The 266,499-nt window shown below is 29.9% G+C and overlaps 6 protein-coding genes and 1 non-coding gene across 16 annotated transcripts; 5 read left to right on the top strand and 2 right to left on the bottom strand.

Annotated features, from left to right (window-relative positions):
• Positions 1–8,733: 8,733 nt before the first annotated feature.
• Positions 8,734–8,815, top strand: Trnas-gcu (transfer RNA serine (anticodon GCU)). Its single transcript has one exon. It is a non-coding gene; the product is annotated as a tRNA-Ser (tRNA).
• A 17,006-nt stretch (positions 8,816–25,821) lies between these two features.
• Positions 25,822–89,021, top strand: LOC129971368 (purine nucleoside phosphorylase-like). Of its 3 annotated transcripts, none has more exons than XM_056085070.1 (7): positions 25,822–25,969; positions 72,271–72,294; positions 75,695–75,864; positions 79,707–79,810; positions 80,928–81,103; positions 83,095–83,285; positions 88,428–89,021. In XM_056085070.1, the coding sequence occupies exons 1-7, from the start codon at positions 25,893–25,895 to the stop codon at positions 88,628–88,630; spliced, it is 945 nt and encodes a 314-aa protein (XP_055941045.1). In that variant the 5' UTR covers positions 25,822–25,892; the 3' UTR covers positions 88,631–89,021. The 3 variants fall into 3 exon arrangements, with proteins under 3 accessions (XP_055941045.1, XP_055941046.1, XP_055941047.1); XM_056085071.1 differs by lacking the exon at positions 25,822–25,969 and adding an exon at positions 54,238–54,428; XM_056085072.1 differs by lacking the exon at positions 25,822–25,969 and adding an exon at positions 66,952–67,196.
• A 9,971-nt stretch (positions 89,022–98,992) lies between these two features.
• On the top strand, positions 98,993–151,871 carry LOC129971166 (probable phospholipid-transporting ATPase IIB). 5 transcript variants are annotated; one of them, XM_056084681.1, is made up of 25 exons: positions 98,993–99,096; positions 113,654–113,824; positions 117,553–117,694; positions 120,343–120,456; positions 121,080–121,247; positions 121,855–122,001; positions 122,910–122,990; positions 123,083–123,232; positions 124,175–124,264; positions 124,583–124,653; positions 125,540–125,705; positions 126,267–126,323; positions 127,047–127,328; positions 128,434–128,595; positions 130,125–130,217; positions 132,570–132,653; positions 135,484–135,654; positions 136,643–136,831; positions 137,858–138,002; positions 138,735–138,888; positions 140,287–140,418; positions 141,107–141,215; positions 141,306–141,363; positions 146,094–146,297; positions 148,395–151,871. In XM_056084681.1, exons 1-25 carry the CDS (start codon positions 99,008–99,010, stop codon positions 148,526–148,528), a joined length of 3,363 nt encoding a protein of 1,120 aa, XP_055940656.1. In that variant the 5' UTR covers positions 98,993–99,007; the 3' UTR covers positions 148,529–151,871. The 5 variants fall into 5 exon arrangements, with proteins under 5 accessions (XP_055940656.1, XP_055940660.1, XP_055940657.1 ...); XM_056084685.1 differs by lacking the exon at positions 98,993–99,096 and adding an exon at positions 110,586–110,620; XM_056084682.1 differs by lacking the exon at positions 98,993–99,096 and adding an exon at positions 110,858–111,128.
• LOC129971167 (aminoacyl tRNA synthase complex-interacting multifunctional protein 1-like) lies at positions 103,036–110,190 on the bottom strand. Of its 3 annotated transcripts, XM_056084689.1 has the most exons (3): positions 110,079–110,133; positions 108,114–108,197; positions 103,036–104,046 (listed from the first exon to the last, which is right to left on the bottom strand). In XM_056084689.1, exon 3 carries the CDS (start codon positions 104,041–104,043, stop codon positions 103,081–103,083), a length of 963 nt encoding a protein of 320 aa, XP_055940664.1. In that variant the 5' UTR covers positions 104,044–104,046; positions 108,114–108,197; positions 110,079–110,133; the 3' UTR covers positions 103,036–103,080. The 3 variants fall into 3 exon arrangements, with proteins under 3 accessions (XP_055940664.1, XP_055940663.1, XP_055940662.1); XM_056084688.1 differs by lacking the exon at positions 108,114–108,197 and having other exon boundaries at positions 110,079–110,190; XM_056084687.1 differs by lacking the exons at positions 108,114–108,197; positions 110,079–110,133 and adding an exon at positions 109,910–110,063.
• A 23,360-nt stretch (positions 151,872–175,231) lies between the features above and the next one.
• Positions 175,232–175,636, bottom strand: LOC129971896 (speckle-type POZ protein-like B). Its single transcript, XM_056085874.1, has one exon. The coding sequence runs from the start codon at positions 175,634–175,636 to the stop codon at positions 175,232–175,234; it is 405 nt and encodes a 134-aa protein (XP_055941849.1).
• An 18,605-nt stretch (positions 175,637–194,241) lies between these two features.
• Positions 194,242–194,961, top strand: LOC129971895 (speckle-type POZ protein B-like). Its single transcript, XM_056085872.1, has one exon. The coding sequence runs from the start codon at positions 194,242–194,244 to the stop codon at positions 194,959–194,961; it is 720 nt and encodes a 239-aa protein (XP_055941847.1).
• A 22,556-nt stretch (positions 194,962–217,517) lies between these two features.
• On the top strand, positions 217,518–265,170 carry LOC129971165 (probable phospholipid-transporting ATPase IIA). Of its 2 annotated transcripts, none has more exons than XM_056084680.1 (25): positions 217,518–218,897; positions 221,084–221,254; positions 225,039–225,180; positions 230,068–230,181; positions 230,818–230,958; positions 231,604–231,750; positions 232,666–232,746; positions 232,839–232,988; positions 233,946–234,035; positions 234,385–234,455; positions 235,351–235,516; positions 236,082–236,138; positions 237,010–237,288; positions 238,444–238,605; positions 240,108–240,200; positions 247,380–247,463; positions 250,305–250,475; positions 251,476–251,664; positions 252,685–252,829; positions 253,530–253,683; positions 255,396–255,527; positions 256,226–256,334; positions 256,425–256,482; positions 259,656–259,859; positions 261,961–265,170. In XM_056084680.1, exons 1-25 carry the CDS (start codon positions 218,767–218,769, stop codon positions 262,092–262,094), a joined length of 3,375 nt encoding a protein of 1,124 aa, XP_055940655.1. In that variant the 5' UTR covers positions 217,518–218,766; the 3' UTR covers positions 262,095–265,170. The 2 variants fall into 2 exon arrangements, with proteins under 2 accessions (XP_055940655.1, XP_055940654.1); XM_056084679.1 differs by having other exon boundaries at positions 230,818–230,985.
• The last annotated feature ends 1,329 nt before the right edge of the window (positions 265,171–266,499 follow it).

Genomic DNA, 266,499 nt, shown 5'->3' with positions numbered 1-266,499 from the left:
TAATAAGAGGAAAGAAAATGACTCAAAAATTATAACTTCAAATGTAAACAAAAATTCCGCTTCATACTTGGCGGAGAACGTTAATGGCAGACTGATCGACGAGAGCGGCGCGGATGAAACTTAAATGCCATGCGCAAGAGGTACATGACATGTGACTTTTACGTCACATGAATTGACCCCATTCACCTCGATCTCGATGGTGGGTTTGTCGGGGTACCCGTCCTTGGAGAAGGACTATCCCCTTAATGATGTGGCTGATTAGAGCATAACTTTTGATATATTGCCATGGTATTTTTCCTATGCTATTTGGTAAAGTATAATTAATAAAAAAGTTTAAGTGAATGGGGTTGTGATCAGAGCTTAATTCAGGTAAGGAGTTTATTTCATAGGGATAAATAAAGTCTTTAACAAGTGCGAGGTCTATTGTGGAGGTAGAATTATTTCCAAATCTTGTGGGGGTGGCAGGAGCAATGATGTCGATACCAGCTCTGTTGCAGAAAGTGTTAAGGGAAATACCTCTATGTGTGTTATAGTTACATCTCCAGTTCTTATGATGTGCATTATAATCACCGGCTATAATTTGGTTGGGGCTAATTTGAATTAAATTTTCTAGATCGAAGGTGAAAAGTGAAGTATCAGAGTGGGGGGGTATGTAGATAGAGGTGAGCGTTATGGGTTCTATATCTTTAAAATTAATAACTATTGCGTTTGCTTCTACGTGCTAGAGGGTTGGAATTATAAGTTCGTAATGGGGTATGCAATTTTTAATTAGTATCGCAGTTCCTCCTGCTGCGTTTTGTGTAGGATTAGTAATTTCTAGGTAGCTGTAGTAGGAAGCGTAATTTGCTAGAAAGATTTTCTTTTGTGGTCTCAGATGAGTTTCCTGTAATAAAATAATGTCGGGGTTATACTTATTTACGAACAGTCTGAATTCATTTATTTTATTCTTTATCCCGTTTGCGTTCCAGTACACAATACTTAGGCTGTTTAGCTTGAATTAACTTAGTAAGAGGAGGTTGAATCGTGGCTTTGAAAAGCCGTCATGAGTAGTTGTAATTTATCTTCTAATGTGTGCGCATTTTTGAGATCTTTTAGCGCTTTGAAGAGATTAGGGTATTGTTTGACGAGTTTCCTTAATTCCTGTGTGGCTTCGGCGATGTCTTTAATAAAACTGTCGCCTAGCGTGGTTGATAGATTGATATCGTCTGTGTTTCTGTGTTTGTTTACAGTGATGGATGGTTGATCTCGTGGCGCCCTCTGTTGAGGAGTGTTGCCTTTAAAAAGATCGGCGAAAGATTTGTTTTCTTGGATGTAAGCTGGTTTGTTATAATTGTTAAGTCTATTTTGGGAATAGTAGTTGTCTCTGATAGTGTTATTATTCGGAAGTTTTGGAAAAGCTTCACACCCTCTATATGATGCAACATGACCTGTTTTATTGCAGTTGATGCAACTAGGGTCTTGGATTTTTTCAGTGATAGTGCACTGATTAGTAAGGTGTGCTTGGTTACATTTTAAGCACCTGGGTGCCATTCCACAGCACTCAGCAGTGTGGTGGAATCTGTTGCATTTGAAGCATTGATTGACCATACGTCTTCCCCTAAAGGGTTCGACCGTTATTTTTAGGTAGTTTATATGCTGTATATCGAATATAAGTTGTGCTTCATTATTCCTAATTAGTTCGACTAGGTAGAATGGGAGTGGTCGTTTCGTTTTAAGCTGAGTTAATTGAGTTACTTTGGTTACTGGTAGGTTATATTCGTTTTTTAAAATAGCTTTGATCTCTTCCGGCTCCTCATCATGAGGTAACCCTTTGATTACCACTTTGAGTGGTCGCTCATTTCGTGGCTTGATTATGTAGAAATCATAACCTTGTGTTTTGCAGAAGTTAGTTATTTTTCTATGCTGTTCCGCGTCATTTGGGAAGATTTTAACATAGCCTGTTGATAGTTTGTTGTCGGTGTTTCCACAGACTTTCCTGATTTGGGTAAGAATTTCAACGTATGCTTCGTGGTATCTTAGCATTATTGGAGGGGGTTTTTTGGGTTGCGTAATAACTTCGTCTTTTTGCGAATCGATATTTTCCAGTGGTTTGAATTTATTTTGTACTGTAGTGGTATTTGCCTGGCTAATTTGGGCTGGGCGGGCAGTTTTTCTTTTTGGTGAAAATTTAAAATTATCTTGGGAAGTAGAATTAATTTTTGCTCTATCTTGGCCACAACAAAAAGGAAGAAGGTTCAACTCACCCTCTAGTGCTCCTTGCTTGGCTAGGATATCCTGCTGTTTTTGTCTGAGAGTTAGGTATTCTTGATTGTCATTTCCAATTCCATTTTCCATAAAGTAAGTGATTGCTTTAAGCAATCCTTCTGATTTAATTTTTTCGTCATCTATTTGTCGCTCTAAAAAGAGCCGTTCGCTACAGTGGCACGGTTGCTGAGAAATCTCAGCATCCATTTCCATCTCGTCAGATCGAATGCGCTTTGCGCTCTCTTCCTCCGAATCACTACCGCTCATGACGGTAGCTAGCAGGATTGACCCCATTCACCGTCCGCTGCAGCTCCTTTTATAAGTCTTAGGAGGCGGGGCTAGGAGCCTCTCAACCAATCAGGAACTTTCGAGGCGTATCTCCGTTCCTACTGGACGGCACGGAAAAATTCTCGATGTTTCGGGTATAATCCATTTTGGCGCCAAAGTCGCCAAATTCGTCGCCAAGTTTGTCTCCAAGCTCTGGAACCTCCGACGCGACACCGGACTCCGTCCAGTACAGATGACTGTAAAACGTTCTTTCCGATGGGGGAACCAACTATGCTGGGAAGCAGCATTATAGATTCGTAACAATATTTTTCTATCAACCAATTCTAAATGTACAGCGGTGAATAAATAAAAATCCCATTGAACAGGAAACTTTACCGATTTCTCACGCGGCGTACTCACTTCACATTAAAACACATTGTTTGTCAAAATTTTAATTTAAAAGGAAAACCAGCAGGAGTGCTGGTTTTTTACTAATAAATTCTCTAATAAACTAATACCAGAGAACGCATTGCATAGCATAAGCGCCAACGATGTGCTTCGTGCACGGTGTTGGGGTGGAGTGCCGTATTAAATGCATAGCATAGGCGTACAATTAACTTTTGGCATGAATTTAGCATTTTTAATGAATCTATAGTGTCATCCTTGGCGAATTATTTGGTGATTAATTCCTGGCATGCGGTTAATAGTATCCAAAAATCAAATTTTCGCTTTAAATAGGTTTTTTTTCAATTGTTTGAAACGAAAATTGGATACAAAACTACACTTGTAGTTACAAAATCCCACGCCAAACTTGATATGTTTAAGTCATTGTGTTTCTGAATTATTGCGTTAACATGCTTCCGAAAGCACAGACCGACAGACAGTCAACCACCCTGTTTGGATTTGATTCAAAATTTGATATATGTCTACACTGTAGATGTTAAATTATGTACCGAATCTTATCTATCTAGCTCTCTTAATTTTGTAGTTATCGTGTTAACTTGTGTTCGAACAGCCAGACAGACGGACTTCCTCTGAACGGATTTCAAGCAAAATTTGATTGTAATCTGCAAATTTGGTGTAAAACACGTATACCAAATTTCAATCGTATATCTCCATGCGTTTTTTAGTTTTCTTTGTCACAGACAGACGGACATTTTCCATAGATATGTTTTTCGTACTCGAGGTGGTCTAAAACGTGGAGATTCTTTAAAATCTCGAGTTCGAACTTTTTGATGATTACTACCTCTATACAATGTATACGCGAAGTTAAAAAGATTTGAGCGAATCAATTCAACGACTTTTTTCAACAAAATCGTATTATATACGAAAAAGGAAGACATTAAAAAATATCTTAGAAGGAGATTTAGAAGGCGCCAACCGACAGAAGACTGTAAGTCTATTATATCTTCTGGAATTCCTAAATAGTTTAAATCCATCAGATCCACCGATGCAAAATTAGTTTTGAAGAAAATCATGTTAATATGAAATTTAAAAACTGAACACAGCTTAAGCGATGAAGCAATATTGGTATTCTCCCACTTCTGTAAATAAACTGCCACTTCTCGGCTGATTGAGACTGGGAAAAACAACGATCACATAACCACATAACGAATTAACAAATTTTGGCTCGAATTCAATATTCATAATTCTCTCAATAAAGCATTTATACATATCAAATTAGCGACAGATATTAAAATCATTTTATAGTTATAAATTTATATCAACTTCGTTTATTGTCAACACGAATCTTCCTAATGGAATCGAATCCCATGACATCATAGCATAATTAAAAACTGAAGTTTCCGGACATTCTGTTTGAAATTGCTATAATATTGTATCCTCATGAAAAATACACAGGTAATAATAAGAAAAATTCCATTTTTAGCAATTTTTTTTCTTTATTTTCCAATAATGGTAGAAAAACTCGCGATTATGTATTTAATGAAAAAAAATGCAAATAGTTTAAATTCCAATGCAATAATAAAATCCGTTTTTTAAAATAAGACTATTTTTTAAAAAATTGCCAAAATCGAGGAAAAATTCATCGGTTAATATACTAGTATCATGGAATAGAAAATATTTTTCCTATGATCTATCGAATAATATTCATTTTTTTAAAAAAAAATCACTATTATACAATGATATATTTATGAATTAACGTAGTTAAAAGCCAAACAATTTTGGTTAATTTTTAATAATCGAAATTCTAGTTAAAATCTGTAAAAAGAAAATATCGCTTTGATGTGCGCATTTCCACTCGTTAAAGTGCATTTGAATCAGTTTGGAATCTCTACATCTAACGATCTATTCTAAACAGTGCCAACATACACACGCACACATTCCCTTTTATAAGCAGTTGAGAAATCCCCACCTTGCCGATAGTGCATTTTAATTTATTTCTTATTTAGTCTAGGTATATGAGTATATGGATATATGTACCCGAATAATTTGTTTTGCTTTGAACCAAAAGCTCTCAATATGATAACATAAAAAAAGTCCAAAAACGTATACTCTTTCGTAAACAGTACCATCCCAAATTAAACTTTAATTTCAGGTTTAATTTAGCTTTTTACAATAACACCCAGTTTTGAACAAACACATTTTAAGTTGGATTTTGTCATTTTGAAAAATGATCAGATAACAAGAATGGTACCTGATTTGCCAGAGTCATTTTTAAAAAAATAATTTTCAATAATATCTTTCATTTTTGATCTGAAATTCAAACTACCTTCATACTTTCCTCACATATTTAATCACGTGACTTTCTTACATTGTTGCAAGCGGATATATGTATAATTTACATAAGGACTTAGAAAGTAAAGTCAAAAGATAAATTATCCTCTTTTCAAAAGCACTACTATGTCATTATGCATATAATTACGTAGAATGTACATAGTGAGCAGGTGCAAGGCCATTAAAATAACACCACTTTGATTATCTCATGATTTGAAGCTAAATAATATTTTCTTGGTGGAATCATGAATATGGAGTTCAACATAGGAGATTTCATTAAAAGTTAATACAGCCAGTATTCCTGGCGAATCAGGTACTAACCAAAGGCGATAAGTCTCTACTAATAATAAAGATAAACATGTCTGTGTTGGAACTCTAAAAGATAGATCAATTCACCTACAGCTACCAAATTTGTCACGTATGTACCTTGGAAAGCAAGAACGTAAACAGAGGATTCTGGGTTTTTTTTTTTTTCCGCGATAACTTTAGAAAATATACGTGCAAAAAATAATTTTCACACTGTTTCAAAACTTTAAAAAATGCCTTTTAAATCATACCAATTTAATAATTGTGAAAAAATTTTCCAAATTTTGATAGTTAAAAAATATATTTACCTACTTTTTAACAAAAGATTACATTATTATCCTGAAATTCAAACCGGTTTCCTTTTTTTCGTCATATATTTAAATGCGTATTAAAATATCATATATTTATATATGATAATAAAACGATGTATACAATAGTAAAATATCACATATTTCTTTTATTATTAAAACCGAAGGAATGCGGATTCTTTTTAATATTTTTATCTTTTTCAAGGTGAATAAAAAGTGAATTTACAGCACCATAAGAATATATAGTGTTGTTACTTTTCAATAATCTCAGCATGGTTTTTGAAGACAGCGCATTTATTGGACATAGAAAACGAAAATAAAAGAACACAGATATTGACAATTACGCACACAGCATCTTGTTCGCGGGAGGAATGGTGCCGGAACGAAGCGCCAGAAGCGTAGTCACACAGATATTCCTACGCGAGAAAAATAGTCCGTTCGCTTCATCCCAACATATAGTTAGATAAAAAGCATTATGGGGTAGGAATAGAGTTGGTCATCATTGGAAAAGTTTATGTATACAATGAACATATTCAAGACTAATTAAAAGAGCATAGCTTTGATGTTTGACAATTTGATACTTAAAAACTTGTTGACAGAATCATTAGCATAAAGCTGTTTCTCAGACATTTGTGGTGGTAACTTCATAAGCCAGATAACAACCTCCGGATCGGAGTGTTCACTTTTGTCTAGTGGTTATGTTACTCGGCTATGAATCCTAACGTTGCGGGTTCGAATCTCAAACGAGTATACATTTAGTTGAAACTAAATGCATCGAATTTCCCCTGTGAAATAGCTGGTCACCCAAGTCGGCTAGTATATAATAAATATTACAAAACATAATTCAAAATCCTATTATTTACACCTACTAGTTTGGTAGAGAAGGGGATATAGACGTGTCATGCCAGTCTTTCGAGAAATTTTGGACTTAAAATATAGATTGTGCAACTTTTTAAACTAAATGTTGAGGAACTAAACAAAATTAATAAATGCCTCAGGTTCTGTTTTGTTATCTTCGACAATTTGGCAGCGGAAAAATCATACTAAGTCTAGGGTGAAACTTACCCTTGTTGCACCACTATTTACGCTGTGTTGTCATTGAAATTAGCATTCAATACCTTATTTTCCTTTTGATGCTTCACACTGTCTTCCGAGAACGGTGCCAAAATTTGGTGCAGTACCGGATTTCTAAGATTCAACAGTATAAAGTTTGTAAAATGTTCAATTTAAATCATTTCGTGCCTTAGGTCTCATTTACACATGTTTGACAAAGGATTCTAAAACCCTCTGCGCTTTTGCGCATGCGTTAGGATGGGTTTGATTTGTCAAAATAGGGGAGAGAGAGGAAAGATGAAAGAGGGAAATGTTTACATTTAACTATAAAATAAACTCGAATATCTCAAGGTCTGAATTAAAATAAAACGCTCAGAAAAGACACGATACTCACATACAAGGGAGGGGGGACAGAACAAAAAGTATCTAATAGGGTGGAAATCAAAGTCAAAGAATGGCGAAGAATTCCGGAAATGCGCGCATCCTTCCGTCTCTTCCCTTAATGAAATGGGCCGTGGTGGACTGGTGGTAAGGTCTCGGTTTTGGAAACAGAGAGTTTCAAGTTCGATACCCGATTCCACCGAAGAACCGTCGTGTAAGCGGGTCTGGTGCACGTTAAACATCTTAGTCAAACGTCCTCCCATTATTGTGGCGTGGTGTGGAGAGGGTGTTGCCGGTTCAGATGCCGTCCTCGTCATCTGACAGTGGTTCAAGATTACCAGGTCCATCCCAAAATAGCCCTAGTGTTGCTTTAAACCGGGATGTTGATATAACTAAACTAAACCCTTAATGAGATAGAATCGTCGAAAAGCGGTCGTCTCAGAACACTGAAACGAATAGTAAGTAATGTGCACATTAGTGGCTTTCGTGACATTAAAATTCAAACGTTTGTTTCTGTCATTTCCTTTCCCTACTCCTCACCCTCCCCTTTTAATTTGGTTTCACCAACTTCTTATTGTCACCGGTTGCTGTTATTTTCATAATTTGCGTCGTCGTAGCATATCTAATTCAATTTTCAAATTCGTTCTGCCAGTTAGCGAGTGAATTTCCATTGTGATTTTTTTAAAAGCAGATAATTTTTAATTTTAAGCGGTTTTAATCATTTAATTAATTATTTATCAATCTAATTAAAAGCACATTTAAAAAAAGCACAAGTTGTAAAACTAAGCACCACATTAGTTGATTCTATCATCTAATGTGCTAAATGTTCAATTGTATTCACTTGATTCTTTAGATATCAAGATAAATAAACGATATTTAATTTAAGCGTATTTTTACTTTAACGACTAGTAGGTAATGTGTAGATTATCAAGGTATTTTGAGAAATGAAACAATTTTCTGCACTTTAACAGAATCGCCCTAGTCAATGTGTAGATCAGCTAGCTAATCTGCAGATTGACTGATTTCTGCAGTAACAGATCTATCTTTTGTTATTGTAGAATTCTTATCGCTTATCGTTTGTATGCTGTGCCAATTTTTTACGGACTCTATTTTCCTTGGAACGCACTAAGGTCCAATTTCGATTAGCGTAAACTCAGGCAGAAGTGAAAAAAAATCTTCATAAAATCAAAGTACTTTTTTAAAATAGACTTTATTACAAAAAATACCAAGTATTTTCATTATTATATTATAATTATAAATCAATTTTTTTATTCAAATACAGCAGTTTTTTTCAAAATACAGTAGTATTATTTTACAGAGTGGAATAACATGCTTTGCAGCTTTTATCGCGCTATTAACTTGCCTTGAAGCATAAATAATTTTGAAACTTCATTTTGGCTTCATGGTTACTAATTTTATTGCTAACTGTATAAGCGTAGACGAGGTGGCCGAGTGGTTAAGGCGATGGACTGCTAATCCATTGGGCTCTGCCCGCGTGGGTTCGAATCCCATCCTCGTCGGAAGAAATTTTGCTTCTTCTTTTTAAAATTTAGCGAATTTTAAAAATAATTGAGTTTTTACAGTAGAACCTTAATATCGAAACCTTATATCGAAAATTTCATCCATCGAAATTTTTTAAGAATTCAGGATTTTCGATATAAAGACGCCTCTGTTTATTGAATAATGAGATTACTTAGTATACAAAATATACATTGATTGTTCAATATAGAATGAATAATGAGATTACTTAGTATACAAAATATACATTGATTGTTTGATATAGAATGAATAATGAGATTACTTAGTATACAAAATACACATTGATTGTTCGATATAGAATGAATAATGAGATTACTTAGTATACAAAATACACATTGATTGTTCGATATAGAATGAATAATGAGATTACTTAGTATACAAAATACACATTGATTGTTCGATATAGAATGAATAATGAGATTACTTAGTATACAAAATACACATTGATTGTTCGATATAGAATGAATAATGAGATTACTTAGTATACAAAATACACATTGATTGTTCGATATAGAATGAATAATGAGATTACTTAGTATACAAAATACACATTGATTGTTCGATATAGAATGAATAATGAGATTACTTAGTATACAAAATACACATTGATTGTTCGATATAGAATGAATAATGAGATTACTTAGTATACAAAATACACATTGATTGTTCGATATAGAATGAATAATGAGATTACTTAGTATACAAAATACACATTGATTGTTCGATATAGAATGAATAATGAGATTACTTAGTATACAAAATACACATTGATTGTTCGATATAGAATGAATAATGAGATTACTTAGTATACAAAATACACATTGATTGTTCGATATAGAATGAATAATGAGATTACTTAGTATACAAAATACACATTGATTGTTCGATATAGAATGAATAATGAGATTACTTAGTATACAAAATACACATTGATTGTTCGATATAGAATGAATAATGAGATTACTTAGTATACAAAATACACATTGATTGTTCGATATAGAATGAATAATGAGATTACTTAGTATACAAAATACACATTGATTGTTCGATATAGAATGAATAATGAGATTACTTAGTATACAAAATACACATTGATTGTTCGATATAGAATGAATAATGAGATTACTTAGTATACAAAATACACATTGATTGTTCGATATAGAATGAATAATGAGATTACTTAGTATACAAAATACACATTGATTGTTCGATATAGAATGAATAATGAGATTACTTAGTATACAAAATACACATTGATTGTTCGATATAGAATGAATAATGAGATTACTTAGTATACAAAATACACATTGATTGTTCGATATAGAATGAATAATGAGATTACTTAGTATACAAAATACACATTGATTGTTCGATATAGAATGAATAATGAGATTACTTAGTATACAAAATACACATTGATTGTTCGATATAGAATGAATAATGAGATTACTTAGTATACAAAATACACATTGATTGTTCGATATAGAATGAATAATGAGATTACTTAGTATACAAAATACACATTGATTGTTCGATATAGAATGAATAATGAGATTACTTAGTATACAAAATACACATTGATTGTTCGATATAGAATGAATAATGAGATTACTTAGTATACAAAATACACATTGATTGTTCGATATAGAATGAATAATGAGATTACTTAGTATACAAAATACACATTGATTGTTCGATATAGAATGAATAATGAGATTACTTAGTATACAAAATACACATTGATTGTTCGATATAGAATGAATAATGAGATTACTTAGTATACAAAATACACATTGATTGTTCGATATAGAATGAATAATGAGATTACTTAGTATACAAAATACACATTGATTGTTCGATATAGAATGAATAATGAGATTACTTAGTATACAAAATACACATTGATTGTTCGATATAGAATGAATAATGAGATTACTTAGTATACAAAATACACATTGATTGTTCGATATAGAATGAATAATGAGATTACTTAGTATACAAAATACACATTGATTGTTCGATATAGAATGAATAATGAGATTACTTAGTATACAAAATACACATTGATTGTTCGATATAGAATGAATAATGAGATTACTTAGTATACAAAATACACATTGATTGTTCGATATAGAATGAATAATGAGATTACTTAGTATACAAAATACACATTGATTGTTCGATATAGAATGAATAATGAGATTACTTAGTATACAAAATACACATTGATTGTTCAATATAGAATGAATAATGAGATTACTTAGTATACAAAATACACATTGATTGTTCAATATAGAATGAATAATGAGATTACTTAGTATACAAAATATACATTGATTGTTCAATATAGAATGAATAATGAGATTACTGACTAAGCCTTATATACTGAACTTTTATGTAATGAAAATCTCTCTGTCGAACGTTTTTTACAGTCTAGAATTCTCGATAACAATGTTTCTGTATATCGAATAAAATTTTTATGTATCGAACAAAACTGTTAGCATAAAAAATATTTTTTATATTCACTCTAAATAAAAATCGATCATTCATTTTATTCATAAATAGGATTATCAATTAAATAAAAAAAAATGTTTTATTGCTTCATTTTGGAAGGGGAATTCTGAAAAACCCGGAACTCATTAGAGAAAAAACAATGAACATCTGCAGATGAGTCATTTTTCATATGTTATTCGGTTGTACGAATAATTTTCCTAACTTGATGAGAAATTTTTTATTTTAATTCAAATTAGCTTTTTTTTTTTTTTTTCATAATATATTATCCTCAAACCGGAAATCATTGAGCATAAAATAAAATATTCAAATCAATAAAAGAAGAAATGTTATTAAAAAATTTGGAAATTCCGACTAATCCCGTACCAAAAAATGCTCTTTAGCACTAAAAAAATTAATTATGCATCCTAAGAAGACACCTTAAAAAATTAAGCATTATTTCAAATAGGAAATTCAAGAAAATTCTGCAATATGTATTACTGTTTACAGAAATTCTATATGACGAAATTTGCTTTTCGGGTTATCTTCCAGTTCGAAATCTGAAGAGTCAACAATATTATTTTCTTTCTTTTGACTGTTCTGATTTTAAGTTTTGGGCAAAACACGAAAGATTAAAGCGTATGCAAACGTGGCGACTAAAAAATGCAATAAAATGCAGTGGAATAAACTTTAATCTGTTGTTTCTGTACCAAAATAGAAGATGTAAATTAAATTCTATACAAAATTTATGAATGACTGATATCTTTAATTGTTTTTCAGAGAATATGTGGATACAAAAAATAAATTAATTAAATTTGATACGTAATCAAATTATAAATCTATATTAAAATTTCGAGCACAGTAAGAACAAAATGCAGTTTATAAGGTCGATTTTTTTTCTGTTTTACTGGAAATAAACGCATGAGAGTAGTCTTGGATGGGTCGCAAACTGGACCAGGTAATTGGATACACACACACACAAACACAAATGTATATTGATATAATAAATATATACATGTGTATATAAATATATTAACAGTTGCGTGGCCGAAGGTAAGACACTTGAATTTTTAACGTCGATTAATTCCATTCCGTTAGGCATATTATGTACAAGAAAGAGTGGTAAGTAATACGCCAGTCTACATCGCGATGCAAAAGCAGAAGAACAAAGGTGACCGAAATTTTTTTCCTCACTGATTTTATATTATGAGATTCTGAAAGGGATTTCTTTGGCATGTGACGATTTGTGCAAGGGAATTTTAGGTATCTTTAAAATAACGTGATGAATTAAAATAATGTGATAATGATTTTTATCTCTTTATTTGGAGCTTGAGAACTTGCAAAAGAAAGCATTTTTATAGACCGCGTGCAGGATTAATGAAATAAAAAAAAGTGGGAATTGGATCAGGAAATAAGAGAACATTTTAGAATCAAATTAATGTAGGTTAAAATAATAATTAAGATTTAATATATATATGACGAAATTGAAATGTCAACAATGAAACAGCATATTTTGCAGTAATCTCTACTACTTATAAAGCTGTTATCTGTTGGTGCTTTACAGAATAGACCGTTGCATTTAGGGCTATGAAATTTGACACAGATATACCAAAAAAATGAGAATGTTCACCTTGGAGCGATAGTTTTAAATTTTAATAACAACTTCAGTTAAAAATTAAGCAATATTTTAGCGTTCTTGCGTAGCAACCCCCACCCCACTCCCCCTTCTCCCAAAATATTATTGAACAAAAATGTTTTTTGCACCATTTTTAAATTAAATATAATTGTCTATATAATGATATTAATTTAACAGACGTACCATTTTTTCTATATCTTGATAGTTTTTTTAAATACTTCTTATCTATTTTTCAACAAGAGATTAAATAGTTAACCTATATTTCAAGACTCAGGATGGTGTGAAGCGTGAAGATTCGTCAAAATCCCGAGGTAAGTCTTTGGACGATTACACCACTTTTTGTTTGTATACTTAGCATACAAGAAGGGGGAGTGGCACAACCCCCGATCGGGGGTTGTGGGAGGGGTCACCTCAAAATTTTTTCCTATACTCTCTAACAAAGATATTATCCCCAACCTCAGCAGAAAATTATGAAATTTGGATCAGGCAGTAAAGACCTGGTATAGCATTGTCATATAATAGTTACGAAATATTAACCTTTGGCGTGAACTTAGCAATTTTACTATTCGTGGGATCCTTGGCGAGTGTCTTTGGCGATTAATCGTTGCCTTAAATTTAATAGTATCCGAAAATCGAATTTTCGTTTTAGACATGTTTTTTTCCGCATACCAGATTTGATATATTCAAGTCATTGCATTTTTGAGTTATAATGTTTACATGCTCCTGAAAGTACAGACCGACAGACAATCAGCACCTTGTTGGATTTGGCTCAAAATTTGATATATATCTATCTATCTATACAATAGAGGCTAAAACTGTGTATTGAATTTTATCCAACTTTCTGCGTTTTGTAACAATCGAATTAACTTGCATTCGAATAGTCAGACAGACATTCTGATTTTGTTCAAAATTTGATAAAAATCCACACTTTTGGTGTAAAGACCATGTACCAAATTTCACCCGACTAGCTTAAATCGTTTTTAAGTTATCTTTATCATGGGCAGACGGACATTTTCCAAAAATGTGTTTTTGAGAGAATTCTAAAACATGGGGATTCGACAAAATCTCCAGATTAAAAAAAAAATTAGTAAAACTAACCTTGGTTTATCATATTTAACAAGATTTTGCTACTATTTGCCCTATCGTATGATTTCGTACATTTATATTGATTTATAAACTTGTATTTATTAAAAAGTTTTAAATTGTATTTTGGGATCGGGATAGACTGGTTGGTAGGACGTTGGATTCGCGTCCCTTGAGTCGCGAGTTCGTACCTCGCAGGCCGAAGACTCCTCGTGTGTGTGTGGTGGGTGGCGCACGTATAAATCTGTCGTGGTCACAAAGTTCTCCACGTTGGGAGTAATACCACTGGGGGAACTGGATCAGGGGAGATCGTTCTCTGATTCAGGTCTAAATTACGATCTGTGAATGAAATGCATGAATGAAATCCGGCCTGTAAAAAGGATTGTGATGTATATGTAGCTAAGTCGTACTCTTGGCCCTAGATGGCGCTACTGAAAAAAAACGCCCCCTTGGTTTAAAATCATTGACTTTTGAAGTCAGTGGACTTGTCTATGAAAAGTTCCATTAGAAACAACAACAAACTGTATTTTATAACTTGGTTTATAGACAAAATAAAGAAGTAAAAACTTTTTTTCTCGGGTGTCGAATTTTTTGAATGATTATAATACTTTCTATAAATTTTTGTATTGAATAAAACTTAAAAGTTTAAAAAATTTTTAAAAAATATCATATCCGCATTCTAGTTAAACTATAACCATAAGTATGTATATGCAAATAATTAGAAAGGACCTCCTACCGGCTTATTTCCCTTATTTTTTTAACTCATTGTTGCAGATTTCAGTATTAAAATATTTGAATTGATAAACAAATACATTTATCTAAGAGATTAAAAGAATTGTATACTTATAGTAAACTTAACTTTATGGCATTTTTAGGGAGTTTCCAATTTCTATCCTTGATCAGCCTCGTGTGCAAACTGAACTTTTTATTATTATTATTATTATTATCACTGCTCTCTTAGCACAAATCCGCCGCTAAGTACCTTTTGTCATTGGCATTTAGGGAGATATTTCTCAGTAACTCAGAAAAAGTGATATTGACGTTTTTATTTTCCGATGTAAATAAAGCAAAAAAAAAAAAAAAAAACTTTTGACGGCAGCCGCTCTGATTTATGTCGAAATAAAGTTGGCGGCAGATATCAAGGGATTAAATATATTGTGATGAAATGAAATAATGCGCATTGTTAAATCTCTAATCATCATATTTTCTTTAAACACTTCATGTTTAAAAGGCTGTGCCGCCTTGTTTTGATGCGTTCGAATACTTTGATGCTGAAAATGAATTTTTATATAATCTTCCCGTATAAAAATTTTCATTGGTGCTTTTTTTACAGTTTTTACAGTCCTATAACAAATATATATATATATATATATATATATATATATATATATATATATATATATATATATATATATATATATATATATATATATATATATATATATATACATTTAATTTCAAATAAAAAAAAATTTTATCATTTTTTTTGTAATTTTTTTTTTTTTTTTTTTTTTTTAGAGGTCAAAACAAAAATTACAAAATCCCGAGATGCAGATAGAAAAGTTTTTAAAAAATCGAAATCATAATTGCATTTAAAAGGTAATTTGATTTTAATATAATGAAATGTAATATAATATTTTATTTTTTTATTTTTATGATATTTATTGTGAAATTATAATCTTATCCTACTGTTTTCTTGGCCCCAAACTTTTACGATTTTTGTTTTGATCTTTGATTAGAAATATATATATTTTCTTTTTTTTAATTTACAAATAATTTTTTGAATTATTATTTTCTAGTTTTTAGTCCTTACTTTGTATGATATTATTTGTGTTTTAAAAATGCATAATATCTACGCTTTATCAAAAAACTTTATACTAGTTTTGCAACATTCCTCAAAAATCATTTTATGAAATTAGCCATTTTTGCTTCAATTTGTATCCTTATTCCAAACAGTTCTATGAATTTCTAGAACGAAGAAAATTATATTTTATTTATATTCTTGATTTTTAGGAATAAATATTCTAAACATAATTTCTATATTTAAGATTTTATTAAAATAGTGAATATTTAAATTCGCAATAGTAATATTCCTAATTTATGGAAAAAATTTGCAATTCCTAACTTTTAATATATTTAATTTCTCCCTTTTAGTTTTTTTTTAATATATAGATATGTAAACATGTTTTAGCAGTTGCGTGGTCGAACAAAAGCACTTTTTGAAATTTTAAAACTTTGATTTATTTCCCCAAGTAAGATCTACGAACAAAGAATAAGTGATAAAAAAATACATCAGTCTACATCACGACACAAGATGAGAAGAGATCAAAATTTTACCATTCAGTGGTTTTACTATGAGATCTTGATAGAGATTTCTTTGACATGTATCTATTTAGACAAAAGAATTTTAGGTATCTTTAAAAAAATTATAAGCATTAAAAAATTTTATCCCTTTACTTGGAGCGTGAGAACTTGTTGATTTCAGCAGTTTTATAGAGCGCGTGTTTAATTAATTAAATAAAAATTAGGAATTGGATAAAGAAATAAGAGACCATTTTAGGATGAAGTTAACATGAGCTAAATTATAATAAAAACAAGGAAATTAACTAGGATTTAAATTAGATATTAAATATTAAATATATATATATAAACAAAACCGGAGAAGGACGATAGTAGCAAACTGGAATTTTAATTACTTTTGAAATATATTTTAAACCAGCTGTCTTTGGTGTCCAATTGGTTCTCCGAAATTAATGGTCGAATGAAATATTTTGTATAAATATGTCTTAATGGCTACCTCGAAAATATTTTTAAACTTCAAAGTTTGATAGACATATAAATCATGCCATTTTAGAAGCCATTTAGTTCTTTTCAATGTGCTATACATTTCTCTTATTTTCTATGTATACTTTATGCATACAATCGTATCACAGAAAAAGAGCAACAATCAAGATGCACGTATTTTTAAAAAAATGTTTCATTGTTTGGTCCAGGAATTAAACCTTAATTGTAAAAGCAACATAATTCAAAAGTTGTAATAAAAGCGAAACGTATGAAGAAACCTATTCAATGTGAAAATACGCTGAATCTTCCTATCTATCTCATTAGCAATGTGGAAAAAACGCTAGCTGAAATAACAGAAGCAACAATGAAGACTATTTGAATTTTCACTTTTACAAGGAAACGCAGTGATGTAAAATACGCTTTAACATATTTTTTAAATTGATTAAAAAGTTTTAAAATAATCGTTTGACTGACAAATTGATAATCCTGAAATTTTTTTTTAATTTTTTTTGCATTTAAAAAAATAATTTTTTTGTCCTGTAATATTACCGAAAGTTATAACGTAAAAATTGTAAAATTTCCATTAAAATTTAATAAATTAAAATTTTAATTAAAAATTTTCAATAAACAACGCTTTGAGTTGCATATTCCCACCTTTTGAAGAATATTTGTGCCAAATTTGGCGATTCCAAGTAAAACGATTCAGCCAATACAATACACACACGTATTCATCTTCATTATTAGGAGAAAATTCAATGAATAATCAAAAATGTCTTACTTTACATTTCATAGTGTCTTAACCGCTTAACTGTTTTGCCTGAGTGCCATACGTGCATCGATTTATCGAATTTTGATAGTTGCAAGCAAAAAAATAAACCATTCATAACGGTTATAATTCAATATTAAAATTACTTCGAAGGCATAGATAAGTCAGTATTCAATGGATTTCCATTTGAATCAAAATAAGAAAATATTCCCAAAATAGAAGGCATCATCTTAATATACAGTAAAGAAAATAAAACAGTTAAGGGGTTAATTATCTTATAATATACAAGGGAGTTATACTAAGTAACATAATTTTGAACATAAAAATGAAAAGTGCAATGAATGGCAATACGAAACGGAAATGAAACCATTGCCAATTATTCTTTTCGACCTAACTACCATCCATGTTAAAGCATTTGTCTCAGCGTTGGATCAAAAATCCAGGTTTCATAAAACGGCTTTCGCTCGATTCAGGTCATCGTCAGCATGAAGTTTCTGACCGCCAAGTGACTTCTTCATGGGTCCAAACAAAACAGTTTTGAGTCCAGGCAGTAAAGTGGGAAGTCAACCAACCAACTGACTCACCGACCCGCCACGAAGGCACACGGATTTAAACCATAAGGTTGAATGACCGGACCGCCGGAACAGCAACACTGGGGGGAACTGTGGTTGAGTCTTAAGGGCCATCGCCGGCCACGGTACAATTCTCCCCGAAGGAAATACGTCCCGTCTTCAGCCGCGGTCCAACGGCCGGATGATCTTCACAGATGTAGTCATAAAACTGTCACCCTTCTTTCGTGGTTCCACCCCCGCCTTTGGCAGCGGACCCACGACCAGAGAAATCTTCAGACGGCACGCGTTCCCCTTTCGACCGCTCAAAATCCTCAGTTTCGTTGACTCCCTCCCCCCCCCCCATAGCCCAAACAAATTTTTCGGTTCTTTGATGTTTATCCATCTACCGACATTGACATTTTGCGGGAAGCTACAGGCGTACCACGGGCGACGGGGGAGTGTGGTCCCCCAGTGGGTTGGAAGTCAGATTTATGACCAAATCCGTGAGGTGGCAGGTCGTTGGACCGCCGCTTTCGATGGGTGGAGTCAGATCCCCCACCTATTTGTGTACCCTCCAGGGTGGCGAGATCCAACCACCATGCCGGAGGCATCTCATCCTCATTTCGAGGTACCCCCCTGGGGGGGGTCAGTAAAGAGGTAAAGTGAGTTATCCAAAACTTCCCAAACGAGTCCTTACAGTTTTACATGAATGATGGAAAAAAAAATAAAGAAAAAAAACTGACCCTCAGCTCGCCGATAAACAGCCTAGACCTTCAGATCTCATCTTGGACTTTGAACCTATGCAGTCCAAAAAAAAATTCCTTCTGAAGAACTTTCATACATATCTAATAACAATACAGATGAATGTGTGTTGTTCATGATGTTGGCTCCACAGACCAGACCATTAAATCTACAGCTAACAAATTCAGCATATAATCTATTTATCTCAGAAGGTTGGAATCTGCTGTTTCTTCATTATATAGGTGCTGAAAATAAGGGAGATGGAGGCTTGTTGTATCAATAATTGGAAAGCTGTTTCTGCTTTTTAAATTATTAAAGATTTATCACTTATAACTGTTTGTTTATAGTATAACTACTCATTCCTCATATTTAAAAAATAAACATTAGGAGGCTTTAATAATTTTAAAACAATAAATATTTTTTTCCAATGCCAGTTAACTGTTATAAATTGTCTCACTTCTGGGCCACGTTGCAACAATAAAACCACCACTATTTAAAATTATTTTCTCGTTATCATTCTTTTATTAATTGAAATAAAAACCTGCTAATTATTATTATTTGGTTTAGTGAAAATGAACAATATCAAGTGATTTATAGTAAAAATAATGATAAAATTATTTAAACAAATCAAAATTCAACATAAAAGCCAATCTTTAACAAAATTGTAATTGAGGTAAAGAAATGGCATATCTCTATCTCTCATAGATTAGAAAATTAACTATTACATGCAATCTTCGACATCAGAATTAATCAATCATTATATTTTCAGAACATGTCCTGATTGCCAATACTTACAACACTCTGATAAGCCAGTTTTCTTACTTCCAGTGGAAGCAATCGAAAGAAAATTTCAGCAGATTTGAGCAAATAAGAAGACATTTTTCTTTCTTCCACAGATGCAAACCGTCGGGAGAGATCTCCTCCAAACTTTCTCGCATACTCTCTAATAAACTTGTCATGCCAGAGAAGGCTTTGCATGGCACTTCCGTACAACAGTTATGAAATATTTGCTTTTGGCGTGAATTTCGCATTTTTATTGAATCTACAGAGTCATTCTTGGCAAATTAATTGGCGATTAATTCCTGGCATGCGTTAATAGTATTCAAAAATCAAATTTGTTCTTCAGATGCTTTTTTCTCAACCGATTGGAACAAAAATTTGACAGAAAATTGCGCTTGTAGTCACAAAGTTTGAAACCAAATATGATATATTTAAGTCATTGCATTCTTGAATTATCATGTTTACATGTTTCTGAAAGCACAGACCGACAGACAGTCAACCCTTTGTTGGATTTGGAAACATTTGATAGACGTCTACGATATCGATGTTAACTTAAGCACCGAATTTTATCCATCAAGCTTTCTTCCTTTTCCAGATATCGTGTTAATTTATATTCGAACAGTCGGACAGACGAACTTCTTCTAAACAAATTTTACTCAAAATTTGATAGAAATCTACAAATTTGAGTTTAAGTCTCAGTACTAAATTTCACCGGTCTATCCCAAAGCGTTTATGAGTTATCTTTGTCTCAGACAGACAGACGGACATTTTCTAAAAATGTGTTTTTCGAATTCAGGGAGATCTAAAACGCGGAGTCTCTTCAAAATCTCGAATTAATTTTTTGACAATTACAATACTTTCTCTATGCTTGTTATACCAGAAAGTAATAAAATAGTGGAGATGCATCTGAATTTAAAATTAGCATAATGTTATATTATTTATATGCTTATTAATATAATTCATGTTCGACTGGGATGAGCTTCTTTTTAACAAAAATAATCTGATTTTGGAGATGTTGTCTGCAACGGCATTTCATATTCTGCTTTTTTCACATAAATATACTGTTCTGAATTGCATCAAAATAGTAAATTTTATACTGGAAATTTCTTGATACTAAAAATTTTGGAGCTACATACAGGGCCGAATTTAATTTCAACATTATATCTGTTGATAAACTATTCTTGTTCTTCTATAGGCAAATTTGTTGGCCTGTAATAAATAGAACATAAATAGATTTTTTGTATGCAATCATACACAGTACTAAGCCGATGATAAATTTTCTATACTGTGGCCTTATTCGCAGAAAATTCCTTTTTTTCTTTCTGTTGCTGAAAGTATGAGTATCTTCAGAGCATTTTTTAGAAATTTATAAAATTTTAATAAAACAAACATATTTTTCATTATAATGTGGAATATAACTAAGAACTGCAGTAAAATTTAGAGTGGTAATTTTATTATTTTAATTGCAGTAAATTAAAAAGTGGAGATTTTATTAAATTTGAAATTGTAACAATTTTTAGTAAAATTGTAGTGAGTGTTTGCAGGTACGCCAAACAACTTCTAGTAAATTATAATGAATGTATTGCAGTTATTTTTATATTATACATAACTAATAAATATATCTAGCTATGTTACAAGATAAAAGGTTTCGTGTAACTATAAATTATTTATAAATAATCCCAATTTTGTAAGAAAATTCAAATTTTTTTATAAAAATTATCGATTTTTTTCCCTAAAGAATCGGTAAAGTAATTAACCATAAATCGAACCATTACATTCTTGGTTATAACATAGCTAGAACCAAGGAAAATCTTTTGGCAAAATTTTATTTCAATATCAAAAAAATATTTTCTGACATAAAAACAACGAAAAAAGGCAGTTTTCCAGAAAAGCGTTTAAAGAATTTAGTACAACGCTAACAAAGTGAAAATGTTAAATGAATAAATGTTTAACAATAAGTTCTAATGTTAAAATGTTAACATTAATGTTAAAATTGCTGAAACTAATATTAAAACTTGCTAACACTAATGTTAAAACTTGCCACATTTGCAGGTCAAACTCTCTTTTTTTAAAAATCCTAAATGATTTTCTTTTCTTTTAGTGACATACAATATTTTTATATTATATTGTAATAGGCAGTGACTGATGCCTTTATATCTAAATCCCCTCTTCGTGAATTCCATATAGTTTTAAAACATTCGTGGATCTATCGATATTTCTAATAACTTGAGAATAGGTTACACATCCTTACATCATTAATTAAATAATAAATCTGCAATATATGCTCATTAATTTTTTTTCTATTAAATTAAAGCTTTTTTGAGTAAAAGGATCCATTAAATGTTGTTAAAATTTTCATTATTGTTCTGTAGGCCATATAATCATTCCTGGGCAAATTTTTATTGCAATGCGAGTAAACTATTTATGTTTGCTTTTAAAGCTGAATCGAGAAATCCCTATGAATTTCTTTGAATCTGTTTATCATTATGTTATACTATTAACACCTAATGTCTTGCCCTAGTAAATGGAACAGCAACAAGAAAAAGTTGCATTTACAATATATTGCATGTTTTTCGAGACATCCAAAAGAATTTTAAGGATAAAAAATCAAATAATAATTTTTCAATTTGTATATAAGTTTATTATGAGTTTTAACTTTTCCTTTAAATATTCTATTTAATTTTCATAAGAAATGAACCTTTTGTTTTCGTACATGTCCTATCATACATTCTCACTTTAAGATTGTGGTTTTCTTCCAAATATCTTTCATTACTACAAGATCTTTAGATTCATAATTTCCATAATATATTATGCATTGCACTTTTCGCTGTGCCAATGGTCTTTTAAAAATTCTACGTGCTCCCAAGTATGTCCGTGCTTTCTAACACCTCTTCGTAGATTGGTGACAAATTTACTTATAATATTTACTTCAAATGTTTTACAGTATTTTACCATTCTGTCGTAATGTAAAATTTTCACACAGCTATTTAGTGCTATATGGATTCTCTATTTTAAATTCAAACATAAATTTCAAAATATTCCTTGAAACAAATAAAACAATAAAATAAATATAGGAAATGCAGTACTATATTTTTAAGCCATATATTGCTCAAGAATAAGAAAATAATTATTCAAATTAATTGTTTGCTTTTTTATAGCTATTTAAATGACCACTTCCGGTTTCAAAAGCCCAACTTCCGGTTTATTATTCATACTTTAACTTTGCTTATAATAATCATAAAAGCAAAGATAAAGTCTTTTTAAACATCTAAATTAATAGTCTGTAAAGGAATAAAAAAAAATTTCGCAAATTTTTAAATAAACGACAATTTTAGATTAGATAGATATGTTACCGTTAAAGCATGAAATCCGTTATTTTATAGAATACTTAGTTATTCCATGAAATAACTGATCGTGTCCGTTAAAGTGTAAAACGCTCTTGCATTTCATGGTTTAACTAGTTATTTCATAGAATAACGATCTGCAGCCCGTTAAAGTGTAAAATAATCTATATCATATATCTCGCACGACAAATACATTTACCTTCCATCCCTACTGCATTTATGTTTTTGTTTGTTTGTTTTAGAAATAAAAAAAAATGTTTTTGTTTTAGAAATAATGTTCTTTGTAATTCCAAGTGTCATTTTAGTAATCCTTGTTGTAACAAATGATTTTATGGTACGTTTCCATAAATACCATTTATACGCTGCATAAATTAGATAAATTGCTTCTTTTTCATTTTAATTGTCTATCATTAGTTTCATTTCATTTTAGATAAATTGTTTATTTTACGCTTTAACTGTCTGTCATTAGTTAATTTATAGAATACCTAATTATTTCATAGAATAACTAGTTAAAGCGTCAAATTAATAACATATTACACACTTTAACGGACACGATCAGTTATTTCATGGTATAACTAGGTATTCTATGAAATAACTGCATTATATACTTTAACGGTAACAGATACATTAAAAAGAAAGAAAGAAAATAAAAAATGGAATGCAAACAGTCAGATAAAATGAAAGCGAAAATAAGTTCTAATGGAAATTATTAAAATGTATTAAAAGTATTAAAATGTATTAAAAGCGATAAAAAAAAATTATATTATGTACAATATCTTTTAAACTAAAAATCTAAAAAAGGAATTGCTATCCGTATTTAATTTATAAGTCTTTCTACTGATACATTTTCAGCAGAACAGAATCCTTTACATCAATAATCAGCCTCCTGCGTTATGTGGTATAATTTTTCTCCATCCCTGATATTGATGGTTCCTAGTATTCCTGTTATTCTCTCCCTACCCCACATGAACCCTCTAGGTAACTTCTAAAAATTCTAATGTCACCCCTGGATACCGCGAAATCCAGTTTGATTATTGCACAAGATAGTAGAGGTTATAATATTGCATAACCATTTATTAATCTGTATTTCAACTAATAATAAAAATGAATGTGTGTACGTACTGACACTTTACGGTCCGATCATTTGAGCTATTGCTATCAAGTTTTGCACGTATAAGCGTTAGAAGGTAGCATTGCTTGGAGAGTAGAAGGAAATTAGCGATTTTTTAAATTATAATTTTAATTAATTAAAAGAATTTTGGCATTTATTGATGATAATTTCAGAAAATATAATTGCCCAAAAATGTATTTTAAACCATTTTAAAAATTAAAAAAAATCTCTTATTAATGATATCAAATTCAATTGTTGGGTGAATTTTTGGTAAATTTTGTTAATTTTGCCTAATTTTCAACAGTTTATTGCATTTAATAAATTGTTCAATACGTTTTCTTTGTGTCATCAAATTATCTAATCGTGCAATTTCCTTCCATTGCTAAAAATTAAACAATACGTTTGTTTGTTTTTTAATTTTTTAATTTATTTATTTACTTTTTTTTTTTTAGAATTTGTGATGTTTATTTGACGAATAAAAAAGTGAAAGCCCCGGTATTTGTAAAATAGATGAACCACATATTTGCATTTTTAAAACCGTCATGGTGTCAAGGAACTAGTCTCCATTAGAAAATTTTATGCACATAATGAGCATTCATATGAAAGATAATTAAAATAACACATCTTGAATGTCTTGAATGAATGACAAATTCTTGGTATAATATTTATATCTAAATGATTTAACTGATATTAAAGATAACTAATATCCCTTCGAACTAACTCATCAACAAAATAAATGATTAATTACAAATTGGCTAAGATTGGAATTATTTATTTATTTATAAATGTTTGTTGCATATCTATTTTGTCAAAGTAGAACTTGACATAAAATACTTTCATTATTCTATCATTTCATTAATTAGAAATCCCATGTCATTATTTCGGTGATATCTCTTCTAAACTTTAGTCTTGCTTGTCTTAAAATCTATGATGATCAATTTTTGAAAATTTTGTGACAAAAATGTTTTAAACGATTTTATTTCAATGAATTAGGACTATATCAATCCGCTGAAGATGAATTCAAAAATATACTTCAGTGCAAAAATATATAATATTCTAGAAATGAAAATTTCGTTTTCTTATATTTCTTTCCAACAAGTTTCGAATACAATAGCAAAGATTATTCTAAAATTCCTCAAGCGTGTCTGGTAAAGTCCGGAAAAAAAATTATTTATTTTTAATACTTGTAACATTAATTTATTTAGCCACATTTCTCTGGAAGAGAAATTAATTTCACAGGAAGTAAATAGCCCTGAACCGATTCTGTTAACAATGCTCTTAGGAAGAGATTGTTCGACTGTCTTTTGTTCCAGTTCAAGTGACAACATATCGATTACAAATTATACTTTATAATCGGAACTGAATTGACTCAACTCACTCTTTTTCTACGGTTTCTGAGAACTCAGTAGATAGGTTACGGAAGTAAGAAAGCGAAACCCGCTACTCAAGGTCAGAATTACGCTTTTACATAAAACTTAATCATTACCTGAACTCATTTATTTCATAGAAAGAAACCGCTTCTGATTATATCGATCTACGTTTCGAATTACCTAAAAATTTTTCTTTAGTGTTTACCAGCACATATCGTCTGCAAACATCCGACTCGCGCATGCGCGGATGACAAACGTGTTTTCATTGGCGGCAAGTTCACCTGTCACTTTTCCTGAGAATTATTTATTTCGATGGAACGAAAATTATTGTTTATTTACTCTGCAATTCTCGCATTCTCTCGAATTCAAACTGTAATTCATAGAGTAATTTAGTTTTTTGAAATGGAAAACGGAATTCATTCGTCAATGAATGGCTTGGAGCAAAGATTACTATTTCCACCTCAAGATCATTTAAAAAGGTAAAATTTAATCTATTCGCAATTATTTATTTTAAACTTAATTGATCAACTTATAATAATTTCAAAAAACTAGATTTTATTAAGAATTTTAAAATAACAAAATTAAAAGAAGAGTTCATTAAAAAAATGAGAAAGACTGATAAATCAATTTTAAAAAATTCCTTATTAGTTAATTAAATGAAAATAGAAATAAATCATTCACCGACAAATATTTTAATTGATTTGATATCATTTATATAGCAACGAAAAATAAACACTTAAGAGTATTTATTTTTAGTATGTTTTTTTTATTGGTGACATTTTATTTTTGGGTCATTTGATTTAAAGTATTCTGATGAAAGAAAAGTCCCATTTTTATTTGAGGCGAAAAAAATTAACCGCTTCTTTTGATTCGCTCAGTTTTTTTTTTTTTTTTTGACAGATGTGATAAAATATTCTTCAAAATTTTATCAATTGTTAAAATCTCAAAATATTTATTTACATTTTCTTTCTTTCTTTCTTTATTTTTTTTTTTTTTTCGATTTTCAACCTGATAACTAGCATTCTCCAACTTAAATTACTGATTTATATTTGCTCAATTTCCTGCTTAACATTTCTATTCTTATATGAAGAGTCACTAGATCATATGATTTACATAGGATGATTTTGAGTTTAAAAGATTCAAAGGACTTGCGCAAATTTATAGATTATATTATAGAAACTATATCCTGCTTTAAGAATATTGGTCATTGAGAGAAATTATGAACCCGGAGGATGATTCGTAAAAGAATATAATCAATTCGGTATTTACCTTAGTTTACTTTTTTTTTTCTTTCCCGTATTGTTCTCGAACCATTTTATTTTCTATATTAATCTGATTCAATAACAGTAGATATGCAATATACAGCAGATATAACAACTTGAAGATGTATCGCAGATATGCAATAATAGCTCTGAAATGGCGTTGTTTCGAATTTGTTCTGTATCGAGCTTTAGAGCTCAGTTTAGTTAACACCTTCGGAATGTTTAATGTACTGATTTTGCGGGGTGCCACGGTGGCTTCTTGGTAATATCTTGACTTTTCGGATCAGAAGTTCCAGCTCGAGACCCGATTCTTTTTAAGAACTACCGTTATATGGACATAATTGATGCCAAATCTGTCGATACAGGGCTAACGCCTTCCCGCTAATTTGCAGCGAAATTTGGAGAAGGTGTGCTTGCTTAGTTACCCTCCTCGTTATATGACTAAAGTTTTAAATCCTGAGAGCTGTCCCAAAATATACCTTAAGTTTCTTCGAAACGGAATGTTAATATAACTAAATTAAACTTACAGCATGTAGAATGCGTTTTAACTTCTGAAATAAGAAAGGCGCAGCATATCGTGAAGGTATCAAATATATTTTCCCACTAAATTAAGGCTTCGAATACTCGCACTTTGATATCCGAATCTCAGAGTCAATAATCCGAAGGCTTCCCAGTTTCAGAGAGGAGAAAGTTCTGACGGAAAAGGCTGCTTCTAAAGGTCAATAACTTTCTTAATTAATACGGTTTTTCAGGGTTAATTTTTGTTCGATAGTAAACTGATCATTTACATTTTATAATATATTCTTTTATTTATTATGTATTTTTTTTATTTTTGTATCCTTTACAGTGAAATTAGTTTCTCATTTTTGCATATTTATAACTTTTTTCATTTTATTTCTTACTAAGTGACATATTACCGGGGGCCAAAGGAGGTTTTTTTTGTTTATATATACTTTAGGTGACAGTTTCAGGGAACGTCATGAACACAAAACGTTAGCCTATTTATGCCACATTTCAAAGCCGAATATAATAAGGGTGGTCGATGAATTCATTTATTGTGTTAAAAATGCTAACTACTCTAGTGTGTTTACATGCGATTATTTTAATGAATTAATTCTATTTCTTGTAATATTTCTTAATGCTATAATGAGAATAATTATGAAGCCAAAACATAATCTTTATTATAACTTTCTCTGAAATTTCAAAGTTTATTTACAAAAGCCTCTTAGAGGAAATCGTAGATTTTATGTCGTTGAATGGAATCGAATTTTAACATAAAAAAGTGTATTAGCTAGAGTGTTATTCATAAACTGGCTTAATGCCCATTTAACTTTCGTGCGATTTTTTTTCTTTGCTTTTTATAATTTTTCAAAAATATTTTTTTTAAATAAAAAGATGTGACTAAGTAACCTATGAATATTTTAATCATTCTGGTGGGACTAAGCAAAGGTAAATATTACATTTTTGGCCTTTTCATGCACTAAGTATACAAAGGTCTAAAAAATCCTTTTTTTTTTTTTTTTTTTTTTTTTTTTTCCCCTAAAGGAACAATTTTGGCGAATCTCTATCTTTACAAATTCGGAAAACACCTTTTTGGAATCATGCCTGGAATTATCTGAGAGCATGATAAATGAAAACCACTTAGAGCTAAATAGGTGGAATTTGGTATATAGTTTCTACTCTGAATTTGTAGATTTTCTAACAAATTTTGAACGAAATCCATTCAAAGGAAGTCTGTCTATCCGTTTGTGTGAACATAAGTTAACATCACAATAACTACAAAACGAAAACAATCTAGATGAGTAAAATTTGGCATAGAAATTTAACCTCTAAAGTATAGATAAGTATGAAATTTGGAACCAAATCTTTCGTTAATAACATCCAAAAATTAAATTTGTGTTTTAGATATGTTTTTCTCAACCGATTATAACAAAAATTTGTCACAAAACTGTCATTGCAGTCGCAAAATCCCATACCAAATTTGATATATTTAAGTAATTGCATTTTTGAATTATTACTTAAACTTTGAATTATTACTTTATTATTGCACTTTGAATTATTACTTTTGAAAGTACGGACCGACAGACTGTGTGCCGAATTTTATCTCTCTAGCTCTCTCCGTTTTGTAGTTATCGCGTTTACTTATATTCGAACAGACAGACAGACTTTCGGCGCATGGATTTTGCTTAAAATTTGATAAAAAATCTACAAATTTGGTATTAATAGAGTATATCAAATTTCAGCTCAAAGCGTTTTTGAGTTGTCTTTGTCACAGAGAGACGGCCATTTTCCAAAAATTTGCTTTTCGAACACAGGGTGGTCTAAATCGTAAAGATTCGACAAAATATCGAATTCGAATTTTTTGACGATTATTTTACTTTTTTTATACTACATCTATACTTATATAAAGCTCAATGTGTGTGTGTGTGTGTGTGTGTGTGTGTGTGTTGGCGCTCTACAGGCCAGGTCATTTGACATACAGCTACCAAATTTGGTATATGTATACCTTAAAGGTCGGCAATGTGCACCTGGGGTTCCTTTTTTTGAATTTTAATTATTAATTAAAAAGTAACTTTCCCACCAAAAAATCTTTTCATTTTCCCCAACGCCAAATGAGTAAGGCTTCAGCTTTTTTTCTCAACAGTAATGAGGCTAGGGTTAACATTTTTCGGCCGATTATTTCAAACGATTCTGTTTATTTTCTTAATATTTGATGCATTTAAAATTAAACATTGTTAATGAATCGATCTTTCAGATTCATTCTGAAGTACTTTTGAATTAAAATAAAACAGAATAAAGGAAATTAAAAATTTCTAATCTGCATAGCGTTACCCCAACTGGCGTAGAAAAACTCAAGCATTTGCGTTACCGTAACTGGCGTTGAAAATTCAGACATGCGCATTGTGTTCTGATTGTTGACAATATTATCAACGGATGATTCTTGATTTAAATTATTTTTAGGTTACTTGCATGCTTTTGTAATTAAATTGTATTTATGTTAGTTATACATTTTTTGTATATGCTTATAGTTTTAAATACATCGTTTTTTAAGTAGTTTTTTTAAACCTGTTTTCGACCGATTATTTTAAACTATTCATTTTTTTTTATGTTTGATGCATTTAAAATTAAACATTGTTAATGAATCGATCTGTTCATGATGAATCCGTAGAAAATTTTGTTGACAAATTGTTGAGATATAACATAAATTAAGAAAGATATTCTTTAGTGCCCATAAAGTTTAAACGCTCAGTGACCCTGTTATCAGTAATCATATTATAAAAAAATGCTTTTTTTCAGTAAAAAATATTATTATATTAATTGCAGATTAATTCTTTCCACTTTAATTTAAAGCATAAATTCTACGAGAGCTAACAGAAAATGAGAGAGATACATATTACGTTATGACTGAAGGCCTTTATAATATTATGAGTGAATTATATGACTATCAAAATTTGAAGTTTTAAAATATTTTGATGAAGAATCTATTAAAGTAGGAATTGCGTAAAATATTTAATTATTAAACTTTAAATGAACTTTAAGATTGGCGAACCGTCTGGTCGCCAAAGGCGGCTAGTATATAATAAAGTAAAAATCGTAACATAGAGAATACATAGGTTGATGCAATTCAACTGGGAGAGGACAAGACAGATGAATCAAGCCTGAAATATTATCATCTGTATTTTCGGTTAGAGTAACACAGGTGCTATTATTTTTATTACCTATTACCTTAGCAGCCCACGTGCCAAAACCAATTTTAATTATTATAGATAAAGATAAAAAAAATTCTTTTTATCTTTATAATAAGTTGTAAAGCTCTCCCGAACGTTATCTTTCAATGCATATGATATGCAATGCTCGTACCTGCTGTTTTCTCAGATTTAAGTTCTTTCAACAATGGATGCCGTCATGTTTCACGTCATTCCATAAGAAAAAGAATTGCTGTGATAAGCAACTTCAGCACTGTTTCGAAATGATAACCTTCGGTGATAAGGTGAAACATAAATGGAGCAATATCACATTTCCTCATTTTTATCGAATTCAAAAACAGCTTCTCTATTTCGAAATTTTAATTTAAAAATGGCTTCACTATTTCGAAATTTTGCATTAATTTTAAGCGTGTTTATACGCTATCTAAATAAAGATTAATTAATGATTTTGCAATTCATCCCATTTCAAAAATATTTTATTACTCAAATTATTATAAATCGAAAAAGTATTTATTTTATGACATTATATATTTCCTTTATGGGCGAATTATTTTTGTCTACTTTCTGATGTATAATATATACAAAGAATTTGTTGTTTTGATAAATCAAATAATGCTTCAAGTTGTTCAGAAATATAAATAATACAGGAATAGATAATAAATGTACGAAATAACAGTTATTAATTTGAAATTTAATAAAAATTATTTCGTAAAACTCATGTTTGCTTTCTATTGAATTTACTTGTAAATCAGAAGAAGGAGCTACACTGAAATTTAATTTATCAATGATAATTGCAGTACGATCTTTCTTTTTTTTAACCTATGTTTATGAATTTTGATTCAACTTGTGAAATCAATTTTCTCAAATACTTAAATTTTATTTTCTAAATAATTTCAAAAGACATGGCCTGTTTGATTAAAAGTGGTTTATGCATTGCTTTCTATTGGAGTTATTATCAGAAAGTCATGAAGTTTGGAAAAAGTCCCACAGAAGAGAAATTTGCATTTAAAAAAATCAGTTTCGTATCTTATTGCCATCAGACATATTAATGTTCTATTTTAAAACTGGAAGTTATGCTTAGTAGATGGGTTTTTATCCTCTTAACAGTATTTCAGATTAATTGATAGAAGCTGGAGTAGAAAATCTCCTGCACATTTGCAGAATGCTGAAGACGCGAAGCAAAAATATTATAATTTGCACTAGTTGCTGTGTATAGTAATATTATTAATATATACAATAATATTAAAACTCAACAATAAAAAAATTTGAATTCTGTGAATTAAAAGACACTAATATATAAAAATCTCATGACACGATGTTTGTGCTCGTACTTTTCCGAAACGGCTCGACCAATTTTTATGAAATTTTTTTGTGTGTATTTGGTAGGTATTAGAATAGGTCGTAAAGTATATTTCATAACGCTAGGTAATTAGGGTGTCCCTATCCACGTTCACCGTACGCTGATGAGATGAACGCTTGCTTGAAATCATCGCCACCGTGACGTAACGTTGAAAAAGTCCAGCTAAAAATAAACACGCGCGTCCAAATGCTACAAGATCCATCTGCTGACACATTCTCGAACCAATTGTTAGATATCGGTGATGGAAAAGTTGCTGTCTAATAAAATATTGAATACATAAAAGTGCCCACTAATTTCTGCACTGTTGTTGATTCGTAAAATGCTCTCATTGGCCGCATATTTCCCGATGTACGCACACAATACATAAATCATGCGTGGCTGGCAGAAAGAGCCATTTTGGCAGCAAAAAATGTGGACGTCGACGATTTAAATTTCAAAACACAGCAGTCGTTTGCAGGTGACTTGATATCATATATTAATGAAATACATTGTATTGAGGAAATGAATGGGTGGCGTGTGTTTTTTTAATCGGCAATCAACGTCTACAGCGCTCCATTCCTCTTTCTGTCATAGATCCCATCCTCACACACTTACAAAACATTCGTTATTTTTTAATTAACTACGAAAATATTCACTGGAAATAATTTATAAGGCAGAACAACGTTTGCGTGGTCAGCTGGTATTATATATAATATTCTTTGTGAAATATCTGTCTTCGTTTAACCATACTGCTTGTTGTGGGAAATTGTAATTGGATATTTAACATGGCTGAAATTCTGGTATCTTGATAACACAGCATGGAGTTGTCTAAGAGAAAAAACAGGTTCATTTAAGTAAATTCTTGTTTTGTCCATCGTACAATTCTCCTTCTTGCTAAACTTTTTTTTTTTTCTTTTTTTTGCAGTAACTTCTCTGTACATATTTATATGAACACTCAAATTAAATCAATAAAATAATATTGAAACAAATGGTCATTTAATAAAAGAAATGAAAATGCATATATTTTTAATAATGTCAATTTGTAACTATTGTTATTTGGGGGGGAAATGGGCTGTTTACTTTCCGCATCGTTTGAATATGATGGTTCCTGCACTGGAATACTTTCGAATAAATAGTCCTGACTGTCGACAAGAAAAAATGAACTTTAACCACATACATTATTTTGAAAAATCAGAAGATATTTTTAATCTTCACATTATAGAGACAACATAAATTTTGAAATTTGTATTAACATTTTTGGAAATGTAAAAGCAATTTGAAAATAACATTATCCTAAATATTCAAAATAACTACAGAGTATTGGGATGTTGAATATGTTCTCGCTGTTTTTTTTATGAAAATTAATGCTTTATATTGTCCATCTTTAGCCACTACTTTTCCCCATCTTTCTAACAGCATTTGAATTCCACGTCGTAAAAACGACACGACTTTTGAGGCTATCCAAGAGTCGACCCAATTTTTGGCATCTTCATTAGAACGGAAGTGCTGCTCTACCAGGCCATGTGTCATCGACCGGAACAAGTGGTAGTCGGAAGGGGCAATATCCGGTGAATACGGTGAGTGCGGTAGGATTTCCCACTTAGGCGTTTCCAGTTAGGTTTTTACCGGTTTTGCAACATGTGTCCAAGCGTTGTCATGCTGCAAAATGACCTTGTTGTGCCTCTGCTCATATAGCGGCCGTTTTTTATTCAATTCTCTGCTTAATCGCTCCAACCATTTGATAGTCTGTAGCCATCTCCCGTGATGGTTTCATTTGGTTTGAGCAGCTCATAATAAACTGTACCCAGCTGATACCACCAAATGCAGAGCAGAAGCTTGGAACCATGGATACTCGGCTTTGCTGAAGATGTTGATGCATGGCCGGGTTTACCCCATGATTTTTCATCGCCAATTACGATACGATGCAAAAATCCTTTCCTATTCTGCCGTTGAAGCAATTGTTCACACGTGAAAAGACGCCGTTCGACGTCCCTCAGCTTCTACTGGTATGCCAACCAATGACCTTGCTTTTGAATCATTCCTAATGCTTTGAAACGTTTCGAAACTATTGTGTGATCAACTTCTAATTATTCTGCAAGTACAGCTAGCGTTTGACATGAGTCTTCATGAAGTTGTTGTTGTTTCTTATGGCACTTGCCATGGACAAGCCCGCTGTTACGAAGACAGCGGTTTAAGCCGGAGGGGGAGCGTCTCTTGTTTTTTTAGTAGCGCCAACTAGGGCCAAGAGTACGACTTTGCTACTCACGCATCACTCATTCGCTTGCACAACCCTTTTTTACAGGAGGGAACATTTACACATCTTACAGATAGAACAACGGAAGAACAACCATGCCCAAACCGGGGCCCCCAGATCACGGGGAAGAGGCGCTACCCCTATGCCAGGACGCCGGCGTCTTCATGAAGTAATGCTTCCAATTGTTCGTCTTCAAACTTCTTCGGTGCGTCAGAGCGCTCTTTATCTTCAAGAATCAAAATCATTATTTTTAAAGCGTCTAGGCCAATCTCTACAAGTTGTTTCAGACAGAGCATAGGTCGTCGTAAATCTCAACAAGAATTCTGTGAGCGTCAACTGCAGATTTTTTTCAATAAAATATTGCAGTAAAATTTCCAGCAAATACTCTTTTTTTGGTACGAAATTTGACATATTTAACGCAATGAAAAATAAAGTTGGTTGCACTTCCGTGAAATAACAGACATTGAATTTCAAGCTTGCTTGCAGTACTTGTAAACAGATGTGTCACTATCATAAGCTAACGCAATCAGTTTCGGTAACGCCATTTGTTGGATAACAGCGAGAACTTATTCAACATCCAAATACTTAAAAAATTTATCAAATTGTGATGCAAGTTTGATAAAATGAGCAATATAATGAATGATAAAATAAAAAAAGGATATATATTTCAAGTATTAACATATATTAAATGCGAAGTAAATCGAATAATCGATTTAATTTTAAAAAAAATATTGTTAATGATTTTTTTAAACTAATGTTCGATAAAAAAAAATTGAGAAAGAGAGTAAGATTGCGTAATTTGTCACTATTTTATTTGTGAAAACGACGATTGTAAAGGGGAGAGATTACATCCTCGTCTAAAAATACCAATACTTTAGAAGGAAAAAATTACGGACTCTCAAATAGTAAAAGAAACAAGGACAGCAGTGAAAAAAATAACAAAAGGAATAGCTCAAAGGAATCCCAGTTTCTTGAAGATTATCGCAGAAATCGGATAACAGTTTTTCTAAGTATTGTGAGATTCAAAGCAGACATATCCTCAAATATATTCATTTATATTAATTTCTAAACAAAACAACAAGATTCGATTTTCTAAAATTAATATTAATATTTCAATTTTCTAAAATTAATATGCAGTTTTTAATTTGTAAACATTAAAGATTTGAGTGTTATTAGAGTTTAGAGCTTGGAGTACAAAGCAAGGTTTTTCCAATCAACCATAAACCTTTGAGTGAAGTCATGTATTCATTCTTTTAATTTCTCGAAAGACAGGGCAATTTCATTATAAGAAATCAGAGCATTTCAAGGAAAATTTTCAGTTTCAAAAAATGAAATACAATGCATTAACGAAAGCTAGTATTCAGAAATATCGACAAAAATTATTTATATTTTATACACATATATATAAAAAAATTATTGATTCTTTTGAGATACGTAACCTTATATATTCTTTATATAAAAAAATTGCATTTATATTTTATCAAATAAAAAAGTAACTTATAAACGAAACAAATTTAATAAAATTAATAAATGAAAATTGACATTTTTTGGCAATCATGAATTCACTTAGTATTTTTAGAATTTTTTTCTGAAAAGAAAAAGATCAGGCTGTGTACATTACAGACATGTTTCACTCTTAAACAAGTAAGAAAAAGTTTTTTTCATTTTAGAAATATTTATATCATATATACAGAAAATTTGTCAAAAAATTCATTAAGAACAATATTTTATTTTTCGAATATTATATTCTTATAGGTCTTCTATATAAGGAAAGATTCAATTATATCAGAAAATCAATAATGAAAAACAAAACAATCCTACCATAAATTGCAATGAAATGTGATAGATATTGTTTCGATGCAATAAATCATCTAACCACTTTACAACAACATCGTGCATGTGTTGTTTAGATTACCAAAATGAACTTCGAAAAAAAATAACCAATACAGAACGCCCAAAATAATTTTGAATAGTACCTTATGAAATACGTAGTAATTTTGCAGTTTCTGTAGAGGAAAAAATATTTCAATAAAATTCTTTAAAATGATGTTCTGAATTTGCTCTTTAAATGCAATTAAATGGAATTCTTACGAGTTTAATTATCGAGTCTTTATCTTGTGAGGAACAAAATGCTACTTATTTAAAAATTTCTCAAATATTTCTTAAAATTGTCATATATTATTTAAACCAATTTCATGAAAATAAAATAATTTTACTCAAAGAATTCATAGCGGTTTTTTTTTTTTGGCAACATCATTATGTTTCAGAATCACATTTATAGTTATTCGATGAAAACTAACTCACAATATTACAATCTTTTATTGTTATCTTATGCTTACAAAAATTTTATCAATACATTATAAAATTTTACAAAATTTACAAATTAATTTCCATTGCCTTTCAAAATTCATTAAAGAAAACGATTCTTCAATACGAGAATTTACCGTTTTCCTATCATTTTTTTATCCATTTTTTTTAAATTGTCAACTGCAAAATGATGAAGTCCGAAGCTTCAACATATTTCATTATACATATGATTTCTGAAGAATGTAGTAACTATTTGTTTCAGCTTAAGTCTTTGACTTGAATTGTACAGCAATAATTATGAAAGTTTATCATTAATTAATAAATAGAACAGCGTTCTGTCAAAATAGTGGAACAAGGGAATTTTATGGCTTTATTTATATTTAAAAATCGATTTTTTTTTCTGCGAATTTATGAAATTTTTTATTTAATATTCTTGATGCTTTAAATAATTTTTTTTTTATAAAATCGCTTGCATTTTATTTCCAAGTCTATGTTTTCAGAAGTTAAACTGATTTTTATATTTTACATTTACATACGTTTTGATGCTATTTTACTGCTTTTTTATGCCATTTTCTCCAATTATATTCTTTGTAGAATTTTCTAATAAAAACAATCTAATGAATTAAAATGTAATGTATATTTCTTGTTCAAATCTTGTGTAATAACTTTACAAAATGTTCTGCAGTTCCTGAACTAAAGAATAATTTATCTATTTATTTAAAAATGTTGCATAGTTATTTTAATTATTTACAATGAGAAAAAATTGAAAATTTCGTGTTATTTATCAGTTGAACCCCAATAGTTAAAGAATAAATAGAAATAATACATATATTTTAGTTCAATAACTAGAAAATATATTTCGCAAATGTTCTGTTCCAAAATTTTAATCAAATTATTTGATATACCTCTAAACTAGAAGAAGTTTACTTTATATTTCTTTTTAGCCAGAAAAAAAACCCCTTTTTTCCAATTTTTAAAAAAGATTTTGCAATTTAACTGGCAGATTTTAGTTTCATAGATATTTTTTTCAATCTTTTTTTATACAAAAATTCAAAATTTCACTTATTTTACAGGGTTTTTCAAAAATACATCCCAAGTTTATAACACACCTTAAATTAAGTTATAATTAATGCTTTTTGATAAAGAAACATTTGAATATAAAGAAAATTATTATAGGATTTCATTTGGTTTATATAATACGTCATTCCTTTTAAATAAAAATGTTCAAAACACTTTAAAAAGAATAACAGCAATAACGAAAATAGTTTTAAAAAAATCTTTTATCAATTGACAAAATTCAAGAGTTATACAAAAAGTAAGCAAAGATATACGAAACTTCGATCAGGGAACCGTATTAAATAATATATATTTTATTGATAAAAGCAATCAATTGAAAAACCCAATATTTTATTATATTTTTTATCAGAAATTCACCGAAGTGGCACTCAAATTTTTTTCAATTACGTTCAACGTGTCGTCCAACCGATGAAATATTTTGAAATAAATACTTAAAATAAATTAAAAGAGTGCCGAAATTCTATTATAGATAAAACTGAACGGATAATTCCCTATACAAAGTTGTACTTGCAAAGTTCTTCAGGTATAATGATTTTTAAACAAATACGCATTAATAAGCGGCAATATTTTCGGAATGAACACCTTATATCTCTAACAATGCGGCAAAACACTTTTCCTTTGATCTCAAAGCAACAGCGGCTTCTTTTTATTTTCCGCGATCATTAGAAATAAAAAGATTTCGCAGGTGAATGATTTCAAATCTCTCTTGATATCGTTTCAAGGTCAGGAGAAAGGGTTAATCAAAGCCTGTTAGATAAATACTATGACTTATTTCGCTTCAATGGCTCCAAGAGTAGAAGGGATAAAAAGATGAAAATTATGTATACATGGAATATTATTTTTATATAATTATTCTTATATTTTAAATATCAAATATTTCCTTCTTATATTTTATTTTTAATTATTATATTTATTTTTGCAATCTTTTTTTGTTTTTGTTTTTTATTCTGTCAATATCGGTGTGAGCTGATTCGGTAAAATATCAACGTAGTATAAAATCAATGCAAATTGTTTTAATAATTCACGTTTTTTTTTAAATGTGGATATGAAATCGTTTGAAAATGTATTATATATATATATATATATATATATATATATATATATATATATATATATATATATATCTTATTTTAAAAGGCGGGGAGACAGAAGATAAAGTTTATTTTCAAAAGTTGTGGCGGTCAGATGGTAGATTGGGTTTCTCGATAAGAGGATTGCAGATTGGAGACCCATTTCCGTTAAATATCTATTGAATGCACCAGTGAATGCCCTTAAATCCATTAGAGCCAAGCGTTCTTCCTCTTATATGAGTAATATTAGGCCAGATGTCGTCCTCATCATCTGATCACGATTTAATATTACAGTATTTGTCCCAAAAAAGTCTCCCTTCCGTTCCGAAACGGAACTTAATTTAACTAATAAATTAATGACTTTGTAGCTGTTTTTAATTAAACAATATATTTTATAAGAATATACCAAATTGGATTTATTATTAATTAATCTAATTTATAAAAATCTTGTGTCACGTGTTTGTGTTCGTACTCCTCCGAAATGGCTGGACCGATTTTTATGAAATTTTTTATGTATATTTGGTAGATATGAGAAAAGGTCATAAAGTATATTTTATAACGCTAGGTAATTAGGGTGTGCGACTGTTCTTGGTTAATGTCACCGGCCCATTGTCATTCCAAGATATACGCAAAGTGAATGGACAACAGTATCCAACATATAAAGATGCATGCCTTGCACTCGGCTTGCTCGAAGACGACAATCACTGTTACGATATGCTTGCTGAAGCAGCATTGGGCTGTATAGCAACACAAATTCATTTACTATTCGCTATAGTGTTGACTACATGTTTCCTGGGATGAGCAGACATGCTGTTAGATAATCACAAAGATTCAGTGACTGATGATATATTGCATCGCATTCATACATGGTGTAACGATCTAACGATTACATTCAGCGACGCTATGTACAACAAAGCATTGATTGCTATCGAGGATCTTTGCGCTGTCATTACCAATTTACCACTCAGTCATTTCGGTATGAGTTCGCCAAATCGAAGTGCATCTGATTTAATAGACATCGAAATAAATCGTGAACTGCAGTACGATACTGAAGAAATGGCAGCGATTGTTACTCGCAGTGTCCCACTACTGACGCATGAACAAAAAATCATTTACAACCGCATAATGCTGGCAGTTTCAGCGAGACAAGGCGGATCCTTTTTTTTTATGCACCAGGTGGAACTGGCAAAACATTTTTCATTTCGCTAATTCTCGCCGAAATACGATCTAATAATGGCATCGCATTGGCCGTTCCATCATCTGGCATTGAAGCAACTTTATTGGATGGAGGCAGAACAGCTCATTCAGCATTTAAGCTGCCACTGAATATTCAATATAATGCAGACACAGTGTGCAACATAAAAAAACAATTGTCCATAGCCACGGTACTGAAAAAATGCAAAATTATCATCTGGGATGAATTCACTATGGAACACAAACATTCTCTCGAGGCGTTGAACAGAACACTCAAAGATATATATATATAAAAAAACTATTCGACGGCACTCTGTTACTCCTTTCAGGTGATTACAGAGAAACACTTCCCGTCATTCCACGTTCAACGTACGCTGATGAGATCAACGCTTGCTTGGAATCCTCGCCACTGTGGCGTAATGTTGAAAAAGTCCAGCTAAAAATAAACACGTACGTCCAAATGCTACAAGATCCATCTGCTGACACATTCTCGGACCAATTGTTAGATATCGGCGATGGAAAAATTGCTGTCTATGAAAATACTGGATGCATAAAATTGCTCATTAATTTCTGCACTATCGTTGATTCGCAAAATGCTCTCATTGACCGCATATTTCTCGATGTACGCACACAATACATAAATCATGCGTGGCTGGCAGAAAGAGCCATTTTGGCAGCAAAAAATGTGGACGTCGACGATTTAAACTTCAAGATACAGCAGTCGTTGCCAAGCGACTTGGTATCATATATTAATGAAATACATTGCATTGAGGAAAGGAATGGTTGGTGTTTTTTTTTGTTTTTATCGGCGATCATCGTCTAAAACGCTCCATTCCTCTATCTGTCATAGATCCCATCCCCACACACTTACAATACATTTTTTTACTTTTTAATTAACAACCAAAATGTTCACTAGAAATGACTTATATGGCAGAACAACGTTTGCCGGGTCAGCTAGTAATAATATAATACTAATAAAAAGCATCTTTGCAAATATGTTTTTGAAAATTGTATGGAATAACTTCACTTTTCCCTTCCCTTTTTTAAACAAACAGTTCGGGCTATACCTTAAAAAAATTTTTTTTAGAGAAATTGTTAATTATGCTGCTATTGTTGATACTTCTAAATCAGTGAAATGAATTGCGAATTCGTTTATCCGATTTCCCTTTATTCGAATTTTTTCGATTCTTTAATAGAATCTGCAAACAGGTTTAAGAAATCCTTATTTTGAATACTTGCTTGATTACAGACTGAGTAAAAGATCCGATTAAATTTTTATTTAAAAATTATTTTTATTTTCTATTATGAATGAAAAAAAAAAATTTTTTTCCTGTTTCCATTATTATTCGTTCATTTCTTTTTGTCAAATTTCTTTTAGATAACGTTTCAAAGTTGCTATGTTCTAGATTTTATAAAGTTTTACACAGTTCCCTTAGCGCGGGCATAATTTACATAAATTGAATTTTTTGTACAATTATATTACTATAATTAACCAATGGAAGTAGAATTTTTTCTAACCTAAGATTAATACATTTTAAAAATGTATTCGTAGAATGAATCTTATTTTATTCTTACACTGAATCATTTACATAGTAATTCTGAAAGCCAAATAAAACAATTTATTTTTTAAAATAAAATAATTTAATTTCTCTGTCGCTAATCTTCATACATAAATATCGTGTGTTCTTTCCCACAATTGTTTTAAATTCGAAACCACAAAGAAGAAATTGATGGACATGAGATTCAAAATGAAACGCTTGGACATACAGCCTAGCTCCCTACTTGATTTAATAGTCTTTTGTTAAGTCTGTTAATGACTTCTTGAAAAATGTATGACGTCACGCTGCTCCAAAACCTTGAAGTCATTTTGCAAAGAGCTGTTGTGTTTGAAAAGATTCTTCGCACTTATGAGACAATGGATTAAGTTATAAGAAATTGTTTTTGTTCAGAAATCTAGCTTTCGGACTATTATTGAAAATCATTATGATTTATTCCGTGACATACCATAACGGGTGCTATGGAAATGGCTCTAATAAGGAGCGGAAAATTTCCAAAATAAACAAAATAATACCTTGTAATCTGACTAAAGTTCTGAATATATTTTTTTTTGACATTTTTGTCCCACATACAATTAATTGCCGATTAAAATGAGCACGGATCTTTACTTTATTATTTAACTAGCCGCCTTTGGCGACCAGCCAGTTCGCCAATCTTAATGTTCGTTAAAATTTTAATAATTAAATATTTTATGCAATTTCTACTTTAATAGCTTCTTCATCAAAATATTTTAAAACTTCAAATTTTGATTATCATATAATTCATTCATAATATTATAAAGGCCTTCAGTCATAACGTAATATGTATCTCTCTCATTTTCTGTTAGCACCCGTAGAATTTATGCTTTAAATTAAAGTGGAAAGAATTTATCTTCAATTAATATAATAATATTTTTTACTGAAACAAAGCATTTTTTTATAATCTGATTACTGAAAATAGAGTCACTCAGCGTTTAAACCTTATGGGCACTAAAGAATATCTTTTTAAATTTATGTAATATCTCAAGAGTTGGTCAACAAAATTTTCTTAGATTCATTATGAGCAGATCGATTCATTAACAATGTTTAAATTTAAATGCATCAAACACCAAGAAAATAAAACGAATCGTTTAAAATAAACGGTTGAAAACAGGTTTTAAAAAAACTACTTAAGAAACGATGTACTTAAAACTATAAGCATATACAAAAAATATATAACTAACATAAATACAATTTACTTACAAAAGCATGCAACTAACCCAAAAATAATTTAAATCATCCAACGTTGTCATGGCAACAATCAGAACAGAATGCGCATGCGTGAATTTTCTTCGCCGGTTACGTAACGCAAATACGTGATTTTTTCTACGCCAGTTGGGGTAACGCTATGCGGATTAGAAATTTTTAATTTCCTTTATTCTGTTTTATTTTAATTCAAAAGTACTTCAGAATGAATCTGAAAGATTGATTCATTAACAATGTTTAATTTTAAATGCATCAAACATTAAGAAAATAAACAGAACCGATTGAAATAATCCGCCGAAAAATTTTAACCCTAGCCTCATTACTGTTGGGAGAAAAAAAAACTGAAGCCTTTCTCGTTTGGCGCTGGAGATAATGGAAGATTTTTTTGGCGGAAAAGTTGGCGGTGGGGAAAATGGATGATTTTTTTGGCGGGAAAGTTAGTTTTTAATTAATAATTAAAATTCTAATTAAAAATTCGAAAAAAGAAACCCCAGGTGCACATTCCCAACCTCCAAGGTATACATGTACCAAATTTGGTAGCTGTATGTCAAACGGTCTGGCCTGTAGAGCGCCAACACACACACACACACACACACACACACACATTGAGCTTTATTATAAGTATAGATATAGATATAGATTTGAGACGGAACCAGGGAATTTTCCTTTTATAAGTTAATGCAGTTATTTATGCTTTCTCTAGGGAATGGCAACACTCTCCAAATTAACCAATTGCTTTGTTTCGATTCCTCTTCTTTATTTTGTACTTGGATTGTTCACTACGAATATTCAACGGAAATTATACTTTCATATAAAGAATAGAGTTCTTGTCTTATAATACCTAAGTTCTTGCCTTATAAAGAATATCATCTTATGAAACTTGCACCATCAGCCGTACAAAATCACATTGACTCAATTAACTCGCTAAAATTCTTGATTTTCTTTAAAAATGCATTATGATTTTTAAATTATTGAACTTTGTCGACAAATTGCGTTTAAATTATAAATTAACAGTCAACATATTCGACTTTTATACATGTAAATCATACTTTCACTGGACGAACCTCAGAAATGAAGATGAGAAGCTTCCGATATGGTGGTTGGTTCTCACCACCCTGGTGAGAGTTCGCTACCTCCTAACGTTGGCTACCCCTCCCACGGGAAGGATTGCACCGTGACCGGTGATGGCCCTCTGGACTCAACCATAATTGCTATTGCGATGGTCCGGAAATTAGGTTTTTTCCGTGTGCAGTAGGGTGGGTCGGAGTAGTCAATTTCTGATGTGTGATATACATGCAAAACACTAAGTAAATATTACAATTTTTATTTTTGTTTACCAGCTAGTTAGAACTATTTACTTTACACTATGCGATGAATTTTATATCTATCTCTACTTATAATAAACCTCTCTCACTCTCACTCTATGTATGTGTTTGTGTTGGAGCCCACATACTCACAGATCTACAAGCCAAACCGTCTGATCTAGAGCTAAGAAATTTCTCCCAGGTATATTTTGGAGAATAGAAACAGGCACCTCGAGCCATTTTTTTTAAAGATTTTAATTATTCAAAAAATAAGTTAGATTTTGATATTTTTCCCGATGACTTTCGAAAATATTCCGGCACAAAAATGATTTTTACACCGTTTCGAAGACCAAAGATTTATTTTTTCAATGATGCCAATTTAGTTACTGTTAACTTCTTTAAAACAGATTCAATGAACTTTTAAACAAAATAAGATGTATAAAAATATGAAGTTACAACACCTCGAAATTTAGAAGGTAGATTAATCGGACATTTATGTCTTTAATAATGCTATGATGTTGTGGTGAAAGCTTATAAACCAGTTAACAGCTACGCTACCCGAGCGATTGTTTTTGTATTGTGGTCATGTTACTGGGCTGCGAACTCTTAGGTTCTATTCTCGCTCATTCCAATCCGCTTCATTGGTGACCTCGGACGATGAACCTTCAACATTTGTACAGCTGTTGGGACGCCATCTACCCGCAATCCAAAGTCGTCAGATTCACTTGACACAGCAGCAACAGCATCAGCAACCACTCACCCACACACGCTCGCCATAAAGCTTGGTGCTGCTCAAAAGGGTACAGGCGCATTAGAATCAACAGCTAATACATCACCACTCAACAGCCATATCGTTCGACTCACTAGAGAGAGAGTCTGTGGTGAAAGCTTATAAGCCAGTTAATAGCTACGCTACACGAGCGATTGCTTTTGTATTGTGGTCATGTTACTGGGTTGCGAACTCCAAGATTCTATTCTCGTTCATTCCAATCCGCTTCATTGGTGACCTCGGACGATGAACCTTCAACCTTCGTATAGCTGTTGGGACGCCATCTACCCGCAACCCAAAGTTGTCAGATTCACTTGACGCAGTAATACAAAATCGTCAGTTTCACTTTACGCAACAATCCAAAGTCGTAAGACTCACTTGACACAGCAGCAACAGCATCAGCAACCACTCACCCACACATGCTCGCCATAACGCTTGGTGCTGCTCAAATGGGTACAGGCGCATTAGAATCAACAGCTAATACATCACCACTCAACAGCCATATCGTTTGACTCACTAGAGAGAGAGTCTGGGGTGAAAGCTTATAAGCCAGTTAATAGCTACGCTACACGAGCAATTGCTTTTGTATCGTGTTCATGTAACTGAGCTGCGAACCACAAGGTCCTAGGTTCTATCCTCGCTCATAACAATTCACCCCAATGTTGTGGAACAAGTCCTCATTAGAATGGTTCATGTACACAATAAACAGAACGCATGTAAGGCTATAAAAATAACACGGCTTTAATGTCTGACAATTTGACGAAATCATGGATATGAATTTTTATCTAAACTGGTTTAATTAAGTTAAATTTAACTGCAGTTTCCAGCTAACCAGTTGGACGCCAGAGGAGGCTAATAAGTAATAACCAAACTCTTTATACTTATATTAATTAGGTTAGGATATAGTGTTAATTCAATTTATAGTAGATATCAATACTGAATATAATAATCTAATTTTTATTAAATATTAATTTTTTAATAAAAAGAACGGGTTATCTATGTAATTACATAATTTAAACCTACAAATACGTTAATAATTATCTAATTCATACATCTGTAATTTTGAAAACACTTGTCTGTCGTATAAATACAGTCATTAAAGGATAATCAAAATTAGTTATCCATTTTCATTAAATTATTCAATAATTTTTCTTTCTTTGTTTCTTGGACTTCTGAAAAACCTGTATTATATGAGTTGAGCAATGCATAAAAATATTTACAAACAAAGATTCGGCATAAAACTATGAGCTCAGAAAGTCAGAGTTTTGTAGACGGTATTAATAGATAAACGAGAGGAATTGACAGATGGCGCTATAAATTAGGCGAATAATATGTGTAAAGACCTTGGCACTTCCGTGTTACCTCAGAGGCGCGAAACAAGAATACATACATTTGATGACGGAAGTAAGGATGCCAACTTGTCCCATGAAAATGAGTTGAAAAGGAAACTGTTTTCTTCATTAGATAGAATAATTGTAAAAATTCGCGAGAGGCTTTAACAGCTGCGGAATTTGGCGAGAATATTTGCTGATCTAACGCTGGCTATATTACTTAGATTCTGATGATACTAGCTGCAATTTAGACATTCATCTCGAAGGAGTTCAATAACGGTGTTTCATAACTGCCACAGGCAACAAAAGTAATTAATGTGTAATTAATGTAATAATAAATTAATATTAAAATTTATTGCGAAATCCAAACTAGATGTTATTCTGCTCAATATTATAATCATGCTCCAAATATTACTCAAAATTACCATAAGAAAAGCCAGAAGTAGGAGAAGCTTTTCAGAACTGAAGTTGATACAATTTTTTAATGCTGCTACTTATCCGGGTTTACACTCGGGCAGTTATAAGACAGTCAGTAGACAGGGCATGCGTAGAAAAGGTCTGACTTACGTTTACCGCAATTTTAGATTCAGGCAATCCATGCTTGGCTATAAATTGCCGTTTTGGCGCCCCTAAAATTTTCTTTTTCGTTGCATATCGTATTAAAATGATGGATGTTTACACAAAAAAACATGGTAAAATAAAATAAAAAAAGGTCAAAATACCTAAATTTGGAAAACTGCAGAAATAAAATGGTAAAGAAAAAGCAAAAAGAACAGTCTCGCATCAGAAAGAACAAAGAGCAAAAAATGTGGGAATTAATTTATGATAAGTGATCGATTTTTTTCACTAAAAAAACAACGCCAAATTCTACAAATGCATGCGCAGTAAGGAAAAAAAAAATATAATACAGCGGCATGTTGTGGTTCCGTAGGGACAATTACTTGTTATGGACCGAACAGCATTTTTTAACCTTTCTACGCATGCGCTGTCTACTGGCTGTCTTAAAACTGGCCTAGCGTAAACCCGGCATTGGTAATGTATGCATATAAAACGCTAACGCACATGGCTTAGAAATCTCTCTTTTTACTTATTATGAAATGACAACATTCAAATGTAAACATATCGATATGCGAACGTATCAGATTGCTTTATTCAACGTTTTTATTGCTTATTTAATCCATCACTTCGGTAATTAAATAATTATATTATAAATGCTGCTCGCCAAGTTAAAATTCACTTAGAAGAAATCAAGAAATAAGCTTTAAATAGAAAGTTTATTCGAGAACCAAAATAGGTTTAATGGTCAGTAGATGGATACTCGCTGTGACATACCTATGGACATAACTGACATTATCTTGTAAAATTTTTAATTTCTCAAAAAGGATTTTTGTAGTATCTGAAATTAACATAAAATTACCTCTTTAATGATTTCAATTTCATTTCAATATAGTTTGTTCTTTACTATTAATAAATTGTTCCAAGTTTAATTTACAATGTTACTAATGCTTTTAATGTTATGAAATTCAAACTCATTCATCAAAATATTCATTCGCGTTCTTTTGCCAATGTTAAAATTACAATTAAAAGGATTAAATTTTTTACATTAGTTCCGAAATAGGATTTTCACTTCCACTTTTATTTTGTAGTATATGCACTTTTAATTGATCCCCACGATAATTTATTGCAGATTGATTCAATTAAATTCATATTTATAATCGTATCAAACAAAATGAAATTTAAAAAATGCATTCTATATTAATCGTTTAATAGCCTAAAATGTTAATAATCTGGGCGGTCAAGTTGGTTTCCAAAGGCGGCTAATACTACGTATTAACTTTAAAATACTTATTATTGCTCTTAAACAATAAAAAGTACTTAAGATTGTCTAATTAAATTATTATTTATTGGGAAAGAAGCACGTGATGTTATAAATATTGATAACACAGTAAAAACATTGCAATTAGGAAAAGTAGATGAATAAAGTTTTGATTAAAGACAATAGTTTTCTTTTTATTTCTAGTTATTTTTCTATAAAAATATAGATTGTATAAGTATCATTCTAATGCTAATTAGAAGTTGATTTGCGTTTTATATTCTATTCGTTGTTAATCGTTTTGGGCTTTTAATTTTATGAAATAATAACGTAGATCATACATCATGTTGTGCATATATGTCAAAAAGTAATTTAGTGCACGAACTTTTATAACAAATATACTTATTCATTACAGAACATATATATATATATATATATATATATATATATATATATATATATATATTATATTTTACAATCTAATTTAAACTTAATTAATTTCTTATTTCTAAACTTAATTAAATTTTAGCTCAATTCAGCACATATTAACTTTATTCTAAAATATTCTCTTATTTCCTGATCCCATTCTACTTTTACTTTTTAATTAATTCAACACGAGTTCTAAAATTGCAGAATCGGCTAAAAGCCGACAAGTTTCCACATTCAGAGTGAAGGGATAAAATATTGCTGACTAAAACAAATTCTTTTAAAAGATCCCCGTGTTTTCCTTGTCTAAATCGACGTGTGTAGAGAAATCCCTATCAAAATTTCATTGTATATAAGCATTGTGAAAGTTATTTTCCCTCTCTTTTACCTACTCCTGCTTTTGTGCCACGGTGTGAACGGACGTGCCTTGTCCGTGTTGCTTGTGCCTCCCGGGATGGAAATAAAACGAAGTTAAAAATTCATTTCAATTTCAATTCTGTCTTCGGTCACAACTCTCCTTCAAAAATATTACGATTACACACACACACATAAAAGCATATATATATATATATATATATATATATATATATATATATATATATATATATATATATATATATATATATATATATATATATATATATATATATATATATATATATATATATATATATATATATATATATATATATAAAATTTTTGGTTGAAGTAGAATTCAGGTTCGAAACAGTGAAGAGACTTGGTATTTTTAATTACGTTTTGTTCTATTCCGAGTAGCAGGCATGATTATATACAAGAAGACGCGGCGTGGCACCAAGCAGAAGTAAACAGAGCGAAAAAGGGGACGAACAGATGATGAATAGCCTTATATAACATAGGATTTCTGGCCAGGCACCAATTCAATACACGTGTGACCTTTGACACCTTTTGAAGGGTACAGAAGATATCACTTTCATTTGATACGTAGTACTGATGGCGCATTATTTTTACAAAGGGATTAATTAGACCGAAAGTGGAATTGGATCACGAAATAAGAGAATATTTTAGAATGAAGTTAGGAAGGGCTAAATTAAGGTAAAGTTTTGGAAATGAATTTGGATTGAATTAAGAGTTTAAAATATCATTATATATATATATATATATATATATATATATATATATATATATATATATATATATATATATATATATATATATATATTTGTATCAAGTATTGCCTGCAACGAATACTAGTTACAGTTTTTTTATTCGATTCAAATTTTTTAAACATTTTTTAATTTAAAAATTAAGCTTCAATTTTTCAATAAATTCTTTCTTTTAAAGAAGGAGTGATAACTTCTTCACATTCTTCTTCATTGCTTAAATTAGAAGCAAATAATTCATCTTCTATTAATTGATCAATTGTGAATCATTCCGACATTAAGATATTGGTGTTACAGTTCACAAACTCTTCACAAGCGATCTCTGCTCTTGGAAGATCTTAGTTTTCTTCAACTTCGAAAATGACGTCTAACTAAAATTATGCGATATTTGCATAACCTATATATATATAAAAAAAAGTCAAAGTACTGGCACAGAAATCACTCTAATTACTTATTATAGAATGCCCCACAGTCTAATGCAAACAAATCATCATACGAATTTCACAATTTCATTGAATTCAATGCTTGAATTAGATAGTTTATAGAGCTGCAAAATACTATTAGAAATGTTCTACAGAGGGCTCGCCTTGTCACCGAAAAATAAATTCTGTTAGAAGAAAGGCAATATAAAAGAAACCAATAAAACTTCAAGCAGAAAGTTTAATTAAGCACAAAAATAGACTTTATTATCGCTAGATGGATAATCATTATGAGTTGTCTATGGAAATTGTTGCTCATATCTTCCAAAGCAACTACATTCCATAAAAAGATTTTATTACTCAAAACAATATCTTTTTTATGATATCAATATCATTTGAATATCAATATCATTTGATATCATATCACCCCTTAATTTTAATTGCATTTTCGATATACTATCGATTACAATGCTTTAAAATGCTATTATAGAATTCAGTCGCATTCATCAAAACATTCAATCGTATATTTTTATTAATCATGAACTCCGTAGTAGGATTTTCACTTCTATTTTTATTTTGTAATAGAAGCAGCTTTGATATGCAGTCATATTCGCAAAAAAAAAAGTGTATCGCCAAATGTTAGCGAAATGAACGAATGTGGCGCGAACGGTAGCAAAAGCGCCACCGAAAAATTACCAACTTAGCAAGGCACCAAATGACTGTATATCAAAGCTTAGCCTATTAAAAATAAGCATTCCATATTAATCATTCAACAGATTAAAGAGTAAATAATCTGGACAAAAAAAACTGATCACCAAATGCGGCTTGTGTAAAAAAAAAAAATATTTTATCGTAACTACCATTACGAACGATTGAAACTGAGATGGGACGATGAATAAATGAGAAAATTAGAAATAGAAGACTTTATAGATACAATAGAAGACTCTATGTATCGTGAATTTAAGTTGAGAATGTACATGAGATAATCTGGAGAAACTCTTTTAATCTTTTATCATTTTTAATAACGTCAGTCAAAACATTACGAAAAAAATACCTATTGAATTAATGATCGCTTTGCACCGAGCTTATCGTCTGGCAAGATATGTGATTACTTCATATGCACAATCTACCATTGATAGGAGAATAGAAATCTATGCGAGTTCACTGTGTAAGAATATGACAAAAATTTACATGAAAAAATGAAGCATTCTTAAATCATGAAATGTTGTCGAATGATTTTTTTAACCATAACTTTTATATCAAATTGTTTGAATAGCTATTCATTTCATGATACATTTGAAACTTTTAGAGAATGCGCATGGCAGCTGAGTGAAGTACAAATTTTATATTCAAACAAAAGAATAAAAAAAGTAATTTATAAAAAAGAAATCTTGGGTAAAGTTTCAAATTTAGATATAAAATTTGCATATCCTACAACGTTGTTAAAGTAATTGTATGACACAATAAATAGTGAAAAATATTGTAGATCAACCTTTCTGGTACTAGAGAATCAGTTTTGTAGATATTAAAATAACTGAATTTTATATGCTATAAATATTCAGTTATTTAAAGATCAATACGTTTTCAATTAATTATCAAAACTGTCGCACTCGAATTATATTCTTGAAGCTGATGGAATTAAAATAATGAATACATTTTTACATTTCTCATCATTTTTTGTTCTTCGCCCAAAGACTGTTAGAAAAAAAGATTTTGTAGCTCTTTCTTTCTCTCTCTCTCTCTTTCTTTTTTTTCAAATTAAAACTAAATATTTCTGTTTCTTTTCTCTATTACATAAAATAGAAAGATAGTTTAATTTTCATATTTTGCATGTTTCACAGCTTGTAAAATGACACTTACTAATGTTCAACGGTAGAATGCTTATTTTCATTCATTTATTAATTCCATTATTTATAAAGTATACGTGATATTTTTAGCAGCACATTTTGTGTTTTCACCTAAATTAGCTCTTAAAAATTTTAAGAGCTAATTTAAGCTACTAAAATGATTAATTTTAATGATTCAAATCTCATATGTGAGCCGTTTATTTTGAAAATGGGGCAAGTCCATTTTTTGTTATTGCGAGATATTTAAAGGTTTGCGTTTCAATAAATTTTAAAATATTGGTAAGTATTAATAGATATATTTTTTTGTATTTTATGGAACCAGATAATGTAAGTTTATAATCCAATGGTGTTTATAGTGCTGACTAAAAAAATAAGAGTTCCCTTATAACTAAATTGACTTGCCTCACTTTCAAAATTGAGCCGTTTATTTTGAAAATGGGGCAAGTCCATTTTTTGTTATTGCGAGATATTTAAAGGTTTGCGTTTCAATAAATTTTAAAATATTGGTAAGTATTAATAGATATATTTTTTTGTATTTTATGGAACCATATAATGTAAGTTTATAATCCAATGGTGTTTATAGTGCTGACTAAAAAAATAAGAGTTCCCTTATAACTAAATTGACTTGCCTCACTTTCAAAATTGAGCCGTTTATTTTGAAAATGGGGCAAGTCCATTTTTTGTTATTGCGATATATTTAAAGATTTGCGTTTCGATAAATTAAAAAATATTGGTAAGTATTAATAGATAAATTTTTGTATTTTGTGGAACCAGATAATGCAAGTTTGTAATCCAATAGTGTTTACAGTGATGACTAAAAAAATAAGAATAAGATTATAACTAAAAAAGAGAGAAAAAAAATAAGATTATAATTAAATGAACTTGCCTCACTTTCAAAATTAAAGAATTATTGCATTCTTTCAATTAATAGGGAAATAATATTTCAGTTGCCTAAGCCTTTTTTTAAGAATAAAAACAAAATACTATTCAAATTTTTATAAATATTTATTCATTTGATAAAAAAGGAAACAAAACCAAGAATATTCTAGTAGAAAATATAACAACAAACAATTCAGTTTTATTAAGAATTTCAATGAAATTATATATTTCAGTTTATACGTAGGTATAATCAGTTTGAATTTTATTCAAGATTTAACATTTAAAAAAATGTTAAATCTTGGGAGGTATATATGGTAATAAATCTATCATATCCTTGTATTTTTCAGATGTAATAAATCTCTTTTTTTTTTCCTTACATAAAAGATAATTTTATATTTCTGAAATTACTTGGAATTATTTACGTTCCTGGTTGTGTTGACAAATGGATAATTTTAAATTCAAAATCTCATTCTACCGAAGTTTTGTTGAACATTTTGTATGGTGCATCCCTTGTAAATCTGATCCAGCATATAGTTAATCAATTCACGGTTTCTCCATCGGTATTTTTCTTTCTTTTTAAAACCGCTTTTTCCAGAGGGTGGGTTGAAAATAAATTTCCATGTTTCATTTCATGTACTAAAATTTTATTATGTTCTCGACAATTTCATATTACTTTATAGTAATCCTGGGGAAAATGCAAGGAACTGGTTTCTGGATTGAATAGCTACTGGAAGTTCCACTCCAAAATCACGATCGTTCGGTAGAAATGAATGTCCTGACAATAAAAATTTGTGATCAATGATATTTATTTCGTTGTCACTGGACTGAATAATCGATGATGGAAGTAAACATTATTATAGACACACAAAATTAAGATACACTTTTTATTATTTATGAAATACTGTACAACCACCGATTTTCATTATCAAAGTTAGATAGATCGAAACACCCTAGATTTCAGACATGACATCAAACGGCCACATTTGCTTCACCATAGAGCAACCGGAGCTAAATTTTGCCGTCATATATTCGGTCAAATATAATTTCAATCTAAGATGGACTTGCACCACTTTCAAAATAAACAGATTTTCAATACTGTTAAGAGCTAAAACTTCCATCTCCAAAATACTAGAATCTAAATATTTTTTTACTATAAATTATTTACTCATAAAAAGATCATAACAAGTTTTATCTATAACTGCCATTATCTCCATTTTTTTCAAAATTGGACTTGCCCCACTTTCAAAATAAACGGCTCATGTATTGCTTTTAAAATTTTATTTTATCTTTTATTGAAGCGAAAGTATTTTGTTAATTATTCATCGAATGGACCAAAAAGAATTTTTTTTGTTCTCTTTTATAACTTGTTTACCCTGTGAAATTAAATTAATTAAAGCTGATAAGACTTAAAGCATATTAAATATTATTTATGATATATTTTAAAAAATTTATCGTTAAGAAAAAAAAAATTTTTTCGTTAGTGAATACAACGAATTTGTAATTCACGTGTACACTCTACCAAGTCACATATTTAGTGAAACTCATTCGCCCGCATGTTTCGTCTTAATTAGTAACCTCTTCAGAACTAATCTGCTAGATGATAACTACTCGTCATAATAAGCGGGGCGTTGTTTAGTATGCGAAATGCACCCACCCGAAAATCTCATCTTCATTGAACAATTGGAAAACCGCGCGGATGTCAGCGAGACCATCTGTTTTGGCTGTGTTCCAGAAAATAAAAGAACATCCTTTTTTATTGATTCCGCTCTAAAGTTTCTCTTCCTGGATCTGGCAGCGTTTAAGAATCGTTTGTCTCTCAGGACTTGCCTGCGATCGTGACGCAACATTTGAGATTAGTTTCTGATAACGCTTATGATATTACCGAGTTTATGTCAAGTGTTCGATTACATGATAATTCATTAGTATTTGTAGAGCAGTGTTTTCGCAGGAAACGAAGAGAACTGCAGCAAAATGATCGAAGTAGGGAGAGGCTTGTCTATCGACGTTGAAGGAGATGGGTAACGGTTTACTTTTTACTTTCCTTTTCCTTTAAAAGTATAACCTGTACAAGTTTTTTTAAATCACTTAGATATATATGTGAGGATGAAAGAAAATTATTTGGAATAAACTTACTTATACTTTTTATTATATAATTTATTAAGGATAACGTTTTTAAATATTTGTTTCATTTAAATAAGAAATTGCAAACAAATACACTGAAAATATGCATACATTTTTTAAAAAAGTAAAATAGGTTTCTAACAGATTCAAAGCTTTTGTTTTTAATGGTAAGAAAAGTGATTTTATTAAAATATTTAGAAAGGAAGTAAAAGGGAACCAAGTTAGCCCTTTACGTTAACTAAACCTATCCATATTTACTTTCACTTTCTATTCAACAGGTGTCATAGTATCCCTAGCATTGGTTTACATTTTTGATGCTGTAAAAAAAGGTTTTATTTGATGAATTGTATGAGGTAACAATGCTTAATCTTTGTCATCTGTTTTGTAAGCGATATATATTTTAAAGCCTCACCTTACTAACATTTTAATAAACTGAACTGTTACAGACGTTTGAACAGTGGCATTTACTTTAGTCTGGTTTTCGTTGCCATGGTAACACTGGGTGGATTCCTGAAAGAGTTATAGTTAAAATAATTGTTCTTGCATGTGATCCGATTTATATAAGATAGCATTTCTTTTCACTAATAAAAAAAATTGAAATAAATTATTAAGTAACATCTTCGATGAAAAATACATTTCAGAGGATTTGTTCATATATGAATTATTATTTAGCTGTAAACAGTAATACAAAATTCCTGAATAAAAAATATGAATTTTTGACTGACTATTTCCACTTAAAAAATGTCCAATATCTAATTGATTTTTGACCTTCAGTTTTTGGGCTTACTTAGAAATTATGGAGATTTATGTAAAATTAAAGTTAAACATTTTTTTTTTCATATTTTTTGAATAAATATTAAGACGATATTTAAACTATTTTTCTTCAATTTATATTTTTATATAGTATCGTAAATCAGAGATTACTTATAAAATTTCTACCCATTGATCTACTTCTCAGAAACATATTTTTCATATATCTAGACAACTATGTCATAATTCAACATAGGTATAGATAGTAATAAATTTAATAAGTAAGGAATTTGTATTACGAGATAATTAGAGGTTATTTCAATTGCACCTTCAAAACTGTTTTTGTGAAGAACGACAATTAATGTTCTTAAGCTACTTCAGGAACTTTTCTTACTGAAAGTAAACGATATTGAATGGACAGCAAGTACGACGAAAATTCCATCTTGCATTTTTTTTTTTTTTGTACATCATTTATTTGCTTCAGTAGAAATAAATAAAGATGTAAAATGTTTTATTATGTCATATAAACTAACAAAATTTTAATTTAATTATTCTAAATATAATTTAAAGAATTATTTGTAAAAAGTCTTGAAAAAAGGTTAAATTAAATTATGATTTCCCTTTATAAAAGTTCTACCTGAATTTTAATAAACGATGAACATTTATCAATAAATCTTTTTTGCCTGAATAAAATGCATGGTGTTGATTGTGGGTCTTTAGAAATTTTATTTTTAGAAATATAGTTTAAAAATTTATTATTTTTCGTAATTGCTATATGCTTATGACTTCACAAAAAAATGAATTAATTTTGCTGTATGTTTGGCCTTTTTTTTTTCATTCTTTTGGATATGGAATCCAAAGTTATAGTGGACTTTAAAGCTTTTCTGTCAGGAATGGTAGATTTTAGAGCAAATCTAAGAACACAATTTATTTTAATTTCTAATTAAGTAACAAACAAACACTGATTCCAGAAAGAAGTAATTTTGTAGTTAAATTTCCTTAAAATCAATACTTTCGACTTTTGACAAAAAAAAAAAAAAGGAATGCGTCAAATCTTTAAATCAATTTTTCAATTTTTTGCAGAATCTCTTTAATTTATAAAATTTTAAAGTTGCAGTTATTTTTATATTTTCTTTGAATTATATATATTCCACTTATATAAATATTGTCTGATCCAAATTTAATAATAGGTTGCGACAAAAATTTAAAGAAGTTCGAGTATTTTCCCGAAATTTTGTAAAACGATAATTTTCATCTCAAGGTTTTATTTTTAAAATTTTATCTTAATTATATAGCAACGACAACCGACTTACTAAAAAATATCATCGCAAAGCCCTTGAATATAAATCCAGGAATTAGAACAATCAGATTAATTGTAATAAAATATATATCAAATTTTTATTAAAATTGGAGTGAAAAAATTGCGACGACAAAATTGTTTTTATTGAAAAGATAATTTTTAAATTTTATGCTGCTTTGAAAATAGTATTGTCCACTATAATACTCCGAAAGTTTAAAGAAAAAGTGTCAAAGTTTCTATAAATTTTTTATAAAACAATTTAGTTGAAATTTAGAAAAAAAAAATCTCATTTTTAGACAGAACATACTACCAAAGAAATGACTACGTGACAGTTTTGGTTGCCGTAGATCGATAGAACATTTTGGAGGATTTTTCCATTATTCATGTCTTATCATGTCACAATTTACGGATAATATACCTGTCTATAAACCGTGTCATATTAAAATCCTATATACTATCATATTGGGTTGGCAACTAAATGATTGCGGATTTTTAAAAAGAATGAAAATTCAAAATTTTTGTTTAAAAATATAAATTTATTCAATCAGATACTGTCCTTTTTTGTTGATGACCTTTTGCCATCGTTCAGGCAGTGTCATAATGCCACGTTCGTAAAATTTCTTATCGTTGCTATCAAAAAACTGAATAAAGTGTGATTTGATATCATTAGCGTCATTTAAAAAATTTCCGTTTAAGGAATTCTGTATGGAACGGAATAAATGATAGTCTGAAGACGCAAAATCAGGGCTATATGGCGGATGTGACAACATATCCCAACTCAGATCCAATAATTAGTGTTGAGTGACCAAAGATGAGTGTGGCTTTGCATTATCATAGTGGAAAACAACGCCCTTACGATTTGCTATTTCTGGACGCTTTGCTTGAATCACATTGCTCAATTTGACTGCTTGATAAAAATTTGAAATGAGGAATTTCTGTATAATCCCATCAGACTGATAGCATGACCTTTTTTTGGTGAATATCTGCTTTTGATGTCGTCTGGGCTGGTTCAACGTGCGTCACTCACGGTCTCTTCCGATTAATGTCGTTATAAACAATCCACTTTTCGTCGCCAGTAATTGATCTTTTGAGAAATGGATCAATTTCGTTGCGTTTCAGATGCAAATCGCAGATGCTAATGTGCTGCCCCAAATAAATTTCATTGTGCTTATGAGGGATCCATAGATCGAGTTTCTTTACATAGCGAAGCTTTTCTAATCTTTTTCAATGCATGTAGGTGATGCATCAAGCTTCTCTGCAATATCACATATTGTGCTATGACGTTGTGAATCGATAATGGCCTTGATATGGATCTCATTGGCTTCAACTGGATGGCCAGATCGTTGAGCATTTTTCAATGAAAAATCACCAGAATGAAATCTGGCAACACTGCCTTTCTTTCAAGGCTTCATTCCCATATATGGCACATAACTTCTTGTGTTCTTGCGGTGCGTTCTTGCCTTTTCGGAAATAATATAATAAAATATCACTGAAGTGCACATCTTGTTCTTCCATTTCTAAATTGGGATAAAAACAAAACTAAAGAACTAATCGATATAATTTTTTTACTAAATGAAAGATAGAAGTCCAAATAATAAGAAAAAAAAGTACGTGTACTTTGAACACGTTAACGAAACAAAAGTAAGTGTAAAATCCCTCTGTCGTTAAAATCCACAGTTACTTAGTTGCCAACTCAATATTTTAAGTTATAATATTAGTGAAAATGACAATAGAGCATTCTACAAATAAAAATTTCAATAAATTATGAATTCCAAGAAATTTTCTGAAAAATGTCTTTTTATGAAATACTACTGTAAAGGGACTAAAAAAATATCATATTATTTGTAGCAAAGATTAATTGTTTTTAAACTATGTTAATGACTACTGCTGAGAAAGCAGGTATACAATTACTTTCAAAGTACTTTTTTTATTAAAAAAAAAGCTCTTAAGTAATGTTCTCCTATTTCAAGGACAGAGCAGGCGTGTAAAAGAAGATGAAGCTAATTAAACTCACGCGATACATTTCTTTACTGTGTTGCAGTATATTTTTGGTAACTTTTAATGCAGCTAGTGGCAATATAATACCGCCTATGTAAGAGGACACAGTGAAATTCAACAAAATGAAAATTATATTAAAGTGTCGATACGCCAGAAATAAAAAGATGTGAAAGTAAAAAATAATTAAAATTTTATACTAATAATAGGAATGAAAGTATTTTAAATTTTTCATTGATTGTGTTGGATTTACAATAATTCCACAAATTAGTTTCACACATGTTTATTTTTTAATAACAAAACACCATAAACATTCACTCATAAATGCCAAAAGTTGGGCAACTACTGTTTTTCTTTTGCAGTGAAATGAAGTTCTCATTGAAAGAGCATCTTAAAATGAGGCTCTTGACCTTTGTCACGGTAGATATTTTTAATGAGTGTAAATTATTCCTATTAAATAAAAATATTTTCATTACCACATCTTTAATTTTCTGCATTTTAAAAATAATAAATGAGTAGGATTTAATGTTTATTTAATCTAGCTCATTCTCATTTAAGATTTATATACTGGTCTAAAAAATGAATACCCAAATGTATTTATTTTTATTATTAATTATCTTTTAAAATATATAAATGAATTCCTCTATTTTGGTGACAAGAAAAGTTTCGCTTATATTTTTAGTTGATAGTGTCCATGCGATTCTGACTGTGTCATAATTAATGTCAGTGAAAAACAAACACAATGTCATAAAGAAAATATTATTATATAAAAAAACAAAATCAGAATCAAAAGTAAAAATGATTGTGCGCGTTTATTTTCCTACGTGACAGTAATATCATATGCTTAACTCCAAACGATAGTTATTCAAACATTTAATTAAAAATGAAGACATGTTTGAAAAAAGTAAACAAGTAATATATTAAAAAAAATTAAGTCAATTCCTACTTAGGTTAACAAAAAATATTATTTTAATTTCTTTTTATTAAATAATTACAATTAATATAAATATGTACATACATACGACAGAATTATAATATTAAGTGGCAAAATAGAAATTGATTTGAAAAAATTGTATTAACATCAAGTATCATCCACTACAAGTTTTATATATTACTTTTATATTACTTATTAAAATTTTTAGCTTGGCGATAGACTTGGGGACCATTTGGCTACTCTATTTAAAGTATTAAAAATGAATTCAATTTAATTAATGAATTAATATTTAAAATTACATAATGAATAAAGAATTACATCAAGTAATATATTAAAAAATGTTGTAATCGAATTCCTACTTATTTTCTTACATTATTTATGATCGGGTGTCGCGTCAGTAATCTCAGAGCTTGGCGACAAACTTGACGACTATTTGGAGACATGGCGACGGATTTGGCAACTTTGGCGACGAAATAGAAATTACTGGACGAATTTAATTCATTAATTAATATTTGAAAAAAAACTGTATTAACATCAAGTGTCATCCACTACAAGTTTTAAAAAATGTATTTGAACTTGAGTGGATGAATAAAAAAAGTATTTTATTAACGATTGAAAATTTGAACAAGATATATATATATATATATATATATATATATATATATATATATATATATATATATATATATATATATATACACAGAGAGAGAGTGAGAGATAACTAATAGTAGGAATTGAAAAAAAAAATTCTTCAAACTATTATTGTATTTTTAGTTGCTATTAGAATATAAATTCTTTATAATATTTTTCATAATTCTTGGAACATTCATTATCATTTCTTTGCTTGTCAAGTAGACATAAAACTCTCCTTCCACTTGAGGATTTTCGATGAAAATAGTTGGACTCAATAAATTTAAAATTAATGAAAAAAGATATTTTGAAAATTATTATTTTAAAGTTGGTAAGGTATTCGAATTAATACCTCAAAAATTAAAAAAAAATAATAAAATTAGAATGTCGGATGCATGTATTTTAGTTCTTAAAATTTATTGAAAAAATTTATTATATTATAAAAATCTCTCTAAAAATTACGGAGACATTCAAAACAAAATTGATTTGATCCATAATTATTTGATCTATCTGATGAGGCATCTATTTTTTCCAACAACCAAAATAAATTATACTTCAGGCAAATGCATACGAAAAAAATCATCCAATGAAAGAAATAATAAATCAAAAAATTTCTATTATAAATTTTAAATTTGTGCTCTCCATTCTTAAAAGGTCATGGTTTTAAGTGTTATAGATTCTTCTAGTTACACAGAAATGCTGTCAAGAAACCAGAGTGTGTGGTCTCTCCGAAACTTTCTCATGCACACTCTAATAATGTCACGTCAGAATGTCTTACATAGCGTTGGCTTACAATAGTTATGAAATATTAACAGTTGACATGATTTTAGCACTTTTACTGAATCTATCGTGCCAACCTTGGCGAGTTTCTTGGCTATTAATCCCTGACATGCGGTTAATACTATCAAAATAGTAGAATTTGTGCTTTAGATGCATATTTTCCAATCGAATGAAACAAAAATTTGATACAAAACTACCCTTGAAGTCCAAAATCACATTCCAAATTTGATATAGTTAAGTCATTACGTTTTTCAGTTATTGGATTTACATGTTTCTAAGAGTACAGACCGATAGACAGTCAACCTCTTCTTGTGTTTGGCTCAAAATTTGTCAGATGTCTACTCTATAGACGGTAAATTTGTGCACCGAATTTTATTCATCTAACTCTCTTCATTTTGTAATTAACGTGTTAACTTATATTCGAACAACCGGACAAATGGTTTTTGAGTTATTCGATTTACATGTTTCTAAGCGTACAGACCAATAGACAGTCAACCTCTTCTTATGTTTGGCTCAAAATTTGACAGATGTCTATTCTATAGTCGGTAAATTTGTGCACCGAATTTTATTCATCTAAATTTCTTCATTTTGTAATTAACGTGTTAACTTATATTCGAACAACCAGACAAATGGTTTCCTCTGAACAAATTTTACTCAAGACATACGGATGGACATTTTCCAAAAATGTGTTCAAAATTCGAATTCAAGGATGTCTAAAACGTGGCGATTATTCAAAATCTTGAGTTAGAATTTTGGACGATTACAAAATTTTATCTGTACTACTACAGATAAGAGAAAGTAGAAATTATTCTTCCTAAAGTCTTTTTGTATTTCACTGCTAAAAAATTTAACTGCACAATTTAAGGTAGATAATTTTATGGAATAATTTTGTTTTTAATATTAACATTTCAAATAATAAAAACAACAAGAATTATTAGAAAACCAGAGAATAATCATATCATTAGCTCTAAAAATTTAAATTCTCAAATATTTTGTATTGTAAAATGGACATTTCAGCGTACACTTTTTATCAGTTACGTTAGCGCAAACCTTCTCAATTTTTTTATCTTTATTTTTCAATTAAGAAACAACCTACGATAATATTTGTGAAAGTTTGTTCTTCAATGGAAGATAACGCAGGAATTTTGAAATTTGATTTGCGCGATGACATCAATCGAAAATATCTTCTTTAATGGTCTCCCCATCAGTTCATGTGATAAACGATCTTCTCTGAATGCCAAGCCATGTCAAGTGTTTTTCTGTTATTTAGCGTTAAGCGTTTTTGTAGGATGAAGAGAGATATTCTGCCTTAATCACGTCAGTTTCACTTTCTTTGCTAATAAACTAATGACGGGTTTACACTTGACCAGTTATAAGGAGGCCAGCAGACAGCGCATGAGCAGAAAGGGACTGATTTAAGTTTGCCATAATTTCATACGATAGATTTAGGCATTCCATGCTTGGCTTTATATTCCCGTTTTTTTTGTCCATGAATTTTTCTTTTTTTACTGTGTATCGCATTAAAATAATGAATATTTACACAAAAAAACAAGGTAAAATAAAAAAAAGGTCAACATATCTACATTTGGAAAACTATAAAAAAGAAAAAATGGCAAATAAAATGAAAAACACACACACACACACACACACACACACACACACACACACACACACACACACACACACACACACACACACACACACACACAACCTCGCATCAGAAAGAACAAAGAGCAAAAAATGTCGGAATAAATCTATGATAAGTGACCATTTTTTTTTCACGCCTAAAAAAGGAATGGTCACTTACTTGCCCTCGACCGAACAGCATTTTTCAGCCTTTCTACGCATGCGCTGCCTACTGGCCGAATGTAAACCCGGCATAAGATATTTTTCCCTTCTTGAAGTTAATATAAGAGTAGAAATACTCGCTCTGATATAAATTACCTCCCACGTCTAAAAAAACATGTGAAATAAAAGGCAAATTTTAACTTGATACGATTGATTAATTCTTTTGAGTGATTGAGAATTCTTTACAATGTGTCCATTATAATAATAATTTACTTTTAAAGCATCGAAGATCACCACATACATTCAATTGGGAAAGTGCTTTAAATGACGTAAGAAAATTATATTTTATATAATTTGAGTTAATAAATATTCTTCTGAAAAAATGAAATTTAAATTTATATGCTGTTTCCAGGTTTTATTAGTCACATTTAGCAGAATATTTTGGCCCAATAACATTTTAATCAAAATGAAGGTCCACATTTCTGCAACTAAAACTGTTGGAATTTGATTATTTGCATGTTTAATGGTTTTGAAAGATTTCCTCAAGTGGCGATATTTTAGTCATCTCGAGGAAGATTATAAATCAGCGTATGGCATTTCCTCGAAGTAGCAATTGATTGGCCTGTAGCAATGAAATTCGAAGCTTCATTAGTCTGTCAGATTTGCTCGCTGAAATGTCTTGAAAATATCCATCTGTCTGTGACAAAGATGACTCAAAACCGCTGTTAGAGTTAGACGATTTAAATTTTGTATACGGTCCCTACACTGAAGTTGTAGATTTTTATCAAATGTTAAGCAAAATCCATTCAGAAGAAGTATGAATTCGATTACTCTCTAAGAAAGGAGTTTTCTGAGAGAACGCCTTGCATGGTATTGGCGTACAATAGTTGCGAATAGGGATTGCAATACCGGGATACCGAATACCGGTATTTTGAGCCATTTGTACAATTTCGTAATACCGGTATTCACAAGTTTAAATACCGGTTTTTCGGTATTTACTAGAAATTTTTAAAATTGTCTCCACTATATGTTCAGGTATCGCGAACATAGCAAAATAGTATACGGTTTTGTTTTTATGTCTCCCTAACGGGCGAAATTAATGAGTCAATTAATGGCTTAAATCTAAATTATCGAAACACGGATTATCCCTGAAAGAAAATATTGTATCCATAACGACTGATGGGGCAACAATTATGAAAAAAGTTGGAAAGTGGATTGGTACAATCAGCAGTTGTGCTATGCACACGGAATTCAATTAGGAGTAATAGATGTATTATACCAAAAAAAAATAAAGAACAGAAGAATCCAAATACTGTGGATATAGAAACTTCGGATTCCAACTTTGAAGAGAAATAGAGTGAGAGTGATATTGACATTGAAGATAATGACAATGTAATTCTTGAAGAAGATATTGCTAATGAGGATGAAATATTACCCTATCAAGAATTGCTCCCTATAATTTATAAAGTTCGAAAAATTGTTAAGATAATTAAACGTTCTCCTATAAAAAGGATATATTACTATAATATATACTAACTGAAAATAAAACAGAATATATGTTAATATTAGATTCTAAAACCCGTTGGAACAGTTTACTCCAAATGATGGAGCGATTTTTGAAACTGAGAAATCCAATCCAAAAAGCAATAATCGACTTAAACCTGTAAATTAATTTTTCAGATAGTGAATTCGACTTAATATTCAGAATTATATCAGCTCAACTTTCCAAAAAAACTGACTATTGAGGCATTATGTCGGAGAGATTCTAATTTATTAACAGCTAATGCAACAATAAATTTCATGTTGCAGTCACTGAAAGAACAGTACGCATCACTATCTGAAGAATTATATATTACATTGAAAAATCGTACAGAAGATAGGCATACCGAAATAGAAAACGTCTTATGGTATTTACATAATTATAATAATTTTAAAAATGAAAAAGAAGAAAAGAAAATAACCAATTCAAATCTGATTAAGTTTATAGTAAATTTTCTTAAAAACTTTTACCCACAAACCTATCCACATTCAGAAGAATTCGGTTCAATTATCGAAGGTTATGATCTCACTACTGTCAATAGTGAAAAGGAATTGTCTCTTGAACAAAAATTAGAATTAGCGATAAATAAAAAAATTTCAACGAACCAAAATAGAATACAGAAGTCAGCTATATCCAAAACCATCCGACGAGAAATCGATTTGTTTGAAGATGAGGGATTTAGAGGTAAATACTTGGAAAAAGTATATCGCGCATTGCTAACAGTACCACCAACTAGCGTAGATGCCGAAAGAGCGTTTTCGACAGCTGGTCATTTTTACACAAAATTACTTTTCAGGCTTAATGACAGTACAATTATGTTTTTTAAGATCACAATTCAACAATTTGTAATAGTATCACGGACTGAATAGTGATTTACATTTTTTTGTGATTTAAATAAATAAGATATTTCTTTACTTTTTTGTGATTATATACTGTTATAATTTATAAGTTAAAAATTATTTTTTGCGATATTTACACTCTCTAACAAAACTGGCAAATAAAACAAAAAAACACCTGTGTTTTCTTTCTTTTTCTAAAATTTCTAATACCGGTATTAAAACCGGTATCCCGGTATTAAGGTTTAAAAAATACTGAATACCGGTATTGAAATTTTGGTCCGGTATTGCAATCCCTAGTTGCGAAATATCTTTGGCGTGAATTTAGCATTTTTACTGAATCTATCGTGTCATCTTTGGCGAGTTTTTTGGTGATTAAACCCTGGCATGCGGTTAATAGTATTCGAAAATCGAATTTGTGTTTTACACGCATTTTCCCCAATAGATTGAAACAAAAATATGACATAAAACTACTCTTGTATTCACAAAATTCCATGCCAAATGCCAAATATTTAAGTCGTTGCGGTTTGAGTTATCACATTTGCATGCTTCTGAAAGAACAAATCGACACAAAGATCCTTCATTGGATTTGGTTCAAAATTTGATATGTGTCTACATTAAATATTTGAGTAGAATTCTTTCATTTTAGACCTTTTCTTTTTTAGTTTTCGTTTTAATTTATATTCCGTCAACCGGACAGACAGACTAGTTTTGAATATGTTTTATTTTTCAAAATTTGATATAAACCAAATTGACAGAAATATATTTGGTGCAAAGACTATCTATCAAATTTCATCCATCTAGCAGACAAACCATTTGAATCACAGACAGACAGACAGACGAAAATGCGTACTTCGAACTCAGGGAAGTCTAAAACGAAGAGATTTGTCAACTGAATTTTTCTGACAATTACAATAATTTCAATACAATGTTTGATACTATTGTAGTGGATTGGGACGTGCGAGGATAGAACCTAGGACCTTGTGGTTCGCAGCCGAGTAACATGACCACAATACAAAAGCAATTGCCCTTGCAGCGTAGCTGTTAACTAGCTTATGAGCTTTCACCACAGACTCTCCCTCTAGTGAGTCGAACGATATGGCTGTTGAGTGGTGATGTATTAGCTGTTGATTCTAATGCGCCTGTACCCATTTGAGCAGTAGCAAGCTTTATGGCGAGCGTGTGTGGGTGAGTGGTTGCTGATGTTGTTGCTGCGTCAAGTGAGTCTGACGACTTTGGGTTGTTGCGTCAAGTGAATCTGACGACTTTGTGTTGCTGCGTCAAGTTAATCTAACAACTATGGATTGCGGGTAGATGGCGCCCCAACAGCTGTACGAAAGTTAAAGAAGGTTCATCGTCCGAGGTCACCAATGAAGCTGATTGGAATGAGCGAGAATAGAACTTAGAGTTCGCAGCCCAGTAACATGACCACAATACAAAAGCAATCGCTCGTGTAGCGTAGCTATCGAAATCTGGAGTTCGAATTATAATAATTTCTCTTTATTTTTTTATTTTTTCACCTACAAGAGGATGAAAACGCGAGAGTACCTCGTATATTTTTAGTAGAATCATATTCATAATTGCTATATGGCAACGATTCAAGTTTCAATATAACTTACACTTAACAGAACAATTTTATATTTTCTTTTTGTTCAAAAAAAATGATTTAACAACAAACATGCTTTTACCTTGAACTAAATTCTGGCATCCTGGAAAAGATTTATGGTGTAATAGTCCTTCAGTTTCTCACTTTTCTTTTATTGTCTTATTTTTTATCTACTAAATTTATAGACTGATTAGTCCTCCAAGCGATTACAGATTTATATTACTTAACAATGTCTTGACATGAAAACAGTTGTACCATGACTAGAACGTGCTGCCATGTAATTTACACTGCTTTTAAAAGATCCAGAGATTTCTAAGCATAATAGCAAGTAGTGGAACAGCTTCTTCTTCTGGTATTTTCAAAATTGTAATAACAGTTACACTTCAGCAGAAGAGCTTCAGCCCAGTAATTTTAAAATTAAAAATCAGATTCTTGCTGGGATAAAATTTCACTCAACTTTAAAACAAGAAAAAAAGAAGAAAAATGTCTTCAACTGATATTACCGAGTAAGAATTTTTTGAATTAATTTTCGGTATCACGTGAGGAAGTCACTGATCGTTTATAAAACGGATAAAAATGGAATTATATATCTCATTTACGAATATTTGTTTATAATCAGTATGTAGTGATACGAACTATTTAGTAACTTAAGCATTATTTTCAAAAATCATCTTAAATTAATATTCTTTAACTCGCGCATTTTCCCCCTTATGCTTTGATGTAAAAAATAAAGTTAATATGTTTAAAATGTTATCATTGAATTTGCTTTTATCAGAAATAGACCAAAATAAAGAAAAATTAAAAAGAAAAACGATTTTAATCGTGTACTAAGAAATTAAAAATATTATTTATTAAAAATTTGGCAATAAAAAATAATGTCATAAAAATATATTTCTTTGCTAGAAACTATCTATATAATTTGGCATTTTGATCGCATTTCTTTTTTATTTTTATTTTTATTGAATATTTTGATTTTTTTTCCTCTACGGTCCAACTTTATTATTTCCAGCTTCTCGTGCATTTCCAGTTTTGTTTTAATCGTCATATGATTGATAAAATATTTTCTACTTTTAATATATTAATAAAAGCATACCTTTTAATAAATTTATTATTTTCTACTTTTGGTCTTGAATATATTTCGTAACACATTATTATTAATAGTATGGAATATAAATTTAATAGATTAAATTATAACTTATTCCTAAAATTATTAAATTATTGTATTATTATCAGGACGCATGTAACTATACAAAATATTAAAATTAGATAAAATTGCGATAGCAAAATTTCATCTTTACAAATACGAAAATTTTTTCATTAAATAGAAATGTGTATAAGTTATTTTATATTTCTATTTTATTGTTATTCTATATTTATATATCATTATTATAATTATTATTATATTATAATTATATATTTATATTTATAGTTATTATTTATGTGGCCATTTTACGTTTTCATTTTTGATCATAAATAATCCATAAGCTTCTATTAAACGGAAAATAAATTTAGAAGGCAACATTGAAAATAAAATGGACAGCAGCTCTCGGAAAAATAAGCGGATTATATTAAATACGATTGTCCCCTAACTTTTTGAAATAGACTCGCCTGATATCCCATGATGCTATGTTCTGAGCTATCTTCTCTAGGAGCCGGGAAAATATTTTGCTTGTTTTTATTTGAAACCAGCGATAGTGGTTTCCCCAAAACTTGCTCGCATACTCTCCAATAAACTTGAGATGTTAGAGATCGCCTTATATGGCATTGCCACACAACAGTTGTGAAATATTAATTTTTGGGCGTGAATTTAGCATTTCTACTAAATCTATATCATTTCTACTAAATTCTTTTCAAAATTTAATCAGAATTTTAATTAATTAAAAAAATTAGCGAAATTTTGAAGTTTTACCACGATAACGTCTGAAAATATCCCAGTACAAAAACGATTTTTACATCAGCTTAAATTTCAGAAAATTATCTTCTCAACGATATCAATATTTGCTGTATGATATTCTTCTTGTTTTTTAAAACTCATTTAAAAATATTTTAATTTTGCTTTACAACAATATATCTCCTGGTTAAAGCGAAACTAAAATTGTTTTCTTTGTTGCTGTTAATGTTTCATTCTGTTTTGTTTATTTCATTGATGATGAATAAGATATGAATATTCAACTTATTTTTTCATCTCCAGTAGGTTAATATAAAATGGGCTTTTGATAAAATTTTTGAATTTTTGTTGTATATATAACTGAAGTTTAACATCAAACTCAAGAAGTAGTGAAAATAATGAATGTAGCGACTTTGAAAGTGCGCTGACCTCGATTTTAAATATTGCTGCTGTTTTCCACTATATAATAGGATGTAGACTGAAAATTAGTGAAATCTATAGAACAATGATTTGAACTTTGTACGGCTTCTAAAATAGAGCAAGTTATATATCTATTAAAATCTGAAGCATAAAAATATATGGCTGAAGCAGCCTTTAAGATATAATTACATAAAATATTTAATTGAAATTTTTAGCAACTTTTAATCTTGGCAAACCACTAGCCGCCAAAAGTGGCTTGTAAAAAGCAGAATATAAAAGATCTATTTGTTGGATGTCATGTCCCTCTCGTTCACTGCACTTGAAACAGAAGTTCTAGGGTGTTGACGAGCAATTGAAAGTTGAAGTGACTTTTGTGTATCTTCAGATACGATCAAATGATACAAACAAAAATAAATCTCTCAGCGGTTTCGTATGATATGAAGGAATTCGTACTTCACTAGTGATTCTGCTTCTAGAACATTTGTATATCTTCTCAAGAAAATTCTGTGTTGCTACATGGATATCATTTTGGAACCACATAAAATAAAAAAAGAGCAATTCACATTTAAATTATTTTTGCATGTTCGTAGTAGATTTTCCTAAAACATCTTGTTTGCAAAAATCCATTTTACATATTTTTGTACATAAAAGATATTGTAATTTTAAAAAATGTTCTCCAGACTTCGACTTTTGAGAATCTTTAAAATTCTTATAAATACGTTGAAAAACCAGTTTTTTTTTTTTTTTTTTTTTTTTTTTTTTTGCAAAATTATTTTTATTATTATTTTATATTTAATATTTTCAATGTTTGAATATATTTCTTTAAAAAACCATTAGAATTTTGTTTCTAAGCTTATTGTTTGAGAAGTTGCATTGATTTTTATATTTGCGTCTACATACTTTTTAATGCTATTTTACGTGTTTAGATGCTTTTTTCTCAAATTTTAATCTTTGATAGAATTTTCTTACGAAAACCTCATAAATTAAAATATACTGCATATTTCTTATTCAAATTTGGTACAATAATTTCTCAATATGTTCTGCAGTTTTTGAACCATATAATAAGTTATCTATTCTTTTAGGAATATTTTATAATTGTTTCTGTTCTTTACAATGAGGAAAAAAAATTGAAAATTTTATATTATTTATCAGTAGAATCACAATATTTAAAGAATGGAATGAAATAAAGCTCATTTTCTTCAAGGACTAGATAATATTTCTTAAAGCATATCTGCAAAATTTTAAGTAAATCATTTGACAGACCTCAAAATTAGATTTTTGCTTTATACCTCTTTTTCACCAAAAAAAATGCCATTTTTTTCAATTTTCAAAAACATTTTGCCACTTAACTAGTATATTTTACCTTCGAAGATGTTTTTTTTTAATATTTGTCATGTAAATATTCAAAAATATTACTATTTTTGAATGTTTTTCAAAACATTCAACCCGAACGTAGTCACATACTTTAAGTTGCAACGCCAATTTTAAAATTATGTTTGTCAGTTCGTATTTATACGGCTTTTTATCTCTACAGAAATGCAATAACTTTAAATGCAATAAGCTTGAAGAATGAAATTTGATATGTATTTCTTAGAATTAAACTAGAAAACTTTGATGACCGGCTAATTTACCGGTAATAATGATAATTAAAATATTTAATTAAATATTTTGTCATTTGACATGAATGTGCACTTCATCAAGATATTTTTAAACTTCAAATTTTGATAGACATATAACTAATATTGTTCTGAATTCTAACCCCGTCGGCCGATGACTCCCCATGTATGTGGTGGCTGGTGCACGTATAAATCTGTCTTGACCGAAAAGTCATCCATGGCGAGACAATACCATTGGGGGTACTGCTTCAGAGGTGATAGTTCTCTGATTCAAGTTACGATCTATGGATGAGTGAATGAAATGCATGAATGAAGTCCGCCTCGTAAAAAGGGTTGTGACTCATGAGTAACTAAGACGTACTCTTGTCCTGAAAACAAGTGACGCTCTCTCGGCTTAAAATCGCTGATTTCTTCAGCGGTCTTGTCTAATGCAGATTGGAAGACATTGTATTTTTAAATTAATTTTAATATCCATTCCGGGAACGCATAATTATTTACAAGCAGAGACGCGGACAAGGCACGTCCGACACAGCTCGGCACAAAAGCAGAAGTAAGGAAGGGAGGGCGTGAAACAAATGATCACTAGTCTTATATAACATGGGATTTCCAGCCACGTGGCGATTGAATACACGTGTTGACCTTTGACAATGACAACGGAGGGATCATTTTCACTTCATACGTAGAATTGATTGCGTAGTAACTTTTACACAGCTTCATACGTGGAATGGTATCAGGAAACAAGAGAACACTTTAGAATCACTCCGACATGGGCCGAATCAGGCAAAAAATTTTGGAAATTAATTTGGATTAAATTGGATATTAAAATATTATTACACACACACACACACACACACATATATATATATATATATATATATATATATATATATATATATATATATATATATATATATATATATATATATATATATATATATATATATATATATATATATATATATATATATATATATATATATATATGAGCATGACTATATATCTCAGTAAAGAGCAATAGGTTTAAAAATATACACCTTTCAAACAATTTTCACTATTGTCTGATTTTCAAGTTATAAATACAACACAATTTCCAAAATTTTATTAAAAGCATGCTTTATACTGAAATATATTGAACATGGAGAAATAAGCCGAATCTTCATATTTTGATCATTAACAATGGGAAAAAAATGCTTGGAAGAAATATTATCATCAATATTAAAATGATTTGATTTTCACTTCAACAATGAAATATATGGCTGTAAAATATGCTTAAAATGTTTTTTTATATTACTGTGGTGACATGCATACTTCATGACAAGGGATCTGTACATTTTTTCCAAATTGTATATATACTTATTTCGACTGCTCTAAATAATAGTAATTAATAATAAGTAGTAATAGCGTGCACGGAAAATAATCTTCCAACATGTTTTTTTATTCTGATTTAAGTAATTCTGATTAATTCAGTTCTGAATTTTCTAGATAAATGTATTTTTTTTTATTCTGTTACTGTACTATGCTGTTTATTTATGAAAAACCAGCAGCAAATAATATTGTAGTTTACTTTAAATATGTATTGATGCTAACATTCTCTAATATTTCAAAATAACTGTAAGAAAATTACATTTTACTAATTTATGCTGTTTTCTTTTCCAGCTCTGTACGAGAAGATGGCAGCAAGTAAGTATTTATTTTGATGCTTTCATTTTTATATGAAATTCTGTGCTTTCTATTACTGCAAATAAACATTTATGCAATTCAGCAGTAATAAATAAATTAAAAATAAAAATTAAGGTTTCTCTCTTCCGGTACACAGTAGACTCTCTTTAATCCGACACATATGGGACCGAACAGCTGTCGGATTATAAAGAGTGTCTGGACTGCAGAGAATCATATAGACATGACTGAAATGGAGAATTGTACAGGGTGGCCATAAAATAACTTTCCCTGTTTGGAGGCATCTACAGCTAAAATGAATGAACAAAAAGAAATCGCATTTCATATACAAACTGTGAAAAGCATAAAAAATGAATTCCGCAGAAAAAAAATAATAATACCAAAAGTTACCGATAGGGGAAATACTGGCGCTGCAGTAGTACAGTTGTGAGTGAATTCATGAAACTCACAGAAAATAATCTTTTATTCATCAACATTAAGATGCAGTGCAAGATTTTCAATATGCTGACCTTCTCTATGTACAACATATTGCATACGGTGTATGACGTTCTCCATTGCTGCGTGTAAACTGTCAGTTTCGATCCTCATAATAGCTTGTCTTATGCTCTGCTTCAAGACACGCAAGGTTGCTTAAGAGCAGCGCACTGTCTAGTGTAGAACAGTTTTACTATCAAAGCAGGTTGATGTAAGGTAGGACCCATATTAAGCACACATCAACAGTCAATAATGAACAACAGTCAAGAACACTTCAATGGTCAAGAAGGAACTGCTAACAGGTCGCTTGCTTTTTCCTTTTTACAAGGAATGTGTGGCGCTGCTGTCACACGCGCACTAGAAATTTTACATAATCCATCTCGAATATGCAAATTTCTTTGTTCGTACGTAACAGCAGCGCCAATATTTCTCCTATCGACAACTTTTAGTATTAATTATTTTTTTCCTGCAGAATTCATCTTCCCATGCCTTCCACGGTTTATATATGAAATGTGATTTCACTTCATTCATTCGCTTTAGCTGTAAAAGCCTGCAAACAGGGAAAGTTATTTTATGCCCACCCTGTGTATTTTACTACTTGATGTACCGAGCTACATACATGTATACAAGACGTTGCCACGACCCCTCAAAAATTGACTCAAAGCCCTACACGGGTTGTGACCCACAACTGAAAACCCTGAACTATATTAATCAAAAACTATCTTTGCTGCTTGCTAAAAGGTTGCAGAAAGTTTTACTTCATCCGTCGAAATCAGCACTTCTTACTCTCTGTCCAATTACAGCGCAACAATTCTCGGTATCTACAACAAGTTACGAGCGAACATGATATTGGTTGTACGTTGATAAGAACTGAGTGCACTTCCTTTTATCTTCATGAGTGTTTAGATTTTATTTACAAACAATACTTTCGTAACAATGCTGGAGATTGAGGAGCTTTTGAAAGTATACAAAACATAAGATTCGAAATATAGCGAAACCGTTATTCGAGAACATCATTATTTCCTCAAACGTTGCTAGTTTCATCTGACACATTTAGTATAAAATATATAAAGTTCTTGCCTCCAGATGCATACTTGAACTTGTTTATTAGAGTATAATTTACTTATTTAAGAGAATAATTTTTTGAAATTATAGATGGTTTAATAGCAGTGTTTGAAACGAAGAAACTGCGTCATTTATTTACTGTCGCATTTTAATTTTTTCTCCCTATCTATAATCCAAAGAGGACATTCTCTATTGGCATATTCTCTAGCTGGCAACATTTCGGTCAAAAATGAATTAATTTTAACGCACAGCTAGAAATCGAGTAGAACTTCTAGATTATTTATCAAACGTATTCTTATTTCTGTTTCATATTTCCTCATACTTTTTCTGTAAATGAGTAGCTATTCTTATTACTTATATCATTTACCGTTTTCGAGGATTTATCTTTGCTTGCAGATAAACAGTACTTATCAAATTAAGTTTAATTTAATTATATCTTCATTAGGTTGTAATACAGCAGGAAATATATTTTGTGATGTTCTTTGCAATCGCGAGCAAGGATCTGCATACTTCAAGCAAATTTAAGGTTTACAAACGAGTTTTAAGCCTCCCCCCCCCTCGTCCAAAGCTTAAACATTACTCCCAAGCTACCTCTGCCAGAGAATACTTTACATATAGAATAATATTATTATTTAGTACTCTACACACAAATTCTTAACACAAATTCAATGTAAACCATTATATATGTCAAAAAATGCTAAAAGCATTAAGTATATTATATACTAGAAATTTAATTTTAAGGTTAAAACATTGGTATCATTTAAAAGGTAAATTTTTGATCTTTAACTTCATGTAAAAACACTTTTTTGTGCGGTAATATTTTCGGAAGCTATAGCAGAAACACGCCAAAATTTCGCTTAATTTTTAAATAAATAAAATTCTAATTAAAAATTCGAAAAAATAACCCCCAGGTGCACATTCCCGGCCTCCAAGGTATACACGTGCCAAATTTGGTAGCTGTAGGTTGAATGGTCTGGCCTGTAGAGCGCCAACACACACACACACACATTGAGCTTTATTATAAGTATAGATAATAGAATTTTCAATTTACTTTTAGTCTTTTTTTGTGAAAACGGTTGACTGCATAAGGGTAAAATCGGGAAAGGAAGAGTCGTTATTACTTGATAAAGGGAGAGACTATTTTTTCTGCCTTTTGGTAAATAAGGAAAAAAAGAAAAGATATTTTGATGCTTAGATTTTAATCTCAAGAATTCAGTGACAGAAAAGCAAAGCTAAACAAAAATATTCAGTCTAAAAGGTCGATTATAACCGATATTGAAAGCTGGATCCTAAATAAAAGATTGATAATTCCATATTTTCTTTGTTAAAATTCATTTCCAGATTTTTTATGGATATAAAAATTGAAGGAATCAGTCAGATATAATTTATCATAATCAAGAGAAAAATGTAATTTTTTACTATGCATTTTATTCCGACATTATATTTATTAGGAATGAAGGGGGCAGTAGGTGGTTTTTCGGGCATGATATTCTGCATAAACAAACCAATTACATGCATAGAATCACCGGGGTTCATCAACTACCTGTTCTAGTGACGACAAACCGCTTTACTATTTCCTACTAAAGTCAGAGCCAAGTAATTACTAACACAAGTTTCAGGAGCCCGTATTTAATCATCTCCCCTTTTACACGGATTCAAGCACCTTTTCAAAGACTGCGCGATTGTCTTACCTTTCATTACCCAATCAGGTTTGACGAAATCAGATGACCCCTGACCCCAGGGTGCTTCTCTGCACCGCTATTCATCTTTGAACTGTGTACTTTGGTCTGTGTAGTAGGTCTGTCTTTGTGCGTCGAGTTGTAGGGGTAGAAATGAATTCCCTAAACTGTTGTTGTTCTTTCAGGTATTCATACGAGTCCATGGAAAGTATGACGAACTACCTGTTGAAAAGAACCAAGCACAGGCCTTTGGTAGGAGTTATTTGCGGCTCTGGTATGGGTGGTTTGGCCGATATGTTGGAAGACAAAGAATCATTTCCTTATCATGAAATTCCTGGATTCCCAACTAGCACAGGTAAATTGTTTTTATATTATACTGGCCGCCTTTGGCGACCAGCCGGTTCGCCAGTATTATCGCTCGCTACAATTTTCAATTAAATATTTTAAATAACTGGTCTCTTAATAGATTCTCAAACAAAACACTTTTAATCTTCAAATTTTGATAGCCATACCAAACTTATACTGTTGTTTAGATCGTTTCGTTCAATTTACTATATATATATATTGCTAATTTGTTGCCATTTCCGGTAAAACTTTAACTTTAATTTAAAGTGGAAATGATGAAATTGCAATTAATATAAAGATATTTTTTAATAAAACCAAGCGTTTTATTTTATTTATCATCTTTATTGTTATTTATTTATTATTATTAATATTGAATATGAGTATTGCAAATAGAATCGCTCGGTATATTAGTCTTATGTGAACTACAAAATATTTTTCATAATTTATGTAATATCTCAAAGAATAATTCAACAAAAATTTCTCAGATTCAGCATAAAATTCAGTTTTTAGTTTTGCTTTCAAAAGGATTGAAATGAAATCAATAATAATTATTTGTTCCGGCCTATAAATATATTTCAAAAATTATGAAGTCTAAATTTAATGCAGTAAGGTATCATATTCTGAGAAATATTCTGGACACATCAAATTTTAAATAAATGAATGAATGTTTCTATTTTACACGATCAACTAAGACTTAATTATGAAGTTTTGAATGTTAAAAATTTAGAAAAACTCAACTTCTTCATAATCTTAGGCCAATTAATCTTGACAAACCTGCGCGCTGATTGGAGTATTTTCTTTGAAACGATCGATGGAAAATCTAAATTTATCCTTTTTTTATTGAATAGTGATATTCAAATTTTCATAAATCAGTCAGTTTAAGTGATTGATTTAGTTAATTGGAAATTAACTTTTTTTATTTAAAATATTAGTGTTTCAAGAACTTTTTGTTAATCGTGATTTCCACAGCAGAAGCTTTATGTAAAATCAAAAAATTCGTTATTTATTAGAGCATTTATTGAATCAAGTTACATAAAATATAATCATTTTCCATTTAGACCATTTTAGCAGATCTGTGTCTTACTAAAGGTTTACAAATTAGCTGTGTGGCCCTGATTTGAATGGATATCCTCTTCATATTAAACAAAACTTGCCTTAAAATAAAACTGCTTATTTGATTAATAATATAGAGAGTGTAAAAGATCATAAAATAATTTTTCTTGAATTTATTTTTTAGAAAAAATAATATTTCATATTTGTTTCATTTCCTACAGACACGTGCCGAAAATTATATTTTTGCAGATTTCATTTCCAAAAAGATTTAATTTATTTTTAATTGGAGCTTTAATCAATGTGATGGCAACACTTTGAAAAAAGCTAATTTTTTCCCATGAATGCGAAACGTGCTCGTGCAGCTTAAATTTTATTTTTATTTTGTACGAAAAAAATTGTTGAAAAATATAGTTAAAATATTTATTTAAAAATTCATTAAAAATAGAAATTTAACTTTAAGATTAAAACATTGGTATCATTTAAAAGATAAATTTTTGATCTTTAACTTCATGTAAAAATCTTTTTTGTGCGGTAATAATTTCGGAAATTATAGCAGAAACACGCCAAAATTTCGCTTAATTTTTAAATAAATAAAATTTTAACTAAAAATTCGAAAAAATAACCCCCAGGTGCACATTTCCGACCTCCAAGGTATACACGTGCCAAATTTGGTAGCTGTAGGTTGAATGGTCTGGCCTGTAGAGCGCCAACACACACACACACATTGAGCTTTATTATAAGTATAGATATATAAGTTTATTCGTTTCTATTTTTATGCTAATTAGCCCCAAGTTACGAAATAGAGATTATTCTTTTATTTAATTTCTTTGTATGTTTAAAAATATGAATGAAACGTAAAGCATCTGATTATATGATAAAGTAACACATTGAAAAAATTAGTAAATTGTGACATTATAAGAAAAAGATGTCGTTCAACGCTTTTACAATTGAGAAACATTTATTATCAACAATGTTTGATACTTTTGTTATCTTATTTTCATTGATGCTTTAGTCAAAGAATCTGATATTTCAAATATTGCATATCTGCCAATCATGAGTTTTAATTAAAAAGTTGAAAAGATTATTAACTACATATTCTGCCTCAGGAAAAATCATTTCTAGTTAATTAGGTAGTTAATGAATAATAATTTTTTAATAAATAATCGTTTTTTATTATTTAACAAATTTGATAGTGATTATTTTTCTTGATTGTAAATTTTCAATTCGATATGTTTAAAAAAATTCTATGATGAAGTTTCTATTCTTCAGTTATTTGCTTTTGTAATTTGAAAGTTTTAATGTTCTACTTGGGGATCATTTGGGACATTTTATATATATATATATATATATATATATATATATATATATATATATATATATATATATATATATATATATATATATATATATTTGCATTACTGATATTACCTGAGCAAATAAAAACTGCAATATGTATTTCAGCCTATAAACATTAGCATGTCTTTAAAAAAACTGGGCTATTTGAAAAATAATTTTCTATCCATTCAATCATTTTTAATTAAAAATAATTTGAATGACGTGCAAAAACAGCATTTCCTTGCCAATTTTGCTGGAGTAAGGTACATAGTAAAAATTTTAACGAACTTTATTAATAGACAAAATATTTATTATTAAAATAAATTGAATTTAAAAATGGAATATCGCGTCATTCTGCTTGTAAAATCGAATGCGCGCACGAAATTGATTCAGTGAGTGTGTTAAAACAATCGTTAGCAAAAAAACAAAACCATCGATGAAAGCGACATTATAGCTGGGATTAAGACACCGGAAATGAATAAGTAAAATCCTTTTTACTTTCTTGTGTACTTTGTATAGTAATCCAAAAATTTCGAATTCGAGATTTTGACTAATCTTTATGTTTTAGACCTTCCTGAATTCGAAAAACACATTCTTGGAAAATGTTCGTCTGTCTGTCTGTGACAGAGGCGACTCAAAAACGCTCTGTGCTAGGCGGATGAAATCTGGCATAGATTTTTATACCATATATGTAGATTCCTATCAAATTTTGAGCAAATTTCGTTCAGAAGAAGTCTGTCTGTCCAGCTATTCGAATATTTAGCGTGTGACTACAAAACGAAAAGAACTAGATGAATAAAATTCGATACACAAAATTAACATTAATAATGTAAACAGCTGTCACATTTTGAGCCACTGAGAGGTTGTCCGTCTATCTGTCTGCCTGTAAAACGCAAAAACGCAATGACTTAAACATACCAAATTTCGTATGGGATTTTATGACTGCAAGAACGATTGTGAGTCAATCGGTTTAGAAAACGCATTTAAAATACAGATTCGATTTTTGGAAATATTAACCGAATGTCTGGGATTAATCGCCAAATAACTCACCAAGAATGACAGGATCGATTCATTGAAAATGCTAAATTCACACCAAAGGTTAATATTTCTTAACTATTGTATGTCAATGTCATCTAAGATGTTCATTTTCATATTTCTTATTAGAAAGTGAAGTTATGCGTGAAATGTTTTGGAGACCACTCCTACTGGTTTTATAAAATTGTAGTTAAAGTAATAAGTTCCATTATATTTCAACTTATTAATCATAATCATTATGAACATATGTAAATAAAACGTGGAGCCCTGAATAAAAGAACTGAAATTCAGATTCTGCGCCATTTTAACATTCAGGGCTTTATTTAACATTTTGTTCACAATTTCAATGAAGATAACTATTCAATTTAAGGTAAAATAAAGCGTTTTATAAAACAATAATGAAGTTTTAAAAACAATTTTCTATTTCAGTCCCAGGACACAAAGGAAGGCTGGTGTTCGGAGTTTTGAAAGGGGTACCGACCGTCTGCATGCAAGGAAGATTTCACGTGTATGAAGGCTATTCTTTATGGAAGGTAAGTGTTTCATCAATAAAGTTTGAAACCATTTTACTCATAAAATTTGAAAGAAAGAGTCCAACAAAAGTTTGCTATCTGATTGGTCTTTACAAAACCTCAGCGGTCTTTGCTCATATGAGTAAATCAATAATGCAACAGATTTTAAAATATAATTTCCTGCATAATCATTTTTTACTGACCCTAAAGAAGGAAAATTGATAAAAAGTTGATTAATATAAATGAAATCATTGTAGGAATTATTAATTAAACAGCAACATCCATTTTCGCTCATTTATTGTGTTTTTATTAAACTGCTCATATTCGATTTATTCACAGTTGTTTGGATTGTGATCAAATGAATAATTCTTTTTCGACTTTAAATTAAAAAGTCCTATGAATTTTTTAAAAAGATTTATTTGACTTAATATTTAAAAATTAAATTTTCGTATATTGAATGTATTGCGATATCGTCCCTTCATTTTTGTGAATAATCTCACTTTCATATGAGATATTATTAAATTGATATATACTTTATTAAATTCTATATTAATAATAGAATTATATATTATTAAATTCTGTGCGTTGATCTCGTATTATCTTAATGTCTACTAACCGTCTTGGACGATCAGGTGACGGACCATTTTTATATTTGAAATAATTGGTAAAACCAAAGAATCATTCCTGCATCCTCAAACATTGCGCCAATTTTGCAAATTTTTATTTCATATGAAAAGGTTACTAATGATCATATGAAAGTCATAATAATTTCATATCAAATCAATAGTTCCCAGCTCACAAACCACCATTCCTTTTCTACAGGTACTTTAAAAGCATTACTAGTTGTACATTCTCTGTGAGTAAAACCTTGAAAGAGTTTGCTAGTTTAACCATAAAATTAAATATTTAATCTACCAATGTTTATTAATTTTTATTTCATATAAGATCTCACGACCTCTAGATATCATCAAGAGTTGACAGCTTCCAGCACTTCAATTTTCAAGATATATGGCAAAATAAAAGACGCAAGAACTATGGTGTTCACTCATTATATTTATTGAACAGAATTGTTTTAAACGAATGAATTTTAAATTTTTAACAATTTATGCGTATTTTAAATTTGTTTTATTTAATATAGTGTGCAATGCCAGTCCGAGTGATGAAGCTTATTGGTGTGAAGACACTGATCGTAACAAATGCCGCTGGTGGTTTGAACCCCGATTTCAGAGTCGGCGACATCATGCTCATCAAAGATCACATCAACTTCCCCGGCTTTGCTGGCGACAACCCTCTGAGAGGAAGAAATGATGACAGGTCTGTTCGAAATTTTTTTTTCTTTCATGGTTGTTTTCCCATTGCAGTAATGGAGTAAATTAATTATGTGATGTAGATGCAATTTAACTATGCGTAATGTTCCTGAGCGACCCTTAAAATGTGCACACGCCTTGACTGCAAATATTTTAAATCTACGATTTATAGTTTCTGAAAAATGTGTAAAAATAAACATAAGAAGTGACATCTGAACCACTTTTCTGTAATTACTTGAAACTGGAGAATGATCTGTTAGTGTAATAGTTTCGATTGCTAGCTCATATTTAAAATTTTTTTACTTTCTCGTGCACGAGGCATACAAAGAGAGCGTATTGTAATCGTCAAAAAAAAAAAAAAAAAATTCAAACTCGAGATTTTGACGACTCTTTTTTGACGACGATTTTAATTCTCTTTGAGTCCGAAAAACACATTTTTGGATTTATGTCTGTCTGTAACTCAAAAATGTTTAGAGTTAAACAAAAGAAATGTGGTATATGGATTGTACACAGAAATCGTTATCAAATTTCGAACGGTCTCGATTCGGAAGAAGTCTGTCTGTCTGTCCGGGTATAAGTTGTTGTTGTTTATAATGGCACTTACCATAGACAAACTCGCTGACGAAGTCAGTGATTTTAAGCCAAGGGAGCGTCTCTTGTTTTAGTAGCGCCAACTAGGGCCAAGAGTACGTCTTAGCTATTCACGCATCACATTCGCTTGCACAACCCCCTTTTTACATGGGGGCACATTCACACCTCTCACATATAGAACAGGACAAACAACCATGCCCGAACCGGGACTCGAACCCAGGACGCCCAGGTCACGGGGAAGACGCGCTACCCCTATGCCAGGACGCCGGCCCGGGTATAAATGAACGCGATAACTGAAAAACGTAACAGATAAAATTTGGTTCACAATTTCATCATGTAAAGTTTTGTTTTAAGTTTGGAATCAAATCCATCAAGAGATTGATCGTCTGCCTGACTGTATTTTTACATGCATCTAAACACGAAAATTCAAAACGCAATAACTTAGTTAAATGAAGTCTGGTTCATAATTTTAGCATCTAACAGTTGATTCTTATCAAATTTTGAGGCCGCGGTGGCCTGGTGGTAAGGTCTCGGCTTCGGAACCGGAGGGTTTCAGGTTCGTGACACGATTCCACCAAAGAACTGTCGTATAAGGGGGTCTGTTGTACGTTAAATCCGTCATGACCAAACGTCCTCCCGCTGGTGTGCTGGGGAGGGGGGTGCCAGCTCAGGTGTCCTCCTCGTCATCTGACCGCGGTCCAAAATTACCATGTCCGTCCCGAAATAGCCCTAGTGTTGCTTCAAATGGGACGTTAATATAACCAAACCAAGCTTATCAAATTTTGAACAAGATCTGTCAAAAAGTTCGTCTGTCGATCTGTACTTTTGCATGCATATAAACGCCATGATTAAAAAAATAAACAATTTAAATGAAATTTGGCATTTGACTTTGTTCGTAAAAATTTAATTTGTTGTCAAAATTTAGTTTTAATTGGTCCAAAATAAAGTGTCCAAAATTCTGCTTGCTTTGTTACACTAAAAAGCACAAAACGCTCATATGCGAACTCTGAAAATAAAATTTACGCACTCGTGGCGCTCATGGCTATGTCCAAAGTCTACAGTCTTATAGCGAATGATGGGGGGGGGGAGGTAAACTATTTTTAGAGAGTCTGAGAGAAAGTTTCAGGGTGACTACTCCTACTGGTTATGCATTACGTCTTTCTCCTAAAAGTCTTTCAAATTTTCACATGAATATTCAACGTGCTCATGTAAAAATATTTATTAGATATATTTTTGTAAGAGTTAATTTTAATAAAATATCTCTCGTATTTATGTTTCACTTATATATCGCCCATTTTATGTACTTTTTAAAAATATATCTCATTTTATAAGAGATAATTTTATTGTTTTTACCCTCATCTTTCAATTTATTCTTGAAATTAATTTATTTTCCCTCCTCAAATCCAGATGGGGACCGAGGTTTCCTGCTATCAACAACGCTTACGACTTGAATCTTCGAAACATTGCAAAAGAGATTGCCATAGATTTGGGACTGGGCAATTTCTTGAGAGAAGGAGTGTATGCCATGGTCGGCGGGCCCTCCTACGAAACAGTGTCCGAATTGAGAGCCCTCAGAACCCTAGGAGCAGATGCCGTAGGTAAGCAATCGAATCGAATGTATATAATAATTTGATAAAAAAATTTAGTGCCTACATCCGTTAGTTTTGTATGAGACGCTAATGTAAGACAATCAATAGTCGATTCGTAATTAATAATCTAAGAGAAATTTAAAATTGAATTTGATCGCTTTACTTTTGAGCAAGGAATTTAGGTAAGTTCTGAATGGGACGACGTCAACGAATGGGGTTTGCCGTCTTTCTGGAAACTTATTCTTTCGGTATCAGAAGGATTGCATTTCTTTATAAATTAATACAAGGACAGTATCTGCCATCTGAATATTAACACACATGAAGGAAAATAATGAATAATACAAATTAAAAGACAAATAATGTATAAGGAAAATACAAACAATGTTCAAAATTCCGTTGAAATTAAGCAATAGTTTCATTTTGAATTTTTAAGTACTCTATAATGCTGCACAATAAGTTTTTTTTATAAATTACTTTGTAACATCAAAATGAATAATATTGAATTTATCGGCCCTTGTATATAATACTGAATGTTTTTTTTTGTCAAATGATAATGATATACTATGTTAAACTTGCACCTATTTTTGAATGGTGGTAATCATTCATGTTTTCATTCATTCATGTTTCACTTTCAAAACGGTTTCTGTTGTTTTATAACAAACAAAAATGAAGAAACATGAGAACTTTTCTTTCCTTTGCTAAATATCAGAATCATTACTCACATACTGTTAGAATAATTTTCGATAAAATATGAATTAAAGCTATACCTTAAGACTCGAGCCATAATTACCCGTTACCAGAATTCAAGATTAATACTTTTAATGGAATAAAAGTAATTTTTTTCTTTTTTATAAAAGAAATTAAATGCATGCTTTGATTTAAGTTCCAGAATATATATATATATATATAAGCATTATTTTATGTGAAGCAGAATGCAGTTTCGAAGACAGTGAAGAGACTTTCGATTTCGTGACGTCGTTTTATTTCATCTCGGAGAAACACGCATTATTTACAAGCAGGAGCGACGCGCAACACACACAACATAGAAAGAAATGAGGGAAAAGCCCTTGAACATTTTATCCCTGATCTTATATAACCTGAGATATCGATAGGGAAAATATTTCTCCATAGTACTTACTTATATACAATGAGATTTTGATAGGGATTTTAGCTACACGCGCTGAAGAGACAGGGGAAACACAGGGATCTTTTAAAAAAGAATGTGCTTATTGGACATTTTTCAAGCCCTTCACGCGGAGTGTTGGAAAGTTAGGCTTTTAGCTGATTCAGCAATTTTAGACAGTGGAATTGGATCACGAAATAAGAGAATATTTTAGAATGAAGTTACTATGGGCTAATTAAGATAAAGAAATTAATTAAATTGAAATTAGAGTTTAAAATATCATATATATATATATATTTAAGCTGAAAGAAATTAAACAAAAGTTTTTGCTTATCGTAATACGTTATTCGTTTCTTCGTGGTTTAAACTACGGAAGTGAAAAGGAAATTTCTCTCCTTTGGCATTGTTATTGCAGAGAGCATTGAAATAATTGATCAATGAGCACCTGAGGGCAGAAGTCTGACTTCTAGCTCATATGAAGATGAAACTCACGCATTCGCTTGCACAATCCCTTTTTACAGGGGGGCACATTCACACACCTCACAGATAGAACACAGATGAAGAAAAACCATGCCCGAACCCGGATTCGGACCCGGGACGCCCGGATCAAGGGGTAGACGCGCTACCCCTACGCCAGGACGTCGGCATTGAAATAATTAAATTGCGGAATTGATTTTGAAATGAACATTTCTGTGAACTCAGTGGAAAGAACGATAACATAAATGTTTGAAAGTACATAATTACAGTAAACTTATTATAATCACTTGTAAATTAATTAATTAAGATCTTTATTTATCAAACTTATTACAAAAAATTAATTTATGACTAATCTTCTTTTCATTCAAAACGGACCCCTTTTCCCCTTCACAAATAAAAATTAATATATTTTCTACATATACTCTGAGAAGCACAGTCGAAGATAATTTTCTTTTTATGTTTCCTTTTTCTGCTAAGATCCGACCATGATCCATTCGTCATAAATCTTTCAAAAATACCTAATTATCAAAATTTATTTTTCTCAATTGAGTTATTAGTGATGAAATTAAATGACTTTGGAGGATTAAGAATCATTTCAATCTAGTTTTGGGTATTCAGTACATCTAAATGACTGGCCGCCGCGGATAATAACACAGGCTGAAATATCAATTGCAAAATAGCCATCACCGGCCCATGCACCAATTAATTCCATAAGAAATATGACCCGTCATCAGGAGATGGCCCAAACGACCATACGATCGCTGCTATATCCTACAGAAAATGAAGAATCCGTCTAAAAACGGTAGCATTTCTTAATGACGACCGCCCATTTTACGCTTAGCGAAGACAGAATTGGTTTTCTGTAACGTAATGCAAATTGTTATTTTTAAAAATATTTTCCTCTGAAAGTCTCCAAGGACTTTACATTTGAAGGATTATATATTAAATTCTCTCACATTTGGTTCATAGATATGAAAAATATAAAGATTATAGATATAAAGTTGATAAATTTTAAAATCTAAAATATAAAGATTAAGGGAAACTTAAGAAAGTTCTTAACCTCAATTTTGCATCGTTTGCTAATATACGTGCTTTTCCTGCTCTAGTCTGAATAAGCCACTAAAACGTTCCATGCCTTAGAATCGGTGCCTAATTAGAAGTAATTGCTCCATTTAACTAGATTCATATCCTGTATTTGTGGCCTTGATAGCACATATACAGGGCTTTCATTCTGATCGTGGCCCAGTGGCTAATTTCTAAACTGTTAGCAATGAGCATATACTTCCAGTTGGAAAAATGCTTCAAATGGCGGAATAATTTATTTTTTATATTGTTTAAGTCAATAAATATACTGCTGAAAAAATTACAAAAATGTATTTTTCATAGAGTTACATTAAAAACACATTTTACACAATTTAAATTAAAAAGATTGACTAAAACTTATCTGTTATGAAGCTTTAAATATCATTATGTCAGACGATAAAAGCCGTTTCAACGGCTTATTCAAAGGGTGCACGTTTCAATGGGTGCACTTGTGGAGGACACCTGGCGTATGATTGTGATTGTCTTCTTAAAATTGTCAAGCATGGAGATAGATCTGTCATGATATGGGCAGACATGTCGTGGTTTTCTGCTGGACCAATCGTAACCCTTAAAGGAAGGATCACTGGGGAGAAGTATAGAGAAATAATTTTATCTGATCAGGTCCATCCTATGATGCAAACTTTGTTTCCTGCAAGAGATGGAGTTTTCCAAGATGATAATGCACCCATCCATGTAACGAGACTTGACCAATGATGATTTGATGAACACGAAGATGAAGTTAAACATCTGCTTGGCCCGCACAGTCACCCGACCTCAATATAATTGAACAGTTATGGTCTATTTTAAAGCGTTAAATACGGATCGATATCCTCCACCAGCATCTTTCCCAGAACTTTCACAATACCTCTAGGAAAAACGGTACAAAATTCCTTTAAACACTATTCAACACTTGTATGAATCGATTCCTAGGCGAATCCAAGCTGTATGACACGCCAAAGGCGATCCTACACCATACTAATAAATTATTATTTATAAATCTAAGGCGTTTCTATTATTTTGATAACCACCTGTACAGGGATTACCATTACATGGCCGGTAATTACTTGCATGATTAGCATCTCTATTATAATTGCACGAAATATACAGGCATTACATTACATGGCAGATAATTAGTTATATGATTGACGGCTTTATTGTGATTATAAAAAATATACAGGCATTATCATTACATGGCAGTCAATTAATTACATGATTGGCAGCTCTATTGGGATTTCAAGAAATATATAGGTATTACCATTACATGGCCAGTAATTAATTACATTAGTGACAACTAACGGGTTGCAAAAATAGGTAATGCCTGTATATTTATAAAGTCATTACCATTACAGGGCCTGTCATTAATTACATAATTGACAACTCTATTGGGATTGCAAGAAATAGGTAATGCCTGTATATTGCGACAAGGTAATGCCTGTATATTTATAAAGGCATTAACATTACACGGCAGGTAATTAATTACATGACTGGCAGATTTATTGTGATTGCAAGAAATATACAGACATTATCATTACATGGCCGGTACACTGTAAATAATATACTAATGTGTATATTATTTACTGTATGTTTTGATTCACGATAGTGGGGAGGAAGAATGTGATAGAAGCAAAAGAGAATAATAAAAAGACATAAAGAATGGGCATCTTGTATGATACTGATACCTTGTATATGATACTGTGCACTTTTAAGACATCAGAGTAGACATCTCATATGTGATGTTGATATTGTAATGTCTTGATCGAGACTGATCAAATAACGAAGCAGAATTTCCAGACAATTCTTTATTTTACAGCCCTATATATACAAAGAACAACTTGTTCCAATCTTGGTTAAATAAATAGTTATTTACACCTCTGGTAGGAGACACAACAGTCAAAGTCTCGAAGGTTTTTCTTGAAATTCAATTCTCTATCACGTCAACACGACCACTCCAGGGGTAGTTTCTCAGACTCCGAACTCGTGGGCGTAGTCCAACCGCCTTCTGCAATTCGTTTCTTCTCTTCTCCTAAAAAAAAATTTCCGCGCTTTATTTCGGCGACAATCTCCGCCTCTTAATTTACATTGGTCATTTGAGCTCTCTTTCGGCCAATCGGGGTTCAGCCATGCGCTCTCTCAGAGGCGCCAGTGGGTCGTAGGAAGTCCTTTCACAAAGAGAAACGTTTAGCATCCAGATGTGTGGACACCCCTTTCTCTTTGAAGGTACTATCAATACCTCTTGGACGAGGAATTCCACATATGGTCTGTCATTGTAGTCGTTAATGAACAGGTGTGAGACCACCCAAGTGAAACGATCCACCATCTGACTATCTCGAGGAGTTTAGTAAGTAACAGCGACGACACAGCTGGCTGTAAATGCCTTATCAGTACTGCGAAACGGGGAATGTTACAATATCTTCATAAGAATGACAAAATATACAATCTGGAATTTATTATTGTTTTCTCCCTTTCAGGCATGAGCACGGCCCACGAGGTGATAGCCGCCAAGCACTGTGGACTGCGGGTTTTCGGCCTATCCCTGATTACCAACGAGTGCGTAATGGAGTATGATGTCCAGAGAAGTGCAAACCACGCAGAGGTACTCGAGACGAGCAACAGGCGGAAGACGGACCTGGAAAGGCTGGTCACCAACCTCGTCGGAAGAATCAAGCATTGACGAACTGTGATTTGCTCATTTTGTTATTTTTATGAATTATTTCAGAAGGAGTAGATTTTAGCAAAGTGTTCGTACTTAAACCATGTATGCAGTGTTTTTAAGGCTTTGTCAGTAAAACGTGATAGAAGAATTTTATGTATTGCCTTTGCTTTGACTTTATCTAACAGAACAGATTTTTGAAAATTTTAGAAATCGGCTGATTTTTCACAGCAGTGTTTTAAAGCTTGTAATTTACGAGCAGGTAATAGTTTATGATTGGAAATAACTGATATTTGATTTGAGTTTCTTTATTTTTTTAAATAATATTAATGTATTTTTTGCATGAAAAAAACTTTATATTAAAAATATTTTCAGATTTTAATTTTATTAAATATATCCATTTTTGAATTCATATCAGCATTAAAAAATTTAAATTAGGGATATGATTTTCTACAGTGAATTAATGTTTTAAAAATACGTTTCTTTTGTAAGAATGATTGGTTGGCATGGTTTATAATTTTGAACTGTAAATTACACATACATTACCATTTCATATAATTTTTCATGGCGATTCCACAATTCCATTATTTTCAGTGCATTCCAATTTTTTATTTGTTTGTAAAATTATAAAAATATTATTCCCAGTGTTAAAAAGTTCTCGCAAATCTTTTTATTTGTTTTAGTTCCGAGCATTTTTAATGTAATGTTGTTTTTTTTTTTAATTTTTATTTTGCCTGAATAAATTTTTTTTTCTATATAACATATTTTGTCTGAATAATTCTTTAAGAAATTCTTGAGTAATTGAAAAAGAAAAATATAAATAATTTGAAGATCAGATTGAAATTTTAAAAAATCCATTCTTGTCTTAACTATTTTTAATATTAAGAAATCAAATGACATAATTTGAAGAATGTATTAAAATAGTCTACTAATTATCAATATTGCTATTTAAAAATTGATTTTGTTTAAATATTTCAAAGACATTCAACTATTTTAAACATCAAAAATTAGAACTCATACAAATAACAAGTTATATTTTTAATATAAGTTTCTTTTGTTTGTCTATAATATGGAAATATCATTTTAAATTCCACTGAAAGAAAAAAAAAATTATTCAGAATATTAAAATTCATTTCTTTTGTGGCATCACATTCTTTACTTTTCATTTTTTTTTTTTTTTTTGCCATTTCCTTAGAGAACCAAATAAAATCTTGATATGAATATTTAATTTAAATCGATTATTATTATATCATAACCATTTTATTGAATTTATTTTAATAATTAAAAATCGTTTTATCAAATAATTACACCAGATTGTGTTCATCAATTTTACTATATTTTATAAACCTATTTTCTGTTATTTTACGAAGCAGACCTATAAAAAAATCTTTTAGAATAGTAGAAAATTGTATTATAAAATATTTTACATAACAATGTTTTTCTTATGTGTATTTTATGCCAGTCAAGTGCTATAAATTTTTATAGTACTTTTATTATATGAAATAAGATGTTAATAAAAATATTTAAAATCATGTTTATGCCTGTCAGATTCTTTATTCTAAATGGAAAACAAGATAAATGCAAAATTTTGCTACAAATCAAAAAGAGATATTTAGTCCAATTTAGTTCAATCAAATTCAGTTCTGATATAACTTAAAAATCTAGATTAAAGAAGAAAAAAATACTTAAAATTAATGAATGTTTCTACTATCTAATCACCTGGATGCTACATTTTCTGTTCGAAAAATATTGCGTTACCAGCCGCCTTCAGCGACCAACTTCTTTCTCGGAATATTTATTATATTTCCTGACAATTGAATTATTATTAAGGGATGTATTATTCAAAAACTACTCTTTATTACTTGATAGATATTGAAAATATCGATCCATGAAAATAGAGATCTGTGATTACTGGAGGTTTAAAACCAACGATTTAGATAGATCCATGCATACTTTTAGAATAAAAAATCTGTTCATATAAACTGTGTGCGATAATGGACAACATGGCCAGATGTAATAGTAAATATTCAACAACTAAGAAACATGCAAAATATATATATTGAAATTTAAAATAGGCAAGGATTTTTAATTCAAACTTTCATTGATACATCGAATTTACATTTATGTTGCAATAAAATCTCGTTAATAATTTGAATTTATTTCCTTCCAAATTTAATATTAAAAGTTATAAAACATTAGGGATATTTTTTTTGTATTATTTTCGTAAGTTAGATATTCCATATTTTGTTTTTTTAGTGATCAAGACACGATTCACTCAATATCAGTGTTTATTTATTAGTTATTTTTTGTTTAGAATAAAACTGAAAATGAATTGTTGTGATTTGAAGCTTAATATATATTATAAAAATCATGTTGCACTTTTAGACCCAACTATTTCTTATTCGAATTTCTTGATAAATTAAATTTTTATTTGTTTCAAGTTTCGATTGGTTTAGTTGTATTAACGTCCCATTTGAAGCAACACAAGGGCTATTTTGGGACCGAGCTCGTAATTTTGAATCACGGTCAGATGACGAGGCCGACACCTGAGCTGGCACTCCCCTCTCCACACCACACCAGTGGGAGGACGTTTGGTCATGACGGATTTAACGTGCAACAGACCCATTTACACGACGGTTCTTCGGTGGAATCGGGTCTCGAACCTGAAACCCTCTGGTTCCGAAGCTGAGACCTTATCACCAGGCCACCGCGGCCGTTTCCTCGAATTCTTCACTGTATATTAAGAAGTTCCACTGTGTATTACAGGGAAAAAATAATATGATGTTTTGAAAAACGAAACAAAATAACTTTAAAATGAAATCAGTTTTACAAAAATATTATTAAAAAATAATGAAAATCATTAAAAATAAACCCTAAACAATTGAATTTTTAAAAGCTTCTTGCAGGATTTCTTATGATGTCTGAAAGAAAAAAAATCAAACTGCTAAATTAAAACGATTCCAAAATATATACAATTACAAAGCAAAACAGAAACTGCCTATATTTTTTAAAAACATTATATAAAACATATTATAAAAAATTCATTTTAAGGCTGTTGAGGAAAAATTTCTCTTGGCAAAACATATGAATGTAGCAATTGCATTACTCTATCGTTTCTTTTGGATAATAGATGGCGATGCCTAATTAGGTACGCATCCCACAGTGCATTGCGATTATTAATGTAATAAGATGAAATGCTCTTCTGTTAAAAGGTGTGCGCGTTTATGCCTTGGCTTGTCTTTCTTGTTTTGAGTTTGTTTTGTGTGAAATGTAATCTTTAAAGAAATGTTTCCGAAAACTTGGGTCCTCTTGTTTCGACTGAACAGATCATAATGATCTTCATTCCACCACATAAATGAAATTATTTTCTTTTAATGGCCTGGAGCAGAGAAAAAAATCCAAGTGCTGGAAAATGAAAATCTGCTTTGGCATCAATGTTCCATACCTAAATCTGAGAAAGGCCAACCGAAAAATTTTAGAACATTAAAAACTGCTTAAAATTGAACTAACATAATATATTTTCTTGCAAATTTATGAGTATTGGCTCTAATTAATCATCCTATAATTTTTCAATTTTCAAGAAAAAATAAATATTTTTCTTTAAAAAGACGACGGGTACAGTTAAATAAGTTGTCAAAATAAAGATTCAAAATGAACATATGCACTTTCCCGTGCATATATTTATTGTTACGAATCTGTGATGCGACTTCCCAGCATAGTGGGTTCCATAGGAGGTCCCAGAGCTTGGCGACAAACTTGGCGACTTGGGGACGAATTTGGCAACTTCGGAGCCAAAATAGATTATAACCGAAACATCGAGAATTTTCCGATCCGTCCAGTAGGAACGGAGATACGCCTCGAACGTTCCTGATTGGTTGAGAGGCTTCTAGCCCCGCCTCCTGATGCCTATAAAAGGAAGTAGTCCTGCCGCTGTCGAGTGTGGTGAGCCGGTGGTGAATTGAGTAGTCGCTAACCAGTAGAGTCGAAGAGTAGTCGGAACCGACGGTAAAGGAACTGGCCTTCCTGAGATAAGCGGAGCAGCGACGGAGTGAAGCTAGTACTGAACTAAGCTGTGTGCTACTGTCTGTAGTAGAGTCTGTTCTATGCTGCACGTCTCGGCTGAAGATAATCGTCTTCTGTGCTGTATATAGTTGTCGTATTTGTGCTGTCCTGTGTGTCTTCGTGTAAATAAACGTCGTTGTTTCATTTTCTACTGCCGCCTGCTGATTGAGTTTCTCCACACCATATAACCCCCACTATCCAAACGAACCCCGGAAAATTTCGTAACAGTATATATGTATTAGTATATAAAAACCAACATAGTAGTGTGATATAGATGTTTACACTTTGAGATCCAGTTAGTTCGCCATATTTAATTAACCACTGTTCAAAATTGTGTAGTTAATATCAAAATAGCTTCTATGCAACTTTCAAGCGGGACTTTAACTATCCAAAATCATTACTAGTTACTCTTATCAAATTTACTATTTTTATTTGACTTGAACAGAAAAAAAATTAAGGGGCGATATATGAAATTTCCACACCTAGTATTTTGAATTCTCTTGTAATCATTCTCTTTATATGAAGCATGTATAAAGTTAGTATGAAAATATGAGAAATATAAAATAAAATATGTAATGAATATAAGAATACATATGAAACTGTACAAAGCTATAGAGAAGAAGAAAAAGCAGAGATAAAATTTCTTGGAAAAAAATTGTTTCTAGAATGGAATTCAAAGAATCTGGGATGAAAATGATAGACAAATCAAAGATGATTGGACGAAGGTTTTGAGGCTGCGTAACATAGGAGCTATTTATTTTATCACAACTGATAGCAAATATCTTGGCGTATGTTTTATCAAATTTTCAGCAAAAATTACCCAAGAACAAAAACCAACACAGAAATAGTACAATATAGTACGAAAATACATGATTATATCGTTCTACCGAAGAATAAATGGTTCAGACCATAGACAAGGATTTTTTTTTAACATTTAGAATAAGGATGGCTGGCTAATTTATTTTTTATTGAAACTACAAGATGTAATTGATGATTTTCACATAAAATCTTATCAAAAAACTATTAAGAATAAACTTATGGAGCGATATGGTGATAAGATCTACAATTGCAAACAAAATTAAAGGATCTACCATTCTCTGTTTTCGAGACAGGAGCTATATAGTTTTAACAAAATTATAGTACGAAAATACATGATGTAATCCTTAAAAAAAGAGCAACACCTTGGCAGATCTGCTTTATTAAATCATTGGGTTTTCAGACACACCGCATCTACATAATGAACAAATTGACAAAAGAACATTTTGATTGGCTCAAAGTTTGATAAGCATTTACAGTTTAGATGCTAAAACTGTAAATAGAATTTCATTTACGTAAATTGTTACATTTATATATTTTTGGATTTGAATGCATGATAAAGTACAGGCCAACAGACGATCCTTCTCTAGATGAATTAGTTTCAAATTTAATAAGATCTTCATTCACCAAAATTTTATCTCTTTATGTTTTGTAGTTGTATCATTAAAAGAAAGAGAGACTGATAGATAATTTCAAAAATGTGTTTTTAAGATTCAGAGAGATTTGAAAAGTGGAGAGAAGTCAAAATTTCGAGTTCGAATTTTTTGACGATTACAATCGTTTCTCATTTAAATAGAGAACATAAAAACGCAGTGACATGGATAAATGAAATTTGGTGGATCATTTAGCATCTAAAAGGTATAATAAATTTTGAACTAAATCTATAAATAGTTGACTGTTTGTTGAAATGTATTTTCAAGTGCATATAAACTCAGTAACTCAAAACCACAAAGATTTAAATAAATGAAATGTGAAATTTGATTTTGTTATTAAAATTGTTGTTCTCAGTTCAATTTTAGTTTCAGAAGGCCAAGAAACTTTAGCCATAGTGCTTATTCGAATTTTTTTCTATATTACGAATAATAAAACTTAAATATACTGGACTCTAAAAATAAAGAACTCAACACGTTTATGGCATCACCCATGTGTCATAATTTTAAGTGGAGGGAGCTTTATTAGAAAATATAAGAAAAAGTTTCGGATAGATCAACCCAGCTGGTATCTATTAATATTAAATTTGAGATCTATTTAAACAGGAAATATATAAAATTTGCATTAAAAACGTGTGTGTCTGTGCAAAATAATGAAGGGACAAGATTTTAATTAAAATTATTATTTATTGTCAGTTGCGAGATAATATATATATATATATATATATATATATATATATATATATATATATATATATATATATATATATATATATATATATATATATAACCAATCTTAAGTAAGAAAAAGTTTGAAAACGAAACTAAAATGAAAACGAAACAAAAACAGTTTCGAAATCGCAACTAAAATTTATAACCTATTTAAACTAAAACCAAAAAAGAACTTCATAGTATTTAGAGAGCACAATTGCAGCTACTTCTAAAACACAGATGAATTGATACAAAAGTATTAGAATCAAGTTCATGGGAAAAAATCAAATAAAAATTAAACCAAAAAAATTATAAAAAATATAAAAAAAGAGAATCCGGCCTGAAGACTTTTTCAAGGGTCACCCTCAGGCAGGGATTCAAAGAAAGGGATTTTTTCTGTAAGGAAATACAGACATTGTCTAATAATGATTCCTCGTGACCCGAAAATTCCCTGAAATTATGCTCAAGAGATATACCATTTTAACAGAAAGGAAATATAAAACAACAAATTAGAAGAAATTAACCACAACAAAGTAAAAATACAATAACAAAAATAACAATAAAAACAAAAAATAGCACTAAAATTAAAAATTAAAAACGAAAAGGCCAGTACATACCATCAACAGTCAAGGAAACTATATATATTAATTTTCTGGTTAACTTTTTTTAGCGGATCTCGTTTCATTTGCAACTTGTTGCACTTAAAATAATTTGCATTCCTAATAATTCTTCATAAATGAGATATATGTTTATATCAGGAAATTGTTACTCTTTCATTTACAAAGTGTACAAAGATAAAGTATTGCAACTCTCAAAAAAATCTGAACTGCAGATTTTTATCAATCTTCTCATTTCAAAACTCCCCAAGTATCTAAACATGATAACTCAAAAACGCGCCTTGAGCTATAGAATGTCCTCCTGCTGATGTGGTGCGGAAGTTTTCAGAGGAAAGTGCTAGTTGAAGTATCTTCCTCGTCATCTGACCGCGGCTCAAACTTACGAGGTCCATCCCAAAATAGCCCTAGTGTTGCTTTGAAAACGGGGCGTTAATATAACTAACTAATTGAGGTATAGAGATAAAATTTAACTCATAATCTTCACAGCGTATTCATAAATTTCTCTCAATTTCATAAGAAATCGTTAGTAAGAAGATTGTCTGCCTTTCCGAGTGTAAGTGAACACGATAATTACAAAACTTAAATAACTAAATGGATGTACAAAATGTAGTACACGGTGTTTAGATTAAAAGTGAAATCCATATCCAATTTTAAATTAAATCAGTGTTTGTATTGACTGCATGTCTATTTGAGTGTTTGCATACACATAAATGCGATAATTCAAAAACAGAAGAGCTTAGATAAATGACATTTAATATGTGAAGCAATACTTTCTCTTTATATACTTCGTATATCAGAAGGAAAAAATAATTTTTTTACTTTCCCATACACGAAATATACTGCAAAAAACCCTTGCGCAGGTTGAGGTTTGAACTCGCAACGTTGGGATTCATAGCCGAGTAACATAACCACTAGGCAAAAGTAATCACTCCTTTCCGGAGCTTGTTAACTGGCTTATTAACTTAACTTAACTGGCATCACACCTTCTTCCCGTGGGATTCCTTTAATGTGAGCAGTAAAGATAGCGATCCCTTCAAAATTTAGACCCAAATTTTTATTCACATTTTTGATATGGGACACAGCACAAAACATAAAGTACGAAAAAACTCAAACACTGACTTTAACAGACCACCATACTCGTCTTAGATTTTTGTCATTCTCCTCCCACCCGCTTGGCCCTTCCCTCTCCCCTATTTTTCCGTTAGGAAAACTAGGTTGCTAGAAGTGGTGAGCGGGGTTGCCAAAATTGGCATGTCTTACATATACAAAGAGAAAGTATTGTATTTGCTAAAAAATTTAAATTTGAAATTTAGCAAATTTCCGCTAAATAAGCTTTCTGAATCCGAAAAACATATTTTTGGAATTATGCCTGTCGATCTGTCCATCCGCGAGCACAATAGTTCGAAAATATGGTGAGCTCAAAAGAATTTGGGTTTATGGCCTTTACACCAATAGTACAAAGAATAGATGAGCGCAATTACAAAGAATAGATGAAAGCAATTCCAAAGAATAGATGAACGCAATAACTACTATACATAAAGAATCAGATGAACAAAATTTGGTACAGATTTAGCATCTAAAATACAGATCTTTAGCAAATTTTGGACCAAATCTGACAAGGAGTTGACCGTCTGTCGGTCTGTGATTTCGAATACATGTGTGATGTTTGGCCGCCATTGGCGACGTCTGCGGAAACGATTGGCAAGATTCACCGTCGCCGTTGGGGTTATTGTTTTTCTTTTTAAAGGATATGATTGCGTAGATGGATATGTAGCGAAAAGAGGAGGATGGTTGTGCTTTGCTTTGATTTTAAATAGATATTTCTAAAGAGAAATCTGAGTGCTGCGTAAAACGGTGTGTAAAAACAATAGCAAAGATACCTAATATTGTGAGGATTTAATGCAGTTGAAACGCATATAATGAAATTTATATGTAATCTTGTCCCTAAAATTGTGACTGTATATGAAATTTTGGTTTCATTTCATTGGAAAAAGGCACCCAGAACACATAATCTATACATATAGTTTCCTTCACTATATAATGAAACACTGAACTGTCACGTGTAGGGCTCTGAAAATAAAAATTTGAGCTCTCGTGACGTTCACAGTCTTGCTCAAAGTTTACGATTTTTATGCTGGGGGAGAATTCATAGTATCTTTATTAAGAAATATGCAAGAAAATTTCAGTGAGACAGCTCCTGCTATTTTTACTTTTTTATATACGTAGTAAGAGAAAGTAAAGGAATTGTCAAAAATTTCGAATTAGAGATTTTGACGAATCTCCACATTTCAGACCTCCCTGAGTTCGAAAAACATATTTTTGGAAAATTATTGTCTGCATGCCTGTCTGTGACAAAGGTAACTCAAAAACTTCTTAAGCTAGATGGTTGAAATTTGGTATACAGCTTTACACCAAATTTGTAGATTTCTATCAAATTTTGAATAAACTCTTTTCAGAGGAAATACGTCTGTCCAGATATAAGTTAACAAGATAGCTACAAAACTAAGAAAGCTAGATATATGAAATTCGGTACACACATTTAACATCTATAGTGTAGACAGACACCTATGAAATCTTGAGCCAAATCCAACTGTGGGTTCACTGTATGCCGGTCTGTACTTTCAGAAATAAGTAAACGTGGTTATTAAAAGACATAATGATTTAAATATATCAAATTTGGTATAGGATTTTTTGACTACAAGTGCAGTTTTGTGTCATATCTTTGTTGCAATCGATTAAAAAAATGTGTCTAAAGCACAAATTCGATTTTCGGAAACTATTAACGGCATACCAGTGATCAATCGCCAAAAACCTCGCCAAGATTGACATGATAAATTCAATGAAAATGCTAAATTTAAGCCAGAAGTTAATATTTCCTACCTATTGTACGAAAATGCCATCCAAGGTGTTCTCTGGCACGACAAGTTTATTTGAGAATACGCGAGAAAGTTTTAAAGAGACAATTCCCCTGGTTATCTCTATTTTGCTGCTAAAATATTACAATTTCAGACCCCTTCTGATGCTAATCTGTTGGGTGTTTAATTATCTTATAGACAATAATACTTTTTGTATTAAAACATGTGTGAAAAACTCATTTATAGCTAACGGAAGATAAGAATGATAGTCACACATTTGGTTAAAGAAGATATATTTTAATATTTTGAAAAGGGAGGGGCACTTTCCAAACTAAATTTTAAATCACCGCTTTAAGAGAAGATCTCGGATTTTAATTAGTAATAATTTTAAAAAAAAAACATTCGATTTATTAACTTAAAATGCAAATGAAACCTTTTATTAGAAGAAATCTAAAAAGAAAGAAAGAAAAGAAAAGGTTTAAAAAAATATCTCTATCTTATCTATATCTCTTTGACAAACTTAATTTTGAACGGTAAAAAGAGTTGAAAGATTACTTTTATTTTTAGTAAATACAAAAAATGCCTTTAGCATTTATCTCTAGTTTGAGTTGACCAACGTCTACCAGAATGTTCTTTCAACATCTAACTTCCGGTTGAGATATCGTGACCGTTCAGCGTTCTGTCAAAATGAGGAGGTACGGCAAGCTTCACTCTTACGACTCCTCAGAAGGGACGGTTGAAGAGCGTCTGAAGCTACTGTCATATGTGCATGACAGGTAAGGTTCTTTTTTCAGATGTATGTATTCACTAAAGTGAAAACTCTGTTGGCCTTCACAAATACAACGTGAAAGATTCCATTTTTTAAAAACTATTTCTTCCTGTTGTGCACTAAAGCGGAAAGTGAATGAAAACAGCTGCGAAAATAGAAAAGAGTTGGGTGTAAATGTAGTTATAATACTGAAAATTTTCTTTTAATCCGTTAACAACAAAACCTCGTCGATAACTGTATATATGTTTTTAAATCATCTTTTTGTGTTTTGTGATGGCATCTATAAAAATTTCAACCTGCGAATTCCATTATACATGTTTTTTATTCTATCAGTTATAATCAAATAAATATCCAAAATCGCACAGATGGTTTAAAATTAAAACATCATGATTTTATATTTCAGAAAAACGAAATTAAGCATTTTAAAATAATTATACATATTATCGTCTGAAATTTAAGCATATATCGTCTGAAATTTACGCTTATATGATATACAAATTCTAATAATGCCTGTTTATAAAATCGTTACTGAAATTCATAATAGCATGAATGCATCTATCTCTCTATATAATTTTAGACTGAATCTTATATTTTCAAATTACTTTATATTGGTGTTGCTGATTACAAACAAATATATATATATATATAATATGGTCATAAGGTTTCTACAAAATTTTGTATTTTGGGAATCAATTTTATACGAAACTAAAAAAAAAAAAAAAAAAAAAAAAATGTTACAATTCAAAGATAGTATTATATTTAAAGATAATTATCTTTAATTGAATTTTCAATAAAAAAGTGTTACATCATTATGTATTAAATAATGTTTTTATTAATTTGGTGCATTTCCATTAACAGAGAATTTTATTTTTGGCATCTTTATCCTCTGAAATTTATCCATTATCTTGGCCTCTAAAAAAAATTGTTTATTGCAGATTGCTTGTTTTTAGCCGAGATATCTTCATAAATTTCGCTAAGTTTTCAATTCCTCGAAAACTGCATGGTCCTTTTAATAGAGAAAATTCATTTAGAAAATATAACTTCAATTGTTCGAATAGTCCAAATTTTAATGACGTATTTTTGGGTGTCATATATACTTTCAAAAGATATATTTAAGACACCTTTTTTTTTCCATATGACTTGTTTTATCTTTTAAGAAATGAATTTTTTACTTGATTCTTCTCTCATTTTCTGGTGGGGCCTAAAAGTTCTGAAATTTTGCAAAGTTGTATGTTTTCGCTGACAATGCAATGTTTTAATAATTTTCAGAACTTAATCACCAGTTAATCGATTTATTGAGTTAATTTTTTTATTCCATTAGGGTACTGGTATTTGGAAGTGAATTTGGGAAATAAATTTATTACATAATATTTAGCATAGTGAATTACATATAATATATATTGAAATAACAAATATTGAAATGATATTGAAATATAGCCGATTGTCAGCAGCGGCGCTTTGATTAATTTAAGATCTTGAAAAATCACTTATGCATTTAATTTTCTTTTTAAAAGACATATTGTTATGTCCAGAAATTGAGATATTATGGATGGAAGAAATATATACTTTAACCCCTTAACTGGAGCGCCCGAGTGTAGTCAGTATATCAATAAACATATATTCTCAAGAAAAGCATTAAGTCATTATTATTCTATACAGGAATTATGTGAAATACATGAACATCACACGTTCCATATACTCTTGAATCAATACGAAAACACCTCACCAAAACATTAAGAAACCTTTTAATCAAATAGCAGAAAAAACAACGCAGTTAAAGGGTTAAAAAGCAAATATCAAAGAAATCAGTGTGGAATATCATTACTTTTTAATTTTCTCATATACGAAATATTAAACACATATTTGGAATAATGTATGTCTATGAACATCATAATTCAAAAATGCTTTTAACAGATGAAATTTGGTATGTTCTGTTTATACCAAATTTGATATGTATTGTTTATACCAAATTTGTAGATAGCTATCAAATTTCGAGTGAAACTCAATCAATAGTACCCTATCTATCTGTGTGAAACTAAACACGGCCACTACTAAGCGAAAAAAGCCAGATAGAATTGGCACACAGTTTTGACATCTAAAATGAATTCTATTAAATTTTGAATCAAATACATCGAAGAGTCGACTGTCTATCAGTCCGTACATTCACATGCATGTAAACACGATAACTTAAAAATGAAATTATTTAGATAAATCAAATTTCGTATGATATCTTATTAGAAAAATTATAATTCTGGGTTACATTTTGGTTTCAATCTGCCGAAAATAGTGTTATGCATATTTGGATTTCTTTACAATATGAGTACAAAACTCTCACATGCGGGATTCTGTTAATAAAAATTTGAACACTCATGGTTTTCACGGTATTTCTCAAAGTTCACAACTTCATACGGATATACGTTTTGCACCGGGTGATTCAAAAGTCCGTTAACATTTGAAAACTATAGTTTATGGAATAATGTAGATAGACAAGTTGTGCAAGTTTGAGGTTCGAACTCGCTACGTTAGGGTTCATAGCCGATTAACAAAACCACTAGACAAAAATGTATACTCCTCTCCAGAACTTGTTATCTGGCTTATGATGTTACCGCCACAAAATAAATATAGACAGACTTGCTTGAAACGACAGGGAGTTTAACTGAAATAAAAAAAAATGAAAAAAGGTCAATAGATGATTCGTTATATGATAATAAATGCAATAATTAGCATAACTGACTTTTAGCAGAGTTTTTTCTTTATAACAATATCTGTAGCCCAAGAACAATGTTAACAGCATATCTGTAGGCGTGGTGAGAAACTGTCGTCAAATGTTGACTTTTAACTTCCCTGAAGTCGGACGACTGCGGTAGACTTGCGACTTCAAGCAACCTTACATTCCACGGCAGTTCTAGGATTTTCAGTTGTCCAAACTCTGCAGTTGTAGGGAGTTGACAGACCCTGGGAGTATGAAATGGGCTTCGTCGGTTCACAACACGTTAAGAAAAACAACCGTCATCTTATGTTTTTTTTTTAAAAAAAAAAGTTTCAATAAAACCTTCATGTCATTTCAAGGATTTGTGTGAATTTTTACCTCTTAATCTATGTTATTCAGTGAATTACTGAATTTTCAAATTGTAACGGACTTTTGAATCAAGCGGTACTCTGCTGGGTTGGAATTTGCATCTCGGATCAATTTCTTTGAAATCAAATTAACAAAAAATTAAACAAGATTTTGACGGAATTGTGAACATTTTATTGTTGTTGTTTCTGATGGCACTTGCCATGCCAAGCCCGCTGATTTCGAATTCAGCGATTTTTAGCCGGGAGAGAGCGTCTCTTGTTTTTAGTAGCGCCAACTAGGGCCAAGAGTAGAAAATTTGATTACAATATATAATTTATCGCCGCTTTAAAATTAAAACAAATCTATCTTATTTGATACCAATTTAACCGCCCGGCAGGGTTTCCTTGAATTTTAACAGTTTTACATTATTTACAAAAATACATTTTAGCGATCCGTCAAATATATAAACTCGAGATATTCTTCTATTGATGTGTAAACTAAAGAAGGATTAGCCTTATTTTCTATGCAATTGATATGAGAAATAAGAAAGTGAAGTTACAGTACCACGTAAATGAACTCGACAATTATAGTTTTAAGTGTTATAACGTCATGAGACGACTTGAATGTATACTGACGGTTCACATACAAAATGAAAGAAGCAGGTAAATAAAACGTGACTTTAATTTCTGTCACAATCTGATGCTTAAAAATATTTTCTTAATAGAATTATGAGCATCAAAGTTATGAACAAGAGATTTAACATAGCTAATATTGCCAACTAACCAGATGCTCGTTAAAAATGGCTAGTTAAGATTATCAACATACGAGAATAAGGAAAATGCACAATAAATATAATATTAAAATAAATAAATAAATAAAAAAGATACATCGGATTTCAAAATAATTTTATTCAGGTATCTATAGAATATTCAATTATTTAATTTGCACATTAGTAAGTGTTGTTGATTTAATCACACCTTTATCAGCGACTTTCAAAGGAGCAGACTTATAAGTGGCGTTGCAATCGCCATCCGTTTTAAGATCAGGAGCAACTTGCTCAAATATTTTCTTCTTCGGATTTAACAAAGAATCGGGTTCCCCAGGATACTGATCACATATAACTCTGTCGCCTGGAGCACTACCTGGAGGGGGTGTTAATATTTCGACTTTTTCTGGGGTGGAGGCACACATTACCATCGCTTCCGAAGTGATGCCTCTCATTTTTGCAGGTTTTAGGTTGCAGAGTACAACCACCAAACGATTCTGCATTTCTTCTAAAGGTACAAATTTAACAAGACCTGAAACTACAGTTCTTGGTTTTTCTTCTCCCACATCGATTTCTTCAACGTACAAGCTCTCAGCATCTGGGTGTTTCTTGGCATTGAGAATGCGACCAATTCTGAGATCAAGGCGGCTGACATTAACTTCTTTATTTTCTTCGGCAGGTTGCTTATCTTGTTTGGCTGGTTTTGGCGCTTTTTCTTTCTTTGGCGCAGCTGAATCTTTCTTCACTTGACTGGATTCTTTCTTGGGTGCACTTTGCTGTGATTCACTTTTAGGTGTAGCAGCAGCTTTTGATGCAGATTCGGGCGCAGGTGTAGTTGGTGTATTGGCTACTGGGTCTTTTGGGACAGAGTTAACTTTATTTGCATCAGAAGGTAAAGGATACTGTTTTATACCAGTCATTGTTTCCAATTCAATGACTCTGGTCTTCCAAAATTCAAGTTCCTTCTTCAGCTGTAGATTCTTTTCTTTGATCTCACTTGTCAGCTGTTCCTGCTTAACTTTGGCAGCAGCTTTTTGCAACAGTGGAAGCTCTTTTTGAATAAATTTTATAATTTCTTCTCCCTTGGCATTATTTTGCTGTATCCTTTGTAGTATTTCTTCGTTCACCATTTTCTGCAAGTATATACAAAAAAGAAAATACTTTAAAAAATTCATTAAAAAAAACACTGTAGAAAGAACATGATTAAACCCATCCAATTAAAAATATTTAAATACTGGATGTCCCTGAATTCATGGACCAAACTTTAATAGCAAATAAAATACTTATACAATTTTTTTTTTTTTTTTTTCCTTCTGTATAGCACGCGGTTGGAAATGAAATGTAGTGGTAGAAACAAGAAATGCTGAGGACCGAATGCCCGCATCTAGTTTCTTGACATAAAATGAACCGCTCTCACAAAATTGGCAGTGTAAAGACGACAAATTATTGTGATCCGGTTTTGTTCTATTGCGAAGTGTTTATGGTACAACTTTAACGCCTCTCTTCCGTAATAATTCGCAGTCCAATGCATAAAATGCATTCTGCTTTCTTAGAAAGTGTAAATCGATCATCAAGCAAAAACATAATTTAATACTACAGAATCGTTTGAAATTCGCGTAATTCCATTCAAACTCAACAAAATAGTTTTGCCGACGATTAGACAAGGCTAACTAAATAAATCTCCATAAGTATTCGATATTTTCTTCCCAAAAATTCATCTTTATTTAAGCTACATCATTAAACTTGTATATCGTCTGCTCTAAAAATATTATGCGAATAAATAGCTTTTTTTTTTTTTCCCCCATTTCCTCAGCATTTCTTATTTCTTTATCCTACATTTTTCATTTCCGATCGGATACTGTTATATAAAAGGTGTTTCTCTATATGTAATTTACCTATCCTCAAAGTCAGCGCACGAATTCTGAGATATCCTGTATAACTGCCAATACAATGAACAGATATAACCGATTTTTACCAATTTTCAGAAACCGATATATAATATTTTCTTCAACTGAACTAACTGTTAAGATGGCTTTTGTAACTTTCCTGATGGTGTAAATTTACCTTGTGTAAGGTGTATGTTTGCGCATTCGTTGAAGGGTAATACACAACTTTGAATTTCGCAATTTTCCCCCTACCTGTCGTTTTTATTTTTCCCATTTTTGAAGGATAGGGCAATAATAATTAGCCCTTCTCCTTACAACAACTTTTTTTTTTTTTTTTTTTTTCCATTTTGACTGTCATGACATTGTATAGCTACGCCACAGTATTTGTGAAAATGATCATTTGAAAAAATCATAGTAACGCTCATTTTGTCAATATGAAAAAAGTATATGAGAAGTGTTAACTCATTTATAACTTGTGCAAAATGTACCTCGTGTTTTTTTTTTTTTTTTTCATTGGTATGTGACTTACTCTTATAGTAAAGTTATGCACGTATATAATTCTTTTTTTTAATTAATTAATTCTGACACATTATTCTACGAAAACAGTTATACAAAGCAAATTTTTTATTAAACTATTTGAATTCTACCACTGCTTGAGTAACAGTACACAATTGGTATAGAATGCCCAATAATATAGTCTTCACGATATTGTATGTCATTCAGAATATCGACAGCATCTTGAAGATATCGTATGCTAATAGGAAAAGATAAAGCAGAAGAAATGTCTATCCTTTTTAAATAGACAAAAGCATGGAACCTTTTATCCTCCAAAACAATTAATGGGTACTAAGCCAAAAGAATGTTTCAAAATTTTCAGTTGACAAAACAAAAGGCAGAGATAAATTCCTTTTAATCAGAGTTAAGTCATTAATTTGCTTGCAATTGTTAAACAAGAGCAACTAAACAATGCAATGATCTGGATGAGATAAGAACAATGAAACCCAAAGGAATATTAGAGTGATATTCTTGTGATGAAGAACAAAAATAGTTATGAAGAAAAATTTTAAATTATTCAAAAAATATATCAAATTATGTAGAAATTAAAATTAAATTTTGCAGTGAAAATTAAGTTTTTAACTTCTAGAAAATTCAGCTATCAAAAAATATTTCATGCAAGTCTTTTGTTATGATAATTGCCTAATTTGAATGATTATTCTATCTTTAATAATAAAATATTAGAAAATGAAAATTCCAAACTTTTTCACCATTTACACTCTTTTCAGCATGACTTGTTTTTAAAATTTCAAATCGAAATATCAATCAATCTGCAACCTATCCCTCACTGTTCAAATGCAAATCCACTGTCTTAAAAATATGATAACTCTGTTCACAAAACAACATGAGCAAAGTATTATACATAGTTTAAAATTAAATTAAATCTTAATTAATTTTCTAATTTTTATTTTAAATTAACTCATATAAACTTCATTCTAAAATGTTCTCCTATTTCCTGATTCAATTTATAGTTTTTATTTAACTATTTTTAACACACACTCCAGAAAATTGATAGCTTCAGCATTTTCTAACGCTCCGAGCGAAGGGATTAAAAAAAATCTCTAATGCTTACAACATTTTTTTTAAAGATACACAAGATTCCTTCTTCTAAGTCTACATATGTCAAGGAAATCCCTATCAAAATTGCACAGTAAAATTACTGAGGGGAAAATTTTCTGAGTCTTTTGCTCTTATATTGTGATAGGAACCAATGTCAGTTAATCATTGTTCCATGTCCATAATATTTCTCCTGTGATGAAATAAATCAAAGTTAAATTTCAAAAAGTTTCTTTTTTTTAGCTACACATCTGCAAAATTATGCTTATATATATATATATATGTGTGTGTGTGTGTGTGTAATGATATTTTAAACTCTTAATTTAATCGAAATTAATTTCCAAAACTTTATCTTAATTTAGCCCATAGTAACTTCATTCTAAAATATTTTGTTATTTCATGATCCAATTCCACTTTCGGTTTAATAATTTGTCCTCTTGATTGATAAAAATTATGCGCAATCACTTCTACGTATTAAATGAAAATGATATATTTGGTGCCCTTGAAAAGGTATCAAAGGTCACCACGTGTATTGAAATGGCACTTGGCCAAAAATCCTATGTCATATAAGACTAGTGACCATTTGTTTCGCCCCTTTTTGCTTCTTAATTCTGCTTTTGTGCCACACTGCATCTTCTTGTACAAAACCATGTCTGCCACTTGGAATAGAATAAAACGAAATTAAAGATACAAAGTCTCTTCACTGCTTGTCCAACCTGCATTCTACTTCAACCAAAATATGTTACATATTATTTAATTAACCGGAATCGAAATAATCTTATATATATATATATATATTTAGGAGGTCTATTTTTTTAAATGTCCAATGAACCAAAACAAATGCAGAAAACAAAATCAGATTATTACCAAAAGTTATGTACAAACATGGTTACTCTTTGACATAATCACTGTGAAGATTCAGGCATTTGTGGAGTAGAGAGATTTAAGTAAGGGAAGAGTCAGTCTATCTGATTCCCTTTTGAATCCCGTTGCAGTCAGTAACGCAAAATAGGTTTTAACATTTATTTGAAAATCCACATTAGTCTGAAAGTTTTGGCATCGTAGCCAGTTCTACAATTTTCTGCTTACATGGGAAATTGAGTATTTTCATGCAGCTACTTTACTGGGTTATTGATATGATTAAGATTTTTACATATTCCAGATTCTGCAAATTTTATTCTTCCCACTTTATTTTAATGAAGAGAAAATCAAGGTTTTCATATGATTCTTTTAAAATTACAGCATGAGTTACATAAATGGAAGCTGGAATATTACTATTTATTATCATTACCAGTCATCTGTTAAACTTTTCTTTCTAAAATCAACAAATAGTCTTCCCTGTTGTGGATTCATGATCCAAGAAATATAAATGAAGTATATATCGAGAAATATTTATACTATACATATGCTATTGTTTTTGGGGAAAACACTGATTCCTTTCCTCCACCCCCCTATTTTTTGTGCCAAAATGTTGTTCATGCTGCAAATAACTTTTTACAAGCAAACATAAAATCAGAGGCAAACAGTACAGATTTAATAAATGAAATGCTTCCTTTGTGCATAATTTTCACTGTGTTAACAACTGTAACTTACTGTTTTCATTATTGGCATTCTAATGTAGGTAAGCAAAAATTAATTTTCAATTCTACTAGCAATTTACAAAAATATTTCACATTAATTCTATCAAATACACAGTTCCTTACATAATGCAAACACAGTTTTCTTTGTCTTGTGTCATTTTTCTCATATTCTCTTCCAATTAAAGCGCAATTTCTTCAAATAATATTCTAAAATAAATTTTATCAAAATAGAATAAAATGTAGGAATTTATCAACTGATTATTGATGATTAAAAATCAATTAGAATTTTTAAATATCACTTCTTTCTGTTAACATAAGCCTTCACTCACAGTATTGCCTGTTTAAGATTTCCAAATAAAAATTATAAAATATGCAAATTATTAAAAAAAAAAATTTTATGCAAACAGATATTTGAAAGACAGTCTATGACATTGTAATATACATATATTTTTGAAAAATCTGTTGAAAAATCCAACAGAGTATTTTCACGTAGATCACAAAATGGCATATTATTATATATATATTAAATTACTGATATAAAATGGCAAATGCTGTTAAATAAAAAAAATTATAAAAAGGAAGTAATAAGATGCAAGAAACTGCAAAATGCAATTCCCATATAAAATTTAATTAAATGACAAAAATTAACTATTGCATATATATATATATATATATATATATAATACAAAATTTTATATATATGCAATTATATAATGGATAATAATACAGAAAATTTTATATCCACAAAACAATAATAGTACATAGTAACATATTATTTTAAAGAGTTTAGCTAATTTCTAATCATGAAACCAAAAATCAAAGGTAAGCAGATGTCAAATATTTTTCTAACAGAAAAAATTCTGATATAGGCTAAAAACCAAAGGAAGACAAAAATTCAATCTATAAATACAGCTTGGCTAGGCACTGAAAATGCAAAGTGCACGCAATAAATTAGTTCACAGAATAGATCTGTAAGTATTTTATTTTTTTTAAATATAGAAATTGCATTATGAAAATATTTTAATGTTTTCCAAACAATTTATAATCTGATTATTTAATAATTTTACTCCTTCATTTATATCATTAAATGATTATATGTAAAAATACTAAAATTTCTGTTTTTACATTCCATGCTTCTTGGTGATACTTATTCTCTTATATTTTTCAAATCATACAATCAATAACTACCAAACCTTGATGATTTCACACCTGAATCTTTCTGCACAATGTCATTCCTTTTATGCATAAAGATTTCTTTCTTTCTTCCTTTTTTTTTTTCATTCTATACACTATATAACAGAAAATGACACAAGCCAAGATCTCCTACAGTTCAGAATTCCCACTATATTATGTAAGAAGTGAAAGATCTGTTGTGACTTGAAGTAAGGAGGAGAATAAAAGTTTCAACAGTGTGCTTTTATCTTCCCTCAAAAATATTACACAATTTTCATTTGATAAAGCTAATAACAATAGCAGTTATAATTATAAAAGCCCAAAAAAAATTCGAATATGGAATTTTTTTCTAAAAATAACAATAAAAATTGGTATTTTACAACGTTATGATATTAAAAACCATTTGTAATTGTTAGTAATGAGCTATTTTTTAAAAACTAAATTCATTAAACCGCTTTAAGTAACTATACACTTTCGTAAATAAAAATGAAATGAAAAATCAAAGTAAATATTTCATGCTTTACTTTCCTGAACAGTGTTGTTTAAATGCAATTTTTCGTAATAACTAATACAAGATAACAAAATGTTATAAAGTGCTGGAATCGCAAATATTTCCTTCCTAATTACCAATTCGTCTAATTCTGCATTTTTAATAGTTCAAGAAAAATTTTACATTTTAATGTAGCACCATTAATCTTAAAACGATTATTAAACAAAGGTGATTTTCAGTAGGAGATTCGATTTACCTGGTGCACATTAATATAAGATAATGCTTTCAAAACCTTATCGAAAATAGTAATCCTCCGTAAGTAAAATGTAGAAATATGCAGCATCACTATTCCGTAAATTTAAAACATTCTGGTTACCGCTGCTAAACTTTAGGGTATTTTAAGGGCAAAAAATTACTACAATTACCTTACTAGCACTTTTTTAAATCCAAAGAAAAGTATGCAAATTCAATATTAAATTAATTTTAAGTTACAACGTGCACCAACCACAGAAACCAGAAACGAAAACAAAAGGTTTAGAAGTATTTGTGCTGCTTAAGAGTCCTTAAAGATGAACAACGAAAATTTTAGGTCCGCCTTCAACACAATACATTTGTATTTCTTCTTAATTTTTAAGCATTTATTGCATATACCATCATGAATATTATTTATATTACAAAGTTTACTGAATAAAAAGACAGTGATACTCATTTTTTTCTTATATGATGTCCAATGTAACAATAATAAAGTTTAAAATTAATTACAAAAAAAAAACAAAGAGAAAGAGAAATAAAAAGATAACAAGCTCCTAATATAAAATTAGTTTTCACATCAAAGACTTTATTTGAACTAGTTCATTTTTGGTTACCAAAAAAATGATAATTTTCTTCGAAATGAAAACAAAAAGAAAAGTGATTGCACAATTATTACATCTCAACATTTTGACAAGACACCATGATAAGAAATGAAGTGAGTTGTCAAACATCTTAATTATTAATAGTTTCTTTTTACGAATTTGTTTTGTAATTTTTTAACTAATAGTAATCACTTTTAAATATGAATGCATTTGGGCTAATCTTGAATTAGCTAAACAAGAATTATCTTTGAAAATTTAGAGAAAATAGTTATATTTCTAATCCTTGGTTCTAATACAATTTTTGTGTTTGACATTTTCTTTCTGTTTACATTATAATTTAATTTGCAAATACAAACAATACCTTTACTGCTGGTCGAAAGACGTTAATTGATTATTGTGCGATATTTTCTGGCAGTATTTTTGTGTTCTTTGTTTATCTCCGTCACGTGAATGTCAAGTTCAATGGTTACTATTCGAAAGTAACTGTGGCAGGTGTTTAGTGATGTCATCATATAGGTAATGAATGACCAGCACACGAACAGCATGAATATACAGAATGCTGACGCATAAATACTCTGTAGAAGCAGAACCTGAAAGCATCAGCCTGAGGGAAAGGTCTAGGTAATTATAGATATACTGAACGGTGCTTTAACGGTTTGTTGTGTGTGTTTTTTTTTCAGTTGTTTTCATGACTAGAAATTTCGTTCTGTCGATCAGAAGGTATATATACAGCTGCTTTCTCAAAAGCAGTACATTGCTGTGCTGTTTAAACTTTAAGTTAATTGATATTTTTCTCAAAACTATATTTTTCTTTCAGTGACATTGCAAGCGATGTCCTTTTTATAAAAGAGTTCTGAATATTTTATGCTTTACGATATGTTATGCGTTGCTAAAATTGTATTTACCATCATTTTGTGATACCGTCTTTTTGAAAAGTAATTTTTTTAGCCGTTTTACTTTGTTGTTGTTTTTTTAAATCTATATTTTGTCAGTTTTATATTTTAAAATAATTTTATATGCGCTTATTCGTGAAACAACTTGTATTTCGCTGAATTTGAAAACAATTTAAATTTGTAGTTTATACAATATTTCGTACATTATTTTATTAAATTGTGATATTCTGCTAAATGTTTGAAAGTAAAATGAATTTTAAATATTAGTGATTGTAGTGATATATATTAGTGATTGTATTTAAAGTAATGTATCTGAAGATTTAAGATGTTTATGAAATGATTTTCAGTTCATTTGTTAGTGGAACATATATAATCCTATTAAGGATTTTTTTTTCAGTTGAAATAAAAGATATTTTCTTTCTTTAATCATTTAAATGAAAAGATTCTATTGAAATGTATAGAATTTTAAATAAAATAAATTGTTTTAGATTCCTTGCCTCTTTGTTTTTTTCCTGTCATGTTTGAAATGCTGAAGATTTTAGTGAACCATTTATTTCAATTTTTTAAATTAAGATATAGTTTATAATGTTTCTTTTTAAATGCTCATTGCCATCTTTTGTAGTTTCTGTTGTTTAAAAATTATTTACAATCCTTTTTTATTAAACAAATTAAAAATGCAGCAGCAATTATCATTCTTTCAAAAACCATCCTTCAGAAATTCTGATGCATCTTATCTTTTTTTTTTTTTTTTTCCCGAAAAGGATGTCTTTTGTTTAAGGTTTTGCATCAGCATTGATATTAAATTTCTGTATTTAAATACTTAATTTTATTTTAAATTGTAATATTTTCTATATTATTGGAATTCTAGTCTTAATATTTATAATTTGTTTTAATAAGTAAAACAATAGAACTAAAAACTGAGTCCCAAGTACACATAAAGGAATTTTTATCTGCTTTACATATCATGTGTTGTATTTATTTTATAATTTTAAGGACAATTTACTTTAAAAAACGTTTCATCAAGAATTTGAATAGGTTAATCTTAATAAGAAAAAAAAAAAAATTCGTACATTATATGTTTTTTATTCCCCCCTAAATATAAAAGTTTTAACATCCTTCATTTTGTCTCTTCCTCCCACACTTTCATGATTTGAAAATGATAGATCAAGAACTAGATATGTAATACTCTTGCAGAAGTGTTAATTTCAAATATTTTTGACATTTCTAAAAGGTTTTTTTTTTTTTTTTTTTCTAGAATTTTTTTACTTGAACTTAGCTCTAGTAATTTTTTTTTTTCCCTCTTGCCGAGTTTTAAGCTTATATGTGAAAAAAATAAATGTTTACATTTCTAAACTTTTAAAAATCTGTTTGTATTAAAATCTATTTATTCTAAATCTTTGAGACAAAATATAATTAAAAAACTGTGTAATTTTTAAATGATTTTAAATTGCAGAATTATCAGCTATGCAAATATATGTATTGTTGTTCAAATGAAGGGTACTTTGACATTAATTGTTTGAATTTCAAACTTAATACATGAATAAATATTTATCCAGCATATTCCTGGATATTTTGTTACAAGGAATTGCATTACTTTATTTCATTGCAACCATTACTTTAGAAAACTATATAAAGAGATTATATTTTATTGTTTAATCAAATGAAAGGAATAGTCCATAATATGATTTGAGTAAAATTTGTTTCCTTGCAAGTTTATATATAAAAAAAGTATGTTATTGAGATTAAAATTTCATCACACAAGACTTAGTGAGTTGTAATGAATTGGAAATGGTTGGAGGATTAAGAATTTTCTGTTTCAAGTCAGTGATTTTTATTGGCATGTAGATCAATGGAAAAAGTCTGTTCTAAATATAATTTATTGGGAAATTTTTCATCCATTTTCTGTTAGTTCAGAAAGTACCTTTTTTAACATTATAATTAATTTTTGCTTTCTTTTATTGATTTTGTGAAGCATAATAAGTTGAAATGAAGTTAGTTTCAGAAGTTGTAAATTTTCATTGTGTCCTCACTTGAACTTAAATAATTTCAGGCTTTCATTCAAAATATGTTATAAATAAAATTTAATTCTATAGTAATAGTTCTCTACTCATTAGATCCTTATGCAGGTTGAGAGCCACCAATCTGAAATCCCTCAAATTTCATAATTATTTCATACAGCAGTTTATTAAGGATTATCTTGAATTTCGATTATAGGTTTATGTATTTTTTTTTTTTTTTTCATTATTGTTTCAGTAACCACTTGATAAATGATTCTGTTGAGCCTATTCTAAGTAGTGATGAAGGATTCGAGGCTGGAGAAGATGATTCCTTATTAGAACCTCATTACTTGCTGCGGAAAAAAAGAAGTCTAAAATACAAGTTTTTCTGCTTTTTTTGTCATTGTCTACAGCTGTTCTGTAATAGGTAATATTTTATAAGAATATTTTAATTTTATATACTTTTTATTTTATAATAACCGATTAGGATTTTGTCAATCAATGATCTTGTTTTATATTACAATGGATTATAAATTTAATTTTTATATTTTATCTGTTTCATTAATATCAATTTGATACAGTTAATTTATTTATTGCTTGTACTTCTGTTTTTCTTCTTCTCATTATATTGATTTTTCTAAAATACTACTATATGCCTTCTCTGTTTTATTCGATTACATCTTAAGTAATTACAATTATTCTTTAATTTTCTTGAAATTTTTTTTTGTAGTAACTGTTTTGTTTTTCTCCAATCTTTATTGGTCTTATATTAAACCAAGAAAAAGGAACATGGATTATATAAAATAGAAAAATAGCATTCTTTTTATTAAATTTTATGTACTTATCAATGTTTCATTCAATTTCTAGGGAATTTTGTTTACTGTAGTGTTATCTTTAGCTGTAGACATTTACTTGAGTTAGACATTTGAAGACTATGAACCTAACTCATTTTTATTATACTAAGTTTAATTCATTTGAAATTTTAGTGAATTCTATTTGATGGTAATCTTCAGAAATAATAAATGTTTGAAAAGCATATTCTCAAAAATCTCTGCCCCCCCCCCCTTTTTTTTTTTTTGTTAAATTTTATTTTTTAATAAAAACCTGTGAGCTTCCTTAAATTATTCTCTATTATACATCCAAGTTGAATTTTTTTTAATAAATTATACATGGCTATTTGCTTTACCTAAAAAAAATTTGAGGAGGGGGGGGGGTCTTTACAGGACTCTCGCCCCCTATTAAAAGCACCCTGTTAACATTAAAAATTTATATTTTTGCCCTTATGTACCGAGGTTAAGAATAATAATTTTTAAATATCTATTTATTGTATTTTTATTTTAAAAATTAATGGACAATTTTTTAAACATGATATAATTCACTTTTATTCGACAATTGCTCTAGTATTATGCTACTTCCTGTAAATTGTTGATCTTTTCAAGAAATGCTTTTTTAAATTGGTATTGTATTTAATGAATTGTTCACCCATTTGACCACTGAATTATTTTTAGTAAATAGGTTAAAATTGAAATTGTGTAAGTTTTTTAATTTATTTTTTAGTTCAAAACTGATCATCAAATTTTAATTTAATTTTTTTATATAGGTTATTTAAAATTTGTGCTTATATTTTTCTTCTGTATACTCTTATTTTAAAAATAAACATCCCAAATTAAGTTCCTAATTACAATCCCAATTCTTCCAAATTACAATCATTTTTATATTTTTGGCTTTTTCAAGTTTATTACAAATATTAATTTCTGTATGCAAATGATAAGTTTTTTTACTTCCTTAGTCAGATTGTAAACTAAACTACACAAAAAAAGTTGCTTTTTTTAAAAAACAAACAATCAAACAAAAAAGCAAGTTTTTTTTTTTTTTTTTTTTTTTTTTTTTTTTTAAATTCCGTGATTTGAAATAGTTTTGTAAGATTTTGTTTTAAGTTACTCATAATATAAATATATTTTATTTATTCTTTTTTTTTTTTTTTTTTTTTTAGAAAAAAGAAAGTACATCACATCATTTAAAAGTTGTTGCTATAATTTCTTTTAATTTAACAAATTTTCAAGAACTTAATGCTTTGAAATTGCTTTATAATATTTGTATTGTAAAATTCTTGCCCTAAAATATTGGAAATTAATACTCTGATCTAAGAACTTGACAATTTACACAATAATTTTAAATACTTAAATTTTTGCTATGTTTTTAATGTATGAATATTATAGCTCTCTATTTTAGATTTGTTATTGGCTGATAATACAAAAAAAAAAAAAAAAAAATCATTACATCTGTTGACAGTAAATACTTCTTTGATTTTTTTTTGTAACTTTCTATAATGCATTTTTAATTATGATTTTAATGTATTCTTAAATGAAAGTTTGTGCCTATTATTGGAAAGCAAGATCTGTTCTTTTAAGCAACATTAATGATGATATTTAATAATTTATTATTGATGAGTACTTAATATTTAAGCTTTCTAAATATTTCAATGAAAAATGAATGGAATATAAATTAATTGCCTGGTTAACAGGTTAAATATTTCTTGTAACTTGGTCTCCTAATAGCTTCTTGACCAAAATGTTTTTCAGCTTCAAATATTGGTAGTTATGTATTTATACTATTACAGAATCTTTATTTGTTCTGTTTATTGTATTATGTAACTGTCTAATTTTCTGTCAATGCTCATAAAAGTTGAACTTTAAATTAAAGAAATGATTAAACTTCAAATAATACAAAAACGTTTTTCTGAAACCAAACATATTTTTAAAAGTATATGAGTGCAGAAAACATTGTTCAGCATTGAAGTCTTATGCGCACTAGAAAATATTTTTAAGAATTTATGTGATATCTGATAGAAATAATCTATAAAAAATTTTCTAATCATCATAAAATTCAGTTTTTAATTTTATTTTCAAAAGAATATAAATGGCATAAATTTTAATACTTTGTTTTAGCCAATAAATGCACTTCTGAAAAAAGTATGATTTTATAATCTTAAAGAATTGTATTCAGTGAAATATTCTGCGCACTGCAACCTTTAAAGCAAAAAGAAAAAAAGCATTTTTTGGTTTATCAGTTTTTTTAATGGTTATTGTTTATCTTTTGATCAAGTCTGACTGATTTTTGAAGTTTTGAGTATTGCTATTTTAGGCAATCAGCAATTTCTTAATTTTAGGCTAATTAGCTATGTGGAAACTATGTGTATTGATTGACATATCTTCTTTGAGACAATCAATGAAGTGATATAAAATCATGTGTTTTGATATATGATTGATATATCAAATTATTGCCAGTCAATTGTTTTAGTTCCAATAGAATATGCCTTTCTTCCTATTTAAAATATTAGTGTCTGAAGAATATTTTATTGAACTTGATTTGTGGGATTGAAGGTCTGTTAAAAAATATTTAATTTTAATTCATTAGAACATTTATTGATTCATACTGCATAAAATAGAAATCTTTATTTAGAACAATTTTTTTTAATAAGTGTATATGTCTGAATACTATCTGTTTAGAAATTAAGTGTTGCAATCTAGTTAGAGTGTACATTCTGTATATATGTATAGATCAATTATTTTTGTCTTAAAAACTACAAAATTATTGAAAAAAAAATTGCATGAAACGTTTGCTTACTTTTATCTTTCTAGAAAGTAGTGTTTCTTTCACTTTTACAGATACATGCGGAAGATGACACTCATTGCAAATTTAATTTAGAAAAGTGTAAAATTATAATTTTTTTATTTAAGCTTTTGTGTTGTTTAATTTTATTTTGTATGACATAAATTGTAGAAAAATAAGTTTAAAATATTTTTTCTTTAATAATCATTTAAAAATAGGAACTATGTTGAAAAATTCATGCCATTGAGAAGATAATTTTTAGAAATTTAAGATGATGTAGAAATTATTTTTGTAGTTTAATAATTATGGATGTTATTGCAGAAAAACTCCAAAATTTTACTCAATTCTGAATTAAAATTTTAATTAATATTTTTTAAAAATGGATCTAGGTGTACATTCTCACCCTTCAAAGTATACTTATGCCAAATTTGTTAGTTCTAGATCAAGTGGAAGCCCGTGGAGTGCTAATTTACACATAAACATATATTATTCTTTATTACTAGTAAAGATTTCAAAAACTAATTCTAGATATTGCTTTTTTAGGTTTCCCAAAGCCATGCCTAGATTGTGCCGTGAGAGGGAATACAAGGCCCGCACTGTTTTCATAGGTCGAACAAACAATGAGAGCTTTCCGCCAAATATTATTAGAAATCAAAAATATAATATTTTGACATTTATTCCATTAGTAAGTAGTACTTTATGTAGTTTAAATTTGAGCTTTGTGAAAAAAGATTTAGTTGAAGCTAGAAAGCCATTTAGCTAGAAATATTTGAATCGTAATAGGAATTTTTAACAATATACAAAACTGTGGGGAACTGACATTCAAAGATAAAAACATGGTATACATAAATGAATATCATTACATTTACAATATTTCAAATGAATATTAGTTATGCTGAATTATTTTTTTATTTGTAACGGGTTTTAATTTCTTAGATTATTTTTATACTTTAAGTCAGAGTTTTTCCATCAAATATAAATGTTGACATTTTCTAAAACACTAATAACTTTTAAAAAGCTTGATATATTGAAACAATATAAGAATTTTTTTTGACACCAAATGTTGGTACATTCTTTTTGATTATTAATTAGCATTCTCTTGATGAATATTTCTTCAGAAACTGGTTTCATTATGAGAATATGAAACCTTGCTCGTGTGGACAATCATCATTTATCAGTTGTGTGAGATGTCGAAATATATTTTGTTTCCAACATTTTTACTGTAGTTACCATTCTGGTTCTCGTATATAATCAAAAGTAAATGCATATAGGATAATTTTTTAGAAATATTGAATATTTTTTTTTATGATATGAGTATTTATAATTAGTAATTATCGCCATTTATGTTATATTTATTACTTTTTTTAAATATTAAATTACAATTTAAGTATTAAAATAATAAACATTTATCCTTGCATAAAAATAAATGGCATATTAATTAAAATTATCTGTAAATAGTTAATTAAATTAAAATAATTTCATTTTGTTTAAAAATGCATCTGTATGTTTGTTTAAAAATGCATCTGTATTTATAATTTTTTCTTTTAAAATTTTAATTTTATTATTATGCATTTTGATAATAAATATTTATTTTGGAAGGAAAAAATTAAAAACATATTAATTAAGAGTATTTGTAAATTTTTTTGAATAAAAGTTATTAAAGAAAAAAAAATTCCTAAAGAGATTCGAAAGATGACATTCCACGTACGAGACGGTTACCTAGGCAACCGTGCCATTGGGATCATCGTAATAGGAGTCAATTTATCAGTATATAAGCTTTACCAAAAGTTTGAGGACCATTTTCTTGAAATTGACTGGCTATTGTATTTTAATATTTTCATGAATGAACATTCTAAATGTATACCATCATTATACTAAATCTCATCCGAATCTCAGATTTCAACCCCGTACCCTCCTCTTGTAAATATGGTCCAACACTTAGTACAGTTTTTTAAGTGCCATACTGTTTCGAAAGCATTTATCATTGTTGGTACCAAAATATGTTTGAAAAATTGTCTGACAGAAAAGAATGATTTATTACAGAGTGGAATGCCTTTTAATTAATGCATACTTAATGGAATACTTTATTAGTTATCATTTATCTTAATGGGAAAATTTGAAAGTTTTTTTTTTCATTCATTTTTGCTAATAGAAAGGCATATCCTGTTAATAGATGGTCATTAACACCTATTCAAAAAGCTTTTCTAGGGGTAAAGATAAATTTGATATTACTGATGTCAAAAATGAAGGTCACTTACACATTTCTTATAATGATTCAAAACTGCTATCAGTAAAATTATTAAAATTTGTATTTATATATTTCAAAGAATAGATAGCACTGTGTTAACATTTTGAATAAATAGTGTTAGTGTAAGTTTTGAATGTGAAATTTGCCATTTAAGCATATGAGATTTTTGGCTGCAAGGTTGTGAATATTAAGTTAGAATCTCCAAGTGTGACTAACTGCAGTGAGAATGATTTCTCATGATCATTTAAATGATTCAAGAAATAGAAAGGTATTAGTAGATTTGAAGCTGATCAATCTGAGGTGAAAGTAGCTTAATGGTTGCAAATGGTTCAAAAAATTATATCCTGGTCATAGAATTAATTATAAATATTTGATACTATCACCAAGATGCCTGACCAAGACTGTTCCAAAAATATTGAGATGCCTGCATAGGATCGATTCTTGGCATTAAATGCACAATGACATAAACAGGCAATGGCTACTATGCTGTCTTGTGACCTTTGTCGTTTTGTTTGGGGGGAGGGGGAATTCAGGGGAACAATGTAGAAATGCTTAGAAGAGGGTGTGTTTTTTTATGCATAATGTTCTAAACAGCATCTTTCTTGGATACACCAAGAATGGGAGGGTGTGTATGTGTGTTTGTTATTCTTTTCACTGATGAATAGAGATTTAGCAGAAGGTGTTTCTTGTCTCCATCTGGAGAGAAACTAATCCACATTATCGTCCCTCAGGGAAGTCTTCCATTTTAGTGGCAGACGAATCATTCTCTGAGGTGGCATCATGTTGGGCAGTAGTATATTGCTTTGATGTAGATAATGCCACCATACAGCATTATATTGATAAGATCCTTGTAGCATGTGTGAGTTTTTTCCATGGCGCTGCAGTCCTGGACTTCCTTTTTATAGACAGTAATACAAAGTAACATGGACCTATCGTATTGCTTAAAGAGGATATTCAGCATATGGACTGATCCATAGTTTCCTGATCAGTTAATTGAAGATAATTTCATACCAAAAATTTGTGTCATATTTATATGTATAATATAGTGTTTCTTTGTTAATATCTGATTCTTTTTTCCTTTTTAGGTGCTCTTTCATCAATTCAAATTTTTCTTGAACCTGTATTTCTTAGTTATGGCATTATCACAATTTATCCCTGATGTTAGAATAGGATATTTATATACTTATTGGGGTCCATTGGTAAGTTTTATTGTTATTATCATCAAAGCAAAAATTATATTCTGTGAAAGATCTTCTAAAGAAAAAATTATTTTTGTTGCCTTTATCGTTCATTACAGCGTTTACTGACATTTTGCTGCATCCTTTTGTTTTGTATCTTTACTCAAACTAGAAAGAGATTTCAATTTGTAATGAACATAGAAAAATTTATTGCAGTGATACACTGTGTTGTTTAAATATACACTGATATTTAAATAGATTGTTTCTATCAAATTTTAATGCCATGTAATGCATAAGCCATTAAATATGCAAATTTTTTTTTTTTCTTGTGGTATGGCTAAATCTAAAATAGTTGCAGATTATTGTTATATCCATTGGCTAAAAATAATTTTTAAAATTAGGCAGCATCTTAATCTCTCCTGTCCCTAGTTTAACCCATTTTATATTGTTGTACAATGTATTTTAAGCTGTATAATATTTAATGTTGGATTTAAAATTCAATTATTTCCTACGTTGTGTAGAATATATAATTTTAATTTTGCATGTTCCATTACAATTTCCTTTCGGAACTTTAATAGAAAGTATATTTGTATTGGCTTTTTCTATAATCTGTTTTGGAAAATTGTTTTATTTATTTATTTCAGGGTTTTGTGCTGACTGTGACACTTATTCGTGAAGCCATTGATGATTTCAGACGTTATCGAAGAGACAGAGAAGTAAACTACAGAAAATATAGAAAATTGACATCTCGTGGTGTTGTGCAAGTTCCTAGTGCAAACATAAAGGTTTCAGACCTGATTATAGTTGATAAAGTAAGATAAACTCTTCTTTGAAAACTGGTTATATATTTAATAATTATAATTAGAATTTAAAAGAAATACTGATTTAAAAGCTTAAATTTAAAAAAATGTGTTTAATGTAATAAAGAAAATACATATGCATCTAATACTACATCTTTTCACTAATAAACTGTTCTAAGAATATCTATCTAATGTGTGCTTTAAACAAAAGTTTTGTGCATACTATTTAAATATTGAGGATATGGAATATTTTAAAGGTCAAACTGGAGAATATTTCTGGGTTCATTTCCTTATTTTTTAAGGAATAATTTAGTTATAGATTTTTTTTTTTTAGAAAGGTAATTGCATATGCTCAAAAGGTGTCCCCCCCCCCCGCTTTGAAAACGAGGAAGTTTTCACTTTTTTAGCAATGAATATCTTTTTAATCCACTCTCTTACTGGATAAATTTTATATTAATTGACTAAACTTATCAATTCTATCTGCATTTTTTTTTTTTTTTTTGTACAAACTATATATTTTTTTTATCCCTATTTCCTCCTCCTTTTGACATCTGTTTCTGAAAAAGCTGATGTTCATCATAAAATGAATATTTTATAACCATTATATTTTTCTTTTCAGGATCAAAGAGTTCCTGCTGATATGGTTTTTCTGTCGACTACAGAAAAAACTGGATCTTGTTTTATTAGATCTGATCAATTGGATGGTGAAACAGATTGGAAACTGAGATTAGCTGTTTCTACCACACAACGTTTGTCTTCCACAGATGTAAGTATTTATTCTGAAGGAACTTACTATCTTTGTTCTGATTGTATTTAATTATTTTTTCATTAATTAATTAGTCTTTTCCATGATATAATGCCAGAAAATTATTTACCTTCATTTGTGGGCCATTGCATTTGCTGTATTAGTAATCAAGATTTCACTCCCTTCTTTGAACTAATAATTGTATTAATCTGCGGTTTCACTCCTTTTTTCTATTTTGTCATCCTTTGACAGGTATTTGATTGTTAATTATTGGTCAGTGAAACAAGAATAGAAACCCCATTAGTGTTCAAGAGAGACTTTAGATCTTGGTTTCTATTTACTTCAAAAGAAGGGATAGGGCACTCTTGTTTCATCCTAAATTTCGTGTATTGAGTGGTATTTGTGGTTTCCTTTAATCTGTAAGCAGAAAATTAATTAATGCAATTTCATCTGTTTTGTACTTTAGCTTTTCAATTTAATTGTTTATTAAACTTGCCTTTGACTTCTTATTAAAAAAATGACACATATGTTTGAATTATTGTACTGGTATGGTATTAAAATAAATAGTTGAAATACTTATATTGGATTTATATTTAATTACATATTGAATATTGATGTATTTGGCAGCATAGCTACTCTTACATTCCCACCCCCCTAAAAAGCAAAATATAAGTATATAACGCATAAACTGACACCTTGTTAATAGGACCTAGGGTAGCATTTGAGTTTAATATTTTTGCTTTTTATTAACATGCTCATATCTGGTGTATAGTATTGAGAATTATAATTTTATAATATGCTAAAAATGTAATGTGGATGATATTGTTTTTTATCAAATTTTATTGTTGTTTAATGTAGTTTTTATCAATTTTTTTAATTCCCTTAATTGTTTTCTGCTCTAAAAGTTTTAAATTTCGTTTTGATTTCAGGAGTTGTTCCAAATGGATGCTTCTGTTTATGCTGAAGAACCAAAAAAAGACATTCATAGTTTTGTTGGAAAGTTTACAAGAGTAAGACAAAAAAAATTCTAATTAAATATATAGTTCTAAAGTTTGCATTTTCCTGTGCCATTGTAATTTATATATATTATATTTTCTTAAAGAATGATGGTGAAGGAGCAGAAGTTTCTTTGGGTATTGAAAATACATTGTGGGCTAATACTGTAGTGGCTTCAGGAACTGCCATTGGTATAGTCATTTACACTGGTTCTGAAACTCGTAGTGTCATGAACAATTCTGAACCTAGAAGCAAGGTAACAAAATCTTAAATACCATATTTATTTCAGTGAATTTTAAATTATTTGTTGCACACCTGAAAGGGGAGAATTTTGATGCTTTGAGAGCTTTTTTCAAAATTCTTTAATGTTAATTAATAAAAATTTGAAAAAATATATTAAATCAAATTTTTAAGTTAAAAAATATTGCAAAGCTTGCTAAATTATTTTATACTTACATTGAGTATTTCATTTTTCAATGTTTGTAATTTTAAATGGGAAATAAATTTTCAAAAGAAGTGATCAAGTTTTTCTGGTAATAAAGAAATCATGCACGGGAAATGTATAAACTCTGAATTGGAGAATAAAATTTGTTGTTAATTTCATTCTGTATTTTTCACTAATATCGTGGGACTGAAATTTTTTTTAAATAAAAAAAAATATCATTTTGAAATTGATGAAAATCTTGAATTTTTTCCCCTTACTATTCATTTCTATGAAATTCTCATTTTGGTTCTTTAATTTGGATTCTATATAAAATTGAAAATTCTTTACCGATTCCCACAGAATTTTTATCTTTTAGATGAATTTAAAGGGGGGGGGGACTGTTTAATGTAATTGTAATTACTCCTGCAATTAATTTCTGCAACACTTAATAATTAGAGTTACATGTTTTTTAGTTCCAAGACGTCTAATTTCTTGTCATTTCTTGCATTTTTTTTTTTTTTTTTTTTTTTTAATTCATGGAGAAAAATTTTTACATGATAAAAATGAAACTTGTGGTACAATAAGTGATTTACTAGAATTGAAAATTCTTGTTTCAGATGCAAGCATTTCTTTGGATTTTTATTTATTTATTTAATGTAAATATTCTCAAAAGCTGAAGAAAATCAATTGTGAAAATTATATTGTTTTGTCTACTCTTTCTCTCTTCATTTTATTTTTTAATGTTTTATAAAATACTTTTTGTAAATGTTGCAGGTTGGAATAACTGATCTTGAATTGAATCAACAGACTAAAGTTCTTTTTGCTGCTGTTATTGGTCTTGCTCTTGTAATGATGGCATTAAAGGTAAAATATTGAATTTTTTTTAGATTTATTTCTGTCTTCATCCGTTATCACATAATTTTTCCAAATAAAATGTATATATATTTTTTTGAATGACACGTATTAAACTTTTCGTAGCATATTTTGTAAAAATTACTTGAATTAAAGAATAATCTTTGAAAAATTAATCTTTTATAATTTAGAGCAGGGATGAAAAATCTTTTTATGATAAAAGAACTAAGAATATGTTTTTAAGAATTATGAATGCATGTATAAAAAGATTTTCACTTGTTTAAAACTCTATCATAAAAAAAAATTAAAAGCTCTATATATCTATTTTAGGGATTTGGTGGTTTATGGTACCGATATTTATTCCGTTTCATCCTTTTATTTTCCTACATTATACCAATCAGGTAAATATTTTTGTTGAATTATTTTTAGTCTTAGATTTTTTTTTAAACTGCAATATGAGTACTATTTTAATATTTTATTCAATATATTGCTGTTGAATATTGTGATAAATGTTATTTATTTTTTTCAATTTGTATTTTTAGCAACTTTGAAATTAATTCTGTTAAATAGAAAGCTGTTTCTTTGAAGTTTATATTTTAATGGCAATCAGGAATTATATTACTATCTTATGTTTTAACAATTATATCTGAAAGACATTGTAGAAATTGAAAAATCATATTGAAATAATTGAGCATTTCTAATTTCTTCATTATTATCTTATGATAGTATAATAATCTGACTATAACTATTTTAATGCAGTCTTCATATTGCTCTATTATATTCATTCAATTAAGCGAAATTCTGTATATCCTTTTATAAGCAGGTAAAAATAAGTGCCTCAAAGTTTAACTGGAGGGATATATTCTGAAGATATTTGTCTTAAAGCTGGCTAGCTAATGTGCTCTTCGTAAATTAAAAGTGAATGTCTTAAGAAAGTGCCATTAATATACCAAGTCTTATTCTGAATTGAATTTCCCTTAAAGCACCCTCTCTTTGTTAGAATGAAAGAGGAAAGGAATTAAGTTATTTACATTTAATGATATATTTTCTTACAATCCTTGTGTAGTTGAATTTACCTCTGTGTTATATTCTAAAAGATCTTAAGTTTTACAAACTTATTTTTTTAGTTTAACATACTAATAACTTTCTTGATAAATACAATTTAAAAAATTATTAATGATATAAATCGACTTTACCATTGTAGGTGTATCTAGAACATAGTTTTAAACTTTCTTTTCTGAACAAACAAAATGATAGAATTTCCGTCTAATTGTTTCAATTTTTCAGTTTGAGGGTGAACTTGGATATGGGTAAGATGGTATATTCGTGGATGATGCAAAAGGATAAAGATATACCCAATACAGTTGTAAGGAGCACGACAATTCCTGAAGAGCTTGGCAGATTAACATTCTTGTTATCTGACAAAACAGGAACATTAACAAAAAATGAAATGGTATGTTTAATTTTTTTTACTCAAATTGATACAGTAAAAATTTTTGTTAATATTTTATTAAGTTTTCTGCCCATTTGTATGAACAGCATGTACGAAAATATAAATTTCCATCTGTATGCTATAGAATATAATATAATTTTATATTGGGTGTACTTTTGTGTTTATAATCTACTTTTATCTATAGTTTCTGTTATATTAGATTTTATTAATTTTTAATTGGATTGCCTTATGACTTTTTTTCTATTAGTTATTAAAATTTTGAAATATTATAATATTACTACATAAGTTTTTAGCAAACATTTATAATATGGAAGATATAAAAACAGTCTTAAATTGCTAAATATTTGGAACTGAATTTAACAATTGTATTAGCCCATTTCATTGCGCTTTATATTTGTTTTCATAGAAAATTATATATTATGATTGCTGTTTAAAATAATTACTATAAGCTTTAGCATAAATATGGAAACATTTCTTTCCTTTTTTAATTTATAAATTCTTTTAGTAATTTTCTTTAATATTTTTACACTTTAAAATTTTAACAAGCATGTTTTGTTTTAGGTCTTCAAAAAACTTCATTTGGGAACAGTAGCATATGGATCTGAATCATTTGATGAGGTAATCTTTTAGATTGTTTTTTGTTTTTTTAATGTAGGTGTGTGGGGAAAATTTTCTAAATGTTTCTATTAATAATTCTTGTTAGATTTAAAAGTTTGATGAAGAAGCTGAAATATTTATAGTATCTTACATATATTTTTGTTATCAGTTAGATGTTCAGAAGAATTAACATCTTTTTTTTTTATTTAACTAATTTAGCATGTATTCATAGACAGAATAACAAAAATATAGTTATAAAATTCAGATCAAACTGTGCTTCTTTAATTAAAAATGTCATTAATTTAAGAAAATCATTAAAGAATTTTATTATAAATTGGAATGATAAAAATTGCTTTTTTATTTATTTTTACTTAATGATTTTCAATTATGTTTAACCATTATTCTCTTCACAAGATTTTGTTTTATGAATTTAAAATTAGCTTTTCTTATTGATCATCATTTTTTTTTAGTTTTTTTTTTCTTTTTTTTTTGTACTGGATAATAATCTAACATTCAAATTAAATCTAAAAATTTCAAACAACCTTTCTTGTTGAATCTAATTTTCTAAAATATAACAAGATAAAAAATAAATGTTATTCTAGATTTTTAAACAATAACTAACTTTTTACCTGTAAAAATAGGGTATGAACAAGTTAATAAAAAGCCAATGCCTTTCATTAGTCATCATAATTTACAATATATTAGTAATTAGATTTTGTTTTTAAATTGTTCTAAAATTTTTAGGTTGCTGCTCATATTAAAACATCTTATGCTCCGACTCCATCTGGAAGCTCTTCTGCTGGTGCCACTCCAACCAAAATGCCTTTGCCTAAAATGAGAAGAACTGTCGTGACAAGAGTACAAGAGGCTGTCAGAGCTCTGGCTTTCTGTCACAATGTAACTCCTGTCTATGAAGATACAGATTCAGTTTGTATTGATACATCTGATACTGGCATAAACTGTGAAACAGAAGCAGACCAACAATCTAACCAATCATTTGTGTACCAAGCATCAAGTCCCGATGAGGTAAGAGGGTTTCTATCCTCAATTGTTTTTTCTTCCAAATATGTTATTTGTCTTTTAAGATGGTAACATAGGCAGCCGTTTTTTAGGGTTAAATATTATTGAAAATTTTATTTCTATTAGCAGTAGATTTTGATATAATTTTTTTCAAGAACTTTTCATAGAAAGTATTCTAAACTTTAATTACAAAATGTCTGTACAAATTTGATGCACATTAGCCATATTCAATTTATATTAGCCTCTTAATTTAAGCAATTAGGATACTTCGTTTTAAAAAAAAAACTTTGATTTATAGATATTTAAGTATATTTTTAAAAACATGTTTTGTTGATAATAGCTAGAAATTCTTTTAAGATAATCTTATTTTAAAATATCTTGGATCATTTCTGAATTTAAAAATCTTATATTTGAGTGATTTGTAAAGAAATTAACTTAATAATGTGAATTTGTAAAGAAATTATCATTTCAAACTATGAAAGTGAAATTTTACATAACCTGTCCTTAATATAAAAGGACTGTAGTTTCTTATTATTGTAATGTTATTTTTTAACTATTCTATATTTTGTTAAAAAATAAATTTTTATTTGCTTTTTTTAGATCAATTAATCTTAACCAAGTGACAATTGAAGTCCCACTGCCTCTAAATTACTGGCAATGCCATCTATATTGCACATTTTGGTGTAGATATGAACTAATATCACATTTGAGATGTTTAAACATACTCGCATAATTTTTTTCCCCAATTTAAATGAGAATAGTGTATATATAACTGCTTTCTATATTGAAATTTCTTTAACTTTTTGCATGTGTCAACCTATCATTCCATGTATTTAGAGTATGTTTATGTTAATGAAACTAATGAAATTGCGCAAAATTTCGAATATGAAAATTGCAACTTTTTGTTCTTTTCTTTCTTGTGTTGCACTGACTATAAATTTTCCTTCTGTCATAATAGTTTTCTGTTTTAGTGACAGAATCTATCAGTAATTCTTCTGCATTTTTTTAAAATTTAAAATTTTGACCTTCCACTTTTTTTGCAATTTAATCTTTTTTTTTGTTGTTGTTGTTGTTTTGCAGTTATTGTATATATATTTTTTCTAATTTCAAGGTTGCACTAGTTGCCTGGACAGAAAGTGTTGGCTTAACTCTGATTCATCGAGATATAACTTCTATGAAACTAAAAACTGCTCACAATCAGATCTTAAATTATTCTATTCTTCAAATATTTCCATTCACCTCCGAGACTAAAAGAATGGGTATAATTGTAAAAGTAAGTTTTTTGTTTGAATTTGTCATATGTAACAAAACGTAAATACAGAAAGCATTTTCAATTGAATCTCATTTTTTATTGTATTTTAGAAATTAGTCAAATTTTCATCTGAGTATCGTTATTTAAGATATATTTTCGAATTGACTGGCAACAAAATTGTCATGCTCTGTGGGGAGAGGTTAGATAAGTGATAATTTGCAATGCATTGTCAGTTTTCATGCATTCCAATTCCTCATTTTAAAATTCAAATGTAAGAAAATGGTATTTTATGTAATTTTATGGTTGGCTTATAAAGTTATTTGCGTAACTAGATTTGTGTCAAAGAGTTATGTCTTTAAATTTTGAGAAGCATGGAAAAAATTAATTGCCTTTTTGAAATACAAGTTAACTTGAAAAGTGTACATCGCTTTAAAAAAATTCACTTTAGATTCTTTTTTTTTTTTTATCAACTAATTTTTCTGTGCTTTTTAAACTTTTTCTCGAAGGAAACTATTGAAAAGAATTGGTAATACATACAATACTTAAATATATTATGATTATTTGCTTGTAAAAGACTATCTCCTTATTGTAATTATAATAAAGTTGTGTGTTGACACTCTACAATCAGACCATTTGACATTTACTAAATTTTTCTCGTATATGCTTGGGGATGTGCACCTTGGAGCGATATTTTTTTAAATTTCATGCAAGGGTGCATGTGTGTATATCTTGGAAAGTGGGACCGTGCAGCTCAGAAAGATTTTTTTTTTTAAATTCATAATTAGAATTTCAATACATTAAAAATTAAACTGAATTTTTTTCTTTTTACTGCCGTAACTTTCATGCTTAAATACTTTTTTTAATGCTATCAATTTAATAATTGTACATTATTTTCCCTGATATTTTGGTAGTTTTTAAATCTTTTTTGCCTAATTTCCAAGTACAATGTTAACCTGAAACTCAACGCATTTTCATTGTTCCTTCAATTATTTAATTGCTGGATTTTCTTCTATTAAATTAAAGAAGAAGGATTTTGTTTAATATTTATGTTGTTTATAAGAAGAATACAGTGTGAATTTGCAATCCCATGGTAGTTGGAAGAGAAATGAACTAGAGAATTATTTTTTGAATAACACTATGGTGTCGAGTACTTTTCTCTATTAATAAAGTTCATCTACATGATGAACAAAAAATATGCAAAACTGTTAAAATATTATGTCATGGACATGAAATTACATCTGAAAGATTTAAACGAAATTAAATATTACCAATGTTCCTGATAGCTGTAGTTAATGTCAGTTTGTTTGTAATATAAGCGTCTCTTTACTATTAGGTTGTAAACTTGCAAAGCAGAATTGTATAAAGGTGATGAAAAGCACAAGGAAATGATATAATTTGTTTTACTTCACTATATTGAAATGACATCAAAGCTTCTTTTGATGAATGGCAGTCAACATTTAGTTCATTTTTCTTTCAGATATTATTATACATGCTATATTAAATTACTTTATTAAATTTAATAATTAGAATTTATCCTTTGTGAATTTTAGGAAGAAAGCTCTGGGGATATTATATTTTTTATGAAAGGTGCTGATGTTGTAATGTCCTCCATTGTACAATATAATGATTGGTTAGATGAAGAGGTAATTCAGATTTTTAGATTTTGTCAAATGATATTAAAATGCAGAATTGTTTTTCTTATGAATTTAACATTGATAGAATTCTTCACAGGGTTCTACAGCTTTTTAATTCCTTGTAGTTAGTTTTCAGGTTAATTTTTTAACAATTTTTCTGTCATTGAATTTTAATTTATATTTATTTCAGTGTTATGCTACATAGAGTTATGGGGCTGTATTGAATGTTATGCTACAGAAATGGCTTACTGCAATCATTTTAATGTTTTTAAATTTTAAAAAAAATTTAAATACTACATGAAGAATTTAAATGGAAAAGCTGTCTATACATTATTTTCTGTTGTCAATATTTCATTTCTCAACTAAAACAAATGATTAAGACATAAATGAAAAGTTCACTTTTCTTTCCTCACTTCCCCACCCATCTTTCAACATTAGAATTCTTTATTTCATATTTAACTTTTTAATATAATTAAGAGTTTATAGACATTATGAAATGTTGTGTGTTTACTGATTGATCACTCTGTACACACGTCTGTCTCTCAAGAGTCTTAAATTTAATGATACTTTTGTAACTGTTGCAGTATGTGTGTGGGTGGGTGTGTATATATATATATATATATATATAATATTGGGTTGGCAACTAAGTAATTGCAGGTTTCACTCATAGATGGCTTCAGTTGAATTTTTAGGTTTGCAGACGTAGTACAAATGTAAAACACATTTTTTTATGTGATAGTTGACAATTCAGCTGTCAATCAGTAAAAAAAAGTTTTTTGATCGGTTGTGTAGTTTTTGTTTGGTGTTCGTTGAAAAATGGAAAATCAAAAGGAACATTTTCGTCATATTTTGCTTTTTTATTTTCGTAAAGGAAAAAACTCATCGCAAGCTCATAAAAAGTTATGGGCTGTTTATGGTGACGAAGCCTTAAAAGAACTGCAGTGTCAAAATTGGTTTGCCAAATTTCGTTCTGGTGATTTGTCACTCAAAGATGAAAAACGCTCTGGTCGTCCAGTTGAAGTTGATGACGACCTAATCAAAGCAATAATCGATTCGGATCGTCATAGTACAACACGTGAAATTGCAGAGAAGCTTCATGTATCACATACATGCATTGAAAATTACTCAAAACAACTTGGTTTTGTTCAAAAACTCGATACATGGGTTCCTCACGAACTGAAAGAAACGCATTTAACGCAACGCATTAACAGCTGCGATTTGCTAAAGAAACGTAATGAAAATGATCCATTTTTAAAACGACTGATAACTGGCGATGAAAAATGGGCTGTTTACAACAACATCAAGCGGAAAAGATTGTGAAGCAGGCCAGGTAAACCAACTCAAACAACATCAAAAGCTGATATTCATCAAAAAAAGGTTTTGTTATCAGTTTGGTGTTATTACAAAGGAATTGTCTACTTTGAACTCTTACCACCCAACCGAACGATCAATTCTGATGTCTACATTGAACAACTAACGAAGTTAAACAATGCAGTTGAAGAAAAGCGGCCCGAATTGACAAATCGAAAAGGTGTTGTATTCCATCATGACAATGCAAGGCCACACACATCTTTGGTCAGTCGGCAAAAATTATTGGAGCTTGGTTGGGATGTTTTGCCACATCCACCATATAGTCCTGACCTTGCACCATCTGATTACTTTTTCTTTCAATCTTTACAAAACTCCTTGAATGGTAAAAATTTCAATAATGATGATGATGTCAAATCGTACTTGATTCAGTTTTTTGCTAATAAAAACCAGAAGTTATATGAACGTGGGATTATGATGCTGCCTGAAAGATGGCAAAAGGTCATTGATCAAAATGGGCAATACATTACAGAATAAAGTTATTTAGTTCCATGAAAAAATTGTCTTTAATTTTCTAAAAAAAAAATCCGCAATTACTTAGTTGCCAACCCAATATATATATAATATAAATATTTAAAGTGTAAATGCAAAAAAGATCTGTTGAAAGAAATGGTAGAAGTTAAGTGCTATAGGAAATCTTTGCTTATGAACATATATTAATTCGCATGTAATTGAATATATATTTTAAAGTCGTATATTATGAGATTGGATAAAAGTACACTGTAATCATAATAGAAAGATTTCATTATGAGCGTTAATATGAGAAAACAAATTATAAAGCTTTATTTCTTTTATCTGTATCATGTTCTAAAATGTTTCTCATTTTATGTTGATTTCTCTTTGAAACTTTCAAAATACACCATAAGAAAATAAATTCTTGTAAATTTTTGTAGTTTTTGTTTACATTTGTTTTTTCATTTAAAAATAAACTAGTAAAAAGTTTTGAGGAAAATAGTTATTATTGCTAATAAAATAGGGCAAACCTTTTTATAGTGTGGAAATATGGCTAGAGAAGGTCTAAGAACTTTAGTTGTTGCCAAGAAAGTTCTCACTGACGAACAGTATGCTGATTTTGAGGTAAGTAATGAAACAATTGCTTCCTTTTCATTACAATGTAAATAATATGTCATTAAATGCAAAGTAGCTTGCACGTATAAAATTATATCTTATGGTATTGTCCACCTGCAGAGACAAATTTTTGAAAAATCCCTTTAATGAGCTACTTCAGTTCATTTTCTGTATCAGTGTGATTGCAAATAATAAAAAAATACTGCTCAGACAATTTTGTGTCAGTTGAAATTTTGTAAAATGTGCCAATTTGGGTAAAAAAAAAATACTGAAATTTGTAATAAAAGGCAAAACACTCTGCAAAAAATTGTATTGCACATATTCCAATTATATTTATACACAACATATTTACAGCTTTGGAAGGCAATTAATTAGAATCTAAGAAATATGTGCATTTTCAAAAAAGTTTTTCAAATCGAGTATTTCTGTATTGAAAATTTTACAAAATTCGTTGTTGAAAATTACATTAGGCAGCTCTTTAAAAAAAATCTGCTCAGTTCAATATAACATCCCTAGTTGATTGCCTTTGGAATACTTAAAGTAACATATATGCAAGGAATTGAGAAGTTTTTAAGATGTGTTACATATGAAAATTTTTACAAAATCCAAGTTTTTCAAAAAAATCATTTAAAATTTTCATTAATATGTGTGTCTTGCTGATAGAACATATAAAATGAATTAAAATTCAGAAAGTATGTGCATTTGTTAAAATGGTGGAAAACATTCAACTTCCGGTTTCGTTTTCAGCTGCTGTAATTTTTAAAAAAATCGCATATCTCTGTTCCTATTTATCATAGAATTAAAACAAGTGCAAATTTGGGAATCCAAATAAATGGATTTTAAAATTTAAAAAAGTGTGAATTTTGACCAAAAACTGCCTTTTAAAACATAGACACCTTATGTCAAAAAAGTATATGTATTTTTCTAAATCCATATGATAAAAGTGCAGACAGCCATTGCACAGTTTTTACCCTTTAAAGGGCTTGCAGAAATTTTACTTTTTGTAATTTTTATCTCTACATCATTGAATCCTTGTATTTTAATCAAATCTTTAAAACTATCTAAATTGTTTTAGAAGTATTTATTTTTTCGTTTTATTTTTAAATCGATTCATTGTGCAGCACTGGCAGGATAGTCTTACATTGATTGTAGCTTAATGCATCAGCATCTCCATCTACCTAAATTTCATCTTATTGCTTAGATTACTATTTGTTTAAAATTTTATAGCTACTAAATGCAGGTTATGATTTTGGAAAAATGAAGTTAATCCTAGACTGAAGTATTTCTTGCTGAAGTAATTTCTTTTTGTAGTTAGTATAGAATGCATTAAAATTTGAAAAAAAAAAAAAAATGTTGTTCCCCACCCCCATTGTTGAATTTTATAAAAATCCAATTTTTTATTAAATAGCCATCTTAATGTAAGTCGGTTTTCTCTAAAGATTAAGACTGCATGATGCAATGCAGCTTTATTGGATGCAGGTTATATATTGTATTTATAATTATATATATTTTGCATAATTGTATTTATTCTATGACATAATCCTGAAATGTTCAAAATTTCTTTCACATAAATGGGATTCTTCTATATGAATGTAATGTGTGTTTGGTATTTTAATCTTTTCATTCAAATTTAAGTTCATAAGTTGCTTTGAATTGTCATTGTAGACCAAAAATACCTTTGGGAAAACTCATCAATGCACTTCTAAATAAACGCTATTTTGGTTTGTATTTATTTTTAGAGAAATTTTCCCTCTCTTCTGCAGAAAGTGTATTACTTACAATCTTGTTCCTTTTGTGTGAAATAAAAAATTTTTAAGGATGTAATAAATGATCAAAAGCTTCTGTTTTATTTTTAATTCTTTTCCTGATAAGTAATTTTTTTTAAAACTGATTTTGTGTCTTTATTAACAAATGTTTTAAGTGTTCTAATTAGTACATGCAAAAAAAAAAAAAAAAAAAAATTATTTTATAAAGAGGCTAACTATTATTTCAAAAGAAATGACACTTGGAAAATTCTTGCAATTATTCATCAATCATGGTCTCCTTGAACCTAAAATTATTCCTCATTCAAAAATTTATGAATATGTATAATGTTTTTCCCATATTAACCTAACTAATTGGAGCTTAATTTTTGTAAATTTCTTGAAAGTTTTTTAAAGTTTATAAAATTTTCAAATTAATTATAAAATAATAAATTGAAACCAAATAATTTTCTCTCTTTCTCTCTCTCAATATATATATATATATATATATATATATATATATATATATATATATATATATATATATATATAAGATTTTAAAAATATAATGTATTAAAAATTAAAGAATTCCTTGCATTATTTCAAAAATAAATTAAAGCAAAAAACTATTTCAAAATCTCTGTGCGTTGATTTTAAAATCTCACTGATGGGAGAGGAGTATGAGCCAATTAAAAATTGCAAAAACATGTTGGCTTCATAGACAAGACAAAAAGAGAACAGTGGTAATCATTTCAATTAATATCAGAAGTGAAATATAATTACTCCATAAATAGAATACTCGGCATTAAAGGATTAACTTCTAAACAAAAACTCAAGTAGTTTTGGTTAAATGTGAACAAGTGCAAATTAGGACGGAAATTTCCGCCAAATTAAAAAATGGGCAGTTTGGTTCAAAGGGAATGGAAATTATGTATGGTAAAACTTGTGTCTAAGAAATATTTGATAGTTGCAATAGTTTAAAGGATCTGAAATGTGATTTTTGTCTCAATGCTCATAGAAACTTCAGCTACTCTTTAACTGAAATTAATTTTAAAAAAAGTTAAGTATGGGTATTAAGTTGTAGCTATATTTTTTAGGCTCGCCTGAATCAAGCTAAAGTGAGTATTCATGATCGAACAGCCAAAGTGACAGCTGTTATAGAAAGTTTGGAAAGAGATATGGAGCTGCTTTGTTTAACTGGAGTAGAAGATAAACTTCAAGATAATGTTCGTCCAACTTTGGAGCTTCTCAAAAATGCTGGTATTAGGGTAATGTTTTAAATATTTTAAAATATTTAACTAATGAATTAAAACATGAAATTTTTGTAAAAATTCATGTACAGCATTTTAATCTGCAATTTGCTTAACTAAAATATGAATTTTGAAATGGTTATATGAATAATATTGTTATGAATTCAGGGTTCTTTCAATTTGTTAGTCAGTGAAGAAACAGTTCTTTAAAGGTCTAAAATATTTATTCCAGAAAATTCAGGACTTTGCATGAAGAAACAAATGCATAGATGAACACAAACAATACACAACAGCACACTATAAAGTTACCCACAAGTAGTAATTGATAGTAATAACAACCACAGCACATAAAGCAGCGTGATAGAATTTACTGCAGGAGGGAATCTACATATTTACACTCTATGGTCTCTCCAAACACCTGCAATTCTCCACTGTCTCCTCCCTTTAGCTGTATCCAACTGCCAATTCACTACTACAAGCATGGCTACTCCACATTTGACTCGACGTTCCTACTATAATAAACACCAGGATTCAGCATACATTTCAATTCAGCAAACACTTGATCTTTTCCGTTGACACGCTATGCGACTCTTTCCACTATTCTTCAGCTTAGATTGCCATCCTTTTATAGTTCCTGGAGCTGGGCAGAGAAGGTTCTGGAACAATCGGGCATATCTTGGTTCCTATTGGCTATATCGCCAAGTCCGGGAGTCACTGATCCGACATCCATTAGAGCTGACTGTAAAACGGTCTTTCCAATGTGCTGGGAAGCAACATTACAGATTTGTGACAATATTTACTAAAGTAATCGTGCTGGGAAGCAACATTACAGATTTGTGACAATATTTACTAAAGTAAATAATGCTGTACCTTAAATTTATATAAATGCATGGATATTGTTGTAGCCACTCATAGCTATTTCCAATTGTAATACTATGTGATTTTTATAACTGAAATTATATTCTTGGGTTGTATAAGTTTTTCATAATTTGAATGCACATTTCAGATATGGATGCTGACTGGCGACAAATTAGAAACTGCTATCAGCATTGCCAAGTCTTCCCGTTTAGTTGCTAGAAATCAGCAAATTCATGTCTTTCAGACTGTTACTTCACGTAATGAAGTTCACTTGGAGCTTAACAATTTCAGAAGAAAGAATGACTCTGTTTTAATCATCAGAGGAGATTGTTTAGAGGTGAGCCTTAATTTCTTTTGCTTGCATCAATAATATTAGTAGAATTTGCATAGAGTTTGAATACAATTAAAAGAATGTTATATAAAAGTAGGTCTATTATAACAATTATCCTTATAAAAATATTCCAAACTTATCTGCTTCCAAAGGCAATTTTTTTTAAATTTATGCTGTGGTATTTAATTATTTACCAATCATTTTCCTCTACTGGGGTGGGTGGGTGCATCTTAACCATTGCATTACTGTCCTGGCCCAACGAGCTGTGCAAATTATATTCTTGCAAGTTGGTTTTTGTTTGAAACAAGGCGTGTAAGTTATAAAACAAATTATAACATAAGATGTCCTTGCTTTACATCCTACACTATTAATTTGAAATAGAAATTGGCCCTGTAGTATAAAATTTGCAAGGCTGGTTGGGCTGGAACAGTAATGAAAGGGTTACATTTCAGAATGAAAAGTTTCTGGTATAGTGGTAAATTCTTGCTTCCGTAGTGAGTAAAGTAATAGTTTGGAATGCTACCTCCATACCAATAATAAGACATATTTCCTATGGAAGGGGTTATACCATGTCCAATGATGGTCATTAGGACTCAACTATAGTTTTTTGCCAGTGCTAGCTCTTTGATACAGATCATTCAGTTCAACCAGGATATTATAACAGGATGGGGGGGGGCTCTTTTTCTGTTACTATCGTTCTCATCCTTAGAGCACCATGAGTATGAAGTCGCCAGATAAATAAGCAGGTTCTGACTTCTCCTGATTGTAGAAATGATGTGGGTATGGTTGGTGATAATTATTGGGGATCAATCCTTAGTTTCTATGTAAATGTTGTAATAACAATAACTCACTTCATCTTTGATGCTTTGGGAATATAACAAATACTTTTTTTATGGTTACCAATTGCTTTATTTTTAATAAACCACTGACTGTGTTAAAATATATATCTTATTATTTAATTGATATTTTTTTTAATATTATAAAATTAATTTCTTCAATGAATAAGCTTTTATTCTTTTTTTGTATTTAAAGCTGTGTCTGAAATTCTATCCAAGTGAATTTATGGAATTGGCTTGCCAGTGTCCTGCTGTTGTCTGTTGTCGTTGCTCTCCCACTCAAAAAGCAGAAGTAGTCAGATTAATACAGCTTGAAACAGGGAAAAGAGCTTGTGCTATTGGTAAGATTTTTACTGTGTTATTAATATTATCTGTATTTAATTATTTTGTTTTAATAGCTATTAAGTAGATAAACCATTTTTTAAAAATATTTTATATGTATATTTTTAACAAAATATATATGCATTATTTACACTTATATGTAAAAGAAAATTTATATGTGCAAATATGAATTATTTGCTTTAGAACAGAATTTGAATATTGCCGAGAAATTTAAATTGGGTATATCGCAATATTTTCTTTAAAGGTCACATTTTTCTTAAAGATGTCATTTGATGATATTGCATATGAAGTTTGTTATATGGTTTTCCATATAAAAAGGGGGCTTCAGTTATATCTAAATGAATTTTAATTACAATATTATAATTGCAGTTCATGTAGACCAATGGAGTGATAAATAGTTGACATTGATTCCACAGTGTAGGAAGGGGGTGGATGATATCAGTTATAAATTCCTGGGTTGCTGTTGGATCCAGTTTTTCCTGCAATTCTTTTTCCCTCTTCGCTATAACCAAGCATTTTGTAGACTATGTAATGCACAATTACTTTGCTCATTGATAATTCAACAGCAATTTCACATGTTCTGATCTAATGATTCTGTTGTATTTTCGATGCTGATATATAATCAAAATATTAAATATCTATACTCTTGCAATAAACATTTTTTTCTTTACTGTAAGATTGTAATGTTTCAAATACAGGGCAGTTATTCCAATGGTGTTTATTATTTTCAGGTGATGGAGGAAATGATGTGAGTATGATCCAAGCTGCAGATGTCGGTATTGGAATTGTGGGTAAAGAAGGCAAACAAGCATCTTTAGCTGCAGATTTTTCTGTCACTCAGTTCAGTCATATAGCCCGTCTCATTTTAGTACATGGGCGTTACAGGTATTTGTCACTTCCATATTATCAAGTTATGTAATAAATTTGTGTTAAAATGCAATTATTAATAAACACTACGATAGTTGGATATAGTTATACAAATTGTTCACAACAGACTTTATGGAATACTGTTTATTTAATTTTTGGAAAATTACAATATTTTGCATAAACAGTTATATCTTCCAGCAGCTATTTCCTGCACCAAATAGAAATAGTTGTCATTTATTATGAAAAATATTTCAACTGATCTAAAAAATAGTCTTTTTTATTATTAATCAGTAAATCAATTGGTGAAAAAATTGCAAATTAAATTTTAAAGAACCTCTTAATCCTATTAATTATATTTTGCACAGTATCTTTAATACACTAAAACAAAAAAAAAAAATCCATGTTTTTGTATCTAGAATTCACTGTATTATGAAACTTTGAATATTGCTTTTTCAGATAATTTTAGACAATTTCAGTGATCACTTTTAGAATGACCCACCTCAGTGCATGACATTTTCTGGATACAGCTTTTGATTAACTTAAACTAATGAAATTCAGAATTTCATGACTATCAATTTTGGTCACGGATGGGAGGAAAATTTTTATGTATTCATTTTTACTTAAAATGCTAGTGTGACAGAAAAATTTTACAAAAGACTAAAATAAGCAGGATTGCATAAAAATGTAATGTCATTATTATTTCAATGATAAATTTATTGACTGAAACATAAAATATACTTCAGCATTTTAAATTTTTTTTTTTTTTTTCTTCTGCCTGGGAGTATATATCTGCCTATAATAGTTTAAAAATTGACCATTGTTCCCATGGAGAATAGGCATCCCATATTATTTGGCTTCGGTTCCCAGTTATATGACTGCATATAAATTCATTCATTTTTCTATAGTGTTGCTCAAAATGGCACAAAATTCAATCTTGCTAAACTTGATATAAATTGCATAACTAATTTCATATTAATCCTTTAATGCATTGAAGATTTGCATGGTAGAAGAACTTCTTCTGTTGGAAGGTTCTGAAGAGAAAACAAACTTTATCCTCAGTCTGTGGTCTTAGCTATCACTATTTAAAAAATTGTTGGAGAAATGGTGTCTTTTAGCAATATTTGTTTGCAGTTTCGTAGTTGATTTTCCTCCAAGCTCGCAGATAATTTAATTTTTATGGTTAAATTTATGTTTAGAATATAAAAGCTTAATAATAATCTGACAGTTTTTAAAAGAAACAATCTTCTTATTATATTAGAGAAAGGTTCAAATTCTCTAATATAATATATAATCACATTTAAATGGATTCTGAAGGTGGAAAAAATTAAAATTTCTGTGTAGATTATAAAAGTTCAGTTTAAAAAATTTGGCTGTAAGTATGAAATGAAAATATTAATAAGAAGTTTTTTTTCCTAGTTATAAGCGATCTGCAGCTCTTAGTCAATTTGTCATTCATCGTGGTCTAATAATATCTACAATGCAAGCATTTTTCTCAGCTGTATTCTATTTTGCATCTGTAGCTTTATATCCAGGTTTCCTCATGGTTGGGTAAGTAAATTTTATCAATCTTCCTTAAAAAAAATTTTATTTTAAGCAGGAATAATGAATGATAATCTTTTTATCATGTTTTTCGTGGCCCATGGGATCAGGTTCCCATTCCTAAATATCTCTTTGGTAGACAATTTTATTTATAGTTGGTTAAATTTGGCATTTTTACGATATCAAAAAGGGTTTTAGTTTATTAAAAATAGTATTTTAAAAAAGGCAACACGAAAATTGTTACCTTTTAAATGTCTTTCTTACTCAAATGTGATCATATCTATACTACTTTGATTTCAAAAAAAAAAATCCATGAATTGTATTTCTTAATCAATCTGCTAATGCGCATGAGAATTTCAGCTATGACTTTAATTTATGGCAAGTCAATGCATATGAAATTTTTTACCAAAATTTTCATTAGTTAATTTATGACAGTCATATCTGAGGTATTATTAACAAAATAACTTAACTGTCTAAACAGTCATATCTTTTAATTGTGTAAGGAAACAAGAAAATTAAGGAGATTAAAATTACTTTTTCATATTGAAAATTTGAATCTTAATAATTTACCTTATGGTATATAAGATATGGTAAATTGTATACTATATTAATTTTTAGAAAGTTATCTTTTTATATAAAAATTCATAATATGAATGACTGACTAAAGCAAGGATTTTTTTTATTATTATTATTGTAGATATGCAACTATATACACCATGTTCCCTGTATTTTCTCTGGTATTGGACAAAGATGTTTCACCAGAAATTGCACTCACTTATCCTGAATTATACAAAGAGCTTTGTAAAGTAAGATTATTCATTTGAAATTTTAGTTTTACTTGATCTATTCATGTGAACATGATTTGAAATTTTAATGCTAAATTTTGTTTACTATAGGGTAGATCACTGTCCTTCAAGACATTTTTTATATGGGTTATCATCAGCATATACCAAGGTAATTTGACTTTCATTTTTTACAGAATGTTATATTAATAATATTACTGCTTAATTACATATTTGTGACCCAATAGCTTCTGAATCATTAGTAATAGACAATTTAATGAAATGAACATTTTCAATTATCTAAATTAATAAATGTATGCTTAAAAAAATCTAAATTTTCATTCTGGCCCCCATTTTTATCAGTCATATTTATTAAAATATTCTTAACTCATTTTGCATTTACTAAAAAAAAAAAAAAATGGTATAAAAGTTAGAACTTCTTTTTTTTTCTGGTCAAAATTGCATTTATTAATACAAACATAAAATATATAAATCTGCACCATTTTCAACTCTCCTTTTCCAACCAGAACTATATGCATATGTCTTAAACAATTATAAATTAATTATTGAAAATGATTGGAGTGACATCTTGAATATCTTAGGATTAGAATATATTTAGGATTTTCCATGCTATGAAAAATGAAATAATTATTAATCTGTTAATTTTTTTATATATATATTGCAAGGTAGTTGATATCTTTAAACATCTACTATCGATATATATAATTTCCTATTGATGTCTATCACACTCTTCTGGCATTTAATTTATGTGTGTGATAAATAAATAGGAGTATGAATAATAATTTTTTTTTTAATTTTTGAGATTTATAAAAAAAATTTATGAAATAATTATACGATATTTTGAATATTTCAAACACTTTTTTTATATACATTTAGTCATGCTTAAATTCAGTTTCTTGCTCTAAGCCTATGTCATAGCCAATTTCTTTTTGTTAGTGGATTTCTTTCAAATTAATTTTAATAAATTCAGTAGTTTTGCTTTGAGTATTTGTGAACATTATGTACACAGAAGATTTCACCGTAAAGGAAAAAACAAATTAATGTTACCATATATTTACATCTAAAGTGTTACTACGAATAATATTTTTTTGTTAGTTATTCTGTGACTTAACATTCAGTTTTAACAGTATATGTTGTATTTATAAGCAATGGATGCATATCTCATTAAACCTCTTCAGTCCTGAAGTACATATGCGTACCTGCAATTTTTTTCATTTTTCTTATCTGGTAAAGTTAAATTTTGACGAAATAATGCATGCATTTCAATATTTACAAAGGTAGCTTCCATTTTGCACCAATAAATAGTACTACAGTTCTTTTTTTTTTTTTTTTTTTTTTTCATACCCATTGCTATTAAATAGAGACATAATGAAAATGGCGTTGAACAGAAAACACAGCAAATATAAGTACATTTTTAAATATTTATTATTAAAATAAATGCTTGTATATTTTTTTGTAAAATACTAAGTGTTTGGTTAAATTCATTACCAAATTATATCTTGTTATCTATAATAGAATCGGTGAAAATACAAATTTAACTAAGGTACACATATGTGTACTTTTCGTGACTGCTTGCCCGTACTTTCGTGCCCGTTTCCTGACTGCTTGCGATCCATTGCGCTGCTTATCTTTTGAGCGCTTGTTTTCAAATTGTCATTTCTTGTCCTTGAATATATTGTATATTTTTTTTACAATAAATAATTCTTATGTTCTGTAATGTAATAAATTATAAATTTAAAAATATTTATTTTTTAACTTTAGTAAGAAATTTAATTTTATAGCTGTCTTGTAGTCAGTAATTGATATTTCAAACTGACATCATGTGTAGAATATACAGAATTTTATAAACAAATAATAGTTTTTTTCACGTCAAGTGGCTTTAACTCAAAATGAGATTATTGAACTTTTAGGAAAAAGTGATTTTAGAGGAAGCAATAGAATTTCTCATGTATCGAAAATAATGAAACCTGGTAAATAGGATGAATGGGTCAGAGATGATAGTCATATATGCCTTGTCAATTAGAAAGATAATAAATCCGTGACTATTATCCACATGTCACGTAATGAGTCAGTTGGAATTGGCAGAAGACAGAATAATTGAAACAAAAAGCTGATATAAAATAATCTGCTATTGTAAAAACATTTAATATGGGAGGCATCGACCATTATTTTGCATATTACCGGTATGCAGTAATTACAAAAAATGACAGACACGAGCATTCACACATTTTATAAATTTAGTAGTTGTCAATTGCTTGATGTACTATAAAATGGTGGCAAAGCGACAAGCTAAGCTGTCAGGAATGAAGCCGAAAATGTTATGACCTTATTGCAATTTCAAATGCATATAATTCGGTCCCTGTTGAAATATGAGGGGATTCTCATCATCAGCAAGAAAGGAAACCAAGAACAAGTAAAAAATATCTTCTTTCAATGAAAACAAATTAATAGAAGAAGGGTCATCAAATGATGGAAATGCAACTACAAGACCATTGGAGATTTCATTACCACCATCTAGTAAAAATAACTCTAAAAGAGCAAACAAAATTGTCCCTTCCCAATTAAAAAGAAACAAGATTAGTTATGTCAAGCCATCTACGACATTACATGGACGATAAGTATGTATCAAAATGCAAGTATCAAAGGATGTAACTCTAGAAGAGTCAAGTGCTCAAACTGCAGTATCTACTTACATAATATTTTCAAAAATTAAATTTCATTCAAAATAAGGTTTAATAGAATATTAATATAATAAATTTTGTATTTTTTTCATTTATAAGGCCTTAGAATAAGAAAAGAATAGCTATTAAGTAACCAGGAAAATTAAATAATTTTTTTTTGTCGAGGATGCTTTAACTTGCTCAAGACCTGAGGTACACATATGTGTATCTTAAAATTATGGGACTAAAAATTGTTTGATCAGCAAATATTTTTTTCCACAAACTATTGAGATGTAACAAAAATAAAAGATCTTGAAATCAAACTTTTAAACCAGTTTTTAAAAAGTCAGGACTGAAGAGGTTAAACATTAGTGTTATTTCCCATGATCTAAGCAGGATATAAATTAAGCATTTATTTATTATCATGTGAGAACATGATGTTTTATTTTGAGATTTTTGTAGCCTCAAAATTCGTAGGCAACAAATTGGAAATTTATTACTTTTGAGGTATCAATTTTTCGCTTTTAGAGTTATTAGAAAATAAAGCAGAAGGTTGTGACATTTGACGATTTATCACCAACTAAAGTGACAGCTTGATTCTGAATTCTTACACAAGTGTCTTAATTAATGTAAATCATTAACCAGTTTAAACTGGTTTAGAACTATCAGATTATGCATGCATCGATATTTAGGAAAATGATAAGTTTTTTCATCTCAAAATTGGTCGAGCTCTAAAACTTTGTTTGCCAACTAGAAAAATTGAAAATGAAAGTTTAAAAAAATTATTATGTATATATGAGAGGGGGGGGGGGTAGAGACTCATAGAGAAGTCTTGTGATTGTTTCAAACTGGTTTAAACTGGTTAATGACTTTAATTAAGAGAAATAATGACTAATAATGTTCTCGCATGATAACTTGAAATTTGCAATCTTATATTTCTTTTTTTTTTAATTAATTTATTTATTGATCTTTTGTAACATTGATGCTGTTTCCATGGAAGTTCTTCATTGTGATTTGAAGTTGAATAGAAAATGTTTGTTCTGTAGAAATACCATCAACAAGTATATGAATTTTAAATTACAAAAAAATACAAATTGGTTATTATTTGCTTTAATGAACACATAATTATAAATTATTTTTTTCTATTGCAAGTGAATAAGATCAAATTTGTGTAAATTATTATTTAATCAGTGATTTTTTTTTTTAATATCTACTTATTTTAGATTGTATATCATTTAACAAACACCATTTATATCAGTTTTACAAGAATTCAGTTTTACAAGATAAGAATTGAATTTTTCAGTACCAAATTTCAGATATTACCAACTTTTCTTCACATTTCATTTAAAAAAAAAAAAAAAAAAATAGGCCCTGATGTACATATCAAATGGGGTACTGGGTAGAAATATTTTTTTATTCTTTGTGTTGAAAATTCAATTGTTGTTTTTTTCTTGCTATTGTAAAATTTAGAAAATTTCAATGTTGTATTGCTTATAAAAGTTACAATAAATGTATGTATTTTATTAATTGAATAAATATGATGGACATTATAAAATGTCTACTTTATTTATATGAAGGCCAAGATGGTAATGGTATATTTATATAATGACTGAGGATGCCCTTTGGTTCATTTACAATTTATTATTATAACTAACTCAATTTTTAATTTGGTTTATAGTTTAAAAAAATTACTATTAAAATGTTGTGTTATTTGATGGCTTAGTTTTAGATGGTATGTATAATTTTCAAATATAAACTGTATGAAGCTGGAAATATATGTATTTGTAAGATTATATTAGAAATAAACATCTATCAAAAAATTAAATTGCAACAAATGCCTTTCATTAACTGAAGGGTTGAATTATTTAGTATTAAATTTATGGAGTATTGAATATATTGTGACCATAAATAAAAATTGCAGTTTAAATGCAATAAGTTGTTCCCATTCTCAAAGTTAGAAGAAACAAACAAAGAAGAAAACAAAATCTTGTATTGATTAAAAATGAAAATTTATCTACAGTTTATTTCTTAATTTGAATTTAATTTTAAATAAAAATAAAAATTTAGACTTGGGATAAATTTTTGGGCACAGGGATTATTGTATTTTATATAATTGAAATAAGATTAGAATTGGAAGTTGAGTCATGTTGTAAAAGCAAAACTTAAATTTCATTTACCCAAATTATCTTAGTAAGATAATTAATATTTTCTTCTATTTTAGGTGGAATAATTATGTATGGAGCATTATTTCTTTATAAAGCTGAGTTCATTCATATTGTGTCCATTAGCTTTACAGCTCTGATTTTCACAGAGCTCTTAATGGTCGCATTGACTGTGCGGACATGGCATTGGCTAATGGTGATTGCAGAATTATTTAGTCTGATCATTTATCTTCTTTCTCTGTTCTTTATGAAGCAATTTTTTGGTAAGTTTAAAAAAAAAAAAATAGTAATCTCAAAATTTAAGATTTATTTTAATATATCAAGTACAGTACCTTAGAACAAACTAAGGAAAAATGAGAATGTTTCTCTGAATTCTATTAATTAGAAGCAAACAAAATCATCTCTGTTTGGTTTGAAGAATACTATGATCTTTTAAGTACTATCATTCAAGTAATCATTACTACTATATGGTATGAAAGTAAAATCATAGTTTAATTGGTTAAACTGTACATCTGATGTGGGATACAGTGATAAAATTTGGAATGATTTTTACTTATCTGTGAAGAATATTCTTGAATTCTCCATTTGTTAGGAAACTGTAGAAATGTCATTACAAATTAAAATTTTTATTGAAGTTAAAAACAAAGTTTTAACCTATTTTACTCTATTCCTTCCTTTTAGCTAACTTTGTGATGCAAAATTAGACATTTAAAAAAAATTTTATCGTGAATCAAAGCATGTTTAATATCAATTTATTGAAAAATAATTTTCTAATAAAAATCAACCAACCCTTTAAGTGAATATTTGAATTTTTCATACAGAAATAAGATATGAAGTTAAGTATTGAAGATAAAAAGATTGTAGTTCACCATATGAAACTATACAAGATATAAAATTATTTTCCCCTTTTATTTCTTAGTTATTTTGTAATTCCTGTTCAGGTATTCTGATATGGAATTAGCAGAAGCAGGGACATCTTAAAATTTGAAACACATTTTGAATACTTGTTACAAAAAATGATATGCAAAGAAGTTCCATATTTAAAATTAGAACTGGCTGTGTATGATGATTCAAATGTAGAATTTTAAATTAATAAAAAATTTATAAATAAAAAAGCACCACTGATAGTTCCAGCAAACAAAATTGTATATGTTGTTAGTCATATCTATTTGTTTTTGCTCAAATTCTGCTTCAAATTGTAACCCTCAACTCAACAATTGTATTTGCTAACTTGCTAAAACTAAGATGTTGCCACAAAAAAAAAAAGGAACAGTGAGGATAGATAGGTGATAAATGTGAAAAAGGGAATGCAAATTTATCAGAAAAATTCAAAACTTAGCCTCAAATTATTATTGGCATTTCTTCATTGTTTTGTCAATAATTTTGGTAAATGATATATTTAATGTATTGCCTTTTATCATACTCATTTATTCAGCTATAGTCATACAACTGAGCAGTATGTAATCTGTCTTTGATATAAAATAAATAAGTAATAGTGAAAATAAAGTTTTATAAATAACTATATAGAATTCTTTAATAATTGTTAAACCAACTAATGTCAAATCTAAAAAACTCTCCCCACTCCCACCCATTTCTTGATTGTTTTGCATTGAAATTAGATTACAGTTAGGAGGAGACAGTGGTATTCAGTTATATTTTCCATGTATTTATTTTTAAAGCATGTTGCAGATAAATTGATTGCATATTGAATTATATATTTTTTATAATTTTTCTTATTCATGTATATAAGTATTATTTGTAATGTAATATAAAATTTTCTTGATTATTTATATTTAGAATAGTATTTTCATATATTTTTGTCACAACATACAGAAATCAAATGCCTTATTTCGAATTTTTATTTTAGATTCATGGTTTTACAAATTATATATTGAGTTTGTCTGAAAATATTTTGACTGATTAAAATTTGAAGGGGGGAGGGCTAAATTTGCAATAACTATGTAAAAGTAAATTTCAATTTATCATTTTTACCTTATACATCCATTCAACAAAATTCCTACAGCATAGACATTGAGTTAATTTATAACATTTAAGGTAGTAATCATGAATACATAAATTGAGTTGCAAAACTTTGATATATATTATTAATTCTTACATAATTATTCAGTAAGCCTACATTTTACAAGAAGACATCCCAATATATATTTAGTGATTTTAGTTTGATATTGGTAAGTTTTGTTCAAAAATTGCCAAACTGAATTAAAAATTGTGTAAAATTTAGAAACTTTTTGAATATATTTTGCTTTAAAAGATGCATTATTAGTTCAGGCATCTTTTTACAGTTTGATTTATATACAATATATAATATAGTTGCTATATATGCAATTTTCCATTTGCAGATTCTGAATTTATTTGGACTCTTTCATTTCTCTGGAAAGTTACTTTACTCACTGTTGTGAGCTGTGTGCCTTTATATGTTTTAAAATATTTGCATAGAAAAGTCGCTCCTCCGAGTTATGCAAAGCTTACATAAATAAAAACACTCAACTGAATTGTGAGAGCACCATTGGAGAGAGAATGAATGGGCTTGTAAGAACTTTTATGTGATATATTTTGATTTTCCTTCTGTTTAATAGTGTTGCTTAAATTATTTTGTACAAATACATTTGCACTTATAAAATCTTTTCTATGTTTTTTTTTAATTTTACTATGTAGTCAAATCAAAGTTGGTTGTTTTGTTTTTTTAAATGAATTTTGTGTTTTGATGTTTTTTTTTTTTCCAAAAATACTCCCAGCTTTCTGGACACTCATTCTTTTATACATTAATCAAATGTAATTAGAGTTAAAAATAATAGTGTGACTTCTTTACTTTTTTTTTTATTATTGTTTCTCTGTTGTGATTGTAAGATTCTGTGATATCAATGAAGAAAATTTGTATGATGTTTGAAATATCTTGTGTTAATGATTGTTTAGTTTTAATATTTCTTTGACATGCATTTAAGAAGAGCAGACTCTGTACTTCCTCAGTTATTCTCGAAATTTTATAGATTTTTGGATGAATTTGTCTTTTATGATATCTTGTATTTTTGAAATTATAATATTTTTACAACAATAATGTATGGCTAATTGCTCAAATATGATAAGGTGTATATTTAAAAATTTGTTTTTTCTTATACTTAAGCTACTTCATTATTATTTAGTTTACTTCAGAAAATTGCTTGATATTTATTTATTTATTCAATTTGCTTGATATTTATTATATTTGCACTCAGTCATTGGTTTTATATGCATCTCTTCACTGTAGAGTTGCATTTTTTAACATATCATGAAAAAGAAACTAAATCTTATAAAACCTCATAAAAAATTATATGTGAAACTTGCTTAAAGCAACTTTAATATTTCTTATCCTAATTATTAAAATCTTGTGTGCTGTGATATATTTAAAAATTGATTCATATATAATTTAATTCAAAATTTTTTGTAGATAAATTTTTTGCTTTAATAATTGTTCAGAAATAATACTAAGCACAGATTTAAAAACTTATGAAATGCTTAAATTTTTTTAAATCAACATTTGTAAATGTAAACAATTCTTGATTATTGTTCATTTTATCTCAAAAACCAGTTGAATTTGCAGTATGACTGTAAACTTGTTTTGAAAGCCTTCCATATCTGGTGTTATTCTCTACCATTTTTATCCTAGTCATTTTTTCAATAACTTATTTCATTATTTTAGATTTAATAATCCTGGAATAAATATTAATAGAAAAAAATCCGGCAGCACTCTTGTTTCAGTACACCTTGCATTTATTTAAAAGGCTCTTATATGTCATAGAGTATTGTTTCAAAAAGCTGCTCTGTGCTCTTTAAATATTCTGTGAAAATATAGGCTCCAAAATAAACTCTTCCTATGATTTTTATTTTAATTCAGTTTATAATTTTTTTATGTTTTATGATGAATTTTTTATGCCAACCAAGATGAGAGCTAACCGAGATTTAATTTCATTATTTTTCACATATTTTTTGGTTGGAAAATTTGAGTACTACAAAGATAAATTTGAAGTGTTTTTGATATGTAATGGATCCAAATTTTGAATTCTTAGTTCTGATTGTGAAGTAATTTTTATGTTAACCAATACTGGTATGTAGCCAATTAATGTGGAAATGTTATAAAATGGATATTGGTAGGTTTTTTTTTTTAATTCTAAATTGTGGATCTTCTGACCAATTTCATATTTGTTTTATGAGGGCTTTCTATTAATTTCATTATTTAAATTGAATTATGGTGGCAAATAAACATATATATAATTGTTTAACTTTTGTGTGCTTTTTTCCCCCAACCAATGTGGAAACGCTTTATTTAAAAATGTTTTATTATTATTTAATTTGTTATATATATATATTAGCTATATTTATATATGTGGATAACTTGCTGAATTTTTCTGTATTTTTTCCATATTATGTAGAGAGCAAAATAATTCAAGTCTGTACTTGAGATATTTTAAAGGAAGTTTACACCTTTATTAAATTCCATACAGTGAGGATAATATATTCTGATGTGCTTAAAGGAGACAATCTTTCACTTTTAATATTTTATTCAAAATTTCTCTCCCTTTGAAGTCATTGTTTATAACATTCTTTTGCATGATTAGAAGTTTTGCAATGTTTCAATTCCAGCACCAGGTTAAAGCTTGTAATCTTCATGTATTGATTTCAATCCATTATTGTCCATAATTTTGAAATGCACTCATTATTTAAAATGATGATACTCATTCATTGATGAATGGCCAAATATTATTACTCAGTTTTCGTGTGTTTTAATGTTTAGTGAAATACAGGGTGTGCATTTGTATCCTTAATCAGCAAAATTATGATGAGACGAAGAAAGCTTAAGTTTTAGATGTAATGTTTGCCTGTAATAAAGTGACTCTGCCCTTCTTGCTGAAACTTAAAACAGTGCTCCTATCAGTGATCTTGGACATTGTATTGAAAAAACTGAGATGGCAAAAAATAAGTTATGTCTTATTATTAGACCTCTATGTGTGTTCATACGTTGATTACTTAAGTAGAGGCTCTGAAATCACTGATTTTCAATTGAAGTAATGCTATAGCACTTGGTGAATTAGTCCAATATTTTATGACAGCATTATTAATTTATTATCCTTCTAAAATTTATACAATCTGATATAATGAAAAATAAAATTTAAATTTATTGGACTTATTTTATATCCATTTTTACAGTAATGTGTATTGAAAACGTTCTCTACTGGTAACAGTTTAAGGATTTTAAATTTACAAAGAGGTCCATTTCATATTGGTAATGTTGTGATTTGTTTTTAAATAGGCTCCCTCTTTTATTTTTTGCCACAGTTTCAAAGGGGGATACTGTAATCACTTGTGATAAATTTTATTTTTGGTCGACATTACTTACTAAAATCTGGCTTTCTTGATCTGCATAAAATTTTGCAATATAAAGGTATAAATATATATCTTGTATGCATAAATTAATATTAGAAAAAGTAAATCTGTTTCAACTCTATTTTTAAAAAAAAGTATATCTTTAGACGTTTCATGGTAATGTTAAAATTCCAACTGTATTAATTTTTACCTCTATTTTGTATTTGACTGTTTACAATGTGCCTTTTTAATGTTGTGTTTATTCAAAAGATGAAAAGTGGTAGTCGTGTGTGGCTGTAATTTTATATCCCTTACTTGGTCAACCAATAGTAGTATTTTTGCCTTTTTAAATGTTGAAGTCATGTTCCATGCTCATAATTTAAAACTGATGTCTAGCAGATTATGTGGGTGCTGTTTGTATATCATACCTTATTGATGTAAATATCTCATTGTTATTGTGAATAAAAATATTTATAGAATTTGTTCTTTTTTTTTTTCGTTCATTTGTTTTAAATGATCATTGTTTTTACGAAAATAACTGTATGAGAGGATAAAGGAAGGCCATTTTTTACTTTATCAAGATAAGATATAATGCAACTTAGTGTCAGTTAAATATTTACATTAAAAAAATCTTCTAAACTTATAAGATAGGATATTTATGGAAAGGATGCAAGTTCCTAAATATTGTAATTTTACTGTGTAAGTATAAATTTTCTTATTTACTTTACAAAGAAAAAAAAATGCTTTTGTTAGAATCATAGAATATCCTAAAATTTTAAAATTACCTATTTTTCTGGACAATGCACTTAAGTTAATAAATGTTCTTCACACACTTTTTTTATTTAAAATGCATTACACCAGATGCTGTTTCATGTGATCATTGTGGGTTATAAAACTGATAGCAATTACTGAATACTTGATTAAAAAAATATTGAATTGGATAAATGAACTTTTTTTATCATATCAAATGGGGGAAAAAGCATTTACTTCCGGCTATCTATTATTCTTTTCATAAAAAAAACTGTTAAAAATATTTTATATTTGTTGCTTATCCGAAATTATTCCTTAACGATTTATTTGCATATTATTCATACATTTATTTTTTTATTATTATTATTTGTTTATATTCTAAAACCAAGCATGCAGTATTGTTCAAGTGTTAAACAAATTCTGGTTTTCATTGGAGGTTTTTTTTCCAATATATTTATTAAGGTCGAAGGCATCAGTGTTTATTATTTGTTCTGCTTTGCAAAAAGCTGACGATTTTTCAAAACTAACGAAGAGCATACACACAATGAAATATTTGACTGCCAGTGTTATGGTGACCCATTTTCGTTAAACTTTTATGCCTATTAAGATCCTCAATTTAGTCTTTAAAATTGAAATCTATTCTGTTTAAAAATTCCGTTTTTCTGTTGTAATTGTAAGTGGTTTAATAGATTTTAAGATAGATCTAGCAGCTTTGTTGACCTTTTAAATCAATCTAGGCTGCCCTAGTCTGGGCAAAAAAAAAAGTAAATCCAATTACTTGCTTTGGGCGATTACGGAACTTCATCATCGTTATATATCGCCCAACACATATCGATATATCGTGATATTATATATTCAAAGATAAATTATAAATAGCATCTCTTAACATGTTGACTGATCAGAACGACTTCAAATAAAAGGAAGTTTCAATTTATATAATAAAAATATTTGTTTTCTTTTGAATAAAAATAGTTAGAAAATAATTTTTTTAAACTCCTTTAATAAAGCGTGTCAATGCCGAAGCTGTGCCTGCATGTTACAATTTGTAACATTGCGTTTAAAATAATTTTTATAAATTAGAATATTACAGTATTTCTAAAAGTATTAGCAAAAATTCTGTATGAAGGACAATAAGAATGAAAGGCAACAAAAATCACTATCCGGCAATCAAAACGAAATCGAAAACATAAATTAATTGTGAATATCAATTTATTGTATCCCGATTTATAATAAACCGCTAGGCGGAAGTATAATGGAATTCCTTTTTTTTATGCGTGTACACTTAAGTATGACAATACGAGCTGAAAATAAAATTGTTGATTTAATCTGAATTAATCCTTTTTGCTTTTATTTCTGAAGATGAATATTTAGTGATTAAACAAAGGGCAGGTTTCTAGGGAAGACGAATATTTTACGAGCGGTTATTACGTAACCAATATCAAAAAGTCACAAATACCAGTGATCAATACTTTTTAAAGAGGGATGTGATTCAAATCTTTGATACGATCTTATTGATGTTATTTCGATTACAGGTCTTGGATCACGATATTAAGTAACAATCGATTTGAATCTGTGAATGGGTTGAAAAGTGAACGGACCGGTTATTCTTGGAATTATCGTATCATATCACTGAAATTTATCGGAAAGTGTGAAATCATCCCTCCACTTTATGGGAGTGACCTTGACTTTGCTATATTCGCATTTGACGGTGCACTATTTCATTAAGATCATTTTTAAGCTTGTGACATTACTTTGATTGCTTATAGTCTGTTTACTACTGGCGCCATCTATTGGTAGAATATAGAACTAAAGTAAACATTTTAAAGAAATGACATATATTTTTAATTCAAATTTTTCAGAAAATGGTTCACTCCAATAAAGAAATTAAATAAACAGTTTTGAAAAAATATCAAATTTAAGAAGTAAGCTGAAATAGATAAATTAATTTAATTCCACGTTACTTAAATTAAGTATTAATTACAATTAATAAATTTATATTTAATACTAATTAATAATATGATTGAAATAACAGATATTTTGAACAAATATTTAAAAATAACAATAGCAAAATTATTCGTTATTCAAAAAATCGTGGATTACGCATCTCTACAGACTAGGCTACAACCTTCTGATAAACGCAATTATTTTTCCATAATGGTATCATTCAGTTAGGGAAAAGAAAACGGTTTATTCCAAAATGACAAGCTTAAAGCAAATACTTTTATATATTAGAACATAACAGTATTTATAGAAATATTAACAGAAATTCTGTATAAAGCGACAAAGAATGAAGAGCAGCAAAAATAAACACTAACCGATAGTAGAAACGAAATCGAAAGCGTAAATTGATAGTGAATATGGATTTATGGTATCGCGATTTATCGTCAACTATTATTCATGATCATGATATCGATAAATCGATATTTTTCGAAAACTAGCATGGAAAAATCGATTTTCATTTTTCGATGAACCGAAAATCGGTTCAGCCCTACCAATTACATGGGAAAGATACCACCAAAATATTTCCTTACAAGAGAGACAAGAAATGCCAGGAACGTTAATTGTTAATGCTGATTGAAAATGAAGGATTGTCTAATTTAAAAGGGATAGCATTAATTTTGTAGTGTCTACACTAAATAAATATTTTTGAAAGCTTTAGAACGCATTAATTCTATCCAGAGTGCTTTCAAGATTGGTCGCATTTGAGCAGTTGACTGAGTTATATCTGATTGTTTGATATTTTTAAAAAATTGACCGCAACTGTTTAGGTAAATTGATTTATTTTTCTAATCCATCTTTTTGTGGCCTTATATATCCAAAGCGTTTTTAAAATATATATTAAACTTCATTAATGAATAGTCAATTCGTATCGTGTATTCTAGTATTAAGTCGCTGTTATGAACACATTATATTCTGTACAATCAAGACGGTGTACCTATCTATAAAAAGCTCTACATGTTATATATCTTTAAAAAAAATTATTTATGATATTCTTTATATTATATAAACAGTGGCTCAAATAATTGAGAATACACCTTACTTTTACTTGATAAATCCAACTTTCAATATAAATAACACATTACCGGGTAGTGCAAACATGTTTTTATTTTTACACATAACAAATGATTTAATTTAGAGTAAAAATAAAGAAAAATCAACGAAAAACTTCTAGACTGAAATATTTCAGAAGCATTTTAAATAAACATACATAGAATTTTGCCTCAAAAAATTGACAATACACCAATGAAATTCTTGTAATATCTCGAATAGAAAGAATGTGCCAGTATTTAGTTGCTTGTCTTTTGGCTTTTATAATGGCCTCTAAACGGCGTAGTACCGATTCGACCCATTTTTGGTGGTATCTGAAGATATTTTACTCCATTCTTCTTGCACCACATGTTATAAATGAGTTTTGTTTCTAATTTTGTGTTTCTGGACGAGTGCTTTCAGTGTCACCCACAGATATTCAATAGCATTGATGTCGGGGTACTGTGGTGGTATGTGTAACTGCTGTTTGCAATGAAAAATACACCATATTTTGACGTTACGTGCATTCTGTTTGAAGTCATTGTTCCACTGTAAAATAGAATTTCCATCTAAACCCAAATTTTTAACACTTTCCTTTAGATTGCTGCGGCCATATGGTTCATCCAACTTAATGCAGAAACTTTCCAAATCATTAACAGAAGTGTAAGTGCTGAAACTGTGCGAAATGCCATTAGACAAGTTGGATATAAAAGTCGCATTGTTCGAGAGAAACCGTTCATCTGCTTGCAAATTAAGAAAAAGCATTTGAAGTTTGCAAAAACTCGTCAATTGAAGACCAATAACCTTTGGAAGAAAACTATATTTAGTAATGAAAAAAAACTCAACAATTTTGGCAGTGACAGCCAACACAGTGGATGGAGAAAGTCTGATATTGCTTTGGATCCAAAAAATTTACGTCCTACAGTTAAACATGATGGTAACTTCGTCATGATTTGAGGTTGCATGGCTTCATCCGGAGTAGGAAATTTAATTTTTATCGATGGCATTATAAACTATATGGTTTACTTGGATATACTTCACAGCGATCTAAAGGAAAGTGCAAAAAAATTGGGTTTAGATAGAAATTCCGTTTTCCAGTAGGACAACGACCCCAAACAGAATGCACTTAACGTCAAAATATGGCATCTCTTTCATTGTAAACAACAGTTACACACACTACCAAAATACCCCGACATCAATGCCATTGAATATCTGTGGGCCACACTGAAAACACTCGTCCAGAAACACAGAATTAGAAACAAAACCTATTTATAACAAGTGGTGCAAGAAGAACGGGGCAAAATATCTTCAGATACCACCAAAAATGGGTCGAATTGGTACCACGACGTTTAGAGGCCATTATAAAAGCCAACAGACATGCAACTTAACAGTGACACTTTGTTTCTATGCGAGATATTACAAGAATTTCATTGGTGTATTCTCAATTTTTTGAGGCAAAATTCTGCATATGTTTATTTAAAATGATTCTGAAATTTTTCTGTTTGGAAGTTTTTCGTTGATTTTTCTTTATTTTTACTCTAAATTAAACCATTTGTTATGTGTAAAAATAAAAATGTGTTTGCACTACCCGGTAATGTGTTATTTATATTGAAAGTCGGATTTATCAAGTAAAAGTAAGGTGTACTCTCAATTTTTTGAACCACATATATGTATAATATACTCTGTATATTATCCTATATAATTACATGATCGAAACTTGTGTAAATTTAATATTGGCAATCAACAATCATAGAAGCTTTAATAATGATTTTTACTAATGTTTCCATACTTTTCCTAAAACTAAAGCTTGCGAATATCAACTTTAATTTTGTAATCAAAATAAAATCGTATGCCGTATAATTACACATTCTAGTAACAAATGCCTCATTTCAAATCGATTTATTGACTAGGAATATTTGTTGCTGATGTATATTAGGACTCGGTTACTTTTGCAGACGATACATCTGTCGTGTCCCCTGTTGTTTTGTCTGCAGCGTAGACCACGCCTACCAAACCAAAAATTCTTTTCGCGAAGAACGTTCGATTCTGTATGCGCATGCGTTAATTTTGTGCGGTTTGTTACTATTCGATTAGTTGTAAAACATTATACTTATTTTTTTTTCCACAGAAATCTTTTTGGTGAATAAAATCTCTTTCAGAAAGAACATGTGCTGTTCGTCTTTAAAAAAAATTCATACAAGAATGAAGTGGATTGTTATAGATTCGTATTCTAAAAAGAGGGTTGTCATGTTTAAAAGTTCTGGAACGCTTGCTGTATTACGTTTTCATCATGACGCAGTTCTAGACTTGAGTTTATAGTCAAATTCATTTGTAATTTGACATGGAAAAATATATATAGCAACAGTTTTATTATTTGTTATAGTTAGATAGGCAATTATATTTTTATAGCCTAGCCGGAGGATGGAATGATGAAACTGAATAATTCGTTTTTTGGCATTTAAATAAAAAGCGATTAACCGGTTAACTGTTTCGACCTCGTTGGAAAATGCGCACCTAAATTGTGTCGCAAAAAGTTAGCGATGGCGAGTATACTCATCAGATACAGAGTATGCGTAATATGAAATTAAGTTTTAATGAAATGACTTTTATTCTGTTATTTCAGTAATCATATTTATTTATTTGCATAAACTAACATATATTTTTAATATATGAACGAAAAGAAACATGAAAGAAATTGGATGACTAATACAAAACAGCGATAGATTTAAGAAACACAGTTAATATTATATGCGGGGTTTTTTTGATAATAATTATTAATAATCTTTTATTTGTTCCTTTGATTTCGACGTGGCCTCAAAATATTTTAAACATCTTGAAATTTACGAATGTATTTGATATTTTACTAAAACTGTAATTCAAATTGCAAATTGTCACTATTTAATACTAGTGATGAATAAACTCATCATTACGCAAAATGTTATACCTTTTTCATGACGAGTACACACGTCGAAAACAGTTAACTGGTTATTCTGAAAGGAAAAGCTTAAACAACAGACTTATATATAAAAAAATAGTTTAATTAGGTCAGGAGTAAATTTACATAAAGCATAAATTTGAAAGAAAAATATTACATTTAAAGCAATTATAACTGTTATTTGAATGAAATTTTCAGAAAGACATAGGAAAAAAAACTTCTTTTAGATTAGTGGCAGGATTTTCTTCTTTGAAAAATTAATTATGTTGGGAAAAAATAGGATCCAATTCGCAATCCGAATCAAAACCGTATTCTAGAAGAATTGTTCTACCATTTCAGATGGCCCTGTAATGGTTGATTTTTAGAAAAAAGTAGTGAAAATTAAATGTCAATATTTTTTGTTTGTTTATTTATTTCTCTTATTAGACTTCAACAAATTTGTTTGATAATCGTTATGCTCCTAAACATTAGACTTATTAGAACTCAAAGGTAATGTTTGTAGGGAACCAATCGCCACAAATTTCCTTTCTTCTTTTTTCTATTTTAAGTTACTATTTTTTAATAATCGGCCATTGTATTACCGTGTAAAATCATGTAATACAAATAAAGGTTTAAAAAACTCTTTTTTTCCTGTTTGCAGATTCGGACAGACAGAAAAGTACTTATTTGCATTTTTCAACAGTTCCGGGGAGGGGGGGGGGTCCCCGTCAAAAAAAAAAAATCGAATTCTTCCAAAACTGCAAATATCGATCTGAAATTTTTTCCTTGTTCTTGCAAAACGTACTTAAGTGGAATTACAAAATTTCTTAAAATATAAAATAAAAAAAAATGTCGATCAAATTGAAAAAAAAAAATTCCAAACTTACTCTTAATATAAATTTTCTCCTTTATATGTAATGATATTTTAAACTCTTAATTTACACCATAGCAAAATATTCTCTTATTTCGTGATCCAATTCCACTTCCGGTTTAATTAATTCGTCTGTAAAAAATAATGCGCCATCAGAACTACGATTCAAATGAAATTGATACTTCGGTACTCTTGAAAAGGTGTCAAAGGCCTAAGGCGCGTGGCCAAAAATCCTATGTTTTATAAGGCTAGTGATCATCTGTTCGTCCCTTTTTTGCCTCTGCTTTACTTTTGTGTTTGTGCAGCGCTGCGTCTTGTAAAATAATCATGTGTTTGTCTCCCGGGAGAGAAGAGAGAATAAAACTTAATTAAAAATATAACATGTCTCTTCAACGTCTTCAAACCTGCACTCTACTTAAACAAAACAAAAAAAAATCTTTACATATTATTTAGCCGACAGGATTCGAAAACATTACATATATGTAGGACTGGGTGGGACAAAATGCCCTTTCAATTCCATTTGGATCAATGTCTAGGGTACTGATTAAGAAACTTTTAAAGAAAAACAAATAATTTATTTACAGTAAACAAAATTAAAAGGACATTAACAGTTAGGACGGGAACGATTATTTACATTAAAGTTAGAAGTAAAATATCTAGATGGCACCAAGAGCGAAGCCTAACAAGAAGTCTGCCCATAGCTAAACTATGTAACGCCGTTGCGTATTAAATACTCATCGTTATCGGACACGAAGAGCCCTCTCTCCTTCTCTTCTCTCGAGCGAATGTCGACAACTCGCTTCTTTATTAAAATTTATGGTCACGTGACTTAGCACTTTCGATTAGTAGAACCCATGGTGCCATCTATTACAATACAATACAATAAAACTAAATTGAATTGGATGCGTTCAGTATAACAGTGGAATGGTAATTTCCACTAATTAAAACTCTACAACTCGGCCAGTCCTGATAGAAAGATGACCTCATCGTTGATTACATACTGGCACTCAAGATTGACAAAAGATTAAATTCCACTCGGCCAAACTGTTATTAAAGGAATCAAATTCAGAAATTCACTTTAAATACGTTGGTTCTTAAACGTTCTTACGTTGGTCTTCTTCTGTTGGTTAGAGAGGTACGTTACACTAGTAGTAATAATTTGCTGAATACATCACTGGAAAAAAATGTCTAAAATATAAATGCACAATTTAAAGGAAAACACAGTTTACATAATTGTTGATAACTCAAGACAGAAGTTCACTACAAAAGGAAAATATAATGGATGGAACATGAAAAAAAACATGTGTATATTCACTGAATCACAATTATGTTAGAAGAATATAAAAATATACATAAAAATGGAATATATTATAGAATAAAATACAGTTATTAACAATCGCCCTGATTTCGTTTTATTCAACCAGGTGAGTAAAATTTCATCAAATCTGCTGACGACGTGGTGAGATTAGGACCTTCATAGTCGCCTATTTTCTCCACGTCGTACCTATCTCTCGGCTTTACTTTTATAATTTTATATGGTCCCAAAAATCTAGATTTTAGCTTTAGTCCAGTTCCGAATTGAGTTCGCTGAATGACTACCAAATCCCCTTTCTGATATACTGGAGCTTTCTTGCGCTTTCTATCATAGTTTTTTATTTTGGGCTTGTATATTCTGAATGTTTGCTTTTGCTTCTTGTTGAAGAAGATCTATCTGTTCTTGTAATTCTTCTATTAATTCTTCCAACAGTAAATCTCGTATTCACAAATCTTCTTTATTCCTCATTGCGGTGCCAATTAACAGTTCAAAAGGTGTCCACTTGGTATTGCTGTTTGAGGTACTGTTAAGGATTCTCTGTAGTCTGTCTACATGCTTGTACCATTTTGTAGGGTCATAAATTGACAATTTGGTCAAGACAGGTATGAGTGTGCGATGTACTCTTTCTACTTGGCCGTTTCCTCGAGGTAATCCTGTTGCTGTTTGTAAATGTTGGATATTCTCGTCGATACAATAATCACTAAAGGCCGTAGAGGTAAATGCTGATCTTCTATCAGTGATTATTCTCCTTGGATTGCCAAACGTTTTCTGTTGTAGTCTTAATTTGTCAAGTGCGTCCTCAGTATAAGTAGATTTGACAGGGTATAGCCAAGTAAATTTAGTAAATGCATCAACAACTGTTAGGATATGTTGATATTTCTTGTTCGTGGATGGCATAGGACCAATAAAATCGACATGACAGGTACTTAGTGGTATATCTTCTTTAGGAACCACTTTTCTTATTTGCTAATATACATGATACACAGTTCAAGATTACATTTTGTACTCGTTTGGTTAGGTTTGGAATAAAGAATTCTTGCTTGGAGATTTCTTCGGTCTTAGTTGTTGAAAAGTGTCCCTTTTCATGAGCTAATTTGATTAATTCGGTTTGCATGTCTCTTGGAACAACTATTAATTCCCGACCATTTTCATATTTATATAAAATTTCGTTTCTTTCGAAAAAAATTTCTTGATTAACACTGCCGCTGATGGGCGATCTGAAATTTTGGACATTTTCATCCTCTTGCTGGGCTCTTTTCAATCTTACTGTAATAGTTTCGTTTGATATTACCGCTACTGGATTTCTGCTTAGAGCACCTACATGTTGCATTCTTTTACCTGGTCGATGAATAATTTCGTAGTCAAATTCTTCTAAAAGAAGTTCCCATCTGGCTATTCGAGTGACTAAGTCATTTTTATCCATAGTCTTTTGAAAAGCGGAGCAATCTGTCACAATCTTGAAGTGATTACCTAAAAGGTAGGTGCAAAATTTCTTGAGTGCGGTGACAATGACGAGGACTTCTAATTCGTAGCTACTATACTTTTCTTCCGCTGGAGAGGTTTTATGAGACATGTGTTGGACCGGATGCAGTTTTCTATCTTCGCCTTCTTGCAGTAAAATGGCTCCATACCCATGTTGACTGGCATCCGTATGTAGTTCTGTTTCTCTTCCTTATCGAAATATATTTAACACTGGACCTTCTATCAATATTTTCTTGAGCTTTGCGAATGCTTCAAACTGTGGCTGGTTAAACACAAATGGAGCATCCTTTCTAGTCAGGTCACTCAGTGGTTTTGCTATCTTTGAATACTGGGGAATGAACTTGCGAAAATAGCCGGTTAGGCTTAGGAAACTTTGAACTTGTTTGACCGTTGTCGGTACTGGAAATTTTTTTACTGCTAACGTTTTTGCTGTTGACTGACGGATTGTCCCGTTTTCGACGATGTGACCTAAAAACTCTACTCTCTTCTGCAGAAATTGGCATTTTGGAAATTTTATTTCTAAGCCAAATTTGGAAGCTACTTCAAACACTTTCTTTAACTTTTCGAGCCCTTCAATTTCGTCTTTAGCTGGAATTATTAAGTCTTCCATGTAAATTATCACAATGCCTTTATGCATAAGTTCTCGGAAAATACTGTACACATACCTCTGGAACACGCTAGGACTGGTACTCAGACCAAAAGGTACTTTGTTGAATTCGAATTGTCCGTCAGGAACTACAAAAAATGTGAAGTGTTTACAGTTTTCGTTTACGTCAACATGAAAAAATCCCTTTCTTAAATCAAGGGTATACTTTAGCTTCTTGGAGTTTATTCAAAACGTCTTCTATTAACGGCAATGGGAAACTGTCTTTGATGAGCTTTTTGTTTAATTTTCTATAATCGATGCATAACCTAGTAGTACCATCTTTCTTCTTTACTATTACGATTGGACTCGCGTACTCAGATGAGCTGGTTCTGATTATCCCTTGTTCTAACCATTCGTCGATTTGTTTATTCACTGCTTGATTCTCTGGAAATGAGAGTCTTCTTGCAGGTTGGTAGACTAGAATGTCGTCCTTTAAAATAATTCCCATGGATACATCCGTTGTTTCAGTTTTTTCTGGTTTGTAACTGGAAATTAGCTCCGATAATTCTTTTCTTACTTCTGGACTAGAAATGTGCTCTATTTCGATTTCATCATTTGGTCTTGACTCATATAGCTGTGCATGCATGGAAAATATTTCTACGTCTTCTCTTCTTCGAAATTTAACACCTTCTTTGGCGAAGTCAAGTGAGGCTTGTTCTAAAATGTCTGACCCAATAATTGTCTGAAAATCTAAATATGACATAGGCACCACATGCCATGTCAGAGAATATTTTTGTCCATCTAATTCGATATCTTGCAGAAATGACCCTTTTATTTTGACTTGCGATTTCCTAAACAAGATAATATAATCGTTTCTCTTGAGAGTTCTGAAGGTTTGATGATTTGTTTGCAAATATCTTCACGGAGGAGTGTGACTGAACTACCAATGTCTATTAATACATAGAAAGTTTTGCTTCTTAAAGCTACTTTTCTTGTTCTTATTTTCTCTCGTGAAAGTTCAGAGCAAACTTGTACAATAGGTGCCAAAGGCTTGTTACTTTTCGTATTTTTGGGTCGTCGTGGACAATCTACGCCAAACTGTCCTAGTGTCTGGCAGTAACAACAATTCACAGGTCTCCATGGTTTATTCTTCTCAACGTATGAGTTTCTATTTAGCTGCAAAGGTCTGTTCTCGAACTTGTTATTTCCATCCCGGAAATTCGCTGGTCGTGGGTAATTCTGAAATTTATTTGCTCCTTGAACTTCATCTTTCCTTCTGAAGAATGGATCTGATACTTTTGGTTTCAATGTCATCCTGACATCGTCATATTGTTCGAATTTTCTCGCCATATCAGCAGGTGAATTTATGGATGACCACTCATCAAGAAAGTGATTCTGAAATTCTGGTGGTGCTTTCCGTTTCATCTGGTCCGCGATGATAAGTTCACGTAACTTTTCGTATGTGTCTTTTTTCAGCCCTATTACCCATCCGTCAAAGTAAGTCTGCAATTCATGATAGAAATCGTGCCATGTTTTCTCAGGAGCTTTTTGATGGGAAATAAACAACTGTCGAAGTTTCTCCGGTGACAACTTGAATCTCTGTAACAACAGATTCTTCACATGTTCGTAATCGTTCAATTTTTTCTCAGGTTCTCGAGCAATTAAATGAGCAACCTCCAGAGGAATTAATCCTAGTAGTTTCTGGACCCAATGGTTTTTTTTTTTGGCTATAACGTTAAATTGGCATGGTGCTCAAATAGCGTTAAATTTAAACTTATGTCATCTTCCAAGTTGAATCGGTGGAACATCTCTTGCGAAGCCCTATTTGTTATTGAAATATCTGCCGAGTTTTCATGACCAACATTTCTTTGAACTTGGATTCTCAACTTCTCAAGTTCGTGCTCACGTTCCTCCTTCCGCAATCGCTCTTCTCTTTCGTTTTGTCTTTCCACTTCTGCTAGAAGTCTGTCCTCAATGATACTATCTAACATCACTTTGGCATCTTCCTCATCATAATCTTCGCTTTTCAAAATCAGATCTTTAATTTTGGATTTCGTCAAGTCTGTTTCAACAGATACGCCGAATTGTTTCGCGAGAGCAATTAAATCTTCTTTCTTGCCTTTTAGTAAGAAAGCCATTTTGAGAGAAAAAGGGACTTGGTGCTAAATCAAAGAACTGTACTAATTTTGAAATATATCCAAAATTCTATATGCTTTAGCGTGTTTAATTAAATGCCAAATTAGATTAGTTTCGCTTCAAACTTGAAACTAAAAATTAATCTTTAGGTAATTTAAAACTAATTCCTTAAAACTATATCTTAAAATGCACAAATTATTTCTAAATACGGTTCCACTCTGAAATTAGAGATTGAAAAAATGACACTGATAATAACTTTCAAAATAATACTAGTGACAATAAAACAATTGTAAAGTAGGAAAGCCCAAAATTACATTAAAATATTAGTAAAATTCAAAATGAAATTAAAATAAAAGTAAGATTCAAAATTAAATCTAAATATAAGCAAAATTCAATCAAAAATATTGTTCGAATTTAAACCGAAAGTGAATGAATTATCTTCAATATTGATATACAAAACAAATATTTTTAACAACAATTCAACTGATTACTTGAATTCAAAATACTATTGGAATGAATAGAAGATAAAATACTTTATTAGAAAACCATGAGTAACTTTCAGCAATAAATTTCAAATAGTAAGAATATCGGATATTTCATTTGAGATCACAAGTAAAATAAAAATTCTTTCGTTAATATTTATTTATGCAGCTAGGAAAAATTAATTTAAAAAACAGGTTTCTTTCAACACGATGCATATACCGGGTGTCCCATAAATTTGTAAATACTTCAAAAATTGATGAGACAACACTGGTAACTCCGGATAAATACAGCATATCCGGATAAATGCATGAGATTTCGTGGCGAATGGCTTCCTTTAGCTGCACTAACGAAGTTGGCCAATGGCGGTACACCCGAGACTTAAGGTAACCCCATAACCAGAAATCAAGGGGTGTTAAATCTGGTGAGCGTGGGGGCCATTCATGTGTAAAGTGACGGCTGATTATCAGTTTTTCAATAAAAGTTCTTCTCAAAAATGCCTTCACTTCGGTGTCGATGTGAGGAGGTGCCCCGTCTTGCATGAATGTCACTGTGTCAAGGACATCGTGTTCCAATAAGGACGGTATCACTTCCTTCTGTAACATTTCCAAGTAACTTGTTCCATTAACTGAACATGTCTTCCATCCTGCTTTTTACAGGGCTTTTCAAATAAAAAAGGGCCTACAATAATGGATGCAGTGAAACCACACCAAACAGTAACCCGTGGTGAATACAGGGGCTTCTCAGTGTAAGCATGTGGATTCTCATGTGCCCATATTCTACAGTTATGGGTATTAACTGCTCCATGCAAAGCAAAATGAATCTCATCTGTCCACAATATTTTCAGCAGCCATCGCGGATCATCTTCAATTTTCGCCAAAGCCCAATTTGAGAATTCCAATCTCTCAGCTGTATCATTTGGTAAGAGATGATGTAGCGATTGCAATTTGTATGGGTACAATTACAATACACCATGAAGGATACGGTACACCGAAGTCTTTGGTATACCAGTTATTCGTGCCACTTCTCGTGCGCTACTGACTGCACTTGTAGACTGTTCCCTTAGCGTGTTCATTTGCGAAGAGACATCGGGGGTACGGACTGTTGTTAAACGAGGTGCACCACTGCGTGACCGATGACACAAACTTCCAGTTTCTTCGAAACGGCGTACTAGGGAAACAAGTCCAGCAGGAGTGATCGGACCTGAACCTTTCTTCCATCTTTTCTGGGTCCTAAACTTTCGTAAGGCTTTAGCCGCCGATTCGTTGCTGACGTAAAACAACTTTACCAATAGTGCTTTATCCACCAGTGTCAACATCTTAGTACAAACCTTATGCAAACCTTTACAAATGATGTGTCAATCTCTCACTCTGCCTTTCATAAGACTTTAATTTGCATATTTCCACTGATTTTCTTGTGCGCAGCGCCATCTATTGACAAATTTTTGAATTATTTTTTTCTGTATCAAAAAAAAAATCCGCCTTCATGAGAATAATAGTTTCGCAAAACGCATTCAAATATACCCAGGCTTCAATTTTTATGAATTTTTAAAGTATTTACAAATTTATGGGACACCCGGTATATACTTTCGTTTCGTTTTTAATGATACCGGAATGAATAAATACCAGTACAAAAGTACAGCATATGATAATATACACAAATAATAAGAAAAAAGATTTAATACAAGTGGAACTGTTGATTTGGACTCTGGAATCCTCCGGCGTGCCACTCAAGGTCCGGCTTACCTAGTCGTTGATTCGGCGATTTTTTTTTTCTTTTTAATATTAATCAATAGAAAAACGGAATAGTGTATACAAATTTCAAAAAGACAAGTTAAATTCAGAACTCAAAACAGAAAAAATAGTTTTTTTTTTCAATAAAATAATAACTTTTAATAAATCAATAGTTTACTTAAAAATAATTTCCCTACGTTTATTATAGAATAGACTCTTCAAAAACAAAACTGAAATCTGTTACTATATATTAAACACATGCATGAAGCTGAAATTTTTATAAACAACAGTTATCAATGGATTTAATTAAATGGATCAATGGATTGTTACATTTATTTAAATAAAAAGAACTAGAGAGCGTCAATAGATTACTTTCAGGACAGGCGATTCAGTTCTGGAACGTAGACAAAATATTTCAGAAGTACTTACGCGAATTTAGCTCAGTAGCTGTATGCGACGACACAGCGTTTTATATTTTACTCGGCTGTGCACACTTATTTTCGATGTTTCGATAATTTTTTTCGTTGATGATTCTTCCAAGATCAGGTTTTTTCGCTGATGATGCTTTTGAGATACAATTTTTTCACTGATGATGCTTTTGAATACAGGAACACGCATTCTTCCGTTGCACAGGTGGGAACCCTTCCGTTGTATACTTATTTGAAGATGAGACTGGATGCTGGAGTTTTCTTTAACGATGATTCAAAATCCCGGCCGAACCCCCAAGTTTGTAGGACTGGGTGGGACAAAATGCCCATTCAATCCCATTTGGATCAATGTCTAAAGGCCTTATCATACGGCCAAATACCGTCTACACTTTCGTGGACAAACGCGCACGGAAAAATGTGTGTAGTGACGTCACGTGGGGATTTGCTGTATGGTAAACCTAAAACACAGGTGTACTTTATGGCTAATTTATCAAGCTTTATTCGCTTTTTCTGTTTGGTGAATATCTACACATTTCATTAGTGGGTTTCCTGTTCATACATTCCATACATTATATCCTGGGATATATTGCTGTTCCATCAATTTTGTTAATTTTTCAGTAATAATGACAGGTTTACGTACAACAAAAAAAATTTAATAATTGCATAATGTATCTGTATTGCTATTTCATAGATTAAATTGTGAAAATCAAATTGAACACAGAAATATGCTAAAAAAGCGCTTTTGTGAGTTGGATGTGCAAATAGTTTTAAAAATAAAAACTTCACTATTATTTATTAATTAAAACATTAAACAATAACAGAATCATTCATATTTCTGCAGTTCCCTTAAATGTACTATATAATGTGCTGAACAATATTTCAGCGGTAAGAAAATGAATTGATCCTCATTAACTTTCACAACAGCAAAGAATTAAATAATTTTTCAACTGTATGGAAGATGTTAATTACATATTTTAGAAATTCAAAAATTATACCATTATTTTAAAAAAAAATTAAAGATTTAATCTGATCAAATACAGTTCACAAAAAGAAGACAGTTCACATAAACATTAATAATTTTTTTTAATTCTGAAAATAAATTTTCTTGGTTTTAATGACTATCTACGGGTGTCAATATCTCTTCGTCTTCTGATAATTACTGTACGAATTTCTTCATGTAACATTTGTCTTTAATAATAAATATTCAGTGGATTCCAAATAGCCGGCTTTTGATGAATAAAGTCGATCAAAACCCATTTTTTATCACACGACCATAGAACATTTTGGAAATGTGTTTACAAATTAGTTTCATATTGGCGACAATCGCGCCATTCTTGGCAACTACGTCAGTACCAAAGCCATGCATGATTGGTTGAATTTCTTTTGCAAACAATCTTTCCGTCGCTACCGTCTACATTTTCAAGCTGGTTGAAAAAAGCTCACGATGACGGAAAACTTGCTTGACCGGTTGACTGCGGGTGAAAACGGAAAATTGTCCACGAAAGTGTAGACGGTATTTGCCCGTTTGATAAGGCCTTAAGGTACTGATTAAGAAACTTTTAAAGAAAAACAAATTATTTATTTACAGTAAACAAAATTAAAAGGACATTAACAGTTAGGACGGGAAAGATTATTTACATTAAAGTTAGAAGTAAAATATTTAGATGGCACCAAGGGTGAAACCTAATAAGATGTCTGCCCATACCTAAACTATGTAACGCCGTAACGCCCATGGTGCCATCTATTACAATACAATAAAACTAAATTGAATTGGTTGCGTTCAGTATAACAGTGGAATTGTAATGGCCACTAATTAAAACTCTACATATATATAAGCTAATTGTGTTGTTGTTTTTTAATATTTATAATTTTACTATTTAGTTTTTCCTCTGAGATTAATAGATTTTTTACTTAGGGGTACTTACGAAGATCTGGATGGTCGCCAAGGGTTATCGCCAAGTAGTAAACAAAGCGAGCGATAGCTGACCGACGTCTGTTACCCATTCGTTTCTGCATGGGAGTGATATGAACCACCGATCTGTTAGGTGTGAAGCATGTTCAAAAAGCATTCGATAGAGTGTGGCTGGAAGGAGGGGAGAATGTTTTTTTTTAAGTTAAAAAATTCTACCGATGCCTTTTTCAGATGCCGAAAGCCTCCTATGCTCTAAATTTTTTGTCAGCAAAACAGACCGGTGCAGCCGGTATAAAACATTCTTTATCTCAAAATTGAAAAGATAAGCAGCGATAGTGATCCTAAAGATTAAAAAGGTCTTCTCAGATAAAACATAACTGCTTTGTAGAATTGTTTATTTGATCCGCTATGCTTTTCTTAGCGACTTGGCATTCTTGGCTTAGCAATGGGTACACTAAAGTACGATTTTACCAATGTATAAGGGCTGACGAAGGATAAGCATAATATCTTAAAAATTCGATTACAATTTCCCACATAACAATGATTGACCAGATTATCCATGAGAATTTGAGGTAAAATCTACCCCTCCCCCTCTGATGCGTCATTACCATGTGCCTGTTCCACCTATCGCAAGATTTTTTCAAAGAGAGTGTGTATCCTGAAGTATTGTTTTTTCAATTCCTCTAAAAAAAGCGATGAGAGGAGGATAGGCGACTATGCATAATCAAAATACGAACAGTGGTCGGCACTGAGAGACTGGTTTATTGGTTTTCATTTTTAAATATATAAAGATTTCGCGTTAAGCTGTGGAAGCTTCTGTCATCAAAATCTAAAAGCTCCGAGATTAAAATCATGTTAGCGTAAGATAATATTCACATATATTAAAACGTAAAAATTTTTTAAGATATTTAAAACAAAAAACTATTATAGAAATCTTATACTTAAAGAATATCAAGCACAAGATAGAAACATTCATTATTCAATTTTATAATCCCAATATAATTTATGCATAAATCTTTGGCTTGGTAATTCTAACAAATGAAATGCAAAAAATACAAATTCTAACAACTTTCAGTTCATCAGCTCAATAGCATTGGATTAAATTATTAATTTTAATATCTATTAATCATGAAAAAGAATTTGCATTTCGGCGCTCTACAGGCCAGGCCGTTTGACCAAAAACTACCTAATTTGGCACATTTATACTTTTTTTTGGGGGGGGGAGAAAATGTGCATCTCGAAGCAATTTTTTAAGTCCATGATTAAAAATTAGATACAATTTTAAGGGGGCTTCTCTACAACTTCCGAAAATATTACAGAACAAAAATGATTATGTTATCTTAAATTTCTTTAACGAATTAAGCTCTTTCAAAAATGTTATTTTTTCCATACCACTTTAATTTCTATTTTTATTAATTTTTAAAAAATATTTTTAACATATTTTACAACAATGTGTTTTATTATTGAAATGAAATTCAAAATGATTTTATTTGGCTATTTATATTTCAACCTTTTATAATCAAAATTTAAAAGCTCCGCGCTTAAAATCATGAGAGTACAATCTAATATCTAATATCTAAAAATCTCATTTCACGGTGTTTGTGTTCGTACTCCTCCGAAACGGCTAGACCAATTTTTATGAAATTTTTTTTGTGTATTTGATAGGTATGAGAATAGGTCGTAAAGAATATCTCACAACGCTAGGTAATTAGGGTGTTCCTATCCACGTTCACCGTATGCTAATGACATTAACGCTTGCTTGAAATCATCGCCACTGTGACGTAATGTTGAAATAGTCCACCTAATCTATGAAATATATAAAAATCTCATATCACGGTTTTTGTGTTCGTACTCCTCCGATACGGCTCAACCAATTTTTATGAAATTTTTTTTGTGTATTTGATAGGTATGAGAATAGGTCGTAAAGAATATCTCATAACGCTAGGTAATTAGGGTGTTCCTATCCACGTTCACCGTATGCTAATGACATTAACGCTTGCTTGAAATCATCGCAACTGTGACGTAATGTTGAAATAGTTCACCTAATCTATGAAATATATAAAAATCTCATGTCACGGTGTTTGTGTTCGTACTCCTCCGAAACGGCTCGACCAATTTTTATGAAATTTTTTTTGTGTATTTGATAGGTATGAGAATAGGTCGTAAAGAATATCTCATAACGCTAGGTAATTACGGTGTTCCTATCCACGTTCACCGTATGCTAATGACATTAACGCTTGCTTGAAATCATCGCCACTGTGACGTAATGTTGAAATAGTTCACCTAATCTATGAAATATATAAAAATCTCATGTCACGGTGTTTGTGTTCGTACTCCTCCGATACGGCTCGACCAATTTTTATGAAATTTTTTTTTGTGTATTTGATAGGTATGAGAATAGGTCGTAAAGAATATCTCATAACGCTAGGTAATTAGGGTGTTCCTATCCACGTTCACCGTATGCTAATGACATTAACGCTTGCTTGAAATCATCGCAACTGTGACGTAATGTTGAAATAGTTCACCTAATCTATGAAATATATAAAAATCTCATGTCACGGTGTTTGTGTTCGTACTCCTCCGAAACGGCTCGACCAATTTTTATGAAATTTTTTTTGTGTATTTGATAGGTATGAGAATAGGTCGTAAAGAATATCTCATAACGCTAGGTAATTACGGTGTTCCTATCCACGTTCACCGTATGCTAATGACATTAACGCTTGCTTGAAATCATCGCCACTGTGACGTAATGTTGAAATAGTTCACCTAATCTATGAAATATATAAAAATCTCATGTCACGGTGTTTGTGTTCGTACTCCTCCGAAACGGCTCGACCAATTTTTATGAAATTATTTTGTGTATTTGATAGGTATGAGAATAGGTCGTAAAGAATATCTCACAACGCTAGGTAATTAGGGTGTTCCTATCCACGTTCACCGTATGCTAATGACATTAACGCTTGCTTGAAATCATCGCCACTGTGACGTAATGTTGAAATAGTCCACCTAATCTATGAAATATATAAAAATCTCATGTCACGGTGTTTGTGTTCGTACTCCTCCGATACGGCTCGACCAATTTTTATGAAATTTTTTTTTGTGTATTTGATAGGTATGAGAATAGGTCGTAAAGAATATCTCATAACGCTAGGTAATTAGGGTGTTCCTATCCACGTTCACCGTATGCTAATGACATTAACGCTTGCTTGAAATCATCGCCACTGTGACGTAATGTTGAAATAGTTCACCTAATCTATGAAATATATAAAAATCTCATGTCACGGTGTTTGTGTTCGTACTCCTCCGAAACGGCTCGACCAATTTTTATGAAATTTTTTTTGTGTATTTGATAGGTATGAGAATAGGTCGTAAAGAATATCTCATAACGCTAGGTAATTAGGGTGTTCCTATCCACGTTCACCGTATGCTAATGACATTAACGCTTGCTTGAAATCATCGCCACTGTGACGTAATGTTGAAATAGTTCACCTAATCTATGAAATATATAAAAATCTCATGTCACGGTGTTTGTGTTCGTACTCCTCCGAAACGGCTCGACCAATTTTTATGAAATTTTTTTTGTGTATTTGATAGGTATGAGAATAGGTCGTAAAGAATATCTCATAACGCTAGGTAATTAGGTTGTTCCTATCCACGTTCACCGTATGCTAATGACATTAACGCTTGCTTGAAATCATCGCCACTGTGACGTAATGTTGAAAAAGTCCAGCTAAAAATAATCACGCGGGTCCAAATGCTACAAGATCCATCTGCTGATACATTCTCGGACCAATTGTTAGATATGGGTGATGGAAAAGTTGCTGTCTATGAAAATGCTGGATGTATAAAATTGCCCACTCATTTCTGCACTATCTTTGTTTCGCAAAATGCTCTCATTGACCGTATATTTCCCGATGTGCGCACATAATACATAAATCATGCGTGGCTGGCAGAAAGAGCCATTTTGGCAGCAAAAAATGTGGACGTCGACAATTTAAATTTCAAGATACAGCAGTCGTTGTCAGACGACTTGGTATCATACAAATTGATCGATACAGTTTGCGATGCTAACGAAGCTGTAAATTATCCAACAGAGTTTTTGAACTGACTGGATTTGCCAGGCATGTCACCACACCTTCTACGACTGAAAGTTGGATCTCCGGTTATTTTACTTCGGAATTTCAACCCACCACGGCTGTGCAATGACACGCAATTGGTCATTAAAAAATTGATGAAACACGTTATCGAAGCCATCATTTTGAAGGGTAAATTCTGAGCCGAAAATGTTTTCTGCCACGAATTCCAATGATTCTCACAGACGTACCAATCGAATTCAATTTCCTATTAGATTCGCATTCGCAGTGACAATCAGTAAGTCGCAAGTTCAAACGATGTCTGTTTGAGGCTTAGATTTGGGCACACCATTCACACGTGGCATGTTCTCGCGTGGGCAAACTATCGTGCTTATTTGTGTTGGCTAAAGATGGACTGAGAAAAAATATCGTACACTCAATTTCTCTTCGAAATGAATATTGATTTTCTTTATTTCATTTTTATACTTTAGGACAAAAAATATATTACTCTTTTCACTTTACGTTTAACTTTTAAGAGATCAAACAATGTATATGTTCGTTACGTTAAGAAATACATTGTATTGAGAAAATTAATGGGTGTTTTTTAGTTTTTATCGGCAATCATCGTCTACAGTGCTCCATTTCTCTTTCTGTCATAGATCCCATCCCTACACACTTACAATACATTCGTTAACAACTAAAATATTCAATAGAAATAATTTATAAGGCAGAACAACGTTTGCCGGGTCAGCTTGTTGACATTAAAAACTAACTAATAGTATAAATTTTAAATACTAAAACTGCAATTAGGAGAAGGAGAATTTTGTATTGCCTTTCTTGCACCTTGTACTGAAATTATTCGATTATTTCAACATGTAAAAGGGTTAAGAGGCATCTTACAGAGGTAAATTTATAGAAATCTTATATTTAAAGAATATCACATGAAGTATATAAGCATTCATTACTAAATTTTATAATTCCAACTTAATTTATGCATAAATCTCTGGCTTGGTAATACTAACAAATGAAATGCAAACAATAAATACGCACTTTCTAATAGCTTTCATTTCTTCAGCTAAATAGCACTGAATTATATTATTAATTTTAATATTTCAACATCTATACTAATAATAAAGATGAATTGGCGGCGCTCTACAGGCCAGGCCGTTTGACCAAGAGCTACCTAATTTGGCACATTTATACTTTTGGAGGGAGAAAATGTGCATCTCGAAGCAGTTTTTTAAGTCAATGAATTTAATTTTTAATTAATTAAAACTTAGATACAATTGTAAGAGGGCTTCTCTACAACTTCCGAAAATATTACAGCACAAAAATGATTATGTTATCTTAAATTCCTTTAATGAATTAAGCTCTTTCAATGATCCATTTTTTGCCGAATAACTGTATTTTCTATTTTTAAAATATATTTTTAACTTATTATTCAACAATATATTTTATTTTTGAAGTGAAATTCTAAACGTTTTTATTTAGTTATTTATATTTCATCCTTACTTATTTTCCTTTGGTGATGATTAAATTATGGTCTTATTTTTCCTATTTTCCTATTTTCATACATTGCTGCTCTTTTCGGTAATATGATTGAATGTAATATATAGATAAAAACCTACGGAAATTCATAGCACTGTTAAGGTATTTCAAATACTATGAGTCGCTAGCATCAACTGCTGAAATTTAAAAATATTTTGCACAGGGAATGATGAGAACTAATTTACACAAGAGACATTTCATTACATTTTATACAATCATAAATCGTGTCGAGTCAAAAGTGGTTAGTAAATACATAGTTATAAAAGTAAATAATATGTTAATATCCTTATACAAAGCTAATTGAATGTTAATAGCATTTGACAAATAACAATGAACGTTTTATTTAACCAAAAGTTTTAGCATAAAACATTAGTGTGACAAGTGAAATTAGAATTTTGTTTGGATTTCTCAGTTTTATTTTTCAAAAAGGGTAGCTCTCAAAAATGTAACATAATAGATGCTACCAGACCCAAGTAACTAAACTAATCTGTTTGCTTCAAATTTAATAATTTGAATTAGAAGAACATCAAGCACATAGAGGGAAAAAATGGCTCATGACTTACGCATTTCATGGAGGTTGCATCTTATTCTTGATACATCTTTCTGCCCATAACGTCTGCAGCAATATCAAGATGAGTTTTCATGAATTCCTTCCATTCCTCAGAGCAAAAAAATTGTTTCCTCTGACCCATTATATAATCCTGGGAAGCACTTTTCAGGCCATCATCATCGTGTAGATAAGCCAGAATCAAAATATCACACGCATTTGATGCACTCAAGTTCTCTTTCAAGAGGAAAGAACACCTGCGTTTTAGGGACAGAACCCGGTACTTGTCAGCAATCTTGTACAAACTGGATGCGCTTTCAAACTTGAGATCTTCCAATGAATCAGTGTACATGTACAGCAGCATTCGGTGTATGGTATCGTCCTCGAAATCGGTGATATCGACATGTCCACTGTTCCTCTCCTTCATGTCGTTGCTGAACATGTTCCTGAACACTGGGGACCTGGCGCATAAAATGCCTTTCTGAACATGGAATGTTTTCGTGGAAGTGCGAACTTCTATGTCGCTGAAGATGGTATCGTTATAAATGGATTTCAAGTCTTCTGCCAGTTCTGACGAGTTTTGAGATTCCTTTTTTTTTTGGTATTACATTCATTTTTATTTGTTGATTCAGGGCTTTCCATTAAGAAACTATAAAATTCTTCTATAGCAGATCCAGTTGAATAGACACACTCACACTCAAGAGTGAGCACATCATTCGGCAAATAGTGGCTTTTGTTTTCCATCAACTCTTTCGTAAAAAGCAAGGTGCACGATGCTCCCTTTATTAATTCTTCTCGGAAATATTCATGGGTTCCGCAATTTTTCCTCCTCCCTTTCGAATCCACCACAGATGTTTTAAACGAAAAATATTTTAAAGAAGACAGGCAATTAAATTTTAAGCCTAATTTTTTTTTTTCAAAATCTAGTCCTTCAGTTATAAAAAAATCTAATTCAATAAACTGAGGTTTGAATTGATATTTTTGCCCGGATTTAATAGTACTGCAATTTTCCATCCTCCACAAAAAAGATTTCCGATTCACATTGTAAACCGTTCGGGCATATAAGTGCTTCACTTTATCAGGTTTCTTTTCCTTTTTCCATAAGGTACAATGAACAGTCAGAGTGTCTTCGGGAAGATATGCTTCTTTTCCACTTCCGAAAATAAAATCCCGTGTTTGGCTTTCTAGGAAACCCCACATTGAACTGATCCGTTTATTTCTTGCAAGATCGAGCCACTTTTATCCATAAAAGCGAGCATATAATTTACGTGAACGAATTTCTGTCCAGTGTTGTCTAGTACTCTTTGAAGATAAAAATCCAGTCTATTTTATTAGTATTTCCCATGGGGTATAAATTCAACTTCCATTTTGTGTCTTTCGGCGCATCTGCAGTGAATACAGGACTCGCTATGCATTGCGTCTTTGTCAACCAGCAATGACTTATATTCTCAATTTTCCACTGGAAAGTGCATCCAATCGTTTCATCATTTATTTCAGTCGTCATTCCGAATATCCCTCCTATAAACTGTTGATATTTGTATATTCACACGAACAGTGACTATAGTTAAATATTAGTAATGACATTCAATTTGTGACGTGCAGAAAATTCAGACGCCAACACAGTCTAGAACAACAGCTAGCAACTGCATTCCGGTTCATAAGATTCAGAAAGCGAGGGGAATTCCCTTTCGTTCAACGGCGTCTGATTTTTGGGCCAGCGATTGGTTAATTATGAGCACGTGATTTCCCAGAAATGAAATTATAAATCAGAGCTTTTATGTATTTATTTCGAGCAGCATACTGCCTTTTTTTTTTCTTTTGCCGATTTAGTTGCTGCTCGAAAAGATTAATTTTAAATTTTATCCAAACGCTATTGCTGAATTATTAAAATTAAAAACAAATTAAAGAGATTTGAACCTTTGTTACGAAGCATTTTTAAATAAAAATGGGTATTAGATTTTCGTCTATCTCTATTTTATTTTTAAAATTTTCTCTTCGTTACAAAGCAGTGATAACGTGAAAAGACAAAAAAATATTTAACATTCTTGTGATATCATATTTCATAATACAATGCAATAATATATTTCATTGGTAAAATTAGATTGGAATCGGTTTTAATACTGCTACTAGTACTTGATTCCCTATCTGTTTCATTGTTAATGATCAAAATATGAAGAATAGGTTTATTTTTTCATACCGAGTAGGTTTTAGAATAATGTAAGCTTTCAAAACACTTCAAAATTTTTGAAATGTTAAAGTACTTACAATTAAGCTTTAACTTCAGAGTCCAGCACTAGGGAAGGTTTTTGAAAGGACATCCTTTCTGAAAACTGCTGCTCTTTCTTGTGATATAATTGGTTTCAAAAAGATATAAATAGAAAATTAAGAAACTGAATAGTATGATAAACTGAACGGTGTAAGGTTTCTGAAGAAGTACGAACTTTGTGCTTATCGAAATTTCACATTTTAAAATATTTTGCCGGGGAAAGGATGCAAATCTCGTTACATAAAATATTTCATTAAAGTATTTAGCAAACATGAGTCCCAGTGAACTAATTGGTCGCTAAAGACGGCTAGTAACTAAAACATTACAGGAACACTGTCTCAGAAGGTGATTGAACATAATTGATACGTTTAATGCTTTAATATTTCTATATTTTAATTTTATGATTCTGTGGTAACATGAGATTTAGAATTTTAGATTTTATTGTGATCTTCCTTATATTATTTTATATTCATTTTACTGCATTGCATAATATTTTAATGTTTGATTCTTTTGTAAGCTGGACGTTTTCTTTGTATTGTTTACAAAATATTGTTTGGCTTATTGTTTCTTCATTGTGGGCCAATTAAAGCATATATGTATGTATATATGCAATGGGAATTATATGCATATGCTGCACAATCAAAAACATACAATTTTTAACTAACCTCCCCTTTTTTTTCCAATTCCTACTATTAGTTCACACTCTCCCTATATATATTTATTTATATATCTTGTTCAAATTTTGAATCGTTTATAAAATACTTTTTTTCATCCACTCAAGTTCAAATACATTTTTTTAAACTTGTTGTGGATGACACTTGATGTTAATACAATTTTTTTCAAATATTAATTCATTAACTGTTAAATTTAATTAATTTTTAATACTTTAAATAGAGTTTTAACAGTTTTTAATGAGCATTGAGATCAACAGGAGTAGCTCAATCGGTAAAATGCAAGGATTTCAGTATTTTTCATGTGAAGGTGGAAAATGCGAGTTCAATTCTTTCGAAACTAGGAATTGACTTAATTATTTTTTTATTATTATTATTACTTGTTTCTTATTCACTAAGGTCAAGCCATTACCCTTTTCGGGAGATGGGATGCCTCTATTCTAGACGTTCGCTGGGGAGGGAGCGTACCTCCCACTGCATACACTAGTACACATAGAAATTATCCCGCTAGATGCGTGTTTGCGTCACTAAGCCTAACTTTGAAAAAAAAATAGCACAAAAATAAAGTTTAAGTCCTAACATCGTAATTTTTGGTACCTATATAGACTATTGGTTCAGCTGTCATATACGATAAATTTAGCATTTGGTATCTTTCCCTTTTAATTTACATTAAAATCTGTTTTAAAAACTCATTTACTATGTGAAATAATTTTTAGAAGTCCTATTCAAATTATTCCGAAGTTTTAATGGACAAAATACAATAATACTCTTTAAAAAGAATATTAAAAAAATTTAAAAATACCATGAAAAATAAGTGGAAGGCAGGCACGCAGTGTGTTCAGATTCTTATAAAATATCTCTCAAAATCTTGATTTCTAATTCTTTAAATTATGAATCATCACTATCATTTGTGCCACTAATTGCCTTATTCATAATGTGAGTTTTTTTTTCCTCTGATAAGTAACGTTTTCTTACCATAGCAAATCGAATTGAAAACATTCCGAAGTACGCGTACGTATCTGAATGCTAAGCTATATGCAACAGAACTGACGGTCTAAATGCAAAATAAGAGACGGGCAGTAACAGATCCTGCATAGTAGCAAAAAATAAAAAAATAATTAAAATATTTGGAGTGAGATTGTTTCTATCACGTGGAAAGTTAAAGAACCCAGCTCTGTTTATTTACATTACGGTTACCCTCCCAATAACCTCCCCCCAACAGCTGACGCTTTGTTTAGTTATAATAACGTCCTGTCTGTAAAGCAACAATAGGGCTACTTTGGTACGAACCTCGTAATTTTGAACCGTGGTCAGATGCTGAGGACGACAGTTGAGCTGCCACCCCCCTTTCCAAGCTTCCACATCATATCATGCCAGCGGGATGACGTTTGGCCCCGACGGATGTAGCGTGCACCAGACCCGCTCACACACGAAGGTTCTTCGGAGGAATTGAGTCTCGAACCTGAAACCCTCCGGTTCCGAAATGGAGGCCTTACCGCGGCCCCTCGGCAGCTGATGAATAAAATACCTAAGTGAGGCAGAATATGGGCTAATCGAAGATCAGGATACTAAAACTATGTTCATTCCAAAAGTAATGGATACAGAGACCATTTTGTAGCTGGCATTTAAAAATCGTTCCAGCTTAAAATGCACATATGCATTATCCTTTCCCTGAGTTCGACTTCCAGCGATGCACGGGTGGTACACCCGGCTGTGAGAGCAAGCAGTTCGTAGGTGATGCATTAATGACACGAAAGGGTTACATTTTGGAATGTATATGATATTTTGGCGGAAAATAAAAGCAAATAATTGCGAATTCAATACAGATACAGGAGATATGGCGTTTGATCTCCGAATGATTTTGATATTATATGTATATGTCACGTTGAATTGTGGAATCCACTACATATCTAGCAATTAGAAAATAAATTTTTAAAAAAACACTTAAGTTAAGACCATTTTATATGGAATTATTTTTGCCGAATGATTCTGAAGCCACATGAATGGAATATTCGAAAGTTACGGTCACTACAATTGCCATGGATTGATGCGGTATATGTATATGCTAAAAAATTATAATAAAAATAAAAGCAATGTAAAAGTGGGTAGGTATGATAATTTATTTTACTCTAATAAAAAATAAACAAATTCTGAACATTTTAAGTAATCGAGCACTAAGATAGATCCAAATGGTTGAGTTATTCTGTAAGTTTGGTGCAGAACTAAAGAAATATCTTCTAGGAATCTGAATGTTCACAGCTTTCTGAATATCAGACTTACTAAATCAAGACTTTTTTTAAATTTATCAGATGTTTCAGAATTCAAATCGCATCAAGAGTCCCATCATTCTGGCATCATAAACATACTAATGCTTATTACATATGGAGAAAGTAATCCATTTGGGTCATAAATTTTGCCTGCAGTTAGTCAAATCAGTCTCTTTGTTATTTTGTGTTCATTAAGTGAGTCTCTGATATGTATTACATCGAACTTTAAATTGTCTTGATCAAACCTTGAAATTTTAAAGTTTTTTTTATTTCAATTTTTTTCTTTTACATCAATTTCGTTTTGAATCCATAGATGAATTCTTTTAAATCTCATTAATTATTATCATTTTACAAAGATGCCGGTTTGCATCTTTTATCTACAGAAGCAGTTGACAGAAAGCTTTACTGCCGTTTTCAACCTCATAAAGAAGTTATCCTAGTACAGAAAATTATCTAATATTTTTACAAAATATATTAATTCAACTAGCGGAAGTAGTCTCCCTAAAATTTTGTCGCATACTCTGAAATACTCTTCCAGTGAACGCCTTGCATGGTATTGGCGTACAATAGTTACGAAATATTAACCTTTGCAGTGAATTTAGTATTTTACTGAATCTGTCACGTGATACTGGTGAATGTTTTGGCGATTAATCATACGGTCAAAAATATCTAAAATTTTAATTTGGGTTACAGATGCGTTCTTCCAAAAGGAATGAAACAAAAATTTGACATAAAACTAAACTTAAAAGTCTCAAAAGCACATACAAAATATGATACATTTCACTCATTGCATTTTTCAGTTAACGGGTTTACATGCTTTTGAAAGTACAGACCGACAGATGGTCAATCCCTTGTTCGATTTAGCTTAAAATTAGATTAGTGTCTAGACTATAGATGTTAAATCTTTGTACCGAATCTTATCTATCTAGCTCACTTCATTTTGTAGTTATGGTGATAAATTATATTCGAACAGACGGATTTCTTCTCATCAGACTTGCTTTTACTCAAAATTTGATAGTAATCTGCAAATTTGGTGATAAGCCTGTATACTAAATTTCATCTATCCAGCTCATAGCGGTTTTGAGTTATCTTTGCCGCAGGCAGATAGAAGGACAATTTCCAAATGTTTTTCGAACTCAGGTAGGTCTAAAACATATAAATTATTCAAAATTTCGAGTTCCAAATTTCTGACGATTACTAATCTTTCTCTATACTTCGCATACAAGAAAGTAAAAATTCAAATGTGACATTTTGCGTAAATAAAATTTTCAGATTTTTTCGAACCGAATAAATTATTAACATTTTTTTGAAATCTTGCCCAAGAAAGATAGAATAAGAAGCGTCTTTTACATGTATCTACCCCCAAAGCTATTCCATGCAATCTAACTTTTAAAATGATATCTAATAAGTTGTTGCTATACAAAACCGAAATTAAACTTTCGTTAAAAAATTTGCAGTTCTATACTTCTATACGAACAGTCATAAAGGATAGGCACATTGGATGCCATTTCGCCAAACCGAATCACAGGACTATGAGACAAAAAATAGTTTATTTCTACCATGGTCACAATTATCCCTATCAGAGTATTTTTCAATTATTCCCGTTTCTAATGGGTCGTTATTTTCTCGAATTCTTTAAGTAACATTGATTATTCTTCCATTTATTTTCTAACTCCAAAATTGTTTGTGTAGCGAATAAGAAGTTATTTTATCCCGTGACTTTCTTTTTCTAAATAACAAGGATAAATTTTTTCCATTTTCAAACTGCAAAATTTTACTAAGCAATTCAATGACTTCTATGCCAGTGGTTCTCAACCTTTTATTTACCGCGGGAAATTTTTAACGATTTCAAAATTTTGTGGCACTCAAAGAAAAAGATAAGTTTAAAAGTTGGTTACTTACCTATAATACATTGTGTAAAATAGTTTATGATAATAATTCTGAATATAGAATAAAATCATACAATATGAACTACAAAAACAACAGTACGTTTATTAAGGGAATAATTACAAGGTAATAATAAGAATACTTTTAATGAGAAATTTGAGCTTGATGTTTTTTGATAATTTCATTTATATTTTGGTGTATAAATGACAATGCTTACTCTCACATCGTCTTCTACATTTAACAGTCTCGATCCTTTTTTTCTTTTCTTTTTTTCGTTTTTATGTTGGTTCATACTGAAAATCCGAATTCACACAAATAAGATGTAGAAAATTGTAATACTGTTTTTAAAGATCTTTTGGCTATCACGGGATAATCGCATCTAATAATAATCCAAAATAAATTTATTGATTCTTCCAAATATTTTAAAAATAAATCCCGATTAGTAGAAAGAAAACTCAGTTCTACTTTACTCGTAATAAAAAAAGGCATTATAATTTTTACTATATACTTTTCTAAAATGTGGCAGCACACTTTAAGAATTTAGCGGCACGCAAAAGTGCCACGGCACAGCGGTTGAGAAACCCTTTCGCAATAATGAATCACTATCTCTCAAGGAATTCCTCTGAATGCCAGAAAAATTCAATGCCAAATAAAAAGGCGGATTCATTTATTTCACTGACTAAAGTATACCAGACATAAATAATCAAATGTTTTGATCTGAAAATATTCTTCAACAGAAAATTTCTCTAAGCATCGGTTGAACCTTTAAATATAATTCCTCGGATATTTTTGTTAATCATCCCATTTGAATGCTCCAAAAGTGATTGATCTATCTATCTATCTATACTTATAATAAAGCTCAATGTGTGTGTGTGTGTGTGTGTGTTGGCGCTCTACAGGCCAGACCATTCAACCTACAGCTACCAAATTTGGCACGTGTATACCTTGGAGGCCGGGAATGTGCACCTGGGGGTTATTTTCTCGAATTTTTAATTAGAATATTATTTATTTAAAAATTAAGCGAAATTTTGGCGTGTTTCTGCTATAACTTCAGAAAATATTACCGCACAAAAAAGATTTTTACATGAAGTTAAAGATCAAAAATTTATCTTTTAAATGCTACCTAGGTTTTAACCTTAAAATTAAATTTCTGTTTTTAATGAATTTTTAAATAAATATTCTAACTATATTTTTCAACAATTTTTTTCGTATAAAATAAAAATAAAATTTAAGCTGCACGAGCACGTTTCGCATTCATGGGGAAAAAATTAGCTTTTTCCAAAGTGTTGCCATCACATTGATTAAACCTCCAATTGAAAATAAATTAAATCTTTTTGGAAATGAAATCTGCAAAAATATAATTTTCGGCACGTGTCTGTTGGAAATAAAACAAATATAAAATATTATTTTTTCTAAAAAATAAATTCAAGAAAAATTATTTTATGATCTTTTACACTCTCTATATTATTAATCCAATAAATCAGTTTTATTTTAAGGCAAGTTTTGTTTAATATGAACAGGATATCCATTCAAATCAGGGCCACACAGCTAATTTGTAAACCTTTAGTAAGACACAGATCTGCTAAAATGGTCTAAATGGAAAATGATTATATTTTATGTAACTTGATTCAATAAATGCTCTAATAAATAACGAGTTTTTGATTTTACATAAAACTTCTGCTGTGGAAATCACGATTAACAAAATGTTCTTGAAACACTAATATTTTAAATAAAAAAGAGTTAATTTCCAATCAACTAAATCAATCACTTAAACTGAATGGATTATGAAAATTTGAATATCATTATTCAATAAAAAAAGGACAAATTTAGATTTTCCATCGATCGTTTCAAAGAAAATACGCCAATCAGAGAGCAGGTTTCTCAAGATCAATTGGCCTAAGATTATGAAAAAATTGAGTTTTTCTAAATTTTTAACATTCAAAACTTCATGAATAAGTCTTAGTTGATCGTGTAAAATAGAAACATTCATTCATTTATTTAAAATTTGGTGTGCCCGAATATTTCTCAGAATATGATACCTTACTGCATTAAATTTAGACTTCATAATTTTTGAAATATATTTATAGGCCGGAACAAAATATTATTATTGATTTTATTTCAATCTTTTTGAAAGCAAAACTAAAAACTGAATTTTATGCTGAATCTGAGAAATTTTTGTTGAATTATTCTTTGAGATATTACATAAATTATGAAAAATATTTTTTAGTTCACATAAGACTTAAATACCGAGCGATTCTGTTAGCAATAGTCATATTCAATAATAATAATAATAAATAAATAACAATAAAGATGATAAATAAAATAAAACGCTTGGTTTTATTAAAAAATATCTTTATATTAATTACAATTTCATCATTTCCACTTTAAATTAAAGTTGAAGAAGTTTTACCGGAAATGACAACAAATTAGCAAATATATATATAATAAATTGAACGAAACGATCTAAACAACAGTATAAGTTTGGTATGACTATTAAAATTTGAAGATTAAAAATGTTTTGTTTGAGAATCTATTAAGAGACAAGTTACTTAAAATATTTAATTGAAAATTGTAGAGAGCGGTAATACTGGCGAACCGGCTGGTCGCCAAAGGCGGCTAGTACTTATATAAAGCTCAATGTGTGTGTGTGTTGGCGCTCTACATGCCAGACCATTTGACCTACAGTTACCAAATTTGGTACATGTATACCTTGGAGGTCGGGAATGTGTACATGGGGTATCTTTTTTGGAATTTTAAATTAGAATTTTAATTATTAATTAAAAACTAACTTTCCCGCCAAAAAATCTTTTCATTTTCCCCACCGCTAAATGAGTAAGGCTTCAGTTTTTTTCCCACACTAAAGAGGCTAGGATTAACATTTTTCGGCGGATTATACTAAACCATTTTTTTTATTTTCTTAATGTTTGATGCATTTAAAATTAAACAATATTAATTAATCTATCTTTGAGATTCATTCTGAAGTACTTTTGAATTAAAATAAAACAGAATAAAGGTAATTAAAATTTTCTAATCTGCATACCGTTACCCCAACTGGCGTAGAAAAATTCACGCATTTGTGTTACCGTAACTGACGTTGAAAAATCACGCATGCGCATTGTGTTCTGATAGTTGACAACGGATACGGACTTGATTTTGAAGGCTTAATATGTTTTCGACAGATTATTTCAAACGATTCTATTTATTTTTTTTTTTTTCGTGTTTGATGCATTTAAAATTAAACATTGTTAATGAATCGATCTGTTCATGATGAATCTGAGAAAATTTTGTTGAAACCTTCTTGAGATATTATATAAATTTAGAAAAATATTCTTTAGTGCCCATAAGGTTTAAATACTCAGCGACTCTGTTTTCAGTACTCATATTTAAAAAAAAATGCTTCGTTTCAGTAAAAAAAAATATTATATTTATTGCAGTTTAATCATTTCCACTTTATTTAAAGCATAAATTCTACGGGAGCTAATCTATACTTATAATAAAGCTCAATGTGTGTGTGTGTGTGTTTGTGTTGGCGCTCTACAGGCCAGGTCATTTGACATACAGCTATCAAATTTGGTACATGTATACCTTAGAGGTCGGGAATGTGCACCCGGGGTCCCTTTTTTTGAAATTTTAATTAGAATTTTAATTATTAATTAAAAACTAACTTTCCCGCCAAAAAAATCTTCCATTTTCGCCACCGCCAAATGAGTAAGGCTTCCGTTTTATTTTCTCCCAACAGTAATGAGGCTAGGGTTAGTATTTTTCGGCGGATTATTTCAAATGATTCAGTTTATTTTCTTAATGTTTGATGCATTTAAAATTAAACATTGTTAATTAATCGATCCTTCAGATTCATTCTGAAGTACTTTTGAATTAAAATAAAACAGAATAAAAGAAATTAAAAATTTCTAATCCGCATAGCGTTACCCCAACTGGCGTAGAAAAAAAATCACGTATTTGCGTTACGTAACTGCGGTTGAAAATTCACGCATGCGCTTTGTGTTCTGAATTCCGCATTGTATTGACGAATTATTATCAACGGATGCGGACTGGATTTAAATTTTTTTAGGTTCGTTGCATGCTTTTGTAATTAAAATGTATTTATGTTAGTTATATATTTTTTTGTATATGCTTATAGTTTTAAGTGCATCGTTTTTTAAGTAGTTTTTTTAAAACCTGTTTTAAACCGTCTATTTTAAACGATTCGTTTTATTTTCTTAGTGTTTGCTGCATTTAAAAGTAAACATTGTTAATGAATCGATCTGCTCATGATGAATCTAAGAAAATTTTGTTGACAAATTCTTGAGATAATACGTAAATTGAAAAAGATATTCTTTAGGGCCCATAAAGTTTAAACGCTGAGTGACTCTATTTTCATTAATCAGATTATAAAAAAATGCTTTGTTTCAGTAAAAAATATTATTATATTAATTGCAGATTAATTCTTTCCACTTTAATTTAAAGCATAAATTTTACGGGTGCTAACAGAAAATTAGAGTGATACATATTACGTTATGACTGAAGGCCTTTATAATATTATGAGTGAATTATATGACTATCAAAATTTGAAGTTTTAAAATATTTTGATGAAGAAGCTATTAAAGTAGGAATTGCATAAAATATTTAAATATAAAAATTTTAACGAACATTAAGATTGGCGAACCGGCTGGTCGACAAATTTTTGAGATATTACATAAATTAAGAAAGATATTTTTTAGTTCTCATAAGGTTTAAATGCTCAGTGACTCTGTTTTCGTTAATCATGTTATTAAAAAAATTAACATTTATTGACGAACACGAACACACTGATATTCACCGTTACTCTGATTAGATGTTATAAAATCTGAATAGATAAATATAAACGTGAAAACAGCTGTGCGCCGGTTTCTATGGCAACACAGCTGGAAAGGGAAAAGAAGTTTCTAAGACAGCTTTACACAATTTTATAGAATAACTTTTCCCCTTTTTCGTTTCATTTTTTAAAAAAATTACTTATTTAATAAGAACACCTGCTTTACCCAATTTTTTAGAATAGTTTTTTTCCCCTCTTCGCTTGCTTTAAAAAAACATCTGTACTTATATATAAAGTCCAATGTGTGTGTGTGTGTGTTGGCGCTCCACAGAAAAGGCCATTTGACCTACAGCTACCAAATTTGGTACATGTATACCTTAGAGGTCGGGAATGTGAACCTGGGGTCCCTTTTTTTGAATTTTTAATTAGAATTTTAATTATTAATTAAAAGCTAACTTTCTTGACAAAAAATTATTCATTTTCCCTACCACCAAATGAGTAAGAGTTCAGTTTTTTTTCCCAACAGTAATGAGGCTAGGCTTAAGATTTTTCGGCTGATTATTTCAAAGGATTCTGTTTATTTTCTTAATGTTTTATGCATTTAAAATTAAACATTGTTAATTAATCGATCTTTCAGATTAATTCTGAAATACTTTTGAATTAAAATAAAACAAAATAAAGGAAATAAAAATTTCTAATCTGCATAGCGTTACCCCAGCTGGCTTAGAAAAACTCACGCATTTGCATTACCGCATGCGCATTGTGTTCTGATTGTTGACATGACAACCAATATCAACGGGCGATTTAAATTATTTTTAGATTAGTTGCATGCTTTTGTAATTAAAGTGTATTTATGTTAGTTATTTTTTTTTTTTTTTTTTTTTTTTTGTATGCTTATAGTTTTAAGACCATCGTCTTTTAAGTAGTTTTTTTTAACCTGTTTTCAACCGATTATTTTAAACGATTCGTTTTTTTTTTTAGTGTTTGATGCATTTAAAATTAAACATTGTTAATTAATCAATCTGGTCATGATGAATCTGAGAAAATTTTGTTGACAAATTTTTGAAATATTACATAAATTAAGAAAGATATTCTTTAGTGCCCATAAAGTTTAAACACTCAGTGACTGTTTTCAATAATCATATTACAAAAAAAATACTTTGTTTCAGTAAAAAATATTATTATATTAATTGCAGATTAATCCTTTCCACTTTAATTTAAAGTATAAATTCTATGGGAGCCAACAGAAAATGAGAGAGATACATATTACGTTATGACTGAAGGCGTTTATAATATTATGAGTGAATTATATGCTTATCAAAATTTGAAGTTTTAAAATATTTTGATGAAGAAGCTATTAAAGTAGGAATTGCATAAAATATTTAATTATGAAAATTTTAACGAACATTAAAATTGGCGAACCGGCTGGTCGCCAAAGGCGGCTAGTAGAAAATAAGAGAGATACAAGCTCAATGTGTGTGTGTGTGTGTGTTGGCGCTCTACAGGCCAGATCGTTTGACCTACAGCTACCAAATTTGGTACATGTATAACTTAGAGGTCCGGAATGTGCACCTGGGGTCCCTTTTTTTGAATTTTTAATTAGAATTTTAATTACTAATTAAAAACTAACTTTCCCACCAAAAATTTTCATGTTCCCCACCGCAAATTGAGTAAGGCTTCAGTTTTATTTTTTTTCCCACTTTAATGAGGCTAGGATTAATAATTTTCGGCCGATTTTTTCAAACGATTCTGTTTATTTTCTTAATGTTTGATGCATTTAAAGTTAAACATTGTTAATGAATCGATCTTTCAGATTCATTCTGAAGTACTTTTGAATTAAAATAAAACAGAATAAAGGAAATTAAAAATTTCTAATCCGCATAGCGTTACCCCAACTGGCGTAGAAAAATTCGCGCATTTGCGTTACCGCAACTGGTGTTGAAAATTCCCGAATGCGCATTGTGTTGTGACTGTCCACAATTATTATCAATGGATGCGGACTTGATTTAAATTATTTTTAGGTTAGTTGTATGCTTTTGTAATTAAAATGTATTTATGTTGGTTATATATTTTTTGTATATACTTATAGTTTTAAGTACATCGTTTTTTAAGTAGTTTTTTTAAACCAGTTTTCAACCGATTATTTTAAACGATTCGTTTTATTTTCTTCGTGTTTGATGCATTTAAAATTAAACATTGTTTATTAATCGATCTGCTCATGATGAATCTGAGAAAATTTTGTTGATAAATTCTTCAGATATTACATAAATTAAGAAAGATATTCTTTAGTGCCCATAAAGTATAAACGTTCAGTGACTATGTTTTCAGTAATCATATTATAAAAAATGCTTTGTTTCAATAAAAAATATTATTATATTCATTGCAGATTAATCATTTCTACAAGCATAAATTCTACGGGAGCTAACAGAAAATTAGAGAGACACATATTACGTTATGACTGACGGCCTTCATAAAATTATGAGTGAATTATATTACAATCAAAGTTTGAAGTTTTAAAATATTTTGATGAAGTAGCTATTAAAGTAGGAATTGCATAAAATATTTAATTATTAAATTTTTAACGAACATTAAGATCGGCGAACCGGCTGGTCGCCAAAGGCGGCTAGTCTTGAATAAAATATTTATTTTGCTTTCACTTTAAGGTTGGTTTACACTCGGCCAATTATAAGAATTACACTTGGCCAATTATATATTTATGTTTGCCACAATTTCATAAGATAGATTCAAGCATTCCACGCTTGGCAATAAATTGCCGTTTTGACGTCCCTGAATTTTTCTTTGTCATTGCGTATCGTATTAAATTGATGGATATTTAGACAAAATAAGCATGTTAAAAAAAGATCAACATACTTAAATTTGGAAAACTTTAGGAAAGAAATGGCAATTAAAAATTTTTTTAAAAGCATAACCTCGCATCAGAAAGAACAAAAAATGTCGGAATTAATTTACGACGTGATCAATTTTTTCACTCCAAAACGCCGCGCCAAATTCTATAAACGCATACATAATAAGAAAAAATACAATGCTGGCATGCTGTCATCCAGTAGGGACAATTACTTGCCATCGACCGAGCTGCATTTTTCAGCCTTTCTACGCATGCGCTGCCTACTGGCCGTCTTATAACTGGCCGAGTGTAAATCAGGCATTAGAGATCATCTGCTGGCATTTTAAATTAATTCTACAACGTAAAGAGATATTTGACCTTGTAGTCAAATAGAATGACGTGATATTTTGTTTGTTATGTAAATCTCAATAGTTGTTTTTCTCTTTTGAGAGATCAATTCTACTTTTGAGATTAATAGAGCTAACTGCGAATTCTTGTTTTTTTCGTAGCTATTTCCTGATGAATAGATTTTTAAATTTTCCTGTTCTTTTTATATTGAAATTCAATTCTTTAGCCGCTTTTTTTGAAAAACAGCTCCATTCAGAACCTGAATCTAATAAGGCAAGAGAAATCATCAATTTATTTTGAACGACAGCGGAACAAGCTTGCAACAATGTATTTTTTTTATTCAACTTATAGTAGATACACTAGTTTTGTTTTCATTCGTGCTCGCTTCACTTATAAAATTCGTCACTTCGGATTTAGTTTTATTTGGGTTATCCCATAATATATATATATTATGGGATATATTTTGACAAATTTCTGGAGCTCTAATTCTGTTTCTGCCTGATACTAACCTATGTGATTGAGGACCGAACTCGCAATGTTAGGGTTCGTAGCTGCGTAACATAACCACTAGACAAAAGTGATCACTCATGTCCGGAGGTTGTTATCTGCCTTATGAAGCTTCCACCACAATACTCGGCTGTGAAAGTAGTTCCTAGGTGATGTATTAATGACACGAAAGGGCTACATTTTGGAATGCATATGATATTTTGGCAGGAAATAAAAGCAAATAATTGTGAATTCAATACAAAAACAGCAGATATGGCGTTTGATTTCCGAATGATTTTGATATTATATGAATATGCCCCGTTGAATTGTGGAATCCACTACATATCTTGCAATTAGATAATAAATTTTTTTAAAAAAAAAACCTAAGTTAAGACCATGTTATATGCAATGTGGAATTACTTTTGCCGAATGATTCTGAAGCCACATGAATGGAATATTCGAATGGAAGAATTTACGGTCATCACAATTGCCATGGATTGATGCGGTATATGCAGGCACTAAATAATAATAATAATAAAAATAAAAGTAATGTAAAAGTGGGTAGGTATAATAATTTATTTTACTGTAATAAAAAATAAACAAATTCTGAACATTTTAAATAATTGAACACTAACATAGATCCAAATGGTTGAGTTATTCTGTGTAAATTTGGTGCAGAATAAGTCAAGAAATCTCTTCCAGGAATCTGAATGTTCACAGCTTCCTGAATACCAGAATACTAAATCAAGACTTTTTTTTAAATTTATCAGATGCTTCAGAATTTAAATCGCATCAAGAGTCCCATAATTCTGGCATCATAAACATACTAGTTCTTAGTTAATAGTTACACGGTTTAAGCACTGCATATTAATAAACATTTCAAGTAAGTAAACTTCACAGTTTTAGATCAACCTGGATTATAATGAACTGTATTACCATATGAATTAAAAAATTAGAGTCCTTTGTATGGATTCCAAATTTTAATTTAAGTAATCTTATTGACGTTCTACATGCAACAACAATGTTGACGTTTAGGGAACTACTATAATACGCTCCTGAATATCTGGCCTAATGTGGCAGATGGGTAGGCCGGATAACCAAAAAGCCGCATAAGCCGGAGTTCTTCTAACTCATTTCTTTACCCTACAATACCAAAACATCTTTATACCAAACTTATTACGTAATACGCATTTTATCACTTCTTATTGAGCATTAAGCCCTCCATTTCTCTCAAGCCACGTAGAATGTGAACTCAGTCATGGCCCAGTGAATCATAGAAGCCGTTGCCGGTAACTTGCCGAGTTAAAATAGAGGGATCTGTATTGGTAGTTTTTATATGCTTATATACTGCACTGCCCTTTTCAAGAATTTATTACAGAAAAAGTAAGTTAAAGGATTTAAACTGTTCGCATTTTAACATAAATTCTGTAATTTCTAACTTAAATGCAGGAAACATAAACAAAATGTTAAAGTATATCGTAGGCCTGATTCTTAAAAAAATTGACTGGAGAGATTATTATTATTTTTTTTTTTTTGATAAATGATTACACAGATATGGAAAAGTAACCCTAAGATAAGAATCAAACAGTTTTTAGTTTTTGAAAAGATCATTAATAGATGACTACTTCTGCCATGCATTGCCTTCCTCATTTAATTACGATAAAAGCAAACTAGGCCGGATACTCATGAACCGGATATTCGGGAGTGTACAGTAGTTGCTAGACTGGATGCAAGCACAGTGAAATGATATGAAATATATTTTTTTATCTGCACCTCATCTGATTCGTCTATCTCAGGGGTTGGCATTCAGTCGATCACGATGCATTATATTTTCTTTATCTCACGAGGAAAGCGCAGTTTCTCTCTTTCGAAATGGCATAATTTTAAAAGCACGTAGTTCAGAATCTAAGAATAACTTTTGGAAAGTATTAAAGTATGGTAATTTAAAAAAGGCTTCATATTATTAAACATGCTTCTTTGGCTCTACTTGCTTGTGTGAATCTGCATTTTCAACGATGAATGTAATTAAGACAACATTTCGTTTCTGTCTCACAGATGGCCATTTAAAATCCAATGCAAGATTAGTGGTTAGTAATTTTATACCGATATATTGGCGGGCATATTTAACCGAAATTTTCTTCTAATTATAACTAGAAAAACTAACTTTAGATGAAAATGATTTATTTTTTTAATATTGATATTAAATGCGTCATTTGATATTATTATATTGTGGCTATTATTATGTTTGTGTCTTGCTATTATTATTATGTTTGTAGTTATGTTAGTAAGTGCATATTCCGTATTTATTATTACTTTGTATAAATATTGCAAACCTATGTCACTAAGCTAGACCACAACAACTTGAAAAAATTTGAAATGCCCATACCCAAGAAAAGTCTGCCCACCCCTTGTTTATCTGATAGAAGATTTTGACGCTTTGCATTGAGCGAAATCCCGATAAGCACTTTCCGTTTATCGTAAATGCCAAAAGATCACATTCTCATAGATAACTTATTACAAGCCAGAAAGGAATTCCCCTTATCCTACGAAACTTCACAACTGAAATGCAGTGTTATGGTCGAAATGAGACATGGTTTGTGACATATTTTAAACAACAGCATAATTTTAATTCCCTTTTCGAATATTTATTTTTTATCATCCTTTGCTTGAATTTAATAATATCAATACGAAAAGTATTCTGAATGGCAAGTGAAACTAGTGTTGAAACGAAAGGATGCACTTTCCAATGGAAAATTGTGAATGCAAGTCACTGCTGGTTGAATTTTGGAGAACATTTCGAGAGTCCTGCTTTCATTGCAGATGCTGTGAAAGGCACCAAATGGTGTTTGCGGGTTTATATGATGGGACACTCGCATGAGCATAAAGTCGAGTTTTATCTTCATAGAGTCAAGGACTGCACAGGACCTGATTTCGTTGAAGTAAATTATGTGCTCGCGTTTCTGGGTAAAGACGGCTCAATCTTAAAAGAAATAAATGTATCATCGAATAAAAGTTTCAGAAAAGACTTCAATCGGAAATTCGTAGAAGACGAGACACGAAAAAGAATTTTCGGCATTCAAAGAGAAGATTTGCTTGTTGGAGACACTCTGACTATTCAGTGTACTTTATGGCAAAACGAACAGAAACCTGTTAGAAAGCAGCATTTATATGCCCGAACCACTTTCAAATTGAATCGGAGATCTTTCATATGGAGAATTGACAAATTCAGTACTCTTAAATCTGAGCAGAAAAACAAATTCAAAGATGATTCGATTGAATTTGACCTAGTTCTACTCCAAATACAAGATATTGAGAGAAAGTTGTTTATAAAATTTAATTCATTCAATGGCGATATAAAATATTTTTCGCTTAAGACTTCTATTGTGGATTCAAAGGGGGAAATGGAAAATTGCAAAACATACCAATATTTCGAAGAAGATTTAAAGAATGGAATATTATGTGAGTTATTTTCAGCAAAAGAAGTCATGGAAAGAAGAAATCAATATTTACCAAATGATGTCTTCTCGCTCAGTTGTGAATGTGTTTATTCAAGTGGAAAAGTTCTCTTTGAATATTGCGGGTGTGGCATGATTTTTCCTGAATTTGAGAATGAAGTTGTTGCCATCAGAAAAGAACAAACTATTTTAAAAGATAAATCTCAAAACACATCACATCTGATGAAGGACTTGAAATCCATGTATGAAGATGCCATCTGCAGCAACGCGGTGCTCCGTACTTCGACTAGTACATTTCCCGTTCACAAGGGCATTTTAAGCGCCAGGTCTCCAGTGTTCAGGAGCATGTTCAGCAGTGACATGAAAGAGAATAACAGCGGATATGTCGATATCGACGATTTCGAGGATGACATCGTACACCGAATGCTGCTGTACATGTACACTGATTCATTGGAAGATCTGCGGTTTGAAAATGCACCCAATTTGTACAGGATTGCAGATAAGTATCAAATTTTCTCCCTAAGAAATGAATGTTCTTCTTTCCTGAAAGATGGCTTGTGCCGATCAAATGCGTGTAATTTTTTAGTTTTTGCTGATCTACACAACGATGATGACCTAAAAACAGCTGCGCAGGGTTATATAATGGTACAGAGAAAAGAATTTTTTGGTTCTGAAGAATGGAGGCAATTCATGAGAACTCATACTGATATTGCTGCTGATATTATGTGCAGAAAGATTTGTGAACAGTAAAGTTGCACCCATACGAGATGAGTAAGTCGTTAGCATTTATGTCTCTATTACAAATAAATATGTGACTAATTTTCGCTAATTTTATATTACTAAATATGAGGCAATCAGATTTACCTTTTATATAAAGTTACATGTATCTGGTAACTTTCTATTATGCCATATAATAGAGGAATATGTTATGTGCAGAAAGAGTTGTGAACATTCAAGATATACCCACATGAGATGTCGAAAGCGCTAGCGTTTATGCCTCGATTATAGATATAAATGTGCCTTTTTCTTTCTAATTTTATATTTCTAAATATGAGGCAATCAGATTTGTTTAACTACATGCACCTGTTAACTTTCTATTAAGCCGTATATTGAAAGCAATATTTTTTGAAAAATAAAATTGTATAATTCGAACGACGTAATCCTTTTGCTTATTAATGTAATTTTTGATAATAGTTTAAACATTTTTATTTTTGCAATTACGTATTTATTTTGAATGTTTTTTTTTAAATTTTTTAAATAAACAAGGCAATAATATTTTATTTAATAAACTAGCCGGTTTTGGCGACCAGCCGGTCCACAAGTATTACCGCTCGCTACAATTTTCAATTAAATATTTTCAGTAACTTGTCTCTTAATAGCTTCTCAAACAAAACATTTTTAATCTTCAAATTTTGATAGTCATACCAAACTTATACTGTTGTTTAGATCGTTTACTATATATATTTTCCTAATTTGTTGTCATTTCCGGTAAAATTTCAACTTTAATTTAAAGTGGAAATGCTGAGATTGCAATTAATATAAAGATATTTTTAATGAAAGAAAGCGTTTTATTTTATTTATCATTTTTATTGTTATTTATTTATTATTATTATTATTGAATATGAGTACTGCAAACAGAATCGCTCGGTATTTAAGTCTTATGTGAATTACAAAATATTTTTCATAATTTATGTAATATCTCAAAGAATAATTCAACAAAAATTTCTCAGATTCAGCATAAAATTCAGTTTTTAGTTTTGCTTTCAAAAGGATTGAAATGAAATCAATAATAATATTTTGTTCCGGCCTATAAATATAATTCAAAAATTATGAAGTCTAAATTTAATGCAGTAAGGTATCATATTCTGAGAAATATTCTGTACACACCAAATTTTAAATAAATGAAAGAATGTTTCTATTTTCAACGATCAACTAAGACTGATTTATGAAGTTTTGAGTTTTAAAAATTTAGAAAAACTCAACTTTTCATAATTTTAGGCCAATTAATCTTGAGAAACCTGAGCGCTGATTGGCGTATTTTCTTTTAAACAATCGATGGAAAATCTAAAATTATCCTCTTTTATTGAATAATGATATTCAAATTTTCATAAATCAGTCAGTTGAAGTGATTGATTTAGTTGATTGGAAATTAACTCTTTTTATTTAAAATATTAGTGTTTCAAGAACATTTTGTTAATCGTGATTTCCACAGCAGAAGCTTTATGTAAAATCAAAAACTCGTTATTTATTAGAGCATTTATTGAATCAAGTTACATAAAATATAATCATTTTCCATTTAGACCATTTTAGCACATCTGTGTCTTACTAAAGCTTTACAAATTAGCTGTGTGGCCCTGATTTGAATGGATATCCTGTTCATATTAAACAAAACTTGCCTTAAAATAAAACTGATTTATTGAATTAATAATATAGAAAGTGTAAAAGATCATAAAATAAATTTTCTTGAATTTATTTTTTAGAAAAAATAATATTTCATATTTGTTTCATTTTCTACAGACACGTGTTGAAAATTATATTTTTGCAGATTTCATTTCCAAAAAGATTTAATTTATTTTCAATTGGAGGTTTAATCAATGTGATGGCAACACTTTGAAAAAAGCTAATTTTTTCCCATGAATGCGAAACGTGCTTGTGCAGCTTAAATTTTATTTTTATTTTGTACGAAAAAAATCGTTGAAAAATATAGTTAAAAAAATTAATTAAAAATATAAATTTAATTTTAAGGTTAAAACATTGGTATCAGTTAAAAAGAGAAATTTTTTATCTTTAACTTGATGTAAAAATCTTTTTTGTGCGGTAATATTTTCGGAAATTATAGCAGAAACACGCAAAATTTCGCTTAATTTTTAAATAAATAAAATTCTAATTAAAAATTCGAAAAAATAACCCCGAGGTGCACATTACCGGCCTCCAAGGTATAAACGTTCCAAATTTCGTAGCGTTTGGTCGAGCGGTCTGGCCTGTAGAGCGCCAACACACACGCACACACACACACACATTGAGCTTTATTATAAGTATAGATATAGATATAGATAAAAATAGCTACTCGAAAATGCAACTTATTATGTTGGTATTTTGTTTGTTAATGCTACTAAATCAAAAATATATAAATTAACTATAATTAAAAATTTTTAAATAAATTTATTTCTTTTATTAGATGCGTTTTAAGAACCAGATTTCTAAAAAAAATTCTATTTACATTTTTTCTTCCTATTTTTAAATATTGTTATGAAAACAACGTATAATATCAAGTAAAAATATTAATGTCAAGCAGACTAAATGAAATGTTAATATTCAAAATTTACATTATGAGTTAATTCGAGTTTTGTCTTTTTAAACTCTTTTAATTTATGAGAAGATTAGCTTGTACATATATTAATAAATTTTAATTTCAGACTTTTTAATTTTTAAGACAGAAGTTTTTTTTATTGTACAAAACTACGCCGTTGAAATCTTCGATTTTAAAACAAAAAAAAGAAGAAGAATTTAATTCAATGTCTTGCGAAGAAAAGGGTTGTCAAATGTGGAAAAAGAATAATATGGGATGATTAATAAATTCTGTATTCAAGTATCTATTATCTTCTTAAATATATATTTTATATACTTGCTGGTTATTTTGAAACTGAAAGTCATTTCAATGTAAACATCATTAGTATCTGGGTCCAGCGACAGATAGAAAAAGAATCATCATACCCGATATATGACCATATACTCTTCATTGACTGCTAGCAATTCATCAATGATTTTATGTTTTGTTATATAAATTACTGGGTGTTTTTTTTTTTTTTTTGTTAAATTTGAGGCATTTTATAAATTGAAACTTTTTTCGCAATAATGATTACAACATTGCTATATCGTATATTTAGACGATAATGTAATGCAACAGAATTGCTTTGCTAGCATGTTTCCATCTACTGTTCCGAAAGTGAAAAACTTGTATAATTTTGATTTTTTTTAAAAAATTCATTTTGAAAAGGCAGAAAGAAAAATAGGTACCGCTTTGCTTCATATTTTTATATTTTAAATCACTTCTATGCAAAAGAAGAACAAATATAAACATGAGAGCAAAAAAGAATAAATTAAAAATTGCCATTGTTTGCTTTTAATAACCTAAAGCATGAAAGCCGAAATAAGAGAATTACAGGAAATGCAACTAGAATCCCTCAAAAGTTTTAAACAAATTAATAAAAAATAAGGATTGTCCTACTTTTTTTTAACTTGCAATGCAAAAAAAACAAAAACAAAAAAAACTGTAGAAATTAAAATTTACCGAAAATCTTGTATGATTTAAAATGAATTGCATAAATTCGCACAAATTAAAGTATTTCATGACTTGTTCCGAATTTTAACTTTTTTTTAGTTACGAAGATACATTGATGTATAATTATTCACTTAATATATGGACCTGTTTATTATATTAAAAAATAAATGCATACAGCTGCTTTCAGTTGAGTTTCCCAGGAAAATGAATGCCATCAAAAACATAACTTGTAAAAAAAAACCAAGTCTCGCAACTCAGTTCTTCTATAGTAAAAAGTTGTGAGATCCATGTAATACCAAGTCGGTCAATTTATTTAGTCCCTACTTAAGTGTCCTTCTGTCTTAAGTAATTATGTAATTAGCTTGCCTAATAACATCTTATAGTGACCATATCAATATTAAAAATCTTTTATGGTTTAAATAAATAGATTGACTTGGCCATCGCATGAAAACTCAATGTATCTTTACATTAAATTAGATTACATTAACATATTATATTAAATTATATTGTTTAGTGCGATTGCCAAGTCAATCTATTTATTTAAACCATAAAAGATTTTTAATATTGATATGGTCACTATAAGATGTTATTAGGCAAGCTAATTACATAATAACTTAAGGAATGGAAGGATGTGGAAGAGATTTAAGCATTAATTGTTGACACATGTTTTTTTTTTTTTTTTTTTTTTTTTTTTTTTGTAGATAATAACCAAACGGTATCATCAGGAAGTTTCGAGAAGTGTTCAATTATTTCAATTAATCAATTTTCATTTGAATTGGATTTGAGAGTTATTAATCTAGTTGAGAGTAAGTCGCGGTCTTTTTGTGTAGTCACACCTAATCTTATTCTATTTAGCATTTCAAAAAAGTCAGAATCATTGAGCTGTCGCATGTTAATTGTAAGTTCATCGTATATGAACAGTTCAATCCACAAATTCGGTACATTGAGGGAACCTAACAACTTGTCAGTTTCAGCAGTTGATAGTTTTTCAAAAGGTGACTTTTCCCTTACCGGCGGAAGCTGTAAGAAATCTCCGAAAGCTACAAGATGTTTTTTTCCAAACCACCCATTCTGATCGTCGCTTGTGTCGAATATTTCATATAAGCGTAAATGAATATATGTTAAAGTAACATTGGATATCATCGACACTTTGTCTATGATAAACAACACTACTTCTTTCAAATCTGATCTCAGAAATTGGAGCACTTCATTAGAAAGTGGCTTGTACTTCGGTGTTTGCTTGTGTTCTACAAGAAGCTGCAATAGTCTATGTATAGTCAGTCTATTCACATTGAATGTAGCTATTCCTGTTGGAGCACTAACTGCCACTTTTTTTGTTTAAATACGTCTTAACCCAAACTTTCAGAGTTTTTATTAAAAAGCTCTTTCCAGTTCCACAAGTTCCACTCACAAAACCGCGTAAAACATCAGCGTTATTATCGGTTGTGTCCATTTTATTTGTGATCATATCGAAGACTCTTTTTTTAATCGGCATTAAGTTTTGCGATCATACTTTGAAGATCAGTTTGCTCTTCTTCTACCAGATTGATTCTCTGAAAGTCACCCATTGCGTTTGTAGTTTCCACAGCTTCAAATTGAATTATTTCAATTTGATATTGTTACAAACCTGTAATTTTGATTCCCAGCGCAAATAGTGTCATCATAAGAAAGACCGTTTTACAGTAATCTGTATTCGATGCTGTCGGATGCCGAGCCAGTGATCCCAGAACTTGGTGACAAACTTGACGACCATTTGGCGACTTGGCGACGAATGGATACTGCTCGAAACTTCGAGAAATTTATCGATCCGTCCATTATTACAGGCATATTTTAGTTTTTCCTTGATTTATACACTAAACTCTAACTGTATTCTAAATTTGAAGCTTCTATTTCTGCTAGAAGTGCCTTAGAGTTTTGATGATCGGTCAGTCAGTGACAAAATTCACAAACTTTGACTAGTTATAAATCTTAAACTACTGGTTCAAATTTAATGAAATTTGAAATATATAGTGTTTATATAATGTCTGCTTGGTTACTGAAAATTCAGGCTTCTAGTTTTATCCACAACGAAGTTATAGGAGGTCGAAAATGGCCTGAACTGCTTCGAGAAAAGGATGGTACTGCCGTGCCGCTTGTTTTTTGCTCGACTTGGCGGTGGCACTGCCATGCCCCCAGATCTACATCATTTTAACATTTTGTAGGTATTTTTATCAATAAAAATTTAAAATAAATAAATAAAATGTCAAAATGATGCTCTGTCTTGAAAGGTGACTGAGAAAATACATTCGACAACAAAGGGTTAAAACACTGCCTTTTTGGATGTGCTGAGACTGAAAGTTAATCAGACTCGAGTATAAAAGATTCTTCAAAAGGGTCTAATATGGGAAAAGAGCATTCAAATATAATTTCAAGTCTTCATTGACATCTGATGTCCATATTGACATTCATGTTGTCGTTGCTTATCTCCCTTGGATTGAACACCAGTTAAAACCAAGTCCAAGAGATCGAGAAGAGACGGGTGCAGTACCTTCTGAGGGTGAAGACCCCCTGAGCACCGGAGGCCAGAAGTCTGACTTTAGCTCATAAGAAGATGATACTCAAGCGGCATTCCTACGACAATGTCCGCCTAGAGACGAGGAACGTTTTCTTCTGGGGCACTTTGGTGCTTGTACAGTTTATTCACAAATTGTCGGTAAACTGGATAGGCATCAACACGCCCCAGAAAACCGAAAGAGAGGGAAAGCAGAAGAAAGGGTGCCTCGTCTGCAGGCGGACAGGTCGTAGGAACACCACTTGCACAACCCCTTTTCAGACTTGGCACACTTTCCACAGTTGACCCTCTCTTGCAGTTTTCTAGGATGCTTTAATATCTGCCCAGTTTACCGACAAAATGTCGTAAGAACGCAGCTTTGCAGGTGGCCTCTTTCACACCCCTCAAAAATAAAACGCAGGGTGAAGAACAACCATGCCCGAACCAGGACTCGAACCCGGAACGCCCAGATTACCGAGAAGACGTGCTACCCTTCAGCCATAATGCCGGTGTATTGCGAGTAATTCTAAAGATAACAATTGAATAGCATATCAGTGTTTTATCTCCGATAATTCGAAAATGGATAATGAACCAGCAATTACTTTGAGTTAAAATGGCAGTTTTAAAAAGATATGAGAGTGCCTTTCAAGTGATAAAAAAAATCTATAATCAAAGTAATTCAGGAAGTTTGACCGGCTTCAAAAGTGCATCTCTTTAACAAGAATGAGTAACTAATTAAAACGAGCAAACAACGATTCGTCCATTTATCAAAATCAATTACCGCGTTTTTTCATGCTGAAATTACATTCGAACCAGTTTGGTAAGATATACATTTAAAAACGATAAATAAACATTTGTGATCTCAGGTCTGTTTCATCTCATCTCTATATAGAAGAATTTTATAATAACAATCTTTATTTTCTCGTATACGTAGATGTTATGGCGGTAGGCCTAATTCTGGCGGTATGCCAGCAAGTAATAAATTCGTCGATAGTGAACAATTAAAGAATGGACTTAATCCATATTAATTACAAAAAATAAATTTATTACTATTAACGCTCATAATAAATCATCAACAATTATAAGGAAAGTAAAAGTACGTCTACTCTGTATGAGTAGGACTGGTAAAGTGAAGTATTTTTAACAGGACATAGGGGGCGACACCATACATTAAACAGGAAATATTAGGTGGTACGGACATCCCGGCCCCCGTTGAAATAAATTTCAACAGATAAATGAATAGAAATTTCAGAACATAAATACAATAATACATGTTTAATCAAATGGAATGTAAGAAAAAAAAATGAACAAATGCAAGTACACTAATATATATGTATAATACAAGAATGATAATTAATAATTAGCACATTTTTTATACAGTAGGTAAAATACAAACATCTCTGATATTTCTTTTAATTATTTTTCTATCAGGAAGTTTAATATTCACAACTCTAATTTTATTATCTTTCCCAGGAAAAAACGTCTGTAATTTTACCCGTGATCCATTTCGTACCTGGAAGGGATTCATTTTTCATTTGATCCTTTCCTGTAAATTATTTAGGTAATGAATGCTTGGGAAGTAAGATCACGCACAAATTCCAAATGGATCGCTTTCGTAACCATGCATTCAAATATGCAGACATTAATTTTATTCAGTACTCCTTTACGCTGATTTTTGTATTTTACCAAGAATGGACCACAGAAATCTACTCCACAGTTGTTAAAAGGAAATGTGGGAGTTACCCTTTCTTTGGGCAAATTAGCCATTAATGGATTTGACATCACAGGTTTATTTTTAAAACAAATTATACAATTGTAAACAATTTGGCGTGTTAGATTTCTACCATTAAGTGGCCAATATTTACAACAAACATGGCATAGCAAATTGTTAGATTCAACATGAAAGTATTTATTATGATAATATCTTATAATAATTAAAGTTATAGCATTCTTACTAGGTAACACTATAGGGCATTTTTCATTGAAAGACAAAGACGAGTTTTGTAATCTACCTCCAACACGAATAATATTATTTTCATCAATAAAAAAATTTAAAGAAGCAAGTTTGCTATTACTACAAGGTACAGGTTGACCTTTAATTAAACTTTTAAATTCACTAGGAAATTCTATTTTTTGAACAGTATTTAATAACCATATCTCTGCTCCAGTAAGCTCCTTGTGATTTAAAGGCCAGGTGATGCGTATGTCACTTGTTGATTTGGCCTTTTTGATGAATCTGAAAATATAACTAAGAATTCGAACTAATTTACAAAAGTCATTAGTTGCAGAGACAATCTTATGAAATAAATCAATTTCAGCACATATTAGGAGCGTTTTAGTTACAAAAGTTTTAAATTCCTTCTTAATGGCATCAGTACTGTTGTGAGAATGTTCAGCATGTACAAGCTTTGAAGGGTCGGGGCCCTTCCGCCACAGTTCACTCTTGACCAAGGCTGGGACGTTCAAACCTCTGGAAAGGAGGCCAGCTGGAATATTTTAAGACGATATATGTTGTCAAGAAAAGTTTTTAGTTAATTCTTGTATTTTTGCCACTCTATTAGCGACAAATGTCTTGAGAAAGTGAGAAGTCCTTATCCAATTTAAGGCAGTTGTGGAATCAGAATAGAAGGTTGTTTCCGGAAGGTCAGTCTTAAGTGCAGCCACAACGTTATTTACTAGATTGGACAACAGGAGGCAGACCAAAAGCTCCAACCGGGGAATGGATAGAGTCTTGAGCGGTACTACCCGTGATTTACTTACAAAGAAGGCGACAGTTATTGATACCATTCTTTGCAAGAACAGAAACATACAACAGCTGCAAATCCCTTTTCCGAGGCATCGGCGAATCCAAGAAGTGCAATTCTTTCAGGATGCTCTAATAGGACAAATATTGGGATTCTGAGTTTTTCTGAATCCGGTAAGGATAGGACAAATGAAGTCCATTCGTTGGAAACTGTTATAGGTAGTTTCTCATGCCAATCTAATTTAAGTAGCCATAATTTTTGAAGAATTTGGCTTTGCTTATTACAGGTCCTAAAATACCAAGAGGGTCAAATAGGCGTGCGATCTGAGAAAGGACATCTCTCTTCGTGAAGATCTAAATGGTAGGAAGAAAAACTTTGAAACAATAGATATCTGAGGAACTCTTCCATAAAACACCCAAAGTTTTTACAGTTTCTTCAGAGAGTTGATCGAAATTTAAGTCAAGGTCATACCTGCACTTTTAAAAAGAAGATTAAGTTCAGTTTTTAAAAGTTCAAGTTCATGGAGACTGGTGCATCCAGTTAAGATATCATCCAAGTAAACATCTTGCAGAACAACATTAGCTGCAATGGGAAAGTTATCTTTCTCATCCATTGCAAGTTGCTTTAGAACTCGCGTACACAGGTAACATGCGGGTGTTGTTCCATAAGTGACTATTTTCAATTTATAAATTTGAGCCAGTTCATTTGGACCCTTTTTTCCAAAGGAGTTTTTGAAAATGTCACTGTTTGGGGACTTATTTCAATTTGTCTAAACATGTGGCATATACCACAGCTAAAGGAATAACGATGCTTACGCGTACGAAGCATTATAGAAAATAAGTCTTCATGGATTGTACCTCCTTTACGCAGAACATCATTAAGGGAGCTATTTAGATTAGTTTTTTGTGAGTCATTGAAAACTGCTGTAAACGGACGAGCGCGATTGCCAGATCTAAGTACACCATGGTGTGGAAGAAAGAATCCATCATCAGATTTTATTTCATCAAATTCCAAAACTTCTTCCATATAATCTAAAGAAAGATATTCTTCAATAAATTGTGTAAATAACTTTTAATTTGTTATCACGATCTAGACGTCTTCGGAGTTGATCAAGGCGTTTAGACGCAATGGTTCTAGAATCCTCTAAATTTACATTTTCTTCGATATTTGGTTTGTATGGTAGCGAAACAGAATATCTACCACAAGGTTTCCTAATGTGAGTTCTTTCAAAATGATCTGCACAGTATGAAAGTTCATCGTTAAATTTAGTTTGCTCTTCGGAAATATTTTCTGTTTCCCAAAAGAACGTACTGTATCATCAGAGTTACTTAAACCCTTTGAAAGGAAACAATAATTTGGATAGCAAGATTCATCATTATACGATCCTGCGACAATAAATTCAAATTTAGATTCTACTAATCTGAAGTTAGGTAATTTTATTTGGTTTGGACCAAAAATATCAAAAAAGTGTTCACTTCCTAGCAAGCAAGAAATCTCTGAAGGTTTATTAAGATCTTGATCCGCAAGAATATTAGAAACCTGTAGGAATCGCAAGTTCCAAAATGTTTATCTTTTTCTGGAGTGAATAAAAACTCAACATCATGCAAGTGAAATGTATCATCTAACTTCGAAACAGCTGCCTTTGCAAAATGATTAACTCGTGAAAGAGAATTATTTAGACCTTGTAAGGTGAAGTTGGTTTTTATTTTATTTAATCCTAACATATCTGCTGATTTCAAAGTTAAATAATTATATCCCGAAGCCGAATCAAAAACGCAACGTAGCTTTATTTCCCCCTTTGGACCATGAATAAAAATCATAACAGTATTAAGCAACCCTTTGCCAATAAAATCGCTTTTGGAAGCCAAGGTCACTGATGACTCAGACGCTTCACCCGCTGCAGAATTTATTTTTTGATTAGTAATACATTTATCTTCGCATAGTAAGATATTATGCATTGCGTTAATATTTTTGTTCATGCAATTTATACAGAAAAAAGAACTGGGACAATTATTAAAATGATTTGTTGACAGAGAGCGTAATTTAATTGAACAATTTTCTTCCTTTCAGAAATTGAAAGTTTTTAAAATTTATCACATTTATATAAGGGATAATAAAAATTGCATTTATTCATGACGCATTTTTTTATTTTACTTGTTTTTGGATAATAGAGATGTATTATCCAAAAGAATTATTATTCCCCCTGAAAACGGAAGTTATTTTACATTTTGTTGGGTTATTTTTTGCGAGAAATCTGGTTTAATAACAGATTCTGGCTGCATGCATCTTAATTCCAAAAATAAAAGGAGTTTTTCTAAACTGGGAACTTTAGTCGTTATCAGACTTAATTGGAATACTCTTTGAGATTCCTTATCAATTTTATAATTTAACACATGTAATATTATAGCATCAGATACAATCATATTAAAGATCGCATATGATTTCTAACAGCATCGATTAATGACCTGATTTGAGTAGAATTTTCATTATGATATTTATTAATCGAAAGTATTTCGGATATCTGTGTATCAACTAATGCTCATTTATTCTGATATCTTTTTTCTAAGGCATTCAACAGAAAATAAAAAGTATCTTGATCACTTTGAATTAACGCTGCTTCGTTTTTTAAAGAACTTTTCAGATATATGAGTTTTTGAGTCTCATCCAATGATGGGTTGTTTCCAACAACATTCATAAACTGAGATTTGAATAGCTCGAATTCCTGAAATTTTCTACAAAATGTAGGCAAAGGTAAGTCAGGTATTTTAATATTTGCTTTTGGAATAGAGCAAACAGTTTCGCTTTCGTTTTCATATTTGGAAAGAAATACAAGAAGGCTTACCTTCATTTCTTGAGCATCTTCTTCCAATTCAATAGTAAGCTCTAAAGCATCTTTTAAATCTGGCAGAGCACTTTATTTCATCGAGTCCTGGCAGAATATCTTTGACTGATGTTAGCTTAGTGCTAGATTGTATAGTATCCTTTTTCTAGTCCTCGGAAAGCTGAAATTCCTTGATGAAGGTTTCATTCTTATTGATTTTAGTATTAAATGCACCTCTTTGACGATATAAAGCCGTGAGGGACATTTTATAACGCTATCTCTCAGGCTCAACAGACCAATTTTATGTTATGGCGGTAGGCCTAATTCTGGCGGTATGCCAGCAAGTAATAAATTCGTCGATAGTGAACAATTAGAGTAGAATGGACTTAATCCATATTAATTATAAAAAATAAATTTATTACTATTAACACTCATAATAAACGATCAACAATTATAAGGAAAGTAAAAGTACGTCTACTCTGTATGAGAAGGACTGGTAAAGTGAAGTATTTTTTTACAGGAATAGGGGCCGACATCATACATTGAAACAGGAAGTAGCAGGTGGTATGAACAATAGTATAGAGAAAACATAATAATCGTCAAAAAATTAAAACTCGTGATCTTGGCGAATCTTCATATTTTAGACCTCCCTGAGTTCGAAAAACACAATTTTGGAAAATATACGTCTGTCTGTCTGTGACAAAGATAATAAAAAAACACTTTGAGTTAGATGGTCGAAATTTGGTATATGATCATTACACAAAATTTGCAAATTTCCGTCATATTTTGATCCGAGGTCTGTATCAGCAAGTCCATCTGTCATTCTATTCTAATGTAAGTTAACATAATAATAACGTAACGAAGAGAGCTGGACAGATAAAATTCGGTACACAAATTTAACATTTATAGTATAAGTGATATCACTGACTCACCGACCCACCTCGAGAGCACACGTATAAAAAAACTGAATGACCTGACCGCCGCAGCAGCAATACTGACGGGAACGGTGATTGAGTCTTAAGGGCCATCACCGGCCAAGGCACAACCCTGCCCTAGGGAAGTACGTCCTGTCATCGGCGGGAGAAGCCAGAGTCCCACCTTTTTGTGTACCCTCCATGGTGGGGAGAACCAACCACCATGTCGGAATTTGTTCATCCTCATTTTGAGGTGCCCCCTGGGAGTACATCAATAGTACTGTAAAGTCTCGATCCAGTCCGATCCAATAAAGGGTAGCGTTATAATCAAATTCTTTATTTACAGCTTTATTTACACAAAATTACAGTTCATCATCTAGGTTCTAGGTTATTAATGAGTTATTAGTATTCTATTCGACACAACAAGGATAGTTCCTCGAATACTTTCGGAGAAACCTCCTAAGAAAACAGCTAACCGACTCTTAGCGTCCTAGCAAACACAGGCGTAGCTCCAGGGATCCACCGAATTTTCTCGGGTAGACTTCTCTTCCGACACTCCGCTCTCACCGCTCTTTTCCTCCTTCTCCACGATTCTCCTCTCTTCCAACCTCCTCGCACTTTTCTTCTGTCCTCACCCTCATTCACATCGGACCATTTAGCTCCCGGTTATCCAATAACCGTTCAGCAACAACTTCACTGGTCTACCGTCGACCGTGGGAATCCGTTGAAGAGCCACCCTCTACAATGTAAAGAATGCAGGTTTACATCTGTTTCAAATACCCGTTTTTTGCATGTGTGATCCTTTATCTGGACTCACACTAATTGCCCAGATGTCCTTACTTTAAAGGGGTTGACCACCTAGCACTCTGGAAGCACTTACACTGCGGTAGGACGTCGCCATTGCTGATACTGCTGTCTGGATGCTAATTATGAAGCGCGGGGAAAAGAAACTTCACCATGGTTACAAGCAGGGAAGAAGCTGAATCATTACAGTATAGACACCTGTCAAATTTTGAGCCAAATCTAGTAAGAATAATAAATTTATGCCAAAATTTAATATTTCCTAACTATTGTAGGCTAATATTATTTTTGGTGAATGTATGCATGACGAATTTATTAGAGAGTATAGAAGAAAGTTTTGGGTTTACCACTCCCGCCGGTTATCACAATTACTGAAAATGTTTTAATTTTACTTAAAAAATTTCAAATGTTTTATTGCTTTACAGAATTTCTGAGAATATGTATATTGATTCCATTTCTTGTTACTCCTGAAAAGAGCACTGAGAGTACTCTTTACTTAATTCATGGGAAGCAACTCGTGAATTAAGGAATGAGTTTCTTGTTCGGCGAATCTCTTTTCAGAGGCCGCTCGTCTCTCAGCCCGTGATATGCCAGGCGTTTTTGAAAATGTTCGGTGGCCGATGCAACGGAGCTGTGAATCCCACGTTCTTATAAATGGTCGCAATTTTGAGCACCTACTAATAACGAATGTTCTTTACCTTGTTGGGTTAAAGGTCACATTCTTTACCATTTAACTTTACTGTTTCCTTGTGTTCACTTCATTTGTCCATGCAGATGAAGTTTGCGGACTTTCCTATTAAAATCGATTTCTTGAGATCTTCCCTACCTCCCCGAAAGATAAGATTTGAATCGACTTGTATAATTAATAGATAACAATTTAAATAAAAGAATTCCAGTCTTTGAAACACCGTAGTTGGGATTCGAAACACGGATCAACCTATGTTAAATGAGATGTTCTGTCGACTCAGCCATGACGATTGCTAGTTATTCTGGTTTATGCGGCAATATTGAGGAAACCAAACATGTTTATACCAAGGCATTAATATGTGAAATCGGAATTTTTAAAAAATTGCCCGCGACAGAGGGCAGAAGGAAATAAAAACTGGGAAAATAAAAGCAAAATACCTATAGGAATGGGAAAAAAGAATTAGTTTCCCGCGCTTCAAGGCCCGTGCCGGCCATCCGGGGGGTGCGGCGGGTGCTATGCAGCGGGGCCCCGCGACAGAGTGGGGCCCCACCGTGATTTAAAATTAAAATAGTGTTCTGAACAGTAATAGCGTTTACACGTACTGAAAGTATACAAGTTTGTTTCCGCGTGGCTGGCTAAGCGTCGACTGACGCCGTTTTTAGGCAATGATTGCAGTGATGCCTATAAAAAAAAGGGGGGGGGGGTTCATTTATGAATAAGGGAATCCCCTTCAGCAATATTAAGACAGAGCGGCGCGACTTCTGATTGCATGCGGCGACCAGAAGTCGAGGCTGAGGCTGAGTTCAAATGGATTTGTAAATCATCAACTGTTTAATTTTTTCTACATCTAATGTAATAATTTTTATCCGTGCATCTGCGTATGTTTGTTTATATTGAGTTGTTCAAACAAAAAGTAAAACGAAGATAAATTAAACTATCAACTCCTAGCAATGCACATTGCATTACTGCAGGACCGGCTGAAATGCGGAATGGAAAAAAAATTAAGGAAGAAGTTTAAATGCAGTAGTCAACGGATTTGGAAACATATGGAGTTTACAGTATATATTATAGTTTAGTGCAAGTGTGCAAAATATTGTTAATATAAGGTAAGGTAATAGCTTATAGTATAGCAAATAGTAATTTGATAATTCATTCCATAAACTGCTTAATACTGTTAGATATAACCATGCCCATGCAGAGGAAATACCCCTCTGGGTGTCAAAAAAGAAAATTATCAGAAAAGAAGAAAAGCTAAACTTCAAGAAGTGACTAGTAGATCTGTTTTCTTGGCTACGAAGTAATTCTAGCAAAGAAATTGCTTCGACTCCAGAAGTTAAAATTCAAACTTCAACTGGGGAAGAAGGTTCCGGGAAAAATAGCAGTCTAGCAATGAAAATGTGGAAACTGTGAAAATTGTTGAAGAACCGCGTGTTTATACAAATATGACCGAATTAGAAAATAATGACGGAAATAACAATAACAAATACGAATCAAGAGAGTTTAAATGATCCTGGTTTATGGCCAAGTATTATAACTGATAAAGTTAGAATGTTTTGTGTTAACGCAGACCTGTACAACACAAGGGATTTTTTGCCAAAAATGCTGAAGGTAGATCATTTTCCACTACGTACTGCTTTAAAAAAAATGCCAAATGGTGGGACCCAACTTCTCAGATGGTTAACTTATGGAAAAACGCAAGACTCCATGTTTTGCTTCTGTTGTATACTGTTTTCCAAAAGAAGAGCAAATGACCAAACTACACGATTAATAGGTGGTTATAATAACTGGAGAAAGCTGTCAACTGTAATCCAAGATCATGAGCACTCTAGTTGTCATTTTAATTCGTTTATTGCTTAAAAAGAATTACTAAAATGACTGAATTTATGTTCGACTATTGATAAAACAAATCAAGTTAACATAAGTAAGAAAACGGCACGTCTCAAATTGCTATTTGAAAGAATTATAGATGTGATTCTATTTTTAGCGTGCAATAATCTTTCACTTTGAGGAATCCACGACATAATAGGTAGCCTTATTATATTATTTTTTCAATGGAATTATTAAGTAAATGCGACCCTGTGTAATGGATCATATAAACAAAATAATAAATTCTAAAAATAGAATTCTGCATCATTTAGCACATAGGTCACAAGAACAAATTATTTCTGCGTTAGGAAATGAAGCCCTTAACAAAATGAAACATGATACCAAAGCAGCCATGTACTATAGTATTCAAAGGGATTGTACTTCTGATATTTCCCATAAGGAACAAACTTTAATCTTTATTAGGTATGTAAATTTTGAAGAGAAAGTGTTAACTATAAATGAGCCATTTAGTTGATGTAACTGGAGAAGAACTAGCAAAAACTTTATAGTAAAGATTAAACGAGCTGGATTTACATATTATGAATTGTAGAGGGCAAGCATACAACAACGGTAATAACATTGAAAGGGAAATATAAAGGTGTACAGTCTAGAATACTTTCTCTAAACCCGCATGCAATTTATGTGCCTTGCCTATCATACTCCTTTAGTTTATTAATTTGTGGTGTTACTTTCAGCAGTGTATACTGTAAAAAAAATTTGGGGTATTCCAACGCTTATAATGACTATTTTCTGCATCTACAAAAAGATGGGAAATTTTACAAAAGCATTTAAACATTGCTCTTAAGCCATAATTTGACATTCATTGGCAAGCCAAAATAGATTCGGTTAAAGTAGTGTATACCTAGTTTGAATAAACTTGTAATGCCCTAGAACAATTTATTGATGTAAGTAACGATAATACAGAGGTATCCGAAGTTAAAAGTTTATTGGATTCAATACAAGAAAAGACATTCATTTTATATTTAATGGAATGGTTCGTAATATTGTCCAAAATTGACTCTATCAATTAACTATTTCAAGCAAAAACAATTGTTCCTGACTCGGCTTCTAATTTAGCCAATAAAGCAAAAACAAATGTTCCTGACTCGGCTTTTAATTTAGTCAATAAAATTAAAACTGAAATCCAAAATTTAAGAACAAAATTTAATGCATTTTTAGACGAAGCAAAAGAGCTAGCACGTAGTTTGAATATTTCAGAAAAACGAATCCTAAAAAATAAATTGGGAAAAAAAAAAAAAGAAGATTATATTCCGAATTAACAGAAGACGAAGTTATAAAAAAAAAACCGGTAGAGGACATTAGGTGTCATTTTTTCAACACTGTAATTGATGCTGTTTATTGTACAAATAGAAGATAGATTTAAAAGTATAAAAAATATTATTTCTGATTTCAGATTAATCACTGATATAAAAACATTATAAAAACGTGAATTAGAGAAATGTTCCAAAAACTTTGTGAAGCTTCATAACAAAGATGTAGATGAAAACCTAATCCAGGAAATTTGTTTGCTGCGGAATTCGATTTTGAATGAAAGTGATGTAAATAACGCACAAGACATATTGCAATGCATCTATACTCATAATAAAGCTCAATGTGTGTGTGTGTTGGCGCTCTACAGGTCAGACCGTTTGACCTACAGCTACCAAATTTGGTACATGTATGTGGTGTACGGGGCGTCATCCTGGCGGCGTTATCACCCAACAGCCAATAAGAAGCTATCTGATTCCCGCCATCAAAACCGTGTTCAGTACTGTAATAGCATTCATCGATGTAAAGCGGCCCAGCCGTTCGTCCAGTTCATTAAATTCCTTTATGTTAAACTAGTGTGTGATTCTTGTAATACGAGCCATCTCTACGCATTCATCTCAACCGGGCTTTCCCCTAGGGCCCGTGAGAGATATTTGATTTGATATACAGTGGGTAAAAAAAGTATTGGCAATTGCTTATATTTAAACATATTACTTAACTCAGAAAATGTCTGATAATTTAAGCATAATATAATGAAGTACAAAGACAGTAAAATCTCAAAATAAAATGAAACTTTCATTTTAATAAGGTTTTCAAAAATAAAATGGAGCAAAAACGGTAATAAGCTTGTCAAAAACGTATTGGCAAAATGAAACAGCAAAGTGTAGATAAATAAGGTCATATTCAATATTTTGTATGCATACCTTTTGCCTTTATTATTGCTTGTAATCTATTCTTCATTGACAAAACCAACGTTTTCGAGGTATCACTGTGTATATTTTGCCCTTCATGAAGGAGTATACTTTTCAGATTCTCTTTAGATGATATTTTGTATTTCCTGACAGCTCAATCAAATTGGTGTCATAAATTTTCGAATGGGTTAAGGTCCGGAGACTGAGGTGGTGTTTTTAACTGGCGAGGTGCATTGTAGAGTTACCATTCCCTTGTTTTATACGCTGTATGCTTGGGGTCCTTGTCTTGCTGAAACACAAACGACATTTCCAACGCAAGTTTTTGAACACTCGCCTTTAAATTACAGCGCAATATTTCGATGTACGTAAGTGCTGTCATTTTACCTTCAATAAAATGCAAATGACCGATTCCATTCGCTGCCTTACAGCCCTACACCAAGACGCTCCCCCCTCTGCGTTTCACAGTAGCTGTTACATTTCGTGTTTCAAATTCAGAATTCGGCTTTCTCCATACATATCGTCTTCCATCACTTCCAAAAATATCATTTTCGATTCATTCGAAAATATGACTTGATTCCAAAATTAGTCTGGTCGATCAATATTAGATTTTGCGAAGTTCAGTCTAAGTTTCCTGTTTTTTACAGAAATAAAAGGCTTCTTTCTAGCTGCTCTTCCATAATAGTCACATTCATGTAAAACATTTCGAATTGTCTTGACACTAAATATTTTTTGCGAAGTATTTGCCACTTGTTGTGCCAACTGAGGTGCACTTATTTTTTGGTTCTTTTTTACTTCTCTGATCATGTCATGCTTCTCCCTTGAGGAAAATATTCGAGGCCTCCCAGTTCTGACCTTATTCTCTGTTGAGTAAGGCTTCAGTTTTCCCCCACGCTAATGAGGTTAGGCTTAACATTTTTCGTCCGATTATTTCAAACGATTCTGTTTATTTTCTTAATGTTTGATGCATTTAAAATTAAACATTGTTAATTAATGGATCTTTCAGATTCATTCTGAAGTATTTTTGAATTAAAATAAAACATAATAAGGGAAATTAAAAATTTCTAATCTGCGTATCTTACCCCAACTGGCGTAGAAAATTCAAGCATTTGTGTTACCATAACTGGCGGTGAAAATCCACGCATGCGCATTGTGTTCTGATTGTTGACAACTATTTTCAACGGATGCGGACTTGAATTAAATTATTTTTAGGTTAGTTGTATGATTTTGGAATTAAATTGAATTTATGTTAGCTATATATTTTTTGTATATGTTTATGGTTCTAAGTACCTCGTTTTTTAAGTAGTTTTTTTAGAATTTTTAGAAGCGAATAGCGAGAGAACGACCATGTAATGCTAACGGACTCAGAAAAATTTTTCGGGAGAAATATCCACCAGGCAGCTCTAATCGATAACATTTCGCTAAGGGGCTTCGAAGGGCTTAATTTTTGCATCCATTTCACACTACGCACTCTGGATCAGATATAATATTATTTTAAGTTTATTATTGTATGCAAATACTTTTAGACTATTTGTTTTATTTATTCTGTAATTTTTTTGCTTTGATTTAGATTTTTGTTTAACACTTTAAATGTGTCATTATCTAGAATTATGCATATATATGTATAGATACGCATATAAATAATTTTAATTGAATTATTCTATGCAATGATTTAAATTAGAATTTTAATCATTTGAGTGATTAATTTTATCAAATTTTCGAAATTGCAATTATTAAAAATAAAAATTTATTCTATTTAAAATATCAGCTTTGTAAAAAAAAAAAAAAAATTGTTTTATTATCATTTTCTCCTATTTAATCATATATATATATATATAAAGCTTTATATTAAAACTGTTTATGATGTTTCAGCCATATAAAATTCTTTATGGTTCTGTATTATTTTTCAATATATGCTTTATTAATCACATACTTTCACAATTACATATATCACTTTCATTGTTATTTAATTTTTGTATATTTCTGATTAGTGCATATCCAAAAGCAATATTTTTTTTGTTCTTTTTTTTTTCAATTATAACACAAGGAATATGATGATAAGGTTTCATAAGGAATATAATAATCTTACATATATGATTTTAAATTCATTTATAAATTTTACATTATTTTAGATTCTCTGTCAAGTCACTCATGTATTGCTTTAACCCTCTATATTTTGCAATTTTTTAAATGCATATAATTTTAAATTTTCATTATAATGTTGTTTGAATTTTTGTATTACTGATTACTTCATGAAAAATAGCAATGATTTTCAATAATGGCAGAACGTATGTTATATTTTATGTATATTTGGTTGTAAACTTTATTTTGAACTTTCTATTTTGTCAATCTAGAATTCTATTACTATTCTGCAATTTTTTTCCTCAAAATCTCTTCAATTATATTGTTTGAGTTTTTGTATTATTGATTAGTCCAGAAGATTCAGAATTTGTTATGCTTTCTAATTTTTATAATTTGTATACAATGGCAATTATATTTATGTTGTGAAATTTTCAGATATTTTAGAGAACTAATCTTTTTTTTTTTTTTTCTTTTTTTTTCTTACCTTGATTTTTATCTTTTCTACCTATAAATTGTAAAAATTTTGCAAATTCTATATTAAATTATACTCATAATAATTTAATTTATAATTTCAAAATTTGTTTAGTGATTTTGATATTTGAAAAATGTTTATATTTATAACTTAGCCCTGTATTCATCTTATATTTTGTTAAGAGTAATCAGATTCAGTTTTACATTTCAGTACACTTTTTCTTTCATTTAGCTTAGAAAAATGTCAAGTAAAGATATCAAAATATTTATTGCTAAAAATAAAAAAAATGAATATGATGATGTAAGAAATCTCTCATAATTTTTCTATAAAACACTAACATTTTTCAATATATGGCAACATAATATATCTTATCAAATTTTTATAAAAATATAAAATTATTAATATTTATAATTCATAATTTCAAACAAAAAAATTGAAATGTTCAGAAATCAAATTTTTAAAAACATATCTGTATTATTTAAATATATCTGAAAGAATGAGATAATAAATTAAATTCTCTGAATTCTCAGTACTCATCAAACTTAAAGTATATGAAGTAACAAAAAGTGTATATGTTTTAAAAGAAAGTCCTTGCCACTGAAGAAAAAAAAATGTAGCTGCAGAATAGTTCACGTTTATCACAGTTAATTTGACAAATGGCTTTTTTCTTTGCCAGAACTGAATTTCAAATCTATAATTCATTATTATTATTTTTTCAATTATTTATTAGACTGATATAAAATTTAAGGAATGATTGAAATCAGTAGAATTATATTCCCTTAAATTCTTTGCTCAAAAATAGGTTTTAGATGAAATTTTCGTTCCATTGAGAGGATGTAGATACTTATTATATTTAAAATTATTATGTACACAAAGTACTTTTATTGCAAAAATAGTTAAAGTTATTATTTCATTAAAAAATACATTGATTAAATGGAATTTGGATTGATTACATGGAATCTTTAAGCGGAAGATTTATTAAATTCTTAGAAAAATTAGGAAACATGATGTAAATAATCCTGTTTTTTATTAACTAGGATTACGATGATAGTCGGAATCTTTAGTATTATATATAATTAGTGTATTTTTTATTCTCACTTCAAATTACTACAAAAATAAGATCTAGAATTTGTAATTTTTTATCAGCTCATCTTTCAATTAAAAAAAAAAGGAGAAATTTTTTTAACTAAAATACTCAACAAAAAAAGATATGAAGAAAAACAGCAGATTCAATTAATATGCTGGTTGATACTTCCTTGTTGCTCAAAAGCTCTTTTTAAAATGATTTCAAATGTTATTCTCAGAAATTCCTCAAAGGAAGATAAATTTCTTTAAGTTTTCTAAATTGTTATATTAAATTCATAGATATGGGTATTTGATTACTAACATTTTTAAATAAAGCATTTAAAATTAAAAAAAAATAAGGTTAACCTTTATTTCACTTTAAATATAAGAAAGGAAAAAAAAAAAACATAACCATACTTTCCTAACTTACATCCTCAATATAGTGCTGAAGACACATTAATTTTACTCTCAATTTTCAGGAAGTTTCATTATATATTTAAGAAATCATTAGTCAACTCTGTTTTTAAAGTTTGAATTATAAAACATTTTTATTTATAAAATACTTTTTTAATTAACTTTCGAAATACGTTGACAAAAACGTTCCTACTTTTTTTTAATATTTGTAAATGATAAAATATTTTTAACATTTTTGATTTTCTAAACACCGAAAAAATTCATCTTGATGATGCTCCTGACGTAAGCGGATAGCGAGAGAACAATCATGAACCATAGTGAATATTACTTATTTTCTCCAGTAAAATCTGAGCATGCGCAGAGACACTCATTCCTGTTCAGAAAATTTCTAAGTCCGTTAACATTGTACGATCGTTCTTTCGCTATCCGCTTCTCTGTGGTGTCCACAATCAGTAATGGTGAGTTCTAAATTTGCTGGAGTGGATGAGGTCTGGGGCTTGAGTGGAAAATTGTTGATAGGAGGCGGGTCCAATTCTGGTGGATTTCCAGAGGAGGAGCGAAGATGCATCTTGCCTTGGTATGGGAGGTGTGCAGGGGTTGGAGTATTATCTAGGTTTTTGTCCCTTGAAGGATTACGGTATAGCTCATGAGAACTTTGATTGCGATAAGGTGAGGGGATAGATAGGGGGAATTTTATGATTTACTTTTAATTTAATATTTATTTAAAATTAATGTGGTCGAGATGAGAAGGTTGATTTGTGAGTTTTAGCATTAGGTTAAAATTGGTTACGTTATAGAAGAATTAGTCTGGGTCTTTTGCTATTTTTGTTTGGTTGATAAATTTCTATCTCTTTTATTGCTTCGTTATCAATGTGTATTATATTGTGAAAAAAAATTTCTGCAATGCTTTTTATGAATTCTTTTATTGAAGGGATATTGAGGGCTCGTGTTATATCGTCGTTTCTCATGAACCATCTCGCTTTTGTTATTTGTCTAAGGATTATATTTTGGCACCTGTCTATGATGTTTATGTTTGATTTTGCTGCGTATGCCCAAACTGGACAAGCATACGTTAGGACAGGTCTTAGCATTGCTGTATAAACACGCAACTTATTTTCCCTAGTCATTTCTGAATTCTGAGCAATAAGGGGATATAATTTACGGGCTTTATCTCGGAATTTTTGTTTGACATAGTTAAGATGGGGATTCCAAGTTAAGGTTTTGTCTAATATTACACCGAGGTATTTAGCTTCCCGAGACCATGGGATTTCAACTTTATTAATTTTAATTAGGTTTTAGGTAATTTTCCTTTTCTTTGTGAAAAGCATTGTTATTGTTTTTGAGGCGTTTATTGCGATTTTCCACTTTGAGAACCAGCTTTCTAGTTCTTGGATGTGTTTGTTTAATGCTTGAGTGATGAATTTTATGTTTCTGTTTTTGGCCAGTATAGCTGTGTCATCTGCGAAAATGCATAATTTGGTATTGTGTTTCTGAGGTATATCATTAATAAATATTGAGTATAAGGTGGGGTATAATTTAGCTCCTTGCGGAACACCTGCTTTTATGGAGCGAAGTTTGGAGAGTGTGGCGTTAACGCGTACTGTGAAATTTCTGTTAAAGAGGAAGGAGGAAATTAATTTTACGAGAGTGTTGTAAGAGATAAATTTATAAATGAGTCCTTATAGCCACACTCTATCGAATGCTTTTTGAACATTCTTCACACCTAACAGACCGATGGTTCATATCACTCCCATGCAGAAACGAATGGGTAACCGACGTCGGTCAGCTATCGCTCGCTTTGTTTACTACTTGGCGACCATCCAGATCTTCGTAAGTACCCCCAAACTTAAAATGTTTTTTATAAGTTTTTGCATTTGTAGTGTAAGTTTGTATTTCGCTAAACTTGAATACAATTTAAACTTGTAGGTTATACAATATTTCGTACATTATTTCATTAAATTGTGATATTCTGCTAAATGTTTGAAAGCTTGTTGCAAGTAAAATAAATTTTAAATATTAATAATTATATATTAGTGATTGTATTTAAAGTTATGCATCTGAAGTTTTAAGATGTTTATGAAATGATTTTCAGTTCATTTGTTTGCTGAACATATATAATCCTATGAAGGATTTTTTTTCAATTAAAATAAAAAAAATATATATTTTCTTCCTTTAATCATTTAAATGAGAAGATTTTATTTAAATGTATAGAATTTTAATAAAATAAATTGTTTTAGATTCTTTGCCTCTTTGTTTTATTCCTGTCATGTTTGAAATGCTGAAGATTTTAATCCATTTATTTCAATTATTTTTTTATTAAGATATAGTTTATAATGTTTCTTTTTGAATATTCTTTGTCATCTTTGTAGTTTCTGTTGTTTAAGAATTATTTACAATCCTTTTTTATTAAACAAATTAAAAATACAGCAGCAATTATCTTTCTTTCAAAAACCATCCTTCAGAAATTGATGCATCTAATCTTTTTCTTCTTTTTCCAAAAAAGGATGTCTTTTGTTTAAGGTTTTGCATCAGCATTGATATTAAATTTCTGCATTTAAATCTTTAATTTTACTTTAAATTGTAGTATTTTTCTTTATTATTGGAATTCTAGTCTTAATATTTATAATTTGTTTTAATAAGTAAAACAGTAAAACTAAAAATTGAGTCCCAGATACACATAAAGGAATTTTTATCTGCTTTATATATCATGTGTTGTACTTATTTTATAATTTTAAGCCCCATTTCAAGTTATTTCCTGGTGTTCCCTGATTTTCTATATCTTTAATTTACATGTCTTTACTTTAAAAAAAGTTTCACCTAGAATTTGTACCTATATGTTAATCCTTAAAAATTAGTAAGGAAAAAAAAAAAAAATTGTACATTATATGCTTTTCTTTTCTCCCCCCCCCCCTAAATATAAAAGTTTTAACATCCTTCATTTTGTCTCTTCCTCCCACTCTTTCATGATTTGAAATTGATAGATCAAGAACTAGATATGTAATACTCTTACAGAAGTGTTGGTTTCAAATATTATTGACATTTCTGAAAGTTTTTTTTTCTAGCAATATTTTACTTAAACTTAGCTCTAGTAATTGTTTTTCCCTCAGAGTTTTAAGCATGTGGGTGAAAAAATAATTAATGTTTACATTTCTAAAATTTTAAAAATTTATTTACTCTAAATCATTACAATAAAATATAGTTAGAAAATTGTGTAATTTTTAAATGATTTAAAATTTCAGAATTATCAGCTATGCAAATATATGTATTGTTGCTCAAAAGAAGGGTATTTTGACATTAATTGTTTGAATTGCAAACTTACATGAATAAATATTTATCCAGCTTATTCCTGGATATTCTGTTACAAGAAATGCATGTCATAACAACCATTACTTCAGAAAACTATATAAAGAGATTAGATTTTATTGCTTAATCAAAGGAAAGGAATAGTCCATAATATGATTTGAGTAAAATTTGTTTCTCTGCAAGTTTATATATAAAAAAAGTATGTCATTGAGATTAAAATTTCATCACACAAGACTTAGTGAGTTGTAATGAATTGGAAATCGTTTTAGGATTAAGAATTTTCAGTTCCAAGTCAGTTATTTTTATTGGCCTGTAGATCATGGAAAAAGTCTGTACTAAATATAACTTACTGGAAATTTTTCATCATTTTCTGTTATTTCAGAAAGTACTTTTTTTAACATTATAATTATTTTTTGCTTTCTTTTATTGATTTTGTGAAGCCTAATAAATTGAAATGAAGTTAGTTTCAGAAGTTGTAAATTTTCATTGTGTCCTCACTTGAACTTAAATAATTTCAGGCTGTCATTCAAAATATGTTATAAATAAAATTTAATTCTATAGTAGTAGTTCTCTACTCATTAGATCCTTATGCAAGTGAGAGCAATCAATTTGAAATCCCTCAAATTTCATAATTATTTCATACTGCAATTTATTAAGGATTATCTTGAATTTCGATTATAGGTTTATGTATTTTTTTTTCATTATTGTTTCAGTAACCACTTGATAAATGATTCTGTTGAGCCTATTCTAAGTAGTGATGAAGGATTCGAAGCTGGAGAAGATGATTCCTTATTAGAACCTCATTACTTGCTGTGGAAAAAAAGAAGTCTAAAATACAAGTTTTTCAGCTTTTTTTGTCATTGTCTACAGCTGTTCTGTAATAGGTAATATTTTATAAGAATATTTTAATTTTATATACTTTTTATTGTATAATAACCGATTAGGGTTTTGTCAGTCAATGATCTTGTTTTATATTACAATGGATTATAAATTTAATTTTTATATTTTATCTGTTTCATTTAATATCAATTTGATACAGTTAGTCAATTTATTAATTGCTTGTTTTTCTCATTATTATATTGATTTTTCTAAAACACCACTACATGCCTTCTCTGTTTTATTCAATTACATCTTAAGTAATTACAATTATTCTTTTATTTCCTTGAAATTCTTTTTGTATTGGCTGTTTTGTTTTTTCTCTAATCTTTATTGGTCTTATATTGAACCAAGAAAAAGGAACATGGATTATATAAAATAGAAAAATAGCATCCTTTTCATTAAATTTTATGTACTTATCAATGTTTCATTGAATTTTTAGGGATTTTTGTTTACTTTAGTGTTATCTTTAGCTGTGGATATTTACTTGAGTTAGATATTTGAAGACTGTATGAACCTAACTCATTTTTATTATACCAAGTTTAATTCATTTGAAAATGTAGTGAATAGTTTGATGGTAATTTTCAGAAATGATAAATATTTGAACAGCATATTTTCAGAACCCTTTTTTTTTTTGTTAAATTTTATTTTTTAATAAAAACCTGTGAGCTTCCTTAAATTATTCTCTACTATACATCCAAGTTGAATTTTTTTTAATAAATTATACATGGCTATTTGCTTTACCTAAAAAAAAAATTAGGGGGGGTCTTTACAGGACTCTACCCCTATTAAAAGCAGCCTATTAACATTAAAGATTTATATTTTTGCCCTTGAGTACCGAGGTTAAGAATAATCATTTATTAAATATCTATGTAATGTATTTTTATTTTAAAAATTAATGAACAATTTTTTTAACATGTGATATAATTCCTTTTTATTCAAAAATTGCTCTGGTATTATGCTACTTCTTGTAAATTGTCAATCTTTCCAAGAAATGCTTTTTAAAATTTGTATTGTATTTAATGAATTGTTCATCCATTTGACCCCTGAATTATTTTTAGTAAATAGCTTAAAATTGAAATTGTGTAAGTTTTTAAATTTATTTTTTAAAGCTAAAAAATCATCAAATTTTTCAATGAATTGCAAATTTAATGTATTACTTTTTGGAAACATTTTTTTTTTATATAGATTATTTAAAATTTGTGCTTATATTTTTCTCCTGTATACTCTTTATTTTAATAGAAGTATTTTTTAAAAATAAACATCTCAAATTAAATTACCTTTTCCAAATTAATCATTTTTATATTTTTGTCTTTTCCAACTTTATTACAAATATTAATTTCTGTATGCAAATGACAAGTTTTCTACTTCCTTAGTTAGATTGCAGACTAAACTACAAAAAAAGTTGCCTTTTTTTTTTTTTTTTAACAATTTTTAATTCAGTGATTTGAAATAGTTTTGTAAGATTTTGTTTTAAGTTATTTCTAATATAAATATCTTTTAACTTTTTTTTTTTTAGAAAAAAGAAAGTACATCACATTATTTAAAATTTGTTGCTATAATTTCTTTTAATTTAACAAATTTTCAAGAACTTAATGCTTTGAAATTGCTTTATAATATTTGTATTGTAAAATTCTTGCCTTAAAATATTGGAAACTTGCCTTAAAATATTGGACTCTGATCTAAGAACTTGACAATTTACACAATAATACTTAAATTTTTGCTATGTTTTTAATGTATGAATTTTATAGCTCTCTATTTTAGATTTGTTATTAGCTGATAATACAAAAATAATAATAATAATTACATCTGTTGACAGTAAATACTTCTTTGATGTTACTTTTTTTGTAACTTACTATAATGCATTTTTAATTATGATTTTAATGTATTTTTAAATTAAATTTTTTGTCTTTTATTGGAAAGCAAGATCTGTTTTTTAAAGCAACATTAATGATGATATTTAATAATTTAATGTTAATGAGTACTTCTTAATTTTTATGCTTTCTAACTATCTTAGAGCAACCAACTGGTTTGCCAGAATTAATGCTGCCTAAAATTTTCAGTTTACCTGGTAATTGGGTATGATGAAATATTTCAATGAAAAACGAATGAAATATAAATTAATTGCCCGGTTACAGGTTAAATATTTCTTGTAATTTGGTCTCTTAATAGCTTCTTGACCAAAATGTTTTTCATCTATGTATCTATACTGTTGCAGAAGCTTTATTTGTTCTGTTTATTGTATTATGTAACTGTCTAATTTTCTGCCACTGCTCATAAAAGTTGAAGATATGATTAAACTTCAAATAATGCAAAAATGTTTTTGCTGAAACCAAACATATTTTAAAAAATATGAGTGCAGAAAACATTGTTCAACATTGAAGTCTTATGCGCACTAGAAAATATTTTTAAGAATTTATGTGATATCTGATAGAATTAATCTATAAAAAATTTTCTAATCATCATAAAATTCAGTTTTTAATTTTATTTTCAAAAGAATATAAATGGCATAAATTTTAATACTTTGTTTTAGCCAATAAATGCACTTCTGAAAAAATTACGATTTTATTGTCTTAAAGAATCATATTCAGTGAAATATTCTGGACACTGCAACTTTTAAAACAAAAAGAATTTTTGTTTGTTTGTTTATCAGCTTTCTTAATGGTTGTTGTTTATCTTTTGATCAAGTCTGACTGATTTATGAAGTTTTGAGTATTGCTATTTTAGGCAATCAGCAATTTCTTAATTTTAGGCTAATTAGCTATTTGGAAACTATGTGTATTGATTGACATATCTTCTTTGAGACAGTCAATGAAGTGATATAAAATCGTGTGTTTTGATATATGATTGATAGTGATATTCAAATTATCGCCATTCAATTGTTTTAGTTGCAATAGAGTATACCTTTCTTCCTATTTAAAATATTAATGTTTGAAGTATATTTTATTAAACTTGATTTGTGGGACTGAAGGTTTGTATAAAAATATTAAATTTTAATACATTAGAACATTTATTGATCCAACTATTTTATAAACTGCATAAAATAGCAATTTTTATTTAGAACAATTTTTTTAAATAAGTATAAATGTCTAATACTAGATGTTTAGAAATTAAGTGTTGCAATCCAGTTAGAGTGTATAGATAGATAGATAGATAAATTATATTTGTCTTAAAAACTACAAAATTATTGAAATAATAATAAAAAATATTTTAAAAATTCACATGAAACTTAGGCTTACTTTTATCTTTCTGGAAAATAGTGTGTTTCTTTCACTTTTACAGATACATGCTGAAGATGACCCTCATTGCAAATTTAATTTAGAAAAGTGTAAACTTAATCTTTTAATTTAAGCTTTTGTGCAATTTAATTTAAATTTTATTTTGCATGAAATAAATTGTAGGAAAATATGTTTAAAAAATATTTTTTTAATAATCATTTAAAAATAGGAACTGTGTTGAAAAATTCAGATCATTGAGAAGATAATTTTTAGAAATTTAAGATGATATAGAAATTATTTTTGTACACATAATAATTACAATAGTACAATAATTACGGATGTTATTGCAGAAAAACTCCAAAATTTTACTCAATTCTGAATTAAAATTTTAATTAATATTTTTAAAAAAAGGGCTCCAAGGTGTACATTCACACCCTTCAAAGTATACTTATGCCAAATTTGTTAGTTCTAGGTCAAGTGAAAGCTTGTAGAGTGCTAATTCACACATAAACATATATTCATCTTTATTACTAGTAAAAATTTCAAAAACTAATTCTAGATATTGCTTTTTCAGGTTTCCCAAAGCCATGTCTATATTGTGCCGTAAGAGAAAATACAAGGCTCGCACTGTTTTCATAGGTCGAACAAACAATGAGAGCTTTCCACCAAATATTATTAGAAATCAAAAATATAATATTCTGACATTTATTCCATTAGTAAGTAGTATTTTTTGAGCTTTGTGAAAAAAGATTTAGTTAAAGCTAGAAAGCCCTTAAGATAGAAATATTTAAACCATAACAAGAATTTTTAACAATTTACAAAACTGGGGGAACTGACATTTAAAGATAAAAAAACGGTATACATAAATGAATATCATTACATTTACAATATTTCAAATGAATATTAGTTATGCTAAATTATTTTTTTTATTAGTAATGGGTTTTAATTTCTTGGATTATTTTTATACTTTAAGTCAGAGTTTTTCCATCAAATATAAATTTTGATATTTTCTAAAACACTAATAACTTAAAAAAAGCTTGATATATTGAAACAATATAAGAATTTTTTTTGACACCAAATTTCGGTTCATTCTTTTTGATTAATAATTAGCATTCTCTTGATGAATATTTCTCCAGAAACTGGTTTCATTATGAGAATAAATTTTTCAAATAATAATGCAGAGAAAAGCAAATATATAAAACAAAGCTTTTGGATGACTTATTTTTTATAAAACGAAAAATCTCATTCTATTCATTTCTTCCATAAACTCTTCAGGATGAAAGCTCCTTGAAGAATTCTTCATTACTAGATATAGATTTTTTTTTATTCATTGCTTTAACTGCAGCATATAAGATAAACTAGAATGAGTATTTTTCAACTAACAAGTGGAAGATGCAGGTTTGAAATCTGAGATCGGGATGAGATTTAGTATATTGATAGTATACATTTAGAATGTTCATTCATGAAAATATTAAAATGCAATAGCCAGTCAATTTTGAGAAAATGGTCCTCAAACTTTTGGTAAAGTTTATATACTGATAACTTGACTCCAGTCCCGATGATCCCCATTGCATGGTTGTCTAGGTTGTCTAATACATCTTATATGCAGCTAGGAATTTTTTTTCTTTTTTAATAACTTTTATTCAATTAAAAATTTACAGATATTCTTAATTAATGTTTTTAATTTTTTTCATCCAAAATAAATATTATCAAAATACATAATAAAATTAAAATTTTTAAAAAATTATAAATACAAATGCATGTTTTAAACAAAATAAAATTATTTCAATATAATTTACTATTTACAGATAGTATTAATTAATATGCTATTTATTTTTATACAAGGATAAATATTTATTCTTTTATAGTCTGTGTTTTTTCTGTGGGCGGATCAAGGTCACATTTTCTACCACATTGCTGGTACCAGACAACCAATAACGAGGTAGAAAATGTAACCTTGTACTGCCTACAGAAAATACACAGACTATAATACTTAAATTATAATTTAATGTTTAAAGGAAAAATAATTAAAAACGCATTATTAATGGCTACAGAGAATTTAACTTGCTTACATCATCTTCAAACAATTTTCAAATTCTTGGATTTTAATAATAATAAATTATCAATTCTAACTCAATGAAGCTGTATTTATATCAAAAATTGAAGGAATCAGCTGATATTTGTTAAATATATAAACAAACATCCCCAACTGCAATAATCAAAAGAAATAGTAGAGAGCAGGTGTTAATTTTTTGAATGTGTAGGCAGATGGCCCAAAGCTTATTTACCCTTAACTGGGGAGGTGAAATTTTAGGATTTAACTGGGGAGGTGCGGTCTACGAGACTGCATTTCATCACTCAAATAAAATTTTCTAATGAATGTATTAGTATGAAAAACTGCCAATATATTTTGCAGATATTTTTCTTAGATATATAGATATGTTTTAGAAATTTTTCAAAATATATTATCATTGAAGAAAGTAAATGCATTGGAACATACATTTTCTTCCCAAATTACATGTTATAATAAATAATATTCTTGAAAAAACATATTACTTTTTACTTTCTAAATCTTATTTATTTTTACCATATATGAAGATATATAGAAGACAATATAATATAAAATTCAACAATTATATGAAAAATAATAAAATAAAATTGGCCCTTTTTTTATAGGCTTGTGTGACTTTCATAGCACGGTTTTTTAGGCCCATTTTAAACATACAGGTTAAGAATTAGTATAAAAATGAACCTATAAATATTATATATATATATATATAATATATTTTATAAATTTTTCGAAATAGATTATCACTAGAAAAATTAATTATGTTTGAGCATACATATCAGAATCAGTTGAATGTGAACTTTCATCGAAAAACTCTTCTATATAATTATCTTTCTCACTAAAATCACTTTCTGCTTCATTTAAAAGTGTCTGGAGCACTGCTTCCAAATAGGATCAGTAAATTGGATGATATTTCAGGGCTTAAGTTTTAGCACCATTTCCTAAGCCTTGCTTATCACTGGGACATTAATAAGGAGGTGCGGTCTTAGAGACTGCACTCAAAGAAATAACTGAATTATTTTAAAAAGCATCTGCTGAAATCAGTTGAAAAAGTGCACATGTATTGAGGGTCACAAAACAGGGCGCTACAGGGTCAATCCATTTAATTGAGCTAAAAATAGAATAGGGGTGCCCGAAAATCCATCGCTATCGGTCTCGCAGACTGCAAGTCCCCAGTTAAGGGTTAAGGGTATACAAAATTCTTATTTAATCGAACATGATCAAGAAATAAATTCTTGCAAAGATAGTGTAAAAATTCAATCGTCTTCACCAATTTTTAATGATAAGGTATGTATGGTAGGTACACTGCCCAATTTTCTGATGAAAGAGATATTTTTAAATGCAAATGAAGTTTGTTTTCCCATAGATCTCTCAAAGAAACTTTGCTCATGTGGACAATCATCATTTATCAGTTGTGCAAGATGTCAAAATATATTTTGTTTCCAACGTTTTTACTGTAGTTACCATTCTGGTTCTCGTATATAATCAAAAGTAAATGCATATAGGATAATTTTTTAGAAATATTGAATATTTTTTTTTTACGATATGAGTATTTATAATTAATAATTATCACCATTTATTTTATTTATTACTTTTTTACTATTTTTAAATATTAAATTACAATTTAAGTATTAAAATAATAAACATTTATCTTTGCATAAAAATAAGTAGCATATTGATTAAAACTATCTGTAAATAGTTAAATAAATTTAAATAATTTTATTTTGTTTAAAAAATGCATCTCTATTTATAATTTTTTCTTTGAAAATTTAATTTTATTATTACGTATTTTGATAATAAATATTTATTTTGGATGAAAAAATTAAAAACATATTAAGTAAGAGTATTTGTAAATTTTTAATTGATAAAAGTTATTAAAAAAGAAAAAAAAAATTCCTAGCGTGGTTCGAACCCTGACTTTCCGCATTCGAGACGGTTACCTAGGCAACCGTCCCATCGGGAACATCATAACGGGAGTCAAGTTATCAGTATATAAACTTTACCAAAAGTTCGAGAACCATTTTCTCATAAATTGAGTGGCCATTGTATTTTAATATTTTCATGAATGAATATTCTAAATGCATACCATCATTATGCTAAATCTCATCCCAATCTCGGATTTCAACCCCGTGCCCTCCCCTTGTAAATACTTTGTACAGTTTTTTAAGGGCTGTACTGTTTCAAAAGCATTTATCATTGTTGGTCCCAAAATATGTTTGAAAAATTGTGTGACAGAAGAGAAAGATTTATTACAGAGTGGAAAGCCTTTTAATTAATGCATACTTAATGGAATACTTTATTAGTTATCATCTATCTTAATGGAAAAGTTTGAAAGTTTTTTTTTTTTTTTTTTTTCATAAATTTTCACTAATAGAAAGGCATATTCTGTTAATAGATGGTCATTAACATATATTCAAAAAGCTTTCCTAGGGGAAAAGATAAATTTGATATTACTGATGTCCAAAATGAAGATCACTTGCACATTTCTTATAATGATTCAAAACTGCTATCATTAAAATTATTAAAATTTGTATTTATATATTTCAAAGAATGGATAACACAATGTTTACATTTTGAATAAACGGTGTTAGTATAAGTTTTGAATGTGAAATTTACCATTTAAGCATATGAGATTTTTGGCTGCAAGGTTGTGAATATTGAGTTAGAATCTACAAGTGTGACTAATTGCGATGAGAATGAGTTCTCATAATCATTTAAATGATTCAAGAAGATAGAAAGGTATTGGTAGATTTGAAGCTGATCAATCTGAAGTGAAAGTAGCTTAATGGTTCCAATAATTAGATCCTGGTCGTAGTATCAAATATTTAGAATTAATTCTATCACCTAGATGCCTGACCAAGACTGTCCAAAAATGTTGACACCTGCACAGGATCGATTCTTGGCATTAAGTGCACAATGACATAAACAGAAATGGTTACTGAGCTGTCTTGTGACCTTTGTTGTTGCATTTGGGAGGAAAAAATTCAGTGGAACAATGTAGAAATGCTTAGAAGAGGGGGCTTTTTATGCATAATGTTCTAAACAGCATCTTTCTTGGATACACCAAGAATGGGAGGATGTATGTGTGTTTGTTATTCTTTTCACTGATGAATAGAGATTCAGCAGACAGTGTTTCTTGTCTTCATCTGGATATAACCTAATCCACATTATCGTCCCTCAGGGAAATGTTCTATTTGGGTGGCAGAAGAATCATTCTCTGAGGTGGCATCATGTTGGCCAGTGGTATATCGCTTTGATGTAGATAATGTCACCATGCATCATTATATTTATAAGATTCTTGAAGCTTGTGTGAGTTTTTTCCATGGCGCTGCAATCCTGGCCTTCCTTTTTATAGACAGTAATACAAAGTAACATGGACCTATCATATTGCTTAAAGAGGATATTCAGCATATGGACTGATCCATAGTTTCCTGATCAGTTAAAATTCAAGATAATTTAGTACCAAAAATTTGTGTCATTTATATGTATAATATAGTGTTACTTTGTTAATATCTGATTCTTTTTTCCTTTTTAGGTGCTCTTTCATCATTTCAAATTTTTCTTGAACCTGTATTTCTTAGTTATGGCATTATCACAATTTATCCCTGATGTTAGAATAGGATATTTATATACTTATTGGGGTCCATTGGTAAGTTTTATTGTTATTATCATCAAAGCAAAAATTATATTCTGTGAAAGATCTTCTAAAGAAAAAATTATTTTTGTTGTCTTTATCGTTCATTACAGTGTTTACTGACATTTTGCTGCATCCTTTTATTTTGTATCTTTACTCAAACTGGAAAGAGATTTGAATTTGTGATGAACGTAGAAAAATTAATTGCATTGATGCACTATGTTATTTAAATTTACACTGATATTTAAATAGAATGCTTATATCAAATTTTAATGTCATGTTATGCATAAGCCATTAACTATACAAATTTAAAAGCTATGTTTTTTTACTTATGGTATGGCTAAATCTAAAATAGTTGCACATATTGTTATATCCATTGTCTAACAATATTTATTAAAATTAGGCAGCATCTTAATCTCTCCTGTCCCTAGTTTAACCCATTTCATATTGTTGTACAATGTAGTTTAAGCTGTATAATTTTTAATGTTGGATTTAAAATTCAATTATTTCTTGCATTGTGTAGAATATTTTCATTTTGCATGTTCCATTCCAATTTCCTTTTAATGGAAAGTTAATGGAAAGTACATTTGTATTGGCTTTTTCTGTAATCTATTTTGGAAAATTTTTCACTAATTGTTTTATTTATTTCAGGGTTTTGTGCTGACTGTGACACTTATTCGTGAAGCCATTGATGATTTCAGACGTTATCGAAGAGACAGAGAAGTAAACTACAGAAAATATAGAAAATTGACATCTCGTGGTGTTGTGCAAGTTCCTAGTGCAAACATAAAGGTTTCAGACCTGATTATAGTTGATAAAGTAAGATAAACTCTTCCTTCTAAACTGGTTATATATTCAATAATTATAGTTATAACTTAAAAGAAATACTGATTTAAAAACTTAAATAAAAAAAATGTGTTTAATGTAACAAAGAGAATACATATGCATTTAATACTATATCTTTTTACTAATAAACTGTTCCAAGAATATCTATCTAATGTGTGCTTTAAATAAAAATTTTGTGTATGACAATATGGAATATTTTAAAGGTCAAACTGAAGAATATTTCTGACGAAAATGTTTCCTTATTTTTTAAGGAATAATTTAATTATAGATTTTTAGATTTTTTTCCCCCTTTTAGAAAAGTTATTGCATATGCTCAAAAAAGTTTTTTTTTTTTTTCCCCTCTTGCTTTGAAAATGAGATTAAGATTCTTTATCTTTTTTAGCAATGAGTATCTTTTTAATTCACTCTCCTACTGGATGAATTTTATATTAATTGACTGAACTTATCAATTCTGTCTGCATTTTTTTTTTACATAAAAATATTTTTTTTTATCCTTATTTCCTTGTGCTTTAAACATTGATATTAGTTTCTGAAAAAGCTGATGTTCATTATAATATGAATATTTTATAGCCATTATATTTTTCTCTTCAGGATCAAAGAGTTCCTGCTGATATGGTTTTTCTGTCGACTACAGAAAAAACAGGGTCTTGTTTTATTAGATCTGATCAATTGGATGGTGAAACAGATTGGAAACTGAGATTAGCTGTTTCTACCACACAACGTTTGTCTTCCACAGATGTAAGTATTTATTCTGAAGGAACTTACTATCTTTGTTCTGGTTATATTTAATTATTTTGTTTTATTTGTTAATTAGTCTCATCCATGATATAATGTCAGAAAATTATTTACCTTCATTTGTGGGCCATTGCATTTGCTGTATTAGTAATCAAGATTTCACTCCCTTCTTTGAACTAATAATTGTATTAATCTGTGGTTTCAATCTCCTTTTCTATTTAGTCATCCTATGACAAATATCTGATTGTTAATTATTGGTCAGTGAAACAAGAATAGGAACCCCATTAGTGTTCAAGAGAGACTTTAGATCTTGGTTTCTATTTATTTCAAAAGAAGGGAAAGCACACTCTTTTTCCATACTAAATTTCCTGTATTGAGTGGTATTTGTGCTTTCCTCTAATCTGTAAGCTGAAAATTAATTAATGCAATTTCATCTGTTTTGTACTTTAGCTTTTCAATTTAATTGTTTATTGAACTTGCCTTCAACTGCTTATAAAAAAAATGACACATATGTTTGAATTATTATACTGGTATGATATTAAAATAAATAGTTGAAATACTTATATTGGATTTATATTTAATTACATATCGAATATTGATGTACTTGGCAGCATAGTTACTCTTACATTCCCACCCCCATAAAAAGCAAAATATATGTATATAACGCATAAACTGACACCTTGTTAATAGGATCTAGGGTAGCATTTGAGTTTGATATTTTTACTTTTTATTAATATGCTCATATCTGTTGTATAGGATTGAGAATTATAATTTTATATTATGCTAAAAATGTAATGTGGATGGTATTGTTTTATTTATCAAATTTTTTTTGTTGTTTAATGTAGTTTGTATCAAAAATTTTTCAATTCCCTTAATTGTTTTCTGCTCTAAAAGTTTTAAATTTCATTTTGATTTCAGGAGTTGTTCCAAATGGATGCTTCTGTTTATACTGAAGAACCAAAAAAAGCCATTCATAGTTTTGTTGGAAAGTTTACAAGAGTAAGACAAAAAAAATTCTAATTAAATATATAGTTCTAAAGTTTGCATTTTCCTGTGCCATTGAAATTCATATATATTATATTTTCTTAAAGAATGATGGTGAAGGAGCAGAAGTTTCTTTGAGTATTGAAAATACATTGTGGGCTAATACTGTAGTGGCATCAGGAACTGCCATTGGTATAGTCATTTACACTGGTTCTGAAACTCGTAGTGTCATGAACAATTCTGAACCTAGAAGCAAGGTAACAAAATCTTAAGTACCATATTTATTTCGCTGAATTTTAAATTATTTGTTGCACACCTGAAAGGGAAGAATTTTGATGCTTTGAGAGCTTTTTTCAAAATTTCTTTCAGGTTCTTTAATGGTAATTAATAAAAATTTGAAAAAAATATATTAAATCAAATTTTTAAGTTAAAAAAATATAGCAAAGCTTGCTAAATTATTTTATATTTACATTGAGTATTTCATTTTTCATTCTTTGTAATTTTAAATGGGAAATAAATTTTCAAAAGAAGTGATCAAGTTTTTCTGGTAATAAAGAAATTATGCACGAGAAATGTATAAACTCTGAATTGGGGAATAAAATTTGTTGTTAATTTCATTCTGTATTTTTCAGAGAAATCATGGTACTGAAATTTTTTTTAAATAATAAAATATATCATTTTGAAATTGATGAAAATCCTGAATTTTACCCCCTTACTGCTCATTTCTATAAAATTCTCATTTTGGTCCTTTAATTTGGATTGATTTTTCTATATAAAATTATAAATTGAAAATTATTTACCGATTCCCACTGAATTTTTCTCTTTTGGACGAATTTAAAGGGAAAAAAAATGTTTAATGTAATTGTAATTACTCCTGCAATTAATTTCTGCAACTCTTAATAATTAGAGTAACATTTTTTTTAGTTCCATTTTGAACTTAAGACGTCTAATTTCTTGCATTTCTTTTTTAATTCATGGAGAAAAATTTTTACATGATAAAAATGAAACTTGTGGTACAATAAGTGATTTACTAGAAATTGAAAATTCTTGTTTCAGATGCAAGCATTTCTTTAGGATTTTTATTTATTTATTTAATGTAAATATTCTCAAAAGCTGAAGAAAATCAATTGTGAAAGTTATATTGTTTTGTCTACTCTTTCTCTCTTCATTTTATTTTTTAATGTTTTATAAAATACTTTTTGTAAATGTTGCAGGTTGGAATAACTGATCTTGAATTGAATCAACAGACTAAAGTTCTTTTTGCTGCTGTTATTGGTCTTGCTCTTGTAATGATGGCATTAAAGGTAAAATATTGAAACTTTTTTTTTCGTATAAAATTTTTTTTATAGATTTATTTCTGTCTTCATCCGTTATCACACAATTTTTCCAAATAAAATGTATATATTTTTTTTTTCAAATGACATGTATTAAACTTTTCATAGCATATTTTGTAAAAATTGCTTGAATTAAAGAATAATCTTTGAAAATTTTATCAGTGTAACTTTTATAATTTAGAGCAGGGATGAAAAATCTTTTTATGGTAAAAGAACTAAGAATATGTTTTTAAGAATTATAAATGCATGTATAAAAAGATTTTCACTTGCTTAAAACTCTATCATAAAATAAATTAAAAGCTCTGTATATCTATTTTAGGGATTTGGTGGTTCATGGTATCGATATTTATTCCGTTTCATCCTTTTATTTTCCTACATTATACCAATCAGGTAAATATTTTTGTTGAATTATTTTTAGTCATAGACTTTTTTAAAATTGCAATAAGAGTACTATTTTAACATTTTATTTAATATATTGCTGTTGAATATTGTGATAAATGTTATTTATAGTTTTCAATTTGTATTTCTAGCAACTTTGAAATTAATTCTGTTAAATAGAAAATTTATAAAATAAGCTGTTGCTTTGAAGTTTATATTTCAATGGCAATCAGGAATCATATTACTATGTTATGTTTTAACAATTAGATCTGAAAGACATTGGAGAAATGGAAAAATCATATTGAAATAATTGAGCATTTCTAGTTTCTTCATTATTATCCTATGATAGTATGATAATCTGATAATAACTATTTTAATACAGTCTTCATATTGCTCTATTATGTTCATTCAATTAAGCAAAATTCTGTATACCCTTTTATAAGCAGGTAAAAATAAGTGCCTCAAAGTTTAACTGGAGGGATATATTCTGAAGGTATTTGTCTTAAAACTGGCTAGCTAATGTGCTTTTTGTAAATTAAAGGTGAATGTCTTAAGAAAGTGCCGTTAATATACCAAGTCTTATTCTGAATTGAATTTCCCTTAAAGCACTCTCTCTTTGTTAGAATGAAAGAGGAAAGGAATTAAGTTATTTACATTTAATGATATATTTTCTTATAATCCTTGTGTAGTTGAATTTACCTCTGTGTTATATTCTAAAAGATCTTAATTTTTACAAACTTATTTATTTAGTTTAACATACTAATAAATTTCTTGATAAGTACAATTTTAAAAATTAATGATATAAAACAACTTTATCATTTTAGGTGTATCTAGAACATAGTTTTAAACATTCTTTTCTGAAAAAACAAAGTGATAGAATTTCCATCTAATTGTTTCAATTTTTCAGTTTGAGGGTGAACTTGGATATGGGTAAGATGGTATATTCGTGGATGATGCAAAAGGATAAAGATATACCCAATACAGTTGTAAGGAGCACAACAATTCCTGAAGAGCTTGGCAGGTTAACATTCTTGTTATCTGACAAAACAGGAACATTAACAAAAAATGAAATGGTATGTTTAATTTTTTTTTACTCAAATTGATAATAAAATGTTAACACATATTTTTACTGTAAGTTTTCTGCCCAGTTGTATGAAAAACATATGTGAAAATATAAATTTCCATCTGTATGCTATAGAATATAATATAATTTTATATTGGGAATACTTTTTTGTTTATAATCTACTTTTATCTATATTTTCTGTTGTATTAGATTTTATTAATTTTTAATTGGATTGCCTTATGACTTTTTTTCTGTTAGTTATTAAAATTTTGAAATTATATAATATTACTACATGATAAGTTTTTAAGAAACATTTATAATATGGAAGATATAAAAACAGTCTTAAATTGCTAAATATTTTGAAATGAATTTAACAATTGTATTAGCCCATTTCACTGTGCTTTATATTTGTTTTCATAGAAAATTATATATTATGACTGCTGTTTAAAATAATTACTATAATCTTTAGCATAAATATGAAAACATTTCTTTCCTTTTTTAATTTATAAATTCTTTTAGTAATTTTCTTTAATATTTTTACACTTTAAAATTTTAACAAGCATGTTTTGTTTTAGGTCTTCAAAAAACTTCATTTGGGAACAGTAGCATATGGATCTGAATCATTTGATGAGGTAATCTTTTAGATTGTTTTTTGTTTTTTTAATGTAGGTGTGTGGGGAAAATTTTCTAAATGTTTCTATTAATAATTCTTGTTAGATTTAAAAGTTTGATGAAGAAGCTGAAATATTTATAGTATCTTACATATATTTTTGTTATCAGTTAGATGTTCAGAAGAATTAACATCTTTTTTTTTTATTTAACTAATTTAGCATGTAGCTGAATAAGCTGAAATATTTATAGTATCTTGAAGTTCTTGTTCTTCAATTAAAAGTTTGATGAACAAGCTAAAATATTTATAGTATCTTGCATATATTTTTGTTATCAGTTAATGTTCAGAAGAATTGTCATCTTTTTTTTAAAATTTAATTAACTAATTTAGCATTTATTTATAGACAGAATGACAAAAATCCAGTTATAAAATTCAGATCAAACTGTGCTTCTTTAACTAAAAATGTCATTAATTTAAGAAAATCGTTAAAAAATTTTATTATAAATTGGAATGATAAAAATGGCCTTTTTATTTATTTTTACTTAATGATTTTCAATGTTTAACCATTATTCTTTTTGCAAGATTTTGTTTTATGAATTTAAAATTAGCTTTTATTTTTGATCATCAAATTTTTTTTAGTATTTTTGTACTGGATAAGAATCTGACATTTAAATTAAATCTAAAAATTTCAAACCTTTGTTGAATGCCATTTTCTAAAATATAACAAGATAAAAAATAAATTTTATTCTAGATTTTTAAACAATAGCTAACTTTTTACCTATAAAAATAAGGTATGAACAAGTTAATAAAAAGCCAGTGCCTTTCATTAGTCATCATAATTTACAATATATTAATAATTAGATTTTGTTTTTAAATTGTTCTAAAATTTTTAGGTTGCTGCTCATATTAAAACATTTTATGCTCCTACTCCATCTGGTAGCTCTTCAGCTGGTGCCACTCCAACCAAAATGCCTTTGCCTAAAATGAGAACTGTAGTGACAAGAGTACAAGAGGCTGTTAGAGCTCTGGCTCTCTGTCACAATGAAACTCCTGTCTATGAAGATACAGATTCAGTTTGCATTGATACATCTGATACTGGCATAAACTGTGAAACAGAAGCAGACCAACAATCTAACCAATCATTTGTGTACCAAGCATCAAGTCCCGATGAGGTAAGAGGGTTTCTATCTTCAATTATTTTTTCTTCCAAATATATTATTTGTCTTTTAAGAGAGTAACATAGGCAGCCGTTTTTGAGGATTAAATATTATTCAAAATTTTATTTCTATTACCAGTAGATTTTGATATAATTTTTTTGAAGAACTTTTCATAGAAAGTAGTCTAAACTTTAATTACAAAATGTCTGTACAAATTTGATGCACATTAGCCATATTCAATTTATATTAGCCTCTTAATTTAAGCAATTAGGATACTTCGTTTTAAAAAAAAAACTTTGATTTATAGATATTTAAGTGTATTTTTAAAAACATGTTTTGTTGATAATAGCTAGAAATTCTTTTAAAATAGTCTTATTTTAAAATATCTTGGATCACTTCTGAAAATAAAAATCTATGTTTGAGTGATTTGTAAAGAAATTATCATTTCAAACTATGAAAGTGAAACTTGTAAATCTGAAATTTTATAATAACCTGTCCTTAATATAAAAGTACTCTATATAGTTTCTTATTTTTGTAATATTTTTTGCTCATAAATCAGAGTATTTGATATTTTAATCGCTCCATTTGTAATGTTATTTTTTAACTATTCTATATATTTTTTAAATGGTGTAATTTTTTATTTGCTTTTTTTAGATCAAGGAATATTAATGAAGTGGCAATTGAAGTCCCACTGCCTCTAAATAAATGGCAATGCCATCTATATTGCACATTTTGGTGTAGATATGAACTAATATCACATTTGAGATGTTTAAACATACTCGCATAATTTTTTTCCCCAATTTAAATGAGAGTAGCATATATATAACTGTTTTCTATATTGAAATTTCTTTAACTTTTTGCCTGTGTGAACCTATCATTCCATGTATTTAGAGCATGTTTATGTTAATTAAGCTAATGAAATTGTGAAAAATTTTGAATATGAAAATTGCAACTTTTTCTTTTCATTCTTGTGTTGTACTGACTGTAAATTTTGCTTCTGTTATAATAGTTTTGTGTTTTAGTGATTTGACAGAATCTATCTGTAATTTTTCTGCATTTTTTTAAATTTAAAATTTTGACCTTCCACTTTTTTTGCAATTCAATCTTTTGTTATTTTGCAGTTATTGTATATATATGTATATATATATATATTTATATTCTAATTTCAAGGTTGCACTGATTGCCTGGACAGAAAGTGTTGGCTTAACTCTGATTCATCGAGATATAGCTTCTATGAAACTAAAAACTGCTCACAATCAGATCTTAAATTATTCTATTCTTCAAATATTTCCTTTCACCTCTGAGACTAAAAGAATGGGTATAATTGTAAAAGTAAGTTTTTAGTTGGAATTTGTCATATCTAACAAAACATAAATATAGAAAGCATTTTCAATTGAATCTCATTTTTTATTGTATTTTAGAAATTAGTCGAATTTTCATCTTAGTATTGTTATTTAAGATATATTTTTGAATTGACTGGCAACAAAATTGATATTCTCTGTGGGGAGAGGTTAGATAAGTGATAATTGGCAATTCATTGTGGATTTTCATGCATTCCAATTCCACATTTTAAAATTCAGATGTAAAAAAATGGTATTTTCTGTAATTTTATGGTGGCTTATAAAGTTATTTGCGTAGCTAGATTTGTGTCAAAATGTCTTTTAAATTTTGAGAAGCAGGGAAAAAATCAATTGCCTTTTTGAAATAGAAGTTAACTTGAAAAATGTACATCGCTTAAAAAAAACTCACTTTGGATTCTTTTTTCTTTATTAATTAATTTTTCTGTGCTTTTTAAACTTTTTCTCGAAGGAAACTACTGAAAAGAATTGGTAATACATACCATACTTAAATATATTATGATTATTTGCTTGTAAAAGACTATTGTAATTATAATAAAGTTGTGTGTTGACACTCTACAATCAGACCATTTGACATTTACTAAATTTTTCACGTATATATGCTTGGGGATGTGCACCTTGGAGCGATATTTTTTAAATTTCATGCAAGGGTGCATGTGTGTATATCTTGGAAACTGGGACCATGCAGCTCAGAAAGATTTTTTTAAATTTTTAATTAGAATTTCAATGCATTAAAAATTAAACTGAATTTTTTTTTACTGCCATAACTTTCATGCTTTTTTAATGCTATTAATTTAATAATTGTATATTATTTTCCCTGATATTTTTGTAGTTTTTAATTTTTTTTTGCCTAATTTCCAAGTACAATGTTAACCTGAAATTCAACGCATTTTCATTGTTCCATCAACTATTTAATTGCTGGATTTTCATCTATTAGTGAAAATTAAAGAAAAAGAATTTTGTTTAATATTTACGTTGTTTATAAGAAGAATACAGTGTGCATTTGCAATACCATGGAAGTTGGAAGAGAAATGAACTAGACAATTATTTTTTTAATGGCACTATGGTGTCGAGTACTTTTCTCCATTAATAAAGTTCATCTACATGATGAACAAAAAATATGCAAAACTGTTAAAACATTATGTCATGGACATGAAATTACATCTGAAAGATTTAAACGAAATTAAATATTACCAATGTTCCTGATAGCTGTAGTTAATGTCAGTTTGTTTGTAATATAAGTGTCTCTTTACTATTAGGTTGTAAACTTGCAAAGCAGAATTGTATAAAGGTGATGAAAAGCACAAGGAAATGATATAATTTGTTTTACTTCACTATATTGAAATGACATCAAAGCTTCTTTTGATGAATGGCAGTCAACATTTAGTTCATTTTTCTTTCAGATATTATTATACATGCTATATTAAATTACTTTATTAAATTTAATAATTAGAATTTATCCTTTGTGAATTTTAGGAAGAAAGCTCTGGGGATATTATATTTTTTATGAAAGGTGCTGATGTTGTAATGTCCTCCATTGTACAATATAATGATTGGTTAGATGAAGAGGTAATTCAGATTTTTAGATTTTGTCAAATGACATTAAAATGCAGAATCTTTTTTTCTGAATTTAACATTGATGGAATTCTTCACAGGGTTCTACAGTTTTTTAATTCCTTGTAATTAGTTTTCAGGTTAATTTCTTTAGCAATTTTTCTGTGATTGAATTTTTATTTATATTTATTTCAGTGTTATGCTACATAGAGTTATGGGGCTGTATTGAATGTTATGCTACAGAAATAGCTTACTGCAATCATTTTAATGTTTTTAAATTTAAAAAAAAAATTTAAATGCTACATGAAGAATTTGAAAAGGAAATGCTGTCTATACATTATTTTCTGTTGTCAATATTTCATTTCTCAACTAAAAAAAATGATTAAGACATAAATGAAAAGTTCACTTTTCTTTCCTCACTTCCCCACCCATCTTTCAACATTAGAATTCTTTATTTCATATTTAACTTTTTAATATAATTAAGAGTTTATAGACATTATGAAATGTTGTGTGTTTACAGATTGATCACTCTGTACACATGTCTGTCTCTCAAAAGTCTTAAATTTAATGATACTTCTGTAACTGTTGTAGTATATATATATATTGTTACGAATTTCCTGCGATGTGCTTAGAGTAAATTCAATAAGCAGAATCCTTTTAACAAAAAATAAATAAAGCTATTTATTTAACGAAGACTGCGCATTCAATAGCTCAGTCACCAGCCTACAGCTTGCTTGCTGTCTAAGGCTCCAAATACCACTCCTAATCTTTCGTGCTTGTTTTTATATGCTCTCTGCCGGAAGTGACGTCACTAACAGGAAGTTATGTCATATTAGAAAAATCCAGAACCTTGGAGAGAATTCAAGAAATCAGGATCCCTCTAGAAAATTCTCTCTGTCGCCAAACTTGGCGAAATGTCGCCAAATTTGGCGATAAAAATTAGTTGCCTAAAACATCGCCAATGAGCCAATATCTCGCCAATTTGGCGACTTGCTATTGAAATACAATGGGATACATATAACATTCATTATCATAAGACAAATTACACCAATTTACAGAATTCGTAACATTGCCCCCCTCTCAAGGACTGCACGTCCCGGGCAGTACAATCCTTGAATAGGTAAAAATTATTTACAAGTATATACAATGGTCGACAGTACACAGTTACATACAAGCATATAAGTGGCTCTTTCGATCAGCTAGTTTCGTCCCTAGAGTTACAAAAATAAGGGGCCAGCCGATCACAATGCACTACCCTAGGCCTTGAGTTCTTAGATTTTTGGATACGAATCACAACGTCATTTAGTCTTTTTAGGACTGTATATGGACCGTCCCAATTTGTCTGTAACTTTGGAGAAAGTCCTTTTCGTCGAATCGGGTTCCAAAACCAAACCTTGTCACCTTCGTGAAATTCATGTCCTGTAGCTCTCGTGTCGTACCTGGTCTTCATCTTTTCCGTTGCGATGTCGATCCGATTACGGGCGAACTCGTGCACACTTTCTAAACGTTCCTGTAGTTCATGGACATATTCTTCAGGAGAAGAAGGCACATCAGGAGGGCGCCCAAACAGGAGATCACAGGGCAGACGGAGTTCACGACCGAAGAGCATCTGGGAGGGAGTGAATCCAGTGGTTTCATGGACGGCACTTCGATAGGCAAGCAGGAACATAGGAAGCTTCCGATCCCAGTCTTGTTGATTCATGGAAACGTGGATAGAGAGATGGTTTAAGATCGTTCTATTAAATCTCTCAACCATGCCGTCTGACTGGGGATGTAAGGGGGTAGTTTGTGTCTTATCAATCTTAAGAAGGACACAAAGTGCCTTGAATACAGCAGAAGTGAAATTTCTGCCCTGATCAGAGTGCATCTGAAGGGGCGTCCCATAGCGAGAAATCCAGTTCTGCAGTAATACTTCGGCAACTGTTGTAGCTTCTTGATCAGCGATCGGGTAAGCCTCGGGCCACTTGGTAAAATAATCCTTGACAACTAAGATGTATTTGTAGCCATCATTTGAACGTGGGAGAGGCCCTAAGATGTCCAACGCGATTTTTTCAAATGGTGCCCCTACATTATAGCGCCGTAATTTTCCACGGCATCGTGTTTTGGGTCCTTTTCGGGCCCCACATGCATCGCAGGACTTGCACCATCTTTCTACGTCATCTCTTACTTTGCTCCAGAAAAACCGCTCCCGAACCTTTTGGATGGTCTTCAATATTCCAAAATGACCTCCGGTTGGACTACTGTGTAATTGTTCCAACACTTCCGGTATTCTTGATCGTGGGAGTACTAATTGCCATTTTGATGTTTTGCCATCCTCAGACTCCCATTTTCTGTATAATACACCATTACGAATATGGAGTGAATCCCAGAGAGCCCAATAGCGTTTGCTATCCGGACGATAGCTGGAGATATCTTGCCAACTGGGTCTAGTGCTAGATGATTCAAGAAGTTCCAAGATAGGTTTTATGTCGGGATCCGTAAGTTGAGCTTCTCTGACTTCTTTATCGCTCCAACGGTCTATTTGTGTCGATGCCGAATCCTTTATTTGACGAATGACAGGTGTTATCATGTCATATTTCTTCTCGACTGTAGTGCAGTAAGAACAAGCATTCGAGCACGGTCTTCTTGATAAGGCGTCAGCATTACCATGAAGGGACCCCTTGCGATGTTTGATCTCGAAATCGTACTCTTCAAGTTTCTGAATCCATCTAGCTATCTGGCCTTCGGTGTTCTTAAAATTTAAAAGCCATGTCAGGGACGCATGATCCTTTCGGAGCAGAAACTTCCGACCGTAAAGATAACTATGAAAGTTCTCAACAGCTTTTACAATGGCCAGTAATTCTTTTCTGGTGACGCAGTAATTTCTTTCAGGCTTTGAAAGACACTTGCTCCAGTATGCGATGACATGTTCTTGGCCGTTAATTTCTTGGGATAAAACTGCTCCGACACTTTCATGGCTTGCGTCCGTGTCAAGAATGAATTGCTTTTCGGGATCCGGATAAACTAGAATGGGAGACGATGTTAGAGCCGCCTTCAAGCTATTAAATGCTTCCTCGCATTCGTCTGTCCACAAGAACTTCTGTTTGTTTTCAGTCAGCCTGTGGAGAGGTCTCGCGATTGAAGAAAATCCTTTAACAAATCTTCTGTAATATGTGCACAGACCGAGAAAACTTCTAAGCTCATGCACATTTTTAGGGCGCCTCCAGTCTTTTACAGCTGACACTTTCTGTGGATCAGTTCTAACACCATCAGCAGAAATTATGTGACCCAGATAATTCACCTCGTGACGGAATAAGTTGCATTTGGAGGGGTTTAGCTTCAATTTGGCCTCTTTCAATTTTTCAAATACTCTCCTTAGGTTGCTGAGGTGTTCCTCGAAACTTTTCCCTACAATGATGATGTCGTCTAAATAAACAAGGCAAGCTTCCGGAGTGAGTCCGTTCAACACTGTCTCCATGAGGCGTTCGAAGGTAGCTGGTGCATTACAGAGACCAAACGGCATGACCTTAAACTGCCAAAGTCCTTGTCCTCCTGTCGTGAATGCTGTCTTTTCACGGTCTCCAGGATGTATCTCTATTTGCCAATAACCGCTTTTCAAATCCAAGGTAGAGAACCACTTGTTTCCGCTAAGAATGTCTAACGTGTCATCGATTCGTGGAAGTGGATAACTGTCCTTTTTTGTGACATCATTGAGCCGTCGATAGTCTACACAAAATCTCGTAGATCCATCTTTCTTTCGGGCTAACACGATGGGAGAAGCCCAGGGACTCGACGAAGGCTCGATGACATCTCGTTCCTGCATGTCCCTTAGTAGATCTTTAACTTCTGTTGTCTTAGCAATTGGTAGTCTTCAGGGATTCTGTTTAATAGGAGAGTGATTCCCAGTTTCAATTCGATGTTGAGCCAATTTCGTTCTCCCGAGGTCACCAGATGTACAGGAAAACAGTTCCTCGTATTCGTCAATAAGCTTCCATGCTACACTTTTCTGTTCCTCATTCAATTCAGTGGGCTTCAACAGATTCAGTTCGAGTTCTTTAGAAGGCTTTTTCGACATGATTTCGGGATGTTTCTGTATACAGGTGACTGGAGCACATGTTGCTAATACGTCGCCTTTCCTGATTGTTTTAGGATTACCAGTTAGATTAACAACTCTGACTGGTACAGTTTCCTTCGAAAGATCTACCAGTGCGGAAGCAACCAATACACCTTTTGGAAAATTTTCAGAGTCCGGAAATTCAGTTAGACCATGTCGAAAGTTTTGACTTTTCTCAGCGGCCCCTCTTACAAGCATCTCAATTCGAGCTGGAATAGTAATATCACTTTTACAAGTTATTCGATGACACGGTTCTCTTTCAACAGCTCCTAACTGGAATAACGCTACATCTTCCGAATTTGAGCGTAGCACATTATTCTCAAAGTCAATTACAAAATGATGTTTTGTTAAGAAGTCCAAACCGAGTATAAAAATGTCGGTGATTTCGGCTACAAACACGGTATGGCCATATAACACATTTCCAAACTTAATTGTTATATGCATCTTGCCAATAATGGGGATTTTATCCCCTTTCACGGTCTGAAGGGTAACGCAGGGCGGTGTCCGAAGAATTTTTACGCCAAGTTGTTGTGCTAAATCTTGGCGCAAAATGGTGACATTGGCCCCTGTGTCAACGACCATTCGACACGGAAATCCATTTACATTCGCTTCAATAAACAGTCCATTCTCGCTGCTTGATGAAATTTGTAACACTTCAAAATGGGGCTTTTCATTCTCTGGCAACCTCCGCCCCGCGAGACCGCCACTACCTAGTTTTTCCTGAGTATTATTCCTCGACAGGCTCCTAGGCCGTTGATCTTGGCGAGCCTGGCATTGCCTTTGGAGATGGCCTTCTGCTCCACATTTCCAGCAACGGGCGTTGTTTCTTTTAAATTTGCCTGTCTCCTCTCCAGACCTCTGCTTCATCCCCCGGAACTCCTCTAACAGTTGTGTCATAACTTTAAGTAAAGGATCCTCATCTCGTTTCACCTCCGCACCTCTGATAAAGTGACGATCCCTTCTCGATGCTTGTTGTGCCGCTTCAAACTTGATAGCGTAGACTAAAGCGGACTTCAGATCCTTAGTTTCCGCCATTCGTAGTGCTTTTTGTATTTCTACGTCTCTGACGCCATCGACGAAATACTGCACAGCTAAAGTCTCTCTTACTTCAGTAGGACAATCGGAGAAGGCGAGGTGGGACAGCTTTTCAATGTCCGTTGCGAGCTCTTGAAGGGTTTCATTGGGTTTTTGTTGGCGAGTCTTTAACTGAAGTCGGCTATAATCCTTCAGGCATTTCTCGCCAAAACGCAACTCTAGGGCACTTGAAAGAGCATCAAAATTTAACTGTTCATTATCGGGAATGGTCCTCAGTATATCTGCAGCTTCGGCTCGGAGAGAAGAAGCCAATTGGCGAGCTTTGGTAATTGGATCCCAGCCATTAGCTTCTGCGACAATGGCGAACTGCGTCTTATACACCTGCCAAGATGTTTGTCCGTCATACGGCAGTAATTTTATACAGGGTCTGTTGACAACATTCATATATCGAGCATTTTGAGATTGATTTGCAGCAGCCAATCCAAATTCTTGAGGAGTTTCATAGGACTCTCTTGATTCTTCAGTAATTTGAACTTCCATTTCTTGCTTCAATTTCTCAAATTTCTTTTCCATTTCTTCTAATCTTCCTTCAAATCCCTCTACTTTAGCATTGGCTACCTTCACGGCGTTATTAATTTCCTTCATCTCAGATTTCATTCCTGCTTGTCCTGCTTTCATTTCGACTTGTCCTGCTTTCATTTCTGTTTTCATTTCAACTTGTCCAGCTTTCATTTCTGTCTTCATTTCAACTTGTCCAGCTTTCATTTCTGTCATGAATGACAAAAGTTGCGTTAATTTGTCTTCCAATGCGGATTCTTCCTTCTGCTTTTCTTCCGCAGCTTTCTTACTCTGCTCATTCGTTTCACCACTAGTTGTGGTGGATATACCACCACAACTTTGCTCTCTTTCAAGAGCTTCTCGAAGACGTTCGATCAAGTCATCTTTCAGTCCTGATGTGGGCAAATTCCTCGCCAACAGTTCGTCTTTCAATGCGGCCACAGTGAGTTTCGACAGAGATTCTCGATGAAGATCAGCCATTTTCCTTTATCTTCACTATTCGATCCCACTTCTGACACCAATTTGTTACGAATTTCCTGCGATGTGCTTAGAGTAAATTCAATAAGCAGAATCCTTTTAACAAAAAATAAATAAAGCTATTTATTTAACGAAGACTGCGCATTCAATAGCTCAGTCACCAGCCTACAGCTTGCTTGCTGTCTAAGGCTCCAAATACCACTCCTAATCTTTCGTGCTTGTTTTTAGATGCTCTCTGCCGGAAGTGACGTCACTAACAGGAAGTTATGTCATATTAGAAAAATCCAGAACCTTGGAGAGAATTCAAGAAATCAGGATCCCTCTAGAAAATTCTCTCTGTCGCCAAACTTGGCGAAATGTCGCCAAATTTGGCGACAAAAATTAGTTGCCTAAAACATCGCCAATGAGCCAATATCTCGCCAATTTGGCGACTTGCTATTGAAATACAATAGGATACATATAACATTCATTATCATAAGACAAATTACACCAATTTACAGAATTCGTAACAATATATATAGTGACTTTATATAATTATTTTTTTATATAAAAATATTTAAAGTGTAAATGCAAAAATGATACAAAAAAAAGATCTGTTAAAAGAAATGGAAGAAGTTAAGTGTTATTGGAAATCTTTTCTTATGAACATACATTAATTCGCATGTAATTGAATATATATATTGAAGTCGTATATTATGAGATTGGATAAAAGCACACTGTAATAATAATAGAAAGATTTCATTATGAGCATTAATATAAGAAAACAAATTATAAAGCTTTATTTCTCTTATATGTGTCGTGTTTTAAAATTTTTCTTTGTTTTCTCAATTTATGTTGAGTTCTCTTTGAAACTTTCAAAATACTCCATAAGAAAAAATAATTCTTGTAAATTTTTATTGTTTTTATTACTTTTTGTTTACTTTATAACTTTTCTGACTCATTTTTGAATTTTTCATTTAAAAATAAACTAGTGAAAAGTTTTGAGGAAAATAGTTATTATTGCTAATAAAATAGGGCAAACCTTTTTATAGTGTGGAAATATGGCTAGAGAAGGTCTAAGAACTTTAGTTGTTGCCAAGAAAGTTCTCACTGCCGAACAGTATGCTGATTTTGAGGTAAGTAATGAAACAATTGCTTCCTTTTCATTACAATGTAAATAATATGTCATTAAATGCAAAGTAGCTTGCACATATAAAATTATATCTTATGGCATTGTCCACCTGCAGAGACAAATTTTTGAAAAATCCCTTTAATGAGCTACTTCAGTCCATTTTCTGTATCAGTGTGATTGCAAATAATAAAAAAATATTGCTCAAACAATTTTGTGTCAGTTGAAATTTTGTAAAATGTGCCACTTTGGGTAAAAAAAATACTGAAAATTGTAATAAAAGGCAAAACACTCTGCAAAAAATTGTATTGCATATATTCGAATTATATTTATACACAACATATTTACAGCTTTGTTGAAGGCAATGAATTAGAATCTAAGAAATATGTGCATTTTCAAAAAGTTTTATCAAATCGATGATTTCTGTATTGAAAATTTTACAAAATTCGTTGTTGAAAATTACATTAGGCAGCTCTTAAAAAAAATATGCTCAGTTCAATATAACGTCCCTAGTTGATTGCCTTTGGAATACTTAAAGTAACATATATGCAAGGAATTGAGAAGTTTTTAAGATATGTTTTACATATGAAATTTTTTACAAAATCCAAGTTTTTCAAAAAATTTATTTCAAATTTTCATTAATATGTGTGTCTTGCTGATAGAACATATTATAAAATGAATTAAAATTCAGAAAGTATGTGCATTTGTTTAAATATTGGAAAACATTTAACTTCCGGTTTCGCTTTCAACTGCTGTGGTTTATAAAAAAATCACATATCTCTGTTCCTATTTATCATAGCACAAGCACAAATTTGGGAACCTAAATAAATGGATTTTAAAATAAAAAAAAAGTGTGAATTTTGATCAAAAACTGCTTTTTAAAACATACACCTTTAAATAAAAAAATTATAATATATATATATATATATTTCTAAATCTATATAATAAATGTGCTGACCGCCATTGCACAATTTTTACCCTTTAAAGGGCTTGCAGAAATTTTACTTTTTATAATTTTTATCTCTGCACCATTAAATCCTTGTATTTTAGTCAAATCTTTAAAACTATGTAAATTGTTTTAGAAGTATTTTTTTTTTTTTTTTCATTTTACTTTTAAATCGATTCATTATGCAGCACTGGCAGGATAGTCTTACTTTGATTGTAGCTTAATGCATCAGCATCTCCACCTCCTAAATTTCATCTTATTGCTTAGATTACTATTTGTTTAAAATTTTGTAGCTACTAAATGCAGGTTATGATTTTGGGGAAAATGAAGTTAATCCTAGACTGAAGTATTTCTTGCTGAAGTAACTTCTTTTTATAGTTAGTATAGGATGTATTAAAATTTGAAAAAAAAAATGTTGTCCCCCCCCCCATTGTTGACTTTTATAGAAATCCAATGTTTTATTAAATAGCCATCTTAAGGTAAGGCTCTGTGTTCTCTAAAGATTAAGACAGCATGATGCAGTGCAGCTTTGTTGGATACAGATTTAAATATTGTATTTAAAATTATACATATTTTGTATAGTTGTATTTATTCTATGATATATTCCTGAAATGTTCAAAAGTTTTTTCACATAAATGGGATTCTTCTATATAAATGTAATGTGTTTGTGGTATTTTAATCTTTTCATTCAAATTTAAATTCATAAGTTGCTTTGAATTGTCATTCTAGACCAAAAATAGCTTTGGAAAACTCATCAATACACTTCTAAATAAATGCTATTTTGGTTTGTATTTATTACTTTTTTTTAAAGAAATTTCTCCTCTCTTCTGCAGAAAGTGCATCACTTACAATCTTGTTCCTTTTGTGCAAAGTAAAAATTTTAAGGATGTAATAAATGATCAAAAGCTTCTGTTTTTTTTTAATTCTTTTCCTGATGAGTAATTTTTTTTTAAAAAAAATTGATTTTGTGTCTTTATTAAAAAATGTTTTAAGTGTTTTAATTAGTACATGCAACAAAAAAAAAAAAAATTGCATATATATATATATATTTTTTATTTTATAAAGAAGCTAACTATTATTTCAAAAGAAATGACACTTGGAAAATTCTTGCAATTATTCATCAATCATGGTCTCCTTGAACTTAAAATTATTCCTCATTCAAAAATTTATGCCTAAGTAGAATGCTTTTCCCATATTAACCTAACTAATTAGAGTTAATTTTTGTAAATTTCTTGAAAGTTTTCTAAAGTTATAAAATTTTCAAATTAGTTATAAAATAATAAATTGAAACCAAATAATTTTCTCTTTGTCTCTATCTCAATATATATATATATATAATATAGAGATTTTTAAAATATAATTATGTATTAAAAATTAAAGAAAGCTTTTGAATTCCTTGCATTCTTTCAAAAATAAATTAAAGCAAAAAACTATTTCAAAATCTCTGTGCTTTGATTTTAAAATCTCACTGATGGGAAAGGAGTATGAGCCAATTAAAAATTGCAAAAACATGTTGGCTTCATAGACAAGACAAAAAGAGAACAGTGGTATTCATTTCAATTAATATCAGAAGTGAAATATAATTACTCCATAAATAGAATACTCGGCATTAAAGGATTAACTTCTAAACAAAAACTCAAGTAGTTTTGATTAAAAGTGAACAAGTGCTAATTAGCACGGAAATTTCAGCCAAATTAATAAATGGGCAGTTTAGCTCAAAAGGAATGGAAATTATATATGGTAGAACTTGTGTCCAAAAAATATTTGATAGTTGCAATAGTTTAAAGGATCTGAAATGTGATTTTTGTCTCAATGCTCATAGGAAACTTCAGCTACTTTTTAACTGAAACTATTTTAAAAAAAAGTTAAGTATGATTATTAAGTTGTAGCTATATTTTTTAGGCTCGCCTGAATCAAGCTAAAGTGAGTATTCATGATCGAACAGCCAAAGTGACAGCTGTTATAGAAAGTTTGGAAAGAGATATGGAGCTGCTTTGTGTAACTGGAGTAGAAGATAAACTTCAAGATAATGTTCGTCCAACTTTGGAGCTTCTTAAAAATGCTGGTATTAAGGTAATGTTTTAGATATTTAAAAATATTTATCTAATGTATTAAAAAAATGAAATTTTTGTAAAAGTTGATGTGCAGAATTTTTAGTCTGCAATTTGCTTAGCTAAAATATGAATTTTGAAATGGTTTTATGAATAATATTGTTATGAATTCAGGGTTCTTCTAATTTGTTAGTCGGTGAAGAAACAGTCCTTTAAAGGTCTAAAATATTTATTCCAGAAAATTCAGGACTTTACATGAAGAAAGAAATGGACAGATGAACACAAACAATACACAACAGTGCACTATACAATAAAGTTACCCACAAGTAGTAATTGGTAGTAATAACAACCGCAGCACACAAAGCAGCATGATAGAATTCAGCTGGAGGAAGGAATCTACGTACTTACACTCTATGGTCTCTCCAAACACCTGCAATTCTCCACTGTCTCCACCCTTTAGCTGTATCCAACTGCCAATTCACTACTACAAGCGTGGCTACTCCACATTTGACTCGATGCTCCTACTATAATAAACACCAGGATTCGGCATACATTTCAATTCAGCAAACACTTGATCCTTGCCGTTGACACGCTATGCGACTCTTTCCACTATTCTTCAGCTTAGATTGCCAGCCTTTTATAGTTCCCGGAGCTGGGCAGAGAAGGTTCTGGAACAATCGGGCATATCTTGGTTCCTATTGGCCATATCGCCAAGATTCTGGAAGATTCCACTATTATCTATTTTGTCGCCAAGTCCGGGGGTCACTGATATAACATCCAGTAGAGCTGATCGTAAAACGGTCTTTTCAGTGATTGCACTAACATTGCTGGGAAGCAACATTACAGATTTGTAACAATATTTACTAAAGTAAATAATGCTGTATAAATTTATATGAATGAATGGATATGGCTGCAGCCACTCATAGCTATGTCCAATTTTCATACTATGTGATTTTTATAACTCAAATTATATTCTTGGGTTGTATAAGTTTTTCATAATTTGAAGACTTTACATATTTCAGATATGGATGCTGACTGGTGACAAATTAGAAACTGCTATCAGCATTGCCAAGTCTACCCATTTAGTTGCTGGAAATCAGCAAATTCAGGTCTTTCAGACTGTTACTTCACGTAATGAAGTTCACTTGGAGCTTAACAATTTCAGAAGAAAGAATGTCTCTGTTTTAATCATAAGAGGAGATTGTTTAGAGGTGAGCCTTAATTTCTTTTACTTGCATCAATAATGTTAGTAGAATTTGCATAGAGTTTGAATACAATTAAATGAATGTTATATAAAAGAAGGTCTATTATAACAATTATCCTTATAAAAATATTCCAAACTTATCTGCTTTCAAAGGCAATTTTTTAAAATTTATACTGTGGTATTTAATTATTTACCAATCATTCTCCCCTACTGGGGAGGTGCATCTTAACCATTTCATTACTGTCCTGGCCCAACGAGCTGTGCAAATTATATTCTAGCAAGTTGGTTTTTATTTGAAACAAGGCGTGTAAGTTATAAAACAAATTATAACATAAGATGTCCTTACTTTATATCCTACACTATTCATTTGAAATAGAAATTGGCCCTGTAGTATAAAATTTGTAAGGCTAGTTGGGTTGGATCAGTAATGAAAGGGTTAAATATCAGAATGAAAAGCTTCTGGGATAGTGGTAAATTCTTGCTTCCGTGGTGAGTAAAGTAATAGTTTGGAATGCTACCTCCATACGAATAATAAGACATATTTCCTATGGGAGGGGTTATACAATGTCCAGTGATGGTTATTAGGACTCAACTATAGTTTTTTGCCAGTGCTAGCTCTTTGATACAGATCATTCAGTTCAACCAGGATATTATAACAGGATGGGGGGGGGCTCTTTTTCTGTTACTATCGTTCTCATCCTTAGAGCACCATGAGTATGAAGTCGCCAGATAAATAAGCAGGTTCTCACTTCTCCTGATTGTAGAAATGATGTGGGTATGGTTGGTGATAATTATTGGGGATCAATCCTTAGTTTCTATGTAAATTTTGTAATAGACAATAACTCACTTCATCTTTGATGCTTTGGAAATATAACAAATAATTTTTATATGGTTACCAATTGCTTTATTTTTAATAAACCACTGACTGTGTTAAAATATATATCTTATTATTTAATTAATATTTTTTTAATATTATAAAATTAATTTATTTCAATGAATAAGCTTTTATTCTTTTTTGTATTTAAAGCTGTGTCTGAAATTCTATCCAAGTGAATTTATAGAATTGGCTTGCCAGTGTCCTGCTGTTGTCTGCTGTCGTTGCTCTCCCACTCAAAAAGCAGAAGTAGTCAGATTAATACAGCTTGAAACAGGGAAAAGAGCTTGTGCTATTGGTAAGATTTTTACTGTGTTATTAATATTATCTGTATTTAATTATTTTGTTTTAATAGCTATTAAGTAAATGAACCGTTTTTTTAAAATATTTTATATGTATATTTTTAACAAAATATATATGCATTATTTACACTTATATGTAAAAGAAAATTTATATTTGCAAATATGAATTATTTGCTTTAGAACATAACTTGAATATTGCTGAGAAATTTAAATCAGGAAGATTTTTTAAAAGGTCACATATTGGCATTTGATGATATTGCATGTGAAGTTTATTATATGGTTTCCCAAATAAAAAGGGGACTTCAGTTGTATGTAAATGAATTTTAATTACAATATTATGATTGCAGTTCATGTAGAGCAATAAAGTGATATATAATTGACATTGATTCCACAACGTAGGAAGGGAGTGGATGATATCAATTATAGTTGCTGTTGGATACAGTTTTTCCTGCAATTCTTTTTTCCTCTTAGCTATAACCAAGCATTTTGTAGACTATGTAATGCACAATTACTTTGCTCATTCATAATTCAACAGCAATTTCACATGCTCTGATCTAATGATTCTGTTGTATTTTTGATATATAATCAAAATCTTAAATATCTATACTCTTGCAATAAACATTTTTTTCTTTACTGCAAGATTGTAATGTTTCAAATACAGGGCTGTTATGCCAATAGTGTATTGATTATTGTTAGGTGATGGAGGAAATGATGTGAGCATGATCCAAGCTGCAGATGTCGGTATTGGAATTGTGGGTAAAGAAGGCAAACAAGCATCTTTAGCTGCAGATTTTTCTGTCACTCAGTTCAGTCATATAGCCCGTCTCATTTTAGTACATGGGCGTTATAGGTATTTTTCACTTCCATATTATCAAGTTATATAATAAATTTCTGTTAAAATGTAATTTTTAATAAACACTACGATAGTGGGATATAGTTATACAAATCGTTCCTCAGCAGACTTTATGGAATACAGTTTAATTTTTGGAAAATTGCAATATTTTGCATGAACAGTTATATCTTCCCTGAACCAAATAGAAATAGTTGTCTTTTATTAGGAAAAATACTTCAACTAATCTTAAAAATTGTCTTTTTATTATTCATCAATAAATTAATTGGTAAAAAAATTGCAAAATAAAATTTTAAAGAACCTCTGAATCCTATTTATTATATTTTGCACAATATTTTTAATACACTAAAAGAAAACAAAAATAATTCCATGTTTTTGTGTCTAGAATTCTTTGTATTATGAAACTTTGAATATTGCTTTTTGAGATAATGTTAGACAATTTCAGTGATCACTTTTAGAATGACCCACCTCAGTGCATGACATTTTCTTGAGACAGCTTTTGATTAATGTGAATGAATGACATTCAGACCTTTATGACTCTATCGATTTTGGTCAGGGATGGGAGGAAAATTTTTATTTATTCATTTTTACTTAAAATGCTAGTGTAACATTAAAATTTTACAAAGGACTAAAATAAGCAGGATTGCATAAAAATGTAATTTCATTATTGTTTCAATGGTAAATTTATTGACTGAAACATCATAAAATATACTTCAGCATTTTAAACATTTTTTTTTCTGTCTGGGAGTATATATCTGCCTATAATAGTTTAAAAATTAACCATTGTTCCCATGGATAATAGGCATCCTATTTTATTTGGCTTCGGTTCCCAGTTATATGGAGCCGCAGTGGCCTGGTGGTAAGGTCTCGGCTTGTGAGCCGTAGGGTTTCAGGTTCGAGACCCGATTCCACCGAAGAACCGCCGTGTAAGGGAGTCTGTTGCACATTAAATCCGTCATGCCAAACGTCCTCCCACTGGTGTGGAGTGGAGAGGGGGGGGGGTACCAGCTCAGGTGTCGTCCTCGTCATCTGACCGCAGTTCTAAATTACGAGATCCATCCCAAAATAGCCGTAGTGTTGCTTTACAACGGGACGTTAATATAACTAAATTAAAACTAAACCCAGTTATATGACTGCATATGAATTCATGATATATTATCAACAGTTCTGGTTTTCCACAGCAAATCTGAAACTAGCAAAACCAAGTATATACTTTTTCTATGGTGTTGCTCAGAATGGCACAAAATTCAATCTTGCTAAACTTGATATGAATTGCATAACTATATTTCATATTAATCCTTTAATGGATTGAAGATTTGCGTGGTAGAAGAACTTCTTCTGTTGGAAGGTTCTGAAGAGAAAATAAACTCTATCCTCAGTCTGTGGTCTTAGCTATCACTATTTAAAAAATTGGTGGAGAAATTGTGCGTTTTAGCAATATTTGTTTCCTGCTTGGTGGTTGTTTTTTCCCAAGTTCACAGATAATTTAATTTTTATGGTAAAATTGATGTTTAGAATATAAAAAGCTAATAATAATTTGACAATTTTTAAAAGAAAAATCTTTTTGTTATATTAGAGAAAGGTTCATATTGTTTTTAAATGGATTCTGAAGGTGTAAAAAATTAAAATTTCTGTATAGATTATAAAAATTTAGTTAAAAAAAATTTGGCTGTAAGTATGAAATGAAAATATTAAGAAGGTATTTTTTCTAGTTATAAGCGATCTGCAGCTCTTAGTCAATTTGTCATTCATCGTGGTCTAATAATATCTACAATGCAAGCATTTTTCTCAGCTGTATTTTATTTTGCATCTGTAGCTTTATATCCAAGTTTCCTCATGGTTGGGTAAGTAAATATTATCAATCTTCCTAAAAAAAATTTTATTTGCATTTTCATTTTAAGCAGGAATAATGAATGATAATCTTTTTATCATGTTTTTCGTGGCCCATGGTATCAGGTTCCCATTCCTAAATATTTCTTTGGTACACAGTTTTATTTATAGTTGGTTAAATTTGGCATTTTAACGATATCAAAAATGCTTTTAGTTTATTAAAAATAGTATTTTAAAAAAGGCAACACGAAAAATGTTACCTTTTAAATGTTTTTCTTGCTCGAATGTGATCATCTATACTACTTTGATTTCAAAAAAAAAAAAATCCATGAATTGTATTTCTTAATCTGCTAATGTGCATGAGAATTTCAGCTATGACTTCAATTAATTTATGGCAAGTCAATGCATATGAAATTTTTTACCTAAATTTTCATTAGTTAATTTATGACAGTTATATCTGAGGTATTATTAACAAAATAACTTAACTGTCTAAACAGTCACATCTTTAAATTGTGTAAAAAAATAAGAAAATTAAGGAGATTAAAATTATTTTTCATATTGAAAATTTGAATCTTAATAATTTACCATGTGCTATATAATATATGGTAAATTGTATGCTATATTAATTTTCAGAAAGTTATCTTTTAATATAAAAATTCATAATATGACTGACTAAAGCAAGGATTTTTTTTTATTATTATTATTATTGTAGGTATGCAACTATATACACCATGTTCCCTGTATTTTCTCTGGTATTAGACAAAGATGTTTCACCAGAAATTGCACTCACTTATCCTGAATTATACAAAGAGCTTTGTATAGTAAGATTATTCATTTGAAATTTTAGTTTTATTTGATCTATTCATGTGAACATGATTTGAAATTTTAATGCTAAATTATGTTTACTCTAGGGTAGATCACTGTCCTTCAAGACATTTTTTATATGGGCTATCATCAGCATATACCAAGGTAATTTGAATTGATTTTGTACAGAATGTTATGTTAATAATATTACTGCTTAGTTATATATTTGAGACCCAATAGCTTCTAAATCGTTAGTAATAGACAATTTAATGAAGAAATGCATATTTTAAATTATCTAGATTAATAAATGTATGCTTAAAAAAATCTAAATTTTCATTCTGGCCCCCATTTTTATCAGTCATATTTATTAAAATATTGTTAACTCATTTTGTACTTAAAAAAAATAACCTACCGTCGGCAAACGAAAATGACTAAGTTATGGAGCTTGGATTTCAATGGCCACTTCAAGAAATTTCCACCAGTTAATGAGTGGTGTTTCCTCAAAGTGGTTATTGGTCGGTTTAAAAATAATGGTATTTAAGGTATTATAGCTCAGTCATTTTTCCTTGTGTGATATGCCAAAAAAAAAAAAAAAACAGTATAAAAGTTAGAACTTTTCTTCTTTTTTTTTTAGTCAAAATTGCATTTATTAATACAAACATAAAATATATAAATCTGCACCAATTTCAGCTCTCCTTTTCCAACCGGAACTATATGCATATCTCTTAAACATTTATAAATGAACTATTGAACATGATTGGAGTGACATCTTAAGTATTTTAGGATAAGAATATATTTAGGATTTTCCATGCTTTGAAAAATGAAATAATTATTAATCTGTTAATTTTTTTTATATATATATTGCAAGGTAGTTGATATCTTTAAACATCTACTATCGATATATATAATTTCCTATTGATGTCTATCACACTCTTCTGGCATTTAATTTATGTGTGGGATAAATAAATAGGAGTATCGATAATTTTTTTTTTTTTAATTTTTGAGATTGATAAATTTTTTTATGAAATAATTATACAATATTTTGAATATTTCAAACACTTTTTTTATATACAATTAATCATGCTTAAGTTCAGCTTCTTGTTCTAAGCCTATGTCATAGCCAATTTCTTTTTGTTAGTGGATTTTTTTTCAAACCAATTTTAACAAATTCAGTAGTTTTGTTTTGAATATTTGTGAACATTATGTACACAGAAGATTTCACCGTAAAGGAAAAAACAAATTAATGTTACCATATATTTACATGTAAAGTGTTACTATAAATGATAATTTTTTGCTACTTAATCTGTGACTACTGAATATTTATGAGATTTCTACTACAACTTTGGTTAGTTATTCTGTGACTTAACATTCAGTTTTGTAACAGTATATGCTGTATTTATAAGCAATGGATGCATATCTCATTTAAACATTAGTGTTGTTTCCCATGATCTAAGCAAGATATAAATTAAGCATTTATTTAATATCATGCGAGAACATGGTGTTGTTTTGGTTTGAGGTTTTTGTAGTCTCAAAATGCATAGGCAACAAATTGGCAATGTATTGCTTTTGAGGTATCAACTTTTCGCTTTTAGGATTATTAGGAAATAAAGCAGAAGGTTGTCACATTTGACGATTTATGGCCAACTAAAGTGATAACTTGATCTCCAAATTATTCATTCTCTGAATTCTTACAAAGTGTCTTAATTAATTTAAGTCATTAACCAGTTTAAACTGGTTTGGAACTATCAGACTATGCATGCATCAATATTTAGGAAAAAGGTTTTTTCATCTCAAAGTTTGTAGAGCTCTAAAACTTTGTATGCCAGCTAGAAAAATTGAAAATGAAAGTTTAAAAAAAAAAATTATTATTATTATTATTATATATAGAGAGAGAGGGAGGGATAGAGATTGATAGAGAAGTCTTGTGTTTGTTTCAAACCGGTTTAAACTGGTTAGTGATTTTAATTAAGACAAATAATGACTTAAAAAATAATAATGTTCTCACATGATAACTTGAAATTTGCAATCGTAGATTTCATTTTTATTTTATTTTTTATTTATCTTTTGTAACATTGATGTAGTTTTCATGGAAGTTCTTCATTGTGATTTGAAGTTGAATAGAAAATGTCTGTTGTGTAGAAATCAACAAGTATATGAATTTTAAATTAGGTAAAAATATAAATCTGTTATTTCTTTAATGAACACGTAATTATAATTTTTTTTTCTATTGCAAGTGAATAAGATCAAATTCGCATAAATTATTATTTAATCAGTGTTTTTTTTTTAATATGTTACTTATTTTAGATTGTATATCATCATTTATCAAACATTATCTATTTCAGTTTTACAACAGCGAGATAAGAATTGAATTTTTCAGTACCAAATTCATATATTACAAACTTTTCTTCACATTTGATTTTTTTAAAAAAATTAGGCCCTGATGTACATATCCAATGGGTATTGGATAGAAATATTTTTTTATTCTTTGTATTGAAAATTCAGTTTTTTTTTCTTGCTATCGTAAAATTTAAAAAAATTCAATGTTGTATTGCTTATAAAAGTTACCATATGTGTGTGTATTTTATTAATTGAATAAATATGATTGAATAATATGACATTATAAAATGTCTACTTTATTTATATAATGGCCAAGATGGTAATGGTATATTTATATAATGACGGAGGATGCCCTTTGGTTCATTTATATAATTTATTATTATAACTAAGTCAATTTTTCATTTGGTTTATGGTTTATTAAAATTACTATTAAAATGTGTTATTTGATGGCTTAGTTTTAGATGGTATGTATAATATTCAAATATAAACTGTATGAAGCTGGAAATATATGTATGTGTAAGTTTATATTACACATCTATTATTATATTATACATCTATCAAAAAAGATTATATTATACATCTATCAATAAAATAAATTGGAACAAATGTCTTTCATTAACTGGAGGGTTGAATTATTTAGTATTAAATTTATGGTATTTAGTATTAAAGTATGGAATATATTGTGATCATAAATAAAAATTGTTTAAATGCAATAATTGTTCTCATTCTTAAAGTTAGAGTAAACTTTATTGATTAAATTATAAGAACAAAATTTTATATTGATAAAAAACGAAATTTTATCTACAGTTTATTTCTTAATTTGAATTTAGTTATAAATAAAGATTTAGACTTGGGATAAATTTTTGGGCACAAGGATTACTGTATTTTATATAATTAAAATAAGTTAGAATTGGAAGTCGAGTCATATTGTAAAAGCAAAATTTAAATTTCATTTAGACAAATTATGTTAATAAGATAACTAATATTTTCTTCTATTTTAGGTGGAATAATTATGTATGGAGCATTATTTCTTTATAAAGCTGAATTCATTCATATTGTGTCCATTAGCTTTACAGCTCTGATTTTCACAGAGCTCTTAATGGTTGCATTCACTGTGCGGACATGGCATTGGCTAATGGTGATTGCAGAATTATTTAGTCTGATCATTTATCTTCTTTCTCTGTGCTTCATGAAGCAATTTTTTGGTAAGATTTTTAAAAAATTAGTAATCTCAAAATTTACGATTTATTTTAATATATCATACAGTTTTATATGATATATTAAAATAAATCGTAAACAAGTAGAACAAGCTAAAGAAAGGTGAGAATGTTTCTCTGAATTCTATTAATTAGAAGCAAACAAAATCATCTCTGTTTGGTTTGAAGAATACTATGATCTTTTAAGTACTATCATTCAAGTAATCATTACTACTATATGGTATGAAAGTAAAATCATAGTTTAATTGGTTAAACTATGTATCTGATGTAGTATACTGTGATAAAATTTTGAAAGATTTTTACTTATCTTTGAAGAATATTCTTGAATTCTCCATTTGTTAGGAAACTGTAGAAATGTCATTACAAATTAAAATATTTTTTGAAGTTAAAAGCAAAGTTTTAATCTATTTTACTCTATTCCTTCTTTTTAGCTAACTTTGTGATGCAAAATTAAAGACATTTTTAATTTTTTTATCATGATTCAAAGCGTGTTTAATATTAATTTATTGAAAAATAATTTTCTAATAAAAAACAACCAGCCCTTTTAGTGAATATTTGAATTTTTCATGCAGAAATAATATGTATTCAAGATAAAAAGATTGAAGTTTACCATATGAAACTATATAAAATATAAAATTATTTTTCCCTCTTATTTCTTAGTTATTTTGCAATTCCTGTTCAGGTATTCTGATATAGAATTAGCAGAAGCAGGGAGATCTTAAAATTGGAAAAACATTTTGAATACTTGTTACAAAAAATGATATACAAAGAACATTTAAAATTTGAAATGGCTGTGTATGATGATCCAAATGTAGAATTTTAAATTAATAAAAAATTTATAAATAAAAAAGCACCACTGATAGTTCTAGCTGACAAAATTGTATATGTTGTTAGACTATTTGTTTTTGCTCAAATTCTGCTTCAATTGTAACCCTCAACTCAACAATTGTATTTGCTTTACTTGCTAAAAGTAAGATGTTGCCACAAAAAAAAAACAAGAAACAGTGAGGATAGAGAGGTGATAAATGTGAAAATAGGGAATGCAAATTTATCAGAAAAATTCAAAACTTAGCCTCAAATTATTATTGGCAGTTCCTCATTGTTTTGTTAATAATTTTGGTAAATGATATATTTAATGTAATGCCTTTTATCGTACTCATTTATTCAGCTATATTCATACAACTGAACAGTATATAATCTGTCTTTGATATAAAATAAATAAGTAATAATGAAAAGTTTTTTAAATAACTATATAGAATTGTTTAATAATTGTTAAACCAGCTAATGTCAAATCTAAAAAACTCTCCCCACCCCCCACCCATTTCTCGATTGTTTTGCATTGAAATTAGATTACAGTTAGGAGACAGTGGTATTCAGTTATATTTTCCATGTATTTATTTTTAAAGCATGTTGCAGATAAATTGATCGCATATTGAATTATATATTTTTTATAATTGTTCTTATTCATGTATATAAGTATTATTTGTTATGTAATATAAAATTTTATTAATTATTTATATTTAGAATAGTATTTTCATATATTTTTGTCACAACATACAGAAATCAAATGCCTTATTTGGAATTTTTATTTTAGATTCATGGTTTTACGAATTATATATCAAGTTTGTCTAAAAATATTTTGACTGGTTAAAAATTGTGGGGGGGGGGCTAAATTTTCAATAATTATGTAAAAGTAAATCTCAATTTATCATTTTTACCTTATACATCCATTCAACAAAATTCCTACAGCATAGACATTGAGTAAATTCTTAACATTTAAGGTAGTAATCATGAATACATAAATTGAGTTGCAAAACTTTGATATATATTATTAATTCTTACATAATTGTTCAGTAAGCCTACATTTTACAAGAAGACATTCTATTATATATTTAGTGATTTTAGTTTGATATCGGTAAGTTTTGTTCGAAAATTGCCAAACTGAATGAAAAATTGTGTGGAGTATTTAGAAACTTTTTGAATATATTTTGCTTTAAAAAAATGAATTATTAGTTCAGGCATCTTTTTACGGTTTGATTTATATACAATATATAATATAATTGCTATATATGCAATTTTCCACTTGCAGATTCTGAATTTATTTGGACTTTTGCATTTCTCTGGAAAGTTACTTTGCTCACTGTTGTGAGCTGTGTGCCTTTATATGTTTTAAAATATTTGCATAGAAAAGTTGCTCCTCCGAGTTATGCAAAGGTTACATAAATAAAAACGCTGAACTGAATTCGGAGAGCACCATTGGAGAGAGAATGGATGGGCTTGTAAGAACTTTTATGTGATATATTTTGATTTTCCTTCTGTTTGATAGTGCTGCTTAAATTATTTTGCACAAATACATTTGCACTTATAAAATATTTTCGACATTTTTTAATTTTTTTATATAGTTGAATCGAAGATGGTTTTTTTTGTAAATGAATTTTGTGTTTTGATGTTTTCTTTTTTCAAAAATACTCCCAGCTTTCTGGACACTCATTCTTTTATACATTAATCAAATGTAATTAGAGTTAAAAATAATAGTGTGACTTCTCTACTTTTTTTTATTATTGTTTCTCTGTTGTGATTGTAAGATTATGTGATATCAAAGAAGAAAATGTTTATGATGTTTGAAATATCTTGTGTTAATGAGTGTTTAGTTTTAATATTTCTTTGACATGCATTTAAGAAGAGCAGACTCTGTACTTCCTCAGTTATTCTCGAAATTTTATAGATTTTTGTATGAATCTGTCTTTTATAATATCTTTTTTTTTTAAATTAAAATATTTTTACAACAATAATGTATGGCTAATTGCTCAAATAAAATAAGGTGTATATTTAAAAATTTGTTTTTTCTTTAATTTTTTATTTAGAACATTTAAAGTAGTTTTGATTTTGCTTTCTTTATGAAAAAAGTATAATTTATACTTAAGCTACTTCTTTATTATTTGTTTTATTTCAGAAAATTGCTTGATATTTATTTATTCAATTATATTTTCACTCAGTCATTGGTTTTACATGCATCTCTTCACCGTAGAGTTGCATTTTTTTAACATATGATGAAGAAACTAAATCTTATAAAACCTCATGAAAAATTATATATGTGAAACTTGCTTAAAGCAATTTTAATATTTCTTATACTAATTATTAAAATCATGTGTGCTGTAATATATTTAACAATTGTTTCATATATAAAATTTAATTCAAAATTTTTTGATGATAAATTTTTTGCTTTAACAATTGTTCAGAAATAATACTAAGCACAGATTTAAAAACTTATGAAATGCTTGGTTTTTTTAAAATCAAGATTTGTAAATGTAAACAATTCTCAATTATTGTTCATTTTATCTCAAAAGCCAGTTGAATTTGCAGTATGACTGTAAACTTGTTTTGAAAGGCTTCCATATCTGTTGTTATTCTCAACCATTTTATCCTAGTCATTTTTTTCAATAACTTATTTCATTATTTTAGATTTAATAATCCTGGAATAAATATTAATAGAAAAAAATCTGGTAGCACTCTTGTTTCAGTACACCTTGCATTTATTTAAAATGCTCTTATATGTCATAGAGTTTTGTTTCAAAAGGCTGCTCTGTCCTCTTTAAATATTCTGTGAAAATATAGGCTCCAAAATAAACTCTTCCAATGATTTTTATTTTAATTCCGTTTATAATTTTTTTTAATGTTTTATGATGATTTTTTATGCCAATCAAGATAAGAGCCAACTGAGATTTAATTTCATTATTTTTCACATATTTTTTGGTTGGAAAATGTAAGTACTACAAAGATCAATTTGAAGTGTTTTTGACATGTAACAGGTCCAAATTTTGAATTCTTAGTGCTGATTGTGAAGTCATTTTTATGTTAACCAATAATGGTCTGTAGCCAATTATTGTGGAAATGTTATAAAATGGATATTGGCTTTTTTTTTAATACTAAATTGTAGATCTTCAGACCAATTTCATATTTGTTTTATGAGGGCTTTCAATTAATTACATTATTTAAATTGAATTATAGTGGCAAATTTACATATATATAATTTTTTTCCAGCTTAAAGCTTGTAATTCCAGCACCAGGTTAAAGCTTGTAATCTTCATGTATTGATTTCAATCCATTATTGTCCATAATTTTGAAATGCACTCATTATTTAAAATGATGATACTCATTCCTTGATGAATGGCCAAATATTATTACTCAGTTTTCGTGTGTTTTAATGTTTAGTGAAATACAGGGTGTGCATTTGTATCTTTAATTAATTGTTTTTGCATTTGTATCTTTAATATCTTTATGATAAAACGAAGAAAGCTTAAGTTTTAGATGTAATGTTTACCTGTAATAAAATGGCTCTGCACTACTTGCTGAAACATAAAACAGTGCTCCTATCAGTGATCTTAGAAATTGTATTGAAAAAAAAAATGACAGATGGCAAAAAATAAGTAATGTCTCTTATTATTAGACTTCTATGTGTGTTCATACATTGATTACTTAAGTAGAGGCTCTGAAATCACTGATTTTCAATTGAAGTAATGTTATAGCACCTGGTGAATTAACTCCAATATTTTATGACAGCATTATTAATTTTTTATCCTTCTAAAATTTATTCAACGTGATGTAATGAAAAATAAAATTTAAAATTATTGGACTTATTTTATGTCCATTTTTACAGTAATATGTATTGGAAATGTTCTCTATTGGTAGCAGTTTAAGGATTTAAAATTTTAAATTTACAAAGAGGTCCGTTTCATATTGGTAATGGTGTGATTTTTTTAAAAATAGGCCCCCTCTTTTATTTTTTACCACAGTTTCCAATTGGGATACTGCAATCACTTGTGATAAATTTTATTTTTGGTCGACATTACTTACAAAAATCTGGCTTTCTTGATCTGCATAAAATTTTGCAATATTAAGGTATAAATATATATCTTGTATGCATAAATTAATATTAGAAAAAGTAAATTTGTTTCAATTCTATTTTTTAAAAAAAGTGTATCTTTAGGCATTTCATGGTAATGTTAAAATTCCAACTGTATTAATAATTTTTACCTCTATTTTGTATTTGACTGTTTACAATGTGCCTTTTTAATGTTGTGTTTATTCAAAAGATGAAAAGTGGTAGTCGTGTGTGGCTGTAATTTTATATCCCTTACTTGGTCAACCAATAGTAGTATTTCCTTTTTAAATGTTGAAGTGATGTTCCATGCTCATAATTTAAAACTGATGTCTAGCAGATTATGTGGGTGCTGTTTGTATTTCATACCTTATTGATGTAAATATCTCATTGTTATTGTGAATAAAAATATTTATAGAATTCGTTTTTTTTTTTTTTTTTTTTTTTTTTTTTCTTTCTCTCATTTATTTGCTTTAAAAGATCATTGTTTTTACGAAAATAACTGTTTCAGAGGATAAAGGAAGGCTTTTTTTTTTTCTTTATCAAGGTAGGATATAATGCAACTTAGTGTCAGTTAAAAATTTACATTAAAAAATCTTGTAAAATCTTAAGATAGGGTATTTATGGAAAGGATGCAAGTTCCTAAATATTGTAATTTTATTCTGTAGGTATAAATTTTCTTATTTGCTTTACAAAGAAAAAAAATGCTTTTGTTAGAATCATAGAATATCCTAAAATTTTAAAATTACCTATTTTCCCGGACAATGCACTTAAGTTAATAAATGTTCTTCACACACTTTTTTTATTTAAAATGCATTACACCAGATGCTGTTTCATGTGATCATTGTGGGTTATAAAACTGATAGCAATTACTGAATACTTGATTTAAAAAATATTGAATTGGATAAATGAACTTTTTTTATCATATCAAATGGGGGGGAAAGCATTTACTTCCGGCTATCTATTATTCTTTTCATAAAAAAAACTGTTAAAAATATTTTATATTTGTTGCTTATCCGAAATTATTCCTTAACGATTTATTTGCATATTATTCATACATTTTTTTTAATTATTATTTGTTTATATTCTAAAACCAAGCATGCAGTGTTGTTCAAGTGCTAAACAAATTCTGGTGTTAGTTGGAGGTTTTTTTTTTTTTCCAATATATTTATCCAGGTCGAAGGCATCAGTGTTTATTATTTGTTCTGGTTTGCAAAAAGCTGACGTTTTTTCAAAATTGAACGAAGAATATACACACAATGAAATATTTGACTGCCAGTGTTATGGTGACCTATTTTTGTTAAACTTTTATGCCTATTTTATACTTTATTTATTGCTACTTTTATGCTAAGATCCTCAATTCTGTCTTTAAAATTCAAATCGGTTCTGTTTAATAATTCCGTTTTTCTGTTGTAATTCAATTGCAGGCAAAAGTGGTTTAACAGATTTTAAGATGGATCTAGCAGCTTTGTTGACCATTTAAACCAATCTAGGCTGTCCTAGCCCGGATTAAAAAAAAAAAAAAAAAGTATATCCAATTACTAGGGTTAGGCGATGGCGGAACTTCATCATCGTTATATATCGCCCAACACATATCGATATTTTTCGATATATCGTGATATTTATTTAAAGATATAAGTTATAAATAGCATCTCTTAACATGTTGACTGATCAAAACGACTCCAAATAAAAGGAAGTTTCAATTTATATAATAAAAATATTTGTTTTCTTTTGAATAAAAATAAAAAA

Source organism: Argiope bruennichi, chromosome 6 (genome assembly GCF_947563725.1).
Source record: "Argiope bruennichi chromosome 6, qqArgBrue1.1, whole genome shotgun sequence".
NCBI classification, from domain to species: Eukaryota; Metazoa; Arthropoda; class Arachnida; order Araneae; family Araneidae; genus Argiope; species Argiope bruennichi.
Note: the sequence above shows the minus strand (reverse complement) of the source record. Positions and strands in the feature narration are given on the sequence as shown.

Bases quoted from the DNA above. Each gene is read 5' to 3' on its own strand.
- LOC129971368 (XM_056085070.1), top strand. From the start codon at position 25,893: ATGGAAAACGGAATTCATTCGTCAATGAATGGCTTGGAGCAAAGATTA. The intron at 72,295-75,694 runs GTAAGTATTTAT...TTGTTCTTTCAG, and splicing joins GTACGAGAAGATGGCAGCAA to GTATTCATACGAGTCCATGG. The intron at 75,865-79,706 runs GTAAATTGTTTT...TTTCTATTTCAG, and splicing joins TGGATTCCCAACTAGCACAG to TCCCAGGACACAAAGGAAGG.
- LOC129971166 (XM_056084681.1), top strand. From the start codon at position 99,008: ATGAGGAGGTACGGCAAGCTTCACTCTTACGACTCCTCAGAAGGGACG. The intron at 124,265-124,582 runs GTAAAATATTGA...TATCTATTTTAG, and splicing joins TTGTAATGATGGCATTAAAG to GGATTTGGTGGTTTATGGTA. The intron at 128,596-130,124 runs GTAAGTTTTTTG...TGTGAATTTTAG, and splicing joins GAATGGGTATAATTGTAAAA to GAAGAAAGCTCTGGGGATAT.
- LOC129971167 (XM_056084687.1), bottom strand. From the start codon at position 109,996: ATGCTGCATATTTCTACATTTTACTTACGGAGGATTACTATTTTCGAT. The intron at 104,047-109,909 runs GTAAATCGAATC...ATATACTTGCAG, and splicing joins CTTATATTAATGTGCACCAG to AAAATGGTGAACGAAGAAAT.
- LOC129971896 (XM_056085874.1), bottom strand. From the start codon at position 175,636: ATGTTCAGCAACGACATGAAGGAGAGGAACAGTGGACATGTCGATATC.
- LOC129971895 (XM_056085872.1), top strand. From the start codon at position 194,242: ATGGAAAGAAGAAATCAATATTTACCAAATGATGTCTTCTCGCTCAGT.
- LOC129971165 (XM_056084679.1), top strand. From the start codon at position 218,767: ATGCTTTTTGAACATTCTTCACACCTAACAGACCGATGGTTCATATCA. The intron at 230,986-231,603 runs GTAAGATAAACT...TTTTCTCTTCAG, and splicing joins ACCTGATTATAGTTGATAAA to GATCAAAGAGTTCCTGCTGA. The intron at 236,139-237,009 runs GTAATCTTTTAG...TAAAATTTTTAG, and splicing joins GATCTGAATCATTTGATGAG to GTTGCTGCTCATATTAAAAC.